Here is a 288,358-nt window from a genome sequence, read left to right as displayed (position 1 = left end):
TTTTTAATTATTCCATTATTAATTTAGTCAATTAAATGTGTTAATATAGAGGCAAATGCTCATTACAAAGCATAGACCAAAATGACAGCTTCATATATATACTCGAAGATGTTCATTTTACAATGTTATAAAACACATTTACACGTGTTCATTTTTAAGCTTTAATTGTTCATGACTTTACATCACTCATGGATTGCTCGTTCTTGACAAATTGATTCATTGTATTAGATATATTTAAAAATTAAAAACAGAACAAACCAAAAAAAACAATGACCTCTCGCATACAAATAGAACGTGTCTTAGAGTTACACTACTATTGTGACAGTTCATATAATGTTGTGAGCATTGTTTTTTTTATTATTCCTCACAAAGGGAACCCCATTTTGAAAAAATGAACAAGTATCATGTAAATGCTAAATGGACTGTACTTGTATAGCGCTTTTCTCGTCTTCGACCACTTAAAGCTCTTTAACACTACATGTCATCATTCACCCATTCATACACTGATGGAAGGGGCTACCATACAAGGTGCCATCTGCTCATCAGGACTCTAAATAACATTCATACACCATTGGCACAGCTAGAGGAGCAATTGGGGTTAATTGTCTTAGCCTGAGCCACAGTCTCCCCATGTCATGCATCAGCCCATTTTTAGACTACAATTTAAGCTATTTGGGTGTTTGATTATTGAAATTGGAAGATTGATTGATTTATAAAAGGAACAGACACTCAATATTTTTTTGTTATTGCCATGACACAAAAACTGGTATTTGAGGCACAATCATTGAAAACACTAACTCATGTTACTCAATATCTATTGACCAGCTATACTGAACCGTAAGCACATTATCTGTTTTGTTTGCTCTTTGGTGTGAACAACAATGTAGAGTCAGAGGACTGTAATTATAATACACTGTATTTAGTTTACAGTATAATACCGCGATATGTTCATGCCATCATCAGTTAATGTCATTGTGTCTGATAATGTTATGAGTATATGAGTATTGAGAATAAACATATTGCATTTGTATTTATAGTCTATATTTACAGCTTACTACAAAGCCAAAGAGTTTAGATAATAGGGTTTTATTCGTTGTCATGTTGCAAAAACTATTGATTGGTGTTTCTGTGTAAAGTTGTGGTTCTAAAATACAATTTTTAGTTGATATAGTTTTGAAAGTGTTTGCTTTTCAAGAGATGTAAGAGTTAGTATTCTTTGTGTATGTTTTATTTTTGTGTGTAGAGTTTTGAAAAAGAGGCCCCTAGTTTCTAAAGAAAAAAAAGAAAGAAATACTGTAACAGTGTTACTAGAATAATCTGAGAAGGGATGACAAACCTCTCTACTGATTGTAGATGGAATTACTTTTTTTGGGGGACAAAATCCTCAATTTCACACTCAGTGGAGAAGATGTAGGAGACCTTCAGAGCTATCAGGATTTTTGAAACTGTAAAGATGTACTGTGAAACAAAAAGTCAAAGGAAAAGGGGACACGCACACAATGATGACATAATGAACGTGAGCAGATCATGGTTTTATGGTGACATTCGTGGGTCCATTTCCTCAAATATCGTTATTCACTAAATGAATTGCCTGCATGTGGGATTCTTGGATGAACCAATTTCATTGGGAATAAAACTGGATATTTTAAGGGGGAACTTGTCACTTCTTGGTGCTGCAACTGCTGATGATTGTCATTATCGATTAATCATTCAATTACTTCTTTGATTATGCCATTAACATATGCTGTGTTGAGACAAGTTTTTCATGCACTGATACATTTTAAGATTTGGGGCTATTTTGCTTCCATAACATGTCGTCTTTCCAACGATAAAACACCCCTATCAAACATTTTGATCTACATTTTACTACTTTGTCTATTTGTGTCTCTAGATTTCTCCTAAATTCACCAAAAGAAATTTTTCAATTCAATTTCATGGTGATAATGACTAGTTACATTTATTTACCTTTTCCAGGGTGTCTCCCTTTAAAGTGTCATAAACTAGTGCAGGGGTCGGCAACCCACGGCGGCTCCCTGAGTCTACATCCTCACTAATACGTTTAATATGAGTTTCAGCATCATTTACGAGATGATCTCCGTTCAGAATAAAACGCCTGAAAACGAATATCACGTGACTATTCACGTACACTGGGCATGCAGTGGGTGCCGGTGTTACGTCCGACTGGTTTTCAAACCTACTGGTTTCCGTGCGTGTGTTGTGTTTGCGTAACAGCAGCAGCTGTTTTCTGCCTCTGTTGTCAGATTTGTCACACATTCACAAACATATTGCTGGAGATCTAATATTCACATCTCATATATATTGCGGGGATTACGATTGTATAAGTGAGCACTACATCACAGTCACGTGTGAAGAAATACATTGAAGAAAATATATTATTGGAAAGATCGCATCAACCTGGATTCGAACCCTGTCGAGCAAAATAGTAATATATTCAAAAGCAGCCGCGTTGTCTGGCTGATCATGATCTGCAGAGCCCCGCCCTCAGTAAACTATCATGGATAAATCCAAAAACAGAGAGTTTAATTCTGCGTGGACGTATTCATTTGCTTTCACTGCCAACGATGCTGGCTTACCTGTATGCTTGATGTGGTGAGAAAGTTGCAAACAACAAAAAATGTAAAGTTGAAAGACGCTTCCAGAACAAACACACAACATTTGATGGAAAGTATCACGCTGGAGATGAGCGAAAAAGAGCGATTCCTCAACTGCTGCAGCAAACTCTCCTCTTCATCAGAGTTTGATATTGTTAGAACACGTAAAATAGCAATAAAATGTCAACAAGTGTCTTTAATTGTTGTGTTCTATAATTTCATAAATACAACAAACTATAGTTTTTGTATATACTGTATAACATAACTATATATAAAACTTTATAGACATCAAATAGCTTTTGCGGCTCCAGACACATTTTATTTGGTGAAAAATAGATCAAAATGTCTGTCAAGTTATGTTCTTAGTGTCTGCATTTTCCCCACTTGAAAGGGATCGACGAGTCCGCTCGAAGGGTCCAACTGGATTTCACTCAAATGACCAAACAGTTTTTTTCTTTTTCCTCCTTTTTATTTTGGTAGGTTTGCAGTTCATCAAAACTTAACCACAGTGTGGCGTTGTGTAGTGCATTGTAGTTTAGCTTAGTTCAGTTCAATTCAGTTCAGTTCAGTTCACTTAGTTAGCTCAGTTTAGCTTAGCCATCTAGTCAGTTTTAGCTCAGTTCAGCTTAGCCATCTAGCCGTTCAGTTCATTTAGCCATTTAGCCGTCTAGCCGTTTAGGTCTCTAGGTAAAAAACCTTTAAACAGAAAAGAACAGAAAACAGAACTCATATATTAAATATATAAATTAATATACACAGGCAAAGCTTTCATAATGGCTTGATTAATAAAGCACCATATCTTATTGTAAACATGCCCCGATATTAATCAATACAGTTAATGCTGTACGTCAGTAAACAAATTAAACCATTTAAACTACTACAATTTACCACAACCAGATAGAACCCATTCCCAGACAATCAACCACAACAGTATTACACAACAGAGGGCCAGACTATTGGCGTATGCATTTGCCGCAGATAACGCTAACGCCACCCAACCGATCTTCACATCAGCCCCAATGTCTCAGTTGGGGCAGTTCAGTTCAGTTTCCTTACCGGCTGCCTCTCCAAACCTTTCGGACTCGTCAGTCATGCAGTGGCATCGCAGATCTCCACACTGATCCACGTCGGTCTGGTGCTTGCCCGACGCCGGACCGTATTGTTTGCGACACGACGTGTTACTGCGTCTCTGCTTATATAAACCTCCAGGTAGATTGGTTCCGCCCTGCTCCCCTCCGAACACTAGTTTGAACTCCTTTCAGTTATTCATATTGTTTATCCTTACATAAAAGAAAACCCCTGTTTGACTTCACAATGTCTCTTTGGAGAGTAAAAGTTGCCGACCCCTGAACTAGTGCAAAGTCTAAAGTCCTCATCACAATATCCCAAAGTGCAAGATGATTTTCTTCTCTTCAACCAACAGTCAGAATAGTATTTTTGGTAACTTTTCTACCACCAAAATGCACAGGGAAGGGAAATAAAAACTAACTTTGAGGTGTTGTAAACAAGCTCCAGAGTGTGCTGAACACAGTCACATAGAAATGTAGAATATATTTGTATTTAGCGTGTACTTGATGATACACAGACAAATTAATCATACTTTGCCTGCAAAACAACAATCAAATTCATAACAGACAAAAACCCAATTAATGAATGCAGGCAGATTAGTGGGCCTATATTTAGTTCACATATGCAACTGTCTCCTCCTAGGAGGCTGACGCCTAATGCCCTTGTCTTGTGTGCAGAAGTCATTTAAGTGACGTGATGTATCGTAAGGGAGACATCAGCTGTCAATCTGGACTGTCACACTTGTCAGGGAGTCGATCCATTAATCATGTTTGACTCCACATGGGAGAGCAGCCTCCATTTGCCTGAGGTCTAAAACACCTATGGCGCCGGGCCAAGCTCTCCGCTGTGAGGTGGAATCACATCTGGAAGTGCTGTATGTCAAGAACATGCTTTGAAGGGAGCACATTAGAGGGGATTGATGTCGCATCGTTTGATGAGAGGAAACTTTTAGAGAAGTCGCTTATGCCAGGTATGAAAAGGCATTTGGAGAGAAAATATTGCTGAGGAGAGAAGGAAGGATGTTGAGGACATCTGGACAAAGTGACTGTGAACGACAGGATGTGTCGCAGTGATGGACTCTGATTGATACCAGCCATCAGCAGTAGTGATTTTACAGCTAACGATCTTCACTGTCATCTAACATTGGTCAACATCGGAGGAAAGTAAGCCTTCTGATATGAATGGTTTGTACAATGGATGGTGTTTGATTAGTCCAATGGCAAAATATAAATTAATTATCTTTAATAATTGACAATAATTTCATATTTTAAATAATCAGAGAGAGGGGTTTTAAAAGTCTGACGCTGTGAGGCGTTCATCCACAGACAGAATTAAGGTAACCGCAATTTAAACTTGGTTGAAGTTAACAGTAAAGGATTTTGTCATATTTCTTTATTTCTAAGCAAATTAAATCAAGTTTAATCATGGTGGACATCAGCGATATCAATATCCGTGCAGTGTAAGTCCCTCTGAATTTAAAAATATGTGCATCATGTCTCTGTTTTTAGATTTGATGTGAGTTCAAACCCAGAGAAGGAGTGCTTTTTAGTGAGAAACAGTGAATGTATGCACAACTGTCAACATTTCACAGGAAATATAAACTAAAAATAAAATAACTTTAAATTAAACTCTGGCAAAGGCCCCATTGTCCCCCTTGCTCAAAGCACAGCTATATTGTCAGTGTTTTAACTAACATCAGACTCTTCATATTCATTTCTCCTTTTCTTACCTCCTCTGTGGCTGCAAACAATGGTTTAGTTTTTTGACATTGTCAACCAAAAACCTATGATGTCTTTGTTGTTGGCCATTATTAAGAGTTAAAAGGATTCAGTGTCCAGACTGTTTGTTTCAAGGCATCTGCCATTGGTGTGAGGTTCTGGGAGAGGAGGGTGGACTGCTCTGAGGATGGATCAGTTTTCACATTCTCTTTGAAGGCACATGATGGAGCAGGTGGTAATGATTGTGTGTGCATGAGAGAAGATTTAAGAACATGGCCTGTTGCTATGAAGCACAACGCTGGTGCATGTGTATTCTACTAAAACCTAAGCCCGAGCGCCCCCTTTTTTGGGGGCTGTGGAGAAAGTTTAGCATATACCGTGGGAAAAAATGCACTTATCAAGAACGAATATAATGATGTTGTACATCAGACTAAACAGCAGAACCTGGGCTACAATAATATATAAGCCGTTTTTACATGCTCCAAACACAACTTAAACAAACAACTAAATAAATTACCAAATATCAAAATCATATAGCGCCACCTAGTCAACCCACTCGCCACATTTCTAGCTCTACCGCTCTGGTATTTTATGTAATACGCATACACGATATCTCAAAAGAAAGCAGACAGTCCACAGATTCCGCACATATACATCAAATCCAGCTACAACAAAGCCTCAGCGAGATATGAGCCAAAGAACACCAACAACAGAAATCGCTTCATCAAACGATAGTTGTAAATTTCTCTTACCTTTGCTGTTTTTCATCGATATGCTTATTTTCCCGGTAATTCCAGACTGAACTACGTTAGAGATACGTCCTGTGTTACACTAAAATCATTCCGGGTGTTTCTAGGTGGCTGTGGGTCCAAGCAGGAAGTCTGAGAATCACCTTGCGTCACAACCAAGCATGTCTCACAAGGCGGCGCCCTGCTGATTGTGATTCGCTGACAGTGCTGTCAATCTCATTTTGGTTGTCATAGCTAAATTCTGTTCACTGATATCGACCAATGGGTTGCTGAGTTAGAGCCCTGCGTACTTACAGGGGGCTGACATCGAGAAAAACTCCAGTAAGCAGAGAGACACAGAGACTCAGAAAGACTTCTGGCTTTCAAAATAAAGCCCAAACTGCTGTATTTGGATGTATTGAACACCATTAGTGATATACAAGTGAAATATATAGTTTGGTACATGAGAAAATTCAAATGGCACACATGGTGCCAAAATGACCATTTTGGAGACCTCGCCTGAACTCCGAACTGAAACCTCTATTTTGTTCTGCTTCACTTCATCAAAGTCAAACTTTGCAGAGACTGTTCACATATTGTGCTATGATTCGGGAGAGGTTTAGACCTGCAGCTACATCATTCAAAAGAAATAATAATCCTGTAAGTGCTTTTTCTTTTTTAGGCAAACCTGAAACTTTTCAATTTGTGCTGTGTCCCATCTTCATTTACTCTTAACCAGTAACATATATATATACTGATATGTACACATCTGAACAAATCTCACAAGTATTTCCTTTATTATAACACCAAAATTATTCAAATAGACCTTGTGGTTGCAGAGATATACTCTTTTTAGTATGCAATTTTCGAGCAGGGGCCTAAAAAATAGGGTTAGGGTTTAACAGGCTCATGTATCCAACTCACATGAGTTGTCTTATAACAATGAAACTAACAAACAGCTCAAACAAACAATAGATACATAAATAGATAAACACTTATGGATGACTATATGGAAACAAGACATATTAAAGACATTTAATCAATCAATCAATGAAAATAAATCAAATTTGAAAGATCATGCTAGCTCTGTTAACAAAACTTAGACCTTGGGTTGGTGACATTTGAGTAACTAGCAAGAATATGTTAGATTTTAAAAGCGATCCAACCTAAAAACCCAGACCAGTTACCAACTCTTTCCCAATGAAAGTAGCTAGTAGCACTAGCTCTAAAAGTCACTAAATCTAGAGAGAAAGTAGCCAAGACATCAACACTGCCCATCGCTTCAGGCCTCTCTCCAAAGCCACTCCCCCAAAATTATCATTATGAATGTAAAGAAAAGCTACATGGCCACTCACAGTTGTCAAGCTAGCAGCGTCTGGAAGACTCCAGTGATGTGCAATGAGTGCACAGGCAGAGTGCTAACAGGTTAGCAGGACGGTAGCTAGACAGGTTGGTCGACAGTCAGTGACAGGGTCAGTGTGTCAACATTTAGCCAAAGGGTTCAGCAGAAATAGATTTATAATAAATAAAATGAGATTTTGGAACATGCTTCCGAACAGGAAAATTTGATTTGTGAAATGTGGGACTGGGAAGTAGTCTCTCGATAACATAGTCCATACGGCCACGTCACAAAATAGGAAAAAGTTTTCCTGACAGTCTGGCTCCCAAGAAAGAGCTGAGAGTACTTAGTTTATCAGTATATGCCTGAAGAAAAGTAAAAAAAAACACTGCAGAGCCTGAATGTGTGCCTCGCTGTGCTGTGAAAGGTGACATATCTTATCAGTGAGTGAGAAGTCTAAATAGAGTTACAGGTTTTATTATTAGAAGATTCAATTGTCAGCAAAGAACCTTGGGACCCAATGAGCATACCACAGATACAAACACATCGATTCTCTGAGCGCAACAGCATCGTCACATTAAGAGTTTTAATGTTCAAACACTAATCGACGTTTTGTCCAATGTTATTTAGAGGTTATTCACATTACACTGGGTCAACTGTAAAGGAAGGCCTTCAAGTGGTTGTAAATTAAAAATGTTTATAGGCGACACCCAAAGCCATTTAGCCTCATTGCGTTGTTATGGTCATACGTCCTGAAGGTTTGAGTCACAGCTGCTCTCATCAACAGCCACAGGCAGCCATTTCCTGACAAACACATGACTGAGAGTTTATAGCAATGCTAGCGACTCTGTGAGGCTGAGCTGAATGCTAACATCACCATGCGAACGAGCTCGCAAGGCCAATGCTCACATGCTGAGGCTAAGTAAGGTTTAGCGTTTACCATGTGCAGAATCTAGCATGTTACTATTTGTTTATAGGCACAAAACATCAGCAGTTGAGGATGATGGGAATGTTATTGGTTTTGCAGGTTTTTGACCATAAACTAAAGTATTGGACGAATTAAAATGTTGAGACGATAATGGTGCTAGATCAAAAGTTCGGAACTCATATAAGTCATTGCAATTTATGAGCATGTTCCATGGTAATCCACCCAACAGTTGTTGAGATGTTTCACTCTAAATAACTCGCTGGTGACCTATACATTGTTTAAGTCAGTTAATGTTAGTTAAGTTAGTTAATGTCAGTAGGATCCTCTTGGGACGATCAATGTATCTCCAAACTGTTGAGATATTTCAGTCTGGACCGAAGTGGTGGACTTGAGAACTGAACATTACCATCCCTGTATACGTACATGCCGCTAGCGTTGATACAAAGCTCTAAACCCAACGCTATCGACCCAAGCTATTAACCTAACTCGCCAGATGGTTTGTTACAAGGAACCATCTGAAAAGCCGTCATTGGAAACTGTTTGGTTAAAGGGCAGGCACTTTCAGAATATATGTGGCAGGTGGATGAATGTCTTTCAATTAAACTCTTACCGATGACCAGTTGCACAAAAACACATTTTCCATTGAGAGAAGCTGTCAGTGCCGTTTTTTCTCTTCTATTATTGAAGAAATACTCTCCAATTATCCTATAATTGATGCTATTGCAGTATCTACGCTAACCTCATTGTTGTTTTGAACAAACGCTGTGTTGCCACCCACACACCTAAGCCACACCCACAGCCGCCAGTAGCTCCTCACAGGATGCCAATTGGTCCGTGCTCTGGCTTACCGAACACAATTGCATTACTTGAAGCCTGTCACGATGGATTTTCGTGTGACATGTGATCCCGCGATTCTCACATAAACTCCTGTGGTCTTGAATCTTCAAGTGGAGCAGAGTGGTGGACAATCTCTCTCTGTTTCTTGAAGAATCAAAACGACAGTGATAGGCTCTCACCTAGTTGCTACTCGTATTACGTCAGACGGCAATTACATAAAGTTGAGCTTTTCTCAACTTACCCCTGTAGACCCGCTGGTGCCTTTTAAATGCCTGTAGACCCAGGTCCCATTTACAATGAATAGCAGTCTAACACTGTTTCGTATTTGTGACAGACCATTAGTCTTGTATTGTACTCTAGTGGCCTAAAATCCATTAATGCAGCTTTTTTTTTAAAAACTGACTAGATGTGAAATTGCCAAGCACAGTGTGTTGTTCACCTGGTCGTAGCATGTGGGCGTTAGCTTGCAGGCGCTGCAAATCAAGGTGAAGAGAAAACAATGATATGGTCATAAGCACAGACCTTATGACACTTCTGCCATATCAGTGCACAGTGAGTTTCCAAATTGGTCTTCGGCAAAGAAAAACTCTTAGTGCTCCTTAAGAAAATGACACTTTCAACACACCAAGTGCTTCTGGACAAAACAAGCCCCTCTTTGTCTTACTAAACCTTTATAGGTTTTAGTGGTTCTAGCAAAATGCCTGTGGATGAGATTATACATTTCTTTGTTGTAGTTTAATATATTAAAGTGGTTTAAATGCGGTAGTGTGGGGCATTTTTAATTGCTGTAGAAGCTCCTGGAATGTAAAAGTAAATGATAGGCATATATACCAGCTATTAGTGTTCAAGCATCGGCCAAATGCATGTGTGAATATATAACATACTGACACCTACAGTATATTCCAGTTAGGGTTTGACATGGTAATGCATAGCACATTTTGTAGTGGCTATAATACCTGATAATCAGAGCTACTGTTATTTTATAAAATGCCAAGAGATTGTTTGGAAATATGTATTTCTGTTTCAGTGTAGCCTATCAAAGTAATATATTTATTGATTCAGGAACGGTTGCCAGTTTGTTATAAAAGAATGAAAATGAGTTTAGAAAATGCCAAGAGTTGATTGATGTGGTTCTTTATTTATATTTAAGAGTATGAAAGCAGACTTAAAGTGAACTTTTGGGGAAATGAGACACATTAAGCTCACTTACTTGGTGTGCCTTTTGGTTTATATGTTTATATTGTGTATTTGTGTGTGTGAATGCGTTTGTGTGTGTGTTTGTGTGCACACCCAAGGACTTATTGGGTGAGGTTGGGCTCAAAATACAAGGAGACTTTGAACCAATTTCTCCTTATGTAATATGACTCTGGGGAAATCAGCGCTGTCACGCAGTGTTTATGGAAAAGATATCATGGCGAGTACATTTGCAGAGGAGAGGAGAAAAATAATGCAGCGACAGCATGCATGGCAGTGGTTGGTATCGCTAGAGGTGTCTAGAGAGTTATGTTGAATATGAAATTTAAAAAATAAGTGAACATGGAGACATAAATGAGATGTATGTTTCCCAATCCAATGAATGTCATGTAGCATTTTGCCCTCTAAAGACATCGGATGTATAAAAAGTCAGAGCAGCAAGTTATGGCTGCATGCAAGCAAAGAAAACTCAACTGGACCAATGGGAGCACCATTTTGGTTTTCACCTTGCAGAGAAAACATTTGAAAATGTATGTCCTTTATATGTGCTGTGACGATACTGTGTGATTATTTCCCAATTCTATACTATCACGGTACTTGGGTGCCCATCCTATACGTATTGTGATCTTGAAGTTCTGCGATTCCAGAAGTATTGTGATTCAATATGATTTATTGTGATTTTTGTTTACTTTTTAAACCACTAAACCATGGTAAAAAGTTGAATGATGGCATTCTTAGGACTTTTCTTTGGAAAATCTCTAATTTGATGGTGTAAAATTGATGCCTTGAACTCAAATACATCAGCCGTTGTCAGGATTTTTTCAGCACCCTTTATACATCCATTGTCCGCTCAATCTGGGCCATGAATACATTTAACATGAGCATCAGTATATGGGTACATTACAGTTGATGCGCCGGCTGATTTGACCAGGGAGTTGTCAATGAGGGCTGGCTAGACCTCACATTACAACAATATGATAACTTTGCACGTCTCGAGTTTGCATACAGCTTGAAACATGATGTCTGGCTCTGCTTTTCCTGGCATTATGTTAAACCTAAAATGTTTCCATACTTTACTGTATTTGTACTGTCTACCATACTTTGGATTTAAATTGTCAGGGTGCCGGTCATTTAATGTTAGTCCTGCCTTAACAATTCTTGCTTTATGTTAATTTCACTTCACTGTGTTTTCATGTAAGTGTTCTTCTACATCATATCAGTCATTCGGATCGACTTATTTCACAACAGAAATACACATCACTTTTTACCTTCGCTCTGGCCTGAGTGTGGGCGACTCAACTGTCCCTAGAGACACCGAGGTTCCTGCATCCCTACCTCTAGGCTCCTGAATTAGGCACGCACCTCTGGGTGTCTGATTAATCAGCAGCCTCCGGCAAACCTTCATCCTCTAATTCACGACACAGATCATAGTGACCTGCTTACCTTTCTTACCCGTTAGAAATCCTACATTCACACACATCTGGACACATCGAGAAATAAAGTCGTCGTCAGTGGAGACTCCACTTGTTGTTGTCTGACGGCTCCCTTTTCCTTACCACATGACTCAATCAGGCTGTTGTTACTTAGAGTGAACTTTTACACCCTTCTATTTACCACCACATCACTGTTTAAAGCAGCTGCCTCTCCCTACCAGAATACATAGCATCCACTACACCGGTCCAACACAGGGTGTTTAATATTACAGTGCTACGAAGATAAATGTCTTCATTTTAAAACAAACATTCTGGGCTTCAATAAGTGTGGATACAATAGCCTAAATATTGAACTTAGGCAAGTTGAGATGTCATCTTTAGTCATCCATCACTGCCACTTTTATCATTTTGTAAAAAAAAGAACCTCAAAATAATTCTTCCAATATTAGTTTCTACATTTATTTCCATCGAATGCTTTATGGGTAAAGGCAGATTATTTCTCCTTCAATGGTGTTACTTTTCCAGCAAAGAACACATGCTGTGAATACAAATCCCAAGAATACCTTTCCTCCACAATTATTCTTTCATAAGAGTGTCAGTGTGGCATGTGAGGGTGGGATTGAGTGATGCTAGAGAGGCAGACGGAGACAATGAGCTTCTGTAGGTGAAGACAAGTAGCACCTGAGACTTGTTAACCCTCTCCTAGATTTACCTTTTTTTAAACGGAGAAGACAAAGATAAGTGAGGATGCTTCTTTCAAAACAACCCACCCACTCCGATGTGTTTTCAGTTTATCAACGATAGTAGCAGTGGGATTTGTCCTTTATTATATGTATCCAATTGCTTTTGCACTTAGAAAGTGAAGTGCTAACAATCAGTTTGTATGGATAGAGGTGTGCTTGATCACATTGTCATTGTGAGTTGCCTGCGTAAAATAGGATTTATTTTTTCCCAGTTTCTGGACTAGGTTGGCTACTGCTGCTGTTTGACAGTTACACAATATGTACAATTCTGCCTTGTTTAGACTATCAGCCCAAATCTGTTTTTGGCCTGTCCCTATTATTTGAGAAAAGCCATTTTTGCAAATCAGATCCAAACCACATTTGGAGGTGGTTTGAAGTGTGATTCCAATCGGCTTTCTACAGATGCAGTTGGGACGCTCTGGCTGCTCAAATCTGATTTGTTTGATCTGAAGTGTAGAGGTGCTGAGCAGAATCCATGCTGCTACCTGCAGAGCGCTATGAAGGACAACATGGAGGAGAACAGAAGTCTGTGGACAGACGCTGAAATAAATTGTCTGCTGGCACTTACACTCTGCTGTTGCATTCGGCTGCCTCTCGCTAACATCGTGATGTCTACCACACCTCCTCTGGTTCAACAGTATAGTTTTGCACCCCAACTTGACAGCGTGATTGTAAGGAGGACGAATGCTTCTGCGTTGGAAGGCCGCGTCACAAGCGTAGCTCCCTAGTTACTGACGCCTACGTTGTTACCACAGCAACCCATGCAGATAGGTCTGGACACACAAATCCGATCTGATCACTTGCAAATAACAGTGTGGACAGTCTGTCATAAAGCTCTGATTTGAGAAACACATCAAATTAGCCTGCAGTCTGAACGTAGCCTCAATCATGGGTAAGCCTACCCTGGAATGAGTAATGATGAAGGTATCTTCTGTAATAATTGATTTTGCAGGATCACATTAATGCCCAGAGAAAAGGCTTGGATCAGCAGCTACTCTGGGTTGCAACACGTTTTAAGTCTTCCACAGGCAGCATCCACGAGGTCCAGTTCCATTCTTGACTATTCTGATGTTCCCACTTGGGTCCATGGAACGCTGAGAATACAGGATGACATCACAGAACTGTCCAAACAATTAGTTACCTTTCAGTCATGTAGAAAGGGACCTTAAATACATATTCAGTTTACATGATGAATATCTTTCTTGTACTCACTACTCCAACAGCCTTACACCAATAAATATATCACATAGTTGTATGTGGTAATTCAATTATATAGAGTTTTGTTAGCAGTACTGTTGATATTATTGTACTTAATTATTAAAATATACACTTCAATTTATTTTGTATAGCCCAAATCACAAATTTGCCTGAGAGGGCTTTACAATCTGTACAACATACGACATCCTCTGTCCCAGGACCCTCACATCAATATTTACACCACAATATTTAGTGTTTTTTTCTGTAGATCTTTCTGTTGAAGATATCTCGCATTTAAAATTGTATGTTAGGAGTATGATGAAGTTTCAGTGCACATTTGAAGAATACAAGATGTAAGAAATATCCACCTTTTAAAGAAGAATTGTATTCCTATAGTGTTTTAATGCTCAGTACTATGTGTGATGATGATGTCATCACTCCTAGGACTCTGTGACAGCACCCATGGCGACTTTGCAGCCATATTGGCACATTTTCTGAGTCACAGCTCAGAGCTTTATATAACTGAGACAAAAGCCGCATGAGCCAGAGTCAGTCCTCCAACCTTGGTACTTAATTACATTAAAGACCATAAAGAGCCTGGTCATATTTCCAGTTAAGGGAGACACTTGTATGACTTCCCTGTCCAAAATTATTGGGAAAGCAGAATGGAAATTTGTTTTTAAATTGAATATCATGTGTTAGAAAGGTCTCGATGGAGTGATGTTTTTCAATGCACTCTGAATAAGCGGGTGGTGAAGAGCTGGCTCTGCTCTAAAACGATCTGTGTGTCGGTGGGGAGGCAGGCGACATGGGTTGGGCACCGACGTTCAGGGACCCAGGGGCCCCGGAGCCCAGATCCCAGAATGAGATGCAGATTTCCGTCACTAATTAGTCAGCAGGCCAGAGTGCAAGCAAACTCCTGTGCCAAGCTGTGCTGCATGCATGCACACAAACACAAGCCGAGCAAGACAATGAGATGAGTGTATGCATAACTTAAACACATGAATGATACTCAATCACCACAGGGGCACGACTGAAAATTATACATAATCATGTCTGCCAGATAAATATATGATGCATCAAAAGCCCTGTATTATGCTGAGGTCACACACCTCATTGCTCATTTTGTTCATCCTTCTAACTCATCCACATGTTTTACAAGATTTATGATTTTATTAGCTTAGCATAGGCTTAAATATCTTTGATGCTTTTCTTTTCACCTACTTCTAATGATATCGTCCACTTGATTGGGTGTTATCAGCGGTTATAAGCCTCATGGTCCAGATGGGGCCTGCTACACCTACTTGTAGGTTCAGAAGGACCTTAACATCTGTATGGTTGATCATGATACAAACACAAAAAGACATTGACCTCTAGTAATTAGAACAGGATCGAAGGAGTAAGTCAGGTGACTTATTATAAAGAGCAACACATGTATCATAGAGAGGAGGTTGGGGTGGACGATTGGGTAAAACAAACAATACTTTGACCAGGAGACGCTGATTATGTCCAATGTGAAAGCAAAAGTCCACGTTGACTTATTTGATTGTACTTTTGTTACTTAACTTATGTACAATTTACATAAATTACGTAGCAATCATACATATTTGAACCCAAACTACGGTATCTTCCTAAACCTCAAGATGTTTTGTTTCACTTTCTCAATGTGGTAGGTGCAGTTTGGCCCATCTGAAGCATGAGAATGGGAGTGATAACCACTGATAACACCAAACGTCAATCGACTGGTATCATTCAAAGAGTAGCTTTTTTTTGCTTTGTTGAAAAACCATAGGGTGAATAGTGATACAGAAGTTTATGGTTCAAGTTGAACTATTTTGGTTCCACTGTATTGCGGATAATCTGATATTGGTATACTGTGAACTTTATATTTCATTATACGTTAAAGAGAAGATATTTTTTATGTGATTCCTTAAATAGCACCTGGTATCACCAACATATACAGTAACCCCAATATTAATTTACAACAGTCATATTTCTTTCAGTCAAGTCTTTTTTTTTGGTCTATAAAGTTAGTTCTATTGCAACAAAATGCAGCATAAACTAAAACAAGTTCTAAATTAAAACAAATATAGTTCCTTTGGACATTAACAGCTAAGCATCAGATGGTATGACACATTCATTCAATGGCAACCAGATATGAGGTGTGCTTTTCAACCTATATAAGGAAGATTTGGGGTAATGTCCACAAAGCAACTGTAGGATAATTTGTGGAACACACCTAGATGAACCAAGTCGTTTGGTGTGAAGGTAGAACAGAAGAGGCTAAAGACTAAGCTGTACACACAGTGAAGAAAACTGCTGGGGACGTTTGGCAAAGTAGATTAACTGTGCTTCCACAGCCTCACTTTCCAAAGTGTCCAAGCTCTGCTTGAGTGGCAGGCAAGAGGAGCTAGTGGTGGGCTGTGTCAAATGCAGCAGACAGGTTAAACAAGATGAGGGCCTGAGCGGAGCGGAGAGCTTCTAGAACAGTGAGGAGTCCAATCTCTCTTCAGTAGGTTAACATGTTGTGACCGTTTATTTTTCTGGTGCTTCTTTGCTTGTGTGTCAGCAGAGTGCAATATAATATATTCATTGAACATGGACAGTGTGAAATGACAGCTACAGTCTGACTTTTATATTTCTAAATCACTGATCGGTGATAAAGTTCTGGCTTTTTTTGACCAGTATTGGTATTGGTCTGATACTGTGCTCTGATATGTTAGTTCCCCGTGTGAAACAAGAAATCAATGTTGATCTTTTTGTCACTTAACTTACGTACTTATATAGAATCAGAATCAGAAACTGTATATTGCCAATGTATGTTGCACATACAAGGAATTTGTCATTAGCGGCACTTCCTTAGTTATTTTAACCCAAACCAAGATCTTTCCCTAAACCTAACTAATCAGAATCAGAATCAGAACCGTTTATTGTCATGGTATGGGTACATATGGGAACATATGGGTGTGTTCGAAATAACCACCCAGTTCGAACAAGGGGTCACATGCTAAAATCCACCCACCATAAGCGCTCCATAGACACAGACAGAGACGAGGAAATTGCATGGAGGAGAGATATGATGACCCCCAGAGAGGTCAAAATGGCTCAAAATGATGCCAAACAGCTCTGTTATGATAGATTGTACAATATGAGTGATAAACAAAATGAAATATAGTGAAATATATAGTTATATAGTATATAAAAGTACAATGGAACAGCTGCAACTCCTGGTTCCGAAATGAGAATTTGGCGTGTTTTTTCATACATAAACTTCTATAACTTGGGTTTGCTTCACTTTATTTACACCAATTCTTTTTGTGAGGCACCTGCACCCTTTGTGCTATGAATTGGGAATGTTTTTAGGCTAGCCAGAGCCTCATTTAGGCGAACCTGGGAATTTTCCCTGTTTGCTGTGTTCTGTCTTCAGCTACTATTAACCAGTAACACATACACAATATTTACTCATCTCAGCAAATCTCACAATTCCTAGTGTTATTAAACCATCAACATTTTTAAAATAGACCTTGTAGTTACAGAATTATAGTCTCTTTTGTATGGGTTACAATTTTCGAGAAGAGGCCTAAAAAAAGGCTTAGGGTTCAAGAGGTACAGTGACTGTATGCAGACACCAGTGGGACTAATTCCAAGAGGGGAGTAATGTAGTTAATGTTGTCCTTTAATGGCTGGCATTTGATCATTTATTTAAGTATGATTATTGAATCCTGCCATCTTCACGGTACGCTCAGTTTGACAGATGCTTATTATTTTGAAGAGCCAACAATGCAGCAATGTGAGCCACAGCAGATCATTTGCAATGCAGACATGTGTGAGCAGAAATGATTGGCCACTACCATACATTTTAAGGAATGGAAGCCATTCCTTGTGGACTCAGTCGCAGCTCTGTGACCACAATATTCAATCTGCATCATTGTGGACTTGAGGCATTACATGTATTAAATTTAGCTGGACTCTGTTACAGAAGAAACCCCTCTCAGTAATTGAAAATGGCTTCGTCATCAGCATATTAATTCACACACAGCAAAACCCCCCAAATAGGAGATGACAGAAATAGGGGCAGGCTTGGGTTGTGGTTGTACTTTCATTTATATTCCTTTACAGTTCAGCAGGTTTGGTTAAAGTGCCTTTCAACGCCTCGAGAGGGAATGGGATGTCAATTGTGGGAGGAGTTTGCAGGTGACAGCCCTTGACCACCAGTTCACCCACTGGTTGTACTAATACCTCGGAGTGATTGTGGAGCAGCAGTTTCTGCAGTTCTGCTACTTTATTATTAGAATTCTGGCAAGGGGTTGTCTGGAAATAACAGCTTGCGGCAAGCGAGGAAGAATGAATGACGAGAGGCTTGGGGAAATGTGCAATGAGTGAGATCAGTATGCACAGTGTTCAAATATGTTTGTAAAGCTGTGAAAATGAAATACTTCAAAATGTGTGTATGTTGTAATCTGATGACAGGCCTGTTTTAATAACCAGCATACATGCTACACAATGTTTATTTCATCTCTCTTTGCATTCACGACTATTGGATGATCTTTTGGCCTTTTTTCATTATTGCATTAGTGCCAACAGCCAAAGCTGAGATTTACTGTCACAGTGTTATAATTTACATCACACCTAGGTGATTTTCTTCTTACCTTTTCGTCTTTTTACATTTCATTTGCCATTTTCTAAATGTCACCAGACGGACTGGAAGGGATAAAGTTGAGTAAAATAAAATTGGGAGCATGGTTAAATATTAGATGGGAGAGAACCATCAGAAAGCAAAGAAAGCACAGTGGGTGTCTGTGTACGACAAGAAAACCCTTCATCTGAGGAACATCTTCTTAATAATATTTACTGTATATCATATATTAGATATTAGTAACTTTCTTGTTTAAGGCTTCCCTTTGTAAAAACTCTCATTACACACTCACAAGTTTCATAATAAATCAACTTTGTTGCTTTTGAAATAAGCTGCATCTTCACTGTTCAATGACCTTAAACTGTAAAAATTAAAAAGAGGAATTAGAAAACAAACTGCTTTAGACTTATGGATAGAACGCAATTAACTGAAGAATATGAATGCGCATCAATGACTGGATACATTTCTTACTGTGACTGGGGTCTGGTTTTTACAAGCTCTTGAGATTGTGTGTATAAAACTTGGTATTACGGTATGCATTCGTTTCCATGGCTATATTGAATAGTTGAAAGCTTCGTTCATAACATTGACATTCAAATTCTAAATCAACATTTCAATGCTGCGCAGCTTTGTCTTTAAACTCTGTATTTGTTCACAGTTGCAGATAAAGATAAGGCTACACTCATTATTAGTATTATATATTTATAGAATTAGATTCCAGTGGATTGTGTCCGACTAGAGTCGTGCACACATTTCCAACAACTCCAAAGTGTTGTATTTTCCAAGAGTCAAAATGTATTGAAAAAAGGTAAATGTAATGATTTTTTTAATAAAACATGTTTTTATCTAACAACATATTCTGCTTTAATGCATATTTGTTGATGTTCAGTCTTTGAAAAAATACATTTTCACTGTAATCTAAAAACTGTCCCGCTTGCTGGATAGAAAGAGTCTTTTTTGTTTTTCTTGCTTTCTTTAATGAACATAAATGCATGCATAAGTCATTGAATCAAATGAATAACTTTATTCAGATTGAGGATTTTGTTTTTTGGAGTATGGCCATAAAATATGAAGACAGACTCCAAAGCTACATTTAAAAACCTCAATAGAAACTACAAATGTAAGAGGAAAAAACGACATTTAGTACAGCTCTAGTAAGTACTGGTTTGTGCTTCATGTGTGGAAAGGTTTCAATCTCTGAATCTTCTGAAGTATCGACATTTTTTTTTCTACAACTGAGGGAAAATCTTCTGCACCAAGGTCAGTGCCGACCATAGACTGTATATAAGAAGTGGAAGTAGTCATCGTCACATCACCCATCGGTTTATGGACTGATGTTTTAAAGCCTCGAGTTTGGCATTGTGGCCGTCCCCACCTTGACTTTTTCCAACCGGTGAACGGAAGTTACCATATTTGGAATGCTGAGGAGTGACGTGGAGACACCGTATACGTAACTCTGGTAACATAGGTTGTGGTCTGTTTGACTCTAAATGGACCATCATTTACTAAATGAACATCATGCTGTATTGAAGAAGACTTGAAACTAGAGATTGAGACCATAAACTCATGTTTACAATGTTTACTGAGGTAATAAATCAAGAGAGAAGTAGAGTCATTTTCTCATAGACTTCTATACAACCAGAGGAGTCGCCCCCTGATGGACATTAGAGAGAATGCAGCTTTAAGACACACCACATTTACTGTTACCATTGTATGGTTTGTAACAGGTCACAGATTATCCGGCAATGTGTTTGTTTCAATAAAACATGGTAATAAAGTTAGATTTTATTAAAAGGGCTACTGTTCCGTGTGTCATGTGCGGCCTATAGAGGGCAGTCGAGCGGACTGTTGTTGCAATGATGCTGAACATTGTTTTAGAGCCACTCTGCGGCAGTGTTGTATTTGATCAATATGCAAGTTTGAGATTCAACTTCAGAAAATGTACAACATAACATCTGTCAGTTGTTTATAGTAAACATAATTACGTGCATGCACGCATCCAGAGATGGGCAAAAATACATCAAAATGTATTTTGATACAAAATACAAAATACCCCCAAATAAATGTCTTACTACAAAATACTGGTGCCAGAAAATGTAACAAAATACATGTATTTTGTATTTAAAATATAGGAAATACTTTTTCTGGATTTTCCATTTTCTCACAATTTGGTATAGCAGAGCATTCAGGTTTATATAATGTACACAAAGCTCTGGTGAACCCTACAAAAAGGAAGAACAGTCACAGAATGTCAGTGTAACTAAGCAAAGCTATTAAAAGACAACAACTTGATTGATTAATGTATATATATTTTTTATTAATGGGACTTAACAGCCCATAAACTTTGGCTTTGTATCAACAAGAAAATATTCATCACATATGACATACAAGCTCCCAATCTCCCTCTTCCTATAGCTAGCTACTCGACTGATAAGCTAACTTGCTAAACACTGGCTATGCACTAGCCTAGACAGCATGCTAGCGTCATTAGCATCTTAGCATCGATCGCTAGCTTGATATTATAACCATCACCATGTATATACAATAGGCTATGTAGCCAGACCCAGACATAAGTTATACATCAAGCTATTTGACATTTGAAGACTGAACTCGTGAACTGTTTTTTGATTGGTGGAGAAAGTATTTTGAGTATTTTAAATACAAAATTACTCCACTCTAAAGTATTTTGTTACAAATTACGTTAGATTTTTAATCGGCCTTATCAAATACAAATTACAAAATACTGAAAAGTAATTGAAATACGTATTTCAAATACAAGTAATAGAAATACTGCCCAACTCTGCACGCATCATCACTAAATGAGTGGACAATGGAAGACATGGCTACAGGAACACATAAGGAACACACAGAGCAAGCACAGGAAACTCGAAATATATTAAAATACTCAAATACACTCCTCACAGGAAACAGTAGCCACCAACAACAGAAGAGCTGAACTGCAATCTAAAACAAAATGCCGCTAAACCCGACATAAGTCTCAGAGTACCAACGGTGCAAATGTTTTAGGGTGGACATGACCTATGAAGCCCTAAAAACCAAAACAACTGAAAACACCAAGGAGCAAGTACAACCCTTGTTTATTATTTGACATAAAAATTAATTGAAGGCAGCTTTAGGTCTTGAGACTGGTTTCTCTTTTGTCTAGAGAGGCTCCACGGATGCCACTATGGCTGTCATGCACTTCTTTAAAAATGTAACAGCAGTAGATGTCATGGCTACGATGGGTTACAGACCTCAAGAACTGTGATTAGGAATGCCCTGATCAAGTTATTTTAGGCATTCTTTTGCATTTACTGTCTTATTTCACTCAGTGTGGAGCCTGTAGAACAGCTTTGCCGTAGCATGCTGAGGTGGACAGTATACATAGAGCACACTATTTGCATTAATTATAATTATTAATTATTTGCTTAGTTATAGTTGAAAGTGTGGGTGCAAGAGTAGTGACAGGCAAGGGGACGTGTGGCGGGACAATTTTAATTTAATTAGAGCCTTCAGTCGTGACCAATAAAGCTGCTTTTTCACTATAAAGCTTAAGTTATATGGCAATATCAATAAAATAATTGTTTTTCTTGTGTCAAAAAAGGTGGTTACTTACAAGTGTCTAAATAAGACAACTAAACATCATCACTAGAGCACTAGTCCTCTTTTAGCTTAGTGGTGGTGACTTGTAGTCATGTGACCAGGGTGTAGTTAATTTATAGCCTAACGTTAGCTTTTTACTTCTAGCAATTGCATCCACACTTGGAAAATCGTAAAAGTGGTGTTCATTTGTGAAGTATCATAAATGTGTGTTTACACAGACCTTATTTTCTGCAAAAATTCAAAATCCATTGGAAAAATACAATTGGCTTTTTGTCGAGGTTTGGCCTACAAAAATACGCCATTCCTGCAGTACTGTCCATTGTCCGAAGTTCATGAGACAACGGCTTAGGTAGGATGGAATGGGAATTGTAATTTTTAATTTATATACTACATATGAAACGATCACATACAACTATAACTAGTTATAGTTAAAGTGCACAGTAAAGTGATCAGTGGTTTATTTTAGCAGTTACAGATCCATAAAAACGAGACATCTCTAACGGCAAATTGGTTTATGATATACTAGTGCGGCAAGTTAACAAGTTTTTTTAAATTATTATTTTGAAAGTGCGTTGCTCACTGGCAGCGGTGGAGGAAGTCTTCAGACTACGTTGATGCAGCGTGTGGGAGAAGTATAGATATACAAAAGCAAGACAAGCTAACAGATGCCACAGAGAAGTGGATACAAACTGCAGCCGATTAGTGTTGTGGAAGATGTCGGTCTGAGGAACGTTCTCAAGGTGCGTTCGCATCGCGTTTGGTGTGAACGCACCTTTTGGACCAATGAATGACGGCACATATGAGCCTCAAGACGCACCATCACAAGAAGAATACACGAGTTGTATTAAAGGAGAGGACTGCAAAAGCGACGGCACCAGCTGTTGCTCTCACTGGAGACTACTGGACATCGCTGGGTAACCATCATCACCTCGGAGTTACAGCATTATAGCGATGAACAGTAGAGCTGCATTCACATGTTCTGACTGTCATGAAGACACAAGACACACGTGATGAAACGTGCTGAAACATGTTATTCCTGTTGCACAGCAGTGGAACGTTTCACATAAAGTCACACACTGAGCACAGATAGTGAAGAGATAGAACTGCTACTGTGTAAAGGGAATACTGCTGTGAAAAAGCACCTTATTTAAAGTGTTTGCAAACCAAATGTTTGCACTTGTGTTCATATAGCAGTACTTTTAAAATAATAGTGCACAATACACTACTTTTGAATTCATTATTGAACTTTGCCTTAACAATGCGATTAATCACAAAAAAATCATGCGATTAATCGCGATACAAAATTTGAATCGTTGCCCAGCACTATAATATACACATGTATAATATACACGTTTCTGTTATTGGTGGGCTATCAGTACTACAAAAGCTGGACCCTCATAGGGTTCTGTGATTACTAGATACTGAAGAACTAGTTTCATTTCATGAAGACGTGGCATTGCCTTTTACCGTCTGGCTCTGTCTATATCTTTCAATCCAGTGGTTTTGATCGTATTGACAGAAGGTTGTACACCCCTTAAGCATCGTCTTTTTCAAGGAAAATTCTTACATGAACTGCTCTGTTGTCGGCCTCAGTCAGAAAAGTCACAGAGATCTTCCTAAAGCTAACAAATATCCCCTCTCAAACTTCTCCAAGCATGTCGGTAGAAGCATAAATGCTCCATTTCAACGGCTCATTTCTTCCATTTCTCCGGCTGCATCCCTGCTGGAGCTCCAAACATTCAGCCCTGGGAAAATGGCTTATAGCAAATGTGTTAGCAGTTTTGCTAGCAGGTATCAACCAATTTCGTCTGACCCAATTTGACATCCAGACATTGTGTCGGCTTCCTGCTGATACAGAAACAGCTGTGCTGTCATGTCCTATTTATTAGAGATAGGTCTGTCTGGTCAAACGAGATGTCAAACTGACAGGCATGTAACCCTTACTGTGCAAGATGCACACCGGTTTACAAAGCAGTAGTGATGTTTGCATTTATACTGGATGTTTAGTCTGTGTATCAGCCTGAAACATCTCCTGTTATTTTTCCAACCGTATAAAAAAGAACAAGCCGACACATGCTGCATGCCTGATAGCAGCAAATCATCACTGCATAACACAAGCAGATATAATGTTTGAATGTTTTGTGTTTCAGGGTATATTTATCAAGTACTGTATGCCTAGTAGCTTGAAAACAAGCTCAATGTATCAGCAGCCACAGCAACAATGTATCCATCTTACATATACTGTGGTCTTGGTGAATACTGGTCTGAGATTGGCTTGGATTAAAATTGTTTACTGTTCATTTAGTTTGGTTCAAGGTTAATAAGAACTGTAAACTCGCATAAGCAGGGAGTCAATCCAGTGTTCACAAATGAAGTTGTTTCCGTTAGAAGCATACATGCCAACCTTGAGAACTAAAAGGGAGGGGGGGGGGGTATGAGGGTCATCCCTCAGAAAAAGTTGAGTTTCAGAGGCCTGCATTCTGGTGACTTTTAAAGAAAGTGGCAAAAATAATAAAAGTACACTGCTGCAGCTATTTTTAATGGTACATTTTTTTAATGTTATGTTATAATTTACTTAAGTTCTCAGAGAGGAATACGGAATAATCTGTCCCTCTGGTGTGAACTTGTGTGAATCTTTGGTATGAAGTAATATTCTTCAGTCTTTTTTTACTAATTCATTTATTCACATCCGTTTCTTGCCCTGGCAGCTACTTTTCTAAGTAGTTTCATTTTCTCTCTAGGTCTCTCACATCCTGAAGGCCCTTAATAATATGTATTTCATTCACAACCAAAATGACGCTGCTAGAGAAAAAGTCAGGGGAACAAAAATGTTAGTAGAATTCATCCTCTAGGGACCATAACTATTTTTATAGCTTTGAAATGAGATTCCAATCTGATTTCTACAGATGCATGATGTCGCTCAAATCAGATTTCAATTCGATCTGATTTGAAAAACATATCAGATTTGCCTGCAGTCTGAATGTAACCCAAGATTTCATTCAGAAAATTCCATCACTGCTGCGTGTTTTTCTTCCAGCAATAAAGATAATAAATCATATATTGGTGTCGTTTCCATTCAGTCACATAAGAAAACATAATCTATGTGTGTTGCTTGGAAACTATTCTGTTGTAAGCAATTTTCACTTAATTCTAATTTGACCAAAAAGAAAACGAAAGCCATTAAATAGTTTCTTCACATTCTCATCATAACATGGACTATAACAAGATGAATTAAAAGTGAAATATCTATAAATCCAGATGCATCTAGTTAAATACATAAAATAGAAATGTAGAAATGGCTCCTGGTCATTCAGCGTTTGAGCAGCTCACTCATTCACCCATTCACACACTGACAATGACAACAAGCTACTATAAAGCACAATGGGGAGCGACTGGGCAACATGGTCCCCAAATTAGGGCAGAGAACTGGGAGATATGACAATTTATACAATGAGACGAAATAAACCTGAAATGAATATGGTTTATATTTTCCATTCTCAGATTTAGAATCAGAACCGTTTATTGCCAAGTACGTTACACATACAATGAATTTTACTAGCTGACTGGTGCATAACAATAAACACAATGCATTAATCAAGACATCATTTAAAACTAGAAAAATATAAAAATGTACAATCAAATATAGTAAACAAACAAACAGATAACAGTACGTTAAAACAAGTATATTATAAATCTGGCAAGTGTATTTTAATATAGAAAGGATATGCAAGGGTGTGTAAAAATAGGAAATGATCCTGGGGATGTAAGAGTCAGAGTCAGTGGGGGTCCCGGGTTTTGTTGATGAACCCAACTGCAGAAGAGAAGAAACTGTTCTTTTGACGTAAGGTCTTGGTCCTGATGGGCCGCAGCCTCCTGCCAGAGGGAAGGGACTCAAAGCGAGGCTGAGAGGGGTCGGCTACAATCTTTCTTGCTCGCCTACAGACCTGTTTGCTCTGTAGGCGAACTGCAGGGGGTCCAGGAGTGGGTCGGTGAGGGTTTTGAGGTGGGACAAGACAAGGTGCTCAAAAGACTTCATGACCACAGAGGTCAGGGCGACGGGCCTGTAGGCATTAAGTCCTGTGATCCTTAGTTTTTGGGGGACGGGGATGATGGTGGAGACCTTGAAGCAGGCTGGTACGTGGCATGTCTCCAGGGAGGTGTTGAAGATGTCTGTAAACACCAGAGACAGCTGATCAGCACAATGCTTCAGGGTGGAGGGGGAGACAGAGTCTGGGCCGGCTGCTTTGCGGGAGTTCTGAATTTTAAACAGCCTGTTGACGTCTCTCTCCAGAAAAAAGAGAGTCCCCCCCCAGAAATGAAAGCTCTGTAAGCAGTGGACCAGTGACGCTCTGGAGGATCTTCGAGCATGTTTAGACTCTACAGACTGGGAAGTTTTCAGGACTGCTACCAACAGTCTGGATGAGCACACAGAGGCTGTAACATCCAACAAGCACCAATGGGGGAAGGGGTACTGGATGGGTGGTTGAGAGGTATGGACCCCTGCTGAGCTGGGGGAGGGGGACCTGGTGGTCTGGAGCTGGTGGATGGGGTCAGGACTGTCCCATTGTCTGTCAAAGCGACAATAAAACACGTTCAGCTCATTTGCCAGGCGGAGGTCATTCATAGAGTGGGGGGCTTTAGGCTTGTAGTTGGTGATCTGGCTGAGACCTCTCTAGACAGAAGCAGAGTCACTTGCTGAGAGTTGGTGTTGCAGTTTCTCAAAGTATAGAGTCTCACCGCCTTGCTAAACCTGTATTTTGACTCCTTGAACATGTCCTTGTCCCCACTCCTAAATGCCTGTTCCTTATGCAACCTTATCTGTCTGAGTTTAGCTGTGAACCAGGGTTTGTTACCAACGTTCATCGCGTTTGGTGTGAACGCAGCATAAGAGGTGTGCAATGAACGCCTTAAGCTTGGCCAGGCTCTCAGGGGGGGGCTTGTGCAGTTGAGCCAGCTCATTCGGTCAAGATGTTTTGTGTTTACCAATATCAAGCAGCTCACACAGATCCAGTAATGGTTGAGCCAATACTAAAGAAATGTAGTTCAGTAAACTAGCTAGAAACTGCTAAATAGAAGGATGTGTTTTGCTAGACTGCAGGCTTGCAAGTCCCAGCAGCATTACAAAGCAGATTCTATGAGAGGTAAAAATGACTTCTTCTTTTTATCCCACACCCCCATAATGTACCAGATGTTTAATAAAAACTTTGTAGGAAAATGGTGTCCTGAGATATGTTTTGGTTCTATTTTAATGGAGTTTCTTGCAATTGAAAACACCAGGGGGTTAAAAATGACCCTGTTGCTGTTCTAGTGTTTTACTAAAATCCCTGCTGACCTGTCAGGATAGAAAACACTCTATAAGAGGGATGCTGTTTGAGTCCATTTCTGACATGCTGCATCCTTTTATCACCACCTTTAATTAAACTGTCAAATCAGCAGCAGATATTGAAGCATTGGGAGTATCAGCTTTTTTTGTAAATATTCACATGGCGCTATCTGCTTTTCTAATTACAAGGCAAATCAAGAGTCCATCAGCAATTGGCAATACTTGCTGTATAGACTACTATTTTCCGATAGCTGCGGTGCTTCTCACAACGGCGGAGAAAAGACATCTCTGGATAATTACGTTGTCGAGTAGGGGGGGGGCATTATTTTTCCCAAGGGGCCACATGAGAAACGGGGAGTGTTGTGGAGGGCCGGACCAATAGACTGAACTCAATCCTGCTCTATATTAGTCCACCTCTTTATAAAAAGCAGTACATTGTATAGTTTTGATAAGCTGTGAGTGGTAAGAGTAAATGTTATGATCAGTGGTGGAATGTAACTAGTATATTTGCTTAAGTACTGTATTTATGTACAAATTAAAAGGTACTTTATTTGAGTATTTCAATTTTATTCAACTTTGTACTTCCACTCCATTACATGTCAGAGGGAAACATTGTACTTCTTACTCCACTACATTTGTCTGGCAGCTTTAGTTACTAGTTACTTTGCACATTATTATTTTTCAAACCTTTCCTAACTACCCAAACAGAACAACAGAGTATAAAGGAGTTAAAATAAGCTCCACCTGAAACATCTGCAGCAGGAATAATCCAAACAACATATACATTTGTAATATCCATATAAAATACTAAAGCACTGACTTTTATTACTATAACTATTACTATACAAATGACCTCTTTCTGTTCTTCAGTTCAGTGCGAGAAATCTAGTCTGTGTTCACTGAAGTCAGGTTGAATGTCTGAGGTGAGATGTGAAGGACAGCTGGCAGGTGATCGTCAGTGAGAGAGGATCTGGATCTGGATTTGTTGAACTTCATCACAGAGAATGTTTGTTCACAGATGGAGGTCGATCCAAAGAGAACCAACATCTTCTGAGCATGCTTCCTCATGTGTGGAAAGTTCTCCTCTTTGACAGAAGAATACAAATCCAGCAGTGATACTGACTTAAAGTGCTCTGCAGTACTGCATCAGACTGCAGGTCAATGAGTTGGAGCTGAACATCACTGGGAGCATTATGCACACTGCACGTGAAGGGAGAAGAAATCATGTGCATTTCACTCTCAACTGTTTTGAAGTCTTGAAATGGCCTCGTAAACTCACCATGCAGTGCCCCTAACATGGATGAGTACTTGTGGAGGTGATCAACTGATGGTGTGGCTTCTTCCAGGGTGTGTAGGTGGGTGAGAGTGTTACCCTCCATCTGGCTTGAAAGAAACTGCAACTTTCTCATGAAAGCCTTCACCAGGCTGTACATGTCATGTGCAAAGAGGCCCTTGCCTTGTAGTTTGGTATTTAGATCAGTCATTAGTGCAGTCACATCAACAGCAAATGAAAGATCTGTCATCCAGTTTACATCGGAGAGCTCTGGGATGTCCTTGCCTTTCTTATCACAAAACTCTTGAATCTCTGCTCTCAGGTCCCGTACTCGTTTAAGCACTTTGCCCGGGCTGAGTCTCCTGACAGCTGTGTGGAAGCCTTCGTCACTGTGTTCAGTCTCATGCTCCTCCAAGAGTGCAACAAACTGTCTGTGATTCAATGCTCTTGCTCTGATGAAGTTAACTATTTTAGTTACTACATCAATAACATGGTTAGGTTTTAGCTCTGACTTACACAACACATTGTGATGTATAATACAATGCAAAAACACCAATTTCAGTTCTGGGTTCATTTCAGTCACTTTATCTTGCATCCGCTTTAAAAGTCCGACATTTTTCCCCGTCAGATTTGGACAACCATCGGTTGTGACACATGCCAGTTTGTCCCATTTCAGTCCCAGCTTGTGAAGCATGCATTTGCCTCCATGAATAAATCCCTCCCCGTCATCGTCCCTTTCATTGACGGCATTGCTGCCAGCTCCTCTGTAATCACGAAGTCTTTCGTTATACCACGTACAAAGATGAGTAACTGGGCTGTGTCGTGGACATCACAGCTCTCGTCCAGAGCCGAGGAGAAAAATTCGAAATTGTCTGCTTTTGTTTGCAGCTGAAGCTCCAGATGTCCCGCGATGTCCTCAATCCTCCTCGTTACGGTGCACCTGGAGAGCGGCACATTCTCGAATGAGTCTTTTTTTCTCGGGCCATAGTAGTGCAGCAGAGTCCACCAAACACTCTTTGATAAACTCCCCATCAGAGAATGGCTTATTGTTTTTTGCAATTTTGTGTGATATCACAAAGCTGGTCTTGGCTGCTGCATTGCTGGATGTGTGCATCTTGGTAAAAAGGCCTTGTTGCTTTTGCAGCTTAGCTAGCAAAGCCTCAGACGTCCGTACCCGCTCTGCATCAGTCACGTGTTTGTATTTATCCGCGTGTTTCGTCTCGTAATGACGATTCAAATTGTAACTTGTTCTCCACAAACTAAGCACACGGCTTTACCTTTGACTTCAATAAAGAAATACTTTAAAGTCCATGTTTTGTTAAAAACGCTACACTCTGTGTCAGTCTCTTTTTTTAACACAGGCTGACATTTTTGAGGGCTAACAGCTAACTCACATCTTAAACTCCGTTCACCAACACATTGCAGTGACGCTGCTGCTCGCACACATTCACTAACGTACGTAAATTGAGAGGACGAAAAAGAACAAAAGTCGCCTTCAAAATAAAAACAATGCAGCACTATTCTGTGCATGATGTACACTTATTTACATTTTATTCCTAATTTCCCAATGACCTCCAGCGGGCCGGATGGCAACAGCCCGCGGGCCGTACAATGCCCAGGTCTGTTGTAGAGTGTACATAGATTGTTGGATTGCCTAATTCTACCTGGATTGAAACCCCACCTTTAATGAACAGAAACAGCTCAGTTAGTTGGATAGATTTGGTTTAGATTATGGCAAACAATTAGCAGTATTTTATTGTGTGATGACCCGTAAAGCAGCTCAGGGTTTACCCATTTTATATTCTCTATCATTCTTTGTGTTTCTAATATTGATATTGTTATTGAATGCTATGGAGTAAGAACTTAGTTATTACTGCATTTCTGTGGGCTGAGCTTGTTCCAGGGTTGTGGTAGTGTGCATGCTGGCTCACTGTCATGGCTTTCCGTGACGTTTGATGGAACTGAGCCATCGTTAACAAAATATGTTTCCCCTGTGCTATTCCTGCTTTGACAAGTCAAAATGTCTCCTGTGAAAAAAGTCTATTCTGCTGTGGAATCTGTGATGAACTATAGTGGCCTTACACACTATACCCCAACAGATATAATAGCAATGTGATTCCAGATAGCTTTTTATATTTCTCACTTACATATTAGATTGTAGCTGAAACAAAATGTATCATTTAAGCTGCAAAATTATCACTACGCATACATGTCAAACCCTTTAACTTCGTATTTGTGATTTAAAGTGATCCATGCGTCATTTCATGTATTTCTGCTTTCAAATTGACCTGATGATCACACTGAACTTCCATTTGGTATGTCCATGTTTGCAGATTTCTGATTGGGAGGGAAAGTTTTGGCCTGACCAATCAGTAGCGGTCAACATTTGTATGTAAGAATATTAGAATATTAGGGTTTATCTCATATTTATACTGGATATATATAATAATAATGATAATATAAGAGAAGCTGAAAATGGAATGAAGTGAAAGAAGTGACTCCGGTCGAACCTTCTGTTTGTCCACAAACCTGCACAACCATTACTTTCCATTATCCCATTTTCACCACTTTTCTGTTATGTCTGTCACCATGACAGCAGTTTCATAACACGCATCAAGCACTTCCTTTGGGTTACATTTATGCCAGTTTGTGATCCCTTGTGTTTTCTTGTTGAAACAGAGCGGGGGTGATTTGTCACTGAGTGGCCCTCAGACGAAGGGCACGGTGTCATCTGCTATCAGACGCTTGGAAAAGAGTCACGCATGATTACTCTACCTGGCTGCTATATGCTCTGCAGGTGAATCTGTTTTGCATGGAGTTTAGACTCTTTGAAGAACATATTGAAAGAACAGTTAGGTTATTAATCAGCACAATTCGGTTATTTAGTCGACCCTATCATTTCATTAAAACTAGAGTTATCGGTGTATTTTATATAGACCATCAAACCAGCCAATCTCACCAAATTGTGTAAGAATGACATGACATTTTGTGGATTAACTAGTATGCAATAACAATGCAATATGCTTTGATTACATTTGTGATGTTTGTGTTTTTCATACTTATGTTACGTTGATTATGTTTTACTTAATTTATGTACTTACTACGGCAGTTTGACGGTAAAAAACATGGCATAAAATGACAGATGTCCTTAAAATGTTATTTATATGCCTTACCAAGGGATCAGGTTGATGCATACAGACCATAGGTGTATTATTGACATGGCCTTGGGGAAGCTCTACCTCTTTGTTCTCACATGTTGGACTGAGGACAGACTGGACGCTACAGTGACTCACTATCGCTTCTCTAGAAGTGGAGGACAGGACGAGCCGGGGTTAGCAGGCTCATTTCAATAGATATCTCTGCAACACAATACATAGAAGTCTATTCCTTAATGTCAACAATGTAACCTCTTCATATTCTATAGATAATGTTAGTTCATTTTTTATATTTTAAACTAATATTCTGGCCAGAACACATTTCTCCTTTAAAGGAAAGTGGATATCGGACTTACATCCATCAGATGGCCAGTAACATGACAGAGAATATATGCTGATGTAGCTCCATGTCAACTGAATGTGTAAGTACGCAATTTGCTTGCATGTTAGCCATAGCTACTTCGTAGCAGGTGATCATGTTGTGTCTATGTTCGGTATGTATGCCAAACCGGGGGCCACTCTGTTCCCTTGAAGCAAGCTCTTTTAATGAACACCTCCTACATACGTACCACTTTCATGCCTGGGTAGTAATTACCTTCTTCTCAACCTAAAAATTAATTACATACCCATAAATTGGCAATTTATCCACTGAGGCAATGCTTACGCCCGCTATGATATGATTCCCCTTCGAAAGATGGATTGTACCTCGAGCATCTGCCAAACTGTGTCCATTTCCCTGAAGGTCAGGCAGCTTCCTGGCTGTCAGCCTAGCCCCACGCAGAATCGTTTGGTCACTGCTTGTTGGTCTCAGGTGTGTTCCCAGGACGTGCAATCTGTTCTTACTTGGTTGGATGATTTAGTGAAACAAACATTAGAACAAGCAATGCATGGAAACAATTACATACTCACATACAAGTTATCCTTCTTCCTCTGACATTTTCTACAGTGGAAAGACAAAGTCTGACAGCTGTCCTTATTCAGATGCATCTTGGTTGTTAATATGTTACGTCAGGTCACAGGTGTGTAGTGATGCTCGTCTCTTTCAGGCACATGTCATTGTGAGTTCCTAAACTAAATGGAAATACTATGCTAAATAGTTGAAGTTACCCTTTCAATATTTATTGTCTTACATCAGATGTTAAGCACTTCACTGATCCAGGAAGTAACGCTTGACTAAAGACATCATTCACTCCCTTCTCCCTAGAATACTGTGCAGGTGTTGCGCATCTTGTCATTCTTCCATGTGCAGTTTCAAGGCTGTGTTCTAAAAACAAATTAGATTGTTTGACTCTCCTTGAGCAGAAACCATGAATGAGATTCTTCTTGTTGAACAATGTTTGATTAACAGTTGTTTCATTTTGGTCTTGTGCAGTGAAAAACACATATAGGCTAACCAGCAGTCATCACTGGCCACTGTTTAAGGTAGTGTCAACAAAAGGAAACTATTGTCAGATGATGTCTGAGATGATGTCTGTTTGGGGATGAAAAGAATTAACTAAAAGCAGTCGAATAGTAAAACTATCAAGTATCTTGAATCATGCTTGAATCATGCCACCGGCTGATTCCCCCCCGGTGTGTGAAGGAGAGGTACCGCAGGTCCTTCCTTCCTGCTGCTGTCAGGCTGCACAACCAGCCGTGCTCCCAGTACACCACACAACACTATAGAAAATCGGTGCAATAATTACACTGAGCAATAAAAATACTCTGTTTGTATATATAATATTTAATTAATTTAATTACATTTTTAGTTATATTTAGTTATTGTGGATTTTTGTACTTTTTTACTAGTTGATATTCTTTACTGTTTATTTATTATTCATAATACTTGCTGCTTTTGTTTCTTTTTTACCATGTATCTTGTGAGTACTGTCCACTTTGCTGCTGTGATCCTGTAAATGTCCCCACTGCGGGACTAATAAAGGATTATCTTATTTTATGGATTGAGTTGCTTGTCCAGTTTCCTCAAGTTGTGGACATAATCAAAGAACCACCGTGTTGACTAAAGATAGTAACATTAAGATAATCTACTTCACTGCGTCACCACACACAAACATGCACACAAGCAATGATGGCGATCAGATGAGCAAATCGGTAATCTCGGCATTGTACAATACCTTTGTGTACCACGGTCAAGTTACTTTTATTCAGAAAATACAGAGGTCCAGACCGGTTGATGGTTTCTAAGAGAAAACTGAGAATGATGGCTTTGTTCACTGAAGCCAAATGTGCTCCATTTAGTTTTTAATGGCTGGTTGGAACCCTTTTGTGTTGCTATAGGCACATCACTGCTTTCAATGTACTCCATTGAATTACACCACCCATGAAATGGGTCCAAGTTGGTATCAAAGGTTTTAGGAAAATGCACTTCATTAGGAAAACACAAACTGCTCAACCACAAAAACCTTTCAAAGTGGTGTAACAATAGTTTTACTCTGAGGATATCCCTGGCACCAGATGAAGTCCGTTTGGGTTGAATCACAAGATTACAATATTTGTTCATGCCTAATAGCCTCTACAATGCACTGTCAATGCACTCCGCCGAGGCCGAGAGTCAGAGTCCAAAACCGGGTGGGTGGAGGGCGTCCGGAGGAGGGACAGGGCTCTAGAGGCCGGAAATCAGATGGGGAACAGGGCTCTGGAGGCCGGAAATCAGACGGGGAACAGGGCTCTGGAGGCCGGAAATCAGACGGGGAACAGGGCTCTGGAGGCCGGAAATCAGACGGGGAACAGGGCTCTGGAGGCCGGAAATCAGACGGGGAACAGGGCTCTGGAGGCCGGAAATCAGAGGGGGAACAGGGCTCTGGAGGCCGAAAATCAGACGGGGGACAGGGCTCTAGAGGCCGAAAATCAGACGGGGGACAGGGCTCTAGGGGCCGGAAATCAGACGGGGAACAGGACTCTAGAGGCTGGATCTCGGGCGGTCGACCGGACTGCAGGACTTGCTTCCGAAGCAGGGGCTCCGGCGGACGGCCGGACATGCTTCCGAAGCGGGGGCTCCGGCGGACGGCCGGGCTGGACAGGCTCGGACTGCAGGAATTGCTGTCGAAGCGGGGGCTCCGGCGGACGGCCGGGCTGGACAGGCTCGGGGAAGCTGGACTGGACGGGCTGAGGCTCGGGGGAGCCGGACTGGACGGACTGAGGCTCGGGGGAGCCGGACTGGACGGGCTGAGGCTCGGGGGAGCCGGACTGGACGGGCTGAGGCTCGGGGGAGCCGGACTGGACGGGCTGAGGGTCGGGGGAGCCGGACTGGAGGGGCAGAGGCTCGGGGGAGCCGGACTGGACAGAGGCTCGGGGGAGCCGGACTGGACGGGCAGAGGCTCCGACTGGAGCTCAGAGGAGCCGGACTGGAAACACTGGGGCTCAGGGGAGCCGGACTGGGAACACTGCAGCGGGAGTCTGCCTTCCTCTGCCTCTGCCTCCTACGAGGGTTGACAGGGCAGTCCATCAGGTCACAGTTTGCCTTTTGGAAACTCCGAGGCCCTCCAGAGGCCAAGCAGGTACCCTCAAACTGTTCATACCACTCAGGGGATAAGGGCTTCAAACCTAGGTCACGGTTCGCCTTCTGGACGCTCCGAGGCCCTCCAAAAGCCTGGCAGGTTCCCGAAAACTGTTCGTACCACCCCGGGGAGAAGCGCTTAAAGCGTTGGTCCGCTGCGGCCAACACGTCCGGGTCTGCCTTCTGGATAAGGCGGTAACCCATGTATTGTTCATACCACTCAAACTGGTGGTCTGCTGAGTCCCTTCTTGGCCAGATTCTTCTGTCACGGGGCATGGTGGAGGACTCAAGCGCAGACCAAGCAGAGTAGTGTGAAAGGGTATATTTAATGCGCAAAAACAATCCAAATAGCAGACCATACAGGAATCGGCAGGGGATCCACAGAACAGACAGGAGACGAGGGAGGAAATTCCAGCAGGACAGGGAAGATAGACGGGAAAACCGGGAACAGGACAAGCCGAACGGGCGGGTAGACAATACAAGAATCTGGCAAGGAGTGACTGAGGGGCAGGAGTTTATGTAGGGGGAAGAACAGGTGAGAGGAGTTGTGCTGATGAGGGGGAAGTGCTTGATTAGTGATCAGAGGCAGGTGAAGGGAATAAGCTGAGGGAGTGACTGACAGGTAGAGTGAGGAGGGTAGACAAACAGAACACAGAGGCAAAGCCTAATCGTGACACAGCATGACTTCAATCATTGGTAAAGGCTTCGATGTTGGCATTTTAGCGTCACCTTGTCTTTTAGCAACCCGAAGTGACACAATAAGGTGGAGGTAAGTTCAACCGAACGCTGAATGAGACATCACACTTCTATACAATCAGACTTCTTTTTGCAACCATTGGAATCACCCCAGAGATGGGCAAAAATACATCAAAATGTATTTTGATACAAAATACCCCCAAATAAATGTATTACAACAAAATACAAAATACTGGTGCCAGAAAATGTAACAAAATACATGTATTTTGTATTTAAAATATAGGAAATACTTTTTTCTGGATTTTCTGTTTTCTCACAATTTGGTATAGCAGAGCATTCAGGTTTGGGCTATAATGTACACAAAGCTCTGGTGAACCCCACAAAAAGGAAGAACAGTCACAGAATGTCAGTGTAACTAAGCAAAGCTATTGAAAGACAACAACTTGATTGATTAATGTATATATATATTTTTATTAATGGGACTTAACAGCCCATAAACTTTGGCTTTGTATCAACAAGAAAATATTCATCACATATGACATACAAGCTCCCCATCTCCCTCTTCCTATAGCTAGCTACTCGACTGATAAGTTAACTTGCTAAAGTTAACTGGCTATGCACTAACATAGACAGCATGCTAGCATCATTAGCATGTTAGCATTAATCGCTAGCTTGATATTATAACCATCACCATGTATATACAGTAGGCTATGTAGCCAGACCCAGACATAAATTATACATCAAGCTAGTTGACATCTGTCACACTCAGATACAATATTTACTTTGACAGACAATCCGTTGAACATGAAGATCTGAAGACTGAACTCGTGAACTGTCTTTTGATTCGTGGAGAAAGTATTTTGAGTATTTTAAATACAAAATGACTCCACTCTAAAGTAGTTTGTTCCAAATTGTCCCAAATTCCGTATTTCAAATACAAGTAATAGAAATACTGCCCATCTCTGAGTCACCCCCTAATGGCCATTAGAGAGATTGAAAGTTTATGGCACTTCACTTTTCAGAGCTGGAGGTTGCCTCCCAGTATTTAAACACATCACTTCATCCTATCGTTGAATTTTGATGCTAGCGTCTATTTGGCTGAAAGACATCAGCCAACAGAATATTTAAACAGCAAATGCTAGATAATCTCACATGGAGCCATCCAATGATAATATATCAGGCATCACTCCAGTTGTTAAATCCAGAGACAGCAGTGATCTCCTTTCTGGGTTCAGTATCCTTTTGATACTAGCAGGTTTAGCATTCTGTAAGAAGCTATTGTATATCATTATTCACCCAACAGCGGGTTAGAGTGTTTTGGCTACAAGATAACATTTGCAAACTGTCCTGCTGTCCTTCCAATCTTTAAGCCCCTCTAAACCTCATCAGACTGCTTCCCACTCTGAGCGATGTGGTTCTACATAAACACAGTATTCTTATCTAAAGTCAGAGGAATTCTTCACAGCCAAAATGATTATTGTATTTAAACATGTTACCTTTTACTTGTGAAGAAAACTTTAGTTTTTCTCGCATGCCTCCATGGTGAAGTAAGAACTAACGGAGAAAAGTCATGAGAAAATGAAGAAAACAAGGGCGCATTGACAACATCAAAGCTATATCAAAACATCTGTTTACAAACTCTCACACAACTCGATATGTATAATTCTATACACACACATATATATACTATATACACAGTCTTTTTTAACCAGGCATATGCTCACTACACATACTGTTATGCTAAAACCTTACTATTTAAAACCTTTTCACATAACACTGTGATTCTTGCACAGGTGCGCTACTCATTTATGCGGAGTACAGTTTGTGCAGAAGTCTTTTAAATCACAAGTTTTGTAAGATTTTATTAACAGATGCTGTGGAGGCATGCGAGAAAAGGTTTTCCTCAAGAATTCGTAAGAAATGTATTCATTGTTGTTCTCACTTGCTTACAGTGAGCGTGGCTCAGATGAAAAATAGGTAAAGTAATGTAGTTCTGAGCACCACGCAGGATTTAGCAATATTTAAATCAAATTCGACACTGTATGCTGCTAGAGCACTGCCATGATGATACATATAATGCCAGCCTTATTGTGAATATTGTTGATTGTTTATGGGTGTGTCCCTGCATTTCTTATGGTATCACTCCAAGTGTATGGTTGTCACAAAAAGTAATATTGGAGTGAATCCAAACATCTGCTGTTAATAGCCTCAGCTCTGCTCCATAAAGCGTAACCCTTCACATCAGAATCCTTGTCCGTTCTGTTGTAACATCATCCATCCATTTATTTCCAGACGGAACTCATTTAGAGTCTCCCTGGAGTCTCTTCAGGACAGTCGAACAGTTTGCAGATGCTTTTTTTCTGCACTGATCCTTGAGCATACATCAAAGACAAAATGTCATTTAGTTCAGAAGGGAGACAGCCGCCTGGTTTGCTGCTGCAGGCGAGTGGAATGAGTTACAACACGCCTTTGTGGAGCTCATTACAGAGACAAGTACAGACAAATAAAGTCCTGTGTTTCAGCTCAAATCAAATTTTAATAACTGTGGTGAATGATTCCTGCAATGATGTACCTCATATGCAACCTTCCTGTAATTCCAGTTCTTGTTGTCTTAGTAGCCATAATGATTGTGTGGCTGTTCTTCTTTTCTTAAATGTGCAACGTGTAAGTCCTGACACCTGCTCCCAAGAAACAGGGTCAGCATTTCACCTCCACAACTGGGTCCATACAATTTAAGTTTACAGTCGTGTTTCATAAGAAATAGATACAGTATGTACATTTCAACCAAACTGATGAAAGTCTGAGAGCTGGTAAAAGTCACACTCTTATCTTATCAGTCGTCTGTGTGTTCAGACAGCCACTAACCGGTGGCTGTATGGTCTGTGGGCGTTTAGATAGATTGTTTATTGGCTTCGGTGCGGAGGCAGATACAAAAGAACGTCTCGTGTTTTTGTTTCGTACTCCCCAGCATCGGGAGCAGAGCATGCAGTGTATTCAGTTAGAAGCTGTGGCGGTTCGGATTTGTCCAACGAAAACCCCAGCACCGGGAGTCACAGATGGAGCGCTGGGTCGAAACCGGTTTAACGGCAGCAACCGAAAGTTTGCTGATCAGACAGGGAGTAGGGGCAGTCCCACCGGTTCAGACTGCTGGTGTCTGCTCTAGCTGAATAACGGAAGCTCAGTCCATCTTCCAAAGCGACCCATGCTCTACTCCTGGCAAAGCTGCCCCAACGGTGGGGAGGACAATATGAGGGTGCAAGCTCGTTTTCCACGTTTCTGCCACTTAAGAAACACACTTACAAGCCTTCAGGCCAGCTCTCTTCGTCCTCTCATGTTGGACTGACAGACTGGACGCTACAGTGACTCACTATCGCCTCTAGAGGTACAAGTGGTATTACAAGACAAGATAGGTCGGGGCTAGCATGCTCGTTTCAGTAGATATGTCATCTTTGACATAACAACAACACTGTAACCCAGTGGTTCTCAAACTCTTTCTCTCACGCCCCACTTTGGAGGAAGAATTGGGCATAAAAAAAATGTTCATGCCCCACCGCCCCAACAAAATTGTAACAAAATGGTCCATGTTGATTTTTTATTGAAATAACAACATTTTGTGACTCCTCCATCTGTGCTTTTTCAAATAATAGAATAAAGAAAATTGCAATCACTTTCAAGTAAACCAGATTGCTCCATCAGACAAAAAACAAACTAACTTTGTTAGAACAATGCAAATAAAGTTCTATCAGCAAAAAAGAACTATTTGGCAAAAATTAGCTTATTGTGGCTGCATTTAACCTGTTTTGCACTGAATATCGTTTCAAGATAATAACAATAAAGTGCAACCTGTGAAAAACTAAACAAAACAAGTTGAAATATTTGGCAATAAAGAGTTTTACTGAGTTTTACTCTGGATATCTTTTCAAAACAACAATAACGTACAACCTGTGCAAAACCAAATGAGTGCAGATATGTGTGAGCCATCAGGTTGTATCAGTATTAGTGGCTGCAATGAGCTGCTTTCCACTACACATCTTTTTAAAACGGTGTTGCAGACTTGATACGGCCACTCTCAATTCATGCTCAATGTTGAGCTGAGATCTGTATTTAGTTTTGAGAGGCAACAGCAGAAAAGCCGATCTCACAGAGGTAGGACGCCCCTCAGCCCTCTGTCTGATGAGTGGCTCCCTCTCCACACCGAGCCACAACTCAGTGTTCGAGCTGTAAACCTCAGCCTCCGGGTAGAGTCGGACGTCATCTCCATAATGTCTCTTTATTTTGCACATTAAGCTACACACGTGAGTCGCCAACGATCTTGGCCGTCGCGCATGCGCAACGTAACCTGTTAACGGCGTATCATAAACATTTACACGAAAGTACAGGCATTTCACCATGTATTTATTAATGCCTTAGTTTTATGTCTGTGTACTTTGTACTTTTGTAATATGTGAAGTTCTCAGTAAAGTTCTTGAAATAAAAAAAATCTGCATTTCCCCCTGTTCCCCACGCGCCCCACCGTTTGAGAAATACTGCTGTAACCGCTATACATTCTGTTAATAATCTTCATATTTTTAACAGTCATTTCCCTTTAACATTATGTGGGGTCAGTGCCATTTCTGCTGGATCCTCGTCATGTGCTCTCTGCATGACTGACTATTGGATTTGATCCTTTAAACTGCTTTAATAGATTTGAACCTCAGGACATCTGTTTATTTAGGATGATGAAACCACATACATTTGAAATAATGTGAAGTTTAAATTAATAAAATGGCAATATATTGTGCTGGTGTTTTTGAGAATGGCCACAAAACAGTTTTGCTCTTCTCCTCTGCATCGTCAATCCATGAAGCATATCCTAACGCATGATGTCCTACATGTCATGTGGGCAAATATAACATGTTGATAACAGAAAAGCATTGTGGCTTCTGATTTCCATGCTGACACTTTTCTTTATATTTGTCCTCCAATTACAATCCTTTCATAATGTATGACATTGTTCATTATGCAGAGCAAAAAAACCAGAACCACCCGCAAACAAGCAGACAAACACACGCACTGAAATAACTGATTAGACTCGTGAAATCAAACCTCACATAATTGGCTTACCCTGCTTTGTAAGGGATAGGGATCTAGAGCGAGCTACAGGCGATAGCCTCTCATGCTGCAGTGCTGCTGCTTGTTCCTCCTCCTTCTCATCTCTCTCTCTTGCATCTTTTCAATGTTTGCTCATCAAGTATCTGTGTACACACTTAGCATTTTGACTTTTTAGCAAATATGTCTGCAATTTGAATGTAATCTTGAAATGGAAATTAATTTTGGCAGCTGAGCAAAGGAAGCCTTGCCTTTTTTGGCCCAGCTGTACATCCAGCTCAGAGAGGCCTTTTGAATAGCTTGAGTAACACTGACATCTGCTGGGACAGTATGTTGTGGCTGGTTAGAGAAGGACCACATGAAGCTGTGGGCAAATACTGAAATGACCTTAGTTTTGTCCATGAGACGTTATTAAAATGGACAAAAAATATCAAACATTCAAACTCAGTGAATTGAGTTAAATATGTTGTTGATCTGAAAGACGCCTGAGCCAGTGGTGTGTCTCAGCATGGCTTGACGCCCCGTCAATCAGCATAGCGCCGTCTCAGACAGGGATTTACATCACTACACTTGAAGTAGCTGCAACTGCCTTATGACAATAACATCCTGAACGTTTAAAAAAACAGCCACACAATCTGTGCACAAATGCACTCTCACTTGCCACTCTTCCCAACTAATTGCACTTTCTTTCTCTTTAGGTAAGACAGTTTTCACTGGAGGGTATGTACGAAAAACTCTCTGATTTCAGAGGCGCCGGTTCATGTAAATTAATTCTTGTGTGTGTGGGGGGGGGAGTAGTCGGTCTGTCTCTGTTGATATTCATCTTGCTAATTTACAATTCACTCGCTCCTGCAAAGACACTCAATTTGTCCTGACCTTAGTTGTTGCCCAGAGACTTGGACGGAGTAAGTTTATATTCACGCTTTGGCTATCAGAAGGAGACTTACCATTGTGTGCCAATTTGTGTGTGTGTGTGTGTGTGCTTTTTGCATGTTTGTGTATGTGACAAATCAAGTGCTATTAAGACCTAATTAGGTCCAAATTGTTGTTTGTTCCTCCTCTGAATAATTATAAACCCGTTTCTCTAAAACAACTCGGCTGCTCAGGAGGCGTGACCGCGGCTCGATTAGATCAACTTCAGCTAGAATCATCTCAGACGTTTGGCCGTCGTGTGGAGAATGAATGCGGCACAGCGAGCGCGAGCCACCGACTGAATCATGCTGCCTGCACTGTCAAGTCGCCAAGGACCATGTCATATATTCTTCTTTGAAACAAGGCAATTTCCCCCCCCCCATCTTACCTGCCCCCCGAAAACGAACAGCAGACGAATCCCGCCTTCCTCACCGTGATGGTATTTTGATTTCAGTTTCCCATTTCCAGTTTATCACAGTTTGATAAGGTCACCTCACGCTGTCACCTGCTGTATCCAACTCCATTTACTCAAGCGCCCTGAAATGCTATTATCAATATGACATATTGTCCAGACACACTACAGCTCTTCCAGCGAGGAAAACATCAATGTTTACTGTTCAGAAATCAAGCCCTCGCCCCAGGTGCCAGCCACTATCTGTCTACTCTTGGGACAAAAATCTCCAACAGGGATTACTAATCCCCTGCTTGTTTGTGGTTCTGCTGTGATACAGCAAAACAAGATTATCTCAGTCGCTGCTTACAATTTGGGCCCCCAGATGAAATGATAAATGGACTGCTGAGTAATTGCATAGTAATGTTTTTTCTCTAGCAACCCTCCCAGACTGCTGATACTTAAATGGGATTGTGACTTGCCAGCTGTGAGATATTGTGATCAGGATGACCCAGATTCCTTCCTCCTGCTTCTAATGAGGTGCTCAGTCATGTAGTGGTAGAATTCTTACTTTTAATTTTTTTTCTATTTATGTCTGCAGAGAAGACCGTAATACTCTTATGAAAACAGGCGAGTATATAAAAGGATGACAGCTTAGTTTAGTTTGTGGAATAGTGAAAAGCCAAATTAAATGATTGAACAAATGTGTTTGGAGTGATTCATCCTTTGAATGGAATTCCTTTAAGATAGGTGTAACCATCCTCATTGAGATGCAGGATTACGTTTTCTAAGCCTTCAGCAAAAGCCATTTAAGAATGACACAATTGGAATTCACTTAATGAAAATACTTTTCACTTGATATGCATGACGGTCTGTGGAAATTGCACATGGGGGCCGTGTACAAGTCTCCCAGGACTGACTACGAGAAATAAAGCAATACTTTTCAAGCTGGAAGGACAGAAGTACCAGCATGCCCAACCACTCAATATCATCTCACCTACGAGCTAGCTTTCCTTGCCTCAATGCATTGAGAGCAAAAAATGGCTGCTGAATAGATACGCTGACAGACGGTCAGTGTTTAGGAAGGCTGTTTGAAGAAAGTACACTCTTTCCCAGGTGTGATTTCCAGCTGCTGTTATTGGTCCCATGTTGGTACTTTTAAGGTGTTGGCAAATGATGTGCCAGCAAGTAGCATCCTGGTCTGAAGACGGTGCATAGCCACTCTGTACCATCATACAGCAAAGGCTGCAGACAGGTTATCCGATACAAAGACTATGGCTGTGTGCTAAGGCTTTGCTGGACATGATCATAACAATTATACTGCTAACCGGCCACGCTGCCTCGCTGGAATGTTGCATCTCTCGTTGCTGCTGCTACTGCCAGCCCTTCTTTCTACGTGGAGTTTGCCTTTAATTACCTAAATGCTTCCTTTCATATCATTATAAACACAATTTATAGCTATTTTAGATCAAAAATAACAATATTAGAAGCTCAGAGCAAGCGCTCCAGAAGTCAGCTGACGTAATGTAAAGAGTGCTGAGGCAGGAGGGATGGGTCCAACAGACACATGACTCACCCATGTCCCCTTTGATTCAAATGTTATTTACGTCGACTACCTGCTTTAAGTGCGTAACTTAATTTATGAATCAAAAATATATGTTTTAAGCAAAGCCATAATCTTTTCCTAAACCTAACCAAGTAGTTTGAATTCACAACGTTGACCACGTGTTTAAAACTAAACTACGACCACGTGTCCGCATGTAACGAGTCAATGCTAACAGTAACAGCAACAGTAAATACTGTGTGCTGACTGTATATGTTGGTTAAAGGATGTTGATAAAGATTTTCCAGCAAGATACATTTATGTGGGAGTACACAGACAATATCATTTCATGAATGACAACTGATAAATGTCTCTAGGCAGCCATATAGGTACTTTCTATTTTGTCTATGAATACTATTGATGTACACATGTGCGTACAAGCCTTAAGTAAGAGTAAGACGTCAATGCCAATCCCCACATGATGTGAAGGGCCCTGAATACACAGTATAGATGTCACTGCTTCAACACTGTAAAGCTTTGTGCTGCAGCTCCAGGCTGTGTGTCCCCGGACGAGTCTCATGCAGCTCTGACATGTCTGCGTCTTCTGTGAGCGTGTGTGGACAGACAGAACACAGTGTGGGGAGGTAATGAGACCGACAGATTGCATGCATGTGTGTGTATGTGGTGGGACTTGTCTCCTTCCTCCTTATTCATCCCCTTTGTAGATGATAAAGAGGATCAGTGTGACAGTCAGTACAATAGGGGACCAGATACAGCAGAATCAGCTGAGCTTTCATACCAGCACTAAGGCAAAAGTTGCTTGTCACAATATATCAATGTGCACGACTGCTGATTTCCATAAAACATCACTGCGTATTTGAACACAGTGAGATCCTTCCAATGATTCTGCTTTCATGTATTCATCACATGAACACAAGGCTCTGCCGATCTCCAAGGTCAGTTCTTTTCATGCACCTCATAATGAAGATGGTATTTGGAGAGTGGGGCATGAATATGATAGTATAGGATGACAGTGAAAAAACAAAGGGAATCAGGCTGTTTTCATACAGCGCTCGTAACTACACCTACGAATATAAATGCAATGTCATTTGTAGATATCCCACGAAATCAATTGGTATGTAATCCTTCAATAACAAGGAAGTATAAAAACTGCAAACTACATAGATCTAACAAAATAGATAGACAGGAACAAGTGGGTGGGTGGAACCTTTGACTATATGTTCTGCAGACCATTGTATGGTTGATATTTATACATCCCAGCGTGATTTTTCTTTTCTCTCAAAAAATGTAGTTCATTTATTTTGATTGTCATAAGGTTCCATGCCTTTGTCCACACAGGGCGTCTGAACACACAACATACATCAGTCCGCTCATTAGAAATGAATGTGTATGAAGTTGAGTTCAGGCACCATTTATCAGATGAACACACTTCCTCTCTCGGATCCCCACATGCATGTGTTTCAGCACACACACACACGCACACACACACACACACACACACACACACACACACACACACACACACACACACACACACACACACACTTCACTCCCCTTCTTGGCTTCCATGTCAACTCCCACGGGAACCACACATGTTGGCATTCTCACAAACACATATAGAACTCTTCTCCTCTCTGGTATGCAAAGCTTTTTTGCGGCCTTGCTCACAGTTCATTCTGTGGCAGCACAAACGATAAACACTGTATGTGAGGCTGTTGATCACATCTTTGATCATGACACTGGTGAGGAGAAGAGAGGCCAGAAAACTGACAGTGAAGATGAGAGGAGGAAGTTATGATGAAGAAAACACAGAATATGATACAGAACATGAGAACATTCACTAACAAGGACCACACACATAACTGTATGAGTTTCGAGAGGTTTATTGCATAACGGAATGATTGTTGGTTGAGGAAGCGGAAGAGGTAGAGGGTTGAAGGGATGAAGAGATGTGGGGTAGGGGTAAAGGGATGAAGGGATGTAGGGTAGGGGTAGAGGTAGAGGGATGTAGGGTAGGGGTAGAGGGATGAAGGGATGTAGGGTAGGGGTAGAGGTAGAGGGATGTAGGGTAGGGGTAGAGGGATGAAGGGATGTGGGGTAGGGGTAGAGGTAGAGGGATGTAGGGTAGGGTAGAGGTAGAGGGATGTAGGGTAGGGGTAGAGGGATGTAGGGTAGGGGTAGGGGTAGAGGGATGAAGGGATGTAGGGTAGGGGTAGAGGGATGTAGGGTAGGGGTAGGGGTAGAGGGATGAAGGGATGTAGGGTAGGGGTAGAGGGATGTAGGGTAGGGGTAGGGGTAGAGGGATGAAGGGATGTAGGGTAGGGGTAGAGGTAGAGGGATGTAGGGTAGGGGTAGAGGGATGAAGGGATGTGGGGTAGGGGTAGAGGTAGAGGGATGTAGGGTAGGGGTAGAGGTAGAGGGATGTAGGGTAGGGGTAGAGGTAGAGGGATGTAGGGTAGGGGTAGGGGTAGAGGGATGAAGGGATGTAGGGTAGGGATCAAGGTAGAGGGATGAAAAGATGTAGGTTAGGGATAGAGGTAGAGGGATGAAGGGACATGACGGGGGACCGTTGGTGTCCGGCGGCTGGTGGGAACAGAGACTGTTGGATGGGGGGCCGTCTCATAGGAAGCTCTGGAGGTGCAGAGTCCCCAGTCGTTCCTGTAATCCTGCGAGAGAGAGAGAAAAAGGAAAACAAAAAATGGGGTCGGGGGGAGGGATGAGAGAACAGATCCAAAGAGGAAGTGAACGGGTTAGTAGAGCTTAAATACTTGTCCGGGGGAAATGAGCCGTGTTCTGGGCGTGGTCCCGTTCCTGAACAAAGTTTATAAAACTACATATAAAATCATTCCGGTCAGTTTTGAGCGGTTACACAAATCTAAATGGTTTCAAAACAAATGTATTTATCTTTGACACTTTGACAAAAGGTATTCTTTGATAAATAGCACAATATATTTCATCTGACTATTTGTTAGATTCTAAATGATCCATTCATTGTGCTTATGTTTTACTCCAAAAGGAGTTGTATGAGCTCAGGTCAATAAGGCCAACAGACCATAAATAGCAAGTCAAGGTTAAACATTTGTAATGTTCAACAAAATTAAAATTATAAAACAATCTAACATAACATTCGGTGATCATTTATGCCTTTATAATCAGCTCCATTGAATTAACATGAAGCAAACCCAGCAGGAGGGTTCAATCTGAGAGGTAAAGAATCAGATCATCATATGAGACAGAAATCAATTGCTTTACTTTGAACAAAGATGTTAATATGTGAGCATGTAACATTACATCTATATATTTGTATTTCTATGCACTAAATATAACTAGTGTTGTGATGCAGCTTCTGAGAGGGTGACGCCAACAGAATTTTACATATGAGTCATCCATCACAGCAGTTTGGAAATGATTCACTGGAGCAGAAACATCCGAGATTCTTCTTCTTCAGCCTCCAATTACAACCACTAGACTGCAGTCAAATGCAGATGCAGGGCTTACTTTTGTTAGCAATGAAACCCATATGTTTTAAGAGAGCATACATGCAGCCCATCCATATCCCTGCTACTCTGTGGAAGAAAGTCCACAGCCTGAAGGGTATGATAATGAAGCGCTGCTCGTCTGCACTGGGTCTGTGTGCCACTGGGGGGCAAAGTAGCACTATCAACACTGTGCAGCAGTGACCTATTTTTCCAAATGTTGTGCTCGTCTCGTGCATTTGTTGTTTCCCCCCTTTGAAAGGAAAATATGTATGTGAGCATAAACATATGATGCATTAACATATCAATCGGTAACGCTGAATGCTGTGTCACTGCGGCAAAGGCCAGGCATATCATTAACAAGTTGTGGACATCAAGGAGCGACATCTCATTTACTTGCCTCTCTTGCCATTAGCTGAGACACAGAGAGGCAGAGGGAGGAAGGGAGAGGTGCTGGGAGGCAATATGATCGGAGCTCATGATTATCATCCTCAGTAAACTGTCATATGTTCACCAGGGTGACACGGCGCTGCATCACATTCTTATTTATTTAGCAGCACTCCAACATTTACAGTCAGGGCTTCTGAACAGGATTTAAGACTACAGCTATGTGGCCATAAATAATCCTCCTCAAATATCCTCTTATACTTCAAAGAGATGCCGCCTGAAGATTAGCATTTTGCTCCCACTGTGGGGGGAAATGGCTAAAAATAGTTGTGTTCTAGGGGAAATGCATTCTTTGGTTTTGGGGGGAATGCGGTTGTTCTTGTCTGGGTGATAGCATCAGGGGGATGGATGAGCATCTCCTCCCAGTCTGCTGTCGATTGACTGTACGCCCAATAACTGCTGGTGTCCTCGGGTGAAGTGCTGATGAAGCCCCAGCACCTCGAGGAGGTTAATTCAAATAGGTAGCAGTGCTGCAATAGGGAGGAAATCACAGTGACAAACCAGAAGCAAACCCAGAGTAGAAAAAAACCTATTAGTTTGTACAAGTGCAGCTCTGTGAAAGAAAATAGAAATGAACTTTTCTTTTATTGACAGATACAAACACTCAAATATTTTCTCCTCAAGTTGAATCCCCGCAAAACATTCACAATTTTGTGAATCCTTTTTCTGTTACCTGCACTAGCTGGTCACAGTCCACACACAGTGTTAGTGCTCCCAGCCTGTCCTGTTTCTGGGAAAGATTGTTCTGCTTATCAACATTTTCATCAACCACCCAAGGCTGCAGCGTCTTTTCTTTGTATTGAGAGGCAGCATTGGAAAAGCATACGAATCTGACTGGAGATATTTATGAAAAAAATAAAGAATACATGTTATTTATATATTATACCTATATATTATATTGTGTGCACTAAAAAGCTAGCTGAAGGTTTGTGCTGAGACAGACGACACTGTCTTTGTCATCCTCAGGTAGAACTGTGGTTATAACACTAAGCTGATTAGTGACTATGATTACGTACACTTACTCTTAAATTGTGATTAGAATGTGTTTAGAAAAGCACACATTAGAAAAAAAAGAATGGATTTTATTGAGAATTACCCTTCTTCTTCTTCTTCTTCTTCTTCTTCTTCTTCTGCTACATATTGTAGAGGATAACCAACCTTTGTATTCCCATAATTCCTATCACTGATATGTTCTCCTGTAAGTGACCACGATGCAGCATTCACATTATCAGTTTGGAGGGAGTGATGCCTGATAGTATACATTCAAAAATAGACTCAGTACCACTAACTTCATCCTAACTCTGTTACCCATGCAGACATTAAATATACATTATATTTAATGTTATAGTCACTTGATAGATATTGCATTTATTCAAATAACATGTGAGTAATTGGTGTTGGTGATTTCTTTTGATTCTTTAAAGGTGCAAATCTATGTTTCTTTCAAATGTAAGTATGTATTCGTCACACTGTTCTCACTGGCTGTGTTTGACAGAACTGTCATAATATTACGGGAGTGTACATGTATCTGAAAGGATTTCCAGATGGTTATTGTTGCATCTGTAACTTGCTGCTAAAGCAGCGGCTCCCAAACACATTTAAACCACGTAGTGATTTTATTTCACAAGAATGTGAAATACTCTCAATATGTCAGCTGTTTTAGGTTGTGTTGCTGTGCAGATTTTACAAGACATTACATAAACATCAAGTATGCTCATAGGGTACATGCATTTCTATCATTATGTTTATGAGTAAAATGTGTCTATTTTAAGTTCGAAAGGAAAAAACCCGAAATAAAACAAACATGCATACACAACATCATTAATTCTGTTTTTCATCTTCTCTTAGACACTTGTAGTATTCATCGTCTTTGCTGGCTAAAGAGGGAGTTTGGTCTGGACATGTCTCTTGAGCTTACTGTGCATCAGTATCCGCTTTTCCCAGTTTGAATCCTGTCCCTGTGTTAGTTGGTCATGTATCTATCTCTTGTTATATACATAACACGTGTAAACAATCTGTATCAGATTATCATCACATCTAATCCCTGTCTGCTCTCTTCTGTAAAAGGGTTTCAAGTGTTGGATGACTCATCCTTTACTCAGGGGCATTTCAGGAAAATCAAATCATCCAATCAAATGAGACTTTAGGTGACCAGCTAGCAACACGATCATATAAAACTGCTGTTTGTGGATTGAACTAACAAAGCAATATAGAGAGACAGGAAGAGATGTGTGTTTGGATATCAGTGGGCAAAGCCTTTTGTTTTCATTCCCAAAACAACGCGGCCGAGGTCTAATTTATTTCAAGAGAAACTTTGCTGATTTCCAACCGGCTCTGTGTCCCTGAAGCGCAGCCAGTACATGCAGATGAACGTCAAAGTTGCACTTCTCTACCATGTGCTCCTCCTGATCTAACAACAGGTGAAGGAGTTCTTTGTAGCTCAGCAGTCCAAATCCTTCATATTTGATTTAAAGTCCTCTCGCACCGTGCAAATATTCCATTTCATTATGAAATACGTCACAGTTCATAAGCCAAAGATGCTCTAACTTCCGTTTCTTGAAGCTTTTGTCTAAGATCAGGAAAAGATTTGATAATACTCCCCACTAGTATACGATTGGCTGCACGGTGTAGTGGCTAGTACTCTCGCCTCACAGCAAGGCTGTGTGCAAGTTTGCATATGACATGAAGAGCGTGAATGGTTGTCTGTCTCTATATGTCAGCTCTGCGTTTGTCTGGTGACCTGTGTCAATGTCGCTCCATTCCCCCCACAACCGATAGGCAGTTACTTATGATGGATGGATGGTATAAGATTGGATACAGCCACAAAAAGTTAGTTGTGATTAGGAGCAGGACCACAGGACTCTAAAAAGCTGAGACACAGAGGTAATACAAGCCCAATATTTGTAACTCAAATTACTACAATTTCACAGAGCTAACTCAAAACAGAGTAGACAACAGTCCTAATATTTGTAACTCAAAAAAAAGTACAGTCAAACAAAGTACAGTCAAAATAGAGTACATGGACACGTCACAGCATTCCACCGAGTCAGTCTGACTTTTCCTGATGAAGGGGAAACATTGCAAAAGGTGCAAGACTTTATACATATGGTAAAGATATTAGAGTCCAATTTTTAGGAACCACTCCAATCCCAACTAGGATGGAATTATAATTTCATGTTGGTGTTTAATTTGTTATTGTGTTGTGCTTGTGGGGACGTCAAAGTCCCATTTTGGTCCAGCTTCATGGACAGTGCGTGTCATTGTGCCAGAATCCTAACCCCAAACCTAACTTTTGAAGAAGTTATAGTGGCATATGCAAAAAAAACACTATTATCTCTATTATCTGTATTTGCACTAAATGTTTCACTGAAATGCATAGTAGTCAGGGTAGTTGCCACAGAGCCTTTTAACTAATAACCTTATTAGCCTGTATCTGAAACAAATGTTTATTTTTGTTTTATTTCCTGATTCCATCTTGTACTACACTTTCTATACGTGTTCTGTTTTTGTTTTGTATAATATTGCACATTGAAATAGAAAGTGAACTAAATTAATTGAGGAAGTGTGCATTCTGTATTAAAAGCTCCATTTGCACTGTGCAGATATGAGCCGAGAGCGGCCTTTTCTCGTTGCTCTGTGACAGCACAACCGCTCATAAAAAGACTGTGCGAGTCAAGCAACACTTGGACGACCGCATTCATATTCATTAATGCAAAATTGAATGTTAATACAAACACCAACAGTGTAAACAAAGATCATTTACAAAATGAGTTTGCCAGCAGTTTGAACAGTACACACATACACTCCCAAAAAGTACTGTGGAGGTGTTGAGCCTTTTAATAATACATTTCCAAACATCAGCAAGCGATTCATAATTCAGCTCAGTGGTAGGTAGCGCCTCTGCCAAAATACCAAACCTGTTTAACTTTTCACACTCACAGCACGTGACAGAGAACCAAACGCTATAAAGCTGGAGTCATTTGGGGAAAAGTGGGAGGCTTGTGTCTATCCATACTGCTGAGATAAGTAACTTGAGGGACTTCCCAAGGCCTCGGCCTACTTTGCTTCAAGTCCGGGAGAAGGAAGGAGGAAGAGGAGGAGAAGAAAAGCACAGGCAAGCAGACGGCATGAGGTGGTGTCTGATTCAGGCAACAACATCTTTGCTTGATACACAAAGCCCATGATGTTTGGGGGCTTTTAAAGGTCTGCAATCTTTCAGCCTTGATGTTTGAGCTTGTGTCGGCTGTAATGACACATGGCAACGCACCAACATATCCAGGAGTCAAACAATGTTCTTTGCAGACAGTTTATAGGAAATACCTGCACTCTACCAACTTATTTAAATCTTACAGACACCATAAGAGGCATTTTCCTTAGTATTGCTGGCTTACATGTACAAAATGGATGGCTAGGATGAGAGAGCTTCTGAGGTACAGAATTTTTCGATCAGAATTGTTCATCCTGCCACTACCACATTAGTGATAATAAGAAGGAAGGTGTGCCATTTAATGCTTGCATCCCCAGCGGCTTGGGGAATATTGAGTGTACCAAAGATGATGTTATCTGGCTCCCGTCCCACTCAGAGGCCTGCCTGTTTAGAATGTGGCAGATCTACAGTATAAAGTGAGTAAAGGACCTCAGCTGGAAGCTTGAAGCCAGTTTATTACAATTTATAATTAATGCATTTACCGGGCACCCTTAAACACACCAGTTATCGAGTGTTTAGACAGAAGAAGATGGAGCGGGAGATCGACAGGCGGATCGGTGCGGCTGCAGCAGTAAAGCAGCCGCTGCACCGGACCGTCTTGGTGAAGAGGGAGCTGAGCCGGAAGGCGAAGCTCTCAATTTACTGGTTGGTCACGAACTCTGGGTCGTGACCGAAAGGACAAGGTCGCGGCTACAAGCGGCCGAAATGAGTTTCCTCCGTAGGGTGGCCGGGCTCAGCCTTAGAGATAGGGTAAGGAGCTCGGACATCAGGAGGGAGCTTGAAGTCGAGCCGCTACTCCTTCGCGTCAAAAGAAGTCAGCTGAGGTGGTTCGGGCATCTGATTAGGATGCCTCCTTGACGCCTCCCACTGGAGGTTTTCCGGGCACGTCCAACTGGGAGGAGACCCCGGGGAAGACCCAGAACACGCTGGAGGGATTATATCTCCCAGCTGGCCTGGGAACGCCTCGGGATCCCCCAGTATGAGCTAGAACATGTTGTGGGCGAGAGGGAAGTCTGGGTCAGCCTGCTTGGCCTGCTGCCACCGCGACCCGACCCCGGATAAGCGGAGGAAAATGGATGGATGGATGGCTGCTGCTGCTGGCATCTTTAAAGTGGCTATAGTATTTACATTTTTTTTATTGACAATGGATCTCAATCTATTGGTGTGTCAAAGGCTTTGCTTGTATATGAACCCACAGAGAATCATAACCCACCTCTGCAGGTCGCTACCTATTCTAACCATCACGAACAACAGACTGTATATAAGAAGTGGAGCTAGTCACCTTGACGTCACCCATTGGTTTGTTGATTACTGTTTTGAACCTTACAATTTCCCATTTTGGCCATTGCCATCTTCTTTTTTGTAAACGGATGTGGCACCTGAGGGTGGAGCTAGGTACAACTGAGCACTGAATAAGACATTTTTAGTAGAACAAAATGTTTCAATTCACTTTAATGACGTGAAAATACACTGTGAAAGGGTTGATGTTGTAGATGAAAATAATACAGCTATATCTTTAAATAGCGTAACATTTTTGACAGATTAAACTTTAAAAAAATAACATCGTTACTCTGTAGTAAAAAGATCTTACACAAACCTTCTTTTCACCCAAGTTTCTCCCATCACCTTAGCACTTCAAGAAATATCTCTATATTTAGAGTGCAGTGTTATTACTTTTGGGAATGAATTCTCACTTGTTTGCTTTTGTGACATGTTTATTTATTTGTTTGACGAGATAAACAATTCCTCTCTGGTGCCAAGCAGGTGTGGCAACAGAATACTTGAGAGACCATATTAAATGAAGATATCTGTTGTGGTCTGTGCACCACTGTGTAACAAGAAGGCACCAGCAAAAAATGTCATCCAACATCACTCACTGCCTTAAACCAGTGTGTAAGCATATTTCAGCACTGTGGCTTTGGCTGCTCGGTCTGTCAGCCCCCTTATCTCAAAATATAGGTCCCACGCAGCCTCTCTATACAAGAAATTCAAACTGGAGGTGAAAACATGGAGCCAGTCCATAATGTGTTCCTGTTAGAAAAGCAGGGTTCAGGCTGTATTCACCTGTCAAAAGTGGGCTAAGGCGTTTAAATCATCAGCCGTATGCAGAGGAAGATAATGTGGAAGTTCAGAGACTGCCGACCAAATTATTTCAGAGGATTAGCTTCCTGACTGTCATCTTTGCCTTGCTCAGCCTGACATTTCAGAGGCATGCTGACTGCCCGGACAAACAGCAACCTCTGACTTTGAAAGAGTGGAGTGTGCCTATGTTCCCTCAGTGCTATGTTCCCTTAGTCCTATGTCCCCTTAGTCTCATGTTCCCTCAGTCCTATGTACCCTCAATCTCATATTCCCTCAGCCCTATGTACCCTCATCCCTATGTTCCCTCAGCCCTATGTACCCTCATCCCTATGTTTCCTCAGCCTTATGTCTCCTCATCCCTATGTTCTCTCATCCCTATGTTCCCTCAGCCCTATGTCTCCTCATCCCTATGTTCTCTCATCCCTATGTTCCCTCAGCCCTATGTTCCCTCAGCCCTATGTACCCTCATCCCTATGTTCCCTCAGCCTTATGTCTCCTCATCCCTATGTTCTCTCAGCCCTATGTTCCCTCAGCCTTATGTCTCCTCATCCCTATGTTCCCTCAGCCCTATGTTCCCTCAGTCCTATGTTCCCTCAGCCTTATGTCTCCTCATCCCTATGTTCCCTCAGCCCTATGTTCCCTCAGCCTTATGTCTCCTCATCCCTATGTTCCCTAAGTCCTATGTTCCATCAGATCAGTATCCCACCTTGTGCAATGCCATTGTTTAGACAGCCCTATTCTGAAACCCCATTAGTCTGATAAATCCCATTGGACCAAAAGCCCATTTGTCCGACAGCCTGTTATCCTGAACACAAACGCCCATTGTTCTGAAAGTTCTTTGCTCCAAAAATACGACTGACAGAAGCACATAATAGTTAATTATTATGCAGAATGAAGTTGCAGGACCTTCCAGGTCAGGATATTTTATTTCATACTATGGCAAAGGCATGACCCAGCCTACTCTGCTCTGATTGGCTCTTATCCTAACCAAGCTCACTCTGCACCCCTAAACTGTACCAACGAAACCAATGAAAGCATTGAGTACTAGCCTGACCTGATAACTGAAAAAGTTATACCCACATTTCAACAGAGACCAAAGATGATGCTGAGGGAACATGGTGGTTAGGGAACATGGGGCTGACCCGGAAAATAGCTCTCTTTTCACCTAAAGTGTTAATTTCCTCACAGCAGACCGCATCGAAAAAATAAAAAACACAATTATGCATTTGCTGACTGCTGATGTAATTAATTGTATTCCATTTGCACAGTCACTACAATTAAAACTCTCATTGTTGAGAGCTGCTGAGACAGGATGGAGCAGTAAACAAAGCACTTAGTTTACTTACTGCAGCAGGGGAAAACAGCCCCCCATGCACAGGACAACAGCAACATCCCCCTGAGTACATTTGTACAAACACCAACAATAACACCAGCTCCTTCGTTCTTTCTCTATAGTGGCTATACCGAGGCAGCAGCTACAGTGTTCTGAAGTCTAATGTGTGTAAAAGTGTGTGCATGCAGGCAATAAGCCAGAATGCTCCCTCAAGCAAAATCTCAGCTGACCTACAGCTGAGATCCTGCCATGCTCTCCCTGAATGAGCTGTCTGTGAGGCGTCTACAGTGCTGTAAGGCAAGATTCAGACATCATCACATTCACTCCATCGTCAGTATTTGTTTCTAATATATTGCTGACCAATAGTCACTCTGGCATTCACTACATTTACCACTAGCAGTCCATGGAGCGCTCAGCCAGACGTCTGCTAGCGGAGGAGGAAGACATCATTTATACAAATTCAGTTGATGTAACTAATGCTGACAGACGATATGGAAATAAATGCTATGCATTGAATGACATGCACATTTACGGGGGTGGGTAAATGCAAACTAAAAATTACTTCTTTCAAATGGATATATGTTGTTGTGTTGGCCAGGGCAGACTGTTTACTAAAAAAAAAAAAAGAATGATTAAAAAAGGAGTGTCCAGCATGGTACGAGGAGACGCCTACGTGCCCTCACCTACACAAAATTCATATTTTGGCAGCACTCACTTTGCTGCGATTCACATGCCAATCAACCACTGCTGGGCAATTAGACGGGAGGCAGCACGACAGAGCTAAAGTTAATCTGATGGGAGAAGAAGGAGCGAGAGACGGAGATGGATAGAGGGAGAGAAGGGGGTGGCGGGGGGAGCTGGAGACAGTGGGGTGGTTGTTGTGTAGGAGATTCAATGTGCAGAGATAGCGAGAGAAAGAGATGAATAGCAGGGGGGAGGGAAATTGTCAGAGACAGTGCTGGATATATCGCAGGCCGAGACAATATAGACTCTTCATCTGGCTCCTGGCAGATGTTTAAAGAGCTTACTAATGGAAGACTGGTGCCTCCATAACAATGAGGCTCTCAAGCATTGTCATATTCCGATGATTAAACCAAGGATGCTATATTTGCACTCACCACCGTGAAAATAATTCTGCGCTTTGCTTTTCTTTCTCCCCCTTGCCTTTGTCTTCACTCCTAGTTAATTACTATCTAATAAAAAACAGAAAGGCCAGAGAACATTCCTAAAAGCTTAACAGTGGAGCAGAGGGAGAGCTTCTGCTGCCAGCTACTTCTTCTGAAAAAAGACTTTTCCTTTAAAGTGACACAAAGGTATTTCAGATTTGAGTGGAATGATTTTCAATCACTTTTCTGTAATGAGCAATTACGTTCTTAGACATGGCAAACAAAGTGATCGCTATTTAAATACTGTTCCATCCTCTTGAAATGTGAATACACGTAGGCCTGTTTCATTGTCCAAATCCTTTTACGGGACTCAGTGCTGCATGATCACAGAGAATAATTGTGGCAGCAAATTAAGCTGTATTGTTCCTTGACCAACAGAAATATCTATAAACAGCAGAGCACTTATTCATGAGTTATGGATATAAAATGGCCAACAGAGAGAGACATCCTGGGGCGTCGCTGTTCAAAGCAAAAGCCACACTTATTATATGCTATCTCTTTAGCTGTACTGCAATAAACATCACTCTGGCCTTGAGCCAGACTGCTCCAATAGTAATAATTCACACTGTAGCTTTTTGGACTACCAAGTAGATAATGTTCTTGGAACAAATTAACTTATTAACCTGTTTAATATTTGCAAATTGTATCATCATGGTGTCAGGTAATAAGTCTTTTGCTACCTTCTCAGCCTGTGTCCAGGGGAAGCTACGAATAATTCTTGGCCACAATTTCATTTAATTCACTTTAAAAAGACAGATGGGTTTACTGCGTAAAAGCATTCATTTAGGTGTGTTGGACTAAAAGTTGTACAAAGATACAAACTTAAAGTTGCAATACAGCTTTTTCTATATTTTTGACTGTATGCAGTACAACACAACCATCTGCCATCCAGTAATGCATCATGTAAGCATGTAATACTGCTTTATATTTGCACATTTATATTTATATGAAAATCATTCAGAAACATCTCCATTCCAAATACAAATACTCTTGATAGCCATGGTATAGCAGCTGTGGCTCAAAGGTAGAGCGGGTCGTCTTCTTCCAGTCCTTGTCAGTGTGTCTTTGGGTAAGACACTTAACCCTAACTTGCTCTTTGGTGTTAGGGTTAGGTATTAGTCCTGATGGGCAGGTGGCACCTTGCATGGTAGTCTCTGCCATCAGTGTATGAATGAGTGTGAATGGGTGAATGATGACATGTAGTGTTAAAGCGCTTTGAGTGTTTGAAAGACTAGAAAAGCTTATACAAGTACATTCCATTTACCATCCATTTACTCACTGACAGTTTTCTAAGTTTTTTAAGTATTTATCTCGCTGAAAGGAGTTCAAATAAAATAATTTACAGCAAAGTCTTTGGAGTTTTTTCTGGAATGTCTTACCTTTTCATTTTCTGTTGCGCTAAAGTCGTGGCTCGAGGGATGCAGATGAAGGTCTGTTCAGTCAGCACACAACTTCAGTCCAAAACTGAAAGATAACTATCAGGTGGAATTTGGTTGATGTTCTGCACATGATGAATTGGGTTTACTTTGGTGATCACTTATTTGCGCTGCAAATATTGGCATGCAAACTAAGACGGTAAATATGGTTAACATTTCATCTGCTAAACATCAACAGGTCAGCATCATGCTGACGTTAGCTTTTAGATCAAAGCACAGATGTGCCTAAAGCTGCATTTAATTCTTCTGTATTAATCGGTGCTATAACGAGTATGGAGATCCCACATGGGAGCTGAAAGGAACTCTGATTGGTCAGTACGGGCTGCTGGTGTTTGCTCCCAGAGTGTGGTATCGTTCAGAGCAGGGGTTGTATACATCTGAGACTGTGGGCCTCCCTCAGACAAAGATTAGAAATACATGCCCCCCTCACCCACCCTTAGTTTACTTGCTTAGTTCTGCTCAATCCCTGGATGAAGATGGGGTCATGATTACGTTATCTGATCCCACAGACACTCAACAATTGAGCCAAGATAGCCCAATATTGACATAACTTCAGACTACACCAAAAACATAGAAAGGTCTGTTCTAAAGCATTTATTAGTTTCTCATAAAAAAATTCCCCAAAGCTACTGGGTGTCTTAATTATCTCTTCAGAGGTTTACTTTTTGCCATATCTAACAGGTGATTAATTATATCATTCCAATTATTTAATGACTTTGCCAATCTATGTTCCTAATAACTTCATATCAGTGTTTTAATTTGTGCTTTTTAAATGATCATTTTAAATACCAATGTATTGGGGTCCTGGGGGACACCAGTCAAAAGCTGCAGCCTGCGTAGTTTAAATAGATCAAATAGAAAAGGGGTTTTAAGTTAAAGTATCACACACTATCAGCAGGGGACTAGTCTGTCCGTCATTCTACCAGAGAGTCATGTGCTCCGTTTATTTACATGTTACACAAAATGCAAATTACCTGAAACGTTCTTCAAATAATAATATCATGTTTTTTTCTTCGGCTGACATTATTACATAACTAATAATGTTTTTAGAAATATGTGAACATTTTGCTATGATGGTTGTGTATTCCTCATTGGGTATTACTTGTATGTTAAATATGTCAGTAGGATGAGTTTTAAAATCACATTTAGGATATTCCATGTCATCCTTTTTTGATAACTGCATTTTTGTTGTTGTGCTCCACCCCGCCCCCCCGCAAAAATACATCAAATTGTATTTTGTTACAAAATACAAAATACCCCCAAATAAATGTATTACAACAAAATACAAAAATACAAACTACTGGTGCCAGAAAATGTAATAAAATAAATACTTTTTTCTGGATTTTCTGTTTTCTCACAATTTGGTATAGCAGAGCATTCAGGTTTGTGCTATAATGTACACAAAGCTCTGGTGAACCCCATAAAAAGGAAGAACAGTCACAGAATGTCAGTGTAACTAAGCAAAGCTATTGAAAGACAACTTGATTGATTATGTATATATATATATTTATTAATGGGACTTAACAGCCCATAAACTTTGGCTTTGTATCAACAAGAAAATATTCATCACATATGACATACAAGCTCCCAATCTCCCTCTTCCTATAGCTAGCTACTCGACTGATAAGTTAACTTGCTAAACGCTGGCTATGCACTAGCCTAGACAGCATGCTAGCGTCATTAGCATGTTAGCATCGATCGCTAGCTTGATATTATAACCATCACCATGTATATACAGTAGGCTATGTAGCCAGACATAAATTATACATCAAGCTAGTTGACATCTGTCACACTCAGATACAATATTTAACTTGACAGACAATCCGTTGAACTTGAAGATCTGAAGACTGAACTCGTGAACTGTTTTTTGATTCATGGAGAAAGTATTTTGAGTGTTTTAAATACAAAATTACTCCACTCTAAAGTAGTTTGTTACAAATTACGTTAGATTTTTAATCGGCCCTATCAAATACAAATTACAAAATACTCAAAAGTAATTGAAATACGTATTTCAAATCCAAGTAATAGAAATACTGCCCATCTCTGCCCTTCCCCCCCCATAAGTCTTCTCCTTTTCAATAACACACAATTACTGTAGCACGGCCGTGTCCTCTGCAAACCTTGTGCTCAGTGCTACCTCGTTCTACAATGAATGAAAGTATGTACTGTAAACACAACTACACAGCAGCAGTGCCAGATCCACGACTGAATCTTTCCCACTTTCGTTGGTATAGCAAAGTGGATGAGACCATGTAAACACAGTTATTGTTGGGAATATAACTAAAGCACAATAAGATCACGTATACATCCCTCCTGTGTAGCGGAGGTGCTTTCAACCAGAGAAATTTGACAATTCATTACATTTGAAAACATATGCTGTATGTATTTATGGTGAGGCTCCTGTTCACCATTGTGTCCGTATAAATCCAGTTAAAGTCTGTGTTCAACCAGACAACAGAGTTCGTATTAATAAAAAAAGGCAGTCCATTCATTCCTTTCAAATATGAAAATCTAGATATCACAAGAGATATGTGGGAAGATACGTTTGTATTTTTTTGTAAATTGCATGACCAACTCTTTAAGATGAAGTGATGGTTGAAGGCTGGAGGATAATGAGAGGTGCAGGGGAGGAGGGGTACTCCCCACTTGATCAGCTGCAGCCCTTTAGGCGCAGCACTGAGGTCACCAGTGGGGAGCTATTTGGACAGGGCTTAAGTGGAAGACTTTCATGCATGTCTCAAGTAAAATTAACTCCTCTCCACTCACATCGCATGAGGTGCTTTGTTTCCTACACAACAAGCGATGACCTCCATTATCTTGAAAGTTGTAATTAGGTGACTTAAAAGCACCATTAATCTACTCTAAGTTGCCCCAGTCAGATGCTTGTCCTGATTGATTACTTGTTGGCTCCACTCTCAAAGAACAGGAATATAATGTGGCACATATTTGGGTGTATTTGTAGTCGACATTACTTATTTCTTTCTACTATCACATCATTCTTTCCTACAAAATCAGCTTTGAGTTTGGTTGCGTGCAGAAGCAGGATTTGCAACAGATCCAGGGTGAATAGTACGTGCCCTGGTACTCTTTGCACAGTCAATGCAGAGGGTTTTATTTTGGCGAGATATTCACTTGTTATAGCTTTGAATAAAGTTCAGCAGCCTGGCTTGAGTGCTGAGGGGGCAGGTCTGACCATTGGCCTTTAACTGTAGGTACCGCAGGAGAGGGTAGAGTCTTTTTTGGCTTGCCCAATAACTTGGGCAGGGTCTCATCCACATCCACTTGCAGCATTGACTCACTAAAGAAAAGAATTGAGAAGTGTAGAGTGGGTAGCGGTACTCAAATAACCAGTGACCCAAGCAGATTATAAATAGGCTATGCGCTAAATCACTGACTCTGTAAACACAAGGCAGGTTGGGAAAGGGTTCATATCTACCTAAATCATTATGAAGTCACATGAAGAAGATGGATGATGGTTGCTGTCCACTGCATTGAGACAAAGAACCACAGGAAGTCAAAGACAATGCAAGATGATGGCGTTTTTTTCTAACATAATTACAGAAAACCGTGACTTATCTTGTGCAAACGCTTGTGTTCCCAGCCAGGCAGCAAGCAGGGATATGCCAGCAAACCTGGGGCTTACAGGCAGCACTGAGCTGCAGATGTGTGATTTCAGCAGGCTGAGGTTTGCCCTCCTCTCTGCCCCTCCTTGTCAGAGCCCAGTCCACGATCCAAATACAAACACATTTGCATTTTCTCGAGCAAAAGGTTATGAATAAGCTTTTGATGCAAGAGCAGGCAGTACTTGGGAACTGGCATGACACAAATACATCTAATTATATCTTTTATTGTAGCTCCAGGATGTTAAGTGGCTTATGTTTGAATTACCTGTGCACACTTGAGTGAAACTGACCTTTACACACAACTGCAACAGGACAAGAATGTTATGCAAAGCTTTTCTGCTCTCATGCATCGCATCTCAAAAGTATGCATGTGTGCTCATACGGATTGTAAAACTCCCAGGTCACAGCGTTAAAAAGTGAACTAAATCCCCAGATTTTCTGTCGGGACCCAGGGAATGTCACAGAAGCTCCCTGCACCTTAACCCAACCCTAGCTTAAAACAGAGCTACAGTAGGCTTTTCCTGCGGTGTGTGAATGTTGTATGAATGTTAGCAAGAGTCCTGATGGGCAGGTAACAACTTACATGGTAGCTCCTATCATCAGTGTGAATGGGTGTGAATGATGACATGTAGTCAGCGCTTTGTGTGCTCTGAAAACTAGAAAAGCACGATACAAATACAGTCCATTCACCATATACTTAGCAGAGGGGAACGCTAGAGCAAATAATGCCTTTATAAATTGTGATAACTTCCCATAAGGGATTTAAAAAAAAATGCTTCCAACAGTACTGCTGCATACTTTTTGTACATGTATACATATTCATACAGCCTCAGGGCTACAATGTGTAGTTTTTAGGGAGAAGCACATCTTTCCACTGAAGCACTAAAGTGTGTTTGGCACTGTATATAAGAAGTGGACATAGTCACTGTGATGTCATCCATTGGTTTGTGGACAACGGTTTTGAAGCCTTGAAGAGTTTTCTAGCATTTTGGCTGTCACCATCTTGTTTTTTTGGAAAAAGAAATGACAAGAGAGGGTGGAGTTAATTAAGTACAACTGAACACTGTAGACTTTTTTAAGTGACCAAAATATTACAATTAACTATCATGAAGTAAAAACACACTGAGGAAGGGTTGAAGATCCAACAACAACACTTGGACAACTTCCAGACCATAGGACTCTAAGGCCATGTCCACACTACTACATTTCCATTTGAGAACGAATATGTTTTGCAGCGTTTACACTGCGTGTCCACACTACGCCGGAGTTTCAGAGCACCGAAAACGGATACGTTTGAAAACGCTCCAGAGTACGGATACATTTGAAAACTGCGGATTTACCGACTAGTGTGGACGCTCGTAAACACATACGTTTAGAAACGATGACGTAGACACCCGCGTTCGCTACTTGATTGACATGACCTTCCCTTATTCATCACGCCCCTATCAGGTATTAAACAGTTTGGGAGAGAATGTGTTGACTTTTCAGAACCGGAGGTTGACACCTGGTTTAGCCCAATTCACACAACTTAAGTGTCATTTGCCAAGACACTAAATAAAAGAAGGACTTACCTCAGTTGACACCCTAGAGCTGTAAAGACAATGAAAATATTCTCACACAGGGAATGTTTATTCTTTTCCAGTCAAATGGAATCAGTATATGAATAAATACAATGTGTCTCGAATCAGTTCGAAAGTTTCCAAATATGCAAAGTTGATACCTACCTCCCACATGTCCTTCGCTTTATGTTCACCATTTCATCAAAAGTTGCCATTATGTGCCTTGGTATGTTAAGTGAATGCCCATGAAAAAGACTATGCATGCATGCCACCAATAGTTGAAGGAAACTCATTCACTCAGTCGAGGTTACAGCTTGCATTTCACAATCCTTGAGTTATTTCATATCGTCCATTTCATTGCGGCTTCCAATTGTGAAAGGACACATTCTAAGGAAGGAAAACTTGATCAAGACAGCTGTAACACATTCCTGTTACCATGGGGGGTTTATAGGCACAATGACACCAGCACACTCAGATAGCGGTTCTTAATATACTTTATTTTGTTACCGCTCAAGCTGGTCTCGGCCGAGCACTCTGACGCCGTGCGTTCCAGCGCCCAGCTGTGGGCGATCTCGTCGGTCTGTCTCTCGCTCCCACCGTCGCTCGGCCAGCCTGTGTCTCCTCTCGCACCTCCGTCCCTACTGGTGATTTTATAGGGGATTGATACAATTAGCGATTGCTTACAGCTGAGGCTGATTACGCCTCATACCGGCACCGTTCCCTGAACCACTCCGTCCCCTCTGCAGCTGAGCCCAACCACGCCCAAGCCACAACAACAGTGTTGTGCAAATGTCTTTAAGACAAGATAAACACACAGATGAGATACAAATACACACATGGCTCAGTTGATGGTGCAAGGTAGAGTTTCTTTTTTTAAATGGACTTTATACATGATGTTGCATTCCTCAAAACCATTTATCAAAACATAAATATAATCAACAGGGAATTATTATATATATATATATATATATATATATATATATATAATATACATGTAATTAATATGCTCTCCTCAATACCACCAGACTACTTTGAAAACTGTGCTCATCTGTGCTGTGGATTCCTGTTCCTAAGAATACGACTCCATCTGGCCTCAACGACTACTGACCGGTTGCCCTCACATCTAATGTGATGAAGGTGCTGGAGAGGCTGGTCTTGGCCCACCTCCGATCGCAGGTGAAATCCTCCCTGGACCCTCTGCAATTTGCATACCAGCCCCATGTGTGAGAAGCTGCGGGTGGTGGACATGTCCACCGTCTTCTGGATCACTGACTACCTCACAGGCAGAGCACAGTTTGTCTGACTGGGCCGTGTGCTGTCTGATACGGTGGTCAGTGGTACTGGAGCTACCCAGGGAACTGTTCTGTCTCCCTTCCTGTTCACCTTGTACACCACTGACTTCCAGTACAACTCAGGGTCATGCCATCTGCAGAAGTTCTCTGATGACTCTGCAGGGGTCGGGTATATAAGGGATGGATGAGGAGTACAGGGCAGTAGTGGATGACTTTATGGAGTGGGCCGGTAGAAATCACCTGCTTCTGAACGTGGCCAAGACCAGAGAGATGGTGGTCGACTTCAAGAGGAAGACGACAGCTCCATGACTGCTGAGAATTCTGGGAGAGGATGTGGACATGGTGGAGGAGTACAAGTTCCTGGGTGTCTCCATCGACAACAGACCAGTGGCGGATAGAGGGGCCATGGGGGCCTGGCCCCACCTTGAGCCCCGAAAAAAAATAAAAAATAAAAAATCCTGCGCTTTTATTTTGAAGGGGATTTTGTATGCAACCTGTCTGCTCGTCATCTCCGCTTGTGTGCATGGCTGAGAACGCGCAGCTAGTGGGGCCAAACACATTTGGCCCCACCGACGCGGGTCTATGAAGCAGTTTAGCCAATCGCTGATTAAAGATATAAATGAGTGACATACAATTTAGCCAATCAGCGTCCTCAAATAGATTCAGCGTGGCCCCACGCTGCGCGTTCTCGTCAGGAGAAGTCTCTACAGGCAAGTGTGAGCGCCAGCGCGAGCACTACTCCTCCAAGACCCGTATGAGAGGAGAAGTTTGAGGAGAAACTTCAGGCAAAAGAGCTGATCCCAAATCAGCCTGACCTCACAATCAGACAGCGGGAAAAGGGAAAAGGAAGCAGTACATGAAGCTTCTCTACTAGCTGTACCAGACAGGTTTGGCTAGCTGGATGCAGTCATGCTAATAACTTATTTAGCTTTTTAAAACACCGGGGACAGATCCAGCACGGACGGTTAGGGAGTGAGGGATGAGGAGGTAAGGAAATATGAGAACACCAGAGCACACATGAGAACTCTGTCAAGCTACATATTAGCCCAGGGGTCAGCAACCTTTACTATCCAAAGAGACATTTTGCCCTATTTTCCACCAAATAAAATTTGTCTGGAGCCGCAAAATGATGTCAAATTTCTCGCCACATATCAAGCATTCAGGTAAGCCAGCATCGTTGGCAGTGAAGGCAAATGAATACGTCCACGCAGAATTAAACTCTCTATTTTCCTCCGTGACTTTCCTTCTTTTGGATTTATCCATCGATAGTTTACCGAGGGTGGACGTCTGCAAATCATGATCATGCACCTACAAGAAAAGGTGCATTATGATGTAAGATGCAAGTGGCGGATCGCGTAGCGGATCCAGGTTGATGCGATCTTTCCATAAATATATTTTCTTTAATGTATTTCTTCATACGTGGCTGTGATGTAGTGCTCACTTATACAATCGTAATCCCCGCAATATATATGAGATGTGGCTTTTAGATCTCCAGGAATATGTTTGTGAATGTGTGACGAATCTGGCAACAGAGGCAGAAAACAGCTGCTGCTGTTACGCGAACACAACACACGCACGGAAGGAAGGAAACCAGTAGGTTTGAAAACCAGTAGGACCGGCACCCACTGCATGCCCAGTGTACGTGAATAGTCACGTGATATTTGTTTTCAGGCATTTAAGTCTGGACGGAGATCATCTCGAAAACAATGCTTAAACGCCGTGTGGACGGAGGACTCAGGGAGCCGCAACAGAAGGGCCAAAGAGCCGCATGCGGCTCCGGAGCCGCAGGTTGCCGACCCCTGTATTAGACAAAGTGAACATCTGTTCTTCTACATAGTTTCATGACAACTTGGTCATGGAGGCATCAACATTTAATTGAGATGGTAAATTAACAGTGAAAACTCATCATAGCTTATATCTATAAGCGTGTGTTTTATAGTATACTGAATATTATGATATGATATATATTATACTGGGTATATATATTATACTGAATTGCCTGTGAGGGTGACTAAAATAAGATGTCCTGACGTGTTTATCAAAGTGTTATTTACTGCTTTTTTTGTGTTGGAATAAATGTTAAATATTTAACTGCAAAGTAGTAATGCGTGTTTGATACCTTCATTTTTTGCATTAAATCATACTGGGATGTTTGCTGAAATTGATTGGATGTGGCACAGCCCTACGTAGAATATTTTCCACCAGCCGCCACTGCAACAGACTGAACTTGAAGACCAACATCAACGCTGTGTACAAGAAGGGGATGAGTCGACTCTTTTTCTTGAGGAAACTTTGATCCTTCAACGTGTGCAGCAAGATGTTGGAGATGTTCTACCAGTCTACCTGTACTTCTCCGTAGTCTGCTGGGGAGCAGCATTGGAGCCGGAGACACCAACAGACTTAACAAAGATGGTTAAGAAGGCTCCATCATTGGCTGCAAACTGGACATTCTGTAAATGGTGGTGGAGAGGAGGACACTGAAACAATTATTATCCATACAGCTCTCAGCTAACAGTATGCGAAGGCCGGGTAAACCACGGATAGGTCGCCAGACTATTGCAGGGCTGATTAAAACAGACAGAAGGGCAGTACAGTCTCTCAGTACACTCTTCTCAATGCATGAAGGTTTTATAATATTAAAACTTTCCCAGAGCCAAGAAAAGCAATTTTAAAGTGTGTAACATCATCCCAATGAAAAGTCTATAGACGTATAGAGAAAATGTGCGGGCAGGTCAGCAGGAGAAACATTGAGCACAATGCTGAAGCAAACCCTGAAGATAGAAAGCTTTTTTGGCTTCATGGGCTCAGCGTGAAATTTCCATTCAAGTGACTGGGAGGCATCTTTTAGTCCAGTCTTAAGTTTCTATAATGCATCCACAGGTCTCCCATGTCAAAGTGCAACATCTTTTTGACCCATTCAACCAACCAAACCTCCTTCCTCTACACATTTAGTGTTTTGTTATATAACCACATCACACTATTATCACGTAAAATGGGATTTTAATCTAATATCTGATGCCATGTAGAGCTAGACTGGAGACTTCAAACTTTTTTAATGTCAGTTTGTTAATGTAGTAGTAAAAATGTCTCAAAGAAAATAAGTTCATTGTATTGTCATGTGTACAACAATTACAGTGAAGCAGTCGTTGACAGTGATATTCTCAGGCTGAAGCTCCCTCCAACTGTGCTCTTACAGACAGAAATCACCTCAAAGAAAATCAAACACAAATATTTAGAAACAGACATGGATTGTGAAGCAGCTAAAATAATATAAATACAATAAAATATAAAGTAATATATGATATTGTGGTAGCCTGGTGAGTAATGGTGATAAACTGTAATGTAAATAGGTTGTGCCAGTGGTGGGCCGTCAGTGCCTGCAAAGCCTTCTCTGCTGGCCTAAACAGAATCACAACGTTATAGCTATTGTATAATTTAATAATTTTTCTTAAATGTATCATAATTTATAAAAATATTTTTCCCATTATCTTATCTTCTCATTGCACAGCTACTGTGTTCCTCAGTTGCTCTGCTTCCACTGCAGCTTGTTTTAAGTAGAGCTTTTATCCAATCAGATTTCACCTCTGTGTCTCTAGGTAGAAGAGAGGCCCGAGGCCTGCAGACTCACCAGTGCCTCCATGTGCAGTTTAAGTGAATGGGGACGATATTGTTGATTGTCATAGTCTTCAACCAATCAGATCTTTAGTTTAACATTCTTTGACGCGCCAGAGCGGCCTGCTGGCCTATAACTACGTCAGCATTACGTGCAGCTCTGTTTGCTGCAGCAGCCTGCAGTGAGATTCAGCGTGTGCTGTGATTGGTCAGTGGGCGAGCACGTGACTATTGTGAAACGAAACTTACAGCAGAGGCTTAGTCGAGTAGTAAGAGTTCAAATTGAAAGATGGATGAAATTTTTTTTTTCTACAGTTTAAGCTTCTGCATTTTCCAAATGCACTAGTATTATTCAAACGTATTGTTCGGTTTGTAAGCCTCGTACCGAACGGTTTAATACGAATATGTAACGTTATATAGTTACAGCCCAAGAAACGAATAATAACCCTAGCTAGGGTGCCATCATGTGGTTATAAGGTGGTATTTCAGCAATGAAGGCCCAGGTATAAAATGCACGGCCCACCACTGGGTTGTGCAGTAATGAAGATACATAATGAGATGAGAATGCAGACTGGTATATATACTGTGATGAATAAACATCTTTTAAAAAAGTTTCACATGGGATACCAACGCCAGTTACCCGAGTAAATCTTGTGATTGTTTGACCCCCCCACCCAGTTGCTCTGAGCTAATAACTATACGTGGATGGTTTTACATTTGAGTTAGTTAGTTGTTTTACATTTGAGCTTTTCAGGTGATCCCAAGCTAGGCAATCAAAGTTGTGGAAAGTGGCATTAGACATGTAGACAGGATTTACCCGTGTGTGTTCCTCTCATCTCCTGCCTGACCAGGACAGCAGCTAACATGACGACATGAAGATTACTGTCTGTGCAACAGAGAAAATGAGGTGGAAAAGGATGAAAGGAGGAGCAGGTTTGGGAGTTTGAGGTTACAGTCCGAGTGTGTAACAACATGAAATATCTCTTAAACCATTTCCAAAACCTAAATTTATAAACCATTTCTATCCTCAACTAAGAATGTTTATGGCAATGCATGTGGAGTTTTAGCAAAAAATGGTACAAAAATAAAAGTAATTAAGCATGTATTTATGAACAGCAACATTTCTTCATTTAATATACAGTAACCGATACATTTTCAATTTACAAAGTGAAAGAAATGAACTGAACTTATCATGTCATTTCTTTTCTTCTGACACCTTACTGACAGTTGAAGTCTCACATCAGATTTAACAAAACAATGTCAAAACTCAGGAAGACACTGAGACACATGAATCACCTCATTAGTTTTGGTTTTCACAGATACGCTGCAATTGATGGCAGTTGCTGACAGGTTGGGAGTGTGACACACGACTGGCATTATGATGATGTATTTTACGTGCAATGAAAGGAAGTGTGAGTAATGGTAAATGCTAAATGGACTGTACTTGTATAGAGCTTTTCTAGTCTGCTGAACACTCAAAGCGCTACTATACAGCAACCTCAAAGTGCTGTACCACATGTGTACTTCTACCACGAAAACAAGCCAGAAGCAAAATGTGCTAGAAATAAAAGCCTTTATTTAGTCAGGCATATTTATGGGTCAAAGGTAGACATATTTTCAACCAATTGGGGTCTTGATCAGGACAGAGACTGTCAAGAAGCAAGACTGTCCTCCCAAGAAAAAAATGACAGCATCAGATACAGCAAATGCCTATAAACATGTTTCCATTCAAAAGCAAAGCCCTCTAGTGGCCATTTTGATGGGCACAAATGAAGAAATAGTGTGATGCTGTTTTAGAGCCATGGAGGAATGAGATTGGGATGGTTGGACAGGCCAAGGAAATCTTTGATCATGATACAAATTACCACTGTTTGTTTTCTACTGACTGGTTTATTTTAGGTAGAGGACGTAGTTACTCACCCATTTGTTTGTGGACTATGTTAGAAGCCTTGAGTTCAGCCTTTTGGTTGTCGCCATCTTGGTTTTTGACAACCAGAATCTTGTTTTTTGCAACCAGAAGTGACACAAGAGGGCGGAGGTAAAAACAACTGAATGTTGTAAAAGACACTTTTAGGCAACCAAAATGTTGCAATTAACTTCCATGAAATAAAAACACACTTTGAAAGTATCAAAGTTGTAAAACCAGAAACACGGACAACTCCAAGACCAGACAAAGCCGTGGTAGCAACCTGTCAATCACAAGGTAGCCCCGCCCTAAATCATACCCTTTTTAAGTTAAGCCAGCATACTTTGCTTTATGGCCTATTTGACTCTAAATGGAACATCATTTACAAAATGAACATCATGCTGTATTGAAGAAGACTAGAGTTATTTTCTCATAGACTTCTATACAAAAATGACTTATTTTTTAAACTAGAGGAGTCACCCCCAGCTGGCCAGTAGAGAAAATGCAGGTATAAGGCTTTAGATGTCAGACGTTGCTGCCTGCTCCAAACTCTAAGCATATAGGTATTTATCAACTATTCATTTGTATTCAGATATGTTTAATAATTAATTGTTTGCCTCACAGACAATTTCACGGCCCTTTGGTGTATAACTTATTCATGTGAGTTCTATCGTCCCCGTGTACTGAAGTCTCATCTCTCTGTTGGTTTCACATAACCATGGTACCTAAAATCACACTGTATCAAAAGACATACGCTGGGGGGACAAAAAACAACAAAAAAACAGACTGCCTGACCTGATTTTTAGAGCAACAAATAACAAAAGCAATAGTTCCACGCTCTACTTGCTGAATACTTCATGGTGACAGGTGGATCTGGTGTGAGTGTGTGAGTATGATTTATTAGGTTCCATACTGGCTCATCTCTAATGGTGGGTGCTCCCGCCTGCAGGATGCAGAGTGATTACTGTCCACTAATCCTTCTTGGCGAGCGGCGCAGAAAAATGACAGTGAAAGTCGTGTAGAATGGCTAATCAATACTGTATTTATGCCCAGTGAGGAGACAGCATTGCTCACTTGCCAACACAACAGAGCTTCCATCGATACATCCCAGTGGATTTCACAGGAAAGATAATGAACCCTTCTTTATTTAGAGGAACCAAAACAGAGCAGTCGATAGTTAGGGTGGACAACTCGGTTTCTTGAAAAGTGCTTTTAAATAATTATCGCCTTTCAGACATTCTGTGTAGTGCCACTCCCTCTGCTTCAAAGTGCCTCTTGACCAAAACAAACTTTGTCCATCGATCGTCAGTCTCTTCAAATCCTTCTTCACTTGGTACAGAACTGTATGTGAATATGAACGTTACTTTCATTACTGAATATTGTTTCCCAATTTTATTTTGGGTCTATTCATGAACCGGAATGGTTTATTTGACTAGATTTACTAAAAGCACAGTATGACCACAGTATCACCCATTCACACCTATTCACACACTGATGGTAGGGGCTACCATGCCCACCATCAGGACTAACCATCATTCACTCACACTCTCACTCTCTCACACACACACTCTCACTCTCTCACACACACACACACACACACACACACACACACACACACACACACACACACACACACACACACACACACACACACACACACACACACACACACACACACACACACACACACACACACACACACACACACACACACACACACGGGAGCAATTTTGTGGTTAAGTGTCTTGCCCAAGGATGCGACCAGCGGAGCCGGGGATCGAACCGCCACTACTTTGATTGAAGGACGACCCAGCTCTCCACTAAGCCAAAGTTGCCCTCATGTTGTAAGCATGATGTTGGTATCAGGCTTGTACTCAGCGTTGTGATACAGTCATTAGGAAAAAAAATAAAAATCTATATATATATATATATAAAATATATATAAAAATACTAAATTGTCTTAGAGCATTTCGTGGCTTCAGGGTACGGACCTCTTCAGGGCATGTAAAAACAAGTGACAGCTCACATATATGCCAAGGCTGGTGTCAGCTCCCAACCAATTACAATCAGAGTTAAACTGGATAATTGATGGTGCTGTCGAGCAGGTAGGTATGTAAAACATTAGGCCAATCGTAACAAGGCATCAATATCTTTATCTTTAAAGTTAGCCATAACATCGGATGTTCACAGACAGATAATTAGGGAGTGTAAGGGGATTGAGAGTGTCCACACTCGACACTTCGATGCTATCTGCCTGATCAGATAGTGATGGGATATATAATTTGTGGTCAAAGATGCGATTGTAAGACGATGGATAAAACGGTTTAATTTTCTAGAAATTGTTCCCCATGAAAGCCCCCCCACACTTATTTTTGCTGCTTATTATTCCTCCCTGCATTATTAGACTTGTTTTATTTAAGAATAGCCGTTATAAATTATTAAAAAGATATATATTTTTTTGAAGCAGCACACAGAGAGGAACTCCCATGGAGGGGATAACCTGTCCGTATTAGGCCTACATGCAACACATTGTCACACCAATGCATCAAGTAACGCAGCTTGGTCAGTGGCATCCAGCTTCATGCTATGACGCTCAAGCCCTCTGGCGTCAGTCTTGAATGTGTCAGATAGGCTTGTTGCATGCAGAGCATCTTTTCAATGTAAAGTTCCGTTTGAACAGGATGTTGGATTTAGGCATCAAAATGACTTAGATTGAGGAAAAGTGTGTGGTTGACGTTAACTTGACTACGTAGTGACTGCTGACGTAGTGAAGCAAACTCTCCTGGAGGAAAGTCCGATTTAGTTTGACCCTCTCCACTTCCACTCTCGCCATCCTGTGTGGACTATCTCGATCTTTAAACCACGTCAGTTGCTCTACCAGTAACGCCACGGGAGGGTAAATGTGCATCTGTGTCAGACGCCAAGGAGCGTTGGAAGTGAGAACTGATTGCCACAGGCTGTCCACACCTCTCTGAGATCAGAACTCAATGCGAGCCAGGCCACCTCAGCATGTGGTCCGGCTGAATGGGTCCCAATGTGCACATGAAACTATCTCTCAGCGTATAGACTTGACAGATAATGTGCCCTGACATCATCTGATGACAAAAAACGCATTGAAAATTCAAGCGTAAGCACGACCTTGGACCGGGTTACATCCATGGTGCTGTTTATAATGTTTGGCCATGAGGTAGTCTTCATTTCCAGTGCAAATGGATGTGATTATATTTCAGTTTTCTTTTTGTTGTCCCCATATAGAAATATGTGTTCTACAGCCGGTAATTAATCCTTTTATAGTGTAGGTTTTGTTTGAGTGTACATCCTTGGAGTTGTTAGTTTGTTTCACGTTGTCACAGTGATTACATCATCTACACTTGGTCTGCGATCGAGCCGGGTGCCCAGCTTTCTGTTTCCCACGGGACACGATCAGCAGTCTCCTGCGTGCGTTTGTCCCATTCTCCTCCCCTCCTACTTGCTCCGTGTGGATTCTCTCACATTTCGTACTACGTCAGCTGCTCTAATGATGCGAGTGTGTTTACATCAAAGTCAGTAGAAAGCCCGGTGCATACACATGCTAAAGGGTGCATCTGTGCGTCAGTGTCTGACACCAAGAAGCACCTACTAGCAGCAGTATTTCATGCATTGAAAGAGAGAAGGGGTTGCAGGTGTAGATGTAGATGGAAACATATTTAAGAAGTGGAACAATTTCAGTGATATTCAACTTTTGTTAATGATTTGATTCATTACTTTTTTTAGTTTTCCTTGTTACCTCTGTTTTTTTGCAGGAGATCCTGTTTTCTCTGTTTCTTAGCTTTAGTATAGGTCTCGTTAGTTAGTATTGAACCTCTATTTAGAAACCAAGTTTGCATTTCTTTTGGCTTATCTTTAAAGTCCGGCTCTTGATCACAGATCCTCTGAAGACATTCAAATTGACCGTACCAGGATATTCTTCTTCCGTGTTGGTTGATGAGAGCTGTCTGCCCTTAGCAATGAGTCTCTGTCAGTTTTCTTCTGAATACAGTAGTAGTGTCCATCAATGTGCTTCATCGTGGTGCAAAATATCATTCTGTTTTAAGCCATACCGTGAACTAATTATAACACCATTTTCCCAGAAATATCCAGTAGGCTAAAATGTGATCACAGTTTGGACGGACATGGATGTATACTGCAACATGACTGCTTGGTGGACGCACACAACCGTGAGGCGGTAATCTAGTCTGTTTGTATTATCCGTCATTGCTGCTGCGGCCACGCAGGCATGGCCAACCATGTCAGATGTTCATTGGTGTCAAAGGTAGCATCAGTAGCCCTCATCTCTATCCTGATGTGGACCCCACTTTATTCACCTTTTTATGAATGTCTTCGTTTTCACAGCACCCTCAATCTAATCTCGACAAGTACAGGTTTCTTGACTTAATCCAAGAGGTTAGATGGTGTAGAATTGGAGGGAATTTGTTTTCAATAATTTATATATATATATATTTATTTTAAAACCTGACCATGTGTGTAGGTGGACAGTAAGAATTCTCTTGGATCGAAATGAGGACTGGATGTGTTGACTCCTCAGTTGAGGAAATCCCCGAACTGCCATGTAATTAGTAAACACTGTGATGAATGAGAGAGAATTTACTGCTAGCTAGTTGCAGCAACTCAAATGAGCTGATGATGCAGGTCTGCTCTTTGTGCAGCGGACCACAGATGTCTTTGAACTCGGACAGTGTGTATCCGGCTTCTGCTCTATTCAGTAAACATACTGGACTAATGACACGAAGTGAACAAATGTTTACTAAAGTTAGCTCTCGGTACATAACAGGTCAACAGTGTTGAGACCAAATAGGGTACTTGAATATACTTTAAACTTCTACTTCACTACATTTCAGAGGGAAATACTGTGTTGTTTTTACTGGTTACTCTTCAAATTAACATTTTACAATAAAAATAAAAAATACGGTAGGCTGTTAAAATATAAAAACAAGATTCTAGATTAGACCAGTGGTTTCCAATCATTTAGCCTTGGGGTTGTTATCAGTTCAATCAAAGACATTTCCCCTACAAACTTCTCAGATGGTGGAATTTCAAGAGGTCAGACTATCCATTATATTATTGAAAAGCAACGATTAAAGAAGATTAAAACCATGCTTTGAGGGCGAGGGGCTTTCCCTAGCGCGAAACTAATATCACTGCTCTTCTGCTCACGAAACTTTAACCTGCTCGCTCGCGGTTAGTTTTCTTTTGGACAGTAAGTGGGCGGATCCAGTCACCAGCAGTACATCTTTGTACTTTTTACTGTACTACACCTCAGAGGTAAATATGTACAGTATTTCCTCTGAGCAGTGGTGGGCCGTCAGGGCCAGCAGAGCCTTCTCTGCTGGCCTAGACAGAATCACAAAGTTTTTTCATAAATACACTACATGTATTATAATTTCTTTTCCCATTATCTTATTTTCTCATTGCACAGCTACTGTGTTCCTCAGTTGCTCTGCTTCCAGTGCAGCTTGTTTTAAGTAGAGCTTTTATCCAATCAGATTTCACCTCTGTGTCTCTAGGTAAGAAGAGAGGCCCCAGGCCTGCAGACTCACCAGTGAATCCATGTGCAATTTAAGTGAATGGGGACGATATTGGTAATTGTCATAGTCTTCAACCAATCAGATCTTTAGTTTGACATGTTGGGCGTATTCTTTGACATGTCAGAGCTGCTAGCTGGCCTAGCCATACGTGATTGGTCAGTGGGCTAGCGTGACATGTTGGGCGGTGACAATCCCAATATCTGCTGCCTCTGTCGAGCGGACATTTTCAGCCTCAAACGCATTAAAACGTATTCAAGAAATACAACTGGGGAAGCTCGGCTGTCTTCACTGGCGTCCATGAATCCAGAAGGACTTCTTACTGGAACTAAAACGCACAGATGTACAGAACAACCGTGAGATTAAACTCTTTATTAACAAAGAAAGGAGGATGGACTTTGTCTTTATGTGAACAGCAGCTTTGGTAAGTGAACTGATTTTGTTTTTACATCTGCATTAGCTTTAATATGCTTGTTTATATATTATTATTTGTACAACTTACGTTCTGCACTGTCGTGAACTAGCAGCGAGTGTTGCCGTGAGCCGCCCCAAAGCACTCACAGGCGGTAACTCGCGCAGCAGTCAGAGCAGAGAGGAGACGCACTCTCGGCGTATTCATGTATCTGCACTCTGCAGTTAGTGTATTTATAGGTGTTGAGCTTCATTTTTACACGAAACAAATAATAACCATAGCTGTGGCTTCATAATGAGGTGTTTCAGCTGCAGGACAGCAGTGAAGGCCCAGGTATGAAATGCACAGCCCGCCACTGCCTGAGATATAGTGACGTAGCGTTTAGTGGTGGATTGAAAACAACCATCGCCACCTAGCGTCTGTGTCGGGAGTGATACGCAGCCAATCCAAAGACGAGGACTGTAACCAATTATATTTAGGGATACAATGGTGACTCCGGCCACTTACTGTCATGCGCTCAAAGCATGGTTTTCTCATCGCAGGATTCAATTTTGCTCGCGTGATCAGAGATATTTTGCGCGGAGTGATGTAAAAGTAATATATATGCACGGCTGTTTGATTTGCACACGCGGGATCTTAACACAAGGGCGTTGATTTAATTTGTACTCGCGGATTTTGACATTGATTTGCCTTAATAAGTGGCCCAACATGTAGTGGCCAGATATACACATGTATTTGGTGAAAAAACCTAGCGTACTACGTTATACCAGAGAGACATTAGGCGCTATTAGATGTTTACAACCCTGTTATCTGTGTTCATGTACAGAACATTAAACACCATGACATAAACTCAGAGGTTTGACTTTATCCAGTTCTAAAATAGTGACGGCAGATGTTGAAAAACACCAACGGAACATTTAGCTGTCCTCGTAAATGCCTTCAATCAATTCCAGATACATACTCGTCTGACTTTATTATCTACCAACTATCAAAGTAAGTTACTTCGAGCAACCACAGAAGCATTCAGCTATAAGTCACCAGTTTACAGTCACTCGTTAAACCTAAACACCTGTTGCTGAAAAACAGTCATGAGCATGTTGGTATTCTGTAGAAACTACGTCCGCTTTTGGAAAATTGATTGTGACAACTGAACATGTAACAACCTGACATTTTGATGCAGGTAATGTTTTAATTTGATATATTTATATATATCAAGCTAGTTTTCAAACCCTAACCCTTTCAGTAGGTTTTTATAAAGACATCTTTAATTCAAATGTTCAGATTTATTATAAAATTCAAAGAATTATCACTTGAAATGGCCTTATACTTCACTGCAATACAGTGTGTTATGAAGCATTTATTATAGTTTATTTACTTCTAATAACTGCTAAATAGGAGGGATGACATACATTATTACCCACAAGTTCTCATGATTAAGCAATGTTGCATATTAATTAAGCTACTATAATTAATTGTATCACTCTACTTTTCTATTATGATGGCATTTGGACACAAAATGTCATGTTATATTTTATATTTAAAGAAAATGGCATCACTTTTCTGCAGAATGTATCATTAGATAACTACTAATTAATGATGATTACAGTTGAAGGTCAAATCAGTGGCTTGATTAAGAAGAAAACGACGGACCCAACAAAGCCTCACCATGTACAACTGTATTTCCATCTTCCAACTTAACAGGGCCCTTGATTGCCCTTGTGTGATTCTCTGCCTCCAAACAAATATTCGTGGGCTTTATGCTGGGAGATTGTTGTGAAAACTGGAATTGTATGAGGACAAGTTCATGATTATAATTTGAAATGAGAGCGTCAATCAATGTGTCACTGGCGACTGAATTTAATTCAAGAAGTGGTGATTCAAATCAGCATCCACAGTGCACTGCTTGACAATGCCCATCCCCCCCCCCCCCGTCTGGGGCACTCCTTTTTCGATTACTTTTTAACCGAGTTCCACATCACGATGCTAGTCGAATCAGTCAACTAGAACTCGGTGGAGTTGCCAGATTCAAAATTCTGGACCCAGGCAACTAATCAGAAGGTCATATAGTGATCTGACTCCATCTACACATCAGCATAACCCTTTACCACCTCTCCAACAGTCTTGTAAATTCTGGACAGGTGCCGTTTTAAATGGCAAGAAGACACTGTTCTTAAGCTATAACTAATTCAGATCCAAAGCCTACAAACACTCAGAAGTAATCCCGCTATCTTCCTATGCAGTCCAGAACCTTTGATGAAAGTCACTGGAGATCAAGGGGATCTGTCAAGTGCTTTCCAATTTTCACAACCTAATATAACGGGGAGCCATCCTTCAAAGGAGCCCTCTTGTGGTACTTTATTCTCCAAGTTCATCTTCAACAGTTCCACATCAACAGCGCAGATTTCTGCCATATGGTGGGGGTTTTGCCTTTGCCCCATGGCAGCTTTCTCCTTTGGGTAGAATTCCAGTTCGAAGGTAATCAGCGCATCCACACACAGCTTTGGCAGCTCTTCATAAAAGGCCCCATGACTTTCACGTCTATAACGTGCCAATAAATTGCTCATGGAACAAAATTAAGTGTCATGACAGTTTATGACTGCCAACATTGTGTGTGACAGCTGAGTTCCCTCTTGGGAGGTAGGAGATGGTAACCGGGAGTAATCCTGCATCACGTTGCCACAGTGGCCTCTTGTAGCATAATGGATTACTCACTGCTTGTTGTTAAATATTAAATCAAGATAAGTGTACTGAACCAGATGTATTTCCTGATCTTCTCTGCTCTCACAAAGATCTCACAAGGAGATATCTGAATGTAGAAATAGCCCAGACAGCAACCCACCGACGGACAGGCTGAAACAGGATGTAAAAGTTGTCTTTTACAAACGCATTAACAGGGTTACAAATATGTGATGTTAAAATGTTCCGTCCATTACACAGATCGCTTATGGAGATGGAGACAGCTGTGGCTCAGCAGGTAGAGCAGATCGTCCATTTATCGCAAGGTTCAGCTACATACTGAAGCCTAAAACGCTCCCGATGTGAACAAGAGGCTTATTGTAAAGGGCTTTGGATAAAAGTGCTTTATAACCATGCTTTTGGGTGTGACTTTGCCATGTCATCACCTTTCATATCTTAACAACCATGGTGTTTGTATTTACATTGTTTACTTGAGTAGAACATAGTTTACAAGAGCACAACGTTCTTCATAGATCTAGCCTAAAAAAAAAGAAGACTTCTTGACTGAGTTTTCACCGGCCAATGAGTCGACTCATCAACCTTCCGATGATATCAAACAAAAGTGTACCAAATCTGTTCTGTGATCTGAATTGAAACAGACAAGACAGTTTAATGTGTGACCCCTTTGTTGCATGGCATACCACTATTGCTCCCCCATTTCCATTCTTTGTCTCTACACTGTCAAACGAAGGCAAAAATTACTCAAAAATAATCTTTACAAAAAAATGTTTTGCTCTTAAATAAAACATGCAACAAATGTTCTTCACAGCAACAAGAACAAAAACAGAAAAACCTTTTATTTATAGACTGGTGGTTGATATCAGTCATTTTTCTGTACAGGTTCATAATCCCAAAAATATATTGCTTCTGTTTAATAATGGGTTCTGGTCAACATCTGTGGGCTTCCTGCTGACATAGCTGTCGGGGTAAAGAAAGGGCTTGTAATTTTAATAAACAAACATTTGGATCAAACGTAAAGGGTTACCAGGCCTGATCTTACAAATTAAAATGGTAGATTCAAGTGAAATACAAAGACAGCAGGCAGCAGGTGTGCCTTTTTGGCCTTCAGCTTCGCTGCCTTCACTGCAGTGTAACAAGGAGCTCATGCATTAGCAAATAATCAGCTCCAACACATTTTTTCAGGGATATGCAGCACCACAAATGTGCAAGCATTTATTCTTTTTATCATAATAAAACAAAGGCAAATTACGCTGTGTTTAAGGTTGGAGAGATGGTAATACACACTCAGTGGAAACCGCCTTTTAGTAATCTCATTTATAGAAACAACTTATAGTAAGTACGTAGTCATTGACAGTGTTCATTTTGGATCTTTTCACATAACATATGGAAGAAAAATGATATGCGATAACCTACAGTTTATTTTCATGCCTGTTAAAAATGTAGAAATGCCCTGAAACTAATCTGGTTTAGTAACCATTTGCACTTCTATTACTGAATTTGTATCCAGCACAATATTATTTTTGGTTATACAATATATAGAATAGGTACTGTGTTATAGTGTATTGGAATTAAACATATTGCAGTAATCAATTTGTACAGTCATTTGAAAAGCGTTTCGAACAGCTGCACTGAATTTATAAACATTCAGTAACTGTCTGTTTTATTACTTTATAATAAACATACAAATGTCAATATGATGGTAATCTGCATGATGAATAAAGACAAGAAAAATGGTTAATCATCCGCTTAAAGTGAAGTTTGACCTGGACAGATAATCACTATATATTATTTGTTACCTTTTTCAATCAGAAGTGTCTGCTGGCCTTTAATCCAGTATGAACAAGAACATAGAACAAATAGTGTTTTATATAAATACATAAATCAATACCTTGATTGATGTTATGCATCATTTAGAAAACTCTTCAGTATCTTGAAGCACCAGTCAGAGTTTACTGTGTGACTGAATCTAATGAATTGTTATAAGAACTCCAATTAGTGCAGCTGATGGCTGACTGCCAGGTCTACCCTTAAACATGCAGAGATGAGGTATATTGTCATCACTCTCTTCATCACAGAATTTTCAAGCCTACTACAAATAAGTATATTGCATTGACCTTTGTGCTTATTAACAGTCAAATAAAAGCTGCAATATTCTACAAATAGCCTGTCTTCCCCCATGCGTGTTGTGCATCTCTGTAGATACAGCAGCATGTCCAGTCAGGGATAAGAAGCCTTGACAGCACTGTGTTTTCCATTTACCCTGTTTGCATCTCTGAAGACAGTGTGAAGGCACTGAGATCTCTGAGTTGTAAAATGTTGCTGTTGCAGAGTTCTGCCCACTTCAGGAATCGTGTGCTTTTAGCTGGCTATGGCTGATTCAATGTTGAGGAAAGCCTCCCAGGGGATCTTTGTCTGTAGTGAAGCTGGCGGGGAGCAGTTTGCAGATATGTTTAATGTAACATTTGCGTTTTTTTGAAGTTAGCATTATGTTTCCTACAAAACATATGCTAACCAAATTTGTTGTACGTGAATATTGTTTAAAAGAGACAGGATTGCACTGTGTACTTCAGTAACAGTTTCTCTACATTTACCTTTGTTGTTGTAGTGGAGCTTCTAAAAAGGACTAAGACACATCTGGGATTTGAACGGAACACTTTACTTCTCTCTGCTTGAACAACTGTTCAAGTGAACAGAAACTCGACATATACATTTTTTTCCACACCATCATTCTCGTCATTAGCATCAAGAAGCACGTATCATTCAACTTCCTGGCTTCAAAGTAAAAGCACTTCCTGTTTCAAAGTAAAAGCACTTCCTGTTTCAATACAATCACAATCAAAGTAAATCAGATCATTTAAACTATTTACAACAGTTGTCCAGACCCGCCATCTGTAAATACACATATATATACACATATATATACATATATATATATACACACACACACACACACATAACAGTCCCAACACTGTTGCAATATCAACTACTGGATATGGTTAGTTCATCAAAGAGGATAATCTGATCTAGATAAAATAGTTAATTAAATGGAAACCTGTATACAACTTGTGTGGAGAGACAATGACCTTTCACTTTTTGAATTGAATATATTAAAATGTATAAATTATGTGACTTGCATATTTAAATAAAACTGAGGGAAAAGTGAAAATATAAAACTGCTACAAAAATAGATTGAGTAAAGCCTTAACATAAGCAAATGTATTAACCAATACATTAAACATGGTGTCCTATTTGGAATATGGAGGATGTAGTTACATGTTTAGTTATTATAATTGTGCTGTGGTTTATTAGTGTAGCTATTATCATTCTATTGGGGTCATTTAGATTAAGAATTAACGTATGCAGCATAAGCCCTAACCCCCTTTGTTCAGCGGCACATGGTCAGACACCAACACTGTTCCTTACATTCTATGGGTGCTTGATTTGTCTTTGTATGGCAAATTGCATGGCATACATTCCTATTTTGTAGTGGGTGAAGATCAAGAGTCATAACAATAGCATAGTGTGTTTAGCTAAATCGAATGAAAGTTAAAGTTTAGGATATTGTACATTTAAAGAAATGATAAGTTGGGCCTGACTGAAATAAAGTTTAGTTAAAGAATTGCTCTTTGAATCAGCAAAAGGAGAACCAAAGGCAGCAGGTGCCACTAGGAGGCCAAATGAAGCAAATACATCTGAGACTACACATAATAGTAAAGTCCCATAATCACCCATTTGCAAATAGTATCAAATGGTTACCGATGGATCTTTAACAGCAAGCCGATGATGGCCGATGAAGTGCAGTAGTTAATGAACTATTAGGGTAATCAAAAAAGCTGCTGTCTCGCCTTGGTTCATGCTTGGATTCCTCCTCTGATTAACACTGAAAGCTGAGAGGAGTGTGATGGATTGTCTCATATTCTCAGCCTCTTAAAAGACTGTGGATGTTTAACCAGTGCAGATACAGTATCCTGTACATGTAGAATAAACAAATTGCTTAATGGCGATCATCCATGGTAGAACAAACCGCTAAAAGGTTGTATTCATGAAATGAATCGAGCTTTGCTTCAGATTAACTTGAATTATATCCAGTACCATTTTATGTTTTTAGATTCTGAACATGAGCAGGTTTAGTGCCAGTGGGCGGACTCGCTTTCCTGCCACACACTAGTCGTCCATATTTATCAATTCCTGCAACGATAATTGTACAATAGGTAGTAGGCAGTGCCTTGTGATGTCTCAGTGACTGTGTGAAATAAATAAGGCAATATTTTAACAACCCTGTCGGCAGAAAAGAATTTCGGCATTTCTGCAAACTACAGGATACATTGAATGTTGAAGTTTCTGCAACACGGCAACAACACTACTTGGTTTAAAAACATCATGGTTTGTCTTAAAATTAGGTCGCAACAACTGTAACTAAATAAAAGAACGACCACACTTGGCGGACTTTCTTATGCAACGTTACGTAAAAATCTTGACACTGTTACGTAACAAGCGTAACAGTACAGTACAAGAGTAAACGTCATAGGTTACTTTTAGTTTCACACATGACGCGTAAAAGTCCTACGTTTACCCATCGCACTCTTCCAGAATGGACTTTCTCAGTTGTAGTTGTTATACAACCAGTGGCGGGCCGTACATTTCATACCTGGGCCTTCACTGCTGTCCTTCTACAGTTGAACCACCTCCTAATAACCTCATTATGACGCCACAGCTACGGTTATTTGTTTCTAGGGGTGTAAATATACACGTTTTTGTATTAAACAGTTCGGTACGAGGCTCGCGAAACGAAAAACAGCAGCACATGCTACAAACTCCTCACAGCGTTTAGCTGTTCGCTACGGATTCAAACAGAGCTAAAGCAATCGCCACACAATCCCCATTTCTCCAGACCATAATTCTTGCTTTGTAAAAGAAAACAGATACATGAATACGCACATGACGGAATGCTTCATCATTAACGGACAATGCATATAGTCAAAATCAATGTAATTAACACAATGACAAGAACCAGTCACATATATTTATAGGACAACAAAGCATGACAAATCAATCCAGCAACACTGCAGCGCTAACACGCGTATTCATCCGCACACTGACGAGCACGAACCATTCAAGGATTATTCATATCAGAGGAAACTATATTAACCATCTCATAAAAACAACACCATTGGCAAATGAACACAGTAGTAACGCTACTGTCACGATTAGGCTTTGCCTTCTGTGTCTGTGTGTAGCTCCTCACCCTCACTCTGCCAGTCAGCCTCCCTCATCATCAGCCTAACTCCCTTCACCTGCCTCGGTTCACTATTCAAGCACTCCCTCCTCATCAGCACAACTCCCCTCACCTGTTCACTCACCTGCCTCCGATCAAGCCACTACATAGACCCCTTCCTCAGACACACTGTGCGAATGTAGCGTGGCCTTGGGGGGAATTAAAGGGAAACAACAATGCCACCTGGGGACTTACACCCCAGGAAATATAAACGTAAGGACCCTAATATATATATACCCTATTGTGACTGCTTACCACCTCAAATATGGGGTAAGTAGTCAGACGGCAACAAGAGGAGGAATATATCTGAAACTCACCAAAGCACCAGGACAGGGGCCAAAAAAGAGTGCGACCAGGACCACAGGTGCGTTTTAAATGCTGGCACTAATTGGGGGAGGAGCCTAGCCTGAGGGCTGTGTTCACAACCCTACACTTTCTCTGAGTAGCGTTCCCCACTACACCAACATGCCCGTTTGGCTGGTACTGCTCCCGGTTTCCCATCTGCCTGCCCTGCCGGATTTCCCCCCTCGTCTCTCGTCTCGTCCTTGGATTCCCTGCTGTGTCCCTGTAAGATTCCTGTCGTGTTCTTGGCTCATTAAAACCCGTTTCAATCTGCATCTAGTTATGTCTGCATTTGAGTCCTCCACCACACCCCGTGACACCAACTGCAGATGTAAAAACCCAAAAGCAGTTCACTTACCAAAGCTGCTGTTCACTTCAAGACAAAGTCCATCTTCCTTTCTTTGATTACAAAGAGTTTAATCCCGCGGTTGTACAGAACATCGGTGCGGTATAGTTCCAGCCAGAGGTCCTCCTGCGAACGTGTTCGTTGAGTTGTAGATCCACTCTGATCTTTCCAAAAGTTTTCAGAAGCAACGTAGCTTGTAAGTGTCCTGTCGTGCTATGGTGTCGTGTTGCTGACTTGGTTATCCACCTCAGGTTAGCGTAGCGTAGCTCCAAACAACTCCAAACACCAAGATGCTCAGTTGCAAATGAAACTCATTTCCAGCCATAACATGTGCAACGCTTCTCCGACGCTGTCAGACAGGAATACCGTTCGTACAAATCTTGTAGGGCTGGTAGCTGTGAGTTTGGCCGATCCTTTGATACGATCTCCAGCTTTTCCTGAAATGTCCTCCTCGAGAAAGGCGTTGTCAGTCACTCCGCCACCAAATCCGTTTCTCCTCCTCCTTCAACCATTGAGTGTTAAAAATAACAAAGCTAGCTAAAAAAAAAGAATCTACACCAAGCAAAACGCTAAAAATATCATAAATTCTTACATATCTTTCAACCTGAACTCTTACTACTATTAAGTTCTGCTAGCCAGCTTTCAGTTTGACAACAGTCACGTTAATGCAGACGTACTTGTAGACTACCTCGGTAGCTCGGACATATTAAAGAATACGCCCAACATGTCGAACTAAAGATCTGATTGGTTGAACACTATGACAATCTACAATATCGTCCCCATTCACTAAACTGCACATGGATTCATTGGTGAGTCTGCAGGCCTCGGGCCTCTCTTCTTACCTAGAGACACAGAGGTGAAATCTGATTGGATACAAGCTCTACTTAAAACAAGCTGCACTGGAAGCAGAGCAACTGAGGAAGACAGGAGCTGTGCAATGAGAAAATAAGATAATGGGAAAAAAGTGTATAATACATGTAGTGTATTTATAAAAAATTATAAAATAGCTGTAACTTTGTGATTCTGTGTAGGCCAGCAGCCCACCACTCCATACCACTATCACTTTGCTCCGTCCGAATGCAAAAACGTTGTTATTCAACGTGTCCGTGATTTGCAGGAAACGTACAATGCCAAAAATGTTTCCTGGCGACTCGTCTGAATTTAAACAGTTGTATCTCATGTGCTGTGCAATAATTGCAGTGTGTCTATCTGCTGATGTTGAGCTCCTGTTTTCTCAAAGATTTGGGTCCAGCTTTAATACTGAAATATATGACAATTATCTTACTGGCATGTGCGGGATTGTCACTGCTGTTCATAACAGGTCAAATTGACCTACTTTGTAATGTAAGTTTGACAATCAAATTATTATTACAAAGGACATTTTTTTACTAAAATAAAGTAAAAAAAAAAAAATGTTGGCTAGGTAGAGAGCTGGTCGTCCTTCAATCAGAGGATCGGTGGTTCGATCCCCGGCTCCGCTAGTTGCATGCCGATGTGTCCATGAGCAATACACTGAACCCAAAAATCCTGTAGCTGTGCCTATGGTGTGTGAATGAGTTAGTGGCAGGTGGCAACTTAGCCATCAGTGTGTGAATGGGTGAATGATGACAAGGAGTGTGAAGGCACTTTAAGTGGTCGGAAAGACTAAATAATACTATCAAGTACTATTAAAGTATTAACTGGTCATGTCCTCAACATTTTCTCTGTTTCATATAATTATGTAACTGATATGTTTTTGCAATTATCCAGATGAAATAAGCACATCCTTTTAACCTTTTCTAACATGTGTTCATCATTATTTTACGACATTTTACACACTAAATAAAGAACGATGAATGGTGAAAGCAATCGGCAGCTGCAGTGCTGTCTGTAGTGTATTGACCTTTCATTCTCATGCCTCCTTCGCTTACCTCTAGGTTACTCCCGCCCCCTTATCAACATACTATGTCTGGTTGCATAACGGATACATTTTTCATTTATGCAGGTCTGCAGCGAATGACATTCAAGAACTGACACCTCTAATACGGTTTCCTGGGACACAGTTTATTTAGGTAATAGTCTCAATACGAATGCAGGTGCTTTTCTGCTATGATTCACTTTTCACTCATCAGGAGCTTCAGTGATAAAACTTAACAAAAGCGACTAGCGACTCCATCGAGGAACAACAGCCAATAAAAAAATACCACTGAACCACTAAACCTTTCCTTCTCAGTAACCAGCACCATCTGCTCTAATATAAAGCTTTTTGTTGTGTTTTTGTTCTGATATACAGGAGCAAAAAAAGAATAGCATATATCAAATATCTTTTTCTTTTGTCTTACTTTCCATCCATACCAGGCTGCATCTGGTTTTGATTCAGAGTCACTAATTATCTATAAGATTTCATTCAGTTTGACCACAGCAAAATCCACGCTTGAATCTGGCTTTTGTTGCATCTTGCAGTGCCATGGAAGATCAAAGACGCCGCTGTACTTATAGGATTGGAATAAACAGATCTATATTGAATCTTTTCACTTTCACTCTCAAGGACACACATATTGCTCTCATGAGGGATTCACTCGAGATGAGTCTGAATTCTCTCAGGCAGTTCTGTAGCTCACATGGGGAGTGGCAATACCCTGGCAATAACCAGGAGAGAGGGAAAAACACAAGTCCTTGATTTTGAACAAGATGCTGATTGGATCAGACAGAATCTTTGGCAACCAGTTTAGCCTTGGCTGTGTTAGCCAAGGTCATTCCACCAGAGACACCCCGGTCTCCATCTAAGGACTGGCCTGTCCTTTCTTTTTTGTTTTTTGTAAATGCTATGTCGCATCTGCATCTGCAACCTACTATGCTTGTCTGGGACTTCATTGAAATGATAGAGCATGTCAGTATCACACCTTAACAGAAACAATTCATCAGCATTGGCTAAACCTCTAAGTGCCATTCACTTCCTGATAAATGGGGCAAAGAAATCGGTGTAGGGTTTAATTTCCTTCTCCAGTGCCATGCAATTAGGGTAATATCAGTATGATGAATGTTATCACATTTTTATATTTATCTGCATAACGCCAGTGTTCCTTGTAGGGTCAGATACAGCAGGATGTGCAGTTACAATTTGCTTTGCTTTAATAATTATCTTTCTAAAAATAGACATTAGTAGGACAGTAATCACGAGAGTCATGAGCCAGGCTATGGTGTGTGAATGTGCTTGATTCCTGCCAGCTTGTGTTAGTGGAAGTAAGCAGGGACAGGTCTGATATTTTAGTGTCCTCGGCCAGATTTTCACTGATAAAACTGATCTCTGCATTAGACTATTTTATAATTGTGATAATTGCATGATATGTTTAGTTTAGTTATTTTAGTTCAACTTCACTCAACCTTTGATCTGGAACATGTCATGGACAACACATAATCTGCCATTGGCAACTATTTCAGGAAACTGGCAACCAATTCTTGGCTTTTGATTACTATCTGTGGCAATCCCTTTGAATCGGCAAACAGCCAAACATGCAACCCAAAATAAATGTTGTTTTTTAATTAAAAGGAAATTTGTGAATTTCTACAAACATTACTACAAACATTACTGTAATAAAGCTTTTATTTTTTTTTTGTCACATTTGTCTTGTTAATTAAGCTGAATTGATGGAAAATATAAAGTGTCAACCAACTTCTGATGCCTGATTGCCAACCTGGGAACCACTTTAAAAAGTCAGTTTTGAGACCTTGAGGTTCCATACATGCCACTGTCCGAGTCTTATCCGGGTTCACATCTGGGATATGATATGAAACATTAGACACCTTATTCTGAACATCTATGTAGTGTCATTTATGTACTGAGCTGCAGGTTTTATCAGTGTTTATCATGTATTTTATTGTCTGACTACTTGACTCAATTTGTGCACACACCTGCTACACATAGTCTTCATATCATATTATATTGTGTTTGCATGGAACGTAAATACATTTGCATGCAGTTTTAATTAATAATATGACAACACGAGCAAGTGTCTCTTCTCAGCATCAGGTGTTCAGTGCAGTGTGAACAGTGGGTGTATTTAACAATGTATTGTACACATTGGCCGTCGGTTTGACAGACTTTTAAAGGTAGATTGGAGAACTGAGATTGGTTTCAAAATCTGTCTGGTTCTCTCTGTCACAGCTCAGGGTGTTTCAGCAACAAGGAGGGGCTACAACTTCAAATATTTTTTTAAATAAACGTTGGAATGTGTCACATTTTGTGGATTCTGCTAGTTGTGATCACCTTGTGCCTACATTTGAGCAAATGTCTCAGCATCTTTATGATAGAATGTACAGCGTGAAGGAATGACAGAGCTGGAAGAGAATGAGAGACGTCCTGACAGACATCGACCGCTGTTTACACAGCAGAGCTGATTAGATCAGTTCTCCTGCACAGGACCAGGATCAGCTGGCCATCTTACTGACTGGTTTCAATTTCTATTTGTCCTCTATCATGGGTTTGTAACAATATGCTGTTGAGTGTTATTATGGGACTTATTATTGTAGCCAGCTAATTATTACAAATATTATTATCAGTAAAATGTATATTACTCTTCACATAGTTGTGGTTTAATTCATGCCGATATATCAGAAGTAGAAATCATCTGGTTTAGTGATCTTTCTCATCAGAGCTCTTGATATGTTTGACGACAGTAACATGGAGCTGCTGATTCAATACACAGTAAATTACCAGTAAACTGCTTAACAGTGAATTAAAAAAAAAAGATGCTGTTTTAATCTGGTACCTGTGGTAAATGTGGTGATATTGTGAATTCACTGTCCCTACTTTAGTCGTAGCCGGATCTCAGCTCTCTTTAGTTTGACACAATCTCACATTTAACACCAGTTTCGTCACGTTTAGTCACAATCGTTGGTTCTATGTATGCTCATATCATGATTAAATTAAGACTCGGAATAGTTGGTCACCATACATTCGAAGATGAAATACTTCTTGCTCAGAATACCTTTCTTTGATCACTAGCACTTACTCATTTTTGGCTGTTTATTTCAGAGTTGGTGCTCCAGAAGTCAGATGATTGAGTATAAGAACTGAGAAAGTGTGTGTGTAGGGAGGAGGTCTGGATGGACGAATGGGGCAAACAAACACAGGACTTTCACCTAAGAGACTACTGTCAGGTCCCTTGTGAAATCAAAATTCAACACTTGAATTATTTACGTTGACTACTTAATTTACCTACGTAACTTATCTTACATAAAAAACATACTTATTTTAACCCAAACCATGATCCTTTCCTAAACCAAGTCGTTTTTTTTTTAATTCACAACATTAATCACAGGATTAAAACTACAACTGCTCATCCACGTGTGACCGTGTATGTTGACTACTTCACTCATGTGCACAACTCAATTTACGGAACCAACATTCAGATTTTTTCCACCAAATCTTTTCCTAAACATAACCAAGTGGTTTTGTTGCCTCATCATAAAAAAATAATATATATATTTTTGGAATAACGTTTGTATGTGACGGGACGTTAAATAACAGGAAAAAGCGTAACATTTTCTGACATGACATTTGAAATCAGTCCAGTCAGTTCTCAGTACAGGATAATGAATTATATAATTGTTCATCTTTGTTAGCCAAAACTCAAAAGTATAATAATAATGATGTGTTATTACTTTGGAGGAGTCCTAAAACTGTAAGAATCACCAAGGCTGCATCAGTCGAAACAAAGATATTGTGTCGAGATATTGCAGTGGTTGTTCAGATATGGTCATTCTGATGCTGTGTAGGTTATCAGAAAAAAAAGCATCACTGAACAGGGAGCTGTGTGATCTGCTTGACCTCTGTGGTATCCCTAAAGACAGAGGTCAAGTGTGAAGCTTGGCAGGGCATCACACTGCTACTCCAGCTGCGCTGTCACTGTTTATGCAGTCCACATAACCAAGCCGAGGACATGCTTCATAGTCATCAGCATGGTCAGTGATAACAGGCTTTACAGAAATGGTCCCTTTGAAGAACGAGACTTGTTCAACCAGTTTCTATATTGTTTCCACGAAAGTGCTCCAAATAAAAAATCCCTGTTTTATTCCAACTGGGCTGTTCTGTGGGTTTAGATTGATTGTACCATACAGACACTTTTTAATGTTGACAGATTTTAAACAGTGCTATTTTAAAATCCCCTAAACATGAATCTGTGTTAGAGGCATGTTGTTCTGGAAACGTGTTTGCCAGATTAAAAGCCTTACACTCATTTCCTTGCAGAGGAATGGATGTTGATCCATAAGCACCTATTACGATAAATGAAATGACAACATGCTTGAGTGGCTGGTCGCAGAAGCCTGAGCTTGATTGACTCTGACCCCAAGCTTTTTTACATGGGAACTCGTCAGTATGTCCGGGTATTGATAAGAGACAGAAAATCCATCCTCTGCATGGCTCCCTGTATTCGCTGAGCCCTACGAGCTGTCAGTAGATAGCGGCATTTCAAATGACAGCTGCTTATCTGAGCAAGCTCCAATGCATTTGCCATGGGTGGAATTGGTGATACACTAACCACATTACTGTTGAAAGTTCAGCACCCTTTTACTCAGTCTTAAGGCTCCTTTCAGTCCAGACGTGTTTGCCCTTTTATTTGGCCCCAACGAAGGTTTGTGTGAAGCCCACAGTGTCTCCTGTTAATAAGCATTACTCATACAAGTATCCGCCACTGATAGCAAAAGATGCTGTTTGAAGATCAAACATATTGAAAGAGTTGTGACAAGGGATGGGGAGAAAAGCTTAGAAAGCTGTTTCTAATTAAATTGAAATGTTCCACTGGACCGTTGATATCAATGGCATATCTATGTAAATGGAATTAGCTTGCATCTTAAGATACCTCTGCAAAACACCGGGGGGGGGGGGGGCAATTACTACTGGGTGTAGTGCATTCAATGAGTCAATGAGGGCTAATTTGAAAACTATCCCTGACAGCCTGCTCACTGTACTTACTCATCTGAAACATGAAGAACTAATTACAGGTGATTCAGATTGTAATTTAAATCACAAACGTTTATTCCTTCCAATTGATATGCAGCAGCTCCCAATTAACGGCGGACATTAATTAATAATATGACAATGCGAAAAAAATATCAGATGTTTTGTTTCTTATCTTTTGTTGAGCAGGCGTTCCTCTTGTCCTGGAGCTGTTTTGAGCCGATTGAAATTGTGTACTAATTTAATGTATGGCACGTTATGGCCTGGATATGTCAAGGCTGGAAATGAAGGGATGAGAAAGCCAAAAGAAAAAGAAAAATAGTAATAAAAAAGATCAGAAAGGCACAGAAAGTACTTCATAAAGGGTTTTGTTCAGAGAATGATGCTCAAAGGGCTTTACTTAGACTTTTGCTTGCTAATTCACCAAGTTGACAAGCACTATGAAACTAAAAAGAGCAACATCTACACGATTTCTTCAAATCTATCAACGTTGATTGACAAATAATTTGCCGAAAAGTCAAAGCTGACCACAGTAGAAAATTCAGGGAAGGACCTCTTGGTGACAGTGAGGGATTGTGGCTCTACAACTCCTTCCTGCTGTGACGTTAGTCATCATTGCCGGCTCAGTCGTTTCAGGGTTAGGCCGGATATTCATCATCAGTCGACTTGAGCGACTCGTTGAATGAGGGAGGCTTTGGATATTTATGGACTAAGGAAGGAAATATCCCAGCTGCCAGTGTGTGTGGAAGCATCAGCGTTGAGTTAGATCCTGGTGACCTTACTTTTTATGACTGGTGGCTTCTTGCACTCATGTCAACAGACATACTGTCAAGGACTCTGTGTCTCTCAGCTGACAGAGAAATATATGTTTAAGAAATGATATCTGAACTTGTCATAAATCAAAAGACTAAAGAAGGAGGCTTTATGATGATCATGACTCTAAATTTGGTGCTGCAGTGAGAGATACAGCTCAGTCATCAGCTATAGTGGCTTGACAATATCTGTATGTCAAATTAATCTCACAGATAGGGTATGCCAAAGAGTAGAGTTTTAAGTGACAGGCTAATGTTTACAACCAGTAACTATAAACTGAAAATGATACGCATAATATGTTGATGTGAGATGCAAAGTTTAAGGGGTTATTTGACTTAACTTCTCAACTTGTTGAAGGACCATAAACTGTATATAAAAAGTGGACAAAGTCATCATAACGTCAGCCATTGGTCGTTTCGATGCCTTGAGTTCAGCATTTTGGCCTTTGCCATTGTGGATTTTCCGCATTGGCTTCACTTTTCAAAACTGCAGGTTGCCGCCTGTGAAGGACTGGGGATTAAAATGTTCCCCAACCCTGTTGGTACTGGACTCTATCTCCTGAGGCACAGGGGAGAAGTGAAACACTTTCACTCACAAACTGTGAATCAGAGAGGGCAGTGGACATCGCTTTTCAACCTGGTGGTTTCTCTTTACCTCTATAGATTCTGACTGCTGAAATTGATATGACAAAATTGTGATTGTGATAAATGAATGGGATGGGAGATAAAACAGTATAAAAAAGTATATCAATACACTGGTGTTTTTCTTAAATATATTAAAAAAACAAAAGAATAGTAAAAAGTATATACAAAAGGGTTAGGTTGTTAGGGTTAGTGAAAGATTGTGGTTGACTGACTAATGACTTACGTGACCATGTGCTGAAGAAGCCATGTGACTAGCGAATGACAAACAAGTCATGTGTCCAACGACTGGCGTGACAAAATAAGCCAACGTTAACTTTTAGTTTCACACAGGACATGAACAGCGGCCTCCTGGGTGAAAGTCCTCTGCTTGTATGAAAGACAGCAACAATGACGATGATCAGTAATATCTTTTTTACACCAACATTAGTGTGGAAAGCTACTATAAAAAGGCAGACCCCCTTCCCATTGTTAAAGAGTATACCTTTCCTTTTTGTTTTCCTGATGTGTCATTTTTCGACGTTACAAATCCACCAGAAAACAGGATTAATAAAAAACATTCCGGTTCTCTTTTTTATCTGTCTCTTTTCAATCTTGGTTCTGTTTGAGTGCTGCTTGGACTTAGATGGACAACATTTGTGGCTGAGATGACAAAGAAAGCACCCGAAACAGGGAAGGAAGTTATCGTGTCCACCCGGGAGTCATGTTTCCATAGATGCAGATCAGTGCTTGTGCCTACAGAGTCATTAGTCCGGGGATTGAATGCCAACTGCAACCTTTCCCACTGAAGATAAAAGCCATATATTAGTGGGTGAAAAAGAAAACTTGCCACTTTGCAAAGTCAGTTTTGTTGTGATCATAAGTCATCATTTGATTTGGATGTCACATACAAAGACCTGTGATCTTTGGCAGCGTCATCTTGGTGGATCGAGACAATTTATTTTGACTTTTAAGTTAATTTCACAGGCTGTCGTCTCTGGTGTTTCTCTCAAAGTTCACCTCACAAATGAAATGAAGTGCAGGTGACTACTGCAACCTCAGCCTACCTTGCTTTGCCAAAATATTCTTATGAAAAGTTTCTTCATCTTTCACATAGCATATGCAAGGATCCACCAGGTAATTAAAGTATCACACATTTCTGTTGAAATGTTGATTTAGGGCCTAGTTAAAATAGTGCTAAGAGTGAGCCTCCTTCCAGATGAAGACCTTTATATACTTATAATTAAAGGTGTGATACTGTAAGTCACATCTTAGCTCTTCCCTTACACTTAAATTATCTGGATGTGTTTCCCAGTAGTCTTAAGATACAGCCAAGATATTTTGAGAGCCGCAGACATTTCTTAATCATATGAAGTCAGTGATATAACCTCAAATCACTGCACACTGAGTTAAAGCAAGCAGCACTGACAGCCAACTGTGTGGTCATCCATCAAGTTGTATTTCGAAAGCCATCTAACCCTTTCAAAGAGGCCTGGATGAGTCCACACAGCCTCTGCAATCAGTTTATCCAAACTGCCTCAATATTTTACTGACGTTCCTGTAACAAAGTGTTACGTACGGTCATTGCTCAGAGGACAGAATGATGAAGCTCCACAGATTCTTTGGGTTAACACACAACTCATCCTGGAACACATGTAACTAAGCTACCAATGGAAACCTCATTCGACTTGACACTCCACGAAGCATATCTTTTGATGAACACAATGAGGAATTAGATAATTCTCTACTCTTTACCATAACATGCAAGTCTAATATTTATTGGAAGCTACGATACGTTACAATATTGTAACCCTAGTTCTATAAGCACAGTTGGAGCCATCTACTGGCCAATCAGGATGTGTCTACCTGAATACATATGTATCCCACAGTATTAAAGGCAGCACACACTGCTGTGTGCCATCCTGTGTGTAGGAGCGACAGGGCACCCTTGGTAGATGGATTGGACTGTGCTCATAGAACTAGGGTTACAATATAGTAGCATTCGTTATAACTGACACAGGCTCCTTCTTCTATTGGACTCTTTGGGTACAGTGGGTGGAGCCCCAGGAATGCACACCGTGCCATGACATAACATCGACCCCACGAGGACGTGCAGGTGTATCAGGCTAGAAGGCAAATCACTGTACACTGAAGAAAAATTACAGACAGCGGCTTGTGCTGCTTTATATACTGTGGGGTCCACACAGATTTGGGTAGGCACGTCCTGATTGACCCGGTAGACTTATGCAACTTTCCAGTGGGAAAATGCATGCTCGTGATTGGAGGAGAGAATGAGTCCTGTAGGGGGTGGGGCCTGTGTGGGTTAGAACATTTGAATTTGCTAATATTTTTAGCCACGCCAGCAGTGTGACTCCAATGGAGGCAATGTCAATTGGTCGGTCCACCTTTTTAGTACACAGTGATATATCTTGATAACTTATATAACTATAACGATGGATTGCTCTGAAATGTGGGACAGGCATGCGTTGTCCCAAGAGGATTGATCTTAAAGACTTTTTAATCCAGCGCCACTTATCAAATAAAATATATCTACAGCCACTGGGTGAAAATGTGCACAAACCTTTGTTTTGTAATTTTTTATAATTAATTAATAATAATCATAATAATAATAAGCGTCCATGGTTCACACCCTGTATTCCTTGTCTCGGTAATGACAATGCCACTAGCCATATCACATTCTGACCATTACTTATCTGTGCAGGCTCATTTGCAGGTTAACGTTCATCTGTAATCACTTCAACTTTGTTTAAATGATTTTGTTCAAGACAAAACTGTGATTCATTCATTTATTGTTTAAATTAATTGTATTTAATCTTCTAATAAAACATCAAAACATCACATACTTCTGAGCTATTGGGGAGCCTTACACTCATGAGGGTTTGATCTTAATAGTCATCATCATGGTTCATCTGCATTTAATGTAATATAGATATGAATTGACAAACTTCAGCACATATTTGCATATTTCCATATGGTTCCTTATTTGTAACAGTGACGAGAGTGACAAAAGGGTCAAGTGCATTTTACTGTGAAGTGGTAATTTACAAGAATCAAACATAGTCGTGGGATTATTGATTTAATTTAAGAATCTGCCATTCATAGCATGTCTGTATATGAACTCAAATATGTCTGTTTCTACGTTTATTAAGAATGCCTGCTTTTCAGTCATTCAACCCTGCAAACAAGTAGAACAACTGTGTGTTGAGGGCTAATTGGAGGAGGTGACATTGTTCAGGGCCACACAGTTATACAATGGAAACAAAAGCAGGTTTGGAGAAAAGCTTATTATTCTGGGCTCCAGATCATATTATTATTATAGGTTTTTGTGTTTCCCCTCTGCTGTCTTTTAAACACCAAATTTCAGCTGTCTTTATGTCGCTCCCGGGGCTTTGTGCGGTAGGGGCCAGTAGCAGCAGAATGGTTTATATTTGTCTTCTCTTTGACTTTTGATAAGGATAATGAATCCAACATCTGAGCCTTTTCACTCATCTTTCATACAGACATACTGAAAGTGCATTCTTCGCTCTGTAATACCATTCGGTGCACAACACATTCAGAAGAGTGAGACTCAGAATAGCAATTTGAACAGTATCACAGTATTAAATGCACGGCTTAATGTGCAGATTCACAAGAAAGGTTAAATGTAGCTAAATCAACTGGGGAGAAACTATTTCATGACTGATACATTTTTTTAATAGTTCAACCTTGTTACAGAATTCATTTTAACACAGAAGCTCCAAGTCTTTATGCATCCGACGACTTGAGGGAGTTATCTTGATCTCAGGAAGGACCTTCTTTGCCCCGTGAGAAAATGGAACAGGGAGATAATGAATATTGAATGAGCATATCTACTTCATGCAATCATCCCTATTGACCAAATCCCATAGGCACACAAATCATCTGTGTGGTTATGCCAGTTAATTAAGATCTAGTGTTGGGAATTAATCGAGTCAAGCCATTGCAAATGTCTTCCGTCATTGGACCTGCACTGTCTTATCTGTGAGTACTTTTATTGCTGCGAGACGAGGGCTAAAGATGATGACATAATATTTGAGATAATCAAGATAAAAATTAGGCATTCTTACATTAGAACGAATGCACCTGCCTTGGGGAAGTGTTGGAAATGCTTTGGTCCTCCTCAATTCAAAACAAACCGACACGGAAACCAAGTGGAAATAGTAAAGACTCTTATGTACTTGTGCGTTTCTGTTTGTGTGGGTGGAATATCGTTTTATCTGGGGAAATACTGTACCCTCTCAGGCTTCTTAGACTTCCGCGGATAAGAAAAATGAGTAAGATTACCCCTCGTTTTTCTTCTCAATGCCAACATTTTCTTTTCCATTGCCAGTTGTAATTGTGCCCTCCAGACTTTTATACTGTGAGCGCAGCAATTGGTTGGCCAAAGAAAACTGGCTGGATCAAAATGCTACAGTGAGCCATTCGCTGGTGTTGTTGTGACATAGGGAAGCAATCACCTTAACTCAGTAGCAAGTCCATTAAATATGGAAATAAGTAAAAAGCGGGAATCTGATCTCCAACTCGGAGGAAGACTCAATTTCTACATAATGACTTCATCTGTTTAATTGTTGTAAGAGGTAATTCATAATTTGCCAGCTTTTATCAATCAAACAATTATCAATATAGGAAACAAATATTGCAACTCTGCACGGGATTCCACTGAATGTTAGCAGGATAAATAGTTTGAGTGTCAGCAAGACAGAGAGAGAGATCACAAGCGATGAGTCATGTCAGCTCATCAGCTGCCTTTCATAATGTCACAGCTGCATGTTTGTGACTCCCCAACATCACTTAATTAAGGGTTAACAAACAATTAGCAATATTATGCTGTCATTCTTTTCTGCAAACAATTGAGATAGAACCAGAAAAAACAGAATCACTAAAGTTTGGTCTGATCAGTTTAAAGTATTTCCATTGATTTTATCATACAGTATCGGGATTAGTGACGTGCATGTCCAAAAGATCATCACGGCCAATCTTTTTGTCATTTTGATTGGACATACACAGTTGTGTTTCCACCATTTTAAAAGACATTACATTGACTTACATTCATATTCTGGAGACTTACCCTCACCATAACTGTCACTTGGCTAATCAACCATTACTTGAACCTTAACCTAAAACACAGAGATCATTTTTTACAAGTCCAAGTGCATTTAAATTAAAGCGCTTTACACTGCATGTCAACATTCACACACAAACACACCAATGGCACAATTTAGGAGCAATTTGGGGTTCGACATGAGAACTGGAAGAGCCGGGATCAACCCGCCGATCTTTTCAATTGGTGGACAACCTGCTCTCCAACTAATGACAGCTATTGAGACCTGACACATCCCTTTTGCCTCTCAAACCCAGAGATGTTCACAAGTCATATTTTATATGTAAAAATCAAGTCTCAAGTCGAAGCCTACATCTCTGCCAAAACCTGACCTTAACATAGTCTTAAACCACATCTTCACCATGAAATGTAATGATTTATGTTATGGACATGGATTTTGTCCCCAAGAGAAAGGCAAGTCTCCACCATGTACTGTGTACACAGATGTATGTCCCCACAACATGAGTAATACACTTGCACACACACACACACCCCAGGCAGACAGATCTGTTGCAAAGTTGATCCAAGGTCCAGTGTGAACTTGGTGTGCAAGGCCTTGACCATTGGCATGTACGTGTGTGAGTACAATGCACGCAGCTATTTGTAGTTCAAGGTCAAAGTTAAGTCGCATGGCACAGGTTAGTACAAATGCACTTTGAAATGCTTCAACATGAAAACAAAGACTGTTTGAGAGTAAGAAAAGTAAGAAATTGTGTCTTTGGTCAAATTTGCAAATATACGTTGACTGCATGGGCTCTAAAAGACCAGTAACACACCTAAAACGGCATTATGAACAGTCAGCAGCACATCTACTTTAAAAGAAGGGCTGGGATGTTGTAAGAAACTAATGAGAAGAACATCGTAAACGTGATTAAATATATGACTGTAATGTTCGTTTCTCTCATGGCAGCAAACTCAATGAGAAGATCTGTGTAATCCATACACTAGATGCGGGTTCTTTTTTCCCCCTATTGAATAAAATCCACACATGGTGCTATTTGATGTGGGCAAATAGCTTTTAATTACTTTCCACTTTAGAAAGTTTGATTCACCCACACAGCCTCTGAGACAGTCAGAAGCATTTTAGCACAATCTTCTTCCTTTTAGTCCTCATCCTGTTCTCTGCCTCCGACTCAGGCTTGAACAATTGGTTGGGATCTTGCACAATGACAATTAAGACAGGATGGCCATAAACCAGCATTAGAGCAAACAAATGGGCACGATTTTGATTCTAACGGAAATGCACACTAGCTTTAAATGCATGAGCATCCACGTTCTATTTAATCATAATTAAGTTTAACTGAGCATTATTTTTAGCGAGCATTAGTACGTTTGTGTTTTGTTGTAGCTAACTAAGCTACCATCCAAAGTAGCTGAAGTAAGTTTGCAAGTTTGAGAAGTGACATTTCAGAATACAGACATCCCAAAGGATATGGTTAACACAGGGAACAAGATGGTTTGTGGGATTCCGATAATACATTGTGGACACACATGAATTTAAATTACTTACTGTCTGATTTAGCTACTCATATAAAACACTTTACACAGAATGAGCTGTGCCTAAGTATCTTGACGAAACCATAAATTGCCAACAACTTGCTTTTTGCTACATTAAAGTTATCTGCTGTTTCCACAAATCCAGATGTTATGATTAAACTTGGACTGTGTTTTAGAAAATAAGACAATAACAACACTGAGCTGACTTGTACACAAACTGCATGAACTTCATATTTCTTTCTTTCTGCACATCTTTGCAACCCATAATGTCCTAAACATTATCATTATTATTATTTTTTTTTTATTATAGCATTTGAATGAGGTTGTGGAATGAGATTCAACATATATCTCTGACCGGAATCCAACCAGTGTATACAGTCACAGAATATTGTTTTATTTTGTAGCAAAGCTCTCATATACACAAATGCTAGATATAAAACAATATTCACACAAGCAGTGGTTTTAGAATAAAGTGTCTCAGGCTAATGTGCATTTCAAATGAGGGCCGTCATTAACATTTTTAATATACAGTACAGAGGTCTGCCATGGTTTCGTTGCTTGTGGCTACTATGAACACCAGCTGAACACACAAAGAAAACACTTCTTTCTGCAAGATCACAGTTTGTTTATTTGCCTCCAAATCCACTGAAAACAGAAACCCCCACCACCATTAGGGCAACTAAAGTGACACTGACAAATAATTCATCACTGATATCACTTTCTGATTGAGTCCCGACGATGTGGAAATTGGATGAAATTGTGCGTAACCTCTCTTTGAATATTCCCTCATCATGTAGATATTTTTTCCCAACTTTCCCAAAACCGCCATCCATATGTCAGTGTCAAATATGATCTGAGTGGTTGATTCCTTCTATCCAAAGGTATTAGTTCCATTTGACTAATATTTGAGTGGAAATTGCTCATTCAGATGCATTCACCTTGAAGTGAGCAGGATCCATCTCTGGTATAGGCATTACTGGGAGCCGCTCCTCTGACTTCAGATTGGACAGTGTTATTGTCACCGTCTAAATTGTTTATAACCTTTGGGTTAAAGACAATTTAATGCTGATGAGACTGACATTAGGGCTGAGATGGCAACCATGTTAGCTCTTTTGTCCTGCAGAACCACAGTCTGTAAATCTGAGAATCTCAATGTGTACAGTTACCAAAGCGACTTCTTACTAATGAAAAGTCTTTAAAACCCATCATATTGGGATTTTACTATTGTTTGTTAAGGGAAAAAGTAATGATTGTTTGCCAAAGAAGCTGCCAAAGTGTTTTTGTTGTAAAAATAACTAAATACTACCGTATCGTTTCGCTCTTCATTAGTCTTATCTCTTTGTTCTACACACTCCAAAAACGTATTAGGCTTTCCCCCCAAGGTATCTGTTGAAATGCCATCACAAAGCCATCATTATCCAAACCATTCACAGAGTCACAATCCCAGATTAAATTCTATCCAGACGGATGTGTTCTACATGAACTACAACAACTGCCTTCTTTTACCGACATTGAAATCAGATTTCAATTTAATGGCGAAAAAAAATAAAGCCCAAGAGAAACAAATTTCTTCTCTTTCAAACTCAAAGGGTAAATATGCTAGCATGGCTGTAGAAATGCACACACACGCACACACACACACGCCTTATTGTCCTTGTTGATACCTTTCATATTTTCAAGGCTCTCATAAAGGCTAGATGCCTTAATGCAGGAGGATTTAACTTTGACTTTCAGGCAGCTTTTATGTCCATTGCTTGTAGTCAATAGAGCTGCTAAAAATGGAGGAAATGTTGACGGCTGGAAAAAAGATGTTTTATAAATCGAACGCACCTTTACGAACGCATTTCATATCAATGCCGCGTCTTTGTGCCCACAGTTTTAATTCCATCACATGCACAACAGAAAGTCATGCAGAGGTCAGTGAGCCTCTGATAGTGTATCAGCATATCTGCTGAGCACGGTGCCTGCTGGGAGAATTACAACTATTGATAACAAAGGATGTCTGAACATTCAAATCAGTTAAAGGAACCGGCCTCTTAAATAATTCATGGCCTCACGCCATGCATACATTGACTGACTTTGCGACACATCCCGCAGCATATAAAGAGAGAACCGGGGCGGGCTGGGATCGGGATCAGATGTGACAAAGACCAGCACAGCTCGCTGAAAGCACAGATCGACCAACCCTGCATTTTAAAGGCTGGCGACAGACATAAACAACCTTTTGTTCCACAAGATGAGACTGCAACTAACGCGTCTGATTAAAGCTGTCTGATAACTGGCGACTGATGTAGTTATCTGAGATCAAAGTTGGAATCATGTGCAGCTATCCATGCCAAAAGCACTTAAGCTCCTACACAGTATAAAGCAGACCTGGATCAAGTTGATTTTGATAACAAAAATAAATAAATAAATCAGTCAACAGAAGCACTCAGTCTGTTCTCAAAGAAGACATGCTGTCAGTCCAGAACTTCAGTCAATTAAAGTTGAATAACAAAGCAGTTATTTGTTACTAATTGATTGGTGATCCTGTTTTTTTTAAGTTACTATTTGAGTAATACTCTGGTCCATACTTGCCATTTAAATCAGGAGAGACAAGTCAGATGAAGAAGATAATTGTTTATTAATAACAGATGTGATGATCAAGTCTTGACAGAGTCTTTGGTGTTTGGACTCTATAGGGAGATGTGTAATGGAGGGGCGTCTGCCCTGAGCAGCAGCAAGATAAATCCCCCGTGGAGTCCAGACACTGCTGGTGGTGGTGGCTGATGAGGCTGATAGAATGATGAGTTGATGAAGCTGATGAATCTGCTAAGATTGGGCGGAGATGGGGAGGTGGAGGGGTGCATAACAGCAGCATGAACATACTGAAGGTAGAGAGACAATCATATTTAAGAGAGACAGCAGCTAGATGATAGGCTAACCATGTCATTGTTTCATTGTGCTATTGAATAGAAGAGACCAGCTGGTCTAAACAGCTGATATCATGACTGACAGCCTCAAACAATGACAGCAAGGAAATGCGTAAGCTTGCGTGAGGAGTGAAATAAACTACGGGCCTAAGCTTGCAAGACTGCAGTCTTCCTGACTGAACTTATGCTAGATCTTCATTAAGATATCCCCTCTTACAGTAATTTCACAGTGCTTGATTGGGGACAAAATCCACAGTCCTCTGTGGAAAGGTGCATTCCAAAGTGAGAGGCTTCAACAGTATGAGTTTGACCAATCAAGGGGATATCCTCCGAAGCTGCAGTTTTGGCAGAAGGAAATTCACGCTTTGTGTTACAATCCCTATGCAGTGAATCCAACCTGTTCTTCTTCCCAACTCCTCACCTACGAGGCTTGATCAGGAATCCTTGGCGGTATCAGACTCTGAAGGATGAGAATAACAGTCTGTATTTGACACCCAGGCTATGAGACTGAACTGGTGGCTTGAAAGGACACACTGTCTAAAAGACAGAATTTCGTAATATAAAGGAATTAACTTGGTAAGAGCCACAAAATCTAAATTTATTTAGTCACGTTTCCACCAAACAGTCCAATCCAGTCCAGTTCAGTCCAGTTCATTCTAGTTCAGTTCAGTTTGTTGCAAATTAGAAGTTATTTTTCCATGATCAAATGTGTGGATGTTCCAATAGATCCACTCCATTCTTGGGACCACCTCGGTCAAGGGTCCAGGAGAGATGATCTGATGCTAGAGGGTGGAGTTAAAACAATGCAGACCACAGAGAGAATCATCACTATTGGACACAGGACATCCAGCGCAAAGTCACTGTTTTTAAGTAGCTAAACTAAGGTCAATAGTGACTGCTTTTTCTTTATTTACTCAACCCAGGTTTAAAAAAAATGGCAGCCTGCAAAACTATGCCGTACACATTCCTGTGTGTAGAAAGTGCATACGTTTCTCTGTTGGTTTGCTGATGAAAGGTTCAGTAAGTGTCACGTGGAAGATGATGTCATGGCGGTTTCACGTGCCGTTGCTATGTTGATCAGCTGAGAATCCTGCCTACACTAAGAAGCATTGGCGGGCTGTGCATTTCATACCTGGGCCTTCACTGCTGTCCTGCAGCTGAAACACCTCATTATGACGCCACAGCTATGGTTATTTGTTTTGTGTAAAAATGAAGCTCAACACCTATAAATACACTAACTGCAGAGTGCAGATACATGAATACGCCGAGAGTGTGTCTCCTCTCTGCTCTGACTGCAGCTGGGACTGCTACGCGAGGCTGCTGTGAGAGTAACCGCCTGTGAGTGCTTTGGGGCGGCTCAATGCAGCAACCGCTGCTCGTTCACGACAGTGCAGAACAGTACGTGCTTTCATGTCAGAGACAAAACACCAGAAAAGTCTCTAATAACACCAGAACAAGTCGCTAGATTTGTCACTAGTAGCTTTTGACAAAAAAAGTCGCCAAGAGGGTTTGGAAAGTCGCCAGATTTAGCGAGAAAGTCGCCAAGTTGGCAACACTGGCACCGACTAAGTGTGTCCCCAGAGCAACATTGGATGTAACAATAGTTCTTATCACATATAAAACCAAACAAAAATGAATGAAGTTGTACAAATGATAATATATAAACAAGCATATTAAAGCTACTGCAGATGTAAAAACAAAATCAGTTCACTTACCAAAGCTGTTGTTCACTTAAAGACAAAGTCCATCCTCCTTTCTTTGTTAGTAAAGAGTTTAATCCCACGGTTGTTCAGTAACGTTATATCCGTGCGTTTTAGTTCCAGTAAGTAAGACGCCAGTGAAGACAGTCGAGTCTCACCAGTTGTATTTCTTGAATACGTTTTAATGCGTTTGAGGGCTGAAAATGTCCGCTCCACAGAGGCAGCAGATATTGGGATTGTCACCGCCCAACATGTCACGCTATCCCACTGACCAATCACGTACTTGTAGGCCAGCTAGAAGACTCTGACATGTCAAAGAATACGCCCAACATGTCAAACTAAAGATCTGATTGGTTGAAGTCTGTGACAATCAACAATATCGTCCCCATTCACTTAAACTGCAAAGGGATTCACTTGTGAGTCTGCAGGCCTCGGGTCTCTCTTCTTACCTAGAGACACAGAGGTGAAATCTGATTGGATAAAAGCTCTACTTAAAACAAGCTGCACTGGAAGCAGAGCAACTGAGGAAGACAGTAGCTGTGCAATGAGAGGATAAGATGATGGGGAAAATATTTTTATAAATTATGATACATGTAGTGTATTTAAGATAAATTATTAAATTATAAAATAGCTATAACTTTGTGATTCTGTCTAGGCCAGCAGAGAAGGCCTTGCTGGCCCTGACGGCCCACCACTGCTAAGAAGGTACTATAGAGAAAAGGACCTAGTTCCAAAAGTGAGTCGAGTCAAGTCGAGCAGAGCCATACCATGGAATGGAAACACAGCATTTGTTGCCACTTTGGACCGGAGGAACAATTACATCCACCAATGTGCATCTGGGCACATTAAAAGTATTGTATTGTATTGAGTATTGTATTAAGATACACTTGAATGATATGTCACCATGTCCTTAAAGGTCTTGTGTTTCATCTTCATCAGTTTACTGGTGAATATTGACACAATCGTACCAAAATCCAGAAAACTAGTGCCAAGTTCATCAACATGTTCTTCTTCCATAGCATCTGGCCTTTCTGTGACTGACCTGCAGTACTTACTGGACTGGTCAAAACCAGTTCATATTTTAGCTGTCGAATGGTTGCATGAGATTTTTTTTGCAGCAGTAGATAATATATTTTCATTATTTTTATTAATTAATTATTTTTTTAATTTAAGTTTAATGATGATGCTAACATCTGAATGAGAGATCCTGAAATGTCTGTTTAACCATCAAAATAATATTGGTAGTTCAATATTCATATTGTAAAAATAGATTTAATTTTGTTAAATGAATTTATTCTCCTGATGTTAATAATAATTCACGGTGCCTATTTATATAGTTGAAAATGTCCTAATTGGGTTTATATTATCAACTCAACATTGTAGTTCCTAACCCAAACATAACTCACATTAACTCAAGCTCATTTACCTGAATGCATCCAGCCAACACAACAGAACTTGTGACTAATTCCTGCTATTGCTGCAAACAAGCTCTTACTCATTTCAAAACATTTCCCAAAACTTGGACTGACCTCAGAATGCCAGCCACTCATGAATAAGTGGCATAACATCAGTGTTCTTGTGCCAGTGGATTCTGAGCTTCTGCAGATGACTGAATCCATTGAGTGAGTGCTCTTTATTCAGTCTACTCATGTTTTTGCATGGGTATTAGCTTGCTTTGGTCAGTGGCCGGTCTATTGTCTGCTAGCTCTGCCCATCCTTGCATGATATGAATGAAGATTAGCATGGATTGTTTGCATAAACCACGCAGGGCCTGGCGTTAATGCGCCGCAGTAGGAAATTATGTGAATGTCACTGCATATATAAGTGAAATAAATGAGAAACACAATCTGCCGGGAGGAGCTGGGCTGCATACGGCTGCGACCGATCAAAAAGATTTAGGTGAAATGGCTTTGTTCATTTGGGCCTGTTAAAATCAATATGTTCACCTCCTATTTTAGAGCATGGGTAGTTGACATAGGCCACATAGTTTAGCTTTCTTCTTTTGCTCTCCCCGTCGTCCTGATACATCAGGAGTGATTCATTTGGGTTGTGCAACAAACAATGGCATTCTAATTTGTCATTTCTGCATTCTTGGCACCCTCGCTCATGGTGGAGCTTTCACATGTACCTGACCCGCTGTTAGACAGAACAATGAGGGTCTAAAACGTAATGCACATGACATGGATTGAAATGGATTGCGATCTCATTTTATCCATGCAGAACTGATTGCTGAAAATACTGCACATACCTGCGACTCTTCCTTCTCTCTCTTGATGGTGTTATTACCGTCTTTATCCTCACAGTGAATTGATAGCAGATGCCATCAAGGTGTTAACAGGAAATCGCATGGCCAAATGTTGCAGCCTTAATCGACTGAGGGGGGGGGTTCTGTGAACAAGGGCCTCAGCCCACCCCCTCCCTGTACCCTTGACTCTAATTAAGACCACATATCTGAGATTTTGCTGCGGTCAGGGACGGATTTTAATTTAAAAACCATTAAGACGGGCACATAGTCAGGACTTGTGTTGCATCCCAGGTAGATATCATTTTAATTAAGTCTTATCTTAGCTCAATTTCTCTGGGACAAGACATCATCATAATTCCTCAATAACAACCTGAGAGTAAACTGGTTCAGTAAATGTGATGGCCTGATCATTATGTTACAAGTATTGACCCATGCATCTCAGGCTTTTGCCTAACATAATGCCTAATCATGTTCATTCATTGCTTGGTCAGTGGCCCAAAGCTTAAACTATGATGCTCTACGTACTCATCTAGCTTCAGCTTTGGATATTACAGTCAGGGTCAGTTTCCAATCGTCAAGAGCATACTATCTTCTTTAAATAAACTCATGTCTTCACAGTTTGGTTTAGGCAACAAAACCATTTAGGTTTTGGAAAAGAGTGTGGATTAAGTTAAATTTACTGACTAACGACTCAAAACGTGACTTACTACGGAAATGACGAATTAAGTCAAATTGGATTTTTAGTTTCACACGGGACACAAACAGTGGTTTCTTGGGTGAAAGTCCTCTGTTGGTTTGACCCGTTGGCCCTTCCCTCCCACAGCACCTATGCTGACTATCTCAACCTTTATACTAAGTCTGATGCTCTGACCCTCTAATAATAAATGCATGGGTTAACATTGGAGTTAGTCTTATTCCGGTGCATCTCATACGCTACAAGGTACGTCGGTATCAGATGTTGAGGGGCAATGCAGAAAACAGAACACAGACTTGCTTTCACAGTTGCGCAAACATTTGATAGCAGACAAGGACAATGCCGAGTGTCAATCGTAGCTTTCGCAGTGATGGCATCCAAAGCCCTCGGTGGATTGCCATTCCCATCCAATAGCTTAACAGCGTGCCAAATTGATGTTAAGGTAAAGAAATAATCTTGTTCATTCTTCTCATGAGACTGTCATAGGAGTTCTGAGTGCTGCTGTCAGATGCGCTGCAAAGTGCCACTCGCTTCCTCAGTGGCCAGCATCCCTTCCATGCATACAGACATGGACTGGGAGAAAGTGCAGGAGCATATCAGTAAACAAAGTCAATATGGTTTGGTGAAGTTCAGACTCCCTTTTGTCCAAAAGTTGATCTCCGCCCTCCTCACCCTGTCCATCATACAAACACATGAAATGAAAACGGAGTTAGTCTAAAATGAGACCATCCAGGTCTACAAGGTGGTGCTGTAGCTTTTAAAAAATCCATGCAGATGTTTCCAGGCAGAGATCAATGGAGGAAAACATGTTAAAACTGTGTAACACCCGTCCCATGTAGCTATATAGTATTATGTGAATCTGCTAGGTGTAGTAGAACTATGGGCGGGGTCCTGGGTACAGTTTTAAACGTTATGGCGCGATTACCTGTTCTTATACATGAATATAATTATTCTTACAACTCTTGTTCCCTTATTATGAACTAAAATAACTGGCGGTGCCTCCGATAGAATTAATTAAGGAAGTAAAATAAAAGGTCTATGCCTCTTATTAAGTCCTTTTATCTTGTGTTTTAAGTGTATTTTACCCCTTTTTACCAGCTCTTACCAAAACATGAATGTGATGAACTTTGACACACCAAATATACTTCCAAAGGCATTAGAAAAACAGTTTGGCATTTATTACATGCGGACATCAATATACTGTGCACCCACAGTCTCAAAATAAACAAAAACCCTCGTTGCAGGCCTGAGTCGTGGCTTGGGAGCGTAGAGGCCTAAAACTTCACTTATTCACACAAGCAAAAAAAAAAAAAGCACATGCACGTTTGTCATTACACACGAATCCAAGGAATATTCAGAGGGGAGGGTGAGGGGAAGCTGGGTAATGGACGGCAGGCAGAGCGCAGAAGAAACAGCAGCAACCGTCTACAGCAACACACGCAGGAAACAGTTCTCCATAGTGGTCCGAAGGAGCTTTCCCAATGCTCTTATAGGCACAAACGTCCATCTACTGAATCAAAGAAATCAGCTAAGCAACAAGTCCATGCACTACTTCATGACGATTTAGTAATAGCTTGTTTTAACACCTAGCTTCAAATGTACAGCTAACAGTATGAAAGCAAAGCTAATGATTATTATGCTAATGCTAACGGCTACTCGCGATTAGCAACAGAACTTGTTTTTCACTATAACATTTAGTCACAGTCTAGCAAACAATACACAAACTCGTATTTACCTCTTGTAGATCACAACAGTCCAAACCACAGGATGACTGGTCGTCAGCCATTACATGATGAACGTAATTAATCTCTCTTGCAATAGTTACTGTTCAGTTAACGGTGATAATTCGCTTCTGCCTCTCTAACGCAGCGCGAATTATTCGCGCGAGTAGATTACATACAAAGTCTATGCACAGACGCGATGAGACTGGAATGACGCGAATTTGCAATGGCGCTAATTAAGGATGCGGTTTTGTAACGTTATTACAAGACTGGGAAATGTCTTTTCAGATGGTTTAAGAACTTTTTTTTTTGGCGCGGCGTGAAGTCGAAGTCGGGCAAATGCCGAATTGCCCCAAACGCAGAAGTTGAACAATTTCAACTTCTGCGTTTGGGGCGAAAAAATCGTGTGACGCTGTGGCGCGATAGCCTATCAGCGTAGAGATGTTTCTCCTGTCATCTCTGACGTCCTGCCGTTGTTGAATCAGGAAATAAATACTGTAGCCGTCTGTGTTCACCCAGAGCTCTACGATACCTCATATCAGTAGAGACCGGACCAAACTATGTGTATAAACCATATGGTACAAACAATGAATAGACGCTGCCATATTTACGTCTAGATGATGTTATTGTCAGTGTTGATGGAGCTGCTACAATGTTAGCATAGCCTAGCACTGATCGATCCGAGCTCCATTGAGAAAACAAGTACAAATCGGTATCATTACGTAGTTATTTCGGAGTCCCTTTTTGTCGGTTTATTGCCGTTAAATCACAGCCAAATCAGTTTATTTAGTGTCCGTACAGCTGTGGTAAACAGCCGACGTGTGGCTTGCTAGACACAGTGAGCTCGATGAAATCCACTGAGCTCCTCTGGACTATGATATGAACCCAGACATGACGGCGTTTAGTTTCCCGTGATATCTGGGATTTCCACAACACGTACTGAGCAGAAATAGAGGTTATTTTTCCATGGTTGATGGCGGACAGTTGAACGGCTTTCAGGCCGATAAGCCGCGCCCCCTCTCAGGCACGTCCAGCGCGATTCACGCGAATGAACACAAATAGTCCCCCGTCGAGACCGGCGGCAGGAATGACGCGATTTGCGCCGGGTTCATCGTGTTTGGTGTGAACACGGCATAACACACTGAACCTGGCCGCATACGACTAAGCCCCACCCCTCTACCTGAGAATGGGCTTGGATTGGCTGTTAGTTCAGGACAAGCAAATAAACACAGACAAAACAAAGACTGACATATAATACTGCTACACAAGTTAGGTTGTTAGGGAGAACACACGTGCTGAATCATGTACATATCAAACTAACTATGCTCATTTGCATGAACTGCAACCTTTGAACTGTAAAGATTATGAGTCTCTTATTGATATACATTTTATCCACCCATATCTATTTTTATCCATACTTATGCACTTTTAACTTGGTTTTAGAAAACTATTTACATCCTGATGTCAAAATGAATTTTTAGCCAGGGAAACTTTTTGGGAAATTTTTAGGGCTCAGGAAACAGCTGATGGACACAGTGATCTATAGAAAGCCCCCAGAAAGAGCACTGTGCTTTGAAATTTGACATAGTGGCCAAATGGTGGAATTAAAACTTCTGGGCCTGTCGGGTGGTACCATTGATCCCAAAAAGACTTTTTCCCATAGATTATCAATGTGAAGGAGACATCAGTAAGTCAGCGGATATATATATCTTTTTTTTAAGTCAATCAACTTGCCAATATGAGCCCTTATTTAAATGATTTGGTCCTAAAGTCTTAAAAGTTAGGACCAGAGTCCAAAGTTATTTTCCCCCTGTGTTCATGTGAATAAGAATGATGCTGGATCGAAGGCTGGGATGAGGAGTTCAAGAAAACGCTAGTGAGCTTGCTCTATGGGCCTCATGGTTGTAGAACATCGCCAGAAGATCTGTTATTCTCGGAAGTCAAACTTTTTATTGCTTAGAGTGACAGCACAGAGTTGCACCCGCTAGGGCTCGAGCTAGGGCTCTTTTACTGTGCATACAACCTGGCTCCAGGTTTGCTGTGTTATAACTTGATCAAACACAAATACATTTAAGAATATTCAACATGGAACATTCAACAAAACACCATTGAAAAAGGTCTTTAAACTAAATGTTGACATATTCCAGACACAAACAAGCTTCCAGGGCCCTGGGGCAGTCACATGCTTTGCCTGGTTGCTCATCGAGCCTTGGCTGTATTCCTAGATGATGTTAAGGACATCTGAAAATATGCCCATTAGGCCACAGAACTCCACTTATGTATACATATCATTTTTGTTTAGTATTTTAAAGATTTAAAGCAAGATGTTTCTAGGTCTGTGTCATTCAACGAGTACAATTCTAAAGGAGGACAGAGGCTATGATCCAATTCAGCATGATGGGTTCATGTCATGGTAACCAAATGAATACACACAGGACTCATATTTAAAGAGATTTTGTTGTTATTTGAAAGAATGATTGAATGAATGACAATGACATGACCCGCACCTTATTGAATTATTCAGAACTATTATCGAAAAACAAGCCAAACATTCCAAGTTGTGCACATGGATTTTATCACCGTATCTACATAAATCAGAATACTGCTAATTTACATCAAAATAAGACAAGACACAAATAATATGTATTAATTTATTCTTCTTTTTTTAAATCAGCTATCTGAAAATGAGAAGTCCATTGCAGCCGTCAGGGTGTCTGAGAGTTTGGTGGCAATTTTGTCTGCAGAAAAAAAAAGAATCTAACAGTAAATTACATTAAAATCAACCAAAAAACAACATAAATCACACATAATGCTCTAGGAGATATTCCTCAATGGAAAAACAACAAATATAGTTCATAACCCAAGAGTCTGCAATCCATATGAAACCGAGTCGCAGGAACGCATATCATATGTTACTTTTCTCCTCGGTTCCCATGCTTTCAAAAAGATATTCAGAAAATGCAAAAAGATTATCAAAAGTTCCATTTCCAATATCTATCAAATCTAAATCAGCCACATCAACTTTTTAAATCATGATATAAAGGACAATAAAGAACAACATTCATTTCCTTCTTCACCTCATATATATTATATATAGCTCACTATATTCACACTTTCATCACACTCCTGCATCTTGCAGTTTTAATACCACATCTCTCTGATTTGTATACCTATAATCTTTCAAATAAACAATAAGCTGTAACGTTTTCTTTCGCCATACTTTCTCTGTTTCATCACTTACTGAGATTACAGTGGAACATCTATTATTAGAATATACTGCAGGATTCATTCTCTGAGTGGAATTGTTTCAAGTGAATTGGATCATCATGAAATTGATTTCACAATGTTTTGTAACCTCCAGGCCTTTAGGCGCTCCTGCATGGTCACCTGCTCTGAGAGCCAAGTGATCCCAATTAGCAAGAGAGTGAATACTCTAACTGCTCACATGAAGTCTCTCCATCTCCATGTATAGCATCCAGGCTCACACTATGATGAAATCATATCAAATGTGTTGCATGAAATAATATTTGTCATGTTGCTAAATAGGAGTGTCTACTGTAAACCATCTTAAGCAGTATGCAAAATACCTGGTGGCAATCGGGGGTCCCCTAGTGCTCCAGTGATATGCTGAACTCTCACACAGACTCAATACGCAATATAAGAGATTTCATGACACACACATTTGTGTCGATGTACAACTTTCCTCCTGATGTCTATCACAGTGCAGAGTCTGTATTTTTAACCGAGTGTTACCATAATAACCAAGCTAAAGAAAACACTCCGATTTTCAGGTAGTACGGGGTAATGTTCAGCCCAGTGTCGTGGCAGTTGGTTAAATAGTCACGAAATGCAATCACAAACCAATAGATTTGGCGCTCAGGATGAAAATAAAGCCAATGGAAAGAGAATTAGGAGCCATGATCGTAGTGTACACACAAATGAAATGCATCCACGAGACTAAGCAACAGTCAGAGCAAGTGACATACTTTTATAATATCCAAACAGACGACTTTTGGAGGGAGGTAGATGGGTCAAACAAACTTGTTGCTATTCGTGACAGTTTTGATATATTTCCTTCACCTTAACTAAGAAGTGTTGTTGCCTAAACTTAACTTTTGTTTTTAGTAAGTAAGTAATTCGGAGCGACATGAAAAAAACTGCATTTTGTGACTATTTCACGAACTGCAGTGAGACTATGTTGTAATGTTAGGTTTTCTAAACAACACAACATTTGCATTGCGCTCTATTTGCAACCCATGGAGGAAGGCCTTACCAGAAACAAGCAGTTATTCCATACTATTTCACTGTATTGTTATTTGGGAATACATGTATGAATACTGCTGGACATAATACACTTCTAAAAGACAACTGCAAGTGTGAAATCAATTTTTTTATATTTTTTCAAATGCACCCTATTTATTTTTCCTGGTGCGACTTTCAGGGGGTCTCAAGTGTCTATCAAGCACTGCCCCGAAGGACCTGCTGGAGGTCCATGGACATACTCTGCAGACCATATGGTCCTCATGGTGGAGGCAGTGATGCTACCCGGCGATTAAAAGGGAGAGAGAGAGAGAGAGAGAGAGAGAGAGAGAGAGAGAGAGAGAGAGAGAGAGAGAGAGAGAGAGAGAGAGAGAGAATACTTCAGGAGCTGTAGCCTACTTAATGAAAGAAAATTATACTGAAGCGATGAAATGAGCCTTTTTCATTGAGTTTGCATCCTAGAGCTTCACACTGTCTCACCCGGACGACAGAAAAAAAAGAGAACACCGAGAGAGAGAGAGAGAGAGAGAGAGAGAGAGAGAGAGAGAGAGAGAGAGAGAGAGAGAGACATACAAGACTTGGCTGATGCATCTCTCCGAGAGCATCCATTTCACGGCAGTTTGACGCGGAGGAGACGGTGCGCATTTCTCTCTGAGAGTCGCGGTGCTCTTCTCTCCTCCGAAGTCAGTTTCCTCGAGCGCCACTTTTGTCTTCCTGCGTTCATCGACACGGACAGTATTTCGTAACAAGCCCTGTTTACTTGGAGCGCGACCAGGTCGTCTGCAGCTCCAGAAGGCGACACCGAATCTCGTTTGTGGAGTGGAACCCGCGATCCGCAGCTCGAGACGCTAAAACGGAATATCCGACGGTTTTCAAGTTTTCCTGGAAGTTGCGCAGTGACAGCAGATGATGGGGATTTGTGGCTATTTGGCGGTGCCGGGGAAATGCCTCGTCCTCCTCGGACTTAAATTGTTATTCCTTGTACCTGCAGGAGTTCCAGCCAGGAGCGGGGATTCTGTATTAAAGGACAACATCACCGTGAGACAGGGGGACAGCGCCGTCTTGAAGTAAGTCTCCTAACTGTGTTTCATCACCACATCGTTAATATCATCTCCTCTCGTGCGCAATGGTGCTCGACTTCTGTTTTACAGCGAGCGTTGGTCCAAGCAGCTAATCAAGTGCAACGGACCGGGAGTTACTAAAGGTCATCGGAGGAGCCGATGAAACAACGCGCACCTTTGTTTTGTTTTTTAAATGAATCGTACCTGCTGATAGAAGTGCGGCCACTGCACGCGCGTCATGTGGAAGTTGCATAATGTGCAGAAGTCGGTGTTCAGCTTCTCTTGCTCATTGCCCTTGAATGTTATTGATTCGGTTGCTTCAGGTCTCGTTGGATGTACGGAGCTGAGATACTCAAATTCAGCACTGGGAGGGGTTGTGCACGTATTGATTTAAGTATGTGATACAAATGCAATTATGACTTTTAATGTCAGGGCTGGTTTGTTGTCATCACACTTCATGAATTACAGGGACTGGATAGAGTATAGTTCTATCAGATTGTAGCATAAATGACAATTCACTATATTATTATGAAAATCCTATGAATATATATATATATATATATATATATATATATATATATATATATATACAGTATATATATATATATATATATACAGTATATATTCATATGCAATAGTTTCCAGTTCTATCATAATATTCCTGCACAGTGTTTCTCTGTGTGTCTTTATCACATATTTTCTTATCTTCTCTCTCCTCACTGTGATTCCTGTGCTTGTAAACTGCTGTAGGTTTGCTGTAGTTCCTGGTATAAGAATAGACCAGGTGTGGTGCTGCAACTTCACAGTCACTTACATACATACTGTATGTACAGACACACTGTCTAACAGTGTATAAACATGCCCCATCAGGAACAGACATAAACCACCACATCTTCGACTGTAATACACTTGTTACTTCCACCTGCTTGTTTTTGAGTGCTGGGGGAGTCTGTGGGTCAATGCCAGGGCTGACTTACCGGTAATAGTTATTATGTTTAAATGGAGAAAAAATAAGAGGGAACTGTACTAATCAGAAGCAAGGGTAAAGAGACTCAATGAAGAACAAAATAGAATAGGCATCACATTCAGGAAATGTCAACAATGTAAAGAATCAAGATGTGTGCACGGTGGTAAGGCCGAATCAACGTGAAGCCATGGTTTTCAACATATGCTTAACAGTAGCACACATCTGTACGGTGCTACAGATGCTAATTGACTGCTAACTAAAGTATGATTTACAAACCGTGTGCTATAAAAGAAGACATTTGTATGGATAGGAATGTGACTCCTCTGTAATGTAGTTACATATTATCCTCAAGCTGTCAGCGCCGGTCAGTGCAGTTCAGCTGGCTCCAAGCCGGCTGAGATATGAGGTATTTAGACAAGAATAATTGCACGGTTTAATGACTGCTGACACAGAGGGGCAGCTAAACAGCTTGCCGTTGCACCATGGTTAGGTGAGGTGGAAGGCGATCGTGCAACATAGCTGCACCGGCTCAGCACGGAGGGGGTGGAAAGTCGGTGTCCTTGTGTTTAGTCCTTGTCTTCCTTCCTCTGCTCTGTGCAGCCTCAGAGAGCCACAGTGTGTTGATCAGGTCTCGAGTCAGAATTGTGTACTGGCCTCCACTCATTAGTGGAACTTGTTAAGTAGTCGGTCGGATCCACTGAAACCAGACATTTCAGTCTCCACACTCAGAGAGAAATCCACCTCTTGCTCCTCTGTCACGCTGATGCTGCGAATAGTTTCACCTGGAGCGGCCAACGGGACTCTTTTGGCAGCCGTTCTCCTTTCCTCGCCCTAACCTATGCACCGCACAATAGAGGAGCCTTCAAATAACTCGTGGAGCTGCCATGACCCTGAGCTGAATCTTAAAAGGAGAGGTGTTAAGAGAGTGAACTCAAAGGCTGACAATACAGTCGTGCTGCTCCTCAGTGTATCCAATAGACTGCCCTGGAGGAAGATGAACCGCTGCCTGTCAGTGCAGCCAGTGAGTCCGTAATCAAGGAAACCATGCCCGCTTTGAGCTTCTCCCCAAGCAGGAGGGGCTGGACGGTGTTGAAAGCAGCAGAGAAATGAAAGGACGCCATTCTCATTCGGCTTCACAGCTTCTGTGGGTGGGAGTGAGGCCGTGGAGCTGGTATATGATAGCATTGTCTGCACATTTGACAGCTAACTGATACACAGCTGGAGCACCTCCGGGGCCGATGCTGTGAAGACCCACTGCCTCGCCTGTGAGGAGCCTCTCTAACCCCCCCGTCACCCGAAGAGGCAGGGATGCAAAGGCCTGGAAGGGCAGCTGGTTAGGTCGGCTGAGGTGGGTGGCTGTGGTCTCTGATTTGATCGAAGCAATAAGAAGCTAGACACGCCGGAGTTGGACGTCGCCGGAATGTTGTCAGAAACAACTCAAATACCAAATATATTAAAATGTTAGGAACTTGCATTTGCCACACACAAATAGCTCTAATGAATGTTGTATTGCCATTAATGATGTTTGGAAGTCAGTATGTCACATTGTGACATTACTTTGAGGGACCTGCATTAAAGAAAAAAAAGATTTAAAGAGCAATATACAAGTTTCATTCCACCCTGGCACAGAGTTCTCTTTTCTCTCTCAGATCAAGAGTCCAAAAATTAGCTACGAGCTCATCATGGGTTAAATGCTTTTAGTCCCAGGGAAACTACAACATTAGTGTGATCCTGGCAATATGTTTTAATGAAAGATGTGTTGCATCGGAGTGATTTCCTGTCGCTGGCAACGTTCCTAGGTGCTGTTTTATTTCTACAGGGCTGTATTATTAAGACAGTCAAGGGCAACACAAAGCAGAATCCTTCTCACATAAAGAAAGCCACTGCCAACAGGAACTTGAGCTGATGTGAGCGGGAGAATAATTAGCATCATTCAACACAGCTTCAAAAGCAATATTACTTTAAAAAAATGTTTACAGAAATGCAGACCACTAGGAAAAATGAAATGCCTGGATTACAGATTAGATGGACAAGAAGGTGATGCCCAATCTGGGACAACATTTTATGCACACATACATGTACCGTGAACTCGTCTTCAGAGTGGAATGTAATTCATAACCGGATCCTCCAGGAGTCTTGGTGAATAATTGATTTTAATTGGCTGGAATGTTGTTAGTATTGGTGTCGATGTGGCAGTGGTAATGAATATCTGATTCTAATTAGCTGAGAGGTGGAAGGCAGGGCTGCACAATTAAACATATAGTAATCGCAATCACAAATTGTGGCTTCCCACAAGTTACTGAACACGATCACCTGCGATATTGGCGTTTAGAATGCACTCATGGAAAACTCTGCCCAACATGAGATTGAGAGCTGTCATACTGCTGAAACTTTCCTCAATGATACGGCTGCAGTTCAGCATAGAGAGGTAATATACTGAATATTACTTGTTTTGTTCGTCTGCTCTCTAGAATTTCGATTTGAGTGAAAAGCCATTTCACCCTAACATGCTATTTTTAAGAATTGTGTGCATACTTCCATTTTGTGTATACAATGGCGAAAACGTGTAATACAGCATTTGTCTCCAGAAATGACACCGCATGCACCGTTTTTAAAACTGCATATATGTAAATATTGCAATACTTTCATCAGTGGGACAAAGGTTCAATCGCCATGGTGTTACCTCCTTTCCTCCAGTGATAGATATCGCCTTAGCAGACTTTAAATTTGTGTTTTATTTGAATACATGTGAAGATTGTGTGATTGCACCCAAAGCAGCCACTGAGCAACGAATGCTATTTTAAGGTTGTGCAAAGAATGTCAGGCCAATGATTTGTTTGTTAGTTCGGAATACTTTCAGATGAACATTATTTCATTTCTTGCCAATGTCAAATGCCCAGTTTATCTACACTGCTCCCTTTGTCATTGCTAACTCTGTGGTTGACCTGTGGAGGGCTACAGACAAACACCTCTGTGACACCTGAAGAGTTCTTCTCTCTCACCGTTCAGTCAGAGAAACTGATTCATTTTTTCTGTTGTGGCAGATTGTGTCAGAGTTAAGTCCCTCATTGCTGCTGCGTCTTTACGCGCAGAGCATCCAGTGCATCCTGTGAATTTAATTGTATTCGCCCCCCCCCCCCCTTCCTTTTAATATTATTGTCTAATGAAAGATTGTTTATTGAAACAAATGTTTACAAAATGTGAATATATAAATATATAGTAGATTATGCAAACGTATAAAATAAAATATCTGGCTCTGTTGAGACAGTCTTTTGATATTTTCCTCCAGCACTGACATACACACCGTCTACACATGACAAACAGCTATCTGTCTGAGAATAACTCAGAATAATTCATGTTAATGCGTCATAAATAATGTGGGATTACTGTTCCTTATTTCATGTGTTATTTGGGATTTTTAGGGTGATGGAATGCATATTTTTTTAGCTTTTTTTGAAATACATATACAATACCGGTTTGGATGTTGATAACCAGGAGCGTAGTTATTTTTATTTTGGTGATGTCATTAAATTAAACTATTGTTTCTCACATGGACAAGTTATTTATAACTCTAACATGCTACATATGTGCGTGCGTTCTGGTTTGTATGTTTTCTCCCCCTTCAAATTACAATCCAATAGCCTATCATCATACTTAACGATATAAACCCCGGGCACTAGGACCTTGGGGAGGCTGCTGCGCTGGCTTTCTCACTTTTCCTCTTTGCCGTGCGTTGCGCGCGAAAACATGCCACTCCGCTTGGGGCTAAACCCCCCCTTTCTAGAAACGCCCCTGTTGATAACCATGGCAACGATCAAAGCTTCATAACATTCAAGTCAGTCTCAGCGATCAGACACAGAACCAAAGCCTTTTCATGGAGCAGCTGGTGAATCCATGTCGTCCTTGCAGGATCCACCACTCAACCTTAATGACAGCAAGGCTGCCTGATAGCTATCCCCCCCCCCCCCCCCCAAAGAGGAGTCGTTCATAAGGCCATGTCACTGCTGTTCTGCTGCTGTTTCGGGAGAGGTCTGGAAACATGGACTGAAGGCCACTGCTTCCCCTCAGTGTCACTGGCTGCACTGCTCTGCCACTGACAGGCCCTTTACAATTTGTATCCCTGTGGCTCCTCTCCCATGTGGACAGATTAGCACCAGAGGTGGTTGAGGTAATGTGCGGCTGACCCTCACTTAGCCTTGTAAGCCAGAGTGTGGAGAGCCAGCTGATGATGGGCCTGTCCGAGTAAAGGTGCAGTCACAGTAGAATCGACACCCACGTTTGTGAAGGTGGGTGTGAGTTGAAATGCTTCCTGTGCCAAGAGAACTTTTTCTGCCCCTGGGAAAATGGAGGTGAGAATGTGAGTAGCACTTCTTTTCTCATGATGTGATCATGCAGCTCTGTGTTGAGTGACTTCAGCAAGCGGATGTGTCTGAGGTTGGGCTGATGCAGCAAATTCAGGGTGAGAACTTTCTATTATTCTCAGCTTTACACTGTAGTGGAGGGTGCACATGTTAGGGGATGCCTATAAACAAGGCATTCATTGGCTATGTATATGACTACACGCAAATGTGGCTCAAATCCAATGTTTTTTTGTCCTCTCATGTGACAGAGTTCTGATTTAATGTACACAGAGTTCTGATTTAGAAGAATATCCAGAGTAGTTATAAGACTCTAATTAATAGTAATAAAATGAAAGTTTTTTTGTCAGGTAACATAATTCTTCTTCTTCTGCTTAATTCTGCGTTTATTGTGTAGAACTCCAATTTAATAATTCAGCAGTAACAAAAATGTTTTTGACTTTACATGAAGCTAAAATCAATACTGAACTATGTTAAATCATGTTTGCGAATGAGTTTGTCTGTTTATGAGTCATAAGCAATCATAACTTATATTTTAGAAGGAGTGGATGGTAAGGTCGACTCCGTGTAAAATGGAGCAATATGTTGACATAGATAATTAGGTATCGCTTTTGTTTACATGTATTTAGAAAGTATTGGCTTTTTACGCAAATGTTTTATTGCACATACATTAACGAGTGTAGTGTAGTTGTCGTGTTTGTAGTTAGAGGATCTCAGTCCTAACAGAGAGCAGAGGACATGCTGCCATGTGACAAAAAACTCCACCAAATCATTAAAAGTACAGATAAAAGAACCAGTAACGCCGGAGCTTATCAATATATATATATATATATACAAATTATCTTTCATAACTTAGCACCCATCCAAAGTAAAAAATAGTGATATTTTAATTTCTCCGTATCGACCAGATAGCTGAAACCCTTTGCTTCTCATACAGACTCTGAGGGGTGCCTCAGTGAGTCGGTATCAGACGCTGATGGGCCAAGCTGGCGTGTTGGGATTGAGACCAGGCTGCACATGACACTGAATAAGACGCTTATTACAAAATGTTCATCAGAACTACATTGATACAGACATTGAAGAAATTCACTTTCAATAACAAACACTGTTCTCATGACATAAGTGGAATAAAAGGATTTTTTTTCTGCTTTCAATTTTATTGCTATAGTTAGTGTATACAATAATGAAACAGTCTAACTAAGCTTCCACAGTCCGCAAGTCTGTATATCTAGACTGGAGAGTTTCAGAGTGTACAGTGGTGGGCTTCAAATTGGCATATCATCTCTGTAACAATGAAAAGATAGAAGATTGTGCAGAATTCCTTCAATAAATAAATATTCTATGTTTTCTATTTTTGGAAAAGTTTCTGGGATAATGACTGGAAGTTGCAGCTAGTTAGTGCCTGTCTGTTTGTTGAATCGTGCTCCAGACGTTGAAGTGAAACACTGCAGTGTACCCAGACTGCACTAGAAGGTAGTTCGTTACAACTAGAAATGATATCAGGATGATGAGCAGACAAGTTCATCTTGCAAAGGGAAGCCTAAGGGGAGGATGATGGGAATGGACACTGTGAGCTTGTTTCCTTGTTCCTGCTCTTACAATGAAGTAGGGCTGCAACAACGAATCGATAAAATCGATAAAAATCGATTATCAAAAGAGTTGGCAACGAATTTCATTATCGATTCGTTGTGTCGCGCGATTATTACGCCACTCAATAAGTCGCGGAGATGTTTGAGTGTTCACAGCAGCTCGGAATAACGGAACAGGACTCCGGTTCTGTAGCTGACGCTGACCGGCGTATAAACGTTGCCGTGACAACACCGGAAGTTGATTTACGCGAGTTGTATTTTTAGTTTATTTCTGCAATTATAATAATTACATTTACTGCCATTTTGGGTACCTTGTGTTTAACTCGTAACCGTTTTGCCGTTGTTTTACTTATGATAGACGAGCTTTTGTTTTTGTAACGTGACCATTAAACCGGAAGTTAAGCGGAGCTCAGAAAGATGAGAAATGGCGGGAGAAAACAGCGAACTTTTTCTTCCCCGTGTTATTCTACTGCTGGTCTACCAGAACACGGTGACGTGTATTCAGTTAACTCATTAAAGTACTGTTATACTTGTAGGTGATGAGAGACAGAGTATTTGTTTCTTTGTTGTTTGTACATGAAGCTGTTTTGTGTCTCTAGTTTTCCCGGTGTTTCCATGAGAGGACAATAATAAACGTGAACATCAGGAAGAAACAATTCTTTTATGACCAGTGTGGCTACAGGTTCTATTTTGTGGGTTTTTCTCTGAACTGGGTCCATGATTAAGAGGGACGGGAACCTCACCCGGCCCGGACACGGAAAGGATTGACAGATTGATGCTCTTTCTGGATTCTGTGGGTGGTGGTGCATGGCCGTTCTCAGTCGGTGGAGCGATTTGTCTGGTTAATTCCATTAACGAACAAGACTCCGGCATGCTAACTAGTTATGTGGCCCCGTGCGGTTGGCGTCCAGCTTCTCAGAGGGACGAGTGGCGTTCAGCCGCACGAGATTAAGCAATAACAGGTCTGTGATGCCCTTAGATGTCTGGGGCTGCACGCGCGCCACACTGAGTGGATCAGCGTGTGTCTACCCTTGGCCGAGAGGCGTGGGTAACCCGCTGAACCCCACTCCTGATATTAGTCCATTTATTTTTTTAAATTATTACTTTAACAGCTCAGGGATGTTCGAGCAACCCGTTTGTGCACTTTCTGAAGATTTTTTGCACTGTGAATTTGTTGTTTTGTCAGTTGAAAAAAGGGTTAGAAACTAATGCTTTTTTTTTTTATCCGATTCATCGATTAATCGAACAAATAATCGACAGATTAATCGATTATTAAAATAATCGTTAGTTGCAGCCCTACAATGAAGTATAATTTTAACCAATACTTTTCAGAAACCCACCCAGACATGACTGTGAAAAAAGAAATCCAACTTATCATTGTTAGGGGACTTTGTAATGTAATGTAAATGTAGTAGCATGACTGTCATTTAATAGACGCTTTTATCCAAAGCGACTTACAAAAAGTGTTAAACTGTATGCAAGCTTTGAAAGGGAGCCAATGTAGAGAACGAAGAACTTGGGCCGATTGAACACCAGACGAGCTGCAAGCATTCTGGACAAGCTGTAGAGTTCTGATGGCCGACGCCGGGGCTCCGGCAAGTAGTGAGTTGCAGTAGTCCAGACAGGAGATGACAAGAGACTGGATGAGCACCTGCGCCGTCTCGTCAGTGAGGAAGGGGCGAATCCTCCTGATGTTGTAGAGCAGGAATCTGCAGGAGCGTGTAACTGATGCAATGTTTGCTGAGAATTACAGTTGGTCATCCAGGGTCACACCCAGATTCCTCGCAGTCCGAGTTGGCGTCACCACGGTATCATCAATGGTGATGGACTGGTCTCGGGTAACCTTTCCCCGGGAGGAACAGTAGCTCGGTTTTATCCAGGTTCAGCTTCAGGTGGTGTGTCGCCACAGGTCCAGGAGAATCAGGGCAGAGGAGAGAGAGTTGGCTCTCGCTGTGTGAAGCGACTCTGTCACTGCAAGGAGGGCTGTCTCTGTCGAGTGACCCACCTTAAACCCATACTGGTGGGGTTCCAAGAGGCTGTTCTGGTGGAGATAGGAAGACAGTTGGTTAAAGACAGCACGTTCAAGTGTTTTGGATAAAAAGGGTAGAAGAGAAACCCATTTCATGAAAGCTCATTGGACGACGGCCATAGGCACTGCAACGGATTTCCTGTTCTACGGCCTGATGTCACAGCATCTATAAAAACCAGCGTCACCTCTAACGCGCTGCTGTCCCATCCGACTCGTGTTGATGAATGAAGGCACACTAAGGTTGTTGCTTTTGGAGAAAGCCTAGGTGATTTTGCTGGACAAACAATAAACTGTCTTGTTTTTTGGGATCCTGTAACATCATGAGAAGTCACTAGGGCAGGCTAGGGTGGGGTGGTGCAAGGGAATTAACTTTTTGAGCCCTAACCCTATTTTTTAGGCCTCCGCTCGAAAATTGCATACCCATACTAAAAAGAGTGTATTTCTGCAAATACAAGGTCTATTTTAATGTTATAATAAAGGTAACACTTGTGAGATTTGTTCAGATGTGTAAATATCAGTGTATATGTTACTGGTTAAGAGTAACTGAAGATGGAACACAGCTCAAATTGAAAAGTTTCAGGTTCGCCTGAAAAAAAAGCACTGAAAGCATGATTATCTCTTTTGAATGATGCAGCTGAAAGTTTAAACCTCTCCAAAATCATAGCACAATATGTGAACAGTCTCTCTGCACAGTTTGACTTTGATAAAGTGAAGCAGAACAAAATTAGAGAGGTTTTAGTACAGAGGGTTCAGGCGAGGTCTCCAAAATGGTCATTTTGGAACCATCTGTTCCTTTTTAATTTTCGATACTATATAACTATATATTTCACTTGTTTTATCACTAATGGTGTTCAATGCATCCAAATACAGTTTGGCTTTATTTTGAGAGCCAGAATCCTCTCTGTGTGTCTCTGTCATCATGGAGTTTGGCTGACTCCAGTTCCTCTGTGTCTTCGGACCTGTAAGTCAGCAGCCCATTGGTCGAATGAAGTGATTTGACACCTCTTTCGACGCGTTAAGAGTCTAGAGAATTGAGCCCACCCCACGTGGAAAAGACTGAAAGCACTGTTAGCCAGTCAGAATCAAAAATGCGCCGTCCCTCGTGAAGTGTAACATCCGATACGCCGAAAGTCAAACCCCCACCCCTGGTCCCCTGGTTTAGATAATACCCACGGAAACAAATTTATGACAAACAGGACATCCGTAGAACAGATATTTAAGAAGAAAAAAAAAGGGATTTTATCCTTCGTCTTCACGAAAAAAAATATTGTTCACTGCAGCGATTTTACTCACAAACACTTAATGAAAACTAAAATCATAATTGGTGATATGCACAGTATAGAAGATTATTGCTCTGTTCTGCATTTCTTTAACACTATTTGAGTTTAATTTACAGCTGATGATAATTTCATCAGCTGCTCAACAGATGACCACGAGTGTAGGTAGTTCGGTCTGTCCTCTGCGCTGGTGCAGACAGCTCTGATGAAATATTAAAGAGAAATTTGATTTGAGGTTTCAGTTGGTTTATATCATTAACAATTGAAATGTGCTTCTAGTTATGGCTCACTAGTACAAGCACAAATAACTCTGATGTTTTCACAGTTAATGATAAAGAGAATATATAAGTGCAAAGTATTGTGATATATGAAGTGAAATTAAATATGTGCGAGGCATCACTATATCTGTAATGATGCCTCGCACATTTCATTTCTATTCAAATCACAAAACGCACCCCGTTATGTGCATACGCACTCACAGTAGTGGGTTAAAGCTACACACAGAAAATGTCATATTGCTGTCTTGTTGGATGTCAGAATTGATGGACATTGCATACATTTATAGATGATGATTCTAGGCTCAAGCAAGTGACAATACCAGCATGAAAAGGTGTCAAACAGCCAAGTTTAATGTTGGGCTGTCGTCACTGAATTAACTTTAATTACTGTCAGCTGATAGGACCAGTGCCAGTGATGGTCAGCGCCGGCTAAAAATTAAAAAGCTGCAAGGTGAATGTTTCGTACACTGTTCTTTAGGGATGCCATGGTGAGGACGTTTACTAACCACCCCGGTTACTAAACGATACACATGCCAAAATATTGCCATATATATCGATATATATGTCCACACACCATTGTATGTTGCAAAAGTGGAGTGCAATTGTGAGGCCTTTCTTGGCCTATATGAATTGAAGTGAGGGTAATCATCACAGTGAGGCTGTTGACTTCAGACTTTCTGAAAAGAGCCCTTCAGTTCTATCCAGCCTAACAATCGCCAAATGTTCAAATGACGTATGACTCTCAATAATACTGTGGCAGTGATGTAGCTCTGCCATGTCGACCCACAGGATATACCTGAGGACGGGGGTCAGGATCCCACGTCCCATTCGCCAGTAGTCCACCATCAGTCTTCTTAGTATTCCCCAGACATCCATCTTACACAGGTTGGGTTTCAGCATCTTTCTGTTGTCGTAAATCACTGAGATAGTCATTAATTTTTAATATCCAGGAACCTAGGCGCCATGCTGCAGTCCATCTAGGTCCTCCACGTATGAGAGCCAGCCACATCCATTACAGCCCGTCTTCGCTGTCCCCTCCCTGTGCATGTTTGGCTGCACTTTTCTGAAATCATTAATACTCATCAGCAACAGCTTCCATTCATGCCACATTCTGCCAGGCAATTTACGCTCTACTACTTCACTCTCCTACCTACTTTTCTCCTTCCTCTCTTTAGCACATTATCATCCCTCTTGCTCATCTACCTCTGCAAAAAATACAGGTAGCGTTAACATACACATAGTACTAATGACTCTCCCATCCACTGTAGATGTGTCTAAAAGGAAGAGTAGACCTAAATAGTGCACCATTTCTATATCAAGTTAGATCTATTGAGTGCTTGTTTTTTAACCTTTTGGACCCTAAGCCTTTTTTAGGCCTCTTCTCGAAAATTGTAACCCATACAAAAGAGACTACAATTGTGTAACTACAAGGTCTATTTTAACAATGTTGATGGTTCAATAACACTAGGAATTGTGAGATTTGATGAGATGAGTAAATATTGTGTATATGTTACTGGTTGATAGTAGCTGAAGACTGAACACAGCAAACAGGGAAAATTCCCAGGTTCGTCTGAAGAAAAAGCACTGTAATTTATTAAATGAGGCCCTGGCTAGCCTAAAAACATTCCAATTCATAGCACAAAGGGTGCAGGTGCCTCACAAAAAGATTTGGTGTAAATAAAGTGAAGCAAACCCCAGTTATAGGTGTTTATCTAAATAAAACATCCCAAATTCTCATTTTCGAACCAGGATTTGCAGCTGTTCCATTGTACTTTTATATACTATATAACTATATATTTCACTATATTTCACTTTGTTTATCACTCATATTGTACAATCTATCATAACAGAGCTGTTTGGCATCATTTTGAGCCATTTTGACCTCTCATATCTCTCCTCCATGCATTTTCCTCGTCTGTGTCTGTTTGTCTGGAGCCCTTGCTCAGGCTGTGCTGGGCGGATCTTGTCATGTGACATCTCGTTAGATCCAGGTGCTTATTTGGAACACACTTGTGTGTTCCATGAAGTGATTGACAGAATTTTCAGCCAATAAAACTCCAAAACCGTGCCAAGGTCAGCCCCCAAGCCCCCTGTATGATTCACCGCCAGCATTTTGACCTCCATCTTGGCTCAGATGAACGGAGAATCGCCATTTTAAAGTTCCAGACGTACTCACTTAGCAGACGAACACATTTGTCATACAGAATAATTTGGGATTTCACCATTTTCGCCCTGAAAACCGACTCACGGTATGATACAGTTCTAATATTTGGCAGTGTGGGAGTTGTGCTTTCTGTGGCTTGTTGGCTGTAACTCCTGAACGCTTTGACGGAGAGTAATTTGGACGCAACCGTTGAAATCTGAGTGAAGAGCTAATGTTGTTAGCTGTGTGATATGCTAAGGGAGAAGCAATGGCCCCGGTTTTCGAAGCATTCTCTGAGTTGTTGGCTCACTGTCTGTGGCATAAAATACATGATATTGTGGCGGATCTTCTTAGTTAGTAGAATAGTTTATAATGGTGTTTGCAGTGTGTAAAATGGTTTAGATGATTAAGTTAAGGAGACTTTTTTCAATAAAATAAAAAAAATGTTTATTTATTTTATTTATTTCTTTATGAAAAGTCCATTCTACGACATTCGGAACCAAGCCTTGGAACCGAACGGAGACCTTTTGGGCGTCGTTCGGGTCCAAGAGGTTGTGACCAAAGACATACCTCGAACTTCTCCGGCATCCAAATATCACAATCCCTCAGCCAGCCGGCCTTCTGAAACAATGTAGAGTTGATATCAGTATTGTAATGCCTGGCATGAGAGCATTTTAAAGGTTGTGTCTTGCCGAGGAGAGAGTGGAGAGTGGTGTTCATTGTGTGACAAAATTGGTAAAATAATTGATGACAAAGCACATTTTCAGACCCATACTTGTATTTGGGGTTTCTACTAGAACATGTTTGCATGTTCTAGTAGAATGTTCAATATGGGCATATGAACACAAGCCAAATCTGAACGGCTTGTTGACTCACATGTTTCTTAATCTTGGCAGCCCACTCCAGATACCCAAATGGAGCTGAACAAGCACTGGAAGAGTTGTTCGTTTAAGAATTGCATTGATTGTTCGGAGAGGGGACATCCTCATTAGACATCCTCATTAGATTTTTAAAGAGTGAACAAAAAATTGTTATTTTAATGTTGTTTTTAGAAAGTGAGTTGATTCAGTAAATTCCCATGTTTTGTTTTTTTTGTCATTGGCTATATAATAATAATTTTATTTAAAACCAAAGACATCAATTTTTCAAGGAAAACAATACATTGACCAACATTGTGATGTGTCTTGATGAACCTGACGTTGAATGTGTCAATAAATTCAGGCTGTGGGCTGAAACACACTAAAAGTCTAACACTCCTTTACAATAATTCATTACATGTTTACAATTGGGTATTTCAGTTTATATTGATGAACAGTGGTATGAGAAAGTGTCAGAGGAACCAGCATTTTTCCCATAGCCCCCCCAGCTGACTACTTTTGACCACTGATACTTCGTATCCTTGTGGAAATCCCTGGTGAACACACAAACACAAAAGCATATTTTATTGAATTGGTTCTCACTTATGCAGCAGTTTGATTCTAATTATTTGAAATATAATCAGTGAAAAGTGTTTTTTTTCCAAATTTTCTTCCTTAAGGCTGAGACTGGACGTTAATTTTATGTTCCCCATGTGTTATGTGAAGATAAGTATGTTGACATCTGTTAAATTAACAACAGTGTAGCAGAGTAAGTTAACATAAATACTGACCTCCCCAGCATAAACAGTTATGTTTAATATATCATGGTAATTATAGGGAAACATTAGAGAGCATGAGCGCTCTTGTTTCCTGTTGTAATGGCTGTTATTTGTTTCCAGAATCAGATGCTGAAAAGGTAGGGCATTCTATCCAGAGGTGATGTACAGTGGGCACCCCTAGAAAGTATCTGGGGCATGAGCTTTACGTTTCAAGATCAGTCTGCAGCACAACTATAAACTTCCAGGTTGTGGAAACCAGAAGTATAAACTGAAGTCACTAGAGTATTACAGTTTCCACCTCATTTTACTTGTTGCTGGACCTTGGCAGTGATGGACTAACACTTTTCATCACTGCAGGCTTTCACATTGAAGTCCTACCATCTGAGTTGATGCACTGTTGGTGGGCATTAAAGCAGCTCTTGAGATCCCGTATGTCGTGCTCATCATCCGTTCCACTCGAGATCTCATTTCAGAAATGAGACATCTCCGACCATCTGTCAAAAACAAAGTACTGGCCTCCCGTGACCAGACAAATCATCCTCTAATTCTTCCGCCTCTCCTCTGGACCTGGATCCTAGCCGCCGGCCCTCAAACGAAACAGATCCCCCTAATGAAGGAATATGGCAGAGAAAAGTGCCTCCCATTGATTCTGTTCCCTGGCCAATGCCGCCTCAAGGATAGTGCAGATCAGCTATACTTAGAATCAAGGATAGGGTGGACGTAATATCTCTGTTCTCATATTGTTTTTTTAAAAGCTCTATAAGGGCAACGCAATGACGGGACTTAACTAATCTTGACGGAGCAATTTGAAATGAACCAATCAGCTACAGTAGATTATTGGCAGCAGAATGCAGTAAATATGGCTTTCAAATGGGCCTTGGCTGCCAGCCTTAGCTTACATGCTGATCACAGTGTGAGAGCCTTGAACATGTCTATCATGTACCAGGCAGTGCATTACAGTGATTATATTCAGATTAGTAACTTGTTTATTGCTCTGTAAGACCATGTGTGGTGCCCCCATCTGCCTTCAGTATCAATCAATGAAAACAGACTCTTTCTTCTTTAGACATATTGACCGGCGCACTGGAAACTGAACAAACAAGGCTAAGTCAACTTTGTTAGCATGCAACTTGTAAGACATTTCAATTGGCCTTCATTTTAATTGGCCTTCAGATACTGATAGTCAGATGTCTACAAGCCTCCTGGGAAACACAGTATCCCGATGTAACTTTGCCTTTCTGATTGATACCCGGTTTTAATGCAAATGTTTTTGGTGCTGCTGTTTTAGGCACATTTGAAATCAATAAGTGCCCGTGATTTATTATTGCAACCAGATTTCACTGTCTGAGGGCCAGGAAGGAAGGAGGGAATTCGTCTCAGTCTGCCAGCTGATGGTGCTCATTAATATGGATAAAACTGACAAGGAGTCAGCTGGGAAGAATGTCATACCACATTAGACAAATAAGTGGCTGAAACCACTGGCTGTAATGAATTGATTTGCTTCACATTGACCCCCCCCCCCCCCGTTAATCACATTTGGGAGTCATGTCCATGTTCTCTGAATTTCTGCAGTTGTGAAATATTAAATAATCTAAGTGAGTAAATTTTACTTTTGCATCATTCAACGTATCTGTTTTATGTAAAAACTGATTTTGCAAAAATGGAATATCTCACCAGTTTGCTTAAAGTGAAATGATAATATATTCTGGGGCAGTTGAATCAATACTTATGAATATGATGAGTTCTCAGAAGTTGGATAGCAAAGTACCGGGTATGCTATTATCTTCATCCAAAGGTAAAATACTGAGAACGCTTTCACTTTTCGCAGCACCACAACTTTTACAACACCCCGCTTCACATTCACACAGTTAAACGCGTTGACACCTGGGAGCTGCCCTGTGCAGCCGCAATCTTCTGCTGCTGGCCCCTGAGCAGCTGTGGCGGAGCAGTCGGGAGCCCGCTTCCTTGGTCAAGGGCATATTGACAGCGAGTGCGGGGGGAGAGGAGAATGTTAGGCAGCTTTTATTCAAGCTTTCTTGGTACATAAAATCTTGTGCAATACATGTGGAAAGATAACATGCATTGCATTGCACGGGGCATGATGGAGGACTCAAACACAGACCAGGCAGAGTAGCGTGAAGCAGGTATTTTAATGCACAGTTTAATCCAACAGGAAACTTACAGGACACGACAGGGAATCCACGGACAAGACAAGAGACGAGGGGGAAAATCCAGCAGGAACGAGACAGGGAAGGCAGACGGGGAACCCCGGAACAGGACGAGCCAAAACAGGCGGGTAGACATGAAGGATCTGGCAGTGAGTGCGTGTGTGACTGAGGTTTATTAAATAGTGGCTAGAACAAGTGAGGGGAGTTGTGCTGATGAGGAGGGAGTGCTTGATTAGTTGATCAGGGGCAGGTGAAGGGAGTGGCATTGTTACATTGTTGGAATGTACTGCAAAGAAAACATCACAAAGCAGTCCCTCAGACAAGTTTGAAGTAGTCCCACTTCTGGCAGAGTAATCGTTTCCAGGTCTCATACAAAATCAGCCAACTAGATTTGTGCTGCAAAAAAAAGAAACACATTTACAAAAACTTAGTTGGTCCCAAAGTCAACTGTGTTAAGGTGACAGCTGCTGAATGATCCATATGAACAGCCCCGTACTGTTTTTCCATCTAGTCATACGGACACTTTTCTAACGTGGATTATCGCCACCTTGTCACGAGAGACTTTCTGTGGCGCTGTTGCCTGGATAATAAATGGAAGTGCGACAGGAGGGAAAACCAAGGAGCTGTTGTAAAACATTTCTGACATACACTGTTTAACTTTGGAAAATCAATAAAGCCAATTTAACAGAAAGCTTTTCTTGTTTATCTGAAATGGTCTACCTGAACCAGGCCTCTTTTTTTCCTTTCTCTCTCTCTCTGTCTCCCCTTTTTGGAATAATATTATCCCATAATATTAAAAGTTATGACCTTTCTCCTTGGTGCTCACCATCATCTGTGTCCAGATAAACAACTTCCTTTAAATGGCACAGTGGGAAGTTGTTCATAGTCTTGGAAAATTCAAACACTAACTGTTGACACTAGCCAATGATCAACAGCTCGGGCTGTTTTAGCAGAAGTATCATGAAGCAAATACCTAAACGCAGTGTATCTGTCAATACCTACTGATCTGATAGCAGGGATCTTTAAACAAAACCTTTTCTCACTGAATGGACTGAAGGAATCATTCTGGTTTAAGGCTGAAACGGTCACACATCACTCGATAACAAAAGAATGTGTTGAATCAAAACTGTTTTAAGGCTTGTGAACATTTCATTTGTATTGTTCTAGACACTATAGGGCATTGTTTTATTATACTGTACTTAGGTGAAATTTCTAGACGTGTGTGAGTTGTCATATCGTTATATACACATACAGTATCGGTTCTATAGTTTCTGTCGCAACAACTATTTGGTGGATTGTCGTGTCAATTAGTTCAGACATTCACAGAATGAATCCCAAAGACGTTGATGATCCTCATTTTCCTCAGTTCATCATCTTGGTTTTTTAGCTGTCGTTTTTTGCAAGTGTGAGTGACATGAGAAGTTGGAGCTAAGCCCAAAGTGCTTTAAAGAGTTAGATTAGAACATCACACACTAAATAACATAACATGAATAAGTAATAGATAACAATACAATCGAATTTTGCAAGACTAAAAATTACAATAATAAATAATAAATTGTTAAAATAACTAAAAGTAATACAAATAATAATAATAATAGTATGAAAACCAGTGATTAAGGCTTAAAAACTAAGGCACGTCAAGCCAAGATATAGAAATGCGGCTGGGGCCACAGACTGGGGCCACAGTGGCCAAACGCTGACTGCCCATGTGTTTTTGTTGAGATCTGTGTCCCAGAAGGCCAGTTGCAGAGGATCTGAGGGACCTTCATTTGCACCTCAATATATGTTTTTGAACTGTTGTTTTTCTCCTGAGTATTTTCAAACAGAATATAAATATTATGCAGCAAATAAGCTACATTCCTTTTTTTCAAGTACAATGTTGATTTTTCTAAGCTTTCAATTAAAGGCACCAACCAATCACGTTGTACGGAACGGGTAGAGTTGTGCCTAAAACAACATGGAGGCTCCTTAGTCTGAACCAAGATGGCAAATTTAATTAATCCTTTCAATTTAGACAAAAGCAGTGCAGACCGGTCCCCTCCTTCTGTTTTACCTTTCACAATAAAAGCCCTAGACATAATATTCGCAGGCAAGTATTTAGCATGTTTGTGTTGTTTACACGTCACGCCCCTGGTGTGTAAATGCCTCTAGTCTGGTTTCCTTCTATCTCCTCAACAACATTCCCTCCGTCAGTATCATATTAACTGTAGTAGCTTTTTTAGAGTTTGCTTTTACCAATCTTTGTTATACATGTGGTGAAATGTATTTTGTCCATGTAATGATTCAAATGTTTTTTAAAATATTACAGTACTGTATATAATGTATTAATAGCGCTTAATGACTGAAAAAATCCCTGTAAATGAAATGACTACCAGTTATTGTGCATAACTGTTCTGATTCCTACATTATTCATCTGTGCAGTACAGAAGCTACGACATTGCCTGCAAGGCACTCTGTGTCTCTAACTGTGTGCTTCCGTTCCTCTGTGCAGCACGGCTACATTTTCACTTGATTCACTGAGAGTGTTGTATGTGAGAGAGGCTGAAGTACCAACTCCACACCACTCAAGAGAGAACACCATTTCAACTTTAAAATGTTGAAAAAACCCTGAGCTATTATTGTATGGTATAAGCTTTTTGATTGATTTTTACACTTTTTGAACTGTCACATTTGAACTTTTATTCAGTCCTTTTCTGCCTTTATATTGGGTGTGTATTGTGCAGCTCAGAGTGCGTGATGTCACCGCTAGAGTGAAGAGCAGCTTCAGAATCTTGTGAAAAAAATATTTCTATTTTGCCACTGATTCCACAATTTTCACTCTTCATGCATAATTTTTGGTAGAAAAGTAGCTAATCCTGTCCTTGTCGTAGACACAAGACTGTGGAATCCAACAGATTTACACATTTGGCACAAAATCCTCTAATTGAGAGGAAAACCAACTATCTGCTCCATAGACACCAATGTTAAATCTTACTTCAAAGAAATCTTGCACAGACAACTGTACAACATTTCTAGATCGCCAGTGAACCCACAGCAGGAAATGCATTTTCTAGTTTTTTATGTATTTCATCCTAAAAGGTATTAGTTTTACCATAACAAATATATTTATGGATGAAAATACATCTGCAGAATGTACAGATTGCTTCTTTTGTTATAAGTGAAACTAGTGTCCTGGTGGATAGATCTAAGGCTTTCTGAAATGTAATGTTTGGATGATGCACACAGTTTATTGTAACTACTATTTTGAAAAATAAAACCTGAGGATATCTGACAAGGTAGCCCTTGAATTGAGACATTTTTCACCAGAACGCAGATACCTCTGGTTTTTATCCTACTTGCTGTTATTTCCATCTGCCAACCAACACGTACTGATGCATCTCAATGTGATTAACCTTTGTAGATTCAGCGTGAGTGCGGACGGTAACCTAGTCTAAATAATATATCCATAAACCTGACAGGGTCTAATTCATTTCTCTGTGTAGGCTACCTCATAACCTTTACCGTTCACACTCCTGCTGTCTTTGCAGTCAGACCAAAGTGCAGCGAGCCATAAGGAAGATGTAGACTTTAACGATTACTTGGTAAAAAAGTGCTAGAAGATGTGAAGTTATAAAAATCACACTTCACTTCAACCCTGATGTGATAAAACGCAGAAAGGTTACATTGATCAATCTTTGAATAACAAAAGGTATTTAATGCCTAGATCTCAGAAGGAAAGAAATATGAAAGTAATGCCAGAAACTAAGCCTTTGTTTTCTTCTGTTTAATACACCTTTGACATGTTGATAAGTATATTATTAGATTGTAGTGTTATTTTTAGCCCTCATCCCTGTTGCAACCAGGCAGCAACATCTACTGAAAAGTGAAGCCAATGCTGAAGTGCTTTAAACATTCTCTCTAATGACTCTACTTCTCTCTGATTTATTACCTCAGTAAACATTGTAAACATGAGTTTATGGTCTCAATCTCTAGTTTCAAGTCTTCTTCAATACAGCATGATGTTCATTTAGTAAATGATGGTCCATTTACAGTCAAACAGACCATAAAGTAGGGTATGCTTTAGGGCGGGGCTACCTTGGGGTTGACAGGTCGTTACCATGGCGTTGTCCGGTCTGGGAGTTGATCAGTTTCTGTGTTAATATTTTGGTTTTAGCTCCACCCTCTTTTGTCACTTTTGGTTGCAAAAAACAAGATGATGCTGGTCATAAACTAAGATGGCGACAACAAAAATGCTGAACCCGAGGCTTCAAAACAGCAGGGTGACAGTGACTACATCCAACAGCTTATGGTTGCAACCTATAAAGGTATTTATGAATCTCTAAAATAAACCATTCTGATAATAGAGAGTATAGTTACAGTGTATTTAAAGCAGCGTCTTCTAAACAGAAAACAAAAGAAAACCATCTCTTTTACATATGCAATATTATATTTGTTCTGCTTGCACACAATTGGCCCATATTTACAAAGGCCACTGAGCATGCAGCTAAAACTCCCTGAAGTGTATGAATCACCTTGTTTAACATGAAATCACGAAGACAAAGCAACAAATGCCTTTCTGATGTGCGTGTACCTTCCAGCTTATTAGCCTCTTGCTGAGGCCTCCAGGGGACACATCTAAAGCCTGATCCCTTTTAATGAAATGACTCACACTGTTCAGTTGTTCCTACTATATTTTCTGCCTTTCAAGGGCCTTGTTTTCCTTTAAAGAAAACTTTCCCTTCATGATGTTTTCTGTTTCTCATTTTTAATTAGTAGATTCAGTTCCAGGTTTTGCAGCGGGGCTCACATTGGATCCTAAAACCTAGTCATTTCAGGACCGGGAGAAAATCTAAGGTTACTCAAAAGGGGAATCCTTTCTCTATTAACAGACACACTGCCTTTTTAATTGCTTGTTTCAGTCAGGTACACAACCTCTGGGTACTGTATTCGTAACTTTACTTCATCCGGCGCACCTTCCCAGCAGGGTTCTTTAACAAAGCCCTGATCATGGCCAGTGTCGGCTTTTTGGAGGTTCTTTCAGGCTACTTCTCCCCAGAGCTGATCTCTGATACTGATGGTCAGTGACAAAAACTCCCTCAAAACAAAAACATCGAGAAAAAAGATTCCAGATTCTTCCTCAGAACCAGCGGAAGGTCATGTGATAACCCCAGATGACGTATCTGAGAGACACATGGACGGGAGCTCGCTGATTTTGTCAAGAATATCAGAAAAATCATGCGGGCTAACATAATGGCCCCACCAAGTAGAAAGTGGCTTAGTTTACTCACCTGACAAGCACACATGGCTAACCTCCACGTCTGTGAAGTGAAAGTTTAAAGGTAATATAAGAACAGCTTGAAGAAGGTGAGCCCCACTGCAAGAATCACTGACCAAAACCCCGACAGAGGAGAACAAGAAGCGTGTGTGTGTGTGTGTGTGTGTGTGTGTGTGCAGAGCAGAGATGCCTCTATTAGGTCTATTTTTGCCCTATTAAATGCACCAACTGAGCCATGACAATGTTTCAGTTTATTCCAAATGCGTTTTACATTGACTTGATAAATAGGAAGAAAGGAATCTGAATGGGTGCAGCGGTTGACAGATGATGTTCAGTGAAACAAATCTGACTACAATTTGCAGGAAATGTTCTATTTAACTGTAATTGACAGGTGTGGAAGTGGGTTAAATGTATCACACTCCGGACAGACTATAATGGGGGGCTCCTGAAGTGACTTACTGTTGCCAGGTGGCTTCCAGCCAGAGATGAACAGCTACCTCAGAGTAGAACTAGAGTAAATTCAATCTGCACTATAATTCCAGAATTTCTCTCACAACACTGATTCTGCCTGTCTTCACTACGCAGGCTGGTTGAACAGCGAGAGGATTGCATGGGTGTCATTTTATTTCAAGACACAATTTTACCCGCCTTCCGGATTCGATTCAGACCGAGGTTGGGCCGACTCATGTTTTGACGGGTCCAAATTAAAACATTTGGTTTTGTTTCGGTACTAATATTCAAGGAAGTTTTTTAAGTTTTAGTGTGATGATAATAATTACAGCTGCACTTTTAAGTGTGGTGATTTAAATCATATGTCAAAGTGTCATTTTATTGTTTTCTCGGATCACAGTACAGATTGTACTTTCAAGCTGACAGGACAGGTTTAGCCCTCATACATGTCAGTACAGTGTGACTGGATCACTGGTATTATAGTTAATCAAGGCTTCAATAATGCTTTGAGGCATTTGTTTTTCCGAGCACATGAACACACCAGCAGCAATCAATCTGAAAACCTATGGTTCGCTTTGAAAAACCTCTTTGCTTGTTTGTCAGATTCAAACCCACCAGCCTGTTTCTATTAGGTATCCATGGTAACAACTGAGCCACCATGCTTCCAATTTTTGTAATTGGCCAATCAATATTGTTCTCTGTCAATGTGATTCTTTTAGTTCCTCTGCACAGACAGGGACATAAAAACAAATCTGTAAACCCTGTACGCACGTTTTTCTTTATTAATTGAATTGTTTATTTGTACTTCTTCAAAGAAATGTTCTGCATTTAAAACCAGGGAATGCAGAAGGATACCTGCCCTTCAAAAGATGTTCAAATGTATTCATTTGTCAGTTCATCTGTCATCTGTCTCAGAAGCTTTCTCACTATGACAGCCATAAAAGAAAGTCAACAAATGATAAATACATTGTCCTTTATTGAGGCATGGGGTTCAATACATTGCAACCCGATCTCATCACTATGAACCGGAATATGTAGCGTATGACTGATGACACAATGAGATGCATTTGAGGAGGTGGGTGGAAGGCCCGCTGATTTCAGAGCAGATAAATGAAGTGGAAGAAAATCAACTCAAATGTATTTTCATAGCAGCATATCACACAAAAGAACTTCAGATTTCTTTAGATACAAACAAAACAAAACAAATTCCAAATAAACAGAGAAATCCAAACATACATAAATACACACACACATATATTGACATAGACAAATAAAAACAAGCTTACTGTACAAATACAGTGTGCTGATTTAAGAAAATACACCTAAAAAAGCAGGTGTGTTGATGTGTGCGGCATGGGGAAAAGAGGGATGCAAAATGGTTTTGTTGCCTAAACCGAACTAAGTATTTCACAATGTATTCCTAAACTTAAACAAGTAGTTGTTTCCTGTGAAGACAGAAGTTCATTTTGAAAAGACTGTATGCATGTAACAAGCAGAAATTGACATGTGTTGCTGGCTTTTGTAGGAAAATGCACGAAAAATGAGGATTGACTTTTGGTAAGATATCCCATGAAGCGATGTATAAGGGTACGTTGGTTTGTTACGTAACTTAAACTATGAACGTTATGACAAAGCGTCACTTAATCAAACAAATTACACAGCCAGTTTACTGAATTAAAATGCTGTGTATGTTTGACCCATCCAGCCCTTAGTTGACTTTACTCACTCTTTATCTTTATTCTACATCAGTGTCTAATAATGACATGGAATGCTTTACATTGGCGTACACCTGGAGCGTCTCTTACAGACATGAAAGTGTGTCTTTTGCATCGGTATCAAGGCTGACCACTGACCAAGCGTTGGTATTTGATGCCCTGGGAGTGGGACCACGCTTTCTATTTATAGTAAATGCATACACACAAATAATGAACAGTGACACCTTATGCTGTAATATGTTCTAATCTTATCATTCTCATCATGCAGTTTATAGACATCAATTTTGTTGAAGTGGACCATATGATCATAATGTATGCTTTTGCATGTTTGAGAAGTTCTGCTTGCAGTGTGTGATGTTTTATTTATTTTTTCATGCAGAAGTAAAGAATCAGAGATGAAAGTGCAGTAATTAGCAACTTCCATCTGTCACATCACCTGAGGAAGCAGCCCCTCTGTACATGTTTAAAGAGGCGAGGGCGAATCAAACAATTATCTTGGCCATGTTACAAATGTTTAAGGAAAACGAAGCAGGCCCCACTTTTAACCTAGCTTTTCATCTAAAAAGCAGGCCGATCAGCCCAGCACTTCATTTGGGAAGACAGAATAAAATGAAGCATTGAACTTCAAAATCATTATTCCAACATTTATTCTTTGTTCCTTTCAGGGGAAAAAGCAACACTCACACCCGTAATAGAACACTCACCAGGAGGGGCTAATAATGACACATGGCCCACTTATCCCAGACAGCGTTGTGTTAAACATTCAACATTAACTCCAGGATGTGTCTGTTGCAGTGGCTGAATGGCACTCTCCTCAATCTTGCAAAAATATAGCAGTATGGCTGGTACAGGATGAGTCCAATCTCAATAGCGTGGCTTCACGGTATGAATAGTGAGGCTGTACACATTTAACCTTCTACTGGCTGTCCAATGTCCCTTACTCGGCATTGAGATTAATGAGAATCATGAAAAGCAGACTGTTGACAGTGACCCCTTTGACTCTGCACTAAATTTAAAGTTGTCAAGTGGAGACGGTACTCTCCGCTCCTGTAGGGTCAACGCTATCACGGCCATTTAATTACGGGGCTTGGGACCTGGCCAGTTCACACTATCATGTATTGCCATATTAGGGTATTGGTCCAGTCCATCTGCAGTACATGGAGACATGCAATCCAGTGCATTTTGTAATATTTGACTTACAGGATATCTATTTACTGTTTAATGGCAAATAATATCACCTGCAGTGGAGTGCATAATTGTTCTTTAATCTTTATTGATTTCTGTTTAACCTATATTTAGTTTGTATAATCCCATTGGAATTTTGAATCTCATTTACAAAGGGCTCCTGGCCTAGATGGCAGCATACATTTCACAAAAGCACCACATAAAAAGACAAATATGACTTAAAAAAAACGACATCAAATTGAATAAATTCACATAAGAGACGATGGGCTAAAAACAACCAGCAAATAAGAGATAAATGGTAATGCAGCGTGATATACTGAATCTAACGTTTTCGAAGAAGATGAACTTGCATGCATTTATACAATATCATCATTTTCAATTGCTGACAGAAGCCTGGCTTTAATTAATTTCATCCTAGCAACAAAATAAAAGCAGCATTTGTTTATATATTAGAAACCCAACTTTACCCTCATTTTCTTCTTAAGACACTAAATATGATGTCGAAAAGAAGAAAAAACATTGAACCTCATTTAATCACACAATTATTTACTAACAGTCTCATTTCACAGAGATTTCTCTGAACAACATTAAAATCAGATTACATTTCCTCAATAGCAGAACTATACATAACGGTGTCGTCTGCATAAAAATGAAAATATTGTCTTCAGCAAGATGCATGCTCGCTAACATAGTGTTTCAACCAGCAAGGCTCTATTTATGTGCATGTAGTTGACCTTTTCAACAGTATCGCATTGCTACGCAACAGCTTTAGTCCAAGTTGACTTCCTGCCAGCTGATGTTCACATGAACTGCAAAAGGAAATAAAGCACTGCGTTCCGGCTGCCTAGTAGATCCCTGCGAAGTGCATAGGGCAATGATAGCCAAAACAATATTAAAGTTATGGCTTTGTTTAACATCACAATACATGTTAACATTTGTTGCTAGTGCTAATGTTAGCTGCTGTATTTTGTACCCGTGACCTTGTCCTTTCGGTCACGACCCAGAGTTCGTGACCATAGGTGAGGGTGGAAACGTAGACCGACCAGTAAATTGAGAGCTTCGCCTTCCGGCTCAGCTGCCTCTTCACCAAGACGGTCCGGTGCAGCGCCTGCTCTACTGCTGCTGCCGCACCGATCCGCCTGTCGATCTCCCGCTCCATCTTACCCTCACTCATGAACAAGACCCAGAGATACTTGAACTCCTTCGCTTGAGGTAGGCACACCATCCCCACCTGGAGGGAGCAATCCACCGGTTTCTGGCAGAGCACCATGGCCTCAGATTTGGAGGTGCAAACTCTCATCCCCGCCGCTTCACACTCGGCTGCAAACCGCCCCAGTGAATGCTGGAGGTCACGATCTGAGGAAGCCAACAGGACCACATCATCTGCAAACAGCAGAGAGGTGATCCCGAGACCCCCGAACCTGACGTTCTCCACCGCCCGGCTGCGCCTAGAAATCCTGTCCATGAAAGTCACGAACAGGACCGGTGACAAAGGGCAGCCCTGGCGGAGGCCAACACCCACCGGGAACGTGTCTGACTTATTGCCGAGAATGCGGACACAGCTCCTACTGCAGTCGTACAGAGACCGGATCGCCCGTTGTAACGGGTCCGGCACCCCATACTCCCGCAGCACCCCCCACAATAAACCCTGAGGGACCCGGTCGAAAGCCTTCTCCAAGTCCACAAAGCACATGTAGACTGGTTGGGCAAACTCCCAGAACCCCTCCAGTAGTCTTGCGAGGGTAAAGAGCTGGTCCACTGTTCCACGGCCGGGACGGAATCTGCACTGCTTCTCTAGAATCCGAGGTTCGACAAATGGTCGGAGCCTCCTTTCCAGCACCCTGGCATAAGCCTTCCCCGGGAGGCTGAGTAGTGTGATACCCCGATAATTCGAGCACACTCTCCGGTCCCCCTTTTTGAAAATGGGAACCACCACCCCGGTCTGCCAGTCCATGGGCACTGATCCTGACCCCCATGCGACACTGAAGAGGTGTGTCAGCCAAGACAGTCCAACAGTGTCCAGCGCCTTCAGCATCTCAGGGCGGATCTCATCCACCCCCGGCGCCTTGCCACCAAGGAGCTTTTTGACTACTTTAGCGACCTCCACCAGGGATATGGGTGAGCCCCCCAGGTCTTCAGGCGCTGCCTCCTCTGCAGAGGACATGTTGGTCGGGTTTAGGAGTTCCTCAAAGTGCTCTTTCCACCACCCGACGATGTCCCCCGTCCGGGTCAGCCCCCCCCCCCCCCCCCCCCGCTGAGAACAGCCTGGGGTAGGCTTTCTTTTGGGTTTTTTTAAGGCACTGAGTTTAGCTCATCTCCCTCTCTACTAGTTAAATCATGTCCTCGGTCAGATCGAATGCTGCTTATGGTGCTGCTGCTTCATTGCTGAAAGGTATACAGCTTCACCCCATGAGTTACATAAAACTGGCAATTCCCCTTAGTTATCATTGCTAATTTGACTCTTCAAAATATTGCAAAATATGGCTGGGTTGCAGGTCACACTCAACATATCATAGCTAATCACCTCTTCAAGTGTTTTACTGCCGAAACAAAAAATTATAATTTAAAACATTTCCCCAGCTAGTGTGAGTTTATCTGCTGGGTCAAAACACATTCGTTCAACAATTCTGGATGCTGGATTGATTTAGCTCCTAATGTATTTACGCATTTATTATTATTTACTAAGAAGTATGTGGGAATAAGCAGCACAAACATTTTAACTGAAAAACACGTGAGCTGGTGTGCTAGAGTGGAACAGATATTAAGAGGCTCATAGATACATGCTGGGCATTAGCTCCTTCATTTCATAGAAGCGTGAGTGATGCAGGGTCAAAGCAAGGTTACCTTGGTGTTTGTACCACATAATGTGCCTCATCCAACTGTTTATTGCTGTGAGACATTTTCTAAACTAAATGAATCATTATACAGCACTTAATGGATTAGTCCAGTCAATCTACAAGTTGTAGTACAAAAGGGAGAGCCTTTGCATCAATAACAGAGTGAAGTTATCAAAGCATTGAAATACAAATGTTCAATTTAGTCTTCTATCAGACATATACAGTATCATGTCATGCAGGGTAAAGGACCGCATGTCCCAATTCTTCAAGAAATGTCTAAGACTGAATTGATTAATTATTTCTTAAAATAGTCAGATTCAGAGGAGACACTACAACATGAAAAGGGTAATACAAATAGCTAATAGATATCTTCATGAAACTGTAAGTTGTCTTATTGAAAGTGTGCTGATTTGCTAACATTTCCAGGTCCTAAATTCAAAAAATCTTCTTTCATTTAGTTGACATATAGTCGAGTGAAAATGTAACTTGACGTCATACAAATTGCAACAAAAGCTATTTCATGAGCATCACACCCCTGAAAGTGTCCTATTTGACATACATAAAGTGTATGTCAAATAGAACATAAAAAGGACAAATAATTAAAAAATTGCCACCATAATGACAATAATAAATGTATATGTGAAAGGGTTACAATCAGTTATATTACTGGTGTTTGTAGACTTGGACACAATCTGGGTAGAATAGGATTAGACCTGGGTCGGAAAAGACCAGATCTGGTTAGAAAAGGATAGATAGATAGATGGATACTTTATTCATCTTGCAAGGGGAAATTTGTTAAAGATAGGATCAGATCTGGGTAAAATAGGATCAGGTCTGGGTAGAATAGGATCAGGTCTGGGTAGAATAGAACCAGATCTGGGTAGAATAGAACCAGATCTGGTTAGAATACGATCAGATCTAGGTGTAGAAAAAAACCAGATCTGGTTAGAATAGGACCAGGTCTGGTTAGAATAGGATCTGGGTAGAGAAGGACCAGATCTGGGTAGAATAGGATCAGATCTGGGTAGAAAATTAAAAAAATAAATAAAAACATGGTAAAATCCAGTAAAGTCAGCTTGTAAGGTCTGAAAATTGACTAAACAGATGTTTATGGTAGGATCACATGAGGCGATTTTCAATGCTTTCCCTTAAAACAATTCCTTAGGAGTTTTTTTGTCTCTCACTCAGAACATAATGACGACACACAATCCATTGAGTTTGTTTCTGTGTCAATTTGTGTAAACTTGACCCATATGTTCTACCAAAAATGCTTTGGATAGTATTAGAGTCAAACGTTTTTTTTTACAGAGGGATATTGGATATCTAATATATCATATCATATCATGTAACTTCTACTATTGACTGCCATTTGCACATATATTCAGATGAGTTTCATCAGCTATATATAATATAGCTTGTACTAAGCATGCTTAGCTTGCCTGAGTGTGGGGCAAATAACCTGTGTTTCTCTCTAGCAGTTTTCAGCTTTATTGAACCTAAGAACAGCAATGAGCAGCTTTCAGAACCGAGCAGCCCAACATCATTTTGTGTTAACTGCCACGGGGCTGAACTTTAAAGTGACCATCCCCTGCTTGTTTGTGTCAGCATGAACCATTACTATAGCCAGACCCTCAGTGTTCTGTGTGTAGCTTTATTTCTTTACATGAAGATGTCCCTGTCTTGCAGAAATCCATTCCAAAGACATACTGGAAGAACACATAAGGCAGACTTTGCTCTGAAATATTTTTTTCTTGCACACAGTAACCACACGGGAAAAAAACAGAGTACTATAAGATGTTATAAATAATAGATAATGTCTCAATTTTGGAAGGAGGCACAAATACGATGTGTCATTTTCTGACATGAAATACTCTGGCAAGGTGCCCCGATAGATTAATAGCTAAACAGGTACAAAAGTGCTTAAATTAATCATTGGCAAGGCCTTGCTTGTGCCCTCGTGGATATAGACCTCGCATTGGAGGAAAATCTATAGCTGTGAGGGAGCAGGGTCCATGATGTTGTTCTCCACAAAGTGCATTGCACTCATTTGTCTGCCTCACGGGTGGCACATTGGCCCTGCAAATAAAATAGAATGCTTCCTGACCAAGGTAGTGCATCTGATAAAATTAGCTCCGGAACAAGGGCAACACCACCTTCATAAGCCTTGATAGTGGTCCGTCTGTCCGGATGCACTTTCAAACTTTGTGGGACACTTGGCGGCCTGTTCTAAATCCATACGCTTGTCTTGAGTGAAATGAGCCGTGTTACTTTGGATTGTTGCAGGGCCATCAGCCCCGAGTCAGAAACAGCCACACACTACTGCAGAGCTCAGCTACTGTCATGTTACGTCTGAAGACTAGAATTAGAGGGAATTATGTTGCTTTTGTTTTATTTGTATACATGAGACTAATGTCTAATCATGCTGCTCTTGCATACATTTTTTTTTCTGGTAATAGAGGTCATTTGCTCTACAGGGTCATTGGATGATGAGTAATCATATTTCTTTGAACAACAGATCAGTTTTAAAAATAATAAAGAACTAATAACTCCGGACTGCTAAAAAAAGAGAATCATTTTTTTGAAGCATGAGGCCACAGAAGTCCCAAGAGAGTGACGCATAATCCACATCACTGTGCATGGTCTGGTTGATGGGTGCAGAGATATTCGGTCTCAACAAGTGTTTTGGCTTCAAGAGTTTACTTTGAGAGGAAGACAATCTGATGCCATCTAAATAATCTCTTTATCAAACGGATGTATTTCATCCATCAGAGGAGGGTCAGTTTCCTAGACTTTAAATCAATTGGTCTGGAAATCTCAAGGTGGAGCAGACTGAGATTGAATCCAATCCATTTACTCATGGACTCAACAACACACTGAAGCTGCACTCTGAAAAAGGGCTGCAGCTATCGAGTCTTTTCATAGTCGACTAATCTACTGATTATTCCATTGGTTAATCGAGTAGTCAGATAAGAAATACTTTTGCTTTATAAAGGAGTAATAGTAATCCTTTTTCCTCGTCATTGTCATCTTTAGTTGTTAATTGCATGTAAATTCAATGATTTTGAGATAAATGATTGTATTTTTATTTAAATAATTGCTTTAATTTTTTTTGTCTTTCATAGTTTAAATGATTGATATCATAAGCGGTTTAAAGCTAGTGTTAGGAAGTTAAACAGGTCATAATTATCTCTCTAATATCAATTTAATATTGCTTAAATATATTCTTTAAACAACTGTATTTATTAGAATTTCACGCCAAAAACTTTATTCTACAAGATTACATCTGAACACATCATAATAACATTACTTACTGTGCTCAATAGTCATTTTATGGAATAGAGCTTGAATGCTCTAATATCGATTTACTCTAGTTTCTCCATCAAAATATGCAGGAAACCAAACATGTCAGCCTAAATCAAAATGCAACACATGTGATCATTCCACTCCAACTAACCAAGACATTGCATATTTACAGGATTCATGCAAATGAAGTTCTGCTGTTGGAATGGTCGTTGCCTAAAACAAGTAATAATATTTCAAACAAGCCACCTCTTGCCTTCTTGCTAAATTGCCGGCTTAGAAAACGTTAACTTGGAATGAGGTGGGAACACACTGTTCTAAATCTCCATTTTCAGCTGAGGCTTAAGGTTGTTTTCCATGTGTACACCAACAAATGGCAACTCAAAATAGATTTCTGTTTGGTATCATCCAATCTTTTAATTAAAAACAACTTGGTATATGTGCAAAACAATTTCCAAAAACAGCATCGGTTCAGATGTTTGTAGATAGCATTGGCGACGATGCAAGAGCAGCCTGTACTGCTTTGGTTCGCCCTTTGTCTGTAGTCAGTTTCTAATACTTCTTGTAGCAGCTGCTGACAAAATGTAATTCATTAGTGCATTAGTTCCTATTAGGAAAGGATAAGGGAGATACATATCGATGAAGATTTGATAAATAAGACAGATAAGAGCAACGGAGAAGGACAAGATTTATAGTATGTATATTTCGGGAGGGTGAGCGTGGTTCTTATCGAAGCAACACAGGGTTTTAAAGTAATCAACAATGATTCACACGAGTCAAATTAAAAGACTTTATCTGCATGAAATGGCGAAGATTTAATGTGGATAAATGGTGTGCTGATGATGGGAGAACGGTTCTGTAAGTGAGTAGAATTAGTCTAAATATATTCAGGATGAAAGTAATCAAGACAAGTCAATGTGATGCAGTAACAGCTGATTGTTACCATGGAGAAGTATCCCCAACATTTTTTTACCATAATATATATATATATATATTTGATAGCTTCTGTGACTAGAATTATACTGCAGAGTGTGAGAACCAATTCCTCCTTATTCATTTAGAATGTTGCTGTGTTGATTTTAGCTAACTTATTGGTTTGTTTGAAACCCATTTCCACACTTGGAGTCGGTGCGCTTGGTAGCAGATGCTTCAATTTTCAGACCGTAGCAGAGGTACACACACACAGTCCAACACACCCGTGAAATCATGCCTCCATCAGCTTCGCCTTGTCCATCATACAGATATCGATTTACAGGCCAGTTATGAGCTGGCTCTGAAGTCTCCTATGGAATTTTATAGAAAACATGATAAACATCATCAATCTCTTAGTACAGCCTTCAGAAAGTGTCAGATGGCTCACAGCCCTTTCATCAATTGGGATTCAACGGTCCAATATAGCACATGTGATGGTGCTAATGCTACTTTGGCCCACTGCAGTGTGGGTTCATGTTGTTATAGTCAATTTTGTGCACCTGCTAGTTTAAACATCATCCAAACACATTTCCTATTCACAACATTACATTATAAGGCAGTTTGCATAGTTTGTTCAGTTCTTGTGGTTATCAGCAGAGTTGAACGGGATTGTGAAATATATGATGATTGATCTCTAAAGGCTATTGCTTATCATATAAAACCCAGTTCTATGAGTACAGCCATTTGTCAAAAGGAAACATTTACAGGATTATTAGGGATTTGTCTCAAAATGTTACATTATTGCGTTGTTATCGATGAGCATAGGATTCTTGGTTATTAGATTAGAGGCCTGTTTATGAAGTAATGGACGCAAAGGATTCCAGATAAAAATAGTCTAAAAGAATAGAAAACTTCTTACAACAGTAACAGTTTCTAAGTTACAGTCGGAGATACGGACAGGTTCTTAAATGTATAAGAAACAGTAATTGCAGTGTGGTGGATCTCATTTACGCGACGTGAAGAGTGCTTCATGTGGATACGGGAAAGTAACTGATGAATATTTATAGAAACTTCAAACAAACTTAAAAGTGTTACATTTGAGAGGAGAATTTGCTGTGGTTTGTGTGCTTTATTTTTAAATACATAAATGCATTTGATGGAACTGTTTAGTAACTTGCAAAACCGACATGAATAAGAAAAATGATGAGATCGTGGATTGTGATCCTGGTTGAAAACAGTTGTGATATATTTCTTTGCCATATGGCCCACCACTAGTTTGACTTGATTAGAGGAATAGTGTTATTGAGACAAGTCGATTAGAGACATGTTTAAAACCTTTAATGTTTCTCCGCTCAATGTTCTGATATGATGCATGATGATAAATCATGTGACTTTTATTACATTGCGCTCGTGTGCTTCCTCCTGAACAGCCTCTGAAATGTGTTAATGAGCCAATGCTTTGCTTGTATCGTGGTCTCATGACTCCATGACTGTGCTACATAATAGAGAAAATGTGTTTTATTAAACCAATATTAAAATAATGAATAATTAATGGTTGACAGTAGCTGCACTTAAATTTAATATTACATGATGTGTAATTGAAAATGGAGTAACATAATATATTGTACCTTATGCACTCCACAGCTAAGATGCCTTATTAACCATAATGAATCAGTGGAGTTTCATATTGTAGCTCAGATCATCAGGTAGGATGTTATAGACGAGAGCTCAAAAGGAGTCCAATGTCAGATGCCCTGAGGGGTCGTTTATATCTTGTGGGCATTAAAACTTAAAAAGGTTTTCATTTCATGATCCTCTGATCACACACATATTTGGGGACATCTTAAAATGTCACAATCATGTCTTAGAAATGAGCACTTTCAGGTGCTTAACTGAGGTTCAAACGTTCAAATCGAAGAGTCGGATGTGAATCCAAGAATCATTACACAGTGCGAAGTAAAACATTGAATAATGTGATCTGATACCACTGTCTCTATATGTCTTCTTGAATTACATTACTTGTGTCGTTTTAGTTCCTGTTGCTGCCGTATCTTTTTGAATTTTTATGCATTGTCGATGTTTTTACTTGGGCAGAAATGTTGAGTGTTTATACATGCCACTTGGTGGAGAATGTAGAGCTCTGAGAGCACACATACTCCGGATTAACAAGCTCCAGAATAATTTAAGAAGCCATTTACTGGAAAGCAGTCAGCTTTCAGTTAGAAATCTCCTCATTAGAGGAACCCCAGAGTATACGGCCAATTTGGCTGAAGCAGGTCTTGCAACAAAGTGACAGTGAATAGAGATACACAGAGTACGACTGCAGCATGTGGAGGCATCAAAGGTAATGGATCATGGAAGACAGGACAACAGTATTGGCTACAAGGTCTATATCTGTGCTGGCTCGCAGCCTTAAAGCAACGCACCTTGAGCTAGAAAAGGGAAGTATGACACGAATGACTCACGTGACTAACAATGCTGATGAGTCACGTGATTAATGACACTATTGGACACTATATGGCTTTTAGCCAGTCGTAATTTACTCTCCAGCTTTCTGCATTACATAACTACCTTTTGTTAGCGAGCCATCGTTCAACACATTTCCATGAGCACTCAAGCACAGTATGTCTCCCACATCTTCCACCAGGATCAGAGGCTTTTACTGGCTCCCATGCCTCCTACTGTAGCACAGAGGGCAGGGGCCTGTATGGGCGCTGATTTGTTTTCTTGGCAGGTTAATGGAAGGGGGAGGGTATGTTTCTTACCTAAGAGTGGTCCCTAGTGAATCTGTAGGCTGTAGAGATGCACTAGCAGGCCAAATTAAATAACTAAGACGTTGGCAAGTTAGCATGAGCAGGAGAGAGAGAATCCAAGTCACAAGGAAACAAAAGTCTCAGCTCCGCTATTTGACGTATTGTAGGCTTTGTTTATGTGTTATGAATCGATCGATGGAGGACGACATTAACATTATAAGTCAACAAAAGCCAACAATAATTTGTTGGGTGCTTTAGTGCGTCTGACGATGAATTGGCGGATCTTAACACAACATCAGTGATCAAAAGTAAACAAGGAATTCATGTGCCTGACCAGGTGTCAGGACATGAGCCAAACACATTATATTTTACACAAAGTCAAATGAGACAGTCCTGCAAAGACAACCCGTTCTCACTCCCAACTCGCTCAGTGCCGCTCTGCGTCTTGATACCGACGCACTGAGGCACACTTTAGTGTCCGTATGAGACGCACCAGGCTTTCAGCTAACTCCATTGTAAACCCAGTAACGTCACTAATAGACGCTCAGAGAATTAACGTAGTATACAGAGCGCAAACGTTCGCTTAGAGTTGGTGGGGGGGCGGTGGATGGGCCATTAATGTTCACTTATTTTGTCACGTCAGTCCTGAGTCAAATGGCTCCTTAGTATAGTTTCATTATTCACGTGAGTCATTGGTAACAAAAGTCACGAGTCGTTAGTATCGTTAGTCACATGACCCTTCAGTATTGTTAGTGAGATGAGTTGCTGGCCATGTGAGTCGTTGGTAACAAGAGTCACGAGAGTCGATAGTCTCGTGAGTCATTCGTGTCATTAATCACGTGACTCATCAGCATTGTTAGTCACGTGAGTCATTGGTATCCTTTTCATGTGAGTTGCTGGTCACATGAGTTGCAAGTCATGTGAGTCGTTGACTAGTTGAAATGTAAAGAACATTTCATCCATCACGACTACTGTTTCACACCACTGTGTCATAATGTGCTGACCACCTCCGTGTCTCACCATGTGTGCTTCACACCCATCTGAGTAATATCTGTGACACTTACCATAGTGATCATAACCATCTGTTGATGTATCTGGACTTTATGTACACTAATATATAGCTGTTTTCAAGAAATTCCCATTTAAAGTGTCTAATTATAATTTTGGTGGAAACAATCTTTTTTTTTCAGCATCTTTTTCATTTAAATCAGACATTTTGTTCTGTATTTGTACGGCTTTTCTAAGTAATAACTTGTCAGTCAGATAGTCTAGATGGTCTTTGTGTTGAGCTGTCACTGCTAATGCTGAAGATGCCAAACAAACACAGATGTAAAAGATCTGCACAACAACTACAACAATAAAGCAAAGAACCTTTCATGAATGAAATAAAAATAGAGAGCAAAAATGAATGTGATGTACTGTGTGCATTGCTCCGTTACGAAAATATTCATTTTTGTCTGTAAATAAGTAAGCCCCAGCTCAATATCAACTCCTATTATCTTGTTCAGAATTGTTTTATTGCTTGTCAGAACAATACAAAATGTCAGGGACCATTTTGTTCCCCCATCTGTCAGCTAACTCTGTTAGCTGACAGCTCAATTAACTGACACTCAAGGTGTTGATTTCTTAATTTGGAAAAGAGATCACTTAAGAAACCAAAGTCCAGGAGTTTGCTAATTAATCCAGGAGGAATATCTTGTTATTGTAACACAGTGTTTCTGATTCTGAGCTCGCTGGTGTTCAGCATGCTGACAAGACATCATTATATCTAATATCACTTCCCTGGTGCCACAGATGAGACTTCATTTCTGCAGAATGCTGCAATGAACCACAGGAATTCAATTGGTGGGTAATCAAACTGGATGAAAACAAAAATGTTTAAAAAATGCTGAAGGCCCAGTGTGTAGGATTTAGTGGCATCTAGCGGTGCGCTCGCAGATTGTTGTCAACTGAATCGTCCTCTGTTCACTCTGTGTGGTAATGTGAGCGCGGTATCGCCATCCATTCCATAATAACACTACATTAGGTTCAATGGAAGTCGTGAAGGACTCATTCTAATCTTAGCTGATGTTCCAAAATTAGATTTCATTTCCGCTAAGAGATTTCCCAAAATGTTTGTCGTGAAATGATAATTAAACATGGTGGCTTACACAACAGTAATTTGTATCATTTCATGTTGCAATCATTTTCTTTGGCTTAACAGTATGAAAAACAAGGAAATACAGAGAAAATAATGTATTAATAATGATTTATCTTATATATAAAAGATGTTTGTATTTTCTTCTGAGGGAGTACACAGTTAGCCAAAAATTAAAACCATTTCATGTCTTTATTTTGAAGGACTCCTCACATTAATCAACATCTCTGTAAATGTGCCAGTGTTAGCCAGCGGGCTGACTTTCTGCAGTCCTTGGCAAGAAGTAAAAAGTGAAAAAGGCCAGATTACGTCCAAAAATAGAAATGCATGCAGCTCCATTTATCCTGCACTACAGTACGAGGAGGCGTCAGCATCATAGCGAGTGGACGCTTTCGGCCGTGTGGATGTCCTTGTGTTGGATTTTAGATTTAACGCTATACCCAACCATTTTCATCATACAGTACAGAAGTAAGCTGCTGACAGTGTGAAAAGACACAAACACAGTCTCGTCACAGCTCCACAAGAAGTATAAACTCATTATCTTCTCAAGAAGAGCAAGTACTCAAAGAGAATATTGTTGGGCTGGCAGTGGACAAGGCCTGTGTAATTCCTCTTGATGAAAACACAGACACAGTACATTTTAGACAGTACCCACAGCCAAATAAACTATTGATCTTGTGACGTGCGTGAGTCAGAGGACTCGAAGCGTGAAAAGACACTGAGATGCAGTCACACACTAAAAGACATAGTGTAGTGTTAGCCGTTGCACAGCCCATGTAGACATCTGTATTGATTACAGTTGTAAAGCGATCTGTTCTGTCAGACGCGCATGAAACGATTACTGAAAAACTCGTCTGACACACGCCAGGTGTAGACAGGCTGTGGAATTATTTGAAACCTCGTCTGATTATGAGTAGAAACTGCACCAACTTGGAAATGAAAGTTTTAAAATAAAGCTGCTGAAGAGGGTGTGTGTTCCTGCGCTGAGAATACAGGGGGAACAAATCATTTTTCTGCATTTCTTTACATATCGAATCGAATTTATGGTGTATTAAAACTTACAATAGAAAACATAACATGCTTGCTATCTGACAATATGACAAAATATGATTTTAATGCACGGAGATATCAATTATGTTTTAGCATACAATAGCAGTAAGGCATTACAGTGATGGAATGCAAGCGTGCATAATTAATTGCAGGTTACATTGAATGGTTACACAAATTCACTTAAACGAATGTGCACGCTCTGACGGAAATTCATTCTGTCGTTTAATCTGCTGCTGCCGATCCTCCTGGTGGAATGAGAGAAAACGATGTGTACATACAGAAGGACACAAAGGCTCGCTGTGTCGCCCTCTCTCTGCCAGGCTTCCTCTCATCAATCTTACTGTGTAGGGCTCACGGGGAGCCAGCTGGGCCCGATTCGAGGCTGTGATGCTTGACAGCTTAAATAGAACAGCGGGCATGATGTCCACTCAGTGACAGAATAAACAGCGTTTTCAGTCTCAATCCTACCTGCGTGATTGCAAGAGCCAGGCCGGGGATTAACGTACAGTATACTCCGAGGTTAGATGGCTGTTTGATTGATCAGAGGTCAGCGAGGCGGGCGGAGGCAGACTTACAGGTTACATGATGGCCCTCGCAAGATGCCGTTTTGCTTCGGACCTGTTGACAGCTTACAAGTCTGTGTGGCTGAGAGCTGTTTTGTTCTGCCTTGCCTCTGCTTCAAGAGTGGGTTCGGCAGATCATCAGCAGGCTAATGCTTTGTGCAGTAGGAAGCTTTCATGGTGGAGAGGTGTGGATGATTTATGATTAACTGAGCAGCAACATCCTGTTCTGAAAAACTGGAGCCAATGCAAAAGTGCTTTACCTTCGCATTCTGACCAGCAGGGGGCGACTCCTCTGGTTGTATAGAAGTCTATGAGAAAATGACTTATGGTCTCAATCTCTAGTGTCAAGTCTTCTTCAATACAGCATGATGTTCATTTAGTAAATGATGGTCCATTTAGAGTCAAACAGACCATAAAGCAGAGTATGTTTTAGGGCGGGGCTTACTGTGATTGACAGGTCTCTAACACGGCGTAGTACGGTCTGGAAGTCGTTCAGTTTTAGTCTTAAAACTTTAAACCTTTCACGGTGTGTTTTAAACTCATGAAAGTTAATTGTAACATTTTAGTTATTTTGGTATCCAGTGTACGTTTGTACTCACTTCTGACGGTGACAAACCAAGATGGTGGCGGCCAAAGTGCCAAACTCTTGGCTTCAAAACAGTTGTCCACAAACACGTCACAGTAACTATGTCCACTTCATACATACAGTCTATGTACTTAAAATACCAAAGGAATACTGCTATAGCTACCCATGTTTCTGAGCGTGTGTCATGCAAGGGAACTAGCATGTTATTGTAAACTGTACATCGCTCAAAAGACACCAACACTGAACATGCAGTGTTAGAAATGAAAGTTTTTCTTTTTTCTCTGTCTCAGCAAAGGGAAATGGGTATATAAATTAAAGCAGCTGACAGTCTCCAGCCAGATGCTCAACAGACTGAGCCTCACACATGGTGAACTCAGCAGCAGCCCCCTAATCCAAACCTTAACCGAGCCCAGAGGAGGAGCCGCTCCCAAAATCCCACAGCAGAGCTGAATAGACTTTAGCTGGGAGGTGAACGTTCGCTGCAGATTTCTTATTATGCTGTTCAAAGACGAGTTAAGCGTATCCTTTTATCACGCCACCATTGTACATGCAAGTGTAGAATTCTAGACTGTGAGTAACATTTTCTTTCCAATATGGAATTTTAAATGACACTCTACCAATCCAGGTGTTTGGCTTTACTCAGAGCGATAGAGAGCACAACATGATGATAACAAGAATCTGGGGGGGGGGCGGTGTTGGTGTGGGTGGGGAAGGTGTCAGGTGCACTATTTTCTCCGACATTGTTATTGCACAATGATAAGCTGTTACACAGGGCAGAGGGGGAATTTGACTGCAGGCGGAATCTAGGCCACGCGTACGAATCATCTTCAATTTGTAGCCTCCCAGATTGCCCATGGGGAGCAGGAAATAGTTGCTCCATCCCCCTATTATAGCCCGGCTTGTAATTAAAGGCACACCGGATGCTGGTTTGCAGACTCAGACTGCCTGAAATCCTCCTAAATGCACTTTTGCAGGTGTGGGCAGTGTACGTGTGTGTGTGTGCGTGCGTGTGTGTGCAGTTTAGAGGATTTCTGTGTGTTTACGTCCAGTCTGTGGGGAGGTAACCATGTGTGCCGGGAGAGCTAGCCTGTGCCAGTGTGTATTCAAAAGTTGATTATGTTTTTGGCTCCATACTGCTGACAATTACAAAGTCGTTCTGCTTTGGAGAAAATTCTACTAGAAAGCCAATGTGTTCGCATTCACTGTGCAGAGAATCTGCCAGTTTTCCTCCAATAGCCAGACGGAGAAAAAGGCTTGTTCTGAGTTGCATTGCGCATAGACATGAAATGCAGACAGGCGCTCACAAAAACACATTATGAATGCGTTCTCCATTGTGCATATCTTTTCACAATATTTTTCCCCCAGACAGCAGCACTGAGCATTCTAGCCTCGGTGGATGGCCCTGGAGTTTCAAGTTGTCACAATCAAACGCGCCAAATGTCCCGGTTTTATAAACAAGAACGGTGGAACAAAGGGGATGATGGGACTTTTCAAGTCAAAATAGCTCAATGTTTTTCAATGAAATCAAAACATTTGCTCCAAACCAAATGTGAAATGAACTCCACCTTCCATATGATGGCTGCTAAAATCTATTTAGTTCTTTATGTGTGACATGATTAAATAAAACAAAAGAGAAGAGTTATACAATAACATCAGAACATTCAGTGGTGGGTCAGCAGAAGAAACCTGAGGGCTTGTAAAGGGAATCCACCAAACATTGAAATTAAAGACTGCTCTATATTAACACAACTACAAAAAGACATAGATTGTTTTTCAAATATAAAACAAGAAAAAAAATGAAATGCAATTTCCCAACAAAAAATATTAAAGATAAAAAAACCAGGCAAGGACAACAACAACAAATATTTGCAATTTTTTCATATACACTATCATATCTGTTTTACAGTACTGTGCGGGAGAGTAAACCCTTTCTTGAATGCAGTGAAAATGTTGTGTGTGTGTGTGTGTGTGTGTGTGTGTGTGTGTGTGTGTGTGTGTGTGTGTGTGTGTGTGTGTGTGTGTTTGAGAGAGAAGAGGAAGGAGAAGGTGGAAGCTGGTGGACTGTTGCATGCAATGTTTCTGTAGGTTAGTAATAGTAATAGTTTGAAATTCAGATTGGGAATGAAGCTTTGAAGCTCGTAACTATTTGGTACAATCCTTCTGATTACTTGTGTAACTCTAAAGATGAACACTTTCGTTAGCAAAAGGAGAGCCAGAGAACATGAAAAAAGTCATTTTTAAGCTGTGTGATAATCAAGTCGGGACTAAAGATGGAAACACCACAAATCTTCTTAAAATCATCTTAAAAATCTCACCATCGAGCATCAAAAACACAGTCTGCCACCGACTCTTTCCACAAAGAACAGCTGAACCAAAACTCCTACCACAATAATCAATCAACCCTCAATCATCTCAGCTTTTGAGAAGACTGTAAACGTAACAGTAAACGGTGGCGACGAGAGCAGTTACTATCAGATGATTGATTTGATTTATTGACCTCAACATGCTCTTGTGTAAAATACAGCTTACTGCCAATACATCGTGGCCAAGAGGTCGACCATTTAGGGGGAGGAGTGTCCAGCGTTGGCCATTGTGAGTACACCATCGGGGGAGTCAAAGTGCACTGCGTTTTGCCATACTTGTCAGTGTAAACACACTTATGCACTCAAAGTGTAAGTACAGAAGTACACTAATCGAGCCACAGTACAAAGACCAATCTGTAGTTTATTGATTTCAAAATATGTTTCGTAACTCCGCAGTTTGAAATAATGGGGCTGACCATTCCGGCTCGAGTTAGTGACCATTCTGAAAAAAAAGACTTTGTAATAAAAAGATGGAATAGAGACTGGTTTTCTATGTGCTTTCCCATTGCTGTAAGATATGAAATGGTAAATCATGGAGTAATATAGATCCAGAAAGGTTTCTTTCTTGGCAATATATGACTTACCATTATTAGTAAAATACCATTATTTGTTTGCAACTTTGTTTGGCACATAGATGTTATTTAGAACAGAGCTCATGTTTCAGTCTTCAGTTCAGCTTCAATCAGAAGCTGTGACATTGGTGAAAGCCTTCTCTGATGCAAAGCAAACGTGTGATAGATAATAAATACTTTACTGCAGCGTTATGCTGGTGAAGCATCTGTAACACTGATCTCGACTATTCACGCTGTGGTTGACTCATTGCATTACATCACATTTCAAAGGTCAACTTTCAGTCATCAGTGTTCCACATCCTCCCTTAATGTCATTTGGTTCACTCACTGCTTTGCCCTTTAGAGGCCTGACACACCAAGCCGACTTCAAACAACCTGCGCCTGCAAAAGAAACCCGACAGCTGCGCGGCTGCACGTCTTCTGTCACAGGTTGCACATGAACACATCACAAAGACTACACAGTCGACATGCGCAGACATGCATGGGTGTTCTGCGCCTGCATGAGAGGAGATAACCAGTCAGTGATTTGTATTTTTACAAGAACGTCGAGTCGTCATGATGTGAACGAAACAAACTAGCCAACTATTCACGACACTGTGAATTTGATTCAAATAAATATAGAATATTTGAAAGAAAATAAGACTTAATATAAAAAATTGGAAATTAACTTGGATGTTTAGCAAATGTTTTATTATTGCATATCAATAAATGGGATGTGGACAAATACATGTATGATTTTTTTATGATTACTCACATCCATCCATCAGTTTACAAATCATAAAGAAATAGAAAAAGGTGCAACATAAACATTGAAAACATGACTTTTCTTTCAAATCATTCAGCTGATTGTTGTCAGTAACGGCTGGCTCAAGATAAATGGAAATAGAAAAACATTTCCTGGCCTTGAAGATTTTTGTGCAACTATTCATAAGTTGCACAGGCTCTGTTAATGATTAAGGTCTATGTTAAACCACATATCTCACTGCAGCAGCAGCCAACTCCAGAACAGTGTCTGAAATGTCGTGGATTCGTCACATTACCGACCAACACGTTTGCAAACGGAGCGGCGTGTCTCTTTGTGTCTGATAAAGCGGATCCAGTTCAGTCGTTTCCCGCTGCAGATGGGACTTATTTTTTCTTTAACTTCTGATAAAGTTATTGTTAAAATCAATATTAAAGCAGCACTTGTTTTAGTTTTTTTTGTGATTTGAAGTAGCCCTGAATAAATTCTGTCATCATTAGAGTCTGGCCTTCTCATTGGAGGACTAGCCTGCTGCAGTTTAGGAAAGGACTTCCCTGTCCAGTTTGGATTTATTTTACTTCTATCCACCAGAAGTTCTTTCGGCTGAATAGCATTGAATTATGGGATCTCAGTCACAGCCTCACTTTGGGATACATGGATGTGTTTTTAACTTTGGTACATCTTCACAAGTAAAGCTTTAATGGTATGAAACCTTTAAGAACACCTACAGGTCTGCTCTGTATTGTACTATCTACAGACTTAAATGGATGTTGGCGTGTTTGAACTTTATAACGTATAACAACATGTTTAATTGAGCTTTGAGCTCACCTTGTTAGCGAGTGAGGAGATCTACAGGAAGCCATGACAACATGTGTGATTAGGATTTGTTTAATCAACCCCTCACTAATTCTACCTTTGTAACCAATGTCATGTGTCCTCATAAGACACATATATTTACTTTTTTTTCTTTCTTTTGCATTAATGTTCTGTGTATAGTCAGGTCATTGTGCAGCAGTGTGGTTATAGTGAAGAAGGGAAGGCTTTATTGATTTCTATCCCTGTACTCTTGTTCTGCTTGCTGAGTGGATTCACATTGCTCATCCACAGCTGGAGGGCCTGGTTTGCAACGAGCTGTCCTTGATCAAGGAGGTGTTTGATAGATACTCAGCAAGTGTTTAAAAACTGTCTTGCTGCGTTTGGAGGGGGTGGCGTGTCCTTGTTTACGATAAAAGTCTGAATGTGTGGAGAAGAGGCGAGATAACGGTAGGGGAAATGAGAAGAGCGTTTTGACAGCGATGCTCGCTCAATGCGGGGGAATGCAGCTGACTTGTGCTTATTTGTTTTACACTGTAAAACAGAGCACTGTCAAGATTCTGCCTTCCTCCACAGAACACAACATTGGATAGGAGCCGACAGCCTGAGCTTATTGCCCACTTCTTGAAAAGCATTTGAAAGGTAATGAAACATATGGTTAGCTGTTTTGCTTGAGGTTCAGACTTGATAAGTGAACAGACACTGTGTCTACAGGAACTGCACATCCTGGTTTCTGAACAATAAACCTGTTTAGGTTGCTTGAAATGTTCTTATATTAGTTCAGATTTATTGGTAATTGACCCTTTGCTAATCCCCGCCCCCAGCTGCTATTCTGAGCTACCATGAAACCCACACTGTCACTAACTGCACTCCCTGACAAATAGTATCTCATTGAAAAAAGAGAGATGTAATTATTTCCAAAATTCACAGCATCATTTTATTTCAGTGCACACTGAACAGCTAGCTAGCGGAGGCAAAACTAAACTTTGTTATAATTCAAGTTTATATATAAATCGTTTTTGCAACATATCCTATAGGTCACACAATAATAGGCTATTCAATGTGCTAATCATTTATTTATTTATTTTGTCAGTTGATAATTTGATTTGCAGGAGAACTACTTGTGATACCTGCATAAACCTTTATGTGTATACGTTAGGTATACCTTCAGTAGCTAGCGTAGCATAGGAACAAACACTAGTGAATGATGCACTCATACACTCTGCTAATGTTAGCTCCACGGGTCTGTACATAGAAACATAATGTTTTAGAACAGTAAATAAGCTTCCAACCTCTCCAGGTAACGAGTATCACTATTACACCATGTTTAACCATAACAAGCTCCAAATCCACTAAACCACTCTAAAAAAAAGTAGTTGCTACCGATGCTACTCTATGATTGGCCAGCTTCAAGACAGGATTTAGTGAAAGGTTAGTTGACACCAGATAGTTTCATGCTTCCCCTGCTATCACAGTCATAATCTCAACTAAAACTAGATCAACCAATTTCAGTCCAGTATTATGCAAGTGAAGTCATTAATGGACCCCTCTTGCCCACCAGACCATTTTAGTCAGTCAATTGGAGTTTGTTCACCCAAAGTCATTTGGACACAGCCTCTGCTGTCTTTAACTGAGACTGTAAATACAAAACTTGGTTCAGCTTCAGATACTACGGTTAGAGACATAACTCATCTGAAAACATAAAAGTTACTTGTCTGTCTGAAGTCTTCAATTATGGTGTGATATTTTGCCAGAGAAAGAGTAAAACAGCAAATCTGCGTGCAATACGGAAGCACCGCCAATTAAAAATTCAAGTCATTTTCATTTCATCTCAAAGCGCAAGCTCTTCCACATCGTTCGCTGACTTGTCATGTCACTCTGTGTGTGCGTGGGTGGAACAGGGAGCCTAATGGGTCACGCTGTGAGTTTCCTGGCAATTAGCCTGTCGTTCATAGATTGATTTGTCTGCAAAATGGAGGTCATGTTGTGAGGCGTCGGGACGTCTCAGCCTGGAGCCCGGAGCCCGGAGCACATACCGTGGTCTTCTGGTGTCCGTCGTCTCTGCTTGAACTCATATGCTTTGGCAGCCGCAGTTATTCTTTTGATGGGTTATTAGATGTCTGCCTCTGATCCCCTGGTGTGTAGCCTGTGTCTGCATATGTATGACTAAATGATCTTGTTACTTCCATTCTCCCCTACTTACACCAAAACACAAATGTAGCTGCTTGATGCACAGTAGAGAGAAAAAAAGGAAGCTTCTTTCCATATAGCAAAAAGGTGTATCTTTAATCTCCCGTCACCAGTCTTCTATTCAAATCACAGCTAAATGTCTTGATATTTTTAAGATCCAACAAACACTGCATTTCCTTCTTTTAAAAGGAAGTGACACTCTTTGATCATTTGCAATATTCGTAAAATAGAATAAAAAGATTAAGATGATACCAATCATGAAATATCACCTTTGAAAATATAATAAAAAAGTATTAGATCTTCCGTCATCTCTGGTGAAACCTCTTTAGTGTCCTCCTAATTCCCACTTTAAAGACAGGTGACATGTCAGATTGAGGGGTGAAGCAAGCTATTTTCTGTTGTTCATGGCTTCAGATGGAGAGCTGAGAAATTAGCGAGGTGTTAAGATGCTGATTGGCAGCAGCTGCTGTTTCTTTATGAAACAAACATCTGGTAAAACGTTGGACTTGAAACACAAAAAAATCAGATGAATCAGACAGGAAAAGCATCCAACTGAACGTAGCCTGCCAATGTGTAACCAGTGGAGTCTGCAAATCCATCCCGAGACCTGCCGACACTGGTCCTGTTCATTTAAAATGAATTACTCATACGCATGGCATATGGTGATAGAACCTTTATTTTCTTTTTCATTATCATCTTCTAATGTGCACTTGCCACTGTTAAGGTGATGCATCTAGGTATATCAGCCCTCGCCTGATGAATGTTCAGGGCCATTGCAGTATGCAGATAGTGTTGCCCGGGAGAGAGAAATAACTGCATGCTGGATCTTGTATACAGTCCAAGATACAACAAGATGTGCAGGCCGACTTTCACATGATGGATCGTGGCTGTCCTGCAATGGACCTGCAGAACATATCACGCCTGCCGTCACTTTCTCCCAGTGATTGTGGAAATGAAAACTGTGGCACAAAGTCTGGACCCAGGCCCCAGATGCCCCGGGGCTGGGATTTACTGCAAGATACCAGACGCTGTCCGTAGTAATTCAGATTGATGAAAGATAAGGAAAACTGATTGTGCGGGATGATGGACAGCTGTATCACGGATCAATCTGGCTATCTCCGACCCAGCCAAATTGACAATTGTGAGCGCCGAGCGACTTCTATTTCTGACTCTGGTAGTTATTCCGCCTCCGTCGCGCATGTTAGTGAGACGTCAAATGAGAGCTGAAACTCACAGTGCTCCGCTGTCCGAGCAAGGATATGTGTGAAATGATGTGGAAATTTCCAGACCAAATAACAAAATTGATATAAGTCTGAACAACACAAGTCTGCTGCTTTTTATGAATATGCCTGCAAAACCACTGCACTAGTTCTAGAGAACAAATCTGCAAGATGTTGAGGATAAAACAGATCAAAGTTGAGATAAGCACGACTCCTATTATTTCCAAACACTTTTCTTCTCTTTGGTCTAATTTAGAATGATTTGTTTTTATTCCAAGTGTCCGATCTTGAAGCTGCCCCAGCTTTGAACTCAGTATGTCAGTAATCTTCAATTGGACATTATTCTGAGGATTTTATGAATTCATTTTATCTTTATGCCAGCACAAGCATAATTATCAGGATTAAGCAGATACTTTCATTTAGACTGTGCATGCATGCAGTACAATATATTTCAGTGCACACTTCACCAGCTGCAACAAGGCACAGCCTGGAAAACATTTGATTAGCCTGGACAATACATTTCAAGGAACATTACAACAACTTCAGAACAGCAAGCTGCATCCATTTTGATTAGATTGAAGGTAGTAACTGTAAACATGACTGCACACTGCAGCAGCTTCACCTGGTTATGACGATTGCACTTATTTTCTTAAGAAAGCTCAAACGGATCATTCTCTGCCCATGAATACTGGTTTAGCTGGTGACCAGCTTGGATATATTTGGAGCACATGCTCATTTTACCTGGTATATGGCAAATGTATAGACAGAAGTCAACGTTGCCACCGTGACATCACCCGTTGGTTTAAGGACAAAGGTTTTGAAGCCTCAATTACAACAGCTGTCTTTGTGAGGACCAATTGGAGTTTTAGAATGTCAGATTGACAACATTTTGGAAAATAAGGACAATTTGGCCAGTCCTCAATTTGGGACAGACCTTCAAAGAACTGTTTTAGGGTTCAAACTTTTGAAGCTTCAGGTTACCTAGGTTTACATTCAGGGTAGGTGTCAGGGATCTGGTTTTGATGGTTAATCGATAAAGGGGCTAAGGAATGCATCATGTCAATGAGTGTCCTCACAAAGACAGAAGTACAAGGTTGTGGAAGTGTATCATTTTTTTGTTATTTCACAAGTGTCATGCGGCTGTTTAGTTATTATGGAACAGTGGCTGTATAAAGTCAAACTTAACTTAGCAACTGAATATCTTGGATCAATATCCTCACAACGCAATATATTTATGTTCTATAAATATATTCTATATATGTTCTATATATTCTTTCTATTGGAACACTTTGAGTGCCCAATGAATGACAGCATTGATTGGACTTCACAAAGACTTGATAGATAATAGTGTCTATTATATTTTGTATCGCTGTGATTTCAGCGTACATACAAACAACGGTATGTGTTCTGTGATACATTATTGTTTACCTTACCCTCACTTGTACAGTATATGTCTATTCAAGCAAATCTGAACTCAATGGCTGACAGAGGTCATGAATAAAAAGTATCTGGCACTCGTGTGTGGATGAGCCACTTGCTGCCTACGGCCCAGTCAACATGGCTGAAGCTGTTAATGTGTAAATATGCCTGTTTGGAATGGGTTGGACTCCAGTATTGCTGCTTGCAGCTTTGTTGAGAATCACTCTTCCAAACAATTTCACACTCAACACACACAATGTCACTGTGCTTCCTACATCAGCAATACACCCGCAACCTGTGAAGTCAATCAAATCAACGTTTTATTTTGTTGAGAAAATGACGAATAAATATGTCCCATAGAAGTCCAGTCTCTCCGGACATCTGTCTTCAGCTGTTCATGAATGCATTGTAAGGAGCGGTGGTCATATTGCAGCGAGTGCCGGAGAGCTAACTGTGTCCAGCATGCTATTTGACGGTGCAAATGTTTATAGTATTGGGGTCCTGTCTCAATACCTTAGACAGTGTGTACATGAAGATCTACTAATGAATATGTCACCCACAGATCGCAAGAGCTTGAAGTTGATCAGATGAACGGTTGGCAGGAAAAGCAAAGGACTTAGATACATACTGAAACTGGCACTCATTTTAGGTAGACTAGTTCAGTGGCATGGCCGTCTGGAGTACGTGCCCGTCCGGAGCGAGCCCATTGCTTGGCCCTAAGGAAGCACTGCTTGCAGCGTCCTCTAGAACCACTTATTGCTCGTTGACTCCAGAGAAGTGAAGAAGAGTTCTGTTGTAACGTTAGTAGATCCAGTATCCAGCGGCATAAGTGAACTGCAGTCTACCCGCTGAGGACTACATGCTTGTCTGCAGAGCCCTGAAGCTCCGCCCCTACTGCTGCACAGTAGTTCTTTTTCTTTATAAAAAGTTCAATAATAATGTGTCGCATGTCCAAATTGCACCAAATTTGAGTCGGCACTCCCTTTGGGTCCCCAGCAATACGCACACCAAGTGTGAAGTAGATTGGATGAACCGTTCTTAAGACATGCAAAGGACGTACCAACAGACATGGAAAGACAGATTCATTGCTTTATAGATACAACAACAACATACAATCATGTTTTATAATGTTGATAGTCATTGGTGGGGTGTGTGCAATAGTTTACACAAGGGGCAACTTGGAAAGAAATTGTTCTACTTTTTTTCTTATGGGGCAGAGAGGATTATGAGGCTTTCAAGCCATAACATCCATCTTGTCTTTATCATCATTTCTTTCTTCTTTCAATCTTTGGTAATGACGGTGCCGTCAGACCTCTCTTGCCCTCGTTTTCCCTGCAATGCTCGAGGTTAAAATTAAACCTTGCTAAGGAGGTCTCCAGGGCGAATCAGATAGCAGCTTCATGTATGTGGCAGATTATATTCTGCTGTTCTGTCTCTGCTCTCCCATCTCATCTTCTCCGACCCCCTGAGGAATGTATTTTTGCCACCATATTGTTCATAATGCACCAAGGCCAAACAATCAGCAGCTTGCTTTACAGCCAGTTAAATTCAAAACTTGGAGCCTGAAGCAGTTAGATGTTTTATACTTTGCCTCAAGTAAAAAATTAACATGCGTGCTGCTGAACTGTAAGGGGATACTTTATAGACAATGCCGATTACACTTAATGTCTCACAGATGATGACCTGAATGGTCGTTGAAATTGCTCAGCTAGAGCTTAAGAGAAGATGTATCGGAAAACTGCGACATTGACATAGCTGATGAATGCAGCAGATACAGTATTCTCTTTAATGTGAGATGCATGTCTGTGGATATAACATTTTTTCCCACGCAGACTGGACAGGACAGGTGTTAAGTGTTTCCCTGCCTGGACGGATGCCACTCGAGGATAGCTACAGAAAGTTGCTGAGTTATTAACAGCGTTCCATCACCAAAGCGACAAATCAGTTATAAACCTAAAACCAATATTAAAACTAACTGCAGTCTCTGCACACGTGATCAGCCGGAATGGAAACAAAAGGCTTCTGTGTTCTCAGAGAAAATGGATCAAACACACAAATGCTGGTTTTTCATCCGGATCTCTCAGGGTGAGAACAGCAAGAATCATGGCAGGATCAGCACTGCAGGCTGTGAAAGTGACAGTGACCTCCAAAATGTGAAATGGAAAATAGAAAAATTGTGCAGGGAGCTCGTGTACAACACTTAAGAACAACACAAAAACACACACACGAAAATGCCAGAAACTGATTGACGGATAAGGACTGGAAAAAATGGAGAAATGCGGTTTCAAATGATTCTTTTTAGTGCATTATGCAAAAGTTTCTTGGAGTAAAACATGGATGGAGCTCCTCTGACGCCCGGCACTCCCAGCAGACCAGAATTTTTCAAAATGCCACCGTCATCTGCATTTCAAACGGCTGCGCTGAGGTGCTGAAAAGGACACGTTTTTTTTTTCTTCAGAACACATCATCATCCACAAACTGACATAGTGCTCATACCTCCATGTGCTGTAGAAGAAGGGACTAGCCGTTTCACATTCCTACCCACCTGCGATTTCCCCCCCGAGCTGCTTTTGACTGGCAGGTATTTGCACAGACAGACAAATCAAATATCTCGCTGAGATATCTTTCAAAATTGTAGATGTTCTATGATGTGGCAAATCATCCCATTTCACAAAGGAAGCATTATGATCATTTGTCGACTCATGCACGTTCTCAGTAAAAGGTTCTTTCTTGTTCTGATCATCGACAAAACAAGTGAAAGGAAGATGCGGTAGTTTATCTCTACCCAACACCCGCCCCCGCAAGTCAATCATCCACTTGTGTGCTGTCATACCGGGCTGGAAGGTTTCAGCAGAATCTATTGTGCGTGATAAAAATAGTGGGTTGTTAATACAGCACCGACACCTTTTCTAAATTGCTTGCTGCAAACAAACATCAAGGTAAAGCGAAACACATTATGAGACATCACTTATGGCATTTAACAAAAGCAAATATGCAAAGAAGGCAGCCCCGAAGTGTAAAAGCAAATCTGTTATATTTGGTACAAAGAGGCAGAAATATGATTCTGCAGGGAAAAACATCTTTCACAGGTTTCTTTTATACAACACAAGGTGTATGAACACTTCTGCAGGTATGAAGAGTGTTCCAGCTCCTACCTATGTACCTAAAATAACCATTTATTCTAAGAGCTAATTTACTAGTAGAAATGTGGCTTCGACCCTCATGACATGGACTGTTGTGATGGGTAATTGCAGTGTTTAAGGGATAAAAAATATGACCCAAAAAGACATCTGGCTGAAGATGTTAATGCTGCAATGAGGGTAAATGAAGTGAATGGTTTGACAGCAGCAAACGACTATTATCCATCTAAAGATATAGTGGAGTAATGGCTCCCTGAGCAGAGAATGAGGCTCTCTCGCTCTGGGTGTGTTGCTATCAGAGCTTCTCTGTGCTTTGTTACATAGCCGCTGTGCGTGCCTTTTAGTGCATGTGAGTGTGCCCCACCAGGCAAACACACAATGTTTCATGTACAATTTTGCTTCCATCTTCTCTCCGACTTGTGGAAGTGAAATCATGTTGATTTATTAGTTCAACATTTTGACCCTATTCTACCTGAGGTGTCTGAGGTGTCGTAATGGTACTCTAAAGTGATCTAGCAGCTTTTAATTAAGCACATATTTTATTTTAGAGCATGAAAAAAGGCAGCTATTGCCAATCCATAAAGTTCTGGCGAGATCAATGGGACGAAAACAAGTTGGTAAACTATTTCACTTTACTGAAAATGAAAGAGAAATGTCACTAAACTAGTTCCATCATTCATAATCGGTGAAACCCATGTATGCTGACGACAGCTGACGTGTGTATCACTAACCTTGTTGAGCAATTTGTGTGGCGTAACATCCAGGAAAGGAAGCCGACTTTGTACAAGATATAATCTCCCAGCATATGTGGTGAAGTGGGTTCAGAATAGCTCAGATCAGAAGAAATCCCGGAGATAACAGAATGGTCCCGGGCCATATTCATGAAACTTGCCAGGGACTCTCCACTTCTCCGGGGAGGCTTGGCTACAATTGCTGGCAGGACTCACAACAGACTACTGCAATGCTAGAGCTGTGAGAGATGACAACATTTTCGCAATGATGTAGGGTTAAATTGCGCTCTTGATGTGGCGAGGCTTTTGGTTTTGGGTCGCATGACAGACACAAGGTTCCAGGCCCAGATATGCAGCCGTAAAACTTTCTGCCAACTCACAGATGAGTTTTGTGAGCCGTCGATTTCTTTTGATCCGCTGCTTCTCCAGAACTTATCTGTTCCACAACACAAATTGAACATGCTTCCCACTCGCTGCTCTGTGCCAGCGCTCTCTACTTTGGTGAACAAGCACACGCAGCAATAAATCTCACTTGCAGGAATCATATTTGTAAATAGAGATGCATAATCAAATGCTCATGGACCGCTGGAGAAGGAAGTGTTTATCCGACAGTGCGTTTAATTGTAGCCCCGGTCTTGAGCTGATTAACACTTCAAATTTTCAACTGCAGCATCTGTGTTTACCACTGTATGTATTTAGAGAGAAGTAGCAGGTGGATCCTCTCACGCTGCTGATTAGACCTTAGACTTTGTGTAACAAATGAGAAAGTATATTACGTCTCCAAAAACCCAGTGAGCATTCAGATCTCACATGCATCACGAGATGTGTCTTACTGTCAACAAATCCCATGAAAAGACCAAAGCCAACGCTGAATTAAACATTAACAAGCAACAATTATATACATTATCAATTGTTTTTCATTGTCTGCCGTTTGGTCGATAAAAAAATCAGGAAAAATGCTCATCACAATTTTCTGGAGCCTCTGGGTGAGATCTTAAAATGTCGGTTTTGTCTTAGCAACAGTGGAAAGCCTAAAGATAGCTGAGAGACAGAGTAGAGAAGTCAGCAAGTATTTAGAGACAGAGTGACAGTGGTTGGTTTAGGTCTGCTTTTGGAATTTGTTCACGGTAAGAAACCGCTCTCACACGGCGGATACAGCTGATAACGTCGTCCTGACCAGCGTCATTGTGGAACTGTAGCCCTCCCCCTCTGTGAACCACTGTTAGCTCCATCAGCACTGTTAGCTATAAGTCTCACCGTTCACATGTTGAGAGCCATTGAGAGGCTATCGAAATATTCCTAATCTCGTACCTTGCAACTTTAACAATTTGCCCAACTGCATATGTCTTGGTACTGTGTGCGTGTGGGTGTGTGTGTATTTTGGGCCTATGTTTCTGTTTGTACATAACATGGTGTGAAAATCTTTTTATTTCTCCCCGAGAATTAATAAAGTCTCCTTTCAAACCTGTTTTGTAACCATTCACATGAAGTTTTTTACAAAGATTTTGGTCCATTTCCCAAAAATAGACTTTAATGAAGTGAGCATTTTAAAATGAACAAGTTCGTTACTGAAATCAGTATGTTGTGAAACTGCCTCACTTTGTGACTGAGAAATGTGGAGGTATCTTCAGGAACGCATCCAAATTCATATAGAGTATACAGCTCCAAGTTATTAAAAACAGCAGTACATAAAGTGTTTGCAGGATTGGCCAGAGAGGAGCTGGTGCAATCTGTCTGCGACTGTTTTTGTCACAAATCTCATGGAACATTTCACTAACAAGGACCACGCACATAACTGTATGAGTTTCGAGAGGTTTATTGCATAATGGAATGATTGTTGGATGAGGAAGCGGAAGAGGTAGAGGGTTGCAGGGATGAAAGGATGCGGGGTAGGGGTAAAGGGATGAAGGGATGTAGGGTGGGGTAGAGGTAGAGGGATGTAGGGTAGGGGTAGAGGTAGAGGGATGTAGGGTAGGGGTAGGGGTAGAGGGATGAAGGGATGTAGGGTAGAGGGATGAAGGGATGTAGGGTAGGGATCAAGGTAGAGGGATGAAAAGAAGTAGGTTAGGGATAGAGGTATAGGGGTGAAGGGACGTGGCAGGGGACCGTTGGTGTCCGGCGGCTGGAGGGAACGGAGACTGTTGGATGGGGGGCCGTCTCATAGGAAGCTCTGGAGGTGCAGAGTCCCCAAAGATAGCTTCATGAGGACAGATGCCGGTGAGCGTTTCTGATATCGTTCGGGTTGAAGCGGATGTAGGAGAGGTATGCGGAGGAAGACCAGCGACCAAGGATCTTAATTATGTGGTCTGGAATTCCTTGACTCGAGGCGGCTGAGGCGGCGCCGGCGCGGAATGAATGACCTGAGTAAAATTCGGGGGGTATTCCTGATCTGGCTAGTATGTGGCGGAAGTGATGGTGGAACCAGGACCGCGTGGCCCCGTTGCCCGTTTCGGTGATGAAAAGGGGATCTTGCGGAGAACTTTGGGTGGCTGATCTTGAGATTAAGTAGTCGCGGATGGGTTCATACGGACTTAGGTATGCGTCTAGTCGGAAGAGGTAGATAGGCTGGGGCGGACCGTATTGGTTAGTCTTGCTGCATTTGAGGTGGTAGATGACGGTGTCAGGGGGATGAATTGAAATGTCGGACATGGTGGCATGTCGTGACGGATTGTGGTCAGTGTTAGAGGCGGTGAATTCGGAGCAGCGAAGGAAGCCGAAGAAAGCTAGCAAGAACATGGACTCCAGGACTTTGTCCATGAAGGGAGTAAGGTAGCCTGAGCGGAGTGTATGGATGCAGCGGGTGAGAAGGTCCGAGGTAAGGGGCAGACGTTTAGGCATAGGCCGTGGTTCGGCTTTGCGAAGACCTTTGAGTAACATCGTTATGTGCGAATGGGTAGAGGCTGGGCACGGCGTTCCTGAGGCCAGTTTTGTAAAGAAGTTAATGCCGCTCAAGTATACCCGTACAGTGTAGGACTTAATCCTAAGGAGGGAATGGGCAAATGTAACGAAGTTGGTGAGGGTAAGGATGTCGAGTGATGGGAAGGGAAGGTTGGAAGTGACGTGGAAAGTTTTTAAGCATTTCCATCCGGTGAAGTACGATGAGAGCGTCTGAGGGGCGACGCTGTTGAGGATGGCTTCTTGGGAGGCGGAGACTAGGTGTTCCAGTAGCGGGGTCAGTTGAAGATGGTGGCTGAAAACGGTGGGACCGGAGTTGGCAGAGGGTCTGAGGTTGGCACTAATCGTCTGAATTTCTGGAATGAGAAACGGGAAAGTGAATCAGCGATGGAGTTACGGTGACCTGGGATGTGGGAGGCTCGGATGATGAACTGGTGCTGGGCTGAAACCAAGGTTAGTCTCCGCATGAACATCATTATTTCTAGACAATGGGACCGTCCTTTATTGATGATGTCTACGACGGCGCTGTTGTCCGAGTAGATGGCAATGGCCTTTTTAGACCATTCATGCCCCCAAAGAATGGCTGCTACGACTATTGGATACATTTCCGAGATAGCGGAGGAAGGAGTAAGGGATGAGAATTCGGGCGGCCATGCGGCTGAGAACCACTTATCGCCAAAGAGTCCTCCAAAACCGATGGAGGGTGCTGCGTCTGTGTACAGCTGGATGTCTTCCGGCTTTGTGATGAATTCATCGTAGAAGAAGGATATGCCGTTCCAAGAGGAGAGGAATTGGTGCCATAGTTTTAGCTCTGTCTTGCATGCATTGTCGAGTGTGACATCGTGTTGGAGCTTTGTGGCAGAGGAGGCGACTGAAAGGAGGTGTGACAGGAAGGATCGACCTTGGGGAATGATGCGGATGGCGTAGTTGAGGTGGCCTAAAAGCGAGAGGAGTTGGCGTTTGGTGCATTTGGGGGCTAGGAGGAAATTAGAGATTAGTAATGAAATCCGGTTGATTTTCTCGGTAGGTAGGGATGCTTGGAATGAGACAGAGTCGAGGGTGATGCCGAGGAATTCCAATGATGTCCTGGGACCTGCGGTTTTCTCTGCGGAGAGGGGAACGCCGAGCTCCTGGAACGCGGCGGTTAGCGTGTGGAGGCCGAGGGCTGGGGGAGAGGAGGGTGGCGTGACAGTGAGGAAGTCGTCCAGGAGGTGGATGACGTATGGCAATTTATGGACGTTTATCAGGATCCAGCAGAGTGCTTCGGAAAGGCAATCGAAGATTTTCGGGCTGCTCTTGCACCCGAAGGTCAGGCACACCGAAAAGTAATAAGCCCCCCTCCAGAGGACGCCGAAAAAAGGCCAGTAATCTGGATGGATGGGAAGCACTTTAAAGGCGCTGGTAATGTCTGCCTTGGACAACCAGGCTCCTGGACCTGCAAGGCGAATGAGGGATGCGGCATGGTCGATAGTGGTGTACTGCATGGCGTAGTCCAGGCTGGGAATTAAGCTGTTGATGCTTGGAACCGTGGAGCCGTGGGGGGATGAGAGGTCTATAATAAGTCTCTTTTTGCCTGAATATTTTCTAGTCGCGATGCCGATTGGACTGATTCTAAAAATCGGGAAAGGTGGGCTAGTGAGTGGGCCTATCATAAATGTGTCTTTGACTTCCTGAGCCAGGAGCTTGTCGACTGTGTCAGGTTCGGAGATGGCCGATTGCAAGTTTGTACAAATGAAAGAAGATTCTGGCTTCACCTGCATGCCTGGGTGGAAACCGTGTGTGAGACCCTGGATGAGGAAGCTTGTGAACTGGTGGTCTGGGTGAGTTCTAAGGGCGGAAGCTAGTGCGTGGATGTTAATAGGTGTGTTGAGGTACTTACACTTGCTGTGCTTTGTTGGTTGATGGGGACAAGTTGGTGTTGCGTGGGCCCCCCCGCAGAAGGAGCAGGTGTGGAGAAATCGGCAGCTGGAGGATTGGCATCCTAGGTCGTTGAAGTTGTTACAGACCATCCTCCCACCCTGGTAGAGGATTGGTCTGCCTCTTTTGTCCGTACCTCTGGGGGGACAGCCGGAGGAGGTTGGCTGGTTAATTGCTGGTTTCGGGGTGATGGATGGTGGGGGAAGTAATGGAGGCAGATTGCGGTGGACGGGGGGGCTTCGTTTACGGGAAGCTGAAGTGGAGGGCAGGGGAGCTGAAAGGGTGCATGTGGTGGCCGGATGGGAGGGTGCGCCGCAGTGCTCGCAATTGAGGGAGGCGCGAGCTGCGAACACTCGGCAGTATAGTTCCGGGTCGAGTGTTCCCCAGTATGTTCCCTGGTTGAACTGCTGGACGCGACCGGCAGCTTCGGAAGCGAATAAGAAGTGGTAGGTGTAGAACCCGTTACCGCCGAACCGCAAGGCTAGGTCCAGTATGAGCACCAAGTAGTCGTCCAACTCGGCCCTGCGGTCGGGGAAAACTGAGCAGATGACGTCACGGTACAAGGAGAAAGAGTAGGCGAATTCAGTCGTGGTAAGTTCCTTGGATCGGGTTGGGAGTGGCTGTTTGAGCTTGATGGGTCCGAAAGCGGTGATTAATTCCCTCTGGATACGGGGATTGCAGGCGGATGGATGAATGAGTTGAGCGAGGTCGATGTAGTTACCTGCTAGGATCTGTTGCCTGAGCGTGTGTGTCACGGGGGAAGGTCGGGCGGATGCTGAAGGCCGTGGTGGGGGTAGTGCTGTGGCTAAGGTAAAACTGGTGGGTGGAGGAAGGTGAGTCGGAAAAAAGCTGGGGTTGGTTGCTGTCGGACCTGTGGGGAAAAAGGGTGCATTGGAAGAGGCATGGTTAGTTACATATGGGTTATGGGGAGGGGGAGGGGGTGGGGGAAAAAAGGGGGGAAAGCAGAGACAGGAGGAAACACAGGGTTTTGGCTGTTGGCTCCGCCGTAGAATCCTGCCACTCCCTGAGCATTCTGTGCGGCTACGGTAACCTGTGTTGGGTTAGAAGGAAAGGCAGGAGCGAGGGAAGAGGAAAAGACGCTGGGATGAAAGGATGCATGTGCATGGGTTGGGAGTGCAGAAAGGGGAAGAGAGACTGCGGGGAGAGGTATCCCTGATGTAAGTAGCGTATGGGGGGGGTGCGATACGACCTGGCCCTCTGGATGGGCTGGTGAGGCTGGCTGGGCCTGTCTGGCCGCGTTGTGCGTCGTGACGTCAGCGACGTAGCGCCTGACGCTGTGCTGGGAACCCGGAAGTGCTCTGGTGGCTCGGCGATCGAGGGAGGTGTGGTGCTGAGCTGGGTGAGCAGTTTGAAAAGTGTAGCTTTTCTGTCCGACTGGCGGAAATGGATGTTGAGCTGGGTGAGTGAGTGCTTCAGACGAGCGACTGTCCACTCGGAAATGCGGGATGGATGGGGCCCGTCGGAGCGTAGGCTAGGAGAAGGGTCGCTCTGGATTTGGCCGTTGAGCGAGCGGCTGGATCGCAAGCGGGTGGAAGAGCGGCGTTGAGGAGGGACGATGTCCCTCGGACGCCGTAGTCGGGATCTCCCCCTGGGGTCGTTGGACGGAGAAGGACCGACGACTTCGGAATTGCCCGAGGACGGATGTCGGGAGCCGCGGGGGACGTGGATCGTAGATCTCTGCCGAGTTTGCTGGCGGCGAGAGATGATAGGAGACGGTACCGACTCCGGGACTTCTGGCGTGTCGTGTTCGAACAAGTCGTCAGAAGGAGAGAGTGTGAGTTCCACGTCCATGTTGTAAAAGTACGAGGTTGGGTCTCAGGACGCGCACGTCGTGAGAGCACAGATCCGAAGAGGAAGTGAACGGGTTAGTAGAGCTTAAATACTTGTCCGGGGGAAATGAGCCGTGTTCTGGGCGTGGTCCCGTTCCTGAACATAGTTTATAAAATTACATTTATTTGTAGCATGTGAAGACACACTTTCGAGTCGTGAGACAATCCGCATTTTTGAAAAAAAAAATTGCTATTGAAACATTAATTGTGCGGGACCTATCATGTAAACGTTGTTCTTCTGATACCATGCTTCAGGTGTTGTTATAAGGTTTATTATAAATTCCTTTCATGTGCTATTTGACATTCAAGATGTTTGCAACACGTTGCTTTTATGGCTTCAAGTATCAAGAATGCTTTAAAGCAGAGGTCGTCAACAGGGGGTCCGCGACTCCTAGGGGGTCCGCGGAGGTATTGCACGGGGTCCGCGAAATCTTTGGTTGATTAGACAATGTTTTGTTTTTGTTGTTTTTTTAAAACAAGAATCTGTCCATTATTTTAATAGTTCAGTGTTGTATGCAAGATAACAGGTATGTTTATGCATGGCAGTGGCACTAATAGGCCATCACTCATTCTCGTTTCCACATTTATGTTTAAAATGAAAACGTCACTTTGAATAGCTTGTATGCATGATTATCATGCAATTAACAGACAATGTTGATATTGGCATTGGTATCAGCTGATGTTTCTAAATGTCAGTGGCACGGCCCCCCTACCCACTGCACCTTCACATGTTTAAAATAAAAGTATATATACCTATGAACCTGTGTATTATTAGAATAGCTTACTATTGAATGCACACTAAAGAGGTATGTTTATACATGGCACTAGGCACAGTTTAATATAAAACACAATTTTATACAATATATATTGTATAACAGGGTAAGAACGCCATAACGTGTGCTTGTGGTTTAAAACGTGTGTGTTCTCCAACAAGTGACATACTAGTTTACTCTAACCTTGACGGGCCAGCTGCCCTGTAACACATGACTGGAGCACACTTAAAGGAATGTAGCTGCTTAATATTGTAACAGTGCACCGCTGTTTTATGTTCCAGGGCCAGGCCAGTAATGGAAAACAAAGCCTCACTTTGATTGTGCTGTTCTGGGTTGTCATGTAAGTGTTTGGATTAGTTACATTGTTTCCCAATATTCAATGTGCTGATGAGAAAAACAATATTCTATGAAGTGATTTTATTGAGCCATTGTCATTCTGCTTTGACTATGCTGTCATCAGCCCTCATAACCACCATTATTGCCTGTTAGTGTATCTGCTCATAGGCATGTTTTGATGAAATTGTAACTAAGGAGTGTATCATGATCGTAAAATGTTGCAAAATACGGCAAGCCAATATGGTTATGTTGAAGTCTATAAGGCTGTAGCTTACTTCACAACAACACAGACACAGGTCAGCCCTTTGAAATGGGTATTTATTGTTGAGGCACGATACTACTTTTTTCAAGTTACTTTTGAGTACTTTCACACAGAATGCGAATTGTACGCCTTGTGGAATGGACATAGTCAAAATGTACAACAACATGAAGGAGCCGTAGTAGGAACCAAACTTTATTACTCCTTTCAACCTTAACAAATGCAGCGCGAATCCACTTCTTCTGTTCTTGCGTTTCACAATAAAAGCCCTTTTAGAAACTGCATAACTGTTAACCAGAGGGAACTCAAATTTACACAGAGCATTTTGCCAAAAGGAAGGACTGTACAACAGTTTAGCTCAGACGGACTCTCTGCTGTGAATCAACAGGATGCTGGTAGTTGGTCCTCTGCCTACGGCAATCTATCCGACATTTTTGTGAAAAAGTCCTGCAATTGTTGCACTTTCACGTCACTGCTGGTAGGAATAGTTTCGATGCTAAATATTTGCAGGTGAGTGTTTTTTAATTGCATGTCATTTTTTTGTCAGCCCCTCGTGTGTGGAAACGGCTTTAGTCACGCTGTGAGAACAGTACAAAATACAACAGATGAAAAAATACAAAGTTACGTTTAATGCAAATAATAAACAAATCGAAAACAAAATGTCTCGTTGACGGCTTGTCCTGAAAAGAGGTTTTTGAGTCTCTTTGACTAACTTTTAATGAATTATAGCAGAGCCCTGTGAGAGACATCTGCTCTCTTTGGATTGTATACAGTTCCTTAACAGATTCCGTCATAGTGGTGCTACGAACACAGAGCGTTAGTTTTCGATACAGAAAACAACAATACTGGACTAATGGACTATATGTTGTGGGTTTGTAATTAATTAATTCTTCAACCTTTAATATCTACAAAGAACTGTCAATCCCACTTATCTCCTGGAAGAGCTCGAAAGCTAAATAAAAATAAGCAGGGCATTGATTAACCATGTAATCATATCAGTGATTATCTAAAAACAAGAGAGTTTCTCATTACATTTTTTTTGAGATGGTGGCACTAATATGCTGATTTTAAATAAGAAAGATGTATCTGTGCTTCTGTATCCCAAATAACAAACAATCATTAGAATAAACTCAATGGCACCGACTTACCCAAATACAGATACATAAAGATTGTTTGTGAGCAACCTTTTTACTTTCTGCTTTAGCAACACGAGGTGTGACTTGTTTTTGTTTCTTTCATATGGAATGTCAGTTTGAGCTTAAACAATGCTGATTGCATTATCTACCGTTGATAACACAAGCAGTGCTGCTGCTTCAGCATTGCCTTATTTGATTTATAGTCTAATATTACAAATTGATACATTTTGTTATCTGTGCCATGTTATTTTCCCCTTTAGAGTAATAAACCATTGCTGGCACACAACATTTGGAAAGGTTACAGTGGCTCGGGGAACTCGTCTAAAACTGGCATAGTCTGATCAATTTATAGACGACCAAGTCACTTTCTGGTGACTAAGGGTGATTCAGACGAACACAGATTGATGCCTCTGTCACTCCTGCTTAGCATTGTAACATAGGTATCGTAATGATGTTGGAATGGGAAAGCAACTGAGTTTTAAGATGTCTTACATTCATTGTTAGAGCAATTTTAGCAAGTTAAATATGGCGACAGTCTGGGATGTAAATCTTGAAATAGATTTATTTCATAATCTGTGTGTTTGCATAGAGTATTAAGTTAGGAACACATGAGGCAAGGACAACAGCAATGACTCACAACACAATCATTAAGAATGAATTAAATATTCTGTACTGGAAGGGTTGCCAACTGTCCCGTATCAGCCAGGATGTAAATTGATTTGTCCTATGCGGGACCTCCCTTGCTCTATATTGCCCCCTGACCCCTTGATCACGGGCCCCTCATGTGCATCAGTTGTGTTTAGCAACAACATTTTGTTTCATGACTCAAATGTTGTGAAGAAGATGCACTTTGAAACAATGAAACGTTGATAATGTGTGTAGTGCCAAAGACTGTGAGGATATGTTTGATGATCTGTCCTCAACTGAAGGTGAGCCTGTGTATTTCTCTATTGCAAGTAAAATAGAAATAGAAATAGCAAGATGTTCTCAGTGTGCGTGAGATAAATCTCTATGACGACAGCACTGATGCACTGTCTGGAAAAGCATGAACTAAGAATATCAGTGAACTGTGACTTGTCATGTAATGACTTCTCTCTGGCAGAGCAAGAGGACAAAGGACTGTTTGAATCAGTCAAGAGCAGCGAAAAATATCCATGGGAAGAGTAGACCAGCGTCATGATGCTCTTCTTTTCCTCTATTACATTTGTAGCATTTGTCTTTTCTTGCTGTAAAGGTCCAAATAGTAGATAGAGATTTAGTTACATACATACTGAATGGAATATACACATTTTAACCTTTTCAATAGAGTAAGAATATACACTGTTTATTCACACAATACCATACCTGCACCTCTGTGGAACGCCACCTTTTGTCCCTTATATGGTCGTGAGAAGTTGGCAACCCTATCTACATTTATTATTATTATTTATTTATTTATTTTATTATTTATCATTTATGTAATATTTTAGATGGCAACCCATAATGTATTTGTATCATACTATCAAAGTGGTATCAACTATACAAACAGGATTTAACTCTGGTTTAATGAAGAAGAATTCTTTTTTTTTTTAAAAAGCGTTGGTAATGTGAAAAGAAGGCACACTGCAACATTGGATAAAAGCAATTACATAGTGAACCAGACTTCTATGGCAACAATGCATATCATTTGAAGTGGAACTGTTTACATGCCAGCCAGCCATTATGAGTGCCACCAGTGTATTTACCACTACAGAGCTGCATACGCTCAACACTCTATTTACATTCAAGCAGCACGGCTAACAGGCTGATTACAGTTACCGGGAAAATATTCTGAATGCCCTGCAGCGTTTTAGTCAAGTAGAAAGCAGCTCCACTGAGGAAAATGAGACACTTGAAACATGTTTTTTAATTATCATACAACATTGGCTTGGTTCTTAGATAAGCCCATGAATTCCTCAAGTCATTCAGGGGTGTGGCATAAGGAATGTGCAGGCATTACTTAGTAATAATACAGTATACATCACACTAAATGCTATACAGCATTCATGTCTTTATGCCTCTGAGTCACGTCTGTCCGTCCATCAGTCCGATTCTTGTGAGCACGATATCTCGGGATGCATGGAGGGAATAACTTCAAACCTGGTACAAATGCCCACCTGAACTGGAGGATAAACTGATTAGAATTTGTTGGTAAAGGGTCAAAGGTCAAGATCAGTGTGACCTCTCCATGCCCGTTTCAGGCCTTAACTCAATTAATACGCTAATTTTGACCAAATTTCACACACGTCTATTCGTTAAAAATGATGAAGTGGATGTAAACTGTAACTTGACTGGTTGGCGGAGGCATAAAACAGAGGTGGTTTTTCTAGTTCAAATTCATTTGAATGTCCAGGATAAGAAATATATAACCATTATTAACAAACGTTATGATATAACATACCACTGTGATATTTGTCAAAAGATCCTCAGGCAGGAACACTGACCTCAAACATGAACGTGAGTAGATTACATACAAAGTCCATGCACAGACAACTTCTATTTCCCATCCAAGTTGATCCATGCTGGTTACAAGGACAGGAAATTCCCTTAACGAACCGAAGGAAATATCTCTGACACACAGAGAGTTTCGTCATCGCGCAGCACGGAGCTGCTTAGCCTGAGTCAGCAGAGAAACTCAGAAAGACCGCATCAACCGCCATGAAGTCACCTTCATAGTAAGGCAAATAGAGTCTGGGCAGATTTAGTCTATTGTGTTTATTATCTTGTTTGTGTTGCTTACGTTACTGTGTCATTTTTATAAAGTGGGGTGTATGCTCAATAATCACCGATATTAACGACCGAGATTGTTAATGTTGTGTAGAAACTGTTGCTGCAATCGCGTTGAGATCACACACCGCTAGTGAGGCCGGACGCTGTTTCTCATCAGGTCAGAGGTCAGAACCGCAGCTGCAGAGAGTCGTCAGCTGTGTTTCTGTAGATGAGAGAACAGTCTTCCGTACTCCACCGCGGCGGGGAGGATCTATTTAGTTTTGTTTGCTTTCTCTCTTCTTTTTCTAACCAACACACACATATAGCTTCAAGCTAATGTAGCTCCGGGTGAGCTAACTGCTTCAGACACATGTAGATAGCGCGACCTCTCTTTTGTCTATCGCCATGTTAGAGTCCTGCGACATTTTGTTGTCTCGCGAGGTGGTCACGTGCAAACTCCATTTTGGTAGTTCGGCATATCTTCAACGTATAGTTCCACGTGACGTAGCTACGTTCAGGTTACATCATACGTTGTCTGAGCGGTGCTCTCGCTTCTTCCCCACACACACACACATGCATGCACGCACACACACACAATCTCCCTCTTACCACAGTTTGTTGATTTTAGATAGCTTGCTCATGAATGTATATTTTTGTTGTTAGTTTTAGATATTAGTTGACTAGATCATTATTATTGGAACTTAATAAACTCTGTTATACTTTAAAGAGCAGCTGTCTGTGATTACTTTGTGTATGTGTTGTGATTATAGCTGGATATGTGGCCTGTGCTCATACTCAACACCTTCACTAGTCCCTGTTCGCAGGGTGGTGCCCCGTTTATTATTAATAATCATTAATAATCTTACTGACATTAACAATTCTATTGATGTCAATATTTTAGTTTTATATATGCTGATAACTCAAACATGCTCCTTTTCGTTCCCAACACGGAGAAAAAAAAGAGAATGAGACAATGAGTATTGGTGAGAGACAGATGGCACATGACCAGGTTGTCACAGTTCCTCTGCCTGACCTGATTAGACTGCGTATAATTTGGACCTTGTCTGACCTGGTCCAAGCCTCAGAACCAAGTGGACCTGTGAAGACCTCTGTGGTTGGCATCATTAGCGAGGACTCCTATCAGCAGTGTAGACTGAGATATAATTACACTCAATGACATTACATGATCAAATTAATTTGCATTTCATATCTCCACTCCTGTGCATATATGACCCCTGTCTCTCACTGCCCCACAGTTGCAGTCTACTTCTTTCTCTCTCTCTTCAGGGAGTTGGTTAGATGGTTATCAATTGATAAAATTACTAACAATTTGCTTCATAATCAAGAGCTACAGAAAATATATTTGAGTGAAGTACAAATGATTTATCTCTGCGACAGCAATTAACATTACATTACTCTTGCTAATAGCCAGCTGGATTGGACTCTCCATAGATGATCAGTGTCCTGGCTTCTTTGCTTTATTTTGATTGAGTAGAACACTTGAAACCCTCCTCTAAAACATCTCTTTATTGGATGGAATTCAAAGTGGCAGAAAAGAGAAAACGACTCATATTTTCGTTTCCTCCTCCCTGCCACCAGACAAATACTTTGACGTGAAGATGGCAGGAGGCTGCTCCGGGAGACGGGCCCTCGGTTAGCGGTTAGCTTTAGCAACTAGCATTCGGACAGCAGGCTGATGGAGCGCTGGGTCTAACCTGCGTAACAGCAGCAACAGAAAGTGTGCTGATCCGGCGGGGAGTATAGACGGCTTACTGATTATATGAAGAATGAATCTGAAGATATGTTCTCGAAATGAATGTATTAGCTGTACGGGCTTTGGATGAGCTACAAGAGTTCCTCGCACAACGGAAAGTGATGTGTTGTTGAAAATATTTCAATCTGGAATCTCAATATAAACGCAGCAGTGACATAACATTCAGCAGCATATCTTATTAACATCCATAGGAGATACAACTTGTAGCGTGGACTGTGAATCCATTTGACAAAGTCCGGGCCACCACCCCGATGACTGACACATTCAATGCAGCTAACTGGAAGTAAAGACACAGAACATTCATACATTCCATTTCATTCAAAGTGCTTCAAGGGTTTAAAAAAGGAATACAAAAAACAAGATAAAGATGAAGAAATCAAAAAACGAAAAAAAAGGGCAAAGTGCAATCTTAAGTAGCCTGAAATTTTGATAACTCACAGAGGAAGAACATAAACGCTTTTAGACTAATTTAAAAGGTGTCAGAGTTGGGATGAGTCTCAGATCCTCTGAAAGGTTCTCTTCACTAGACATGCAGCATTAAACTTAACCCGGCTTCACCCTGTTTTGTTTTACATGTGGAACAGTTAGCAGACTGCTGCCAGATGATGAGAGAGGTCTGGAGGGTTTTTATTGTGAGAGAAAGTCAGAGATGATGACTGAACAAGAAGCAGTGGTCCTTCTACATCCAACTTACAGCACACTGCTGTGATCTGAGACATGCTGCACTGCTTTCAGCTTTCTGACTTTTGAAATAGAACTTTGTCAACAGTTGCTGTTAAAGTTCCAACGTGGGTGGCAACACTCATTAACATCTGTTGTTTTTTTGTCTTCGTCTGCCTCATAAAATTGAATGAGAATAGAACGGACATTGAACTGTTTGTCTTGGTCATTTGACTAGTATAAAAGAATGGTGACTGTTTAATGCGCGAGTCAGAAACGGAGCCTCGTAACGTGGCCCAGTATATAGGAAGAAGAACAAAGAACGGGCCACCACAATAGTTCATGCACGTGCTGTACACTGGAACGGAGAAAACCATGACAGGATTTGTGCAGCAGCTTGCTTGTGGTTTCCTATATGAGGGACAGCACCATTAATGCATCGCCGACTATTCCCATCCATGTTCTGCTAGGTCCACAAAAGTCTAGTACCGTATTCATGAAATTAGTTTCAGCTAACGTTATTTTACTATCTAGCTAGTGAACAACCAAAACATAATATGCTGAGCCTATTAATAGCCATAATGATACTGAATAATAGCCTGGCTGTCAGTGTGTTTAACTGGACATGTCAACATGATGTTTTATAAACATAATATGAAGATAAAGATTACGGTGAGAGTATTTATCCATCATGACATTTAATTCTAACGAAAGTGCATTAGAACAAAATACATGATGAGTGCTGTACAGTACTACACGTTCTCTCTACCAACTCCTCAAATACCGATGTACCCCTCGGTGTCTGCTACCAACGCACGCTCTCACCATTAAGCCTCTGTATGCGATGCACCATGTTTTTAACTAACTCCAATGTGAACCCATCCACGGCATTATTAGATGCTCAGAGAAGCCAACGTAGTATAATGGGTGAGAATGTCTGCATAGTGGGAGTGGGAGGGGAGGACACAAGACTTTAATCCAGGAGACCTCTGTTCATGTCCTGTGGGAAACCAAGTCAACATTGACTAATATGACCTTCCTGTTACATAACTTCTTAACTAAAAACTGTTGTGTATTTCGCATAAGAAAGAGTTAGTTATTTTAACTCAAGCCGAGATCCTTTCCTAACCCTTGTTGCCCAAACCAAGTAATACTAAAGACAAAGTAAAATATGCTGTAAATAACAGATTGTTTATTTTGAAAAATTAAGAAGAATAGAGTCACTGACCGAGCATCGGTGTTTGATGAGTTGGGAGTGAGAAGGTGTTTATTAGGTGTTTATATTACAGTCTTTATTTTCATTCAGTCCATCCAAAGGCTCATGCCATTTTGTTGTTCACATCCATGGAGCATATTTGACTAGTTTGGCTCTCAGATGAGCTTCACATTCAGGCATTTTGCCCACCAGTGCAGCGGTGGCCGGTTTTGGCTCAATTTTAACATGCTATTAATGCAAAATATCTCAATAAAAGGCTTTTATGATTTGATGAATGTGTGTAAATGCTGCTAACCAGCTATTGTTCAGATTATCACGTTAGCCTCATTCTGAGTGGCTGATGCACTTCTTGTTCCTGTTCACTTCAGCACCGGCTGATGTTACAACAGGTCAATGACAGTCATTCACTTCCCACTTAAATCCATGCCATTCCACGTTCTGAGGGGCTTGCTCATGAATTGGCTTGAATTGCGTTTGAGGCTGGAGAAGCAGCGATAGAAGGTCCTTGTTAGTGTAAGACCCTGAGTGTCTGTGACATTTGACTGCTCTTAGCATGTGTTAAATGTGTTTGTTTCTAACTCGCATCACTCATAAACCATTTAAGTTCTCTTTTTTTCTGTTTTTTGTTGCTTCAAGCTGTTTTTCAGAAGAACTGACTCTAATGGTCTCATGATTGCATGCACTGGCCATTATCAAACTGCCACTATGCACTTAAAGCTGTCTGTGCTTACACCCACCATTGTAATGATGAAGAATCCTTGACATGAGCTCGGAGGCTGCCCACCAGTTATCCGGTTCTCATGATTAATTGTGACAAGGTGGTCGTATCCATTTGGTGTATATAGCAGCACAGTGTCCGTGACCTTGGATCTGTGAATACTGCGTGAATAATTATGAATAATTTATGGTAATCATTTGTTGTATTGTTGAATGCCTTAGTGCTCATAGAGCATTAGCACTTTAAGTGTTTCCACCATATGTAGCCGTCCTTGTGGTTCTGGTGAGTAGTTTAATCAGACAAAGTTTTCCAGGAAGGGGAAGGAAGATCAACAAGGTCAGCTGTGATCTATGCAGCTATGTATGACATGACAGCAGTATAGTGGTTCAGTTGTTTGAACTCATTTACAGTGTGCTGTAGCCACTGTGGGACATTGGCCAGTTTAGTATTAGATAAGTGTGTAGGACAGATGATTGAAGCAAATAGTTTATTGCACTTAATATAAACAGATGGTGTGTCATCACACAAGTAAATGCAATGTTTCTCACTTTAAGGGCTTTTTCTCATGTCTTATCAATTCAGAGCACAGAAGTATTCAGATTCCTTATTTAAAGATAGTGTGTAGCATTTAGGGAGGATCTTTTTCCACTATACAGTTGTAAGCCCTGCTTTTTGAAGCCAATGCTATAAAACACTCCTCAGCTGAGTTCTGTTAGCACCAGTGTGTTGACATGACTGTAGAGAGAAATGTACTGAACTTATTTTGCACCAAGCTTCCCACTAGACTTGTTTTTTTACAGCCAATATGGTAGTTATTGTTCCAGAATTTCTAATTCTAGAACAAACTACCAGACATAACTTTTTATATATTATGTATCTGGGAAATTTATCGAAATGAAGAAGCGGTCTAACAAATTAAATTAAATTCCACATTTGCCAAATTCAAATTTGTGTTGCTCGCAGGGCTGTCTACAAATAGTTAGAAGTTCCATTCATAATGTTTACATTCCAATTATTATTAATTAGTTACAGAATCATTGTGTGCAATAGTTTACCTTCTCTTCCCCTCTAGCGCTTTCAAGCACACACACACACACACACCAACACACACACACAGCGTTGCGGCAGGTCCTCGACTCTGTAATTGTCTCTTTATTTCAGTGCACACACATAAGACATCTAGCGGATCATGTGGATATGTTTGTTGAATTTGACAAAAAAATGTATCTGATTATAATCACAGCGGAGGCAAAACCACTTGCTACATATATTTTAAGTCATACAATATTAGGCTATTCAACATGCAATTAATGACTTTATTTGTTTTGCATTTTTTCCCAGCGTACATTTTTGCCATTGGTCATCTCATCTGCCGGTGAACTACGTGTGACATCAGCATATATTTTGAAACATACTGTTTCAAAATATACATTCACCATCAAACACGCTGGTATTGTTTTCATCTTGTGAGTGTGTGTGTGAGTCATCATGGAAAAATGGCGTCACAATACTGGCAATACTTAAATAAAAACATCCTTTAGGTCACCAGTGGCTCAGTAACATATTCTGTCTGTCACACTTGTGTGTCCTGTGGGGAGTATTTCTCCACTATTTCAGATTCATGTCTCGACTTTGATGGAGCGCTGTGATAAAACTGGATTCCCATACGGCTGTCTCCTCTGACCCTGCAGTGGCAGTAGGAAATGACAGTATGAGTAATGCTATTCATCCAGTGTGGTCCGTTGGATTGAAGGCTAGGCATTGTGTGGTGAGAAAACAATAATCTGTCTTTAATATGAATCCTTTGTCACCCGTTCTGTCTCGGGGACTCTGCAGGACGAGAGCTCGCGGTGTCGTAACCTTCTCTCCTTTTTCTTTTTAAGACACATTTTCCAAACAGCTTCGCAGAGATTGCTAACGATATGCAAATCTGGGACTTGCCGTAGATTTCTGGTTAAATGAAAGTTTTCACAGGTGCTGACATTTTGGGCAGTGTTGCATGGTGCTCACTATGGCGTACATTCACCTACAGTTTTGCAGCTATTGGCTTTTTGATTGCTGTTAAGCATCATTTTGAACACTGCAGAGTGAAATGTTCTATTCCATCCTCACAAACACACAGCAAGAAGACAATACATCTCACTTTCTCTACTTTTTAGGTCTGCAGGGTTCCATATCAGCCATATTGAGTATACTCAATATGGCTGATATTTTGATCTATTTCTTAAGCAGGGAGTCTATGCTGAACTATACTTGTAGGCCCAGGAGGGAGGAAGCTGACTCATATATGTATCTGTTTTCAATGTCTTTTTTAGAACAGTCCACATAGCAGCATTGGGCATATATTGTAGACATGTATTATTTCATTATTTATTGAATGCTGCTGAGAAAGCAGCTGCTTCCTGTTCCTTCGAGTTGCTGTTTTTTTGTCTGGCACCTGAAATATTAATGCTGCATATCACATAATAAAAAAACATATTCTTGGTTTGGAAAATAGTAGAAAGCACAGTGCCTGAAATGTGATTGTCATTGTGGGGGTTTTGTCATACATCAAGAGCTCACAGTTGATACTTACATTCTCGTGAAGAGCATGCTCAAGTTTAGCTGAGGAAATCAGGTTTTCTGAACATTACCACATCATGTGTGTGTGTGTTCTATTATGTTCTGTGTCTTCTGTGTCATTCATGTCCTACTTTCCAGTAATCATTTACATTTCCCAATGTGCACTATGGTCCATTTTTCCTCTTGACAACAGTGTTGGACTGGTGAAGATACCACCATTTGAAACTAGTCGCTGCTCCTTTTAACCTGACAAAACAAAAACTTTTACTGTGAGATTTTAAACCCACCTGCAAATGCTGCCAATGGTATTCCATAGAGTGCAAACACTGTTTTGACACTGTAAAAGGCCTCGTGTTGTGTCAGTGTGCCACAGAATAAGAAGAAATCTACTCAACAAATACTGTTTTAGGAGGACAGAGGAAAACAGAAGAGGACCTGAGTGTACCCTGAGGGGCTAGTTTAGAGTCGGTTGTGCAATAACAATGGATAGGACCTTCAATACAAACTGGATAAATGACAATGCATAATAATTGGTAAAAGAATAGATCTTTGGCATATGAGTAGAGACTTGTGTATGTCTAGTTTAACTTTATTCAATACATTGAATGCAGAAGATATTTTTAGTGACCCACAGTGTATGACACATTGGCACATTGGATGCAGCAGCAATGAATATCAGCTATTGAGTTGAAAATAATTTCGCAGATGGAAATGTGGGCATCTGACATACAGTATGTAGATGCTAAAGTAGTGTGTGTGTGTGTGTGTGTGTGTGTGTGTGTGTGTGTGTGTGTGTGTGTGTGTGTGTGTGTGTGTGTGTCTCTACAAGCTGAAAGTGTAAAAAAAGAAATACCCCTCTAGTATTTTTGAGAATGCACACAAGAAAGAAAGAAAGAAGTACATTTTAAAATGTCAATATGTCTGTGTGGATAACCTGTACGGATTAATACGTCTCAGGATGTGGTATATCTAGGCCTATAGGGGAAAAAAACTCAAATGTTAACAGGGCTCTGTGAGGCTATACTTTGGCATAACAGTGCTTTGGGCTACATGCCAATGGCAGCATGCTAACAAGCTCAAAATGACAATGCAAACATGCTGATGCTTAGCATTGAATCCGAAAGCGCAAATAGATCCATGTGTGTGCATGTGTAGAGGTCCAGCGCGTGAAAATTAAACAGCAGCGCGCGTATATTACTATGATGAGTGCTTTCACATCACATATCTCTGTTTGCATGAGCAAAATTGAAGCCTGCGAGGAGAAAACCATGCTCTGAGCGCGAGGGCCGTCCCCTAGCGCGGGACTACTATCAATGCTCTTCTGCTCGTAAAACTTTCACCTGCTCGCTCTCGAGTATTTTTTCTTTTTGACACTAAGTGGGCGGACCCAGTCACCATTGTATAACTACATTTTATCGGTTACAATCCTCGTCTTTAGATTGGCCAGATATCACTCGGATATCAATCTTACATAACTGATCATTTGTATAAACATTTGACAAAGTTCATGATTTGTTCAGAAATGTTACAAAGGTAGTGGTTAGTACAAACGAGACATGTTGGAAATGTTAGAAGTGATAATTTGTACAAAAATATAACAGGTGTGATTTTGAACAAAATACACAATCATTGTTAATTATTGTGAGGAATAATTAACATTGACCTGTGATCAGACAGTCTCTTCACATATATTATCATTATTATTAAAAGGTGATTTGTGCAACTTTGTTATTCAGGAAGTTTGTATCAAACAAGTAGCCCTTCATACTACTCAGTACCCTTAAAGTAGCTCTCCGTTTCATAAAGGTTGGTGACCGTGGTGTAGCAAAAAAAACACTAAGGGCAGCTGAAGCTGATGGGAATGACGTTTTGCTGGTATTTGATCGTACACCAAAGTATTGGAGAAATTAAAATTTGGACCTGATAAAAGCGCTAGATGTTAAGTCACAGGATCACACACGTTTTACAATTCCTCGAGAGTGAGGTGAATGTGGATAATTGTCGAGACATTTACCTAAAAATTTAAATGACTACCTTTCGATTTATTATGTGTTTACCAACACTTTTGGTGCATCCATCTGTAACCATAACACTGGATGTTTGCAGTTGCTATATATAGTCGACATTATGAGATAGAAAGTCAAAATTATGACATACTTTAACACAACAGTCATAGAAGCAGCTCTTCATAGGTTACCCTACATTTGACATATAAATGGATTGTGAGTACATTGAAGACTTCTTTAAACGTGGCTTTACAACACACGAAATACTTCAATTGCTTGATGTTTCACATGGATTGTACTGAGCAAATGCACCCTTGAATAGAATTTTAAGCAAGAAGCAGATCTGGAGTATAAAGAATAAAACCAATGTGGCTGAGGTGGCGACCTTCAATAAACAGCAACTAGAAACATCTGGGGTTTTGTTATTTTATTTTTTTTAGAAAGTAAAAAGAAAAAAATAATAATAAACTTTTTTTTTTTTCGCCAGCCCCCCCCCAAAAAATAGAAATATATATATTTTTTTTTTGGGGTGGATTTCTTTTTTTCGTTTTAATGGTGGGAATGGGCTTCCATAGTTTACACTGGGAACATGTCCCCACCACTTGTTGAAATGGCCGAATGGCCGATTTGCATATTCTTGAATCAGGATGTAACCGGTTACATTAGATGGACTGATTAGCTAGCTAGCTTGAATAGCCTAAAGTTCAAATATTGAGATCAATATATAGTAGGAACAGATTTGTTCTAAAGTGGATTGTGCGAGTGATTTAGGAGAACTTGTTGCATTCATCCTATTTCTCGTATTTGAAACTTTTCAACACAATTTAAGAGGTCCAGTCCGCTTTAATTATGCAAGGTTATGCACTCTCATTTAGGCACAGGTGCATTAATCATGTTTACGCGGTAGCCCCTTGTGGAGGAGATTGACAGTTAGATTGTGTAAAATGTATGAAATGTGTGTAATTTGAAAAGAATGAATATACAATAAAATTTGAAATTAGTATGGATAGACAAATAATCTAATGATAATTGCTTGGTTGATATTGTCGTGCGTTTTATGCTAAACATTTTCACATTGTTGACTGTTGCAGTATCCTAGGCTATCCCCTTCTGTTGCACTGTCATGGAATGTTTTTTAACAATAGCATAAAGGGCCAAAAGAAAAAATAAACCAATAAGTAACACTGAAATGTTTTATCTTGCCACACTGATGCAGTTGAGCACTAAAGAGAGCATTGACAATTTCATCATCACAACCGACACAAAGCAATTGAGAAAAGTGTGTCGACTGTCAGCTGAATGTTACAACAGGACAGTTTTTGACAATTCACCCATTATTGGCCTCTCTCCAAGTACTGGAGCTCACAAGTGCAGCCAATTTGAAAGTTGTCTGCTGTTTGATGTTAAGGGTTGAGACCTAATGTGCCATCTTGTCATCAAGGTGTCTTAGTTGGGTCAAACCCTTACAAAATGATCTAAATACCTCACATGAAGCTATTCTCTGTGCTGCTTTTCATATAACAACTCTGCTACAATAGATGAAGATCACCCCCATCTCTTTCTTGTCTGTGATTGATTTCTCCCTGTATCCCTGTAGAACAGTGCTGCTAATGCAGCTGAGCAGGGAATGTCTGGATGTGACATTGTCCATGTTTGTTATATCCACACAGCCAAGCAAACAACTAAACAGACCCAGGAGTGTGACGTGGTTTAGGACACCATATGTGTATGTTTAAAGGGCACTTTACCCAAAGCACATAAACAGTACATCCATCCAGAACTCCCTGTGTGATTTACTAAGGTCTGGAGATGCCTGCCATCGAAATGTTTGCCGCCGCCCCCGTGCAATGGAGCTCCACCGGCAATGTTTCAGAAGTCTTCACATGGTTACTCACTGTGATCTACAGACCTTGTGAACAATTTTGCTGTGAAATGTGTTTTTCTACCATAGGCGTGATACAACCATACGGCAATCTGTGGGGAAATCACGGTGCTGGTTATTTTTGTTTGTTCAGATGCATGCATGCCGCTTGTGAGCATAAAAAATGAGCCTCATTGTTTGTCACCAGGAGACATCCCAAAACTTTGGGATAAAAAAAAGTATTATTAATGCTCTTTTGTCCAGAGTAGCTGACAGAGAGGCTCTTGTGTACTTAACCTTTAGTAGCTCAGGTAGCGAGGAGAAGAGGGCTGAACTGAACATGTGCACTATTATGAATATGAAGCAGGACAATGCCAAACACAGCACAGACTCTCAACAAAACGTACCTCTTCACAGAGCAACTACAGAGGAAGTCTAATAAAAATAAAAAAAGTTTCCTCCTGTTGAACCGTCACCTGCAGCCACTTGGCATGCATTCAGCTAAATCTACAGCACCACGGCAGAACCTGCCAGGGAAATACAAGGAGAGGGAGATAACCTTTTATATTTATATTTTATCACCCAATATATTTATATACGAAGCCATTGCTTAGCGAGTGCTTTTTTTCAGTGTGTGCAGGGCTTTTCAAGTATGTTGTGCTAGCCTCAATATTAACTTCATATTTTTTATCTGTGCGTTTCCAGGATTTGCTACTGGAGCATTTTTTCTCCAAAATGAATAAACCCTGTGAAAAATTGGTTCCTGTAGATAGTCTTAAATAACATAGTAATATCCTGTACTAAGTCATAGGTTTGGTTTCAACAATGAGACTTCTTTTTGTTGAACGACCAGTATCCACATTGGTGTGTGTGTACTTGCCCAGTGTCTCTTGTTCTATGTCATACCCACCACACACACACACACACACACACACACACACACACACACACACACACACACACACACACACACACACACACACACACACACACACACACGGAATTTTTTTTTCACTACAGCAGCATTTATACATACAGATAGGCCTTAAAAATAGCAGAGTAAACATTAAATATAAAAATGCACAATATATAGAATAATATTAAATGAACTAACTAAACAATAGAGCAAGGATTTAACCAAACAAACGAGGTTTGGAACGGTGTTATAGTCGTGTGATTGATCTGGCCAGAGGTGATTTATTGTAGAGTCTTATAGCAGAGGGCAGGAATGTTCTCCTGTATCTGTCCTTGTGACAGCGGAGCTGGATCAGTCTGTTGGAGAAAGTGCTCCACTGTCCCTACAGTAGGTGGTGGAGAGGGTGGTCCGGGTTATCAAATATGGATAATAATTTCTACAGTGTCCTCCTCTCCACCACCATTTACAGAATGTCCAGTTTGCTTCAAGTTCAGTCTGTTGTCGATGGAGACACCCAGGAACTTGTACTCCTCCACCATGTCCACATCCTCTCCCAGAACTCTCAGCAGTTGTGGAGCCTTCGTCTTCCTCTTGAAGTCGACCACCATCTCTCTGGTCTTGGCCACGTTCAGAAGCAGGTGATTTCTACCGGCCCACTCCACAAAGTCATCCACTACTGCCCTGTACTCCTCATCCATCCCTTATATACCCGACCCCTGCAGAGTCATCAGAGAACTTCTGCAGATGGCATGACCCCGAATTGTACTGGAAGTCAGTGGTGTACAAGGTGAACAGGAAGGGAGACAGAACAGTTCCCTGTGTAGCTCCAGTTCCACTGACCACCGTATCAGTAGCACTATACACCCATTAGCATACAGTAGGTCCAGAGTTTTATTGTTCCGTGTGGGGCAGTTAACATACTGGTGAAAGGTTGGCAGTGCTTTATCCTGTGTGGTGTGGTTAAAGTCTCCAGTAACTGCCAAAAATGCACCAGGATGTTGACTCTACAGTTTAGACACAGTGGAGTAGATGGTGTCCACTGCTGCCTCTGCATCAGCTGATGGAGGTACACAGCGACGACAACGGCGAATGACAACTCCCTCGGCAAATAATATGGACGCATCCCCACGGCTAGAGGCTAGAGAGACATGGGGGAACATGGCTGGTTCACTGTGATTTTAACAATAAAGAAAATGTTCAAAACAAAACTTGCAGAGCAGGGGAGTTAAAAAATGTGTAACCAAAAAAACAAGGAAAACCAGAACAGGTAAAACAAAAAAACAGGATACGGTAATTTAAACAAAAAGCACAAGGGATGCATACATGATAGCAGGGAACATACCGGGAAGCAGGGCAGAGCAGGTAGCATAACAGACAAACCGACACTGAGACAGGGGACTCACAGGGTTTAAATATTAGGTGATTAGACACAGGAGGATTCAATCAGGGGCGGGGCAGACAATCACAAAGGCGGGAAAACATACAAAGGCAAGAAGTGAAGTGAACACGGGATACGAGGCAGGGAAATTCCAAATAAAACAGGAAACAACCTAAACATCACCCAAACGTGACAATTTGGGCTGCTCAAGACATGTATGTATGTTGACATGTCTGAACAAAAGTCCCTCCTCAAGTTGACGGTAATAATTGGAAATTCTGCTGTGTATGGTCTTCTCTTTCATGTCCTTTTCTTTGTCTAAAGCAGGGGTGTCAAACTCATTGTTGCTCTGGGGCCGCATCAGCATCATGGTTGCCCCCAAAGGGCCGGTTGTCAGCGGGGGGGGGGGGGGGGGGGGGGGGGGTGCTGCTGCTCCTTCGTCGGCGGCAGGGAGGGGGGCTGCTGCTGCCACATACGCTGGTGGAGGAGTGCACGCGCGGATCGGGGAGGAGCTCCGCCGTGCGCGATACAGAGAGCAGAGGATATTTGTAGATTGTATCAAGTCCGACTTTTACATTTATTTTTTTGGCTGGCGGATTCGCGGGCCACATAAAATGACATGGCGGGCCGGCTCCGGCCCGCGGGCCGGGTGTTTGACACCCCTAGTCTAAAGTCAAGGATTTATTATTGTCATTATACAATACAGCATTGCTATTATTCTGGGCGGTTTTAATCACTCGCTCTAGAGCCCTCCTTTGTCATGCACATCCCATATCAGTTTGCACTCAGGATGCTTTCTATTGCTCCTCCTAGGAATTGGTGAATGTGATAATTACCTTAATACAACCTTTAACATGTCTCGTGTTATTTTTTTTCTCTTCAGCTTCATGGTATGTTGGTTCTTAACAGTTCCTGTCTGGTCACCTGTCCTCCTCCTTTCATACGTAGCTTTCTTTACTGTCTCTGGTTGCTGATAGTGAGTCTTCTTCCATTTATAGCCCCATTCCTTCAAATCTCACACCATCATTTCATTATTTATTTTTATTTATTTGTTTATTTTGCAGGGACAATGCACACCAATCAACAGTCAAACTGTAAGTGAGCCAGAGAGGCTAGTTTTCATCTCCTGTCCCCGGCCAGATGTTTGAAGGCAGCCTAAAGTTACAAAGTTTCAAATTAAAATGGAATTAAAATTCATAGATAAACAGACAGTAACGTATAGACAAAACCAATACACATACAAGCAAAATAAAAGTGTACATAAGACACTAGAGCAGAGCAGACAACAGGCTGCAGCATGCGTCAGGCAGAACAAACCTACAAGCACACATATAACACTGAGGCACATCAAATACAATGTCCCTGCATTCAGCACCACACACACACACTACACACATTAGTTTGTGCAAACTAATTCCAACTTTATAACGATTTTTCATAATCAAGAAAAGAAAGAAAAGAGTTGGCACAGAAAGATGACTTTCCATTCTTTCATTGATGCTTCACATGTCCTGCCAAATCCTGGTTTTATAGTATGAATACCCCAGTGCATTCTGAGCCTAGTTTGGTTTTTATCTATATTTTACATTCTCCTGTTCCCCTGCAGAAAAAACATTAACTTGAATTTGGACTAATACAGGTAATGTTGAATGAATCAGATCAGAAGTATTAATGTGGTAACTGAGGTGTACAGTGGGCATACAGAAATCATTTTAGGCCCACCCAAATAGCACAACAGCCATGATTCCATAAACTTATTTGGATACACATTTTGAAGTAAGGCATAAGTAACACTGTATGAAATTCGATAAAACTTCCTCAATTGATCAAAACGTTTTTCTGGAGGTGATTTTTACCTCTTTGTTAAAAAAAAGTAAGTAAAAAGTAAGTTATGATGTCGCAAACTCACATGACTGATTAGCTGTTTCCCCTGTAAGCATTTTCCTGGTTATCTATTTATATTGTCTTCGACTCTGGACAGCATGAAACATGGCCAATACTAACAAGGGGAATTACATTTGGCCCAACTGAATGAAATTCCTGAAGTACCCTCTCTATTTTTCTCTCGTAGATGGTTCGGTGGTCAAGTCGACTTTTCCGGTCCGCAACTTATCTTCTCCTGATCTGTTCACTGGTGGATTCCAGCCATACATAGTCTTGACCGCCATTTTCTGCCGAAACTGCGCTTTTTGTAGCAGTCTATTTGCTCCAACCAAGTTGATGGAAACACACCTATATTGCGTTTCTTTTCCCAAAGTTTGCTTCAACTTTGCTTGACAATTGAATGGAAACATGACCAATGACCAATTCATATACGTACAATAGTTAGAAAATGCAATAATACTCAAGCTCTACCTAACATATCCTGTAATCTCCTCCCCATAACTCCTCTGGAAGTAGTTAAGTAATTGGTGATACAAAGATTGTTTGGAACATTGTGAGTAGAGGCGAGTGGGGCAAAGCTGCTGTTATTAATCATTATTCTAATGTCATGTTAGTGGTTGGATAGAATAGTCTTGAAATAGTGTTTGAAATGCATTTGACTGCAGAAGCTGATATGAGGGGATCGCCGCACGCTCACAATATCAAGTGCCCGAAATCATGTATATGCATGTCCAAGGCCTTTGGCAATACAAGTGGATAGCAAACATTTGATGCCAAATGGAGCTGATTGCCTGATGCCCCACTGCAATTTGACTTTGATAGATACTGTTGTTGTCATTTGCTTGTAGTTGGCAACGGTTAGTATTTATTTTACAGACGGTAGTAACTGTGGTCACCATGAATGATGTGGATTATCTCCTACAGCGTGTGAAAATCTGAATTTGCGATCAAACATCTTAGTGCCCACCAGCCCTGGGATATTGTTATAAACTACACCACTTGTAAAAAAAAAAAAGAACCCCAGATTTAACATGGAGTGGTTCTCGAGGAAAAGTGTCTAACTGCAGAGGGGACGGTACCTGCTCAAGAACAGGAGCATTTTTCCAGGAGGATTAGCAAACATGAAAGCAGCATGACGACGTGGTACGATTGGGCAAACATAGCTAACCAACCCGTCAGCACATACAAACTGTGAATTGAGCAGTAGGCTATGTGCTCAGCTGGATTATCACCTGTTCAACTGTGTGGAAAATGTAAAATAGTGCATTATGTCAAATTGTAAAAATCTGTGAAGTAAATCGGTGTGTAGTGGTTGTCCTCCCGCCAATCTTCCACCTAAAAATGTCACTGAAGTGTTAAAATACTGTTTGCTAATTCAGCAGGTGTGAGTATGATGAGTTTGTGACATGCACGTGTGCCGTTGTGTGTCCTTTTGATGGAACATAAAGCACAGGAGCACGTCATGGTGCAATGGCTTTTTATTTTTTGACTTGTTTTAACCGCTTAATCTTTTTGGGATCAGAGATGGAAGGAAATGTCAGCGTGCACATTATGTGTCAGCTGGATTACTGGTACTGTGTGTCACATTCTGATGTTAAGTTATGTGCAGTGCTTGTACATGCATTAGTCATGAAAGAGAGCTTTCATGTCTGATGTGATCTAAAGGAAGAGGCATGTGTCATAAACAAGTCAGTGATGAAATTGTATGATTACAACTTTTCAAGGCTTTCCTCCCCACCACCATTTGGTTTTATTTTTAAATTGCTACATGACCTCCATGTTCTTCTAGAGTATTCCATTAAAATGTAATGTCTCACTTCTAAAACTCACTTTTACATTTAAACTGCAAAAAAAGAGAAGAAAACTCAACATTTCAAGGCAACAAACTTCTAAAAAATGTGATATTCAAAATAAGGTTTGGCAATCTAACCAAATTTCTTAAAGCAGCTATAACCAATATTTGTATAACGATGAATTAACAGAATGTGAAAAGGGTCTCTGGTAGTGATGAACCTACAGAGAATGTTCTGCTGAATATGCAGCTCTTCTTGGCTTTACTGGGCTTTATAATGAGCTCCGGCTCACTGTTTAGCTGTCCGGATGCATACTTTAATGTTTTGGTTCATTGTCAATGCTAGGGTTATTTTTGACATAGCTAAAAGCATTGTGCTGAAAGCCTAAATCTCCAACGTGTTTTTGTATTCTCTGTCTTTGTTCCTACCAGATGCAACGTGGACAGCAAAGTATCGCGAGTGGCGTGGCTCAATCGCACCACCATCCTCTTTGCAGGAAATGAGAAGTGGTCTCTGGACCCCCGCGTCATCCTGATGGAAAACACAGTAGTCACAGAGTACAGCATCAAGATCCAAAATGTTGACGTCCACGACGAAGGGCCCTACGTCTGCTCTATCCTCACAAACAAGAAGCCAAAGTCCACAAAAGTGCATCTCATCGTTCAAGGTAAGTTCCTGTCAGTGGGACTCTATTAATAACCAAAGATGTCAAACAAGATCAGTGCTGGAACAGTGTTGTGTGGGTTTTTCTTTTTTGCGGTGTGGGTATTCAATATATAGATGACTGATGATCTGACTTCAGTCATTTTTATTGCAGCTAAATGGGATTCTTAACCAAGCGGACAGACTGACCAAAATAAAAGCCTGTCAAATGTTGCAACATGCACCTGACAAACTGAACTGTTCGTATTACAGTCTACATAGCCCAACTTAACTGAATGAAAACACCGTACTATTACAGGTATTTTGAACAATGTAACTTGTAAAATGTATGCAGCCACTTCAGCAACTGGGGAATTTGACAGTAAATGAAATTGAAATAAAATAAAATAAAACATGTACTCTGGGACTAAAAAAGTTGACATTTGGACAGTGAAGGAATGATGGCATTCTTGCTCAGAAAGAGGAGCCAATCAACATGCTACGAGGTCAAAATTCTCTTTTGTGCTGTGTCGATGTCTCCAGCTGAGGAGAAAATTCTTTCTGCTGAGACGCTAGTAGCTGGAATGCAAAGGTATCTTTTGGCCAGCTTGGCCAGGAAAGGACCGACTTGCTCATGTGTTTTTCACCAGCTCAGTGGGTCTTCTGTGAGTGCCAGTGGTATATTTTCACCTCCTCCTCACCGTAAGTCTGGCCAAGCATGTCTGCTAGCCAACATGACTTCCTCATCTTGGCGGGTGTGATGGGGGGGTCTGGGATGTAGCCAGGTTCCTCCTGATGTTCCTGGGTTTCTGGCTTGGAGATGGTGTGCTGCATCACTTCTTCCTGTAGAATACAAACACACACTATAAGAGAGAGAGAGAGAGGGAGGGAGAGAGAGAGGGGGGGGGATATGTTAAATATATATTTAATTAGGTATGCAGCAAATATGTTGTTTCTCTTTGGTAAAGGACGACAGCGGTGGAAGATATTGTACTTAAATGAACGTAGCGATATCACAGTGTAGAATGAAAGTCCTGTATTCAAAACGTTACTTGCGTAAATTAAAAAAAGTACTGGCATCAAAATATACTTACCAAAGTATCAATGGTAAAAGTTTATCATGCAGAACGACCCATTTCAGAGTCATCTGGACTTGAGTGATGTAATGTGTTGATTTGTATGTTGTGTTGATAATCTCGATTTGCAAAGTAAACGTACAACACTTTCCTCCGACATGTAGTAGACAAGTAAAGTACACTTCATGTACCTCAACATTGTCCTTGAGTACTTTAAATGTACTTTCGTTACCACTATGACTACACTATTAATATTAATTTTTAAGTGGGTTAATTAAAATACATTACACCATTAATATTAAAATGCTTGTTTACCTGAAGGGTCACAGCCTCAGCAGCCCCTGTCTCTCCTCTGGGGAGGGGAACGGCAGGGTATAAGACCTGGGTTCCATGATCTTCTCTACTGGTATATCTCTTCTGAAGATCTTGATTGAGGCTTCATTTTCGTCTCTGACCAACGCTGTCCTGTGTCGAGTACAACAGACGAAGTGACGAAGTGGGCCTCTTTTCCTCAGACATTCAACTGGACATCGACTTCAAGGCCTGGACAATATCTTCGCCGTACCTGATGTCCATCTCATTCAAATCTCACTTCCGGAGAAAACTGCGCTCCACGAATGCGTTCCGTCTTGTGCTGACATCTATCTTGAGCTTGTAGCTCGGGATTTTCTCCAAAGAGTGGATTGTCACCATGCTTTTGTTGTTGCAGATTCAACGCTTGTTGTGAAGCTAGATTGATTATTGTCTTAGCTTGCTCAGAATCGGAAGGATGCTTTTTCAAGCTAAGTTCGCCAGTTTATTTTCGGTTGAGCCGATTTAACGTTGGTCTGGCCATCAATGGTTAACACTATTTCTGGATGTTGGCGTATGAGGTGAACCCTCCCATTCGTAGCATTCCCAGAGTATTTTATTTTCATACGACACTCCTTGCAAATCACAGGTGTCACATTCATGTCCTTCTTCCCTTTCTTCCCTTCTGAACGGCACATTTTAGATTTCTTTCTCCAATGACTCCGCTTTATTTAAACCAACGTCTTGCCAATCCCGCTGGCTTTAACTATACGACATCAGAAAAAAACTCATTTTGTATAGTTTATATAATAAGAGATGGATACTTGTCGGCCTTGCATCGATACAAATATCGTGACACAAAGCCGTATGGTCTTTGGTGCTCTTTATCACCACCCATTATGCCTGAAAATAAACCTCTTCACTTAAATCTACTTCCCTAGTCTGTGTCTGCATTTGGGTCTATAACTAAAGGCCATGACACCCACCTCTAAAGCCCCTATAGTTGTTCTTCTCTGGATTTGACCAGCTCAGCTCCAGTCAAATGAACTAGGGAATCCTCCCTCCTTCGGTTTTAGGATTTTCGGATTGTGAGTAGATGGATTTCAATGGGCATTCGAGCTGACGATGAAACTGGATTCAATCTCGATTTAATTTCAGATTGCTGATAGATATTGATTAAGGGCAGAGTATGTTGAAATATGTCCTGGCTAAGTTTCATTACAAAGTTCATCTAAACCATCTGTTGGCATTGAGACTTTTGTTTTCTTTAATGATTAAATCAATTTCCTTCACTGCGAGTTTCCACAAACAATTAGCACCAGCGCCATGAGTCTGCATTAGAGTGACATATAATTAAAAAAGAGATGAAGTAGCTGTATCGGATACCTCATGTAGAATCACAAAGAGAATACGCTGCATCAAGGACAGACTTTCTTTGAGGATCCGTTCAGATTTTTCTTTTGACATTGAGAACTGGTGCATTTTATAAAAAATAATTGACATGATCTTCACAAAAAAAAAACAGTTCAACTTGATGGTATTCTCTTTCATGCAGTCATAATTAACATTGAGTATTTTTCACACTGTATAATTCATGATGATATCTCATTAACTCTTAATTGACGCTGAGAAGCATCAGGCCATGGTTTTAATCAAAGACTAGACAAAGCATATTCTCGCACAGACAAGGAGACACGTCTTCAATTATACTTTCCCATGGATTTCTATCCGTTCCTTTTCCCTGACCTTGAATTACCCAACCATCTGGATGCTGCAAGCTCATACTTGAAACTAAAGAGCAGCCACGAGATCCACAGAATGGGCGAAGCTGGGTGCTGATACACCAATAAAATACTGGTGATTTGTGGGTTTTTAAGCGCTTTGAGTGGTCGAAGACTAGAAAAGTGCAATACAAGTACAGTCAATTTACCAATTACCATGATAATCCTAGTTGTTACAGCAAAGGAGGGATGCACCTGAGAGCAACAGTATCTATCAGTGGTACAGACCACACACCGACTCCTGCCACAGTCCTCCATGTTAAGGAGGGATGCAGATATCAAGAAATGTGCTGTATTTAATCAATTACCGTCTGCGTAAAAATGAATTGTTGAATAATACCTTAATTCCTCCTCAACAGTGTTCTTTAAACTAGTGCTGTGAACACATAATCCAAAGGAATTACGCATTATGAGAGGCTAATACTGTTAACAATAACCACTCACGCCCCCACGCAACAACTAGAAACTGTACAGCACCCTGGCCTCTCTCTCTCTCTCTCCAACCCAACACACACGCACACTTGTGTATCGACGTACAACTTTTCGTTTCATGCACAGAAGGTCTATCACAATTCGGTTACAGTGAACAGACTGGAGATAGAAACATATTCTATCTACCTTCAGAGAGAACGGACCACTGAGTTAGGCTCTCAGACTTGATGTGTACTGAGTCTGTACTCTTAACCAAGTGTAACCGTGATGTTGAAGCAGAAAAGAAAATCCCTTTGCTTTTCAGGCAGTACGGGGTAAATAGGTTTTCTAAGCTACACAACATTTGCAATAGAGCCACCCAGGCCTTACCAGAAACAACAAGGCCTCAAGCTTTTAAAAGATATGTTTTGTGCTAATTGTAAGTGAGAAATAATTTGTGTTTTCGAGAGAGCCCTACAAATGTAATACTACTATGGCTACTTTGCTAGCCTCTGCAATGTCTCTACATTCCAATTCCAGAGGTAAAGTGTATTTACATCAAAGAATGGAGTAGAAAGAATAACAGTCTTTAGAAAGTTCATAATGCTTGCTTTCAGTCATCTGACTCACAGTGTCTTTTTTATCCGTGGAGGACATTGAATGAAGTGATCTAGTATTACTAGTTTCATGGGTAAGGCCTTGACAGTTACTCTTTCTGTCTGTTATGTTTAATAGAAGAGAACATTATTAACCCAGATTGACATCCATACTTACCAAGGCCATGTAGTTATGCCTGGTTGATGCAGAAAACATCAACATGTCAAGGAGTTTGCCCTACCTCAATGAGAATAGTGTATATATATATATATATATATATATATATAGGTGTTGCTTATACAAATGGAAATTCAGCTGTAAAATCGGTTTCTCAGCTCTCTCATGATTAGAATCACCTTTGGATGGGGTTTGGGATCGAGTGTCCTCGGGCAGAAAAAAGACTATTTTTACAATGCAAGTGAAGACTTTGTCACTGATCTTCCTATATATTCTTGTAACACTTGTTTTTCTGACATTTCATGGTGGAGAGGGGAGGATGGGTGAAGTCGGAAAGGCCTTGTGTAATAATTCTTTCATACTGGTGTTTGTGCTGTATTTCTGTATGGCCTCTGTAATGCATAATGGTAGTTGCCATGGCAGTAGTGAAGAAGACTTTGATATATTTAAGAAGGCAGCTCTGCTGTTTATTTGGATAGAGAGAAAGACATGGTCCAGTGTTTCTCCCACTCTGGCACTGGTTTAGGACCACACAGTGGTGCAATGCTGCTTTGGCCTGATTACACACATGCCAGAACACAACATGGATACAGAGTCAACATACAATCGTTGCCACTTGGTAAAAAGTTCTGTGTTGTGAGAACAATCCGTTAGGAGGGGCACTGATTCATGTCAAACCCTGGAGTGACAAATGAATGACTAGTACATACTGCCACCTTTATGGCAAAGACAGATCAGGAAGTCCCTGGGGGATGTTAGTGGTGCCTTTGGCCCCCACAGGCGCTCTCCTCTCTAATACCTCAGAAATGGAGATGGTGTTGAACCGGCACACAGAGAAGGACTTCAGAGGCTAACATCAATCAGCTCAGTGACCTTGTCAGCTGATACCCTCAGGAATATAGGGCACCTGCCTCCATGGTGACTGCACACAGGGAGTGGACTGACTGCAGTTAAGCCAAACTACAAGAACGGGTAATGCATAGTGTATGTATCTAAGGACTGGAAGTGGCAGAGATGCCGCCAAGGACTCTGAATCGACATCAAGTTACACTGTGATAACAACTTTAAGGACTTTGGTTCTGTTTCTTTAATGAGCCAAGAGCCTAGCTGTTTCCCTCCTATTGACTACTCCTGAAAAACCACAGCAACAGCTTAGTGTTCAGTGGAACTGCATCTTGAGTTTTGACTCTTAGAAATAATGTTGAAACTGCTAGTCCTGCTTTGGTCTATAAAGCGGTTGACAAAGTATGTTTTCCTCATTTTTTAAGGAAAAAACAACACTTCCTCTTCATCTAACAAATGAAAAGTTGAATACATAAGCAATAGAATGCATTATTTAAAAAGTCAATACGCTGAGTGGCTTCTCATAAATGGTCTCGTGTGGCCGGTAACTTATGGTCTAATTCAACGTGTCATTATCCCTTCTGGACGGCAAAACGTAACACACAAAGGTGAAAATATATTTGATAAAAGGATTTTGTGTCTACTATTGTCTGTAATTATTATAGTAATACACATAACTATACAATGTAGTTTTCTTTTAAAATTCTACTGCAAACTTACATCACTTTGATACATAACATCTGGTTCTTAATTCCATTGTGGAGGGCGACAAAAAGTTATAATATTTTAATTGTGAACAACAATGCCATCTACCGTTGCTGTCAGTACTCCCTGTTGATCTCCCAATGTTACCCTCCATACTAAATTGATATCCGGTTTGCTCTCTGCCATCTGCCTGATTCCATGAATGCAGCATTACACAGGGACTCACATGCACCAACATGCACTAAAAGCATGTCGGGCCTGGCTATGAAAGTATAGCACAGAGCTCTGATTCCAACACACAAAGGGAGAGAGTTACTTCATTCTCTGCTCAGGTAGATATTAGCCCTCTATATCTTAACAATAGTTGTTTGCTGCTATATTAATGCTCTGAATATTGAACTATAGAACTTTTAAATACCTACAGTGAATCGGGTAAGGTGGTAGTGATCAAATATTCTAGCATACAACAAAGGCTGAACTGTAGTAAGTAAATATTGCAATTCTTTGTAACGTACGTTTATCTTCATAGCTGACACCGGTGGTGTCTGCTCTGTGTCGCTGTCTCACCCAGCGGGCTGTAATGCTTTTCATGACGAGAAGCAGAGTAGGCCACTAGAGGAGGAGCCAGCATTTTGCCTTCAGTTGTAGATCCTTCAGTATGAAACCAGCTGATACTGTTAAAGACAGATGCCAGACTCAGGGCTTGGCAATATTGCATCATAGCACAAAAAAGTCTGTACCTGTGTCCAACATCTTACAGTCTAATCCAGGGGTCAATAAGAGGCGGACCGTGGTCTGGATCGCGCCAGACGCCGTTGTAGCTGGACCCTGGACCTAAAACTGATAATTGAGATAAAGTAGAGATAAAAACGACACCATAGAACAGGGGTCTGCAACCTTTACCACCCAAAGAGCCGTTTTGCCCTATTTTTCACCAAATAAAATGTGTCTGGAGCCGCAGAAGCTATTTGATATCACAGCTTATACAGTTTGGTATATAGTTATATTATATATAGAAAAACTATAGTTTGTTGTATTTGTCAAATTATAGAACAAGAATAAAGACAATTCTTGACATTTTATTGCTACCTGTTTTGGATTTATCTATTGATAGTGTAGCCGAGGGTTAATGATAATAATAAAATAATAAACACGGGGCTCCGTAATCTGCGCCAACACGGCAGCAACTTTATTCACTTCTCCCACACTTCACCAGAACCTATTTTTCGCTTTCCGTCTCATCCTCCACAATAAAAGCCCCAAACACATACACAGGAACACTGCTTCCTAGAGAGCTCTTAACGTGCTCAACATAATAGCTTACAATAGTTTACCGAGGGTGGAGGTCTGCAAATCATATATGATTAGCCACCTGCAGGGAAAGGTGCTTGACAGTGACGTAATAGGATGTGGCGCCCATTTTAGTTGACAAACTATTAAAACATTTTTTATTTTTGGCCAGCGACGTTATCAGGGAGCCACAACAGAGGGGCTGAAGAGCCGCATGCGGCTCCGGAGCCGCGGGTTGCCGACCCCTGCCATAGACAAATGAACACAGTAGTAACGCTACTGCAGGTTTAAAAACACAAAAGCACTTCACTTACCAAAGCTGCTGTTCACCTAAAGACAAAGTCCATCCTCCTTTCTTTAATCTCACGGTTGTTCAGTACATCCGTGCGTTTTAGTTCCAGTAAGAAGTCCTTCTCATGAATGTCAGTGATGACAGTCGAGCCTCCCCAGTTGTATTTCTTGAATATGTTTTAATGCGTTTGAGGCTGAAAATGTCCGCTCGTATTCAAACTTTAATCGAAAAACCCTGGTCTAATCACATCCAGGTCAGTTAGTGTGGAGATGTTTAGGTCCTCACCAAATATTTTGCATCTCCTTGTGATGGAGATGCAACCTGTAAAAGGATAAGGATGTTTATTGTCATCGTAAAAACATACAACGAAATTAAGTTGCTGACTCATCAGTCAGTACAGCAGCAACAAGGTAAAAAATGTAAAACACATTAAGACAAAACTTTTCTGAAAGTTGTTTGAATAAATGAGAAAATGTAGGTTTACTTTTGCTTCATTTCCAGGTATGTTGTTGTGTTTCCAGGATGTACCAGAGATGTCTGGGCATTGTGGGCAGTCCTCCACATACGTACGCAAGCTTCAAAATGCTGCATACCCGGAGGCTGTACTGTGGTAAATGCAATAATAGTCGTACAAGCTGCTGTGGAAAATGTGTATGCTCCAAAATATACATGTCATCTGTGATGTTGATGTGCAGACAAGGGTTGTTATTGTTCAACCTCCCATCATTTTGCACCAGTTGAGTCTAAATATACTGAATTATGCAACACAGAGTTGCATAACAAAATGCAGTTGTAGCACATTAGCAATGCAACAAAAACATGACAAACAGCAAAATAAAAGAAAAATAGTCGTGCATTTCATTCAGTTCATTTTTAGAATTTGCATCAAACGGAATGTAAACAGCAGCAACAAAAACAACTCTCTGGGCAGATAACATGGCCGACATCTTAACATTTAACATTGTACATCAGGGAAACACTGTCCATCAACTTTGACTATGTCTGAGCACCAAGCATCATTATGTAAACAATCTCTTGTCATGGTATTCAATTGAATTATGAGACCCTTATTAATTAAGAAGCATCCCGTCATGTGCGGAGTTATTGTCCAGACAATTGAATCTGTTTGGGCTGTTTTCTTTTACAAAGCAAGAATTATCGTCTGGAAAAATGTGGATTGTGTGGCGATTGCTTTAGCCCCGTTTGAATCAGTAGGGAACAGCTAAACTCTGCGAGGAGAGTTCGTAGCTTGTTTGCTGCTGTTGTTTTCCCGTTAAGCTAGTTTAGCGTAGCTTCCCAGAAGTGCGGCTGTTTTTTTGTTTTTTTTAAAGGGACAGTTCATCCTAAATTAAAAAATACATTAATCAATGTAGATTGTGTTGGTGTGAGTTGCCTAGTATTGGAGATATTGCCATAGTGCCCAAAGCGACAACAAATACATTTGAGAAACTCAACAGCAATGTCTCTTTCCAAAAATAATGACCCGGTTGGCCAAGAGGATCCACAGACCTTTTTCTGAGCAGCTTCATGTAGTTTCTACATGAAACTATTCACAAGACAACTATAGGCAACTCAACAAAATACTCTAGTTTGATGAATAGCTGTACAGTAAAGAGGAAAAATATGGGTTTTTGATTTGGGGCTGAACTGTCATATGCTTGTTTATCACAAAAGACTCCATCAGGAGATACTGTGGTGAGATGTCATAGTCAGATTAGATGCATGTCAGGTGATCAAACATGTCAACGTGTTGGGGTGTAACATAAGTATTGGTGTTGTCATGTTGTTTGACAAACTGAAAGCTTTGATGCCACATAAATCTGACTAACAAGGACAAAAAGTGCTGTACAACTGGGACAACGGGGGAAAATGCGTTTGATGAGAAATGTACTTCAGTGTGTTCCTGGATGCATTGAAAGAAATGTGGATATTCCCATATGGTGTGTTTGTCAATCTGTGATCTATAGTTATACTTTAAAATGCCATCCAGAAACCAATCATAGCTTGTAACCAGTGACAGGTAAAAGTAATATCAGGTTGGTTTTACAAGAACAGTGAATCATTTGAATCTCACGCAGCTTGACTTATATTGGCCCAGTCAGCCTACAAATTAAATGAGGAGCAATGTAATATGAATGTTCGCTTTAGAAATGGAAAGAGGCAGAGTATCCACTATCGAGAGAGAATGTTACTCTTCCCTTCCAGCTCACAGTCTCCTCCACTCTGCATCCTTGTTTGCTGCCTTTTCATGTCTGCAGTCATTTTTTCCCACAACCGATTTTAAAGTTTGGGCCAAATTAAAATGCAAGGCATCCTGCAGTGCACCAAGAGGCTATCTTGCAGAGCACTTTGAATATATTCTGCAGTTTCTTCAAGCAGGTGGAGGCATGGTGCAGCAACAACAATTCCATCAAAAACGTTTTGTTTTCAATCTTTATTCTGTCTTAACCACACCCTTGACATTTGCATCTGCAGTCGGTATGGACAATTGTTGTGACACAATTGAAGTATGTGCTGATGGTTGTATATTTTTGAGAAACAAAGTTTGAGAAAAGTGTATTCCTGATCCGACCTTGTGCACCTTCAATATACAATATCTGCAGCCTGCAGAAGGGCTGTATCTGAAATGCCTTGGGCAACCACCTCATGTGCAGCAGATACAATAATTACACTGCATGGCTATATAAAATAATGGTACTTTTATAAAGTAAAGTAAGGACATTTTAGTGAGTATACCATGAAAACACTGGACCTCATGCAAGAACAGTTTGGTATTATCTTAACTTTCTACTAATTTCTTTCTTTTGAATTTCAGGGTCAAAATGGATAATGCCAACATAATTCTGTAGTGTAATTTATAAAGGACCACTCAAAAATTCAAAATACAAGAAAATTGGTGAATGCGTTAGTACGAGCCACTGAACAACAAATATGTTTGTACCAGTGTTTCTTTAATGAGGTCCGTAATTATGGTCATGTTTTCCAAGCTGATGCTTAAACCACACTGCTGAAGAAATTGTGCTTTTGCACTAACTTCAACCAATTGCCTTTCTTGCCTTTCCAACAGCAAACAAAACATCAGTGAACCAAATGGAGATATCCACCTCCCTCCCAACTTTAAAGAATACAGGTTTCTCGGAACAGAAAAAAAGGTCGACAGGCTATTCCCCTTGTTAGATGTTTGATATCATCAGAGTGTAAGGTGATGCCCTTGTTTTGTTCACTTCCTGTTCATCTGAGCCTCCGAGCAAAAAGGGCACCAGAAAGACCTGCTCATAATCCCCCTTGAGGAGGATGTCACTGACAGGTCATAGATGAAGGAAGATCGGGATCATACAAACATCCAACCCAACAAGACTTTAAAAGAACCTCAGTGTATTCCCAAGATGTATACAAAGTATCAGGTTTAAGGGATGAGTTTGGATTCACTGATGAGTTGTTTGCTCTTCACAAAGGTCATGCAAATGATCCTCCATGTAATCCAAGCCCCCAATATTAAAAATGCATTTGTTTCAGGCTGTAATAGGAGCTTTACTCTTGGCATGCTAAGTACAACTTGAGGGCCCACAAATGGGATAAATCAATGGGATGGGAATAGGACATATCATATAATAATACTTTAACATTTTGAGCTAGCAAGACAGGCTGTACAGCCACATATTTACAGTCAATGTAATTTATATAATGAATCAACATCCTAAGTAGCCAGAAATAAGAATTTGTAAATGCCAGGGTCTTAATGCTAAGCCCTGGATGGATAGAAAGTGTCAGATTCTGGCCTGAACAAGCATTCTTCTCGATGGCCACTGGCAGACCTGAGGCAATAATGTGTGATGTGTCAAAACGGTCTAATGTGTCTCCCAGCCTCAATTTATGACTCCAATCAATTTCAAAATCACATCCTGTTAATGAAAACGAAGGATATTTGGGATGTGGCGCCACTTGTGCATGTACAGATATACAACCATGACTCTTTCAAACTGTAGATTTTTAGTGAATTGCTGTGAATAATGCTGTTTTTACAGTAACTTTGATTGAGACACTGTTGTCAAATGTGGTTTTGATACATTTGAATGCTGACAGGAAGTCCAAAAACTATTTCAATCTGGTAGACATTGTGGGTGGTGCATAACATGACTCCCATGATGCATTTTAAAGATACTTACAATGCGTTACAATCTGCTTTTAGCAATGAATAATTATAGTTATAAGCACTCATTAATCATAATACTTTCTAACAATAATCATAACACAATATAAAGCTTTTTATAATGCCATATATATATATAAATCTGTGAAAATTCATAATTGCTGATCAGGATCATGGTGTATTATAACTACCACAGTTGTAATAGATTAATATATTTTTACAATGTATTATAATCATTGTTAATAATGTGATTATAAGTTACTCCAATTGGTCATTGTTTGCTTTAAGTTAAAAAAAGACCTAAATTCATTTTCACGTTATATAAGGTAAACAATGACCACACAGTGATTGTAATGCATTATACAAATATAATGTATTACAACTATGGGAATAATAATACGCTATGACCCCTGCAAAAAAAGATACCAGCAATTCAGTATTATGATACTTTATGCTTTATAACATATTGTTCTTAAAACTTTCATTTACCAGTGCAATAAGCAGATTATAACACAGTATGTATGTTTATAATGCATTACAGACATGTGTGTCATAGAAAGAGTTACCCTGTAGTCCTTTGGTAAGATGTTAATGAGATCAGATACAGTATGTATGTATTACATTTGGTTTTAAATATACTTACTCAGGTAAAAAACGTTTCTGTGTTTTCCCTTGAATCTGGCTCACATCCTCTTTGCTGGGAAAGACAAGTTCCACCCTGTTTAATCTGATGATCTGGACCATGGTACTGCGTTTACTCGGAATCCACAGACACCTTTGTACTTGCCTTTGAGGATTTTAATCCTACAGCACTTTCTGTCTGATGTGGACTGTTGATATTTAATTGAGGAGACATTATGCATAACACTGATGTTATGTTTGGAGAGTTGGCTGTTCACACCTACAGTATGGTAATCCTGCAAGAAGTTTAAAAGGGGCAGCAGTTGCTCTATTCGTGAGGACTTAGCTTGGTAGGGTCGTTGGTTCAAGTCCCCTTATGGAACAAGTACAAAATGAGGAATGGCAGCTGGAGAAGTGCCAGTTTATAAGTTGCACTTGAGCAAGGAATCAAACCCCCAACTGCTTAGGGCGCCTGTCCATGGGCAGCACACTCGCTCTGACATCTATCCATGAATGCATGAAGGTCCTGTCTGTGAATGTGTGTGTATGTCGAGATCGTGTGTGTAATTGTCAAAAATAACACCAGAGTGAAAAAATATTACATTTTCCCTCGGCGATCAATTAAGTACATCTTGTTCTTCAAACAGTGATCACAATTGCATTTGATGTGATTTTAATGTAAGGTACACTAGTAGTTTATAAGCAATTGGGGGCCAATTATTCCCATAGGTATACCTCTCAGTAATATTTTTTTTCAGTAGAAACGGGCAAGTTCTTATTTCCACATCGAACACATGAGGTTTACTGAATTACCCACCGAAGGCTAAATGAACATGCTCTAGAAGTGATGTTGTTTTTCGATGAAAACTGCCAAAATCACGAAATTTCAGCCGAGCTGAAACAGCGGCTCCTGGCAGGACACACAGCCTTGAGACTCTGCTTTGATCGGCACAAACATGACAGTGAGGCGGCTTTGCCAGTTTTAAATAAATGATTGCTGGATATCTCTGTTTCATTCCCAGTCTCTTGACATCGTAAAGTTCCACTCAGGTTAGCTGTTAAATACGGTTTGGGACTTGCAATTCTCTCAAATGGGGCTGCAACAATTATTTTTATTATCAGAGAATCATTTTTTAATTAATCAATCTATTAGTCTATACAGTGTCAGAAATCAGTAGAAAATGCCAATCACAATTTCCCAAAGCTGACATTAGTCAAGGTGGCATATTCAAATTGCTAGTTTTGTCCAACCAACAGGTCAAAACGTAATGATATATGTAGTTTAATATCATAGACGTCTTAGAGAACAAGCAAATATTCACATTTGTGAAGTTGGAAGAGGGTGTTGAAATAAACTCAATTGATTATCATAAAACTGCCTTTAGTAGCTGTTTCAATCATAAAACTCAACTGCCATACATTTGGGACAGGCTTTGAATTTGTTTAGCAACTTTTGCTCAGTAAAGATGAGCAATACCATAAAAAAATGTTTATTTGAACAAGTATGAAAATGACTTGTATAAAAAGGATCTAATAAATCATTCATTTGATCTAGCTCTGAGACAGTTAACGAAGCTCGTTTCATTACACCCCTCTCTTTATCCTCTTATAACCCACTTGCCCGTCAGCGACGAGCCAACAAGGTAACGGACCCATATTGTGCAGACAGAAAGCAATGGACTTCACATGACAATATTGTTTCTCCTTTGACCGGTGGACCCTTTCAGACAAAAGGAATATGAATAATCAAGGAATGGTCACATATTCAGACTTCATCACCACTTCATAGGTAGGGAATAGTTTGAAGCTTTAATGCTTTATTCATAATGTTGACATTGAAATTATTATTATTATTAATAACTTACCAAAACATACAGTGCAATAGTCCACCTTCTCTCTCACACACACACAGCCTAGTTTTCTTCAGTCCAAAAGTCAAAATGTATGAAAAAAGATTGATATATTCACTTCCAAAATACACAACATGTTTTAATCCAACAAAATATTGTTTCAATCCCTTATTGCAGGCTTATTGCTTACATCAATTTCACAGTGGTCAAAATACTGTTTGCTATGCAGCTTGCGGTACACAAAGCGAGGCACCTGTACTAACGAGACGGTCAAGCAGCAATCTTAACAGCACCATCATTTACATCTAATAACAATAACAAACAAATCACATTTTCCATTTATTTTTAGGGTGACGACATTATCGAATTTTAGGACAGACATTCAAAGCTTCATTCAAAACCTAAATAGACGTTTTCAATGTAACAACTTGAAAATTGGTACATTTTTGGTATTTTTGGTATTTACTCTGCCGGTAATTCTGAATTTGGTTTGAGAATTTGGTTCATGCTCATGGTTTCTGTAAAACAAACTGAACAAGTCAATTGGGGAGAATCTAACCAGTCTAATTGGCTCTCAGCTGTTAATTGAGTTTTACGATAACTGATTCTCAAAATAGTTGGAGATTGATTTTCAACTAATTGATTAATTAAATGATGGTTTCAGCACTAGTCTGATATATAGCAGCTGCAGCTCCCACTGCTACGTAACAAGAGCAATTCGTGAAGTTATGGGGTCCATGTTGCTGATGAACTCTCATTAGCCAGTTTAAAAGGCCCATGTGTCCAAACAGGAAGCATTTTAGACACATTTCAGTCATTTGTCACACACACTTCTGTCTCCCTCTATTGTATTCAATATGGCTGTCTACAGAGACTAAATAACAGCTTGTGTTTAGGCACATAACTGCAAACCAAAGTGTCTTTTTAGGGTTTAGTTTTACATGTAGAATACAATGATGTGACTACTGGGACTTGAGCACTACTGAAACACTTTACAGCAACTGTACACCACAATCTGGAAATTTCCATCCACAGACAGCATGGATGATGAAGTTGACAGTTAGGGTTAGTGACTTGGGCAACCACTTCTTAGAAGTCAGTACAACATGTACAATAATCATGGCACAGTGGCCAAGAGATGTAAGGACATGTTAAAGCTCTGCACACATTGTTCCTTCTATTGGCTCTAATTTTCCAAGAACCAAAGACTGTATAGAGTATAACAACCTTCAGCCAAATACCTTTCTTAACTCTCTAATGACTAGAAGTAAACGTCAGTGTCCCACATTTACTTCCAACTTATACTATATAGTTTCACATTTTAGGAAATTCAATTATTTTCTTTGTTGCAGAGATGAGATGATTGATGCCACTTTTATTAGACATGTCTAATGTTCTGCAATGATCTTCTCTTGAAATAATATTCCTGCCTATCAAATGACAGAAATGTGATAACCTGCTGAAGTCATCTGTTTGGGTAAATGCTTTGGAAGATATTCATTATCATAGCATTAAGGAAGCCCCCCAAAATAGAGTTTGTACAGGAAATTGCAGTTTCACACCGACAACAGAAAGATTCGCCAGCTTGCGCGATGTGCCAAATTGGACCAGATAACTTCTCAGAGGTAGATCAACAACAAAACCTGATCAGTGCATGTCCTTATACTTAAGGTTCAGTTAAATAAGGGAGCTTCACTGCTTGCCATGTTCTCTTCAAAAGATAGACGTGGGTTGAGCCCCTGCAATGGACTGGCTTCCTGTCCAGAGGGGTGTATGGCTAAGCCGCTTCTCGCCTAAAAAACAGTAGATAATCTCCTTAGCGATGGGTCGCATCAGCTCAAACAGAGCTTACTTTTAAGACTACATAGACTGACTACCCAAAAGATGAGTGTATCATTGTGCAGCTCTGACGCTCTAATAAAACCATCTCAGTAAAATCAGGTGGAGTGATTAGAAAGCTTACATATCCAAAAATTAGGCCTCAGGGTAATACAAACCGCAGGATGGGATGTAAAAATATCTCAGCAAGTCATTAATGATACAAACAATGGTGTGGCATATAAAACATCAAATAATGTATCTGAATGAAAGCCAGGGAGGCTGGTTCAACATCTCTGCATGTGCTCATCATGTTAACAAAATGGGGAAATGAAAACAGTGCAAATGGCCAATGAGCCCGGTAGGTGAGAAATTGAAAGTGAAATCCGAACAAGTCCCAGGAAAGAAGGAGCACTTTTTAAATGTGTTACACAAGCAAGGCTTAAAGGCCTTATTCTCCAATTTCAGTTATCCTAATGTTGTGGAATATTTCAAATGCCTCATTACTTGCATTTTGCAAGAAAGGGAGAGGCCTCTCTCTACTCTGTAATGAGCTCCGAAGCTTATTAGACCAGCGTGCATTGAACTGAAAGGACCGATGCTTTCCCTTTCTTCTTCTCTTTATGGCAGAGAAAGGCTCGATCCTCGATCAGAAAAACACAGAGCCACATCATTACACTTGACGAAGCTAAAGAGGATAATCCTGTAGTCCGTCTCGGGTATTTTATAATTGAATTGAATTACCCTTGCCTTCCAACATATCAGGCTGCACTGGCATTCTGTTCAGGAGATGCCATATATTGTCAAAGTTTCTCTCAAATGGATGCCCTAAAACGGACATATGAATCAAAGGGTTCCCCGTCAGAACAAATGTGTGCCGGCCATGCGAAGGCTCTCCGCGGCCTGGACCCATGTTGGCAATGTGTTGCAGCGCTGTTGATAAGGCTAAACCGATTAACACGGTCTCCATTCACCACCTCCTTCAGCCTAACTTGCAGTGGAAGCCATATACAGTGTTAGTTTTATAAAAAGTACCAGAACTCTTTTCACCGTTGGAAACTTCTAGATAAAGAAATCATAATCATTTGTTGATTTTTTCATTATATAAAAAGGATGACACATTCCTCAAGCAAGCAGCCTGTTTCTTTGAGCACTCTGTCCAGCTGTATCAACAGTTCATCCTGTGAAGGATTCCAGACATTAGGACACTAAATGCGCATTAAACTGTACAACCACTATACTGTACGTGGCATGCATTATACTTCACATTGCAAGCCCTCAATTAGTAGATGTCGATTGTGTGTGTTTAGAGGTCTTTCTTCTGAGTTTTTTTCTTTTGGATAAGGATCAGGGTCCCAAGATGTCCCATGAAATACACCTCCAACTGGAGCTGCTCTTGCAAAACACTAGCCAACTATTTCAAGACGGACAATACTCTGATTTACACATGAAGCAAATGGGTTGGTAATAGACCCCACTCCAGTTTTTTTTTAAAGAAACTTGATGACAATACTCAAAATCTGTCAAAATGGAATAAGGTTAACTTCATTCATGATCAGTATATGACCATATCAATAACGGTCTTAGTATGTCAAGCGTACACTACATTTTAGGTTAACCTCAGACTTCAGACTCAGTCTGCATCTGTGACTGAGTGAGTGTGCACCTCTATGTCTGCCGATGGCTAATTTTGCATCCTGTTGCAGCAAAATATTTTGGGTTTAACTGCATGCTCAAGGACCTCTCATGTTTGTGGTGACTCACGCTTTCTCAGACCCTTTTCTAGCCTTATACTGCCATTGACTGCCTGCTTGGTCCCCATTCACTACGTTTAACCGGCCAGCCGTTAGTGATAACACAGCTGAGTGCCTCTATGACCCCGAGCTGCTGCTCTTCGGGGGGCGGAAACAGTTTGCACACTGTTATTGTTTTGGACTGTGTGTTTGGCTTACAGCTAACGGAACTACCAATACACACACTGCTAAGAATGTGACGGCCGCACACGAATGATCTGCGGTCAAATTCAGCATAGCTTTGTGTTTGGTGTGAACACAGCATAAGAGATAGCGCCAGACTTTACTCTATTGTTCAGCTTGTGGAAAATAATAGTTCCATTTTATTTTTCAAATTTAAATTGATCTCTTCAATATTATTTTAGAAGTATGTCAATCTCATTTACTGAGGCATTTCCTTGAAGTTGTTACTGTTTGAGGTCTGTATGTTAGAACACAAACACAAGTCCAAGGACTCCCAGGATCTGTAGCAGCGGTACACATCAGTCCACTCACAGTCATGTTCCACCAAGATAACTTCACACATTACGTAACATGTAGTCATTGTCACAGGTTTGGCTTTTGTTGTCACTGTACTCAACTGCTTTGGGGATGCTTAGCTAAACTACATATGCACAGGTAGGCTAATACTGTATTAAGCTGGCTGATTTATTTCCTATTCCAGTATGTCATTAGATATATTATTTGGTTTGATGGTACAATGAAGAGAGGTACTGTTTATTCTCTGGTCCATTCTGTCAACCTACTGCGGATGGGGCCCTCCCATGAATGTAATGAATAAATTACATGTAAATCAATCAATAGCTAATATTAGCACCACTTATTCCATAATTGTCTGTCCTACAGTGCACAGAAAGCTTGTCCAGGTATTGCTTTTTAATGACACATATCCAAAACCTTCCTGTTTGTTATAAAAGTGGAGGCACAAGTCAGAAGTTGGCACCAAAACTTTTGGGTTTATAAAAAGTTCATGTAATAGCGAAATTCAGGTGACATGCCATCTAAAGACATGTTTCAGTTTCTCCTCAAAATCACCAATGCACAGCATGCATCTGCATTGTTCTAACCTGTTCTAACCAAGCTGCATGTTCTACCCAACTAATCAAATGGAAGGATTAACCAACTGGTCTATTACTGGGAACTCCCCCTAGGGAAATTTAGTGGCGCTCACGAGGCTGCCCACTGTCAAATATTACAAGTGTTTAAGCCTTGCAGAGATTGATACAAAGGAAACCTCCCTGGTGTGTCTCAGTGTGGTAAATGCAAAGCTACCGTCGCATTTCCCGTGAAAGTAGCAGTTGACAGTGCTAAGCCTGATGACACACTTTTCCCTACAGCTAAAGCATCAAAAGGTTCTGAGCCCAACAAAGTCCACCTTTAACCAAAGGGATTCTTTCCTGTAAGCTGCTGAAACCCAGACCAGTCCTGTCTTCCTTCAAAAGAATTTCATAGAACTATCATGCGTTAAACATGAGCCCAAGAAACATACTGGACACTGGCAAAGAGGAGCCGCTACAGTCACTCAGAAGGCCTACTGTATACCGTCAGCTCCACCCAGTTTGCTTTTAACCTAATGGTATGATCTCTGCCTGTCATCACACATGATTGGCCAAGCTGTGTGAAAAACAAATGCAGAATGCACAAAAGGTGGAGCTGAGAAGCATATTAAAAGGAGGAAAACCCTTGTTTTATAATTTAGTTTCTTTTAATATAACAATTGCACTTACAGAGTTGATTCTGCACAAAAAAACTAATAAATGATTTAACCACTTAATTATGAGATGACTTGTATGTTGTTTTCTGGTCAGAGCTACCGGAGCTTCATGATGATCAACACAAGTCCAGTTAAAGCTTTGAGGAAACGCAAAACAAACCACGGATATTTACTCCTGTACCATTCCTTATGGAAGTGTAATTGGCTAACTCTCAAGAGACTTGGAGGTTTTTAAATATATGAGCATGCATTGAACAGAAATGAAGCAGACGTGGTCTGATGGGGATGTTGGGGACTTTTTTCTGGGGAGATTCAAAGCCTGAATTATTAGCCCAGTCCGGTCCTGTTCAGAACGACAACGGGCATACAGTTCTAGATATGAAGTGTTGCTTTTTTAGTTTTGAAAACATGAGATGTTTTAATCAAACCGATGCAGAAGACAAGCAGAGAAACCCAGACTGTGTGAGAAGATGAGAAGGGAAGTGTCAAATCACATTCCAAAACGAAAAATAAGCATTTTGGGTATGTACACATGCAGTACTTCAATTAAGCAAATGATCATGCTGACTTATTTCCTCTTTCTGTATATCATTATATATGCAAGTATCAAGAAGATGAGATGGAAGATAAGTATGTGTGAAAAAATGCAAATTTATGGAGTGAAGCCACGATTTAGGAAATTAGTATTTTTATTTCATCAGCATTTAAGTACCTCAAGTGCTTCTGCTGATATTGCTGTAATATTTCATAGAGCCAAGCAATGGAAATGCTTTTAGAAATAAATACACATACAGTGAGATAGATTTTCTTTTTCCATTTTATATCCGTAGAAGCTTGCATTATTTTTAATCTGTGCTTTGCTGACTAAGGCATTCCAGTAAACTGTATGAATAGTACAGTATTCTTTATGCCTTTTGGTTTTCATTGTAAACATGCATTGTGGATAGAGCCTATTAAATAGAGTAGAGTTGTTGTGAGAGCTTCATAAATGTATCTCGCTGTCGAGTTGATGTTACTCTGGTTTGAGTGATTTGTGCTTTATTTATCTCTCGGTCAACAAGTAGTTAAACATGTCTGTAAATTAACTTGACAGTTGGATGTCATTTCTCGAAAAGAAAGACTGACTCACGCTGACTATTTTCACTTTGTTTCTTGTATTCAAAATGCTTAGAAACCTAACCACCTGTAAATCTAACAGTTTGTGTTTTATATTTTCTCATTTTTCGCGTATTCTCCTAAGAATGTCCAGCAACACGAGCAGGATGCCTGCACAAGCGCCTGTTGTTTAGACAACAAAACTATTTGGTTAGGTTGAGGAAAGGATCGAGGTTTTGGTTTGAAGAAGTACACTTTGTTATGTAAAATATCTTTGTTTGGTATGTAACTTAACAAGGTTTGCTTTTATGAACTAAGTTTTGTATTTAAAGTAGGTTAAAGTGGACGTATGCATAAAATTTAAAGGAATTCTTTACAAACGTTTCACAAGAATAGGACAGATAGACAACCCAAAAACATGATGGAGCGGAGGCACAATAAGGCTTTCTATACTGTTAACCACAGCGTGTTGATATCTAAACGTTCCAAATTAAAAAATTGTATCATGCCTCACAGTGGTTTGACTCGTAGCAGTGCCGCTGACCAGCTTACTTACATTCTTGAGTCCTCTTTCCTAACACTGAATGTTAAAACAAAGTAAAGGAATCAAGGGGAAATCAAACTCCAGCAGGACAACAGTGAGCGGGGAATGAAAATCAAAAGTGTTTGCATATTTTATCATTTATCAGAATCAGTTCATTTATATTCATTCATCATATTGTTTGTGTCATTTATATTGTTAATAGTAGATTATCAGTGTGTTATTGCGCTTCCGCTTCCAGTGTGAACCCGGTGTTAGACTTATCTAGAATAGATTGAAATAGTGTGCTATCTGCAAAAAAGGTTGAATCAAATCTCAACCACTTCTGACTGATTAGGAAGTAGCAGCCATACAGCACAACCCAGCTGTACAGGCATGCTGGTATCCTCCCTCCTATACTGCATCACTTCCTGCTTACAATCAACTATAAAACCCATCATATCACTGTATAATCAGTCAATACAAATTATAGACATAAAACCATTGAGGTTGCACCATTGTCACAACCAACAGTAACTGTTGCATTACAGCACAACTCATTGCGACAAAGTAAAAATAAGAGTTTGTTAGAAATATTTTAAACATCTAGTCTTTAAATAACTGTTGCATTGCATTATGCAAATTCCTGAAAAGTGAAGCCAACGCTTAAGTGCTTTAAACTTGCATTCTTACTAATGGCCAGCAGGGGGTTGCACAAATATGTCTAATTGTATAGAAGTCTATGACAAAATAACCCAGCTTCTCACTTGATTTATTACCTCAGTAAACAATCTCTAGTTTCTAGTCTTCTTCAGTACAGCATCCATTTAGAGTCAAACAGACCATAAAGCAGGGGATATCAGCACTCAGTTGTGCATAGTTGTACAAATACAAAGTGTTTCTTCAGTCGCTGTTTTCCAATAAACAATTAAAACGTTTTTTTCCATGACCATTCTTTCCAATTGATCATGTTAAATCTCTGCATTTCTCCATTTACACAAGTTAATAGAAGTAGATGACTGCAGGACATTGCACAAAAACAATTACACAATAATTAAAAATGAATTCATCACTTCATTAGTACTTTTTATAAATAGTATGCCAGCTGTCAAACAGTGTTATTACAACAGCTCAAATTCAACCTCCAGTTCATTTTAAGCTGGCTATCATTCATTCAGGTCATATAAATAAATGTTGTAATTATAAACCCTGTGATCCAAACCATTTCATACCAACGGTTATTCTCTGAATATATGGTTAATGCTCAGAGAATGGTTTTGTTGGCCAAAGCAATATTCTATTTAATGTATTCTTTAAATGATATATTGACCCATACATCGGGAAGAAGACATGTATTGACTGTGAATGTGCATGACATAATTTTTATAATTCAATTCCTATTACACATTTTGCTTTACCTCTGATGAATATGACCCTGAATGAGGTTTAAGGCACAAGACTGGAAACTTTTAGCCTTCGACAATTTGATTCTTTGAATTTGAATGAATTTTAGTCAGTAGACACATTTATTTTTGACCTAAAAACCTATAAACTGTTTTTTTTCTTTTTTTTAAATAGAAGATTTTGGACTTTCTGATACGACAGGTGCAAAATAAAGTATTGAATTCCTTCAGGCTGTCAGCACAATACACAGGTAAATTAAATACGTTTTGATGCCTGATGAAGGTCTGTGGTAACACTTTACTTTAACTCCTCCTATCTAGCAAATGTAAGCATTCTATAAACATGTAATAAATGGTCTATAACACACTACAATGCAGTTGTAGGCAGATATAAGTGTACTTGTCAACAACTACAACTTATTCTTCCGTGGACATCGAGTGGAGTCTGGTGTGTTCATATTTAATGACAAATAGGTACACAGTTGAAATCATGTAAAAGTATCTTCTTAGGAGAATTTACAATGTTGAGATAAAGTGTATGTTACATGTCCTTATATCTGCCTAACAACTACTTTACAGTAACAATTCATTAAATGTTTTTTTATAATGGTTTCTAATGAGAAATAGGGGGACTTCAAGTCAAGTGTTATCCTTCAACGGCCGGAGCTTTGCATTTTTAATACATCTAGAGCAGAATTCAACACATTTCATTTTTCAAAAGCTATAACATGTGCATTAGACGGTGCTTAATTCGATGAAAGAAGACCGAGATAAATTATTATCCGCAATTATAGATGCTGAAGTACTTTCAGTAAATGTTGGGCTTGTTTTAAATATGCATGTGGCTGAATTGCTGAAATGTAAACAAGAAAATAAACAAACGTTTTATCAAATGTTTGAGATTAACCCCATTAGCAGACATTCTAGTACTACTACAGACCATCCCAGTTAAATGAAGAATTCACATAGGTCAGTATAACTTTTCAGTGTTGTAAAGAAGAACAACTGATGAAAATGGACACAAGACTTAGCCTCTTCTCAAGAATCGGCCTGCTAAATTAAAGAATAGATTTCATGACAATTTACTGTGACACCCCTGAAAAAACAACAACAGCATATAATTAACAGTTAGTTAACCAGTTCATGAACGTAAATCCCACACTGGGAGCATCCAGGACCAGTGGCTACAAACACCAGCGTGCCTAGTTTTAAACAAATAGCAGTCTAAGGGACACACATGCTGCAAACGACACCCAGGTAATTCCCCAGTCTGTGTCTCGGAGCAATGGCTCAAGAACTAATTTCAGCTGTCTCCACTCATTGATATTGACTGAGGGAGCAAGATCAAGACTGGCACCAGTGACAGAGTTTTCCCAAAGCAGCTAATGTGGGAGGGTGAGTGTTCCTTGTAACCATGGTGCAAAAGTAAAGGATATTTTTTTCTACTATTATCATTACTTCTAAAACATATTCATCAAAAATTATTATGACAATTAGTAATTCTGCATAGGTGCATTGATGGTCTGCGGTGTTACGACTTCGACAAAGTAACTTTGCGTAACAATGATGATCTAGCTTCTAACAGCAACTCCATGATCAAACCAGACTTCACTTTCCACACGTGCTAAAAGACATCAAACTAAATGCAGCATGGCAATGCACTGAGCTCAGTGAAAATATGTTTCTTCTTTCAGTGCAGACTACTCAATATACTTTGTGCATTCATTACAAATTCCAATGCATGACTTCCTCTGGAGGCTTACGTTTTTTTTTATGCAACCACAAGGTCAGGGCGCATCCAAGTGCCCCTGTTGTTTTTGTTCTTACAGATGCAGCACACTACTTGCAGCTGCGGAATACTGATCGGAGGCAATTCATTGCATTCCTCTCAGCAACTCTCAATATCTGATGTATTTGTATATCTTATAAAAAGCTGTGTCAGTCACAGTGTGCATGATGGGAATGGCTCATAGAGTGGACAGCAGCGACCAGAGCAGCCGCTGTAAGAAGGAACATGTTATTGTTTTCTGGGAGGCTCGGTGACGCAACGTGCAATAAGAATCATAACAAATCTGCAGCTGGGCTTTCAATAACTCCAACATCAAAGTTTTATTTTGCAAGACAGTGATCCATTTAATAACCGATGCATGCAGTTCGTGATATATTTCTTTAAATGATGAGCATATACTGCCTGCACTTGTCATGTGCTGTTACAAATAGAGACCCAAATGTTGAGAGTAAACACGAGGGACACACTGAGCTCAGTAGAAGCTTAAACAAGTGTCTGTTTGAGCCTGACTGCAGACTACACTGAGACATGAATGTTCCTCTTTAGTAATACATCTATAGATGCAGTCTGTTATGTAGATTTCATTTATGTAAAATTAGTGCACACATGAAATGTTTAATTATATTCATACATCTATTTAACGTACAATGCATATAGTCAAAATCAATGTAAACACAATGACAAGAACTAACTCACAAGAACCAGTCACATATATTTATATGACAACAAAGCAACAAATCAATCCAGCAGACCTGCAGCAACACGCATTCTGCTACACACTCCAGGGCACGGGCCATTCAGATATTAGATGTAAAAAAAACAAACGCAGTTGACTTACCAAATCCTGTTCACTTAAAGACAAACTCCATCCTCCTTTCTTTGTTGACAAAGAGTTTAATCCCACGGTTAAATCCCAACTCACAAATCCGTTTCTCCTCCTCCTTCAGCCATTGAGTGTTAAAAAAACAAAGGGGTAAAAACAAATATTTTTATAAATAATAATACATGTAGTGTATTTAAGAAAAATTATTCAATTATAAAATAGCTATAACTTTGTGATTCTGTTTAGGGCAGCAGAGAAGGCCTTGCTGGCCCTGATGGCCCACCACTGCTTATAAGTAATACTTAATCAATAGGAGTGGTCAGGCAGTACTAACTTAATCTCCTCTTCCTCTCTTCTAAAGCAGTTTGATCTCTGTGCCACTGTGTGCTGGAGAATAGAGTCTAGATACACTCAAAACCTACAACCTAAAGCAAACTGCTGTCCAAAAGGTACAGATTAGCTTCAAGTGAATATGTTACCATAAATTAAGTGAGCTTGTGAGGAGAAGGCACCACACAGTGTTGGTCTGGTCCAAAGAGGCAGTCAGTATTGAGCAGCGATTTGATCAATTCTAATAAATGTGTAGCAGACATTGTTGACATATACAACGTTGTGATGTAACAGGCTTTTATCGAAATGAATAATGGCTGCTGTCATTTCATTCAGCCCACAAGCATAGGCGTGCTGTCAATGACTGCAGGCTACTTTAGAAAAGGTGATGAGCTCTGTGGGATTCCACCGGGGCAGGAAGACTCTGAAAGAAGTCTCTTATTACTTAAGAGATTTGCTGTGTGAATTAGGTTCTTTACCTAGAAACCCTACAACTGTAGAGCAATACAGAATTAGCAAGATCAAAATGGACTGGAAGAAATAGAAAACGACTAGGCAACACTAGTCTGACCGTCAGTGATGCAACGGATCATAAAACTCATGTTTCGGATTGGATCACGGATTGGATCAAAAATCATATCAGCACAGAAGATAAAAGGGAGCAAATATAATTTGTAGAGATCCCTGATCACGTTTTTTGCAGTCGATACTAATTCCTGATCAATGATGATCCATACTGACAGATGTTTTTGTTAACCTCCCAAAAATAATTTCAACTGCTCTGAAGTCAGTGTAACCCATAAAAAATTCTAAATGTTGTACTTTTAATTTGTTATAGTCATCTATAGAGTTTTTTACTTCATAAAAACACACAATTCGAATGGATATAAGGATATAAAAGATTGTATTTTTATGGATTAAAACAAATTTTGTCATTTAGTTTTAATTATGTATTATAAGCTGCGTAAAGCTAGTGTTAGTAAGTTAAACCGCTCATAATTCATCTCTATATATCTTTTTATTTTGTTGGGAAAACCACTCCTGTTTGAAGGAGAGGATTTATTCAAGTTTCTCACCCACACTACATTTTAGGAGATTACATGCATCATAATGTAAATGAACGTCACCTTTGTTCGTTAGCCGTTAGCGGTGCTGCCACCGTTACTAGCTCTCTTCCTGTCAAATTGATTGTTTACTATGAAACATTATCAGAGATTGGCGAATAGAAAGGCATAAATGCCGATGTCCTGATCGCATATCTTACTGAATATTGATGGATAACGATCGTCAGTCAAACTTTATTTCACACTGTGATGGTTAATAATCACAGATCGACATATGGTCAGTTACATCACTACTGTTCGGAAATGGGATTTTGGAGGTCATGATTATTGACCTCCAAAAAATGGCAGATTTTCATATTCACTTTCCTCTCTTTTGAAGGTTGTTTTCAGCAAAGTCATTTAGCTTGCTCACACAAAGACTGGCAACTGATACATGTTCAAATGATTTCAGATACTTGAACGAGGGTCCTGGGTTAGCATGAAGGCTGTACATATGTGCAGGAAGATAGAGAAAGGAAGAATATGCTGAAGGACTCTACTACTAAGATGTTGTCAGCTCATATACATATCTTATATAAAGACAGCTGCAGGGATATGTATTTATGTTGGCCAACAGGAAGATAGCATTTCACTGGTTCCCTCCACTAGAAGCCTATGAGATAGTTTCATAGGATTTGTGATTATTGTAAAAAATATGCTCTGTGGCAAACAAACGTTTATGATACTAACATGTTCTTCAGTAAAATAATCTTCACAAATGAACCACTTTATGATATTTGATGCTTAAATTCAATCGACAAAAGTAAAAGGCTAACGTTACCATCACTAAGCTAAAGGAGGACTAGTGCTCTAGTAATGACATTTAGTCGTCTCAATTAGACATGTGTTGCCTTTTTTAAGACATGTAAAAGCTTATCTTCAGCTTGTGTAAACCACAGACCTTATTTCAGAGATCTAACCAACAACACATTCAAGCGACTTCAAGACAAAGGAAGAGGAACTGTAAAAATGCTGAGTCATATCTGGGTTTTAGGACTCATTCCTGCAGAACTCTACTATGTAACTGAAATGTGAAATCGATGGCCTTTTTATGGTCAGTTTAAAATCAGCTGGTTGTCTAAGAGAAAATATAGATCTACACAACATATACTGTACTTTAAAATGCATTAGCCATGAAATACTGAAAAAAGGGTACGAGAGGCCAGCACTGATGGTAACCATTAGTCAGATCATCAATAAAATGAACACATGGCTGAAAGTCTGGGGTTGTAAATACAAAGAATTAAAGACCCAGCTATCTCAGCCAGCTTGTGGTGCTTTACTCATGATGATCGCAAGGTAATATATTTACGCAGTGCATCTCGCTCCTCCATTTTGGTTTACTTCAGTGCTGTTGTCATTACTGCTCTTGGAACAGAAGATGCGACAGGTCCCATATGAAAAGCAGCCTTTGAACTGAGAACGCTTGGAAGTTTGAAGGCAGGTGTCACCGTTTGTGCCTTCTACCAGCCAGAGGGACAACTAACCTAGTTTACTTTCACCTCGACAAAGCTCCTCCCCCCCCATGACGGGAACATTTGGATTCCTTTCTTGTTTCCTCCTCCTGGAGGTGACTGTGCCTCTGAATTAACTATAACCACAGACAAGAACACTGAACGTTACCGAGATATCTGTCACGGATGTCTGTTGTTCCGAGATGAGATGGCACATTGGAGAACTCGCTGACTGACAGTGATTCCTTTGATGTTTGAGTCGCATAGTAATTAGTTATGAAAGAAGAGTTAGAATCTATTATAGATCTGGTGAATGTTGGCACAGGAGCAGAGGCTTTGATGAGGGAAGGTGTCAATGGTTCAGGCTCCTACAATCGTGAGCAAAGCTGCTTTTCTTCCTTCAGTTTCACGTGCATATTCATATCTGAACATTTTTTTGTGTGTTTGAGAATGTTGTTTTGTGAGTACACCACCGGGGTGACAGTGGGAAGAAAACAGAGGAGCAGTCGGCCAACTGAATATTGTAAGCTCGTATGCACTGGCTACATTTAATGAAATATATATATATATATATAATAATTTGAATATCTTATTCATAAAAATGAGGGAAGTCCTTCAGTGCCTCATTCTCAGAACACAGGAAGGTGGTGACAGTAACACACAAACTATAAGAAGTAAGTTACTCTGCCCCTCTGAACTTACTGACACAAAGCAACTGTCTCGACTTCTATTCTCTATTTACTGTAACTCACTACCTCAGGCTGCGGCCTACTCATTTGATGAAAATATATTGATTTGGGGACAATGACATGGCTAGATAGCTAGTTAGTTGTGTTATTAAACATACTGTCAAATTATATATGTTATTGACTTTGCAACTTGCTAGCATAACGTTAGCGTTCTAGGCGCTACCAGAAGGCTGAACTAAAGGGTTCTATGAGCTGAGTGGACTAGAAATATCTCGTCTCTTAACTGGAGCAGCTAATAGTGATTCCAGGTATTAGCAAACCCTCAAGAGTTACCAGGGAAACGAGTTATGGCCTGTGAAAATAAGTAACAGATAACTCTTTCACCAGTGGTGGCTGCGTGTTTGGGGAAAAAGTAGAATCCAGTGGCTCAGCCTATTTTGAAAACTTGTTTTAAATTGTCCTGACTTAAACCCAAATTCCTTGAATTTCTTTCTCATTCTCACGAGGTACAGTAGCCGTTGCCCCCCCCCCCCCCACACATGTTACCATTGCATTGTCTGTATGGAGAATTGCCATACATATATAATTCATATTCTGACAGACACTGAGCAGTAATAATGCAACTGTTCCATTCGCTGTGAATGAAGCACATTTACCCTCACAATGACAGCTAACATTAGAAAATAGAAAAAGCAGTGGCGGGCCGTGCATTTTATACCTGGGCCTTCACTGCTATCCTGCAGCTGAAATACCACCGTATAACCTCATGATGGCGCCACAGCTAGGGTTATTATTTGTTTCTAGGGCTGTAACAAAATACGTATTCGTATTAAACTGTTCGGTACGAGGCTTACAAACTGAACAATACGTTTGAATACTAGTGTATTTGGAAAATGCAGAAGCTTAAATTGTGGGAAATATAATGTTTTCTGCACTCATGTAGGAGACAACGGGCTGTGACCTCTGAACCAGAACAAAAAAAAACAACAAAAAACAGCTGGGGCTCCTTAAGTGTTCTGGCAGGCTACGCTAAATGCCAAACAGCTCCGTTATGATAGATTGTACAATAGATTGTACATATGAGTGATAAACAAAGTGAAATATAGTGAAATATATAGTTATATAGTATACAAAAGTACAATGAAACAGCTGCAAATCCTGGTTCGAAAATGAGAATTTGGCATGTTTTCTTTTTACATAAACACCTATAACTGGGGTTTGCTTCAATTTATTTACACCAATTCTTTTTGTGAGGCACCTGCACCCTTTTTGCTATGAATTGGGAATGTTTTTAGGCTAGCCAGGGCCTCATTTAATAAATTACAGTGCTTTTTCTTCAGGCAAACCTGGTAATTTTCCCTGTTTGCTGTGTTCAGTCTTCAGCTACTATCAACCAGTAACATATACACAATATTTACTCATCTCATCAAATCTCACAATTCCTAGTGTTATTGAACCATCAACATTTTTAAAATAGACCTTGTAGTTACAGAATTGTAGTCTCTTTAGTATGGGTTACAATTTTCGAGAAGAGGCCTAAAAAAAGGCTTAGGATTCAGTAGGTTTTAAAGACAAACTCCATCCTCCTTTCTTTGTTGAGTTTAATCCCATAGTTAAATCCCAACTCACAAATCCGTTTCTCCTCCTTCAGCCATTGAGTGTTAAAAAAACAAAACTAGGTAAAAAAATAAATAATCTACACCAAGCAAAATGCAAAAAATGTCTCTGCTGTTAAGTTTCGTTTCACGATAGTCACGTGCTCGCCCACTGACCAATCACATCACACGCTGCACCTCACTGCAGAGCTGCACCTGGAAACTGAGCTGCACGTAATGATGACGTACTTGTAGGCCAGCTAGAAGGCTAAGGCACGTCAAAGAATACGCCCAACATGTCAAACTAAAGATCTGATTGGTTGAAGACTATGACAATCAACAATATCATCTCCATTTACTTAAACTGCAAAGGGATTCACTTGTGAGACTGCAGGCCTGGGGCCTCTCTTCTTACCTAGAGACAGAGGTGAAATCTGATTGGATAAAAGCTCTACTTAAAACAAGCTGCACTAGAAGCAGAGCAACTGAGGAAGACAGTAGCTGTGCAATGAGAAAATAAGCTAATGGGCAAATATTTGTATAAATTACAATACATGTAGTGTATTTATGAAAAATTATTAAATTATAAAATAGCTATAACTTTGTGATTCTGTTTAGGCCAGCAGAGAAGGCTTTGCTGGCCCTGACGGCCCACCACTGAGAAAAAGAATATATCGATTTTAAAGAAATACAACCACATCAGTCAATCTGATGTTAAATAAACACCTAGAGAAAGCATCCTTTTCCTTTTTGAAAAGCCTCTTGACTCCATTTTCTAATTAATTACTGGCTGCAACACCTTGGCTGTGCCAACATGAAGAGTGACGTGTCCCCGGGTCTCCGGTCACATCCACCAGCAGCCCCGGTGGCAGGGGAGCTGTGTTTTTAATCACCTGGCCACTGGCAATATCAAGCCGGAGGAACCCGTCATCCACTCTGCACACAGATGCTTCTTCATTCGTCTCTGCCGGAGGTCAGTGTGTGTGAGAAAGCGCTGCCTGCTGCGCCCTCGAACCACTGCGCTTCTTCTCTTCCCCATTCAGAGCCTCTTTAAGGCGCCACGTATTGCATTTTGCCCTCGATGAATCATTACCACATTAGTTCTGTGGCGTTAGTCTAATTGCTGTAAACAGAAGACGATTGTGGAAGCCTCTTCATTACATTTTGCCACTAGGTTTGGCAGGAAATCTATTGGATCACTTCACAGCTACAGCCTCCGTTCATGGAACATTTTAGGGTATGGTTTGACTTTGTACAGTGTTCAAAGTAGTTTGGAATTGACATTTGTAGACCTTTTGGCTGTTAGGGCCCTAAAAGATTGAGCTGATTTTCACCTGAATGCTGTTTCCTTAAAGGGACATCTGTATGTATCTCACCACCTCTCTCTGCTGTCACCAGAGATCCTGCAACCTGCAATTCCTCTTTTTGTAAAAACTTGCATCCAAGTGAAGGCCCAGACAGCTCCAATATCCACAATCCTATTGGTGCAAACCAACATAGCTGGAGGACGATGTCTTATACGCAACAGCATATGGACATAATACTTATATGTGATACAACATTGCAGTTGGAATCCCCGCTCAGGCCTACACAACAGCTGTTAGCCGCAAACTCTATACTAGCAACTTCAATTCAACATATAGCCGCAGACATCAGCCACTCTCATGTTCCAGTTGGTTGCATTAGATACATTGTAAGAGCTTTAGAAACCCTTTTGTGGTTCGATATTTATTTTTATTTTGCACACAGAAACTGGGTTCAACAGAATGTTGTTCAGAGAACAAATTATGTTCTTGTTCAAGAAACAACAACTAATAAGGACCAGGCCACAATTTGTTCAAAGAATGATATTAAGATAAATTGCAGATAAGACATCTCTTTGGTCTAGGTGTTGCAGTTATCGGAAAAAAGTTGAAAAGCCATTTTCCACATAGGGATTTGACTTTGTTGATGATAGATGACACAAAGAAAGAAAATGACGCAGTTAAAATAGACTTGGACAAGAAACATATTTTCTTTTTGGATGGGTCTCTCAGCATGCTATTTTTATATCTACAAAAAAAAATCACTTTCTATTTTTCTTAAGCTTAATGATCAAGAGAGCTTGCCAAGGTTGTCTTTTACTCTGAATGTCTGTATTATATCAGCCTTCATACTGGTCCAAACTCATGTGATTAGGGTAAAAATGCAGGAAAGATAATGTATCCTAAACCATAGGAACATGTTCAGTGTGTGCTTGGCTAATTAACAGATTTCTTAGGATTTAGTTAATTTTTTTCCACATGTGCACTTTGACAAACTGTTGAACTTTTGTCAACTTTCACCATGTTGCCTTTAAAGTAGCAGTGCACTGCTCTTTTCCAAAGTATATATTTGTTGTCTTTGTTCTGGAAACTTCCTTTAGACTTTTCATGTAGAAAGAGGTGCTGAGAGTTTGTGAGAAAACAAAGCCTAATCTGCAAAATTGTAGCACTTGCTGGCTTCCTGGGGACAGCTGCTAGGTGGGACAAACGAGGCTCATCCTAAATATAAGCAAAGATAACCACATTTCATTTTGAGCTAAAATATTCACCATAACTTAAAATAACAACAAAAATTGCATTTATTGTTGCTTTCCTAAAATACAGTATATTACGTAGGGTCCAGCCAATTAGGCAAAGCCACGCCTCCTACTCGTGTGGAAGCACACGTCAGTGTTTACAACTTCGATGAGAGGATGTAGCGGAACTATATTCATCTTTGAAAATGTATAAAAAGGAAATGTGGAGGAGCTAGTTTGAATAGTCCTGACGCAGCTGATAAAATGAATGGCATTGTAATCTTTAATATTCAGGTGCTATACAGCCATAGCTATAGACTTATGTTTACATTGTATAGCCAGAGGCTCATTGTATCATATTATGAGAACTAATTACCAGACAGCGGAGCTCAGTGTAATATTTTATTATTTTCTACAATTTTTAATTAAATGTCAATGTTATTATTCGCTATCTGAAGATTCTAGAAAAGATTTTATTCAATAAAAGTTTGTTTCTAACTCATTTTGTGCTGTATAGGTCTACTGATTCTGAGACTTACAAATAAAAAAAACTGGTTTAAATGGTCTGTACTTGTATAATTCTTTTCGACCAGTAATTTTGGGTGAAGGACACATCGACATGCCACTAGCGTAGACGGGGATCGAACTGCCTATTGTGTGATCAAAGGACGACCATGCTCTCCACTTAGCCAAAGACGCCACAGTCAAATATAAATAAAACGTCATTGGCTGGTCACATGACCTGAGGAATGCACTGATTTATAAAATGTTTGTATGTAGTCCCCATCACTGAGTAAGTCTCTCTCAGTTTAAATGTTGAGTTCGGTAGAAGAGAGCACACACATGTGTTATGTGTATTATTGATATGAATATAGCAGATTTCGGTAGCGACTGTGGCTCAGTGGTAGAGCACGGGCATCCTTCAATCTGGCAGTTCAATCCAAGGCTCCGCTAGGGGCAAGCCACTTAACCCCAAATTGCTCTGTAGTCGTGCCTACGGTGTATGAATGTTAGTTAGTTCTGATGGGCAGACGGCACCTTGCATGGTAGCCCCTGTCATCAGTGTATGAATGGGTGCGAATGGGTGAATGATGACATGTAGTGTTAAAGTGCTTTGAGTGGTCGAAGACTAGAAAAGAGAGAAACAAGTACAGTCCATTTACCATCCACCGGAACTTTTCATTGGCCCAATCATTTTATGTGAGTGGGTCAATTTACAGCCCAAAGGAATTCTTGATCTTACCTTCTAAAACATACGAGAAGTATTGAATGTATTCCAGAAACTACATGTTAATGTTCAAATACAAATAAATGAAGAGCAGCCTCACTTAGCCTGGCATTCCAACTTTAGACAGAGATGTTAGCACAATAGTTTATTATATTTTCAAACTTTTCTACTACTACTTTAACTTTAACCAAATTTCAACACACACCAATTTCCAACAGGCTCCAATGAAAAGGTTTTGTATAAACCCAAAACCAGTTTATAGCTGGGTCTACTTACATTGTATACATGTGTACGTGTGTGTACTTATGAGTATATAGATATTAATTGTGTCTCTTGGGCAGATTCATTTGTGAGGATGAAGGCGAAATATAGTCAGCCAGCATTAAAGGCATTACACTAATATTAATGGGGGACTCAGCACTGATCTTTGTCATATTATGGAATGAGTGTTGCTTGTAATTGTCCTTTTCATAACACAATTCATCTTGTCATCAGTCCTGGTTGTGCGATCCAGTTTTGTGAATGGGTGCATCCTTAATGTGTAAATGTCTGAATAGAAATGGAGCATCAGTTACAAGTAATTACCTAAAGGAGGGACTGCACAGCTCATTTCGTTTCAGCTATAAATCATACACAGTTATGATGCTGCTATGGCTGTAGCCAATGCTAAACCAATGCTCATGTGTGGAATAGGCCTTCTCGTGTTTAACTGAATTATACATGTGTTAGTGAATTATGTGTTACTGGTTAAGTATGCATTTGGTGAACCAACTGAGCAATGCATGCTAATAGAATAGGTCAATTCAAAGGTCAATGGGATACACAGCATGTCACTGCAGCTCAGATCCCCTGGCGCAAACCACACATTATGGCCATGTTATTCATGGCTTTATATTTATATTCAAAATATGAAAGAAAAAGAAATCCACAGTATTATCTTCTTTCATTGTTTACTTATTTACTGTTTTACCATTATGTTTTTAATTAGTTTAATGAAGAAATTAATTATTAATTATTTTTGACACAATTAAGTGAAATAAAAAACAAATCTAAAAAATGAAGTCCCATTGATTTAGTTATTATTTATCATCGGCGGTAATTACACTAAACTTACAGCCTAAGCTAACATGTTGGTGTCTGTGCACTAAGCTGGCCCTATCAATGTCATACCATGAAAAAATAAATGTATACCCCAAACCACATTACAAATATAACATTAAGCTGTTATTTTCTGTTCAGCTCCTGATAGAGCGGTCCTCATTGATTTTGTGCATAAAGAAGTGGAGACCAGTATCTTACCTTATCCAACAGAATAGAGTGCTGCACGAATGAATCCTAAAACCTGGTAATAAGGTCTGTGGTTAACACAGGATGAAGAGATTTTATTGTTTTGTTGTACGATATAAAATACGTCAGTAAATACTTTAATTTAGAAGCTTTTACATGTCTTTAAAAATGACGTTGCTAACAAGTGTCTAGATGAGACGACTAAACGTCCTAACTGGAACACTAGTCCTCCTTTAGCTTAGTGCTGGAGACGTGAAGTCATGTGACTGTGGTGTAGTTTGTTTACATTGTTTTTACATTTCAATAATCATAAAAGTGGTGTTTATTTGTGAATATTATCAAATATCATGAAAATGTTTGCCACAGAGCTTTTTTTTGCAATAATCCAAGATCCAGTGGAAAACTCCAATTGGCTTTTTGTGGAGGGGACCAGTGCGATGCTAACTTCCTGTTGGACTACAAAAATGTCATCCTACACCACTCTGTATGGTAAAGAAAGAGACAGAAGTGATGGTAGTCTAGTTGCCTTCATTTCCTCTACGCGCTGGTTGGTTCTCCTGTAACACCACTACCATGTCTCAGCCCCAAGGATCAAAATCATTTAGCTTTTCACTGAAACCAAACTCTCCTAAACTACACTGAAGAGGATACATGAATTTTCCTCGGCCTGTCTTATCCGTTGCACTAATGATCTTACAGTTTAAGTTGAATTACAGTGAAGAAGGATCACTTCTGACCCTTGATTTGATACTACAATCTCACAGGGTACACTTAATCAAGAACCCAGACAAACACACTTATGCACACACAAATCAAGTTGGTCCAGTCAGAGAGATGGAATTATGTCTTACTCCAAATCAGTCTGATGCCTGTCTAATGAGCAGTGTGGCAGAGATACACGATGAAGAAAATCAATCACGTATAACACCACAGCGAGCCAGAGAATTGTCAGATTTGTCAGCTAATTTCATGCTAATTGAGTCCCCAACCCGTGGGTTATTTTTAACCTGATCGCTGTTCTGATCACGTGGAGCAGCGAGCCCTTTGCTCACGTGTCATTAATTAGGCTAAAGGCATCAATCATGATTTACTTTCTCCCCTCAGTACCCGCCAGGATCACTGAAATATCGAAGGACGTCACAGTGAATGAGGGCAGCAACGTCAATCTCATGTGCCTGGCGGTGGGTCGACCGGAGGCCAACATCATATGGAAGCATCATTCACCAAGAGGTAAGCCACAAGGTTATATATTTCTATTGGATTTGTCTTGCTCTTGACGCTGTGGTCTATGTAAATGTTTTGAATGGAGAAGGTGTTGGTTTATACGGGTAGAAAATAAAGATGAGCAAGACATCGAGTTGTAAACTCGAGATATCTGTGTGCAGTTACAGGAAACAGGATTACTGGGCATAACAAAAACAATCTTTGGTTACTATTTGGAGCTAGAAATTCAAGTGCAGCTTAAATGGGACACAACCAACGTGAGGATGAATTTTGACTGATACTAATGTTATTTTTTCTTATTTTCTTATTATTGTGTCATATATCAATACAATCCTTGCCTCAATTCGGTTACCTTGTAATGCAGATTTTTCAGAAATCATTTCTTTTCAAACTGTCAGATGTAATTCAGACATTTCACAAAACAAATGTGTTGGGCAAAGCTGCAAGAGCATTACCTGGGTGTAAAGGTGATTGAGCCCTCCCTCCTACGCACACAGCCTGATGTCGACGTTCCCACACATTACACACATCAAACACTTGCTTCACATGAATATTCGCCTACGTGCAGAGCAGCCATTTACCTACAGCGGGATATGAATCTGTAGCTTTTGTGTTAACATAGCCACGAGAGGATTTATGATGAATAATTCCCAACTTTAATCTGTTGTCTTAAGCCTTGTTTTCTTCTCAACTTGGTGGATTGCCGGGGTTGAAACTGCTCAACCTGTGGCCTGACAAGGCCTCGGCTACAATCAACCATGATTTGGCTGGAGGCCACAGCTGCTTGGGTCTGTTCTGTGGTGCTGGCACCTCGCAGCCTGAAGGAGAGCCAAGCTGCTCTGCGTGTGTGCGCACGCATGTTCTGTGTTCTAATTGTGTCAGCTCTGCGCTTCCCACCAAGCATTCAGCAGTGTGAGTCATGCGCCGTTTCTCTATAGGATCAGATGTTCAGCCTCCAACATGACATGAATGCTTACAGCCCAGCTGTTCCTCTCCTACACCCGTAATCTAGAGCCGACAGAATCTGCTTCTCACAGCCCAGTGGCTCTCAGCCATCCACAGCGTTTATTGGTTCCCCAATATTTACTCTGAATATCATGATCGTCCCCCAACAACCCGTTTGTTTGAAGTGGGGGTTGTATTCACATTCAAAAGGAAAGGGACAACTTTAATGACTCACTAGCCAGATGGTGCAATTTACACTGACTTTATACTTTGTAACACCCGTCTGAGGTCCGAGTTCAATTTATGTTTTTGATATACATAAAATTTGGCACCAGTTTAGCACTTAAAAGCAAATTCTACCCCCTAAAATATTGTAATATTTCTCTCCAATACAAGCTGCTGCAAGCAATCAATGTGCTGCCAACAAAGGCTGGTAAAAGCTGCATAACCTAATGCCCTTTTAATGCTGGACCCCTGCAAGCTCAGATTTTGTTCACAAAGTCAAGAAGTAAGGAAGAAGAAATCAAACAATAGACATGGCCAGTGTTTTATTTAGGTTTTACAAGATGACAATCATAGGAAATGTGTCAATAGGTTGTCATGCGGTTTGAAATTGCCCCAGTAGCAGAAAGAAAAGAAGTCACTCCTCACTACCAACCCTGAGCTGATGCACAGCAGCACGAATGGTGGCACATGAAGCAATAGAATCACAAATCATCAAGTAATACACAGGCATCCTGGGAGCCCGGTATGATGTGTTTATGTTTGTGTGTATGTGTTATTGTCAGCAGGGAAGATAATGGGTTATTTTCCCTGACATTTGTCTGAGTTGCACTAATGAATAGAATGACTTTGTGGGGAGATGTTTGGTCAGCCGAAGAAATTCTTGCTGGCAGTCAGAGTCCTAAATGTTTTTCTTCCTGCAGAGTGGCATTTTCCTGACTTGCTCCTCGCCGTTTGCTTTTGATATTTGTCACCAGCGATAATGGACTGTTCCCTCAGAGGATAGTGTTTGTGTCTGTTAGTAGTACAGCAGTAAAGAGAGCAGTCTTCTCCCTGAGTAAAACCGCATTTCTAGGAAGTCTCAAATCTGCAATGGAACTGCCTTCCCAATGGGATAGTTGTTTTTCCATAGCATATCACTTAAAATGTTCACACCGGCATGGTGTCGGGAACACAAGCAAATGCACTGCAGCAGTTGATGATGCAGACACACGCCTCACCTTTTACCACGAGAATGACAAGTGACAGGAGAAAAATGGCAAACATGTAAGAAATATGGAAATCCTGAAACAATTGCACAGCGTAATTTGAGCCTGAGGTTTGTTAACACAACCTAAACTGAGTTATTGTCAGATTCCCCGTCACCATTTAATATCAATCTTGTGTCTGCACTGTTTAATGAAGGGAGTCTCTGAAGCCTCTACAGAATAGATGCCAATAAATCCTCCAATACAGATGGTGACACAAGTAAGAGCTCTGTGGTCGTTTACTTAATGTCAGTTTAAGTCTCACCTTTATTTTGTGCACTGAGAGACTCCGTCCCCATTTCAACTCAGTGGGTACTATATCAATTATTCAGCAGTGTCCACTGAATCTCTGGCTGCTGGCCACTAGAAGGATTATAAGATATATGGTTGGGGGAAAACAGTTTATTCTGGGGACAATGCGATATGGATCCCTTCGACCCATTAAGACTCATTAAAGTGGATAGGTTGTGAATGTACTCTCTCTCAGATGTCCCTTTGTGCCTTTCCTTCTCTACCGACTTTGACAAATGGTTGTAATGTGCTGTCCTTTAGAGTTGCTGTGACTGAGGGAACAGAAACAACACTGTTATGTGACAACCATGATCTGTTATGTCATGGGGATACATGCTCTTCTTTCAATCATGTATCTTAGACATTATGTTTGCATAGCAAAATAGTGTAATAATCATAGAAATGACAGCATAATGCAGCCAGAATGATGTTGCAATAACATTATCCCCTAACATTTCAATCGCACCATCATCAGGTCAACATTTCAATGTGTCTACACTATGAACAACATCCTACAAAACTATTGAGATTCCCATCAGACTCAGCTGTACTTTGCTAACAAGCTGAACTAAGATGGTTAACATGGTAGAAATAAACCTGTTAGCATTCTAACATTAGCCTTCAACTGAAAGCAGCACATTGTGTAAGTATAGCCTCACAGAGCCACGTGATGCTGTGCTAATGAACATAATCTGCAACGTCACAAAATGTTCAATTTGTGAAATCACATCCTACCAACTCATTTAACATAGAAGGATTGAAGAAGACACTACTGTAGGAGACGACCACCACAGCTAAATGTTCATTTATTTCTTCTCAACACATTATTAGATATATAATTAATGTCAAATGTGGGAAAAAAAACAGGCAATTACTATTATTTTATGAAAGTCACAGTAAAAACCCCAACATCGGAGGCATCTACCTCCACAATGAACTGTCTCTCTGGGTCAGGGACTTGGAGGATAGGGGCCGAAGTAAATCGGGCCTTAAGGTTCCGGAAGGCCTCCTCAGCCGATGGTGACCACTGGAATCGGATCTTGGAAGAGGTAAGGGCCGTAAGTGGAGCAGCAACTGTGCTATAGCCGCGGATGAACCTCCGATAAAAGTTAGCGAACCCCAGGAATCGTTGCAGCTGTTTACGTGAGTCAGGGATGGGCCAGGATGTAACAGCTGACACCTTGGCAGGATCCATCTGCACGGTCCCCTGTCCCACGATGTACCCCAGGAAGGAGACAGATGAGGCGTGGAATTCACACTTCTCTGCCTTAACAAACAGAGAATTCCTCAGGAGGCGTTGAAGGACGTCTTCCACTCATCACCCTCTTGGATCCGGACCAAGTGATAGGCGTTACACAGGTCTAGTTTGGTGAAGATGGTAGCCCCCCGCAGCAGCTCAAAGGCAGAAGAGATGAGTGGAAGTGGGTAGCGGTTCTTAATGGTAATATCGTTGAGACCCCTGTAGTCAATGCAAGGCCTCAGTGACTAGTCCTTCTTCCCCACGAAGAAGAACCCCGCACCAGCAGGTGAAGAAGAGGGACGGATGATCCCAGCAGCTAGAGAGGAATTAATGTACTCCTCCATGGCCTCTCTTTCAGGTGCAGATAAAGAATACAGGCGTCCCCTGGGTGGCGTGGTGCCTGGTTGCAGGTCAATGGCGCAATCGTAGGGGCGATGTGGGGGCAGAGATAAGGCCTTGACCTTACTGAATACCTCCCGATGGTCATGGTATTCAGTAGGCACCCCTGACAGGTCTGAAGCAGTGCTGGAACAGGCCGACTGCTGGGATGCGGCGCCTTGCTTTAGGCAAATCAGGTGGCAGGATGGACTCCACCCCAGGATGGCTCCTGTGGACCAGTCTATGTGGGGGTTATGGCGGCGGAGCCAGGGGTATCCCAGGATTAACGGGTGCTGGGGTGACCGCAGGATAAGAAACCGGATGGTCTCATGGTGGTTACCAGCCAGGAGCAGGCGGACGGGCATAGTCTGGTGAGTCACTGTCCCCAGTAGGTGGCCATCCAGGGCGCTGGCAGGAACAGGGCGTGGCAGGGAAACCCGGTCAATGCCCAGCTGAAGGGCTAGATCCTCATCGATGATGTTGTCGTCAGCACCAGAATCAATGAACGTAGTGAGGGTCTGGGATCCGTCCGCGAGCAGAAGCTGAGCGTGACAAAGGGGTCTTTGGATGGAGGAGAGTCTTGCGGTTCGGCTCACCAGTACCTCCCCTACTACTGGCGAGCCGTGCCCTTTTGCTGGGCACCGGGATATAAAGTGACCAGCCTGGCCACAGTACAGGCAAAGATCCGCTGGGCCAGGACAGCTGTCAGTTGTTGGACCTGCGCGGCTAACGCTGCCATAGCCTGCTCCTGGGTAGCTGCCGACTGACGTGTCTCAGCGGCGAGGTCGGTCATCAGCACCTCATGCTGCTGGAGGGCCCCCTCAATCCTCTCAAAACGGCTCACTGGTGTAGGGGTGCGTGCTGGGTCCATGACTGGCCAGATTGTACTGTAACCGGTAGTATATGGACCCAAATGCAACACACAAGATTCCAGGGAAGTTTGGCTCTTTATTTCAAACTTCCAGGCACAGCAGGCAGAGTAAAACACTGTCAGGATCAGAAGGCTGGTGGGTTTACCGGGAGTCAGGCAAGGCGGGCAGAACAGGGACAGGCATGGTTGGCAACAGGAGATCAGTAATCAATGTACTCGTGGCCCAGTCCAAAGCCCTTCCCCGCAGTAATCCGACCACGTAGGAAACCTTGGATCTGTCCAAGGCAAAAGTCTGAGGCTGATGGTCAAATACCTGTCGGCATAGAAACAGAAAGCCACGGCACTTCCCCAGTGTTCCGTAATAGGGATCCGGAGATGGCACAGGGGATTCCCGGACCGGCGGGGCGAGGACTGGAGAGGATAGCACAGGTGCTGGAACTGGTGGAGACCTGCACAATGCAGCCAATCTGGGAAACCTCAGATGTGATGGATCTGGGATTTTCTCATTTCTTGTAGCATCTGCTGGTGTTCCTCCAGCAGAGTGTTATATCACAGAGCACATGGCACACAATAACAAACATGGGACATGAGGAGAGGAGATCAGAGGTAACACACAACGGGTCAGACAGGGATCCTGACACAACATGGCTATTGTGTAGTTATTATAAAGTGTTACCGAAGTGTGTTTTACAACGCCTTTTGGCCCATTAGTGTCTAGATGGGGGACGTGCTGATTGTAGGTTGTATCCCTTTAATCACACAAAACAACAGTGGTCGCTGCAGACACTTGGCAGATATCTGCACTCTACTGAATGCACCTTTCTAGTTGTATTTGGTTTAATATTTCGGGGGCCTTTCTGCTTTTGATCAACATATTTTGAAGTAGTAACAGTATTTATACAATAGCCCCTTCTTCTCAGTTCCCTTGCTAGTTACAGCTGATTAGCTTGTGAGGCTAACCGATGACACACAGGATGATATACCTTTGCTTTTACATGACCTGCCGTATCTACTTGGCCTCAGAGTCAGCTCATGAAAGTAGACCTAATTCCCCCTAAGATGTTGTGTCTCTGTACTTGTGTCAAAACATGTTGAGCAGATGCAAATAGCCAATGAAGAGTAACATGACATGGTTTGCAAGAAGGGTGGAAGGACTTTTTCAAGCAAATACCCTTTTCTTCTTATATTAGTATCTTGACAACTTGTTGCATGCAGGAATTTCCAGTAAACTTCTTCTGACATCTGAGCTCTTCTTTGCAACCATTCCAATGCCTCTCTAGCTATGCAACTCCAAACCCTCATGTGCATCAACTTTAACCTCTTCTGCAGACCCTCTCATGCTATTACGGCTTGCTCATTCCAGCAGTCAGATATAAACATACTACTGTAATAATAATTACAATAATAATACTGTAGCGGCCCAGTCTCCTGAAGATTACGTGAACATACAACGAAACTGCATTGTCAACTACATATCAAGGGTAATGTATTTTCTCCAAGGTTGCGTGGGTTTTTCATATATTACAATTATAGATTTCTAATAAATCCGCTGAAGCTTGCGTTTGGAGGAGGTTAGGTTGGATTATTGGGTCAAACAAACACAGGACACCCAAGAGACTGCTGTTAGTGTCCTTATTTAACTTTACGTCCGTAACTTGAATAAACCAAACCATGATGATGTACTAAACATAACCAAGTAGTGTTGTTGCCTTTTTGTTTTATTTTGTTTAAATTTAAAACAATAACCACGTGTTTAAAACTGCGACCATAATCAGGGAGAAAATATGATTTCCTCCAAATGTTATTGAGAATGCAGATAAGTTGTATAACAACACATTTTGTAGGAGACAGGTTTACTCACAGGCATCCATAGAGGAGGACCTTCAAGGAAATTCAAGCAGTGGAGGATTCCTCCACTCTGTCCTCTCTGTCCACAATGATGTTGGGAACGATAAGGAGCGTGTTTGGTTATCATCAAATATGAAACTCAACTATCAACATCAATGGAGTTATTAACATCAATGGGTTAATTATCAATTACTAACAATAACGGGGCACCACCCTGCGAATAGGGACCGATAACCAAACTATAAATTGAGTCTCAAAATTAGTGTTCACTCAGAATGTCCACAGTCAAAGTCCTGTTCTACACTCAGAGCGAACAGTGAAGGTTGAATTTGAGTTATCACAGAAGACTGCTCTTAGTCAGCCTTAGTCAGCCATGAGGTCAGAGTCAGACCCCAACAATGATAACATTGCAACAGCTCAGTTATGTGCTGACATCAACAGTGGAGGCTAGGTAGAAAACAAGCCACATTTCAATTGGTTTTGCTCAATTGAATATAACAATCCACAGATTCATCGAAGCACGAATAAAGTCCCAAGACAGTGACCCTGATGCTCATCAATCTAAAGCAAAGGACAGTCCTAGCAGCACCATGAGAACTGACATGCAGTGAAAAAGTAACCATTCAAGGATAAACCTTCCTGGCTCTTTTGCATTTTGTTTTCATATGTCCTGTGCTCCAAATACTCGTTCTGAACATATTAACAAAAGCTTCTTTTATTGTTAATGTGGACAATGTTTGGGTAATTTATTCGATTTTATTTTCAAGTTTAAAACAAGTATTTTTTTTTCTCTTTCTACAGAGATGGCTGTATTTTTTCTTTTTTTTTAATTATACATACGAGTTTAAGATTTGTTGTAAACTTAACACATACTTTAATTATGTTATGTATTGAAGTGGGTAAACAGCCCCATTCGCCACTCTGCCTCTAGGTAATGACATAATTCATCCTTAATATCTGCCAAGGCTGGCTATGATATTCAAATTCAGTCATACCCTCAACTCCCCACCCATCGTCCTCTATTCCAAGTCCTGCAACAGCAACCACCTCCACAAGAACATGCTGGACACAGGGTGAAGGCCAGCGAATTGAAAAGTGTCAACCTAATTGGTTGAGAATGTTAATACAAATTACAGTGAGTGGTCGAGCCTGTACAGCCCTGTTAAAGGGTAAGGCCTGTGTGAAGTAGAACAATACATTATACATGCCAAACATACAGGACAGACCTTAATTTGCTCTTTACTTTGACTTTGACAATTTATGACACTTGTAAAAGCCCACAAAATACACTTGACATCACAGTCAGAATTAGCTTTATTTTTCCAGGTGTGAGTTCACATTCTATGTTAAATGATATACTGTATATTTGTAACACTTATACGTGCATGTTACAAGCAACTTTGAATATTTAAATGATAAAATAGCGTAAATATATAGTGTAGTTTAACTGTCCATCAGTGCGACGGCCTGCAGGAAGAAACTATTGTTGTTTCTGTAGTTTTGGCGTACAGTGTTCTGGATCGCCGAGAGGGAGGAAGCTGAAGCAGATATCCAGGGTGTGAAGCGTTTGCAGTGATGGTTCCTGAGTCTGGAGGTCCATATGCTCTGGATGGAGGGCCTGACTGTCCGTTGTAGTGTGTTCCTGTCCTGTTTGATAGCCGATCCAAACCGCACAGTGATGGACGTGGAATAATAGAGTGGATCATCAGCAGGTCCTTCGTCAGAACTGACACAGGAAGTACATCCTCTGCTGGGCCTCTTTGATGATTGTGTCAATGTTGGATGTCCACTTTAGGTCCTGGGAGATGATGGATCTCAGAAACGTTAAGGCTTCCACAGGCACAGTGTTGTTCAGGATGGTGATGGGGGGCAGTATATGGAGGGCTCCACCTGAAGTCCACTGTCATCTCCACAGTTAGAGCGTTCAGGTCCAGGTCATCCTCACCACACCAGAGGACTTGCTCAACGTTGGCTGAAGTCTTGTTTTTCATATTTTCAGTTTGGCACCTCTTTGCAACACTGGTCTCCTTTGTTAGGTTGCTCTTGGCCTGCTTGTACCGGAGTCTGCACTTCTGAAGGCCTCCACCCTGACCTGACGAAGCTGCCTGAGCTTTGCTGTAAATAAGGGGGTTTTGTTTTTGTATGTGCAAAATGTTTTAGTCGGCTCTAGGGTTGTCACGATACCAAAATTATGACTTTGATACGATACCTGCCATAAATATCATGATACACGATACTTACGATACGATACCAGAATTCGATACAATACCACAAATACAATATGATACCACAAATACGATACGATACAGGTATATTTATCTATAATAGTAATAAATAAAACATCTGTATGGTTCCCTTTTTTACCAGCTTGTTCCTGCCCAGCTTTGTGAACACTTAACAAATGGCATTAATATTAGTATTAGCCTACAGCAAGATATTAATGAAAACAACCTGTCGTTCTTTGAACTCTTTGAACAGTTGGGGTGTCTGTCTGAAAGGTGCTTTGCCATGTTTGACGTGTTGCCTCTCTTGGTCTGTGTGGCTTTGAAACAAGTTTTGCAGACGGGTCTCTGTATCGTTTTGATTGCATAACATAATTAATATAGTTCATGTTGCTTGCGTAACACTGTTTATGTTGTTAAGCTGTAGATGTGAGAAGCTAATTGACCTGATTTACTTTTATTGTGAATAGCATGAAACAGGAAGTGCTTTTACTTTGAAGAGCTAGGAAGTAGCATGATACGTGCTTACGATGAGAATGATCGTATGAAGAAATCCACATGTCGAGTGCTAGAGCGCGTTCTGTTCACGTTAACAGTTTGTTAAACGCAGTTCAAAAGTAGAGTGATTCCGTTCAAACCCAGACGTGTCTTGGTCCTCATTAGAAGTTCCACTTCACAGCAGTATGTCAGTGGGCTTTCCTTCACTGTCTGCAATGGAGCCAAAGTACTTCCAGCAAAAGCTCCTGCACTTGATGCCATGTCTCCCCTGCGATCACTCGCTGTGAGTGAGCGCTGCCTGTTGTGTGTGTGAGCGCTGGCAGCATGACAGGGAGCGGAACAATGAGTGCGCTCTGATCGCGCGCTATTTTAATGAAGTATCGATACTAAAAATATGCAAAATCGTATCGTTTTTAACGTACGGGTACCGCGGTACTTTTTTAGTATCGATACACCGTGCAGCATTAGTCGGCTCACAGAAATTGCAGCTGCACAGATCTGTAGCTTCAGCCTCAAAAACACTCCGATCAGTGCAGTCACAGCAGGCCTGTAACCCCAGCCTTGCCTCATTGGTCCATGTCCTTACAGTCTTGACCTCGGGCTCAGCAGAGTTTAGTTCCAGCAGACAATGATCAGAGAGTCTCAAAGCTGCACGGGGGACAGAGCGACAGCCGTCCTTTACAGTGATGTAGCAATGGTCCCAGTATGAACTGAACTCCCTTGTTTTGTTTTGAGCTTTTTGTTTTTTCAATAGATGTAAATGCAGACCTCTATTGGGCAATCACTATCAGAAGCTTGCATAATGATTTTTATAACATAGATATGTTTTGGGACCTTGTTGTTATAAAGACTTAGCACCTCCAACCAGATCTCACTCCCAACTCGTCAAATATCAGCGCTTGGTCAGTGCCCGGGGCGTCTGATACCGTCCACACTTGGACTCCAACATAAACCCACCCGCATCATTATTAGACCCTCAGAGCAGCTGACGTGGATAGGTCAAACAAACACAGGACTTTCGTCCAAGAAATGCCATTCTTGTCCCATGCAAAGCTAATCGTAAATGTTGATATTTTGTCACGTCAGTCGTTAGTCACGTGAGTCGTTAACGTCAACGACGCTCTTTTCCTTAACCTAAGTGGTTTTGTTGCTTAAACCTAACTTTCTGTGAACATAAAAGTTTATTTTCAAAAGAAACTCTGCATGTCACGACTTGAAACTGGCCCGCCGTCCCTGACACGTCCAAAGGTGACGCTAGAGGTTTGGGGTCCTCCCTCAGAACATTTTTAGTGTAAACCCCTCAATTTCCTGTATTCTGGGCAATTTTTTGTCCATCAATATATGGTGGATTGTCTTTATTTATGTATAGGAGAACACAAAGTCCAGGTGCCGAGTCAAAATATAAAGTCATGTAAAATATAAAGGAATATAATATAGTAAGGCTCTCAGGCCTTCTGTATTGCTTTCAGATATTTAGTCAGCAGTAGACACGATTTACTCTTCCCTTCTCTTTTGTCGCTCTGACCTCTGACCTCTGACCTAAATGTTCATGTGGAACTCGGTGACCTCATAGATGGCTACGGCCACGCTGAGCACACCAGTGACACTGCTGCTTCTGTTCCTCTGCTTAATCTGTGTGTGCGTGTCAGTTCAGTTGAAAGATAATGCGAACAAGTTTGCTCACACATTGGTAGAGACATGTCCATTTAAAAAGCTACGCCTTGATTAGCGCCTAGCCTACCTTTTATTCTCTCCATGAAAGCTCTTAGAGATGAATTATTCAACAGTTTGTGTGTGTGTGTGTGTGTGTGTGTGTGTTTTAACTGATGTATAATTCCATTGCCATTGTATGAGAATATGAATTAACTGTAAATTAAATCTATATTAAAAAAAAAAAGGTCACCTGAAAAATACAATTATTTAGATGCATAGCATGGATGTATAAAGAGAAGTGATTCAGCGTTGGAGGCAGGCCCAGTTGATTCCTATAAAAGCTGCTCAGTGCCACTATTACAGCCTAGATAATGGGTCCGGGGGGACAAAGGAAGTAACATAACTATTTTATGCAAAACCGTGCAAAACACCGCAAAATGTAAACAAAATGAAAAGACAAAGAGGCTGTAAGACTTGAGGGGTTACAATGAATAGCATTTATTGAAAGAAGAATGATTAACAGAAATAAACCAACTAAAATGGCAAAAAAGTAAGCAAGGACGTCAGGGTCTGCAACGTCAGAATAATAAACAATACTCCCACCTTAACTAGAAAATATGGAATTCAACTAGCCTACCAACACTAGCAGAAAAACAATACTGAGCTCCCTAACTGAGAAAACAGGAATAACAAAGACCTGTGGCAGACCTGACACACAGAGAGACAGCTCTCTTCATAAAGAGGCCAGAGGAAACTCAGTGGAAATAACAGGCGCATGAAGCCCAAACAGTATGTTTTCTGAGTATAAAATGACCCGGATCGTCCGGCGAGTTACAGACGTCTGAGTCTATGGTCTATGGCAGGAGTCGGCAACTCACGGCTCAGCCCCTCTGTTGTTGCTGGCAGGCCATTCCATCCTTTCCACTCCCACATCCTGGAGGTAGTCTCTGATAAACCACTCTCTTGGCATTGGCAGAGAAGATTTGGCAAATTTTTCATGGGTGCAACCCAAATACTCAGCTTTGCTGCTCATCCCACAAATGCATGTTCCTTACAAATGTGGCACCATTTAAAAGGGAAATAAACAGGCTTTCCAACGGTATAAGATTTATTACCAAGAAGCATTGTTACAACAGAGAAATAATCTACCAAACACAAATATCCTTACTTTTTGTGCTATGTTTAAATGTAACAAAAACATACACAAATATAAATTTACTGAATTGTTAGTAATCAAACATACACCAGCAATTTGGAAAAACAATATTCAAGATGAACCGGAATTACAAACCAAGTGTAAACCTTTTTAATGCAGCAACAAATTGGTCAAATCTTCAATTCAAACTCAGTGTTGTGAGCACAGTGGTAGCTGAAGTAAACTCAGATGACTACTGAGTCCGGACAGTAAGAGGACAATGTTCAAAAAGACTTTAGTAAGAAAACAAAGGCAATACCTTATGTAGCTATGTTATTGAAAAATAAACTGTATCTGCCCCGTGATTCTGATCCGCTTCTAATTTAAATGGCCGCTACTTTGACGTATGCTTTACCCTTACACCACGTTTCATGAAAATAGGGCCAGTAGTTTTTCCGGAATCCTGATGACAAACAAACAGACAGATTGTGAAAAGTGAGGAGGACATGATTTTATTAGCAGTGCTTTGGTGGAACTAGACCCCGTTATCGAGGCGCTCGGGAACAGAATAAGCTGTAAGCATATTAAAAGAAATTGAATTACTGGGCTTACCACACGCTGTGCAGAGAAAAGGACATTGTTTTCAAGGGAATAGAGCAAAACAACTGCCACTAATATGATTTGGACAAAACTTATGGAACAACATAGTATCTCATGAGGCAATTCCTCACAAAACAGAGCCAAGCATTTTGCTGTACTTTTGCACATCAACCAAGATGTCAGCAGCTATAAATGCCAGCTATCATTTGAAATGTCACCAAGGACAAAACCTCCATTCTCAGGGAGCAGTGTCTGGGCTGTGTTAGTCCCTCGATCAATAGAGTTGCCCACCGTTATCCACAATAGGCTGGGGAGCTTGATTTAGGCCAACCATATCAGAGAATCGGAGAACAAAGATGGAATGCAAAAATGAAAGTATGCCAGGCTGAGTGTTGGAGGAAAACCCTCATGTTCCATGTGAGGCAAACACTCTCATGATAGCTGACGACAGCCTCTGTGGAGTTGTTCAGAAACTCTACAGCCTGTTTTATTGGTTTCTGAGTGGTGAAAGACAAATGGAAAGAACAACAGATAAAGATTCATCTATTACAGAGTCAGTCAGTACTGGAATATTATGTTAGTAAATGCACTGTACTTGTATAGTTCTTTTCTAGTCTTCGGACCAATCAAAGTACTTTAACACTGCATGTCATCATTCACCCATTCACAAGCATTCATACACTGATGGCGGAGGCTACCATGAAAGGTGCCACCTGCCCATCAGGACTAACTATCATTCATATCCATTCACACACACCGGGGTTAAGTGTCTTGCCCGACACATCAACATGGGGATCGAACCACCGATCCTCTGATTGAAGGACGCCCCTACTCTACCAGTGAGCCACAGTCGTATTGTTGTGTGGAGTTTCTTTTGTAACAACAATGTTAACCATTGATTAGGCATTTTCAGTATTTACAATTTATTTACAATATAAAAATCTTGATTGGAGGCAGCTGAAATGTCTGGTGAGACATTCTGTCATGAATCAGCTCTACTCACTTCCTCCTGAGGCAGTCTCATCTGATTGAGACATCTTTACAGCGCCTTTTAATCAGCATTCACAGCACTGGATTAATTCAGGTGTCGTAAATGCTAGCAGTTTCTAAATCCAAGCCCTTTGGTTATCAACATGATTGTTTGAACATTGAGCACTGTGGCTTGCTTGCAATAAAAGCTGGGTCTTTATCATGACAAAGTGTACCCGTGTCAGAGGACTGAGTTTATCACAATGAATCTGTGTTCCACAATTCATTGCTACGGTGCAAGTAAAATACCAAAACAAATGCAGCTACTCAGGCTTCTCTCTTATAAAACTGGGTCAAACTAATTGGCACCTGATTGCCACCAAATAAAGAATTCATTGGTTCAGAGACTCAACTGCACTTCACACAACAGAGCTACATCAATCTTGGAATGATTTTAAAAAATCATCATCCTCATGTATATTCATTACATTTTTTACTTATAAAAGGGGATTAAGAGAGACATCTGCATTTTAAAACTTCCTTAATGCTTATAACATGGTGATGTTGAAGAAAACAATATAAACTATAACTTTAATTTGATGGCACTTTTTATTGCTCTCATTTGCATTTCCATAAAAAAAAGCAATAAATAGGCAAGGTGTTTAACAGTACGTACCTATCTCAAAAGGAGATATTTCCACTCTATGTGTACATGAATTAAATACTGCATCAGTCTAGGGTTTTAATCAGCCCATCTCAAAGAACTGATGAACTGCTGTGAACCATGTCAGTGTGTTAGCAGATCTGACGTACTTTGTGTTAACACAAAATAATGATGTGTTGTGTATTGTAGACTTTTGTCCTAAGTATGTTCTGCTCAGGAAACATGATGAGATAAAATACTGTATAAACTCTGGTAGAATGAAGATATTTTTTGGGGCCGTAGATAAAACTAAATTTCAGTTTCCACGCAAAGCTGCAATATGTGTATTTAATGGAGCTGTTAACGATTAGCATTAGCTATAAGCGTTAACAATTGATGAGCCAACAGAATTGTCATTAAAGCACGATGAAATGTTCGTTCAATTAACCCCAGCAGTCTCTCTGGTCTTGCTTTTATAGATTTAAACTGTGACCTCTACACAGTGCTTTAGATTGTGGGAAAGCAGAGAACATTGCAGGAAGGTAGTTAGCTAGCTGCCTGTGCAGAGTTAGCTAGGTAGGCTCGAAAGATAAACTTCTCAATTACCCAGTGCTCTGTGAAAGACAAAACGTCTACAGTACGAAATTCGGAGGCATCAATTCACTGACATCTGAAGAGGAAGTACATTACAGTAAAGACATAATGGTACAAAAGATGATAAAATGTCATTGACTAAGTGTGCTGACCTACTTTTGAAGACCATTTTATCTCATTTTTTAGCCAGTAGTCTTTAGCCGTAGTTGGTCAAAACCCAAGAGTGGGGCTCCATGTGTTACTAACAACGCAGATGACCAGTACCTCAGACTCTGCAGCACAGCTGCAATCACAGCTGAGGATCACCAGGGGTACCAGAGTATCCAGACAGACCATCCGGAACCACCTCCACCACTACAGGTTGAACGCCAGGAAACCAATAGAGGTCACGCGACCATGTGAAATGGACCTAACGACAGACATTAGTCAGGTTCACAGATGGGTCCCGCACCACTTTAGAAAGTACATCATAGATATCTGAGTACCAGCAATACACCCTTAACTTCATCTTCATGGATGACAACACTCCCCACAAACGTGCTAGAATAGTCACAATAAGTCTCCAGGAAGTTGGAGTGCCACACATTGATTGGCCCACCCTTTCACCCTGGATCTTTATCCGATTGAATACCTCTGGGACCAATTGAAACGACGCCTGGAGCAAGTCGCCCACCACCACCACATGACCTTGCTGAACTTGGAATGTAATGCCATCCCACAGTAACATGTACGGGCCTTAGTGAGGAGCAAAGTCATCTCTGTCAGGCTGTGACTGATGCCAATGGCAGAAACACCCATTACTGATTGGACTGAATTATCACCATCAAGGGTACCTCATTTCACGCATCATTTGTCATTTGAGATGAATCGTTAACACAAGTTTCATGGTGTCTTTCTTGTACCATTTTAGCAATATTAAAGGCTATAGATAATAATTTTGACAAAAACTATTGAATATGATGGCCTATGTCTGGTGGCGTAAGGTAGTTATGACGGGCCCTAGTGCACACTAGTTACCAGTTGTTACGTTCCCCGTTTGGCATCTAGGGGATGCGGGGAGTAACGGCGTTTGTTTCCCGGGGAAAGAGAGTCAAGGGCAACTGAGGATGGTTTAACGCGATATTTATTCATAGACAGGTTGAGAGCTCCAATGGTGCTCCCCAGCTTCACGCCTAGGCTGTGCTCCAACCCACGTCCGTGTGGCGCTCCTCGCCTTTTAAGCCCGGCCTAGTTAGGCTCGAACGCAGCCGCGTTCAATCACCTGTCAGCCAGGAACAGGGCGGCACCCGAGAGGACACTGAGGGTAATCAGGGAGAGCACAAACACACAACACGTAACACCAGTTATGAAGCGTACACACTCACACACACCATTGTATTGTCAAGTCACTTGATCAGTTAGAGATTTTACATTGGACTTCAACATATGTAATACCCAACAATCATCATTGCTATCTGTATATAACAAAAATACCAAAGAAAATAAGAAATTATTAATTTAATTGATTTTTCTTTAATATATGTTCTAGTTTGTGTAGTTTATGCAGAGTAAGAATATTATTTAGTTTTCACTACTGACACTTTTACCAAAAAAAACATCCTGGAGATTGGTTTGCCTTTTTGAGAGTATATATAGCAAATGGCAAATTAAATGAGTTGATCTGAGTTCTTTTTACACAGGTGTATTATTGTAGATGAGATTTGAGTGGATTGATAGGATACATTGGTGGAGGGGCTGCTCTCTCCCCACCCCCACAGTCCAGTCTCCCCGGAGCCCGGATTCAGAATCAGGATAAAGAAAGGTCCTTCCTCTCAGCTCAACTACACCCCCCAAAAAACAACCAAGAAGACAAATGCATAATGTATCACACTTTTGATGTACACTTTAATCTCAAGAGAAAGTATGTGACTAGAGTGGAATCTTTTTTTAGGTTTTCACTGTTATGTGGGATCACAGTGTGCATTACTATTCCTCAGCACCAGGGACTAAATGTTAAAAAACAAGGGAAAATACAATACAGCTTGTGTGACCCATTTTAAGTGCTGAGGGAGGGTGTTTCTTTTTTCTTTTTAATCCAGCTTTTAGTTTAGACAGCAGTGTCTCTGTGGCAGACAGCAAGGCATTAATATGTATCCAACCTGTGTTAGAGGCCAAGAGGATTGGAAAGCAAGCTCCTGCCTCGTGGAAGTGAAGTTCCCCTTGAAACCTATTATAGAACAATTGGCAGTATTATTTAAAAAAAGATGCTGAGATGTTGATTGTTAGCCAGCCAGCAAAACACAGTGTTGGCTAGTGCAAATAAAAGCATATAGCATCAGAGTGAAGCATTCCCAATAACCCGTTCTATGGCCTGTGTACCTAGGAAGTCTCCAAGCAAGCTTCCTTTTTTAAATATATTGGCCAAATGCACTTCTAAAATCACAGCGTGGGAGTTTGGGGTGTTGTTTGGCTGTTCGAGGTGGGCGAAAGTAGTATGAGTACGGCAACGCTGATGAAGGTGTGTGTTTGTGTTCGCTTTGCGGTGGACCTGTAGGGCTCACTCAAACTTTCTGTTTCACCCCGCCACCCACACAAGGAGCAAAAGGCTGTGAGAAAGAAGCGCGAAGCATTCAGGAGAAGTACGGAGGAGGGTCAGTAGAAAGGAAGAGGGTCTGAGTGCAGTGAGTCTGTGAGTGAGACAGAGATGGAGAGGGAAAATAACAGTGAGGAGGAACAGAGGGGCACAGGAGGGTAAAGGGAAGATTAGTGCACCAAGGAGCTCCCAATTTGCTCTTAGCGGTGTCTTATCCAGAGCGTTTTGCAAGCAGCCATCAAAGCGCCTCAGACAGGTGCAGACTGTTCCGAGTGAATGGCTTCTGCTCGCTTGTCATTAATCATTAATCACAAAACCAACGGCAGTCATTTCCCCTCGAATCTAAATCATTAATAACACATAGTAGGTAGATATTTGCACTCACACCTGTTTCTCTTTTCTAGAGTGGAAGGGGAGGGATCAGTTCGCACAGTCTTGTCTTGTGACTGAGGGTTAGGAGGAATACTGTTTCCTACTTAATTGCTTTATATCATCATAATGAGTTGTTGGAATACCTTTGTTGAAGAGGGCTTTTATCTGGAGGGAGGGGGAATCCGGTGTAATTCATTTGAATGAGATGCCTGGTCGTTTGAAGACCTTTTCAATGAGATGCTCAGCGATGGCAGCCTCGCTGATTGAAGATCACATTGCATCAGGGAAATTCAACGTGCATTTCTGTACTCTCATACCCAAGACCCTGCCCCACTTTGACTTTCAAGGAGGTAAAAAGAAAGTAGCTATAATAACACCATTCTCTTGCATGTGGTTCTCTGACACAAGGATAGTCATTGAACTACATTTTAAACATGAAATTATTTTTATCTTGAATTTAACAAAAGCTGCCGGCCATTCTGCATCACAATATGTGACTTCTTCTATATTTGAATTCACAGTAGTGACCTGCCAATATTTGAATCCTCCACTGGGAAACCTCCCTCCCAATGATAGTCATCCAGAATCACTGGAGTAGTTCCTCTTTTGCTCACTGAACCGTAAGCATTTGAGAAGTAAGAAAACCCAGGAATTTATAACAAGTCATTTAGGCATGAAGGACAAAAGATTCTTTATGAAACCAAGACCTGTTACAGTGTCTGTTTTTAATCAAGAGTTCTTGCTCTGCATACTCTTAAGAGTCCTCCACTGCTTTAGAATTCAGATGAGACCATGCCTTCGGTGCCCTGCGCTCACCTCTACAACAGCTTGTTTCACTTCAACAGTGCTTTGAATTTCTTTGGTGAAGCATGCACGGATCAAAGTTGATATCCCACCACAAGATGCATCAATCATTCTAAAAAATGTTGTTGTTTTTTTGCAGAAAAGAGTGTGTTTGAACCTGGGACAGATCTGCTAATGATGTCTTTCTGACACGCAGGCCGTAATTCAGCCGATACATTAGATACTTTCATGCAAAACCATTGATGGGACAATAAAAGTCAAATAGATAGAACCAAATAGATTCATAATTTCATCTTCTAACCTTTTACCTTTGAATTAAAATCTTAGTAATGAACTTTTTAGTCATTCATAAATGTACAAAGGCAGACACTCATCTTCAGAAGATACAATAGAACAAATAAGAAACTCCAAGCCTTCTGACAGACAAATCATTTTAATACACCAGTTCAAATGAATTCAATTCTGCTAATAGATCAGTGCGTGCTGTAGATGCTCAGTGTTTACTGGTCTACTCATTTGGTCAAAATGATATTACCAACAAAAAGCAAATGAAGTTGTATTTATTTGACTGCAGCACTCCCTGTTACTGTGTGTCTTGATTTAAGTCCTAGTGTTCATGTTGAGGTGACAGCTCTTCCACAGTTTTGACCCGCTGCAGTGAGTTTTCATCCTTCAAACATATTTAACATACAAGGTCTACCTCCTGAAAACAAATAGTGTAAAAAACAACCATCATAGCAAATGATTAACTTATTTCTTCTCAAAACAGTATTAGTTAAGTAATTAATGCCAACTTTTTATTATTTTAGGAATGTTACAGTTAATTAGTTTGTTGTGTAAAATGAAAATAGACCATGAGGAAATGTGTGTCTGCTGCATCCTTTCATTAGAACCTGTACAAACATTTGATTCATCTGTTTTGTTTCATCTATTTAAACTTCATCGGCTGCAAACTTTTGATTGGGGTCAAGAACCACGATACATTGATGTTTCAAACTATTATATAAAAGGCACTAATTAAAACAGACAACAATAATACAAATATTAGGGAGAAATTGCTTTACAAGGTCATGGAAAATTGGAATGGTCACATGTGAGATATGGCAGAGAGTAACCTAAACCTCTGGAGTCTGTAGGGGCCGTGTTGGTAGGATGAAGATTAAGTGAGACAAGTAAAATCTGATTCAGGAAGTTGGAGTAACAGATTCATAAGTTTAAAGGTTCGTCAGTTGCCGAAACACTGCAAAACATCTTCAGAACAATCAACATAAACAGTAGAAATAGAGTCATGTTACAAAGTAATCCACCAGGAATGTACGCTTTTATGTATTTGATTGAAAACGAAATTTGATTGAAAGTTGCTAGTTAGCTTGTTAGCCTAGCTTGCTTGTTTTTACTATCTGAGTGGAAAACCTCATTGGGTTAACCCTAATGTCACACATTTTGCAAAGGGACAGTCTTAAAAGAAATGAATGCACACATGTACATGTGATGCTGATTGCTCTCCTCTAACTGCACACGCACACTATTATGATGACTACTGGTGTGTAGCACGATGAGCAGTGTGCACTTTGTTGGTTGGTGGCAGTCTGTGCATATACTGCAGGTACTGTGTGTGTGTGTGTGTGTGTGTGTGTGTGTGTGTGTGTGTGTGTGTGTGTGTGTGTGTGTGTGTGTGTGTGCAGCAGATACTGTATGTGTCCAAGACAAATCAACTTTGTGACATTAAATAGTATCTTAAAAAGGCCCAAAAAGAAGGAAAAATGAAAATGGTGTATCAAGTCAATGGAGTGTTTCCTGTCAGACATCAGTCAACCGCTGCCAAGGAAAACAGCGGCTTGAAGCTTAGACACAAATATATCCAAAAACATTTGATCCTCTTCTAAATAGCTGTGGTTCTGTTATAGATTTTATTTTCTCTACAAAACGTTTTCTCCGCAAGTTGACCTCGACTTTAAACAAAAACATCCTTATATCACATAATGGTTTTTGTGGTGTTGGTTAAATGGGTGTCCTGGATCGGTTTATTTCTGGGGTGCTTATTTTAAAAAAGGAAGCCTTCAAACGCCTGAGAAGTTAACCCTGATGACATCATCATCATCATCTATCTCGGATTAGAGAGCAGAGCTTGATGCATGTAGAAAGTTGTTGAGTCCTCCAACTGTATGGTACTAAATAGAGTACTCTTTTAATGATAGGACACAGTAGTAATATAGTAATAGTAGTACTGCTTGTTTTTTCACCCTTTACTCTTGTGCTTTTTTACAAAAAACTTAACCCCACGTGTAGAGAATCTTAAATCCAGCAGCGTCTCAGTATAGAGAGCACAAAGTAAGCTGTTATTAGAATGTAGGAAAGCATAACTTACAGCCACAAATTAAGTGGAGTTGCAAAGTTGTGAAACTGGCTAATTTGGCAGGACACATACCAGCACATATTGTTCTGGTGATGGGCGACAGATTGCCTACCTGGTTGCAGAAGGCGAGGTTGAACAGTTAGACTTTAACCACACCTTGTAAGAACTTCAGCTGGTCCCAGATGCAGAAGCAGGTGTTTTTAACAGATCCAATCAATAATGCAGCAGCTCCTTGGAGGATCCTCTCCGAGCCCAGCTGGAAGAAGTCTCTCAGTGGATGTTAGCAAATGTACTGTAAGTTTGGGGGAAATGATGGAAACTACCTTGGCATTGGCTCCTTGAAAGTCTTTATTTTGATATCCTCAGCACACAACACATACAGCAGCTCACCCATGAATCAATCTCCTGTAAAGACCTCTGATGATTGGCCTTTTTCCCAGCCTGAGTTACAGCACTTGTACTTCATAACTCTGGCTTCAAAATGCTTTTTTATTCAGTCAGTGGTTTTAATTTGAAAGGGCCTGATGAGAGAAAACACCTATTGATTGATCATTGTGCTCAGGAAAGGTCATGCATTTGAAATGAATGAGTCAAATGAGGAGGGGGGGGGTGCTCAGCAATTAAATTACGTTGCAGCAGAAGGCAGGGTTGGGGAGGCTTCAAGTGGAAATAAACAGCACATTCCGGGGAGATAACATGACCCATCATCAAAGGCGCGTGGAAGAGAAGGAAAAAAGGAAAAATGATTCTGCTGTCAGAGGAGCCGGAGCGGTGTGGAGCGAGAGAGGGAGGACATCATGGCTGCAGGCTGCTGTTGTGTCTCGCCTAATGGCACAGAGAAAAGAGACAAGCGCACACGGAGCACATAGAACAAAGAGAAGCCTGCATGCAAAGGTACACAACGAGTCACACTGGGGCCTCAGGGACTGTTCCTTATTTAGGGCACTTACGTTTTCTTATATGTTATTTTGGCAATATGGGAGGAACATACCACTTTAAATTGTTCTATTTATTTGGAATTTATTTGAATATTTGAACTTGAACACATGCACACTGTGAAGGGAAACATCATGGTCTGTATTCCACAATATAGTATTAAAAGTCATCAGTCCGTGCCAGCTGATGTTATTCTGTCCACTGCTGCTAGGTTTGTTTGTCAATATGTTGATGTTGTGTGCGCAGTGTGATGCGTGTGTGTGTGTGTGTGTGTGTGTGTGTGAGTGAGTGATGAACTTTTGTTGGTCTTGTGTGGTAGGAGTGGTGGCTGTCATGCACCCATGTTTAGGTGATAACGCTCACTGCTCGTTGCATTAGCTGAACTAAGCTAGCATCTTATTTTAGTTTCAGAGCTGGAAGTGTAACAGGAAACCTTTGCAGTTCTATATGAGGGAACACAGTGAGCTGGGCTGCTAGTTTTCTTTTTCCCTATAAGGGAAGTCAGAGGGCCTATAGGTTTAAGAGTCATGATTTGCTGTTAAACATAATGATAGGAAAAGTCAGTTTTTTTTCAATAATACCTACCTTTATAATTAAATATGGTTAGTTATGAGAGGGTCAAAATTTAAAAAGTAGTGCTTTTCACAATTTGTACAGAGCATGCTGGTGCTCACGCCGACACAAGGATTCTTCAATTCTAATTCTAATTCTTCAAGCAATGTGTCAGGAAAGTTCAACTTGGGAGGAGGGGACAGCTATCAAAGGATATGTTTTGTTGCAGAGCAGAGACAAGATGGTAACCTTTTGTTCAAATGAGAAAAGGTTGCTCATTTAAAATTGGGATTCTCTATTAAATGAAGACGTAGTGTGGTCCCTCATAAATATGCTAATGTTAGCACTCATTAGGCTGCTGATGTCGGTCAGATACAAGTAAATCATTCCAGCACTATGAGCCAGATCGCCTGTAAAAATTTAAAACTTTCTTTCCTGTTTGGGAGCTTTTAATATTCCATATATCCAGGCCCACATTTATTACATATGGAATCTCTGTGAGATCAAGACTCACACTGTGGGAACTTGATTTTCGTGTGTATTTTACACACACACACCTGTATGATCCTGTGGGTTGCTAAGTCATATGCAATACCTTCCCCATATGTTCAATAATATAGCATTCAGCACTGCTAGATGGCAAAACATTTCAAAGCGTATCCACAAGCTTCAAAGTGTAATTATGTGCTGGGGGTTCCTCTCCTTCCACACAACTTGTGTTTCTTTGTTCATTACTTGTCAGATGTTTAAACAAACTACATACTGGCAAAGTGAGTCAGTTTTTTTCATAATCAAGCCGTCATCTCGCCATAATTAGGCATTGTGAAATAAAGTGTAACCATTTTTCAATATATAATTTGTTATGCTCTGCTGAGAAAGCAAAGTTTTATCGCCATGTATCAAATTAGACTGTCCCCATTCTGTCAAGACGTGAGAAACTGAGTCAAGAAAGTGGAAGTACTTCCTTGGCTGTGAATGGATTTTGCTCAGGAAGAATGTGGGTCACGAGCAAGTGAGAGCCCATCCAGATGACTTTAAATTGGAGGCATCAGGCTGAATTGATACCGGATGATTAATCTCTCTCATTTACTCTAGCGTTTTTGATACATTCTAACTGAAGCCTGCTTAATGGTGTTTTGGGCTTTTGGTAAGTGATACCTTAATATATGCAGTTATGAATTTCCTTCCAAAATGGCTGCCATGCTGTCCTTTAAGGTCACCTCCTGCAGTGCTACAATATGTCATCCCTACGTGTCATACTTTGCTGATTGGGCATGATGACGCCTCTTCAGTGGTAACTTCATGCTGAAGGTTAGCGTGTGGATAACGTTGTGAAACAGTCGCGTTTAATGTTGTAACACATGGTTAACGTTAAACGGTGGTAGTTTATTACTTTCATTTCAGTTTAATACTACTACTAATAATAATAATAACAAATAGCACAATACACTTTTGTACAATTTGTATATTACCTTTTATACAAGAAATCCGGCACAAAGTGCATCACAATAAAGGAAGATAGACGAGAAAGCCAGTAGCAAACACAGACCCTCCCAATGCCCCATCAGACACAAATTCACTACAGGTCTCAATTACACCAAAATAAGCAATTCTCAGCCGCCTCAGAGCGTCTTCCCCGGGGTTTAACCTCACTGCCCATCTTATCTGTGTCGGGTACAGACAGAAAACTGGCCCTGAAAACCCCCCACTGTGGCGCTATGGGGGTTCTCACAACACAGTCTTTGCGTCCAAATCTATCAACATCTGAGACCAGACCAAACACAGACCCTCCCAATTTACCAACAGACACCAATTCACTGCAGAGTCAATACACTCTCGATTACACAACCTGATCAGGCAACAAAACCGCATGGTTTGGCTTGTAATACATAAGCTTGGAAAGTAACATACAGGTAAGAGTGAGAGAGACTTTGTTAGGCGTATCTGTCTTAAAGTCCATGCATGTTGATCTGAATCTGTCTCAGGGGTGAACATGCTTAACTGTCTGTCTGAGGAGTAGATGGACATCTGCGTGTTACAGATTAGTGTCATCCCGTCACTGTGATGATGCTGATATATCTCCTCTCACAACTGGAAGGGAAAAGATGAGAGCACTGGGTTTTTAAATTCTGACAATCAAAGCACACATCTATTGATGTTGTTATTGAAGATTAAATTCCAGTTAGCTGATGCTTAAATTACACCACTGGATATATTACGAGTAAATGATGACTTTACTGAATACATTTCTTCCTCCTACGTCTGGGTTAAACAGATCATAACTCATATTGAACCTGGATTATAGTACATGCTAATGTAATTCATTACTGGATGCATTATCAGGGCCACAGTAAGTTTAAACCTCCATAGTGATTATTTATTTCACAAATACAACCCTGTCTCCAAAAACAACTTGATTTTCAAAAGCAGATATGTTTCAGATGGAGCCCAGATTATGTCAACCTAACTAAGAGATGATTATTATGAACACATCTGCTAGTCAAACTGTTCACACCGTATCTGCTGAACATATTTCATGCTTTTGTTTAAGCACTCATGTTGCACGGATGGGGCGGAAACCATGCACCAAACACTGACTTTTACTTTAGTATTTCCTGAACCAAAAAATATGTTTCTTATGTTTTTAAAGAAATACAAAACATTCTTTAAGCACAGGTAGATGTGACAGAACAGACACAGAGTCAGGTTTACAAGCTTTACATTATTAAGAGATTGGGAAGGAAGCTGTGCAAAACATCCTGTTGGTGAGTGTGGTGCCAGTTTTTAGGAGGAAGGGCTATTGTGTGTGTGTGTGTGTGTGTGTGTGTGTGTGTGTGTGTGTGTGTGTGTGTGTGTGTATGTGTGTGTGTGTGTGTGTGTGTGTGTGTGTGTGTGTGTGTGTGTGTGTGTGTGTGTGTGTGTGATGAATTTTTATTTATTTTATTTATCATTTGTAGAACATGAACATAATTTGTAGGAGCTACTGTAGCTTAGCAATGTAATAGTTTTAAAACTACATTACAGCTCACAGAGCCAAATCATCAACTGCAGTGGATGACATTGCCATGGCTACTCAGAGGTCAGCTGAGTGAATGAATAAATGAGTCCATGCCTTTTTTTTTGCTTCTGAATGTACTTGAATTTGCACTGAGAAGCATAAAGTGTGTCTTAAGAGCCATTAGCAAGTTTCCACAGAGAGGCCTTCACTTTTGTAGCTCACTTATGAGCTGGCACTCTGTAAGTGGATCCCCTATTCCTTGATAAAGTGGCTCATTCTGTGCTTCAACGCAGGACTTCTCTCACTGCTCTGTGACAGAAATCAGCCTAAGATTTTATGACAGGTTCTCTGACAGGTATTGCTGTTGGAACTGTACGGGATGACAGGTCATCTGTAGAGGGCTCAGAAACGCTACACGCTAAGTGGCTGCAAGAGAACAGATGACAGTCACTCATCCACGTCGGTGGACGAGGCTGTCTGAAGCTCAGCTCACAGGCTGCACTGTTTGGAGTGGAATCCTGCTGCCTCCTGGCTTTTGATCCCAATGATTTCTGTCTAATTAAGCCATGTTTAATTAAGCCATAATGGTGGTCATAGAGCAAACAGTCTATGTCTAGGTAAACATCATTGAAATTGTGGCGAGTGAAGCCAAGAGTTGCCTATCATCATTAACGCCGGGTGACATCCCATACTTAGTTCAGAGTGAAAGTAATGGTGCCGAGTCTTGATAGCAATTCATCACCCAGAATTCAGCAGTTTGCATAAATACATAGATATTTAAAGCAGTGGCACTCGCTCGTCTTACTGGACTTCAGCCTAAAAGTCTTTTGTTCTAATGTAACCCACCTGCTCAGTAATGCCCCTGTGCATGTTTCCGCTACTCTTCCTGTAGGTTTCAAAGGAGCAAAAACATTAATGAACTGTTCAACAGACTCAGGCTCTTTGGTCCCTAAAGCGACGGCTAATGGCTTGGGATCTCTCCCGAGAGCTCGCTGAAACCTTCTCAACTAAAGCTCCTAAATCAGATCATTATGGAGTCTTTACTTTTTTTACATATTATAAAGCCAGTCGCACACCTGATGAAGCTTGAATGCAACGCGTATTCCCAGTTCATGTCATGTTTCCTTTCATCTCGCGCGTGTTACCACCGTCTCCTCGCTGGCTTTGTCAAGTGCCACAGGGGTGCAGCTGAGACGGTGTGCATGAATGCCTCGCCGGTGGATCGTTATTAATTATCATCAGGTGGAATTATCAGGCTGATGCAACACAGGCTTGGGGATTTCACACTCCAGTGTCACACTGAATTTCTTGAGATTTTAGCGCTCCATGCCAGCTGGTGATAAGGGCAGGCAGAGTTTTGACAGAGTGACGCTGTTAGACTGTAGCATGTGACAAAGTGACGGCGTGCAGCTTTAAATATAACTGGTCAGCTCCAAAGTGCCTCAAAAATCTTTGTGTTCCTCATGACAGGGGCCCCTTTTCCAGTTTCTCCTGATTCTGTCATTCACTGGATAAAATACATGCTCACTGTGTAACAGCTGAGGCTGACGAGTAGTCACATCCTATGCAGGTTGTTCTTTGTCGGGTACAGTGTACGGACTTGTTTCCATAGACCTGTCACTAAGGTCAGCAGTCAGAGACAGTCAAAAGCTTTTGTACACATTAAGTCTGGCCTATTTTGGGCAATGAGGACAACTGAGTGAACATTTTGAAGAACAAAATTCAATAGAAAACTGTAAATCAATTTTTTATAAAATGAAACAAATAAATGAGTGTTTACTTTCCATAGTGCTGTAAAATCCCGACCCTCTCTTGAGACCAGTGTTGGTGAGATGTGAGCGGTCTTGATTTTCGAGAGTATTTACTTCTGCTACAGTATGGTAAAAAGAAGATTGGGGCAAATTAATAGATTTTCACAGATTTCTTGGGGGATATAAAGGAAAAGGTTTCTTTTTATAGATTTCTATGAACGTGTTAAATATTTGGGTTATTCCCCAAAGCCATTTTTAGACTAGGATAATCATATATAATCCATTTTACAACCTTTCTAAAGATTAAGAAGTGCTTCCCAAAAGCCTCCACTCTTAAATATTCGAAGATCAACTTCTAGAACAGTTGCAACACTTTTTCAACAACACTTTTGAATTGCTGTGTGCAGGCAGAGGACCAACGACCAGGATCCTATTGACCCAGAGCAGCGTCAGGGAGTCTCTGATAAACTGTTGTACAACTAAGCTACTGTAAGATATTTTATTGAGTTTCTTTTTAAAGAAATGCTCTTAGTGAATGTAAGTTCCCTCTGGTAATCAGTGGATCAACAGTGGATTTGTACTGCCTTCGTCAGGGTTGAAAGCATTAATGAAGTTTGCCGTTTGGTTCGGACGACAGAGCCTCCAGGTTGATGTTCAATATTAATGTTTTTAGCTTTTTCGCGACATAATATTGCTGTTGTATGTGAAAGTAGTCATGACAAAAACTACAGCACGAACAACTATAGCATGACCCCCCCCCCCCCCCCCCCATTGTTTATAGGCATTACGAGGATCTTTCTTTCGTGTTAGCTTTAACGTGAAAATATATGTATAAAACATCTGGTCGTGTCCTTTAAAGTGTCTGCACTTTGCGAAGTATGTGTTTATGATATACAGTACCATGTTATTCATAGGAGACAGGGTTTTATAATACACTTCCAGGAATGGAAAGTAAAGCGAAAAAGGACACTTGATGTCTTTAAAAAAAAAAAGAAGAAGAAATACTGCAGATGGTATTTTAATACTCTGTGAAGTCTTTTCATGTCTGTGACAAGATGGTTTGGATTTGTTATCCTATTGTTCGTGTGGATCTTAGTATTAGCTGGAGATGAAACCAGTGACGACAGAGAGAAGCTGCTGATTAAGGCAGCCGGGTTAACTCATGTGGAATTACTGAGTGTATTTCAGAATGCTTAGACTACCCACACTGAAACTGCTTTGCTATCGAGTTAGCAATGATAAATATTGGATGTATTAATATCTATTTGCTCAGTAAACATTGATAGATGTGTAGATGGATTAGTGTAGCGCTAATGCTCTGGTATTCTGTCTTGTGTTGGCTCTCCTCAGATGGAGATGATAATAAAATGATAAACTGTGACTCTGTATGAATTTTTTTTTAATAAATACAAAATATTGTTAGCGGTTTCTCAGTGCTGAAAGCTCTGCTTAATAATGGCTCAGTTGCTAATGCTAACTAGCAGGTCAAGTAGTCTAATGGCACTGCTTTTTTATTAAGGCAGCTGATGGTGAGTCACAGAGCTGAGTGCTCTCTCTTTCACACACACACACCCACACACACAAACTAATCAGAGGGATATACTGTACGCTGCCATGGGATTGTGTGAAATCTGTTGCGGCGTTCGCCCTGCACACAGGCATATCTCCTGATTAGAGCTAGCAGGCTGTTGGGGCTGTGTTGTTGGCTTGGATGAGCCAAATGAAGTCGGCACTCTTTAGAGGTAGGTTGTACTGATGGCACTTGTAATGAATCTTGTCCCCTGGTTGTTAAGAAAATCAATTGCAAAAATGCTCTTTTATGTTGCATTTGATATGTAGTGGTCTCGGTGCTGGCTTGCTCGTGCTTTCAAATAACAATGTGCAAACGGCTCTTTATGTTGGGAAAGTGGGAAGTCCTTTGTTTATTTATTTGTTTACCAGGGACAGTGCACATTAGTCAATATTTCAGTTTCCACCTAATAACTAGTTTGATATAATATATTTTCTCATATAGAATTGTTCAATATAATCACTTTCCATTGATGGTATCACTCAGCAACATTACTAACTGTATTACAGCTTAATACGTAAATTAAATGTTTTGAGCAACCTACAGAAAATATTCATATTAATGTACAAAAGCTGGTTTACACTAGCTTTATAAGAATAGTAGAAGGATCATACCAGTACCCTTAGTAGATGCTAACATGTAGGGCACAGCAGGAAGGCAAGTTGTTTTATTGCAGCGCAAAAATCTTCATGTTGGAATAATTCATAATTAACAGTTTGGCCACAAGGGATTTTGTATAATTTATTCATTTTGATAATTATATGTCCTTTTGTTTTGTTGACAAATTATACAGTTTTTACACAAATGTGTGTGTATCTTCTATTCTACAATGAGCCATTGTCCCCTAACATGAGATGAGCTTTAAAATAGTTACGACTCTGGTATCACACTCATATGACTCAGTATAGTATTAAGTACTCTGTTGTATCTTGATGTGTGGAGGTGTGAACATTTCATTTGTCTGCTTCTACCCAGCGATGGGGATGTTTAGTTCCTCGGCTGCTCATAAGGGCAGTAAACATCCCTCATGCTCTCCCATTATTTTCACTATAGCTGCCTTCTTATCAAATGTCAGCAGTCTCTTAATTAGTCTGCTTACAGAGAAGTCACAATTGGGAAGCCCAGGAAGCCAGGTTTCTCGTCCAGGGACGATTTCATATCGCAATTAGAGGTGTTGCCAGCAATGATGGTCAGAGGTTTATTATGAAATCATTTGCACCAGGGATTGTAATAATTGCTTGAATGTTAGCCTGTAGCATGTCAGCATTAATTAACAATGAACTGTGTGAGAGAGAATGATCCGGACAAAAAGCCAGACTCTGAAATGGCTGCACACTGAAACAGAAGCAGAGGACAGTGATGAGGGCACAATGTCACATTCACACGCAGATATGACCTCAGATCACAGAACGGGCCTGAAAACCTTCTCTGCTTTGTTGTAGTTTTGAATTATACTCTGGCCATCCACAGAGGAATACCACAAATTCTTCATTGTTCCGGTTATATCTGTGAGAAACTGAAGATCAACGTGCACAGGCTACAGAGAAGAGTGGGATGATTTGAAGAGTACAGCCTTTGCTCCAAGTTGCATGCATGGAGGGTAGATTTGTATTCAGGTCGGGGCAGCAGCTCCACAACATGTGTATTAAAAATGAAAATAAAAAATTGAAGAAGAATTCATAATAAAATCCCACCAATAATCAATTGGAGATCAGCTGGAGATCTTAATAAAATATGCAAAAAAAGAAATAAAGGCCTAATTGTCTGCATTTGAGGTTAAGAATAAAATGAATACATTATTATGAGTTTACTCTCATTAAGATTCACCTTCATTTTGGCAGAAAACATGAGTCAAAGTTTCCCCTTAAGGCAAATAAAGTCACAACAAATGACTTAACGTAGTATGATAGAGATGAGCAGCATGATATAGCCAAGCTTTCCGAAGTTTTAGACTATTATTATCAATTAGAAACATCATTTATTCAGTTTTTATATATTTGTTGTGGACTTCTAAAAGATTAAGACTAGATTGTTTCTTTTATTTTCCTAAAAGCTGTTTCTCACCAGTGCAATGTTAACCTTATAATCCTCACGATGCCGAGTGTTTTGCGAAGAAGAGCGTCATCTAAATCACTTTTCCGAAATGAATATAATGAATTTTACCCACATGCTATATACCTACTTAATGACGAGATTCTGAGAAAAATTACAAAAAAAGTCATTTTACTCACTCAAAACACAATTATACACAAAGTAATATATAGACTACCAAGTTCTAGCACAATACCACGTATTATTCGGCGAGCTACGCACTCCGAATGCAGATATCATCACAAAAAAAGAGACCGCCATGGCCGAACGATAGATTAGCAAGCATGAAAATTCCACCCTGAATCCGCAGATATCTTCCATATTTCTCTCCTTCAAACTGTTCAAACGTTACACCGTGGAACACACACAAGCACAACCAAACCACAGAGCAAAAAATTTGAAACGCATCGTACCTTGAGCTGGTTTTCTGGGTGAAAAACTCTGTAAATCCACTTAAATCCTTTTGCTACATATGTGCCTGGTCCCTCTCTTTCGTTTCAGAGTAAACTAGAGATTATCCATGCCTTTATGCATAGGTAGTCCTCCTTTTACTTTTCAGCGAATCATTTCAACGCTCGGTCTGTTGTGCAACTCTTTTGGAGTTTTAGTGGCTAAAAAGTCTGTCAATCACCTGACTGACTGGTCCACTGCATTCTACACTCATTTCCGCATTCTTAGACGTATCACATGTGCAAATCGACCAATCATAGGCTTCGAAAACTGCCAATACACACACAGGGAGCGACGAAAAGAAATCACATAAAACACATAAATCAGGCCCCTGAGAGGTAAAAAATGGTTCAAAATGATGCCAATCTGCTGTATTAGAAAGATTGAACCATGTTAGTGATAAAACAAGTGAAATATATAGTTATATAGTATATAAAATCAGAATAGAACAGCTGGAAACCTGGTTCCAAAATTCGGAAAATTGGCTTGACCTGGCATGAACTCTCTGTACTCCAACCTCTATCAACTTGGCCTGCTTCACTTTCTCAAAGTAAAACCTTTTTGTGGACACTTTTGACATGTGCTATGATTGTGGAGAGTTTTAGGCTTACTGTTGCATTATTTCAAAGACAAAAGTGCTTTTTTTTCCAGGCGAACCTGAACATTTTCAATTTGAGCTGTGTGCCATCTTCATTCAGCATTAACCAGTAACATATACACTGATATTTACAAATCTCAACAAATCTCACAAGTGTTAGTGTTATTAAACCATCAAAATTATTCAAATAGACATTGTAGTTAGAGAGACAGACTCTTTTGAGTATGGGTATATATTTTTCGAGCAGAGGCCTAAAAATAGGCTTAGAGGAAGGTTAAAATGTGGTGCAGGAAAGGAAAAATCTGCATGACAATTTTCTGCATGACAACACACCAGGTCCGGTGTGAATTATCCTTGTTGCTGTGTTCCATTTAAGTCACAAGAGAAAAGAAAAAACATATTACATGCCGCCACAGGGCAACATGCAGGAAGCACAGCGGACACTCGCCGACCAGATACTGTGTGTGGAGCGGACCAACATGGACTCTTTAGTTATTGTCCTTGGTGACTTTAACAAAGGAAACCTCAGCCATGAACTCCCCAAATACAGTCTATTAAATGCCCTACCAGAGAGGAGAACATTCTGGACCACTGTTACGCCACAATCAGCGGGGCCTATCACGCCGTCCCTCGTGCTGCACTGGGACTCTCTGACCACGTCATGGTCCATCTGATTCCTGCATACAGGCAGAAACTAAAGCTCTGTAAACCTGTGGTGAGGAAATTCAAGAAGTGGACCAGTGAAGCTATGGAGGATCTTCGGGCGTGCTTGGACCGTACAGACTGGGATGTTTTCAGCACTGCTACCAACAGTCTGGATGAGTACACAGAGGCTGTAACTTCATATATCAGCTTCTGTGAGGACAGCTGTGTTCCATCAAGCACCAGGGTGAGTTGCAACAACGACAAACCCTGGTTTACAGCAGAACTCAGACAGCTAAGACTGCAAAAGGAACAGGCATTTAGGAGTGGGGACAAGGACTTTAGCAAGGCGGTGAGAAATGCTAAACAACTGTACTCTGAGAAACTGCAACACCAGCTCTCAGCAAGTGACTCTGCTTCTGTCTGGAGAGGCCTCAGACAGATCACCAACTACCAGCCAAAAGTCTCACACTCCATGAATGCTGCTGGCGGGTGACGACTGTGGCATCTCCTCCACATCCGCTGGTGGAGGTGTGCGCGCGCGGATCGGGGAGGACCTCCACTGTGCGCGATACAGAGAGCAGTGGATAATTGTAATTTGTATCAAGTCTGACTTTAAAAAAAAATAATTTTTAACTTTGCTGGCGGATGCGCGGGCCACATAAAATGACAGGCCTTGAGTTTGACACATGTGCTGTACACCAACAGCTGCACCTCCAGTCACCAGTCCGTCAAGCTCCTGAAGTTCGCGGATGACACCACCCTCATTGGACTCATCTCGGGTGGGGATGAGTCCGCCTACAGGTGGGAGACTGACCATCTGGTGACCTGGTGCAGTCTGAACAACTTGGAGCTCAACGCTCTAAAGACAGTGGAGATGGTTGTGGATTTCCGGAAGAATGCAGCCCCACCAGCCTCTATCACCCTGTGTGACTCCCCGGTTGACGCGGTGGAGTCCTTCCGCTTCCTGGGCTCCATCATTACCCAGGACCTCAAGTGGGAGCTGAACATCAGCTCCATCACAAAGAAGGCTCAGCAGAGGATGTACTTCCTGAGGCAGCTGAAGAAATTCAACCTGCCAAAGACAATGATGGTGCACTTCTACACAGCCATCATTGAGTCCATCCTCTGCTCCTCCATCACGGTCTGGTACGCTGGTGCGCTGCAGCCACTGCCAAGGACAAGGGCAGGCTGCAGCGCATCATTCGCTCTGCCGAGAGGGTGATTGGCTGCAATCTGCCGTCCCTCCAGGACTTGTTCGCTTCAAGGACCCTGAAGCGAGCAAGAAAGTTTGTAGCTGACCCCTCTCACCCTGGACACAAACTGTTCGTGCCCCTCCCATCTGGCAGGAGGCTGAGGTCCATCAGGACCAAGACCTCACACCACATGAATAGCTTCTTCCCTTCCGCAGTCGGGCTCATTAACAGAGCCCGGGACCCCCACTGACTCTGTCATCCCCAGGACAAATTCCTACCGGTCACTCCCCTGCATCCCTTCTATCCCTTCTATTACACTCAACACTTTAACAATACACATCTCACTTGTTTAAAGTCCTGTTATCTGTTCGTTGTTTATAGTCCTGTTATCTGTTCATGTGTGCACTTTATTTTATATTTCACTTTATTTTATATTTCACTTTATTTTATATCTTACTTTATTTTATATCTCTCTGTACATTTTAATATGTTTCTACTTGCACTGATTGTTGTTGATTGTTAAATGTTACATCATGTTAAATTCCTTGTATGTTCAACATGCCATGGCAATAAACGGTTCTGATTCTGATTCTGAAAATACATCAATTAATCACACCCCAAATTTGATGCTAACGCTAGCTGTTGTGGCTAGCCCCGTTCCTTGACCAACGTATAATGCTAGCAAGTGCATATCAGCTATGTTACCATCTCCGTTGTATCCCAGCTTCTGGACCATCTCAAGCTACATATTTGTCCTTGCAGTCGCTGTTTTTCTCTTAGTTGCTACAAAATCAAATTGATAAGACATTCCTCCATTTTGGCGACAAGCTACCTGGAACTGTACATGGAGGTGTGACATCACTTGGAACAAAGGATTTGATTGTTCAAACATATTTATACAGGCAGGTATCCGCTGAAGTCGAGGTCCGTCCAAATATTTCTTCCCCGCAGTAATGTTCCGCAGGGTGGAGTCATTCATAAGAAGCCACAAAATCAGATTTTTAATATATCCATGCTTGGTGTGAAACTAATTTGTGTCATCATATCTAACTTGGCACTTGGTCGGCGAAGGGAATCCTGTCACCACCATGGTTCCTTTTACCCGCCAGTGACTTTTACCGACCCGGTGTAACATGGACAGCGGCTCACGCTATCTGCTCTAGGTCCCAACCTGTCCATGCAGGTGCCCTCACCTAACTGAAGGGGTGAGTGCAGTGACAAGGCCATGATCCCTCACCGACTTCCCAACAAACAATGATTTATGTTAACTGAACTCCAGCACAAATATCTATCTCAAATCCAGCCCGCTGCACACCGCAAATGCTTCACTTCAAACTACTGATGGCATGAAGGAATTCAGCATAAATATAACTGACAATCCGTAATACACATTGAATGGTCTGATGATTTACTTAGAACACTTCTCTACTCCGGTGATATGGAATGAATGAATCATACAATTGCTGTGTAGTTTCAGCAAAAGGTTTTACAGGATAGTCAGAGAAGAATGTAAATAATAAAGTAATAAAGTTAGTTCTTGCATGTAAGAGCAGGTGGGCAAGCCTGAGAAATATGCCTGCAAAGCTAAAAGAAGAACCTTCAGTGGGGAGCAGCAGTGGCCTGTTTACTCAGCAGAGCTTACAGTGCAATAAGAGAACACGGTGGACGGAGACAAACTGACCCACACTGACTGAGGAGCTGAATGTGAGAGGGCACCCTGTGGTCAAGTGCCACGGTTTCCTCGCCATGTTCACCACCAATTTACTGTGAGTGCAGTCAGGTGAGGTCAGGTGAGGTCACACTAAGTTCCCTCGGAGACTAACACAAAACACCTGTTTGGGTCAGCAGTACTGAGAGAAGAGTTCAGGTGTCATATGATGTGTAGCAACAGTCTTATACACATCCATAGCTTCTGGTTTTAATGTTTTCGACAGTTTGTAGGCCTACTGGGAGCTTTTTAAACCAGCATCACTTCTATGAGCCTATTATTGTTGGTGACTGCATGGGGAACATTTCCATTAGTTTTTTTGCTCTCAAGTAATCTTTTCTTTCTTTTTTGGGTTTAAATTAACAAATCATTTTAACAGTAGCAATAAAGCCTAAATTATTTGGATGTGTATCTGTTACTCTGGAGTGCAGCACTCTGGAGCTCTTAACGGAACGAGGACAGTGAACGAAAGTTAATTTCAAGAAAATGAAGTGCCTTAAACATGCAATTAAGAAAGACACATTCAGTGATTCATTATTATTACTCTTCATTTTGGTTCACTGATTGAATTCAATATTATAATTAGTTTCTCTGCCTGTATTTTACAAATTACTTAAAAGAAAAAAACTTTAGAATAAAGATCACTAAATATTCGGAACTAATTTGCATCTATCCATGGCCGTGATCCTTCTGTCAAACAAATGCAAAGATTAAATGTTGTTTACATTTATAAATCCCTTTGTTTTTTGAATAACAGCCACAACTGTCCATCACGTAACTTTTTGTTTCCAAAGTCAGGTGAAACTGAGGCAGTCCCTTTACGCACAGACAGATGGTAATTGAGTGAAGGCGTGGTGGTTAATATTTAGGGTGCATGCTAAACGACCACTCGAGCTCTAAAGGGCATATGGCACAAGTCATACAGGAATTAAATGGCGAGCAGGAACAGAAGGCAGACATCTTCTTCACCTTTCAGCTGACAAAACAGCCTCTGCATAATATATTTTGATGCACATTGTTCTGGGTGGAAAGGTGTCAACTTTTCTGACTATTAGTTTACCCAGTGGGGGCCTGTCATGCTGGTATAGTGTGTAGTTAATACCTGCAGTTACACATTTCAATGTAATAATTATATTTATTATTTGTATTCACTATGTGGGACTAGAGAGAAACGATTTTTCAACTTCTCTGTATGTAAAGTACTGAGGAAATGACAATAAAGCTGACTTTGACTTTGATGATGGATGTCAAATGCAATTACGTCGTTTTAAAATGACATGTATTGCTTGTGTATAAGGCCTGCACACGCTGCAGCTGCCTGCTAAATATGACATAGGCACTCTGATATAAATATCCTGATGCCACCTGTTGCTCAGAATGAAAAAAAAGAGATAAGTGTGTGATGTAATATAATAAAGAGTTCAGGATATGACAAAAGATTAGAGAGCAAAGATTCAATCTGTGGCTCAGAAAGCAGGATCAAATAGACAAAATACGCCTGGGGCTGATGTCTTTGTAGAGACATCAGCAATATGAAGTTAGCTGTCCATGTTTGTGAAAGCTAATAAAGGACAATTCTTTTTTTTTAATAGTTCTCAATATGGGTCATGATGGCTGCACCTAGGTATCAGGAATCGAACCTCTGGCAAAATAAAGTATATCAGGGCAAATGATGTGAGCCTCCGAAAGCTTTCCAAATAACCTTCAGTCTCAGAGTAACCACCAACATAAACACAGAAAGTAGACCCCAGGGTAACCAGCCCGCCAGCCTTATTGTTATCCAACGAGCATCTGTATATCTGCAGTAATAAAAACATAACAAACATACTTATGATTTCATATACAGCATGATTATATTTGAATAGGTTTAAAAATCTGTGAAAAATAACCTGAAACTATTTGATTGCTCTGTAAATGAGGTTAACCCCTTGGGTCCAAGTGACCTTATATTCTTCCAGCAGATGTTGCAGTGGTGAAACACAGCAATGCTGTTTAGTTTGTAGATACACAGCTGTAATTTCATCCATGGACAGGTCTACTCCTTCTAAGTCTCTCATCAACAAGTCCCACTCTTTGCAGCATCCATTGTTTTCTTCTCCTCCATCTGATTTAGGTTAGTTGTGACAGTAGTGGTCCGTCAGGGCCTGCAAAGCCTTCTCTGCTGGCCTAAACAGAATCACAAAGTTAAAGCTATTTTATAATTCAATCATTTTTCTTAAATACACTACATGTATCATAATTTATAACAATATTTTTCCCATTATCTTATTTTCTCATTGCACAGCTACGGTCTTCCTCAGTTGCTCTGCTTCAGTGCAGCTTGTTTTAAGTAGAGCTTTTATCCAATCAGATTTCACCTCTGTGTCTCTGGATAAGAAGAGAGGCCCGAGGCCTGCAGACTCACCAGTGAATCCATGTGCAGTTTAAGTGAATGGGGACGATATTGTTGATTGTCATAGTCTTCAACCAATCAGATCTTTAGTTTGAGATTCTTTGACGCGCCAGAGCGGCCTGCAGGCCTACGGCTACATCAGCATTACTCCAGCTCACTTTGCAGGAGTGAGGTGCAGTGTGTGCTGTGATTGGTCAGTGGGTGAGCGCGTGACTATTGTAAAACGAAACTTAACTTGCCAGCAGAGCTTAGTTGGAGGAGTAGAGTTCAAATTGAAAGAAATTATAACATTTTTAGGGTTTTGCTTGATGTAGTTTATTTATTTTTTTACCTAGCTTTGTTTTTTTAGCACTCAACAGCTGAATAAGGAGGAGAAACGGATTTAGTGGCGGAGTTACTGACAACATCATTCTCAAGAAAGACATTTCAGGAAAAGCTGGCCATCATAAGAAATGGTGAGTCAACGCCACAGCTGGCAGCCCTGACTCAGCAGGAAAAGGATTTGTATGAACGGTATTTCTTGCTGACAGCGTCGAGAAGCGTTGCACATTTTCTGGCTGGGTTTGGAGCTATGCTACGCTAACCTGAGGACATCATAGCATTTGAAAACTTTTGGAGAGACTCGAGTGGATCTACAACTCAACGAACACTTTCACAGGGAAACATCTCCACAACCGCGGCCCGACGTGCGGTCAGTGCCGGCCGGTGGAGGTGGGCTCCCGGCCCCGCTGCGATCCTGCAGCAGCAGACCAGCGAAATACAACTGAGGCTCCACTGTCATCACTGGCTCCATGAATCGAGAAGGACTTCTTACTGGAACTGAAACGATGTACTGGGATTAAACTCTTTAAGTTTCGGCAAGTCACAAACTGCGTCACTTTTTTTACATAGTAACGTTACTACTGTTCATTTGTCTATCGTGTCGTTTTTATGAATAGTATTTGAATGGCTCGTGCTCTTATGTGGTGGAATGCGTGGATCCGCTGCAGGTTTGCTGGATTGATGCATCATAATGAGGTTATTAGGAGGTAATTCAACTGTAGTAGGACAGCACAGAAGGCCCAGGTATACAATGCACGGCCCGCCACTGAGTTGTGATAAATATGGTCACCCACCAGTGGCGGGCCGTCAGGGCCTGCAAAGCCTTCTCTGCTGGCCTAAACAGAATCAAAGTTATAGCTATTTTATCATTTTATATTTTTTCTTAAATACATTTAATTTTTTCTTATATGTATTATAATTTATAAAATTATTTTTCCCATTATCTTATTTTCTCATTGCACAGCTACTGTGCTCCTCAGTTGCTCTGCTTCCAGTGCAGCTTGTTTTAAGTAGAGCTTTTATCCAATCAGATTTCACCTCTGTGTCTCTAGTAAGAAGAGAGGCCCCAGCCTGCAGACTCACCCAGTGCTTCCATGTGCAGTTTAAGTTGAATGGGGACGATATTGTTGATTCAACCAATCAGATCTTTAGTTTGAGATTCATGGACGCACCAGAGCGGTTTGCAGGCCTAGTTACGTCAGCATTACTGCAGCTCAGAGTCCAGATGTCTCTCTGCCGCAAGGTGCAGAGTGTGCTGTGATTGGTCAGCGGGCGTGCACGTGACTATGTGCCCACGAAACATAATGCTTGCTAGCAGAGCTTTGGTTGTAGCAGACAGAGTTCAAGTGGAAATATTTGAAAGACATTTTACCTAGCTTTGTTTTTTTAATATGAAATGGCGGAAGGAGGAGAAACGGATTTAGTGGCGGAGTTACTGGGAACGCTTTTCTCAAGAAGGATATTTCTGAACAAACTGGACAGTAAGAAACGACCCCACAGCTAGCAGCCCTGACCCAGCCAGGAAAAGGATTTGTATGCAGCGTCGGAGAAGCGTTGCACATGTTATGGCTGTGAATGTGTTTCATTTTAACTGAGGGTCAATACTTTTGGAGAGACTCGAGTGGATCTACAAGCCGAAGACGACCACCGGCGGCGGAAGAAGACCGACGACGACCGGCGAAATATAACTGGGGAGGCTCGACTATGAATGGAGAAGGACTTCTTACTGGAACTGATGTACTGGGATTAAACTCTTTGTCAACAAAGAAAGGAGGATAGACAGCATTTGGTAAATGAACTTCGTTTGTTTACCTCTACTGTTCATTTGTCTATCGTGGCGTTTTTATGAATAATATTTGAATGGCTCGTGCTCGTGTGGTGGAATGCGTGGATCCGCTGCAGGTCTGCTGGATTGATTTGTTGCTTTGTTGTCATACGAATATATGCGACTGCTCTTGTGAGTTTGTCATTGTGTTACATTGATTTGGACTGTATTGTCCGTTAATGACGCAGCGTCCCGTCATGCTCGTATTCATGTTTCTGCACTCTGCATTTCGTGTTTTGTATGCCAGGTGTTGAACTTCATGTAACATTTTATTTCATTTGTCAAATGTTGCAGTGTTATGTGAATATGTGGCTTTTACACAAAACAAATAATAACCCGTAGCTGTGACGTCATAATGAGGTTATTAGAAGTGTAGAACAGCACTGAAGGCCCAGGTATAAAATCCACGGCCCGCCACTGTCACCCACCAAAGGGAAATGTGATAGTATACATTCTTTGATGGGCAAGTTCATGTCAAGTCTCAAGTCTCTTATGGTTGTAATGAGCATATTGTCATCTGCTGCATGTCACCCGGTCTGCTGAGAACACTGTACAGCATATATGGTATTATCAACACTCTTGTATGTATTAGCATAGGCATGTAATCATAACTGTAACCTGTATTGTAAAATTACAATACAGTCTCCAAATGATGACACTTAACACATCCCTCTGGCCTCGCAAATCCAGTGTGATGGTGACCTAATAAGCCTGTAACTATACTCGGTCAACAATAAACCTGTAACCTGCGGTTAGCAAACAAACAAGTACATGATTTAGAAAAGATTGGTCATGAATCCCAAATCTCGAGTCCAATCTTTTTTTGAGGGCGAGTCTCAAGTCAAGTCTGAAGTCACTGTATGTGCCACTTGCAAATATGACCCATGGTCAAAATATTTACAATCATAGCTTAAGTTACAGAATCTTCCTTTCACAAAACGTTAATATTTCCATGGTCTGATTCCTTCTATTGAGCTATGTTAGACATGTGGATAGCATGTTTAGACTGGGAGTTGTCGATTGAAAATCTAGGGTCATACTATTTGAGACAGGTCAGTAAATGTGCATTTTCAGCATTTCAACAAAACTGGCTCAAATATTTGTATATTAATGTTAATCTCTGTTTCCCTTCAACTTCTACACAGAATACATGTGCAAGTGTTGATTAGATAAAGATCAAAATCTATTGCATCTATTCAATCATAATATACTGTTATGTAGAGGCCATACTGCTTCCTCACAAATGCACAGAAACATTGGCTCAGGACACTGTTTGCCTTTCCTCTACACAAAATGTTTGATTGGCACAAATTAAATATTTACATAATGTACTAAACACCCTGACATCTCTGAAACACACAACATGTTGTCTAACCGTAGGAGCAGTACTCAATATCATATTAACAAGAGGCTTGTAATATCTATACGTGTGCAGGGACTACATTTACATTCAGCAGAATTTGGTAGAACTCAATAAAAACTAAAAACCTCTCTGAAGATTTGCCATGAAAATGTTATTTAGATCAAATGGTTTGACTGCATTTTGTTGGTATCAGCAATGTAGAAATATTATTTAATACGTAGGGAAAACCTAAATGCTGCTCTTCTTTATGTGATGTCCTACTTTTGCCGAACTCCGAACTCACGTTTCAGCTGCTCTGTACTGTGTAGACTGAAAGACTGCCCCGTTCAAAGTCAAACGCCAAAGATCTAAAGTCGAAATGTACCTTCTGCACACCCTTATGCTCATACTGTCAGGGTATGAAATACATTTTATGTGTATGTATGATACAGTATTATGCATATCTACATCTGTTTTCTCATGGCTGTGAATGTCCCTAAAGAGTTTTGAGACAATAAGTGATTATGCATTTGTTTCGTGTGTGTGTTGAACAAACCTTCCTCCTTTGTGGATCAAGAGGCTCTAAGTCATTGTGCCTGCATCAGCAGATTTCTTGATTCTCAATCAAGTACATGTTTATCAGAAAATATCTGTTGAGCAACAAAGATGGAAACACAGGTTCTATGCCAATTACATGCTAGGCAGATGGGCCTTGTACTGTAATGCATTTTAGCATTGGTGAATTCCTGTTTAATTTGAATATTTCGAAAATATGTCCTTAGTCTTGCAGAATTCAACCCAAACAAACCTTTCCTGACAGTGACCAGGCCTTATTTGATTGTGGAAGCAGCACTCCTGATGGAATCATTGATTTCCTGATAGCATCAGGTCAATTTCTTCTTGTCAGTGGTCAATGCCCCTTTGAATTGCTTATGCAAATTAGCATTCTTGATCTATGCGCACCTAAGCCTCACAGTCACTGTTGTTACAGAATGAAATCACTCTCCTGTAAAAGCTAGTTTGTTAAAATCTCATCATAATGATATTTGGGCAAGTTTCCACATGTACCACATTATACCATCCAACCAAGCACATTTTCACATAAAACAGGATGTACACATTTTCCTGAATGAGAAAACAATGAATTACAGTTTTAACTTAAAATAAAGCAGACAGGTTTAGTAACTATTATTATTATTAATTACACTTCTTGTTGAGACACTTTACTGTAGGAATAACTGTGGTTTTGTTTCCAAATGACAGGCTGCTGGGCTCAATAAGAGCAGCAGCATAAGAGAGAAAAACTTTTTTTTTAATATATGTTTTTGCATTCCATGCAGCTGTTGATTAAAAAAATAGTAAATATAGTTTTTTTTGCTAAAACATTTTTGATTTTTTTTTCATTGTTTCCTGTATTTTCCCAGTAAAATGTCCTCGTGCTGCAATTGTTGAATGAAATGAGTCCCTCTTAAAGAGTAACAGAGTGAAAAGCTTTTGCTGATCCTCTGGTTGAAAGTGTGTGCTCTGCCCTGAAACCACACCGCGTCCTGCTGCACAGTAATGACTTAAACAACTGGAGACAACCTTTTCACTTTTGAAGATATTTAAAAAGTAGACAGCTTTTTGCATCAGATCTAAGCCATAGTTAAAAGTCTCTCTTTGTGAATCAAAACCCTTTTCTCCGGTAAGGAAATCAGACTTACTACAAAGCCATCCACCAGCCCAACCTCTACACCGTTACTTTCCAACTTTCTAACACATTAGTACCAAATGCTGGCAATGAACCAGCTGTGAGGTGCAGAATCTTTTAACGTGGATCTAATTCCAATGATATTGGGCTATGTCTCATGAGGTCAGTGCTGGAACAGCGTAGAATTCCCCAAACCACAGTTCATTAAAACCATAACACTGGTTGATTTCAAGGAATCCTCTTATTTACCAAAGGTCTAATCCAATATTGTTTCCATAATTTACAGAAAGCATTTAAAATGCTAAGGTGTTCAAGCCCCTGATAAAGCATGACCGGCAAGAAAAGTAGTTGGATTTAAAGTTGGATTTACACCAGAAAGCAGATTTGCAGGAATGTTCAGCTGCAACAACTGCATCAAACAATTAAACAGCGGTAAAACTGGCCATAGCATTAATGCACTCAACCCTCTGGGACTTTTGCTATCGCAGCAGCTCTGCAGTAGTGTGGTAATTGTTAGAGCCTTGTGGGACATGAGCAAAGTCCTGTTGTTGATCCATTAGTCACGTTGTGGTGCTACAAACAGAGGAGAGGACTAAGGGAGAGGAGAGAGGCTACTCAGAAACAAGAGCAACAATGGCTTCCAGCTAATGTACAGGCTTCTGTATAAAACATCTGTATAACTAAAGCCATCTTGCCTTTCATTGTGCCTCCTCCTGGACCCATCCCTTCCACCATCTCCACAAAAGATGCTGTTCTACATCCATGCTGCCAATGATGTGGCTCTGCCAGTGGAGAAGAAGGGGAGTTTTTATATCCTTGGAGATAAAGGTTTCCATTTAAGCCAGGGGTGTCAAACATACGGCCCGCGGGCCGGATCCGGCCCGCCACGTCATTTTATGTGGCCCGCGAATCTACCAGCAAAAAAAAAAAAAATGGAAATCGCGCACGGCGGAGCTCCTCCCCGATCCGCGCGCACACACCTCCACCAGCGTATGTGGCAGCAGCACCCCCCCCCCCCCCCCGCCGACAACCGGCCCTTTGGGGGCAACCATGATGCCGATGCGGCCCCAGAGCAACAATGAGTTTGACACCCCTGATTTAAGCAGTGGCGGCTGGTCAATAGAGGGCCGCCCCCCCTTGAGCTACAAATAATGTTTTTGAAATATGGAATCACCCAGTAATATGTGTACAATATGATATCTGTGGTAAATATATGCTTTTCCTGCTCGTCCTCTCCGCGTGTGCACGTCTCAGCTGGCTGGGGCGCTGGAGAATCTGCCCCAAAGAGGCGGGTCTATGAAGCAGTTTAGCCAATGATGCTTTAATGCTGATTAAAGATATAAATGAGTGACATACAATTTAGCCAATCAGCGTCCTCAAATAGATCCAAGATGCGCGTTCCCGTCCGGACTAGTTTCTACAGGAGAGCGCCAGCGCGAGCACTGCTCCTCCAGGACCCGTTAGAGAGGAGAATTTTTAGGAGAAACTACAGTAAAGAGCTGATCCCAGATCAGCCTGACCTCACAATCAGACAGCAGACTAGCGGGAAAGGGAAGCAGTACATGAAGCGTCTCTACTAGCTGTACCAGATAGGTTTGGCTAGCTGGATGCAGTCATGCTAATAACTTATTTAGCTTTTTAAAACACAGATCCAGCACGGACAGTTAGGGAGTGAGGGACATGAAGCACCTGTCTGAGAAATGGATACATAGTTATAAATAAATAATTATACATGTGTGTGTGTGTGTGTGATTTATATTATAGTGAATATTATTATATATGATATATATATTATTATATTACACTGAATAGTATTATATGATACTGAATTCCCTGTGAGGGTGACTACAATAAGATGTCCTGACGTGTTTATCAAAGTGTTATTTACTGCTTTTTGTTGGAATAAATGTTAAATATTTAACTGCAAAGTAGTAATGCGTGTTTGATACCTTAATGTTTTTGCATTAAATCATTCTGGGATGTTTGCTGAAATTGATTGGATGTGGCACAGCCCTACCTAGAACATTTTCCACCAGCTGCCACTGCATTTAAGTTATTTTTAAGTTGCTTTAAAGTCTATTTTTGAACATTTTTGTTGTTGACCAAAGGTCTTGAGCATGTGAGACGTCTTTTTTTGTAAGTATGCTAATCACCGTCACATCTGTGACAGTGATTACCATACTTCAGCTTTATCTCTACATCCGGTGTGAGAAACGCTCCAAACACTGCCATCGTGAAAAGTATGGAAAGACAGGGGGGAAAAAAGCAACATAACTAGTGTGAAATCTTGGGAAAGTGCTGTGCAGGTGCAGGAGGAGAGGGGCTGTAAGAGGATTGCCGGCGTCCTTTGAGACCAAACAGTGCCACAGGATATGGCCACACTAGCTTCCATATTGTAGCAGTGTTTTAACTCCCGGGGGGAGGGAAGCAGTGGAAGGAGTGTGAAGGTGGCCCAAGAAGGTCATCAAAAAAAGATAAAGATGATGGCGGATGCAACTAAACTTTAGTGTACCCTTCAACACCCAGACTGATGCCTCAGGCAGAGGTATTGGTGGGACGTGTCGGCAAAGGTGAGGGAGAAGAGAAACAGGCCAGTAGCCGGTGTCAGCAGGAAACCGGTCCTGAGGGAGACGGCGTGCTCGACGGGGCAGCTGGAGTGTCCAGCCATCAAATGGACCATAGACTGTTTCAAGTAGCATGTGTGCTGGGTACAGAATTCAGCTTAGAGAATGACCACAGGGCTCTGAAACGGTTTAGGAAGCATGGAGCTCTAGAATTACCTGCTGTCAGGACAGATACACTGCTTCACATCAAGTGGTCTCCACTGTCTTTTTCAGGCAAGTGACCTCCCGCCCCACATCCATGCTCTATGAAAAGGCCCCGACCACATACACGTTTTTGTATTCAGCTCTGCTTCTTGCACTAGGTGGACAGTTACAGTATGCAGGAATGGCCCTTTAAATGTATTTGTTTAATTTCTTCCTGTTTGAGGATGCTGCTGCTGCATATTGATGCTGACAATAACACGGTGTGATTAATGGACTGTGGTGAGAGGTAGTTCCTTTACCGGCCACAGCTTGTTAAAGCTTTACCTCCCCATGAAGAACGGAGCACTGGATGAAAGTTTTAACGGTAATGATTTAGAATTTACAGTGACTCCTCCTCACTGTACATCTGGTGGGATGCCACTAGTATGCCATTTTAAGCTCCGACATGTTATTGTATGTCCCTGGCTGAATACTGTATGTAAGTGAATCGGACTGAACATTTTCAGTCCTATTTTGAAGTAATTTCTCAAAGTAATTATTCTATTATCTTTTTTACTCTATAAAATAACTGCTTGCCATAAGGAGTGACTTTTGTTTTTTTGCTGTTGTTTGTTTTTAAGTCCAATAACTGACCCAACTCCCTTAATCAAAAATGGCAATTGCCGTCACACCTTTGCATCCACATGAAACAAAAGAGCCCAACAAGTGTGAAAGAAGAGCCCGGTGCAATAACACAGGAACGTTAACGGTAATCACAGGTCTCTTCTGTCTTTGCCCTCTGGATAGATAGGCCTCCACATGCCAACGTGCTACTGTGGGGTTTGATCAGTTAGATGAAATGATATACAGCAGTAGTCTCTAAAGTTGTACCTCACAGCTGGAGGCTCTTTGTCTTCCAGCTATTACCAAGCTAGATATTTGTAACAGCACAAACCTGATTTTACCCTCACTTGGTGACCTAGAGGTTCAATAAATAACAACAACGACTCTGTGTATCTCATATTAAATGTGTCTCAAATTGTCCCAGCTCTTCATTGTCAGCTACTCTATATGATGTATATGTACTGAGTGAAACATTCAAACCAAATACTCCATGTTTTCATGGCTACACCATCCCATCATGAGGAAGTGGATGGTATGATAATATACTGTAATAATACATGGCTTGACATTAATTAAAGATATGTGACTGTCTGTCAACATCAACCAACATTAAACCAACATTATGCCTGACTTCTGCAGCCAAGAGACAAGACATAGGGACGTTCCCCCTCATTTGTGTGGTGGAGGGTTTCTGCACATATGAAGGCTTTTGGTCCATTGAGACATTTTTCGGACTATTGGGGTTTCGCAATAATGGGCCCTGAGAACAATGGTCAGTCACAGCACTGACTGCTGTGGTAGCTTGTGTTTAATTATGTGCCTTGTCTGTCTAATGTCATTTCCCATAAAGTTTGTTTCACTGTGATTAATAATACAGTTAAATCTAAATATTTGTTTCATTTCATGAGCATTTTTCACAGTGCGGTCAAAGTAAATGAAGATCACCGTGTATTGGCTTAATTTCTTGATGATCTCAGACAAATCCCTCTGTTTATTAGCGATTAGCGATTTGTTACATTTACTTAGTAAATCTTGACCACAGTTCTTTAAAAAAATAAATAGTTGAAACAGAATTGTGTACTAATTTATCAGAATTCTCAGCAGTGGACTTTTAACCGAACAAAATGTCTTTGGATTGTAGGAGGAAACCTGATCACCAAGAGGAAACTCTCTCAGGCATGTTGAGAACATATGAAACCCAGAATTTAGTTCAGTAGATTTTAATTATGTAGGAGCAAGCGTGTCAGACCTGGGGCCATATTTTCAAAAATGATTGCAATTTGAAAATCGCAGCTTGTATGTTGGAAATGTGGTGAAACAGGCCCCTGGTTGTAACATGTGGCTGAGTTCCTGCAGTTCCTGTAGGATCTAATGAAGGCTACATTTAAATGTTTGGAGTGAAGGATTTTCTGGCATCTAGCGGTGAGATGCAGATTGCAACCAGCTGAAACTTCTCCCGTGTGCCAAGCGTGTGTTACAGAACCAAGAATGACACAAAGCTTACTCTGGTGCAATACATTTTATTTACTATAAATATATGAAAATACAAGTCAGGTCAGAAGCGCTCTCTGTTCTGATTAGACTTGGCTCATCACGTACTGACGGCTTTCTTCTGCTCTACTGGTGTTAGCTACTCCGTAACAAATATAACTCTTCATCACAAACATCTCACCTTCATTGCCAACTCATGTAAAATGCCAAAAACACACATTACTTTCCATACCAGTCTAAATTCTCTTTTCACAGGATTTCTCACAGAAATGACAATAAAGAAACATCAACAGTGAATACTGACTGAACTCTTATTTTGTAAAAGATATAGCTTAAAACATTTTCATCTGACCCAGTGGCTTTGGAGGGATAGCATGTGGTATTAATAACATAAGCTAATACGTTAGCATGCTCGCATCGATTAGCATTCAAATAGCAGTACATGTAATTAGCTCTCCAGCCTGACACTGGCTCATTCCTTAACTACGTTGCTATAAACATTCCCTCAATTCATATATATATATATATATATATATATATATATATATATATATATATATATATATATATATATATATATAACTGCAGCTCTCATAGAACCGGACTTTCTTTTAGATTAGCGTTAGTCAGCAGAATTATTTCAATGAGCTCCGCCATTTTAACAAAAGAAGCGCGCAAAAAACTAATTCCCGACTACAATCAAATGTCTGCATTTGACAGTTACTAAGGCTTCTCAAGTGAATACAGATTTTATATCAACATGTTTCTGTGTAAAGTCAGTTTACCTGTAAATATATGAAAATATTCATGTCGGAAGTGCTCTCTGTTCCGATTACACTTCGCTCATCACTACTGACGGCTTTTTTCTGCTCTACCGGCGTTAGCTACTGATGCTCAGTAAAATGCATAGAGCGCCCTCTGCTGACAATGTTGGGCTTAGCAGAAATAAAATAACCACACATCCCACTAAAAGACCCAATGACAGAATGATACAGGTAAAAGACAAAGAAATAGTATATTTTTGTGAGACCTTAGCTTTTACTGCATTTTTACTGAAGGGGGGGCTAATATTTCCTAGTGCCAATGAATCCCCTTAAATGCTACACACTGTACCTTTAAGCAAATCCTATTAATAACTCAAATGAAATGCCTGAACTTTACTTCCTCTGTGAAGTTAAAATTGGTGCATGCCAGCTTCTGTCAGATTAAGGTCACCTTTTTGACCTTTTTCTACAAATGACCCTTTATCGTCTAAAATAGACTTTTCTTTACAACCAGTTCTAAGGAGGACCTGTGGCTTGTTTTCTGTCATGGTCCCAAGTCGTTTTTTTCTGCAATCATTGGACTTTTCTATTGCAAGGCTTGTAATTGGCCTGCAAGTAATCTTTCTACAAAGGCTGCACATAGTGGCGTCGAAGCAGCAGAGCTCCTTAAGCTAATGGCTGATATTGCTGAGGTGCTCCGCCGAGTGCTTTTAGATGCTCATTTGTGCCGGCTGCCAGCCGGTACTTTAATGGCTCTCTTATTAGTCATCCAGTCATGCTGTACTGACACTGATGTTGCTCTGGAATTATGGCCATCGCTGCAGACCACTGATGTGGGTGTTGATGATGATGGTGATTGTTTTTATATTCATTCATCCAGAGTAATATGTGATGATTATGACTTCTTCATATTCATTCATCTGGGTCATTTAGATTGACATTTATGTTGTGATACTTGGATTGTAACCATGTCTGGTCATTATCTTATACTTTCTTTTGTAAATGTCCACATTTTGTCAACTCTGCTGTGTATTTTGGCTGTTCTCAACAGGAATCAAGAGTGTTTTGATTGGACTCTGTTTACTCCTGCTCTGTTCTGAAATTGTTGTGTGAATATGCAGACACATTACTGTTAACAATGTCATAATGAGCACACACACACACACACATATCTAGTGTCAGCAGTGGGTTGAGTGTGAATCAGAAAGTTGTTAAAAACACACACACTTGTTCTTGCCTTCATTTGTTGTGACAGAAACTAGCAGAATCTCAGGCTTTCAGCACACTGACTCAGTTTTCAAAGTGTTTAATATCGATTAAAAAGACACTTCTTTGATGAAAATATCAGAAGATAAACACTTTAAACAAAGCTGCTTAAGCAAGCTGGAACACCGAATGGAATACTGGAAAGAATATTGAAATATTATCACTTTACTCTTTGAAGCATCTGTTGGTTTTTGGCTGGACAGATTCCAAAATATCTAAATATGATGAATCCTCAAAATAGCTTAATAGTCTGAATTTAAGACAACATTAACTAGTTATTATTCCATCAACTTAGAGAGAATTCTATTTTTAGGTTTTTGAGGCATAGTCTACTAAAGAAACAATAATTGCAATACATGCAATCTAAAAAGTAATTTGATTATAAATAGGACAGTAAACTTGCTTCCACCCTTGGCCATCATTAAAGCAGTCTCACAGCACCAGCCACTAACTCAACCGCATGTTGTCACCCACAGTCTGCCTAATGTAGTTATCCATGGTGAGAATGTTCAATTACCTGTGCTACCAGTTCCCCTGGTTTCATGCAACACGTTGATTACACCTTGCCCAAACCATTTCCAGTGAATCCCCAGCCAGCTGCAGCAGTGTCTGCAGCGGCGGATTTGGAAAACATAATGGTATTATGCTAATGTTGAGATATTGCTGGATTGACATTTCTACTGATTGGGATTAGTGCTCCTATCCATTTCCCCTCCCACGCAGCAATAGCTTAAGGTCCCTCTTCCACTAGAACATGCTTTTAACATCGCTGGTGTCAGGGGTAATTTGTGCTGTTACTCAAGTGGGCTTGTTTTGATGCAATTAGTTTATTTTCTTTGTGTAATGAGTGCATGCCCCGAGCCGTCTGCCCTCTGGAGACATTTGGAAACGGAGCAAACAACCAAATTCAGACATAGACTGCAACTGTGGTCTGTTGATTTGATTAGATTTTTAACAAGATTGTAACGAGTTTGCATATTGTCATGTAAAATGAAGACATCTAACAGTTTATGTGTAATCAAAAGTATCCCCTCTGGGGACCATGCATGTCTGTACCAAATGCTATACCAATCCATCCAATAGTGAGATATTTCTGTCAGGACCAATGTGATTGACCAACCTGTTGGCTGTCACTGCCAGAGCTAGAGCCATGCTCTACGTACAGTACGTCACAAATCATTTTTATACCTATGTCAAGGTCAGTACAGGTACAGGTACACTTATCTGCCGATTCTAGGACTCATCCACTAATGCATTCCTTCCTCTGTTTCTTTGCTTCTCCACAGGCACTCATAAGTTTGTGATGGAGGGGGAACACCTGGTGCTGACAGCCATCACCAAAGAGCAGTCAGGATCCTATGAATGCATTGCTTCTAATGACATTTCAAACCCTGACGTCAGGACGGTTCAAGTCACCGTCAACTGTAAGGACCAAAACTAGCAGAGTCATGGTGGAAACATAATGGATGTAATGATCAGGACAGAGATATCTTCTTTTCTTTTAAATGTACCGTTTTGTCTCACATGCACTCCTGCTACAAATAAGCAAATATTGTTACAGATATTCTGGGATTATAAAGTGGTTAACACGGCTTCAGAAGATGTGTAGTTCATCAAGTTGCCGTCCCAAATAATGTAACAAACTCACTTCCTGTAATCTGGCCGCCGCTTGTTCATTGTTGTGTCAGTTCACTTTTAACATTACATTACAGTCATTTAGCAGACGCTTTTATCCAAAGCGATTTACAAGTCAGATTATATCACACCGTAGGCACAGCTACGGGAGCATTTTTTGGGGTTAAGTGTCTTGCTCAAGGACACATCGACATGCGACAAGCAGAGCCGTAGCCGGGGATCGAACCGCTCTCCACTTAGCCTCGGTCGAAAGAAATAGAATGAGATAATAAGGAGCCAAAACACAAACCAATGAAGTTATGTTCTCTCATTGTAAAACTGTGTTTCTCTTTGTTTTGTAGATCCACCCTTTATTTCTAATGCGAGGAATACGGGTGCTCCGGTTGGACAAAAAGGAATCCTGCAATGCGAAGCCTCCGCTGTCCCCAGGGCAGATTTTGAGTGGTACAAAGAAGACCGCAGGCAAGTTTCTGCTCTGAGCTCTGTGATTTCTACAGGCTTGGAATTGTTTGAAGTCGGTATTACAGAAACACAGAGACACACTTTGTGCTGTAGGGTGTGGACTTAGTTTATTTGAAATAAGCCAGACTGCATCATCTTTGTTGATAAGTGATAGTTTTTACACATATTTTGGTTAAAATAAGGCTGTGCTTTTGATGTAATGAGATAAGTATTCATGCCCTGCATTTTTGTTCTCTCAATGGGCATTATATCCCAATAATCACGTTGTGACAATTCATCATTTTCAGTTTTATTTCTAAACTCAGTCAAATCATTTGCACAGCAGGCACGGACACCAAAGGCAACTATTATTATTTGTGCATTGTAACGTCAGTGTGGTGTGGGGCTCGGAGGTTTCGAGGATATTATAGCATAACATCATTTTCCAACTGAAGGCTGGAGACTGGAAAGATGTTTATGAGCAGCCCCAGAGCTGGTAAGCTGATGCAAACGCAGGCTATGTTACACTGTTAAATGGTCCCTGACAGTGACAGCAGCATCGCTCGTCAGTCCCCAAAAGGCAACATCTGTCCTCAAGAACAAAAAGATGGAGGTCGCTGATAAAATAAATGACTGGTATCCGCACTCGTGAAATAGGGCAATGAAACAGGAAATGCAAGGAGTGAAACAGAGGGAACGTTGTCGTCCACAATGCATGTACATGTCACCTCCGTAAGGCAGAGAGCTGCATTCAAACATTTAGCTCTATTGTGAAACATGGAAGTATATTACAGCCTACAGGTGCAAAAGGTATTTCTAATTTCACATAAATCTACATTTTAAGTACGTCAACTAGAGATTTCACAAAAGGCCTGAGCAAACACACGCCCCTCAAAGGACTCAAGCGAAGCACTGTTGCAGTTCCTTGTCTTCACTGCTCACCAGCAGAAGCATTGAATGCCGCTCCCCTCTTTCTTACAGGCTCTTCAACGGACTAAACGGCGTTAAGATAGAGAATCAAGGTAAACAGTCGATGCTCGTCTTTTTCAACGTCTCGGAGGAAGACTACGGAAACTACACTTGTGTCGCCGTGAACAACATGGGAAACACTAACGCCAGCATAATCCTTTATGGTAAGAAGGTCAATGGTGTAAAAGTAACACACTGAGGTGAGCGAAAGTGTTCATTATGTTCAATTATTCTTTTCAAGCATACTTTTTGGTGGCTTGTTCTTGGCATGCTAAAGCAGCTGCACACATACAAAACAAAGCAATCCTGACATGAAGGTCACCCGCTATATGTTATGTCACTAGTTTCCATGGCAATGGCTGCACCGATGCAAAGCTCTTACTTGGCTGACACATCCACATGAAGATTTGAATTCCAGTCAATCGCAGTTCATACAAGCAGAGCTGTGGTTCAGGCACTGATTTATGATGCGCTAAGGCTGGATTGTGTCTTTCTCCTTCAGGTCCTGGTGCGATGCACGATGTGAACGGGGCCGCCGTGTTGCCCCGTGCCTCCGTATGCCTCCTGCTGACCGTGACCTCACTCTACCTGCTGAAGTTCTGATGTGAAATGTGACGACCTTCAAGCTTCTCTCAGCATTGAGCAGCAAGAACAGACTATTAGTCCTATATGAGGAGAATGGAAATTTAAGAGTGCCAGTGGCTCACCCTTAGTTTTCTTTCTTTTTCTGGCTTTGCATCAGAGTCTGTTCTCTGTTGGCTCGCCAGGAGAGAGAGGCGTCAATCCGAGCAAGGGAAAAATTTAAATCATGCACTAATTTGATGATGGTAGAACTACTGAGTTTGTGACCCCCCCCCCCCCCCCCCAAAAAAAACAAAACCTTTTTGTATGTGAAAAAGGAAAAAAGAAGAAAAATACATGTAACTGTTGATAGTTGACTGTTTATTGCCCAATATTGAAGTGTACACTCAGATTATTATTATTGTGTCATGTCCTGTTCAATATCTGTACAATACCATTAAGCTTTTTTTAAGTAAACAACAAAAAAACAGAAAAAAAGCAACGTGATTGTTGAATTTTACTGTATTTTTACAGTTGTATGCAAAACAGAGTAACAGATCCTACATGACAAACAGTTCAGAGTAAAAATAGTACACCATGATTTCTCAGGCAAAGTCCTACAGCATAGTGCATCCACATTTTGATTTCCATCCTACGGTAGTGTGTGTAGAAAATGTACAAATGTGTACAGATATTCCTGCACTGTTGTTTTTTTTAAAAGGCATACACGGCATCAGATGGCATTTTTTAAACACCTAATTGCGGCATCATAGCAGCTTCACGGCATATTCACATCACAGTAGGCTACTGAAAACCTGAACCGAGAAGAGTCATTCAGAACAGACGTGGTGGTTACCGTGTTGCTTCGTTCGCTACAGTGACAAATTGAAGAGTGCAGATGACGTGCCGATGACGTCATCCTAACTGTCAGGTTAGCAGGTGGTCTAATTAGCAGCATGGCACTGAACTGACTTCTCAGCTGTCGCTAATTGGGGAACTAAATTGTATTTGTAAAATAAAATATTGTAATCCTCCTGATGATATTTTGGGCTTTTACAGTCTTGTTTTTAAGTTGCAACTAGCATGATACACGCTGATGGAGAGTTATCGAGTTTAAAAACATGTTTGATCTCAGGCTGCCACAGTGGTTCTCAAGTTCCCTTGTGGGCTCCCAGTGGGCTTTTATGCAATTGAGGCTTTTTATTTGGATCCAACAGGTCCAAGCTCAACATAAGTCATGAGTTTTTCTTTTCTCATTGACCCTCAACTGGAAAATGGTACTTATCAATAGATTATAATCCTCTTTAAAATATCTCTCAAATACAACTGAAAATGCATACAAAAAAGTTCACGTCAATGAATAAGAGTGGAGAGAGCGACTTGAAGTACTAGCCAGTGTCTTTGCAAGTGTTATCTTGTTCAGTAAAAACACAGTTTTAGATTTTTGACTTAGCGGGTTTTTTTCACTCATATGTGAATGATATTAAAAGTCTCAACAGTGACTTGCAGTGGTGGAATGTAACTAAGTACATTTACTCAAGTACTGTACCTAAATACAACTTGGGGGTGTTTCGTCTTTACTTGACTATTTCCATTTTCTGCAACATAATAATTATCCTCTTCTACAGCTCAGAGGTAAATGTTGTACTTTACTTTACTTTAGCTGCTTCTCAGATGACAGTTTTTCATCCCCTTCCTGTACAGTGAAAACCATGTATCTCTAGATGTGTTGATGTTGAATGTTTGCGACTGAAAGATGAAGTGTTCATTTATGTGTTGAGAAACTACTTTAAAAAGTCTCTTGGATCAGCTGCATTAGCATCGTCACAAAGCTAAAAACAGGCTGCATTCTTTTTAGAGATACGTGGTTCTCACAGGACAGCAAAGCTACAAACATATGATCATCTTATAGAATATGATGCTTTGATGTAGAGTAAACTGGCCAACAGGATATAAAGGAGTTCCAATGCAACATACACATTAATGCACCAGTAATATTAATCATATTTTACTGATCAATCAATACTTTAAGTAGAACTTTAAGTGCATTATGCTGATAATACTTACATACTTTTACTCA

At 40.8% G+C, this 288,358-nt stretch overlaps 1 protein-coding gene across 1 annotated transcript; it reads left to right on the top strand.

The window, feature by feature from the left end:
- Positions 1 to 114,157: 114,157 nt before the first annotated feature.
- On the top strand, positions 114,158 to 286,320 carry opcml (opioid binding protein/cell adhesion molecule-like; the record flags this gene model as incomplete). The annotated part of the gene is made up of 7 exons (XM_079172030.1): positions 114,158 to 114,315; positions 195,779 to 196,014; positions 232,358 to 232,483; positions 283,959 to 284,096; positions 284,649 to 284,769; positions 285,730 to 285,881; positions 286,220 to 286,320. The coding sequence occupies 7 exons, from the start codon at positions 114,158 to 114,160 to the stop codon at positions 286,318 to 286,320; spliced, it is 1,032 nt and encodes a 343-aa protein (XP_079028156.1).
- Between the last annotated feature and the right edge of the window lie 2,038 nt (positions 286,321 to 288,358).

The sequence above is a fragment of the Pholis gunnellus genome (assembly GCF_910591455.1).
Source record: "Pholis gunnellus genome assembly, chromosome: 13".
In the NCBI taxonomy this organism is placed as follows: Eukaryota; Metazoa; Chordata; class Actinopteri; order Perciformes; family Pholidae; genus Pholis; species Pholis gunnellus.
The sequence above is the reverse complement of the archived record's forward strand: the minus strand, read 5'-3'. Positions and strand labels throughout refer to the sequence as shown.